The sequence below is a fragment of the Ursus americanus genome, chromosome 2 (assembly GCF_024610735.1).
Source record: "Ursus americanus isolate L20-20 chromosome 2, mUrsAme1.1.p, whole genome shotgun sequence".
In the NCBI taxonomy this organism is placed as follows: domain Eukaryota; kingdom Metazoa; phylum Chordata; class Mammalia; order Carnivora; family Ursidae; genus Ursus; species Ursus americanus.
Window position 1 is genome coordinate 98,514,868 of NC_142128.1, and position 273,488 is coordinate 98,788,355.

The 273,488-nt window shown below is 56.3% G+C and overlaps 4 protein-coding genes across 6 annotated transcripts; 2 read left to right on the forward strand and 2 right to left on the reverse strand.

Annotated features, from left to right (window-relative positions):
* Positions 1-2,694: 2,694 nt before the first annotated feature.
* On the reverse strand, positions 2,695-93,093 carry SUSD4 (sushi domain containing 4). 3 transcript variants are annotated; one of them, XM_045797112.2, is made up of 9 exons: positions 92,970-93,093; positions 92,372-92,566; positions 42,319-42,531; positions 36,693-36,866; positions 33,206-33,394; positions 7,664-7,855; positions 6,441-6,585; positions 4,303-4,679; positions 2,695-3,539 (listed from the first exon to the last, which is right to left on the reverse strand). In XM_045797112.2, exons 2-9 carry the CDS (start codon positions 92,529-92,531, stop codon positions 3,511-3,513), a joined length of 1,479 nt encoding a protein of 492 aa, XP_045653068.1. In that variant the 5' UTR covers positions 92,532-92,566; positions 92,970-93,093; the 3' UTR covers positions 2,695-3,510. The 3 variants fall into 3 exon arrangements, with proteins under 3 accessions (XP_045653068.1, XP_045653077.1, XP_087715316.1); XM_045797121.2 differs by lacking the exon at positions 42,319-42,531; XM_087859190.1 differs by lacking the exons at positions 42,319-42,531; positions 92,372-92,566; positions 92,970-93,093 and adding an exon at positions 76,345-77,074.
* Positions 93,094-106,248: 13,155 nt separating this feature from the next.
* Positions 106,249-108,102, forward strand: CCDC185 (coiled-coil domain containing 185). The gene has a single exon (XM_045795705.2). It carries the CDS (start codon positions 106,249-106,251, stop codon positions 108,100-108,102), a length of 1,854 nt encoding a protein of 617 aa, XP_045651661.2.
* A 55,498-nt stretch (positions 108,103-163,600) lies between these two features.
* CAPN8 (calpain 8) lies at positions 163,601-202,701 on the reverse strand. Its single transcript, XM_045797879.2, is given in 22 exon segments — positions 163,601-163,628; positions 164,351-164,405; positions 165,163-165,293; positions 165,608-165,696; positions 166,047-166,115; positions 167,684-167,748; positions 168,690-168,747; positions 170,790-170,858; positions 174,236-174,272; positions 175,251-175,362; positions 175,365-175,407; positions 176,724-176,735; positions 179,284-179,459; positions 181,795-181,955; positions 182,459-182,533; positions 184,483-184,568; positions 186,005-186,094; positions 186,899-187,067; positions 187,770-187,903; positions 188,598-188,716; positions 195,517-195,586; positions 202,465-202,701. Coding segments are annotated over 22 exon segments (2,085 nt in total).
* A 26,623-nt stretch (positions 202,702-229,324) lies between these two features.
* On the forward strand, positions 229,325-270,680 carry CAPN2 (calpain 2). The gene is made up of 21 exons (XM_045797100.2): positions 229,325-229,687; positions 233,831-233,900; positions 251,322-251,440; positions 252,686-252,819; positions 253,667-253,835; positions 255,303-255,386; positions 256,437-256,522; positions 257,083-257,157; positions 257,667-257,827; positions 259,251-259,420; positions 260,784-260,795; positions 261,732-261,943; positions 262,840-262,876; positions 263,642-263,707; positions 264,629-264,686; positions 266,113-266,177; positions 266,654-266,722; positions 267,217-267,295; positions 268,148-268,264; positions 268,493-268,551; positions 269,791-270,680. Exons 1-21 carry the CDS (start codon positions 229,451-229,453, stop codon positions 269,812-269,814), a joined length of 2,103 nt encoding a protein of 700 aa, XP_045653056.1. The 5' UTR covers positions 229,325-229,450; the 3' UTR covers positions 269,815-270,680.
* Positions 270,681-273,488: the final 2,808 nt, after the last annotated feature.

Below are 273,488 nucleotides of genomic sequence, written 5' to 3' on the forward strand. Positions count from 1 at the left end.
CAGAAGCAGGGCTGCGGTTGCCCCAGACGAGCAGCCAAGGCCAGGACGCAACACCCCAGCAGGGCAGGGGCTGCGGGAGGGCCTCACCCAGCCTCAGAGGATTCCTGCGTCTTGCAAAGGCCGAGAGAGCAAGTGGCAGGGACGCTGCCGCCCTGGAGGTTTGGTTTAGGGGCGACAGGAGACGCAGAAGAAGGGGCATTTCTGGATCCCCTTGGAGTACAGAGGACACAGAAGGCAGTAGTGGATGTTTACTCCAGGTAGGCCCTGCTCCACGGCCCATGTCATCACAGTGTTGAAGCCAGAGAAGAAATGGAGGCCGGGGCCGTTCACAGCCTCACCTTAGTGAAGGGTGTGAGGCCGAACGCTGTGGTCTTGCCTGGCGTGGATTCTGTAAGGGACTGGGCGGAGAGCCCAGCCAGGACACGCACAGCCCAGTACCCGCCAGGCCCCCAGGAGCCCGAGGCTGACATCACTGCGCCCACGTCAGGGGTCCACAGGAACCGTGGGAGGGAGCACTTGACCAGAATGGAGAGGGCAGGTGTGTGGCCAGTGGACGTGGGAACTCCGTGCTGAGTCAGGCCTCGGAGGACCAGGGACCAGCGTTGCCATGGGCTCTGGATGCATCGATGTGCCTCAAAGCAGGGCAGGTGGCTGGGCCACACGGAATTGTGCATTGCAGGTACCCAGGGACCGATTGCTAGCCCAGCGTGGAGACGGTACGCTGCCTGCATGGACGCCACACACTCTGCATTAAGTTTTATGATTTCGGGACCCGCCCTCCCTGTCGACTGCTCTCCTGGGCCCTGTTCTGCCTGCTAGACCAGGCGTCTTTACTGTGGGCTTGTGCCTTTATCACCTTGGAAATGGATGGGCATTAATTTTTATCTCTTCAATCCAAGACAGACTGTAAAATTAGCGAACAGGTTAGTGTTAATCTACAGGGCTGCCTGTGGAGGTGATCTGGCTCCTTCGGAGTCCCCAGGGAAATTCCCGAGGATGTCCTGCCTTCCCTGAGCGGAAGCTTCCGGAGCATTCAGAGGATCAGACACTCCCCCCTGCATGGAAGGCTCAGTTACGGAAGTCAGGGAGGGGTCCTGGGGGTAGGGTCCAGGGGAATAGGCGTCCCACCTTCCTGCCCATCCGCTGGGGGTAGCCCCCAGCACAGGACACCTGCAAGCAAGCTCAGGGGCCGCAGGGACCCAGGCAGGTGAAAGGTGCCTGGAAATGACCCATGACGGCCTCACCCACGCTTGGCGACAAGGGGAGAACAGCCACGGTTCACCAATGCCTGCTGGGTGCTGGGTGCGTGCCCGGCGTTCACTGTCCTCGCCACAGGCCGGCAGGGAAGGCCGAGGGGAGCCTGGCTCTCACTTCTGCATCGGAGACAGCGGACGCCTCGGGCAGACTTCACAGGGCAGTCCGGGTCCTAGGCTGTGGGCTCTGGCCGCAGGCACCTCCCCACCCGGGGCAGAAGCATGGAGCTGGGGATGGCACTCTCCCCGGCCCCAGGACACGGGCCTGACTGCCGATGGGTCCCCGACATCAGAGTCAGAGGGCCTTGCAGAACTTTCACATGAAGCCAGGACCAGGACATGTGGGGATGTCACGAGTGTTCTCTCCTGCCACACCTCACGAGGATGGAAAGTCATGGCAAGCAGCGTTTGTGGGCGAGACTGCGGCCAGAAGCTAAAGGGACTGAGGGGTCCAGGTGATGCCCTTAGACTCTGAGGCCCAGAAGCAGGCACTTCCTTCCACAGGGCCGCTATGCTTCCAACACTGTTGCCACGGACACCTGGACGTGTGTGGCACCTCGCTGCCTGTCTCCAGGTGCACGGGATGGAGCGGCATCTCTGTGCTCGGCTCATGGGGAAGGGGGGGCTGCTCTCTAGTTGGGGAGGAGAACAGTTCCCGGAAGGAGGCGAGGCCAGACGCCCCTTCCCACCTGCCCACTTCCAGAAAGTGAGAGGCCTGCCTGCTGCTCTCTAAGCCATGCTGTCCACTCAGGGGCCCGGGAGGGAGGACAGGCGCAGGCGTGGGCAAGGCCTGGCTCCTGGGGCGGCTGCCTGGAGGAGGCCGCCCACTGTGGACCCTGGACGCCCCCCCCCCCCCCAGCCGCCCACGCCCTGACTCCTGGCAGGCCAGGTGCCATTTAAGCACAAACACTTATGAAAACCGGCTCCTTCCATGCGGCTTGTGATGCGGTGTCCTGCCTGAGTTCTCAGGACTGAACACTGCTCCTCATGCCTGGGGCCCTTGCTGCCGCGGAGCCGCTGCCCAGGCCAGCTTGGTGGGCACCTCGCAGCTGCCGCCTTCAGGCCCCATTCACGGCGGTCACTGCCCCTTGTCTACCTGCCCGACTCCACAGTTAAAGCCACGCTTCAAACTGTCGTTTTGGTTTTAATTTTTAATCAGTCTGTGTCAGGATAAAACAGGATTTGACCAAGCCTCTCGCGCTCTATCAATTTTATGGATCAGAGTTTTGTTTATATTTGCCTAAAGCCCAGAGGAGGAAAGAAATCCACAGATCGACATGTGTTTGAGGAGACACTTCAGGACTTGGGAAACATTTTTGTCAATCATTTTCTTAGGAACAGCACCCGGGGGGCCCTCACGGTAGGAGCGGCTGGAGGGGAGAGCCGGAGAGCCGTCTGGGCCTGGAGGCCGGCCTGTGCGCTCAGCGGACAAAACAAAGAAGAAAATCCAGCCTCATACTTTATTTGGAGGAGAGTGTTTACAGAAACGATTTCTGTTTTGCAAAATAAACGTATGGCTGCATTCTGGGAGTGGGGGCAACATCGTTACAGGTGATGGGGGACTCGCGAGACACATGGTCAAGGGACACCTTAAAATGCCAAACAGAACGTTACCTTGTGACTCTGTCCACCAGGAGATGCGCCCGAGCACATTCGACCATCCGCAAAGTCACGAGACTTACCTGGAGCACAATCCGTGTGCCAGCCCGTGACACAAAAAACCACTGTGTTTCTCCAAAGGATGGCTCAGAGCTCATCAACTGCACTTGTGAACCAACTTCCAGGGAGCAGAGTCTGCCCGTGTCCTTCCTTTCCTCTCTCCCGCATTGAGTACCGTGTCTGGATCAAGGAGACGGCCCCCACGCACCCGGGAGCCTTCCACACGGCGGCCACGTTGCGTGGAGCAGACCGCAGGGCGAATCGGTGGGGGGCATGCTTGCAGAGGCAGCAGGCAGTGCCCGCAGCACAAGTCACGGGACACGGGGTTCAGCAGGACACGTGTGGAGCCGCCCCACTCTGCGGCAAGGATGCGCTGGACCCCTTCACAAGGAGCGCCCAGGCCCCCTCGTCCCTGTTCCCTGCACGTGTGGTGCAAACCGCTGCCAGCCGCAGAGTCGAGCCCAAGATGCAGGATGCGAGTCACGGTCCCTGTGTAGGTAAGCTAGAAACCCCCCACGCTCTGTCCCTCTGGGGCCTCACGCCGAGGGGCGCGGTTCCCAGCCCCGCAGGGGCAGGAGAATCTTCGTGGCTTTGCTGGTCATGGGTCTTCTTCCATTAAAGGGATCTCTGTGAAAGGAGAGATAGTTACTAACTTAGCCGCAAGCATCAGGGATTAAAAGCTTTATTAAAATATCTATAATTCCTGGTGTCAGAAGAAAATGTTAAGTTCCACATACCAGTTAATAATCACATAAACCATGTCTCCATATGACATCTCTTTGCTGGAAAATTTTGCACCAAGTTCATGAAAAATAAAACGTTAAGACTTTAACCACGTGTCCTCGGGCTCAAGCCAGACAAAGGGCAGGATTCAGGGACACGGAGGCAGCGGGCATGCAGGAAGGAGGCCGGGCTCTGGGCGACTGTGGCCACCGCTAAGACTGGCGCTCCCACGTGCATGGGGCGCTGTGAGCCTCTCTGGGGAAGCACCCTGGTCTCTCCTTTGACCTGTGAGCTGCAAGCGTCCAGGCCCACGTGCCTGTGATTTCACGCCTGCTGAGAGTGCCCCACGTGCACACAGCTTCTCCAGGGCCGCCTGACCGCGTGCGTCTGTCTCCTCGTGTGCACGGTGACCCTGTCTCTCAGTGCCTCCAAAGTCCCCTCTAAAGCAGGGACGGGGAAGGAAGCATCCTGGTGCCCATGGAGGCTACGAAACCAAGCACGGGCCTGCGCAGCCCTCCCGCTCTGGACGGCGTGGTGCCTCCTGAAATCTCAGCTGCGGGCTCATCGCAGGGACGTGACAGCCTTGCCCAAGGCCTCACACGCAAGGAGAGCCGCAAGAGTTCAGGCCACAGAAGAGCCAGGTGCCAGGCACGGGGCAAACACTCACCATCTGCGATGTCGATGCCCGGGCTGGTGGACGCCGCCTCTCCCGCCGTGCCGGCCCCTGTGTCAGTGCTGTCGGAGCGTGAGCCCCCCAGGCACAAGGAAGGTGAATACAGGCTCTGGAGCAGCTCGGAAGAGCCTGAGCCACCGTCACAGCGCTCTGGCCCCCCTGAGGCCATGTCCGTGTCCCCTGAGCCGGGGTATGCTGGGGGGCTCTGGTCGTCCACAGGCAAGGGGCAGCCCTGGCCCACGGAGGCCAGGTACCCGGGGCCTGACACCCTCACGCCGCCGCTCACAGCCTCATCGTAGGATGGAAGCATGACAGGCACACCATCCACCACCACGAAGTCCGGGTCGCTGCTGGAACTCCGAGGTGGCCCCCTGTGCGAAGGAAAGCAGTGTCTACCGGTCAGACTGCATGTCCCCCCGGACTGAGGCCACCAGTGACCCCGTGCAGCCCTCCGCTGAAGAGCCCGCATGGAGCTTCTGCGGGAGGACCAGGCTCCTTCCCGGGCCTCCTCTGGCTGCCAGCGCTGAGCACCACGGCCATGCTCTGCCCTCGGCGTGCTCCTCTGTCTTGGACCCCGTGCCCCCCTCAGGCTTCCTCCTTCCCATCTCTGGCCCCCGTCCACTGGGCCCCCGCAGGACCCCTCGCAGAGCCTGCCAACATGCCGGAAGCTTCCATCCTGCTGTCTCTGTCCTCACCAGTACGGCTTAGTGATCAGGGCCCATGTTCCGTTGTGAGTAATTACAGCGTCTGAAGGCGGCCCAGGGGTCACAGAGAGGGGCTCACCCACATATCGTGACTTCTGGCGCATCAGGGCACTTGGAAACAGCCCGAGCAGCCATTTCTGCACTTACACTTAGGAGGCGGGCTTTAGGGCACCTGCAAAACAAGGGATCTTTAAAGCGATCCCCAGACTCTTCCATGTGAGTTTTTAGCACTCGAGCACTTGTGTTGATTATTCTCTAGTTGTTCTGGGAAACTGCGCTCAGCTGTCCAGATAGAAGACCATATTCTTCCAGGCAAGCCCAGGGTGGACTCTTGCTCAGGCCACATTGGTGTGGACGCTGGAGAGCCACTCAGCGCATGTGCGGGCTGAGCACCACGGCAGGGCCACGGACAGGGTGCTCCCCGGGAGGGAGAGAGCTGGCTTGTCCAGGGCACGCAGATGAGAACCAGCAGCCTCTTGAAGGTTCACAGGGAGCTCGCCCTTCGTCCCTGCCCTGCCTCCTGGGGGCATGGGCCTTGTTCCTTCCTCCTGCCTCTCTGGAATTGCTCCCCAAACATCTGCAGACTTGGGCCTGGTGCTGCCCTTCCCCCAACGCCGTGTCCAGACATGGCATTTCCTTGGGCTTTGGAGCCCCTGCTGCCAGCACGCCGCGTTGAGGGTCTGGAAGCGCGAGGTCCCCAAGAGGAGGCCAGCATGGGCACGGGAGCCCGAAGACGCTTGGGGCTCCATGGAGTGAGGTGGCTGGAGGCGGCTGGTGTCGGGGAGACCTGGCCAGGGCCCTGTCCTCCACCTCCAGATGGTCACACACTCATCGCTGGTTCTCCCAGCACGCCTCTTCCCGGGAACGTGGCCGGCCAGCAGCCGCCACGGGGGCTCTGTTGGGGCAGAGGAGCTGGTGTACCTGCTTCTGGACGAGCTTCTCTTCCGTGGTGACCGCAGGGAGGACGGAGGCATCAGCCCTGAGCCTCTCTGTGCACCGGTGAGGGGAAGACGAGTGGGTCCTGCCCCCTCCCCCATGCCTCATCTAGAACCCTGTCTCCTCCCAGAGACTTCCAGGCAAACTGTGCTTGAACCCCTGCTGCGTCACATGCCTTCGCCGTATCTCCTAATTCCGTGAATTTCTTATCCTCCCTGTGGGCCACGTGCACATGGGGGTGGTGGGAATGGAGCCCTAGGGGGCCCTGCGCATAGCGGCAGCCCCGACTCTGTGTAGCACTTCTCCACACCCCACAGCGCCTGGGGCTCACAGGAGGGGGGGAGAGGGAGGAGAGCCCTGTCTAGCACGCGCTCTGACCCCTGATGCCCCAGAGCGCCCCAGGAGCGTGCTCCCTTCTCTCCCTCATCAGCCCCGCCTGACCCCCGACTCTGCTCTCAGCACCCACCCGTGGCGTCGGACCCCAGCACTCACCTGGTGGGAAAGTGGGCCTTGAACTTGGTCTGGAACATCCTGGCCAGGATGACCAGCAGCAGCACCAGCAGCACGCTGGTCGCCGTGAATGCCACGATCTTCCACGTGGTCAGGAGGGTCTCGTGGGTGCTGGGCCACGTTTGCTCTGCCGGGGAGAGAACAGAGCAGCGCGTGAGGCTTCCAGACTGGGATGGCCCTCTGTCCACTTGCTGGGTGCCTCGGGGGGGCTCCCCACACCCGGACCCTGCACCCCGTCTGCAGCATGGCCTCTGCAAGGCTGCCGGCAGACCAGCAGGGGCACGCTCCCCATGGGGCTGAGAGCTAGTGCCCAGCTGGAAACACCCGTGCTTCTCCGGCAGAGAACGGGGGTCCGTCTCCCCAGGGGAAGCTGTGCTCGAAGTGTGCCCGGGCCGGGGGGGTGGAGAGGTGGCTGGCTTGTGGGCTGGGTTGAACAAAGGGACAGAGGGGTAAAGCGGTGAGCACTCCGTGGCCCTTGCTCCCACCGTCTCTGGCCGTGAGCACACCTGCCAGGAGGGGCAGCCGACAGCCTTCCAGAGTGATTCCCATCCCTGGGGCCCAGGCCACCCTGTCTGCCACACCCCCCCCACCGTCCTCCCTTGCTTCCACCACCTCCGCAGGCATCCTGCTCGGGCTCCCATTGCCGTCCGAGGGCCTCCAGAGGCCCCACGTCACTAAGCGCTGCCCCCACGTACAGGGGCCAGGAGCTACTGCTCGGGCAGGAAACGCCGGGGCGAGCAGGCAGGGCCGGGTGTGTGGGAGACGGTGGGTGGGTGGGTGCTGGCGCCCTGGTCTGCACCCCGTGCTCACTGCCCTGGGCTCCCGGGGCCAGCGGGAAGGCTGCTCTGCTAGTCATCTGTTATGAACCGAGGAGCACCCACGTTTGCAACTGGTGTATGCGTTAATGAGAGGTGTTCCGTGGGATGCCATCCTCTGTGTTCTGACACATGTCCTCACACGGGAGACAATGGCTGGGTTTGGGTCACACCCGTGGGCTGAGGTCCCTGCCAGTGGGAGGGACAGGCTGGGGGCAGACAGAGGCCGCCGTCCTTTCTGCCCCAGGGACCAGAGCTCAGCTCTCCTGACCGTGTGACAGGGTCTCACAACGATGAGTCCCTGCACCATGGCCCTGAGCCTTGCATGGGGGGCAGGGACGCGGCTGGCGGCCACTGTGTGCGGTGCAGCCCCGGGCCGTCCACGCTCACCTGACTTGATGCAGGAGACCTGGTAGGAGGGAAACCACTCCCCGTACTGGCAGGTGATGTACTTGTAATCACTGGTGAGGCTGTAGCCGGGATCGCAGTAAAACTCCACCACGGTCCCGTGGTTGTAGCGCTCGCAAGGCCGCGGGTGGCAGATGAAATCGCCGTGACTCACCGTCGGAGGCAGCGGGCACACTGGAGCGGCGGGAGAAGAGCGCCGTCAGCACCGCGTGCCCGCCCGTGGGGCCCGTCAGAACACAGGTCCGGCGGGAAGGGGCGTCTGTACGTGCGCCACCAGACCTGCGACCTGTTCCCCGCGGGGTCACCAGGAGCCCGCTACACCTGCCGAGCAGCTGCGGCCGCCACACAGCGCTGCCCACTACCTCGTAAAGCGGAGGTTCGTCTTGCGCGGCAGAGCGCGTGCCCGCGTCATAGATGGCGTAAGCGACTGTGTTAATGACGTACACCGTTACCTGCCCGACAACCAGGTTAATAAAATTAGGATGTTTATGGAGGAAATCCTTACTGACGGGAACCCCTAGCCCAAGCCTGCTTCCGTGCTGTGGCAGTCGTCTGGGGCTGTCTGCATCCCTGGGTGTCCGCATCCTGATACCCACGTGCCCTGTGGTTCGGCCACTGCACACAGTGTGACCTCATGCAGGTCACGTCACCTCTCCCGGCCTTGAAGTTCTTCCCGGGATCGTGGAAGCTTATTCTACCCTCCATGATTTACAGTTTTTCTGATTCTTAATATTTTTCAATTTTAGGGGAAAAGAAACGTTTTCAGTTTCCTCCCAGGACTCGGAACCACCAGTCTGCGTGAACATCCCCAGGAGACAGAGCACAGACTCTAGCATGGCCTGCTTTACGTCCATACCTGTGGAAGCCCCCACGCGCAGGCCACATGTGTAGGGAGCCCCCAGAGCCCACTAGCAAGATGGGCCCGCCCGCACAGAGCCATCTGGAGGCCCCTACAGCCTCTCCCCCAACCCTGCAAACAATGGGCAGTGAGATCTCGTGGGCTCTTTGCAGAGCTGGGGGAGCGGAAGCTCAGGGGCCTTGGCCTGAGCTCTGGCCCAACGCCTGGCTAGCTGAGCAACCCCAAACAAGCTGCTTCTCACCTCTGAGCCTCAATGTCCTCACCTGTAAAAAGGGAGGGTTGAGGGGCTGTTCTGACGTAGTGTGAGTGGGCAGCCAGGGATAGCCAGGACCCGGGAGCCTAGAGAGAGGGACGTTGGTGCAGGTACCGTTGGCGTGCTGACGGAGAGCGGCAGCAGCAGGCCCCACTGCTGTGCAAGCACACACAGCAGCTCTGTTGCTGGGTCCCCAGCAGAAGCTGGAAGCGGGCAGGTGTGTCCTATAGGAGCCAGAGCCGGGGAGACTCCAGTACCACCCGGGACGCCCCAGGACAGAGGAGTGGGGGCACCACACTGACTTCCCCACCTGCCCAGCCTACAGGCTCTGTCTAGACAGGGGAGGGGGAAGCCAGCCTGGCAGGGACGTGGGAGAGGCTGCCCCTGGGGCTGTGCAGGGCATGGTTGGGGCCTGAGGTCACAGGCCCACTGTGCCCCATGAATGTGGCGTGGCATCAGGTGCAAGCAGGCAGGGTCAGGAACTGAGCCCCAACTTTGAGGCTGAGGGGTGGCAGCCGCCTTCCCAGAGCTGCCCAAGGGGTCCCATCTCTGGCACACTGCCAGCTCCACACTCTGGGGCTCCACACACTGGGACTCACCACCTCCAGGATCCCCTGAAGCATCCCTGGTGGGTAAGGTGGCCGGCCAGGAGGAGGGAGAGGACAAGGCAGCAGCCAGTCCGGAGACCTGACAGAGGCGTGGCAGAGACCTGACAGAGGAGCCCGTGGGAAGTGCCTTCCCTGTTGAACGATGCCCTGCACCCCAGAGGGACAGTGGATGGCCCAGTGGGGAGTATCCATGTCTGCGGCGAGGCCAGCCTGTGACCTCTGCCCAGGTCTCCCCTCCACAGTCCAGAGCCCCCACAGTGCTGCACCCAGGAAAAAGGCCCCTTCCGTGGTCAGAGGCACACGGGGCCGTGGGACCCTCTCCCAGCAGGCTCTCTGAGCAAGCCCCAGAGCCACTAGGATTGGAAACTACCAGAGTGTTTCCAAGGCCCAGGGAGCTGTGGTCTCAGCAGCATTCCCCTGCCTTGGCCTCAAGGGCACAGGACCGTACCCATCACTCTATTAACCCCAAGGTACAGGGTCCCATCATGTGCTACAGAATGACCGGGCTAGACTGATGAACCATCCAGCGGGGAAACGGAGGCAGCATGGCACAAGGGGCAAGGGCTACAGATGTCCCCAGACTTACATGCAAATCACAGCTCTGAGCTGACGAGCTCCGGCGTGTTGGGTGGCTCGTGTGAGTTCTTGGGGTTTTAGCTACGCCATCCGTGTATCGAGGAGAATGATTCCTAACTCCTCGGGTGCCTGCGAGGATTGGGAGGAGCACGGAAGCTGCCGGAAGCTCATGCCCAGAGCAGCCCGGCTGGGTACCTCCAGGCCCTGAGGCAGCCAGGAACCCTGCACGCACACGGTCTGACGCGTGTCACGGCCACATCTGCTCCGAGGCCATGTGAAAGCCACGCCCGGCAGAGGCTTCTGTCCCGAGCCTGGCAGCCGGCTGCAGGGGCAGACGCGCACGCCCCGAAGAGATCTTTACCTTTACACCTTGCAGTGTCTCTGATGATCGCACCTGAACGACCATCAGCTTTGTGGCCAGGGAACCCCCCTGACCCATGTCCCGTCAGAGACCGAGACATGACGGAAGCATTAATTATAACCTAGTGAGCTGCGGGCCCCTCCACTCCATCCTTCCCCGACAGGCAGACGCATCTGCGCAGACAGACGGCACACATACCTGGGGCCTCACGCCCTTGGCAAGCATCACAGCTCACCCACAGGTTCCTGGAAACCCCGTTAGTCAAAGAGCAACTGCGGGGCCCAGAGCTCCTGCTGGAGCATCTGCCTGCCGAGACTCCATGCCCATGAAAGCCCGTGGGTGCCGAGAACAGAGGCACTCTTCTGGAATGCTATTTTCCTCCATGTTTTTCATGACTCCAGAAATTATTAGCTACAGGCAAGGGTCTTGTGAGCCTTGAGGTCTGGACATCGGGTGGTTTCTCCTGAGACTCTGCCAGACGCAGCCACCCTGCCGTTCCCGTGTCACCGCTCTGTCCCCTGCTCGACAACGGATCCCTGCCGGCCACAGGGCTACAGTGTCCTGCTTGCCACACTTAGTCTCTCATGCACCAGGCTAGGGCAGGGGAGCAGGGGCTTGGGGACCCCACCCCACTTGGGGCTGGAGACAGGAGGCAAAGGTCTGCTCCCCCGTGTCCCTCTGCCCTGCCAGCCTCCGGTCCTCCCCCACCTTCCCCCCTCCTGGCTCCTCCCACCCACTCACAGCAAATCCTTGTGCGAACCAGGCCCTCCCTCGCCTCCGCGTGCGTGAGGCCGTGAGCCGTGTGAGAGCAGGGCTTTCTTCTGAATCAGTGCGTCTCCTGTCGCATCCAGCACTGCTCGCAAGTGACAGTCTGAATGAGCGGACATGCACCAGCCTTCCCAAAAAGCCGGAGCAGCCGGCCCCTCCCAGAGGACACCCTCGCGCCCCATACCTGGTCCTGTTCTTTAACGGGAGGAAACTGAGGCACGGTAACAGTTTTATCAAAACCCCTTTGCCATGTGGACACAACGCAAATGCCTGTGCACGTTTTATGGACGTGTCTGTGAAGGGGCCTGGACGACGTCACACTCGCTCTGAGGAGAGCATGAAACACGGAGGCTCGGTTCCCAGTACGGTTCCAGCAGTGACACTAACGGGTGCGGCCCCCGCGGCAGCAGCCTTCCCGCTGCAAATGCAGTGTGATGCGAACGCCCTCTGTGGCCCAGGGACGACCTTTACAACAGAGACAGACCGTGCGGCTGGGGAAGGCAAGAGTGGGGTACGACAGGGTTAGCCTCAAATAAGATGCGGAGCTGCCGATGTGGGCGCGGCGGATAAAGGTGGGGACACATCTGGCTCCTCCTCCGGAAGAAAAGCATAAAACAAACACATATGAAGACCCTTTTGTCCGGGTCGGAAAAACCTCGACAGGCCTTTCAAAGGGCTGCTGATGGGTCTCGGACAGACCAGCGACCTGACTTCACGGGAGCACAGCTCACAGCGTGGCCCCAGCAGTGGCTGCCGTCCAGGCTCAGAGCCTGGAAATGTGCTCTTGGGTCCTGTGAGAGAAGGCGACCTCACCTGCCCCTTTTACGGGGCGGCCTGAGGAGCTGGGAGAAATCAGACTCCTTTCTGCACATCACACAGCATCTCAACGAGCCCAGAAAAAGCAAGCGTGAGGGTTTAAGCCCGGGAAGCCCCTCCCCGGGTTTGGCATCTCCAGCTTGCCCAGAACGACCAGCAGCACCTCCCCGTCCCTGGAACAACCCCAAACACCCCACGTTCCCAGCGCCCCTAGAATCATCCCTTCCCCTCACCTGCGGCTCTGCCCCAGGACCAGCCCCGTCCACCCAACGGGCGAGGTGCCCGGTGGCCGGAGGGGCAGGTGAGTCAGGCTGGGCCGAGCTCAGGAAGAGAGGTCCTCTCACGGCATCCTCGCCATCTGACGGAGATGGTGGTGGCCACAAGCCAAGCATCTCCTTGTGAGCCCTGCCAGCCGAGGGGCTCGCGTCAGGTACAAACAGCCCGTCTGTCTGCCAATCACAAGGTGAAGTTCCTCGGGGGTGTGGAGGGAGGAGAACGATTCCCAAGGCCTGGGGTTCCCTCCGCCACTCCTCAGGGCCACCTTGGGCCTGGGGAAGAAGCGTCCACCCTGCTGACCACTGCCTTGGGAGGGATGTGCCCCGAGGTGGGTTTTCTCCCTGTCCTTGGGCAAGAACGTCCCTCCTGCAAGGAGCCTTCCCCAGACACGGGTGCCGCCTGCTCTCGGGGCCTGCGGTGCTCGCGCACCTGACGGACTGAAGGCCACGCCTCGCCCTTGGCAATCCTTCTGGAAGGTGCAGTGCACCAGCCCCTCCGAAGCTGGGGCTTCCCTGCGACAGGCAGCCGGCCTCGCTCTGTCCTGACGGGGCCACGGAGCCACCCCCCAGCCAAACCTGGCTTCTAGCTCTGTGCAGGACCCCGGCCTCTCCTGTGCTCATGACCCGGGGCGGATGGCCGGGAGGGCCCCAGGGTCGGGCAGCCCGTGCCGCGTGGAATTTGGGGTGCTGGAGGTTCTCAGAAGCGCAGCCTGTCTCCCCTCTGCTGTGTCGCTGCGGCATTTTCACTCGCTCACGTGGCCTCTCTCCCGTGTTCCATGCACCCAGGCCCCAGGACCAGTCTGAGGTCGGGGAAGGCCCACGAGTCCCACTGCTCGAGGCAAAGTGAAGCCCCAAGGAAAGGCTGCTGTGGCTCCAGGTAGAAACGGTGATTTCTCACCTCTTGTCCTGTTCTGTGTTGTCAGCACATGGCGTCCACTTGGACGCAGACACGGGACCAATCACACCCCACAGCCCACACAGCAGATCTTCTGAACAAAGGGGCTTTTCACACTTTCGTCTTAACTGTGGTCTTTCACTCATTTAATTCATTTGTTCAACACAACATTTTTGGATAACCACTGAAACTAGACGTGACATTGGTCCTCACCCTCCTGGGAATTACACCGAAATCAGAGGCTAAGTAAGTAACCGAGGGACTATTTCTGTGGCCGGGCAAGGTTCCCCATCCGCTGAACAAACGTCAGTATGGCCCTCACACACTCACCAGGCCAGCTCGCTTCCCTGGAGAGGGCCGTGGCTGTGCCCCCCGAGAAATGGAAAAGCCCCAGACGGCGCATGGGCCCCATGACGAGGAACCGGAGGGACAGGCCGTGGTGGACCGAGCCCACCAGGGGGCAGGTCCGCGTGGTCCCAGCCCCTCGTGTGGATGTCGCAGGGACCCTGTGGTGCTTACATTTGCAAGTCGCCATGCCCGGGCTGGGGACGCCCGGACAGCGGGTAAAGCCTCACTTGCGCTGTGTCTGTGAGGGCGTCTCTGGAAGAGATTCACAGCTGAATCCCAGCGTGAGGAGATGGCCCTTCAGCGTGGGGGCATCCTGGTCATGTGAGGACCCAAACGGAACAGAAAGGCTAAGGGGGTGAATTCACTCTCTCTGCACAGCTGGGGATCCGTCCTCTCCTGCGTCCTCGGACACGGGTGCCGCTGGTGCTCAGGCCTCCAGACTCGGGCCGAGTCACAGCAGTGGCTCGCCGGGACCTCCAGCTGGCAGACGGCACATCGGGGCATCCTGGGACATCCCGGCCTCCGTGATCTCACACACACACACAGAGTATGTGTATATGCACTGTGACCACGGATGTGCACACGGTGTGTGCAAACGCACGGACACTATGATTATGTGTATACGCAGCACATACCCCATACTGGGGTCATGTACACGGCATGAACACATACATGGGGGTTATGCATACATGGTATACACACACGCACAGGGATTAAACGCATGCACATGCGGCATGGATGCACTGATGGAGTCCACATATACCGTCCATATACGCGGAGTGACTGTACGTACACGGTACACACTGGGGTGCTGTAGGTCACATACATGAACACGCTCGTGGGTACACACACACGGTAGCACACGCACGCTGCTTGTTCTGCTCCTCTCCGGAACTCTGACGCCACGGTTCCCCACCCGAGTCTCCAGCCCAGCCCCGGGTCTACAGGTTAGAGTCGCTCCTGCAAACGGAAACTGCCTGAGCCTCGCTGGGGACTCAGCTCGTCTCCCCGTTGCTCCCCCGCAGTCCCAGGCAGGCCTGAAGCTCCTCCCCTGGCGCCGTCGCAGAGTGGGAGAGCGGGAGGAGCCGCCCGTCAGCGAGGCCTATCCCGATCTTGGCGTGGCGGAGCCCAGGTGAAAGGCGCTAACGGTGCGCGGAGCCCGGGTGAGAGAGGGTGCAGTCTGGTTGCGGCTGGTCCCGCCACGTCCCGCGGGCCCGCAGGCCATCGGTGGCGCATGGACCGTGTGTGTCTAGTCCACAACACAAGCAACCAATGAGAAACGGCTGTCGCAATCCGACCTTCAGGTTGACCTGGCAGCAACATCCAAGAGTGTTTTCCATTTCTATCTATTAAAATACAATTTTTAATACTGTTGTATCTAATCATCTAAAGTGGGACTTCTATTCGGTTTTTGTCTTTTTTTTTTCTATAACCCATTTCTATTGACTTATACGGTTATCGGTCTATAACATGTTAGAAAACAGAAACTAAACCACCGATTCTCTCCGTGAGAACGTGAACGTACGACGCACACGGAGCAGGAAGGGTCACCAGTGGTGTTGGGAGGAGTGTCCTGAGAGGGTCTAGCATGCAGGAGGGCCGATTTGAGGGCACGGCCTCAGCGGCTGCATCAGACACTAGGGGAAGCCCCCCACCTCACCCCGGGGCGGGCTCCTGACAGCCAGCGGAGCCGGTGTGAGAACGAGGTGGCCGTGGTGTCTGCCGTGGGTCTTCACTTGCCCCAGACCCGCGCTTTCCAGCTGCAGCCCGACCACCAGCTTGCGACTCAGCCAGGAGCCTGTAGAAAGGCATCAGCTCCGCGCCATCTGGCGGAAGTCCCGGCGAGTGCGACGGTCTGGAAAGTGCGGCCCCAGACCCTGCGCTGGGCTGGGGAGTGTGGGGCCGCGTGGGGCTGCGGCGGGAAGGCTGGCAGCTTCGGGGGGGCGAGTGCCAATCATCCCGAGGCCCCAAGCATGTGGTCGGAGCGGCTCCCGCAGGAGCCAGGGGCACAGACCCTGCTGTGGACACGCACAGCATCACCAGGCCTCTGCCATCAGCGGCCGGTGGGCTGCTGATAATGAGAACCGCCACCACACCAGCTGTCCCCAGTCCGCTCCGTGTCTGGGTCATGATCCCAGGAAGCCAGACAGAACCCCTCCAGGCCAAAGTCCTAGCTGTTTCCAAGGCAATGCCTGAAACTTCGCTTTCCGCTCACAGAAAATCAATGGGCATTACGCAGCACGTTATATTTTCCTCTTTCATTTTGCTGTAACAACGCGGAAGGCCAAAACACGTGTGGACCCGAGGAAGCGAACGGCGACAGGGCTGGGGCTCTGCTTTCCTCCAGGCTGCAGGGAGCCTGGCGTCGGCCTGCTCGGGCCATGCCGACAGATCGGTGAAGATCAGTACTGAGCAGCGGCCCCCGGGGGGGGGGGGGGCTCCTGTCTGCTCCGCGTCAGGGAGCTGCCACGGCAGGGGGGGGTCCCCAAAGAAACACACCACCCAGGAGGCGTGAGGACAGGCGTGCGGCTTCGGGGTGGCAGGAGTGTGGGGCGGGCCGGGGCTGAGACGCAGCGACACCGCGAGGAGCGTGGGAGGCGGGAGGGGGGGGGGCGCTGCTCTGCCGGCCTCGGCTCTGGGGTTCTGACGACACTGCTCTTACCCCCTGGCAGCGACTGAGCGCCGACAGCCAAGTGGGGCACGGCCTTAGTCACCGCAGGGTAGACATGAAACACAAGACATCAGTGTGTCAGCCTCCTCGTGTCTGCAAACCTTCTCCAAAAGAGGATTCCCCTCCAGCGGGAATTCCTGCTGGAACTGGGGCATCTTACTCTCCTGGAAGGGGAGGAGAGCAGAGGTGCAGGATGACAGGGAGGGTGTCCCACAGGCGCGGGAGCGCCCGGAGCGGGTGTCGTCGGCAAGCCCTCCCACCATCAGACCCCGACCGAGCTCATGCTGCCAGGGTGTCGTGGCCACGTTCCAACTCTCCTTCCAGGGCAAAATGCACATCCTGAATTTTCTGAACTTCAAACTTCTCTACCCCTGGTGCCTTCTCATTCGTGCTACCGAAATCCTCGCAGGTGAGAAGTAAGTGCTCGGACAGTTCGCAAGCGTGGAAGTGACGGGCACGCTTCGCACCACGCCGTGGGCTCGCCCACTGTGGACATGGCTCCACATTACACGCGGAAAATAAATAGCCACGTCCTCCACCGGCAAAGACACGTCTAAGGTTTATACAGTATGTCCTAGTGTTCTGAAAAACAAGCAAGCAAACTGCCATTCTGCGAAAAGGGTCATGTGCTCCTGACACAGGCACCAACCTGGGAAGCGCTGGCTGGGACGCTGTGGGCGCGAGAGGGGACACGGGGAGCCGGTCAGCAGCCCAGTCAGCAGAGCGCCATCGGCAGAGAGCGTGCGGGGCTGAGAGGGCATGACCGCCGGGGCTCCGAGACGGCCCACAGCAGCTGCACGCCGGCTTCAAATCCTGACTGGACACCCGGCTGCCGCACGACGTTCTACCTCCCGTCACTCTGAGCTGGCCTGCCCACCACCCCTGAAACAGGAACAGGAACACGGGCCCTGCAGCATTTCTACAAATGAGAAAGGACACCTGAGCGCTGGACGGCTACTGTGACCGTTGGCCACATGACAAGAGATAAAATGCAAGCAGCAATTCCAACCACAGCTCCGCAGGCCCCCACCCTGAGGGTTGCACGCGCACCGTCCCACCTGATCCCCACGACCGCCCCGCCGTGCCTCATGCCCTCACTTGCACAGATAAGGGAATCAAGGCTCAGCAGGGTGTGGTCACTTGCCCAAGGTCACCCAGCAAATAAACAGCCAAGCTGGGATCTGACCGTTAAGTGAGGCTTCCCCGGAGCTGGGCTCCTTCCCGAGTCCTGCGTGGGGTCTCGAGTGCGCCCCAGGAAGGTCCCCAGGGCAGATGTCCGAGCAGTGATTTCTTCATCTGCCAGGCTGTAGGCTGTGCATGGGTGGGTCAGAAGTGGAAAGAGGGAGAGGAGGTGGGGAACCCCCCCTGGCTCTGGGGGTACAGGAGGGTGCCATGCGCTGGGCCCGAGGGCATGCTAGCCCAGGACAGGGCTGTGTACAGGGTCCAGAGGAGGCCAGCCAACGGGCTGGGGACACCTTAAAGATAACCTTTCCACAGGTGAAGGGGAGACAGAGGGTATGTTTCCTCCTAAGCCAAAGGGAGAGCACGGGCTGCGGGTTGAATTGTGTCCCTAAAAAAGATACACCAAAGTTCTAACTCCAGGCACCTGTGGGCATGACCTCATTTGGAAACTGGGTGTGCTGCGGATGAAATCAGGTTATGGGGAGATCCTCCTGCAGGAGTGGCAGCCCTCATTCCACCGTGACTGGTGTCGCTGCAGGAGGGGACGACGCACAGAGCAGAGATGGCCACGCGGCCACCAGGACAGGGACTGCAGCTCTGGGAGAACGAGTGAGGGATGCCGAAGCCATGCTGGGAGCTGGACAAGGCAGGGAGGGCTCCCACCCTGTGTCTCCAAGGGAACACCGCCTTGTGGACTCTTCCCAGATTTCCAGTTCCCAGAAGGGCAAGGACATACGATCCCACCAAGTAAGTTACTCCGTACACGGGGCTTGGTGAGCCCCCGGGCGAGGAACACAAACTGTGCTTGGCCTGCAGCCGAGGCCAAGCCCCCAGGTCCCTGGGGAAGCAGCCCGCCTGACCAGGAGGGTTTCCTGGCTCACATCTGTGTCTTTCCAAAACAGCGGGACACCAAGATTTCCTTAAAGGGAAGTAAACCAGCTGTGTGCCTCCCAGTGGCCAGGCTGAGACAGGCTGCAGTGGGCGGGGAGCAGAGCCACCAGGGAGACGGAGTCCCAGGCCTCCAGGCCTCCCTGGGCCGTGCCGGCAGAAACCTGGTGGGGGAGCACTGTGCTCTGGGGACAGGCCAGAGTCACCCAGAGTCAACACAAAGGGCCCGTGTCCTGAAAATGTCCAGCAGAGGGGAGTGAGGTCCCCTCACGCTCCTCAGCCGTGGCGGGCTATGGAATTCCGGGCCGCCGTGCTTCCTAGAAATTTACTTTACTTCCCCAGTCAAAACGACTCCCCTCGGAGTAAGGTATCCGCGACATGAAAACACACACGGGTGTTCACTTGTGATGCCTGCGCTGGGGACGGGTTAAAAACCCGGATTCGAATATAACTGCCTTCTTTGTTCAAATGCCAGCTACTGCCCCTTCTTGACGCCTCTTCCCCTGTGCAGAAGACAAGTGCTGGAAAGCGTGTTAGGATCTCATCCGTCAGACGCACCGGCCGGGACGTGCGCCGTGGCCACTGGGAGAAGGGTGAGTTGTCACTCTACAAATCCGGGCGCAGTTTAGAGTCAGGCGCCATCTTTTTGCAAGAACAAAACCAAGAACAACAAAAATTCCTCTTCCTGCACAAAAAGAGGAAACGATTAGGAACACGGGTATTACGGTGATAGGCTGTATAGAAACGATGAAGATTTGAGACCCCAAGATCCACGCCGAAAGGTGGGAGGTGTCGATCTGCCTGTCCACCAAATGTCTGATCACTGGGGGGAAAGACAGGGCCTTCCGGCAACCACCTGTGACGGAGAGCGAGGGAAGCAGCCCCCCTCCTTACCCGGATGCTCCCGGGGCCGCCGCTGCCTGCCCCGGGGACTGATGGCCTTCTGAGCTGTACCCAACGGCAAGAGGCTTTACTACCATGAAATGCAAGTCACCGACTTGGCAGAGAAGAAAGAAAGGAATTTTGCCTGGAGCAGCAAACGGGGAGATAGTCTGGAGTTTAGGGACAAACAGTGAGATTTTCACATTTATCTTGGGATCTAACTTCCGAGCACGAGGTCGTCACTCCCTCGGCAGGAGCTGGTGGCTCAAACCCGGGGCACAGCTTTGCTGCTGTGAGCCCCACGCCCCTTTCAGTGACCGGACATCGCAACGACACAACATAAAGACCTCAGCTCCCACGTCTGCGAGCTTTTCCAAAATGAGAGGAGGCTATGAGGCAGAGCATGAACCGTCCTGCTGACAGCCATGAGCCCACCCGGGCCTGAGTCCCCGGGAAGGTGTGGGACTCAGACCCGTTCAGAAGCCATGAGCCCCAGGAGACGCCTACGAGCAGGATTCCCGCCGTGGATGCGCGGCCTTGCTGCCAAAGGCTGGCAGCCGGTCCCTCCTGGCAACACCCGGCACAGGGCCTCGTCGGACCCTCAGCGCCAGCGGGGAGGGTCTCCAGTGTCTGATGTACTCACTGACCAGGGATTCACCCTGAGCCCCAAGCCCTGCATCTAAGACCTTGTCCATGAGGACATGAGTGAGGGGCCTGGCTTCAGACCCCCTGGGCCGGGCTGCCTGCAGGTGGGAGCCGAGAAAGGGAGGGCCGCGGCCGGGTGGGTCCCCATCTCTGGGGTTGAGTCCTCCTTGGTGTCCCCTCATTCCCTGATTGGGTGGGAGAAGCCACTCCAAGATTCGGATGGTTTTGCTAACCTTTGCCGGTGCCTCTGAATTCATTCGAATAAGGTGGGAAACCAGTTCTCAGAGTCCGGGAAGGCTGGGGGGTCAGCAGCCATGTGTTTCCACCGAGGCTAGAAGGCAGGCAAGGTGCCTCGAGGGCTGCCAGCAGCTCAGGCTGCGAGCGGGGACCTGGTGAGCGAGGGTGCGGGAGCTCGGGGCTGCTGGGCGAGGGGCCACGCGGCTCCACGGAAAGGAGCTGCAGGGGAGCCTGGGGGCCCGGTCCCCCTGGAGGAGTCGGAACAAGGCCTTTTGGTGCCTGAGCACAAAAGATCAGTGTTTCTGGATTCAGTACAGAAGGCGAAATGGATAACGAGGTTTCTTGATGCCACGGCACCGTCGGTTCTTGAGCAAAGAGAGACGCGTGACGAGGAAGACAAGGGGCTCTGGCGGCTAAAGTACTTACTGTAAGAAAAAGGAAAACGTAAGCAAAGTGACCCCGGAAAAGGCGGGTGCCACACGCAAGCTGCTACGCTCCTGCCGCCATGCGGGGGTCGTGCGGGAGCCGCACGTGGACGCAGAATCACGATGACCGACCGCTGCTGGCGAACAAGTCAGCGAGACTCCTTGTCGTTCTGCTTTTCCTCCTCATCCTGAAGCCGTGCTGGGATCACAGCGCTGGCCCGGGAAGTCTCCGATGCCGGCAGAGGACAGAGCGAGGCGCGACGGTGCGTGCCACGGGGGCCGCGCACGTTCTCGGTCCCCACGCCACTGCTTGACGGGCTCCGGAGCCGACGTCCCCTGCGTGCGAGAAGCGAGAGCCCAGGCCACCTCCTTCCCAGGCCAGGGCCCACGTCTCTCTTCGCAGAGCACTGACAAGTCTCTCTCGGGTTTGAGAATAGGACCTAAAAATGCCGTCAGACTCTGACCTAGGGCTCTACACCACCCATTTGCTCCCGCCCTGGCAGGCTGGCGGCCGAGGGACAGGGACGGGGATGGGGACGGCAAGGGATCTCGCTCTCTGGTCTCGGAGTCCTCGGGAGGCAGACGGCGCTCGCGCTTTCCCGCAGCAAGCTCTTCCTTCAAGTAAATCTGGAGTGGAAACGCGGGGTGTGGACGAGCAGCAGGGAGCGCTGGGGCGGGGGCGCGGGGACACAGCCTGCTCCGGCCGCGCTTCCTGCCGAGCTCCCGGGCCTCGGGGCCTCAGGCATCTGGGCCGGAGGTCGGAGCCGAGCCAGCCTTACCTGGCCCCGTGGAAGCCTTTTACAGCGGGGGAGACGACGAGAGGGGGGTGCAGGCGGGCGAGCAGATGAAACAGAAACCCTCCCTCCGTCTTCCTTTGAGCGGAAGCCCTTTTGCTACGCTGGGGAGAAGAGAGAGAAAAAAAGGGCACTCGTTGCTCTTTCCTTCATCTTCTGATTCAATTTCACACTGAATGCAGGGGCGGCAGGATCAGGAGTGAGTCTGCAGGGAGCGTGAGAGCCCAGGGGAGGCTCACGGGGACCAGCCGCTGGCCAGAGGTCTGGCTGGGTCCCTGCTGGTAGGACGCCAGCTGAGGGGAGCGCCACCCCGGGCTTTAGTGCGTCCCCACCCGTGCCAGAGCCTTCCCAGGAAGGAGGGAGGGAGGAAGAACACTCGGGCCATGCATCATCCCCTGCCGTGGACTTGGGCCAAATCACAGCATGTATCCTCCCTCCTCCAAAACATCCCCCGTCATGGAGATCCATGGTGCCAGGAACAGCAGTGGAACAGAGAAGCTAGCACAGAGCCCCAGGGAGGAGCTCCGCTGGGGAGCGAGTCCTGGTTGCTCCACGGCAGGCTCCCGGGCCTGTCCTCCCGGCGAAGAGGGCGTAATGAGGCCTGGAGATGTTTCGAGGCCAAATGAAGATGTGGCGTGAAGTGCCTGGTGCCAAGAGACACTCCTTGCACCCCGTCCCTTTGCAGCCTCCCTGGAGCAGTGCATTCTGGGTCACACAACATGAGGCCAGGAAGGAGCCTGGGGACCCAACCTCCCAGCCCCTTCCCTTAGCATCTGAGGAAAGGGACTCGCAGAGCAAGGGTTAGAACCTGGACCTGACTTCCAGCAGGGGCGCTGGGTCCTCCAAGTGCCTGGAGGAGCTGCGGGCTCAGGGGGTGCGTGGGCAGGACCACCTGTGAGCCGGCGACCTTGGGCAAGGGTGGACGCTGGTGGAGCCTGTTTCCGCTCTGTCGGATGGCTCCGCGCTTCTCACGACACTTGTCAGGGTGAGCCATCGAGCAGTAAAGGCAGCTCCGCGGTGCCGGGCACAGCGCAGGCGTCCGAGGCCGCTGGGGGACTGAACCAAAGGACGCCGGGCTCCACGAGCTCCCGCTGGTGCCAGGGCGGAAACGCAGTGCCCCCAGCCCCGCGCTGCTCGCAGGAAGCTGAGTCTCAGAGGCTGTCCTCCCTGGTGCACAGTGCAGGGGAGGAAGGACAGGACACGGAGTAGCGGGGACCCCGCATGAGGGGTGGCGCCCGGGCCGGGGTGTGGATGGCACAGGGACTCACACACCCCAGGCCTGGGACACGGCCACTCAGCTCTGTCCCTACTGCTTCATTTCCGCAAAGGAGGCGCCGCGGCGTGTGGGATCGGGGAGGAAGGCACACCGGTGATGTCTGAGGCTTCCCACGTTCCGAATCCGGGACTGATGGTCCACACTCGGCACTGGTCGATCCCGCGGTGACTCGGTCCTGCATTTCTGTTGAGCTACTTGAAATCCAATGTGGGAGGAGAGCTGCCAGTTAAGAAGGCATAGGATTCTGCACTTTCTTTCTGAGGACCGCCAGTGACGCTCCCTGGCTGGCTGGTCTGGCAGGGGTGGCAGGAGGGGCTCCAGCCCCACGAGGAGACGGTCCTGACTGGTTTGCGGGTGACATGTGACTGCATCCCAGACAACTCCTTCGTGTGCTCCAAGTTTTCCCGTGTAACATGGGAACGACGCAGGCACAGGGGGGCTGGAACGGCCTGAGTGTATCCCAGACCCTCAAGGGGCCCTCGGGCGGCCCCCAGAGGGGCAGGTCGCACATGAGGCGGCCCTGACTTCCTGCTGCACATCTCCTCCCTTCACGGGTTCGCCCCCGCGGCCACGAGGTGCTTCCTGCCTGGGGAAGGCGCACCGGGTGCTCTCAGACCCCCCGGGTGCGGGTTTGGCTGGGCCGTGGGAACCCCTCCACGTCCACACTGGCTTTCAGTGTTGATCCTAAATCGGAAGGGTTTCCAGCGATTTCCTATTTGGCCTAACAGGGTTTTTCAGGCTCTTTCTTGTTTTTGCGCTTTCTCTCAAGAAGGCCACGGAGCTGCATGGGCCCCTGGGCATGGGCAGGTTCTCAGGAAATCGAAAGCTGCGTTCCCTGTAATCAGGTCTGAGACGGCGGGTTAAAGGGGGAAACCACTGCGGGCATCCTCAGCTGTGGGACCGGTCGGACGTAAAAAAGGACTCCGGTGTTCGGCTTCTGACGAGCTCAGGCTTGCTTGTTCCAGGGAGGAAGCCTGTGGAAAAGGTCTGCGTAGGGGAGCCCCTGCCCAAGTCACGGCAAATGCGGCGATTTCATCCGTATTTGGGAAAAGCAAGCACAAGAACCCCCAGGCCCCCCACCTTCCCGGACGCCTGCGTGCCCACCTCCTTCTTGCTTTCACGGAGTCTGACACGCACGTTACATCAGACGTGCAACGTAGTGACCAGATAGCTACACACCGCGAAACGGCCACCACGGTGAGCCCGGCCCCCGAGTTCACGCGGGACCACCGGCTGTGTGTCCCTGCCGTGTTTACTTCGCACCTGGGCGTCTGCATGTCTCCAGCCCCTCCCCAAGTCCCCCCACCCCCCGCCGGCAACCACCAGTATGCTCTCTGAACCTAGGAGTCTGGACTGTGTTTGCTTTGTTTTCTCGAGTGCCCATTTAAGTGAAATCATGTGGAATTTGTCTGTGCCTGACATTTTCCTTCGCGTACCCTCTGGCCCATCCACGCCGTCGCAAGCGGGAAGCTCTCCTTCCTCATCCGATGGCCCAGGAACAGTCCGGCGTACGCACAAACACATCCTCTTTATCCGTTCACCCTCCGACGGACACTCGGGCTGCTTCCGTAGCTTGGCTGTTGTAGACAACGCTGCCATAAACATGGGGTGCGTGTGTCCCTTCTCATCAGTTTTCATTTGCTTTGGGCAAATGCCCAGTAGTGCGACTACTGGATCGTAGGGTAGATGTATTTCCAGGTTTTTTGAGGGGCCTCCATACTGGTGTCCAGAGTGGCCGCACCAGCTTGCGTTCCCACCCACGCCCCCCCCCCCTTCTCCGCATCCTCGCCAACACTTAGTATCTCTGTGCTGTTGATTTTAGCCATTCTGACGGGTGTGAGGTCGGGTCTCACTGTGGTTTTGGTTTTATTTTCCTGATGGTGAGTGAGGCTGAGCCTCTTCTCCTGTGTCTGTTGGACTCTGTGTCCGTTTGCTAATATCCTGTTGAGGATTTTTACATCTACATTCATCACGGATACTGGCCTGTAACTTTCTCTTCTTGTGGTGTCCTTGTCTGGTTTGGGGATCAGGGTACTATGGGCCTCACAAAATGACTTTGGAAGCATTTCCTCCTCTTCAATTTTTTGGAAGACTTTGAGAATAGGTATTAAATCTTTGAAAGTTTGGTAGAATTCCCTTGGGAAGCTGTCTTGTCCTGGACTTTGGTTTGCTGGGAGGTTTTTGATTTCTGACTCAATCTCTTTACTAGTCATCAGGCTATTCAGATATTCTGTTTCTTCAGGATTCAATCTGGGAAGATTATAAGTTTCCAGGAATTTATTCATTTCTCCTAGATTGTCTAATTTGCTTATGTCTAATTGGTCATACTGTCTCTTATGATCCTTTGTATTTCTGTAGTATCAGTTATAACTTTTCTTTCATACCTGATTTTATTTATTTGAACCTTCTTTTTCCTCTTGGGAACTTGAGCTAAAGGTTTGTCAATTTTGTTTATTTTATCATAGAATCGCTCTTGGTTTCATTGATCGTTCTGTTGTCCTTTTAAGTCTCTATTCATTTATTTCCTCCCTGATCCTTTTTTTTTTAAGATCTATTTATTTATTTGAGAGAGAGAGAGAGAACACACGCAGGGGGAGCTGCAGGCAGAGGGAGAAGCAGGCTCCCTGCTGAGCAGGGGCCACAACACAGGACTCAGTCCCAGGACTCTGGGATCATGACCGGAGCTGAGGGCAGATGCCCAATTCACTGAGCCACCCAGGTGCCCCTCCTCTCTCATCTTTGTTATTTCCTTCTTTCTACTAACAATGGACATCTGTTCCTTTTCTGGTTCTTTGTGCGGTTAAGCTCAACTGTTTGAGATTCCCCTTGCTTCCTGACGTAGGCCTGTACTGTCATGAACGTCCCGCCTAGAACCGCTCTTGTCGCAATCCTGTGCATTTCTGTTTTCGTTTGTCTCTCGTATGTTTTTATTTCTCCTGTGACCCAGTGCTTGTTCAGTAGTATGCTGTTTACTCCACATATCTGTACTTTTTCCAGATTTCTTCCTGTCACTGATTTCTAGTTTCCTACCATTCTGGTCAGAAAAGATGCCTGACATGGTTTCAGTCTTCTTGTGTTCACGGAGACTTGCTTTGTGGCCCAGCATGTGACATGTCCTGGGCAGTGTGCCATGTGTACTTGAGAAGAATGTGGATCCTGCTACTTTTGGATGGAACATTCTGTACATATCTGTTAAGTCCATCTGGCTGAATGGGTCGTTTGAGACTGGTCTTTCCTTACTGACTTCCTGTCCTTTCCTTGTAACTACCCATTGATGTAAGCGGGGTGTAAAGTCCCCCGCTATTACCGCACCAATTGGATCAACTTCTCCCCTTGGGTCTGTTAATATCTACTTTACATGGTTAGGTGCTCCTGCACTGGGTACAAATATACTTACAAATGTTGTATCTTCTTGCTGGACCGGCACCTTTATCATTATGTAGGACCCTTTACTGAGGGCGCCTGGGTGGCTCAGTCGTTAAGCATCTGCCCTCGGCTCAGGGCGTGATCCCAGGGTTCTGGGATCGAGCCCCACATCGGGCTCCCTGCTCCACTGGGAAGCCTGCTTCTTCCTCTTCCACTCCCCCTCCTTGTGTTCCCTTTCTGTCTGTCTCTCTCTCTGTCAAATAAATAGATAAAATCTTAAAAAAAAAAAAAAGGACCCTTCACTGTCCTTTGTTACAGCCTTTGTCTCAAAGTCTCTGATAGAAGTGTTGCTACCCCAGCTGTCTTGCTCTCCTCGGTGCTCATGCCATGTCTTCTTCCATCCCTTCCCTCTCAGTCCATGTCCTAACTTCTGAAGTGAGTCGTCTGTGGGCAGCACAGACAAGTCTCTTTCTTCAATCCATTCAGCTACTCCATGGCTCTTGGATGGAGAATTTAGTCCATTTATATTTAAAGTAATTACCAATAGCTGTGTGTTTATTGCCATTTTGTTGTTTTCTGGCTGTTGTAGTTTCCCTCTGTTCCTTTCTTCTCTTTCTCTCTTCCCTTGTGGTTTGAGAACTTTCTCTAGGGTTATGTTTAGATCCCATCCTCATTTTCTTTTGTGTATTTTCTATACATGCTTGCTTTGTGGTTACCATGAGGTTCAATGCATCGTCCTGTATTTACAACAGTCTAAGTTCATAGCAACTTTAATCTGAATGCATTCCAGAATGCTACATTTTTACTCCCCCATAATTTATGTTCTTTGTCACATTTTACACCTTTTTATTTTATGTATCCCTTAACTAATTAGCATAGTTATACTTAATTTTGCTACTTTTGTGCTTTAACTTTCAAAATAGCTTTAGGACTGATTAAGCCACTACCCACTTACTCTATATTTACCCTTTTGAGTGAGGTTTTTACTCTCTCTCTCTCTTTTTTTTTTGTTATTAATTAGTGCAATTTCTTTTCAGCTTAAATGTGTCCTATTACATTTCTTGTAAGGCCAGTTTCATAGTGATGAATTCTTTTTAGCTTTTGTTTGTCTAGAAAACTGTTTATTTCTCCTTTGATTCTGAATGAGAACAGGTCAGGGCAGAGTATTCTTGGTTGAAAGTTTTCTCCCTTCAGCCCTTTGAATATGTTCTGCTGCTCCCTTCTGCCTTGCAAAGTTTCTGCTGAGAAATCTGCTTAGCCTTATGGGTTTATCTTGCATGTAATAAGCTGTTTCTCTCTTGCTGCTTTTAAGATTCTCTCTTTACCCTTTGACATTTTAATTATCATGTGTCTTGGTGTGGATCTCTTTCGATTAGTCTAATTTGGCACTCCCTGGGTCTCCTGGATGTGGATCTGTTTCCTTCTCAGATCAATGAAATTTTTGGCCATTAGTTCTGCAAATAATTTTTCTGCCCCCCCTTCTGCTTCTGTGACCCTATAATGGGAATGTTACTCCACTTGATGTCCCAGAGGTCCCAGATGTTATCTTCATTTGTAAAACCTTTTTCTTTTTGCTGAGCTGTCTGGGTGAGTTCCATTGTTTCCAGCTCACTGATCTGTTCTTCCCGCTGTTGAGACCTCCAGTGTATTTCTCAGTTCAGGTCTTGTATTTTGAGCTCTGTGACTTCTGTTTGCTACTTTCTTGTTTTCTGTCTCTTTGTTAAAGTTCTCACTATGTTCATCCACTCTTCTCCTGAGTTTGGTGAGTATCTTTATGACCATTTCTTTGAATTCTTTGTCAGGCAGATTATTTATCCTTGTATCACTAAGGTCTTTTCCTGAGGTCTTGTCTTGTTTTTTCATCTGAAACACATTTCTCTGTGTCCTCATTTTGCCTGACCCTCTGTGTTTGTTTCTACGTGTTAGGCAAAACAGCTACCTCTCTCACTCTTGAAGGAGTGAGGTTTGGAGGTGAGGAAACTTCTCATTCACCCTGCCCTAGCCCTGGGCTGTCTCTCGAACCTCTGTGACTGTTTAAACTGCCTGATCTGTTCTTGATATGTCGTCCCCCCCCCCCCCCCGTCGAAGGCGTGCCAAGATCTGTCAGTTCCAAGAGGAGGAATCTCATTTAGTACCTTGCTTTAGGCTGACTGGAAGCCAGCCCCTCAGGCAGCAGCTTCTAGAAAGTCTGCAAATACACACAGTCCTATGGGGCCACAGTCATAACCCTTGCTGGTCTCTAGACCAGGAGATGTGATGGTGTCCCCTGGCTGACACTGCAAAACTTGGTCCTTTCTAGATTTGATTCCATCTTTTTCCATAGATATCTACTGAAAGAAGGACTTCTGGTTTGAGGATCTAGTCCCCTAACTTAAGTGGGCAAACCAAAGAATCTTTAAGGGGGGCGGTCCACAATCAAGGGTTCCAGGTTCCAAGTTTGAGCTTCAGCCATCTGTCTTCCCAGTGCGTGCTACCTGCCACAAAGGTGTAGTCACATGACCTCTACTGTTCACCTGCTCCCAGGAATGCCTGTCAGCAGATCCCCACCACCCTGCGCTGCTTCCCGGCCATTTGAAAACCTGAAGTAGAATGTTCTGGATACATAAGGCTTTTGGATAGTTCTTCCCCACACAGAGAAAGAGCCCTTTCTGCAGCCACTATATGCAGCATCCCTTGCAGCCCCAAAACATGGTACGTAGGGGATTCTGGGCAGTTAGCACCTCCTCCTAGACAGCCCAGGGCACACGCAGCCCCCCTGTAATTACTGTCGCTGACTTCTTGGTATGCCCCTCGACATCCTTCCATGTTCCTTCCCTTCAAACTCCTGGGCTGACGCCCTCACACACCCTGAGGCACGCCGCCTAGGCGAATGAGCCCTACCTCTTCAAAATACACAGCCTTCCATACGAGTGAGATGTGCAGACCTCTCTCCCAAGGCTCGAGTGGAGACAGAAAACTTGCTTCTGTTGGTCTCTGGGAGAAAGAAACAAGACCCTGCAAATCCCCGGGTAGAAATCTTCAGTTTACAGTTGTGACATCACTTATGAGAACGGTCCTTCCACCCTTCCCAAATGCACACACACTCGTGTGCCCCTTGGTAACGGCAGCCGCATGCTGATGCGGTGCCGTCCGTAATGACGCTGGGCTCTGGATCTTCCCACTAGAGTATAAACTCTTCAGAGTAACAAATTACTTCTGGTACTTTCTTTGTCATTCCCCAGTGCCCAATCTGGTGCTGATTTGTACCTAGCAGGTGTTCAATAAACACAACCAACAACATAAACCTAGTCCTTAGCACTCTGTAAATAAGAAAATGCCCACATTCATTGTTAAAGCTTTAGGGTTTGTTTTTCTAAATATTTCTTGGATTGTGTGTGTGTGTGCATGTGTGTGTGTGTGTGTGTATGTGTGTGTAGGAGACAGGGAGGGCTGAATGCCTCAGGGATGAAGGCAGAATGGACAATGCTCAGGGATGAAAAGTACAGAGGCCCACAGCGAGCCAGGCCGGCAAACAGGGACCCGTGGAGCTCCTTCCAGGTGTATTTATATACACGCATCTATTTTTAAATGACGGAGCAACATTCTGGTTCAAGACTTGGTGATTTCTGGTGCTTTCTCCCCTGCCCCCAGCTCAGCTGCAGGGAACACACGCTCCAGGAGCGTCCGCTCTCAGTACAAGCGCACAGATGTCAGAACACACCACCTGCACCTCTGGGGAAGCTGCCAGAGCTGTTCCTTCCAAAGTATAAAGTCCTTCATGAAGCGAGGCATCCAGTCTGGGCTTGCTGACACATGAGGGTGGCAGCGGCCGCCCGACGCTGGTGCCGGAGAGGCCTGACCTCAGAAGACGCCCTGCGGCCCACTGAGGACAGGAGGGGCCATGCGGCAGAAAGAGCCGCCACAGCGCCGGAGACGGAGGGCCTGGACACGTCAAGTCAGTCCTCGAGGCGTCAGTCCTGGCCTGTAAGAGGAGACATAGCCCTGGCCAGGCTCTGTACTCTAACGGGGAGACATGGGGGGCCGGGGGCAGCAGTGAGCAGCCCCCAAGTGCCGCATGTCCCCTGCAGCTGGGAGCCCTAGAGTGACAGCAACTAGTCAAAAAGACGAACCCCTTCCTACGTTCATTCTTTCAATGTTGTCTGACTCTTAGGAAACGGCTGTCGAAGCACCACCTTGCTCCCTGCGGGGCCGTGAGGCGGTCGCCGCGGTTAGTCGGGTGAGGCACCTGCGTGACTAAGCCCGCGAGCTCTGACGGGACGGAGACCCACGTCGGAGTCCCAGCGCGCCCACTCCCTGCTGTGGGAATGGGTGAGTTTCTGGAGTTTGACAAGCCTGGGTTTGCCCATCCGTGAAGTGGGTCAACAACGGCACCTGCCTCACAAGGCGCCAAGCGACTCACGCGTCAAACATGCGGACGCACGGTGAGCTGTCAGGATTAGCGGCAGTTAGTAGCGTTGCTCGGCGCTTCCTCCCGTCGCGTGGGATTCCCCTTCCACACAAACCCTAGAACACCCCGGACATTCGCAACGAGTGTGCCCAGAAGCCTGGGTGCTGGGTTCACACGGCCGCGCCCAGATGCTTGCGTACTTAATGCGACTCTGTGCAGAATCCTGGGAGCAGTAACAATGGTGGCCCCCGATGCACCGGCCACCCGGCGTGCGCCCCGCGCTTCACTGAACACGTTACATTTGTTACCACGCTGGATCCTCACGGTGTCAGGAAGCTCGGATGACCATCTGCCCCATCGGACAGGCAAGGGAACGGGGCTGACAGAAGCTCAGCGACACCCCACGGCAAAGCCATCATGTGGGGTCCCACGATGGGAGCCCAGGCAGGGTGACGTCGGTCCACGTCCTCGCTCAACATGGCACACTGCCTCCTGACCCTCTTGGTGACCCCGTCTCCTGGCTGTCGGTGGGTGTGGAGAACTTGGGGGTGGGGACCGCAGCAGATGCACTGGTGGGTCCCAGTGAGCCCCGAAAGGGAAGGGATGAAGCACTTCCACGGCACAGCCGACCAGACCCAGGCGCTCGGGGGTCAAATCACCCCCACAGTTAAAAGCCCCTGACAGCATCATGTTTCCCAGCACCATGCAATGATTTTCACTGGGACATAGAGAAAAATCGGATCGTATGTTAAAGACGGGGAAACTGAAGGGGGAAGCAGGTGACGGATGTAAGGGGCAGAGTCCCTGGGGATGGATCACCGACGATGGACGTCCCGTGACAACATTTCACTGACACGACCCCACCTTTCAAAGACCACATACGATTCGAGTAAGACTGAAGAAACGCCACCTCCCGGCGCCTCTGGACAACCTTCCATGAACCCTCACCTGTCACCCTGACCCATCGTTCCACTTAGCCCAGTTTCTATCAAGCCTGGAGGCGAAAAGATCCCTCAGTCCATGCTGTGCCCCTCGGTTCAGAATCGTGGTTTTGGGGTCTTTGCCAGCTTAGCAGTTCAAGGTCCCACAAGTGATTCCACCAGGTACTTTACAGGGAGAAAGGAGATGTGAGATTATTCAAACACACGCATGTGCACATGCACACACCCACACACAGGCACACGTGCACACGCACGCACATGCGTGCGCACATGCACATGCAGACACACATGCAGAGACACGCATGTAGACACAGCCGCGCGCGCAGACACGTGCACACACATGCACACGCAGACACACACGCACACACACGCACAGACACGTGCACACACATACACAGATGCGTGCAGACACACGTGCACACACGCACACGCAGAGACACACGTGCAGAGACACGCATGTACAGACACAGCTGCGCGCAGACATGTGCCCACACATGCACATGCAGAGACACATGCACACACAGACACGTGTGCACACACATGTACACAGACACACGCACATGCACACTCAGATGTGCACACCCAGACACGCGTGCACCCTGACACACAGGCACACGCGCGCGCACACCAAAACCTGAGGGGAAGGCCATCGTGGCCTCTCTGGTGGCAGTCACCCTCGGCCACGGCCACGTCACAGCTCCCTGTTGCAACCTTAGCTTGCCACCCCAACGGTCAGTTTAATCTGTTCGCATCGTACTCTTCGGGCCCCACAAAAACAGCTCTCCAAGTTTCACAACGAAGCTCATCAGAAGGTGACCTTCTGAAGATCATTTAAATCAGACTTGACAAGATGTTAAAACAGGCATTGCAGACTGACAGAATCGTAGCCACGGCACCTTCCACCGAATCTAGTTCTGGCTTTCTGAGCAGGGAGACACCCCTGCTCACTTCCGCCTGCCTGCGCGTCGCACATGGGGGACGCCCCCTCCCTGCGGGGCGGGGTCGCCAGATTAACAGGCGAGAGTGCTGGCCGCTCGGTTATGTCTGACTCACAGATTTACGTGAATTAAGTCCCATGTGATAGTTAGAGCATGTTCAAATCAAGAAATTAGTTGTTGTTTATCTGAAATTCAGCTTTCACCGGGCACCCGGGTCTTACCTGCCGTGTGCACCAGAAGCTCAACCCGGGGGTCTGGGATGGGTGGGGGCTGGGTTCACCAGGGCCCCCTGCTGCCCTCCCCAGCAGCGCTGCTTTAGGGGCTCCCAGCCCCTCCTGGCTGTCAGCACCCCACACAGCCCGTGGTCTGGCGTCTTCCCCGCTGCACACACACCCTTGAAAGAACGCCATGCGATTGGGTCTTGTTTCCAGGAAAGGCTGCAGACGGGCTCTGGGGGGCTCCCGACTGGAGCTTGTTCTCATCTTCCTCTTCCCCCTTACAGACCCCTCCCGCCCACCGTGCTCAGAGGCCAACAAGCACATGGGTGTGCTGCAGTCGTAATTCCAAGGCCTGAAAGCCAGGGCTGAGCCAGCACGCTCACCTTTGCCAGCAGGAGACCCCCCCCCCAGACTGGGAGGCCTGCTCCTGTCCCCGGACGCCCTGTCCCCTCGCTACTGCGAACTGCTGCTCAGCGTAATGACACACATTTGAGGAGAATGGGGAAGAAGGAGTCCTTGGCCTCAGGCTTCCAAGTGTGTGTCTGCAGCAAAGCAGCTACAGCGACGCCATAATACGCACGGGAACGCAGAGCAGCGTGGACAGAACTATACAACGAGGGGACATGAATGACGTCATAATGCAATCTGTTTTCACTTCGTGCAGAGAAAATTAATTTTTGAGGACATTTCACTTAACTTGGCAATATTTTGCCGTTTAATCTCTGACGCTTGCAGCTCCTCTTTTATCCCCTTTAAGCCTAGGACGGGGAGCCCGTTCTATGACTGGCTGTACATCCCGCCCCTGCTCGGGGCCGCGTGCGCTCAGGGAACGAGAGCCATGCTGACCGTCATTCTCAGCTCGTCACCTCCCACGGAAACAGCCGCAGAACCACCTCCAAAGACTGAACGCGTTACCTTCCAGAGCGAGGCACCGGGGCGGGCTGGTCGACCAGATGAGGCTGTGCAAGCACTCGAGGCGCTCGGCCCCCTCCAGCTTGTATCCGGGGAAGCAGTGGTAGGAGATGACTGTCCCCACGGGGAAGGAGGTCTGCAACTCGGAGATGTTCGCGTAGCCGTTGGAAGAGGCGAGAGGTCTCAGGCAGCCTGTGACGGGGGAAAGAGGAGGGAGGGTCACACTCGGTCCCCTCCGTGCACCGACGAGACCCGCGAAGCCCTGGCCCCCTGCGGGTTCGCCCACCACAAACGTGACACTGCTTCTGAGGGCCGTTCTCTTCATGATGTGGACAGTCGGTGTCACGCTTGCACACTGCATGGAGAGACCCAAGGGAGCAGGGAGGAAGTGAGGGAGGCCGCAGCTGGGTTGGGGAGCTCCGAGTGAACCTCAGAATCACCTGAGGAACTGTTAACAGACACCACCCCAGCTGCGAGCCCTGGGTCTGTGCACAGCCTGGGCACCCTGTCTGTATTAAAGCTCCCAGGTGATTCTAACGTGCTGTTGGGGTCGAGAACCACTGAGGTGCCCTATAGGAAACATACACCCCAACTGTTTCAACAACGGGGAAGCCTGTGGGGTCTGCTGCGTGAACTGTGAGGCAAGCGCCTGCCCGACCTGCTGTGATGCCACGTGGAGATCGATTTGTGTTTTATGTGCGGTTTGTGTGGCTCTCAACCTTGAGGATGACCCAGGGAGAGGGCATCTCAGAACACACCCTGCCGAGCCCTCCCGCCGGGCTCCTGGTCTGGGTCCATGCGGAGCCCTAGGACGCGCGTGGCAGGTGCCGGGCTGGGCGCCGAGACCCCCCGCGGGAGGGAGTCTGCGCAGCACACCCAGAATTCTCTGTGCTGTCCGCATCCCCACACTCCTGCTTCTGCAAAAGCTACCTTTCCATCTTGGGGCCTGTGCAGCCCAGGAATGTTCCCAGCAGCACGGAATCCCATTTTGTGTGGCCCCCACTGTGATCCGGGGGCTTCCTGTCGGTTTCAGCGGTCTCACTGGAGGGAATAATGACCCTGCAGAGCTGGGTCTCTTCCCGGGGAGAACTAATTGTGTGTGAAGTAAATAATGTATAATGGAAATCCCTACTCCCCCTTCCAGTCGTCAAGCACAAATCACATCACGCCCACAGCAGCAGATAACAGAGCTCTGCTCCCGGGCTCACTGGCTTAGACCTTACGAGCTCCGCCGACCACTTTGGGCAGCGACCCGGTATGCGGGCTCTGTGTTTCGGGGCGAGACCAGGGTGAGGCCAGGGAGGCCCCGGCATGCAGAATTTAGGGAGATGCTCCCTCTGGGACTGACCGTGTCCCAGTGCCACAGAGATCCACAGACCCACCACCACCCAGACCACATCGGAGACACGTGGCCACATCCTTTCTCCACGGCCTGACAGGATTTAACACCTGAGCTGAACACTGACACTGTTTATAGCAAAAGGGAAATGTCGGGGAGCAGGGAAAGGTCAGAAATCAGGAATAAACAGAATGTGTAACTGAGAAAAACAAGACAAGCCTATTAACACGAACAAGTGAATGTATCAGAGGCCCTAAGCGCCGCTCAAACGAGTTGGCAGAGGGGACGGGGCCCACGCCTCCCCAGGGAAGGAGTGCCATCCCGGCCGCCCTCGTAGAGAAGCTGGTGTCGCCTAAATAAAAACGAACAGGCCACGGTGACAGCAGCATTGGGACGCTGCTCTCCAAAACACGAAGTCCCCACGGAAAAAGTGGCGTTGGAACAGCCCCCCCACCTGCCTGCCTGCCCCCGAAAGGAGTCAGAAAGGGTTATAACTCCAGGAGTGAATCAGGGAAAGAAAGACATGCTCCTCGGATGGAGACAGCCCGTCCGAAACACAGCAGCAGAAATCGGGCTTTGACTCAATAGTTGAACGTGATTTCTATTTGCACTTCGAGGCAAAGGCAAGCCGGCTCCTCAGGCTCTCGCCCCTCGATCTGTAGGTGCGAATGAAAGCCACAGGACGAGAGGTCATTCTAAGGGCCAGTTATGCTCCCCCCGGGGGCCCCAAGGTGTCAGGCCACCTAAGGCCACCAGATCCCTCACACCCCTGCTGTGCCGGGCAGCCAGGCCGCCTCCTGCCTCTGCGAGGAGACGTGGAGACGAGGCCAGGGCGCAGACGAGGGGACAGGGGGCCCCTAGGAGGACGGAGGGCGGCTGTGGGCTGCGGTGCTGTCTCAGGAAGCATGCCTCCCAAGCACAGCCGGCCGGCTCTGGGTGATGCTGAGAGCCGAGCGCGGGGTGCCGGACAGAAGGCCAGGCAAGCAAGAAAAAGGCCTCGCCTGAGCCCCTGACAAGGACACCGCCATCAGGGATTTCTAAAGAAATAATTGGGACCAAAAGAGCTCGTAAAGAGGTATGCAGTATTTAGGAGACATAAGAGGAAGAAGGCTCTAGAAAAGCAGGGAGAACCAGAGGTAAGCGGGAATCGTGAAGGCAGAGGGGGCTGGCGTCAGAGGGAGCGTTCTTGGCCCCAGGACAAGAGTGGACCAGTGGTTCCTAATGTCCCCTCGAACACTAAGCCTGACCTCAGATCATGTGCCGACTGCGGGGCATCCCCGGAAGTGCCCCCAAATAACGTGTGTCCCAGGAAATGTCATCTGTGGCAGGCCACACGGCACAGGGAATTTCTGCAGAGATGCTCACAGGGGGCGGTGTGGGCGTCCTTGGTCCTCCCAATCCCGGAGCCTTTGTCTCTTCAAGGGGCCGTGGATCTTAAGCCCTCACAGAGGGAAATAAATTATTTCCAAGCAGGGGCACACACAGCGCTATCGGAGCCCGCCAGCTGTGACTCGCGAGCCCAGCGTTAACACTCGTCTCGACTGGAGCATGCCTGCACTCCGGCACAAACAGGCCTGCTCCCCTCTCCCCTGGAGTACGAATTATGCATTGGCCTCAAGTCACACATCAAAAAACAAAATCAGAATGAATGTGCATGCGAGGACTTCTTTTCACAAACAGGGCCCTCCACGTTGGCCCAGGCAAATCTTAAAAATGCAAGAGGATTAATATTTACTGTGTGGTTTGGATAAAATCCGAATTTGATTATTTTTCTGCTCCTCATGCATTATAAAAAGGAATGACATTATTAAGAAAAAACAGCCTCTGTAAGATGAGCGTTAAATATACCCTCACCACCGCTGAAATAAGTATAAACGCTCTGCTGTTTTCATTAAATATACAATAGTTCATCATCGAGCTCACAGCCCGGTTACAAACGCCTGCTTCTGAAACGACTTTTGGTTTCTCAGCGTGAAGGAGAGTCCAGCGTCACTCGGGACTAAGGGATTCCGATCTGTGCTCTCACTGCGGGCGCGTGGGGCTGGCGGGGGCCACAGGGAGGGTGTGGGGACTCCGAGACCAGAGCCGGGCGGGCCCTGCTTCCCTCCACCTCCCGTGCGAGAGACAGCACGTGCTCGCGGCTGCGCCCACCTTGACAGAGCGGCAGGTTGTCCCACGTCCCGTCATCGCGGCACAGCGAAACCATGTTGTACAGGTCGGGGTAGCGGATCTTGAACCCTTCGTGACAGGCGACGATCAGCTTGTCCCCATGTCTATACGTCTTGTTACGAATCTCAGCATCTTCAATTTGAGGGATACGGCAATCTGCAATTGCGTAAAAAGGACACATTATTTTTTTTTAAATTTAAGCTGGTTGTGCTTCACAGCTTGGCAAGAAGGCTCTCGTTTTCAGGCCTGGCCTCAGGCTACCCTGTGATAAACGTCCTCACTTACTGCGAGGCCTGGATCCCGAGGACAAGCAGCAGCACCCGCTTTATTTCTTGGGGACAGAGGAGGAGGTGCCCAGATCCAGCCTCAAAAGGAACTTAACCTCCTGCCTGCGACCCTTCACACCTCGCAGCTGTCGCGCCTCGGGCGATTTTGGAGATAAGTGAAGGACAAGAGTTGGGGGCTCACAATGTCCCCATCTGGTGGTCCCACCCAGCCCACCGCCTCTGCCTGGGGGCATAAGGAAAAAAGGCCTTGCAGACCAGAGGGAGCTGAGCTGGGGCTGCACCTGCTAGCCCTTCCCTTGGACCTGACCCGCTCTACCCAGCCTTTCCCTTGGACCTGACCCGCTCTACCCAGCATTTCCCTTGGACCTGACCCGCTCTACCCAGCATTTCCCTTGGACCTGACCCGCTCTACCCAGGTATAACAGAGCAGCACTGTGAAGGCCAACACCGCACGGGCTCCCAGCAAGCGGGGCTGCAGCAAGATGCAGACTCGGGAGGGGAGGCGGGCGGCCGGCCGGGTGATGGGGGGCAGAGGAACAAGGAGTCCACACAGCAGATGATTAAGAGATAAAATAAAGTGGATAAATTATAACCCTCCGCCGCTAACACGGTCTCCTCCCAGGTTATCATGCAGCCGCCCACCGGAGCCACCGGCCCAGACCCTGTTCCCTCCGCCCACCTCTCACAGCACACCTCGTCCCAAGTCTCTGCTTTGCGTGTCTGGAAGCGGAAAATATTTATTTCCACTGCTGGAGTCCGATGGGCCCTGCCTTACAGATGGGTTGTGCTCCAAGCTTCTCCATTTTTTAAAACAAGGCAAAATCCAAGAACAGCATTTCGACAATCATACAAACTTTCTCCAGAAATTTCTCAACACTCTAAAAGGCTGCGGGCTTCTCAGCCATCCTGGAAAGCCTTCTAAATCCACCATGTGGTTGGCATGGTCTCAGTAGGAGCCTTGACCTTGGAGTTCCCCTAAGCTCGGAACTGTCTGCTCCGAGGCCTGGAGTCCCGAGGCCACGGAGGGAAGGCACCGCAGCCAGCCCGTGGCCGAGAACACAGGCAGCTTTAAAAAGAACATGTCCCAGGAGCTTTGATGTGGGGTTGGGACTGGGTTTACCGGGACTAACGGGGAATCTGACATCAGACTCTAGAAAACAGAATGTCAGCAATGGGGCAGCCTGGGGCCAAAGGGCGAGCACGGGGACACAGCCATCTGCTGCCTCCCGGGCTCATTCAAAGTCAAGGCTTGGGTGCGGCATCTGCCTTCGTCTCTGCATTAGCTGGAGAGCAGGGACTGCGCCACCCGCGTTCTCCCACATGCCCTTGGCGCTCCTGGACGCCGTGCACGCCTGGCAGAGGAGAAATGCCAAGGAAGTGGGGCCCAGAGCCCCGGGGACACCCCCAGTCCGTCCCTCTGCCCGTGGATTTCAGCAGGAAGCATCCTCGCTGGAAAATTGTTCTGGTTCTAGTTCGACCTTTCGTTTTTGAGCTTTAGGCTGGGGAACGGGGTTTCCAACCGCTCACGTTTAACCAATAATTTTTCTATCAGAATAGATAAATTCCCCCCAAAATCAATGACAGAATAATCCTGACCGGAGTCACAAGGGAGGTGACATCTGCGCAGCACTTCTTAATGGAAAACGTGAATGACATTTTTCAGCATCGCTATGCAAGCACTATTCGCAGCAAATAAACACATTTATCAAGGCGCCCACCCGTAACACCCCGGCTGTAGATCGACCCCGTGGCGCTGATGCACGCGACTAAGCCACCGTTTCCCTGACTTCAGACTTGTCCAGGAACTGACGCAGGTCCTCAGGAGGCAGCCAGCGTCAGGGAGTAAAGTCAGCAGACCGAAGTGACCCCAGGACCCACGGGCGCACGGCCACTGGCCGAGCAGCGGCAGAAGCGCCCACGGCTTGCCGGCAAGGGTGCTTTCTCCGCATCGCGGTCGGTCATGCAGAGCGCCCTGAACTCCAGATCAGACGCCTGTGTCCACAGGCAGGAGCTGGGGTGCCGCAGGGCAGGTGGCACAAGGGTCCCAGGGCGCTACGGCCTCCCAAGCTCTGCTCATGGTGGAGTCACCACGGGGACCGGGCGCTGCGGGACAGGGACACATGCCAACCAGGGAGCTGGGAGCGGGAGCCCGAGCTGTGGCCAGGAGGCCAGGAGGGCTGTGCGGACAAAGGACAGAACCAAACAGACCAGCTGTAGCTTCACAAGGGCCGGCGCCCCGGAGCCGGGCTAAGATCCTTCCCACCGCGTTGGCACCTGACCCCCCAGCGAAGGAGGGGAGATCAGAAGACAAGCCTTGGCCCAGCCAGCCGTCCACAGCAGGACGTGACGACGCACCTCATTTCTCTGGAAACAGATCAGCCAGGATCTTCAGTGCCCGAGAATGAATATATAATCTTCATCGGTTCTGAAGTTTCAAACAGAAATAACACAAATTTCCTACAGCACAAGTGCATCCCGTCGGCAGAAAGAATGTTTAAAAGCCGCTGCAAAAACACCATTACCAAGGACGATGAACAAAGGCCAGCGGTTTCTGACTGTGCCGGGACTGGGGCCAGCGATCAAACCCGACGGAGACGGGCGCACACGGGCACTTTGGGGATGTAACTGAGGGATCACAAAGCCTGCCCTTCTAGAAATCCTTTCTCCTAGCCCACCCCGTCACTGAGTCTGAGTCCCGCCTGTGTGACAGGGGATTTAATATAAATAAGCGAGAGGAGATATTAGGGCGGTATTACACATTTATACCTAAGAACACATTAATCGATGACATTAGCACAGAGCAGGGTCCTAAGGAGCAGAAAAGGCAAAGTTTTAAGTATACGTACCACACACGAGATTTACTTTCTTTTTAAATGTCGGTTACGTGTGAACACGAATCTGATTCCTTCAAGTGCCAACTTCTGACACCCCTTGTCCCTCAGAAGTGTTTCCAGCAACGTGAATACACAGTATGCACTAGAGACGCGGCATTCGTATCCACGAGGGAAAGTGCCGGAAGGCCTGCTGTAAAGAATGCTGCTGGACTGCGTTTACTCCAGCATTTGTAACGCTCAGTATTCGTTCACCCATCTGTTTCATCCACCCATCCATCCATCCACCCATCCATCCATCCATTCATCCGTCCGTCTGTCCGTCCGTCGGTGCATCGCCGGGCACCCAGCCTACGTGCAATATGTCCCGGGTGCTGGGAATCATACTCTTGCCGCACCCGCGTGGAGAAGGACCACTACCAAGTTAGCAGATGTGTGAGCTAGAGACCAACATGCCGTGATTGCCGCTCTGACAATCAGGTGCCAAGGTCGCAGAGACCGACCAGGGGCCCCTGGAATTCAGGTAGACAGGATGGGCACCCTGAGGAGATGACATTTCTGAAGCAGAGCCGAATGGCAAGAGGGCCTCATCGTGCAGATCTGGGAGAAGGAGGCTTCGGACAGAGGGACAGCTGGTGCAAAGGCCAGGAAAACACGAGTGTCCTTAAAAAAACCGCACAGGAGGCTCCGTGTGTCTGAGATACAGCGAGCAAGGGGAGACGAAGGGCTGGTAGCTTGGGGCGTGCTACGTTATATAGTTATAGACAGGGCTGGAAAGAGGTTGTCTTTTAAATAAGCTTTCTGTTTTCCAGGATGATAAAACAACAGAAGGCCTTCATCTCTGGGCAATCGTCACAAAGCCTACTACTTGCTCTCTGCCTCCTGAGATGTTCCTGAGCTTGTCTGGGTTTTAAACACTGAGTATCTTGGGCCAAAGGTTTTAACAGGGAAGTCGATCTATGAAACCAAGTACAGTTTTAATTACTAAAACCTCATGGAAACCACAGCTTGCATGGGCTGCACATAAGCTGAAAATACTCATTTACTTTTAAAAACCTTTTTAAGACATTTTTTCATTTTCAAGAGAAAGCTTGTTTAACGTGCCAGATTGCAAAGTTAAGAAGAAGAACCACACGCCTACCTCAATAAATACAGAAAAGCTTTCTGCACGTGCGACACAGACTCCTAACTAAAACACGGGGAAAACACCTTCCCTACCACACATCCACCCAAACCCCACAGCACACGTTCCTGTGAATCGAGACACGGACTATTGTTAATTCAAGTATAATTGACCAGCCACATCCTATTGCATTCAGGCGTAACCACGGTGATTCCGTATTTTCAAACCTTCAGACACGGCTGCCCGGGGAGTCCCCGTCTGTCCCCACACACCATGGTCACGGTACCGCAGGCAGTACTCCCCGCGTGCGTTCCGTTCCAGGACTCACCTCTCAGCTGGAACCCTCTTGCCCCCGCCCCCCGCCCCTCCCACGGCTGCAATCTCCGCATTCACGCGTCTGTTTCTTGTTTGTTTCGTGGTTGAGATTCCACCTGTCACACGTATTCGTCCTTCTCTGACTTAGTTCACCTTAATTCTTTGTATTAATTTTGACTCTTTAAAAAAAAAGACCTTGAAAATGAAAGCAGAGACAGCGTGTGCTCTCAGCCAGGGCAGCGTCCGCCCGCGCTCAGTGACCGCCGAATTCCGTGCTTCCAAGAGTTCCCTAAAGACGATCTAGGCTAAGTCCGAGTATCAGCTGTCAGGATTATGGAAGCTCCGTCCTAAGCCACAGTCAGGGGTGCTGTGTGGAGACGAAGCTGTTGCCCAGGACGGTAGGCCTCCCCAGCGTCAGCTCTGCCGGCTGCGAAGACACACTCAGCCACCTGCCGTCCGGCCCGGTTAACCTCCGAGCACTGTTCTCAACTCAAACGCGCCCACGCAGCGTAAACCAAAGCACACCAAGCAGACGCAGGCACTCTTGCCAGGGGTCAGTGGATACCGCGCCGCAGGGAGAAACTGTATGGTAACTGCGGGAAACAAATGTCCCACCGCCTGTCACCGCCCCGCTCTGTCTCCCTAAGTGAATCCCGCCTGGAACAGACGCGACGGTCACCGAGCTGATCTGAGTAACACGCGTCTCTGCGTCCCCGCGCTTTGAGCGGTACGTTTACTGCACTTTCTCCAGCACCGTGGCCGTGAGCGCGTGGCTGGCTGGCGGCGCAGCAGCGAGCAGCCCTCCTGTGACCTGAGCTACTCTCCGGCCCTGACAGAGATGGGACGACCCAGGTTGCAGTCGCGGTAGAGGAGGAACACGGTAACTTGTGACGCCGAGCCGCCTTCGCCCCCCGCCCCAGCGGCGCCACCGCGCTCCCGCCAGCATGCCAGGTTGGCGGGGACAGTGCGGCCTGTGTCCCGGCCCCTGGGCTGGTGCGGCCTGGCCCCGCGGCCCCGCGAGCGGCCTCCACAGGCGGGGGCGGGCACTTTACCTTCTTGCGCACAGAAGGGCTTATCGCTGGGGATCCAGCCGAGGGTTCCATTAAGATGTCTCACACACAGTCTCTTTGTAGGGCCCTTGAGCGTGAACCCGTCTTGACAGTGAAACTGGGTGACAGAGCTTTCAAGGAAACCCCCTCCGCCGGGCGTCCTGAAGCCGTTGTCGGGGACGCCTGGGTCAGCGCACACCTGAAGGTCATCGAACCCTATATCGACAGAGAGGAGAGAAGGTGCCTCTGAGTACGCTCTTCTGAGACGGGGACTCCCTGCATCGGGAAGCCACTCCAGCGGGACCAGAGCGTGCGCGTTCTGGCGGGCGCCACACCCGGCTTCTTGCTTAGAACACACCCGTTTGCGTCCTCTGTCCCACGGCCAAGTCAACCAGCCAAGACGGCGGCTCTGGGAGGGGGAGAGGAGAAGGGAGCCACATGGGGAACCAAACGGTGAGGGCTGGTACATGTGCGTGTGCGAGATGCTGCAGGGGATGAGGCGGGAGGGTCAGGGAGGAGGAGGCGGATTCTGAGCCCCCCCACAGGACAGACTGACGACATTCCAGGGACAGAACCAGGGCTGCAGGGCAGGCAGGGCTGGTGTTCTAACAGGACGGGCCTGAGCAGCGAACGCCCTTCTCCTCCCCACCCCTCACCCATGCCCCACCTGCCAGGCCTTATCCAGGCTCCCAGAGGGTCTGGGTACCTTCCTAACCCCCCCGCCCCGACCACCCCGTCTGTGTCCTGACAAGAGCACAGCCGCCACTGGTGCTGAACTGGGAGCCCTCCGAGGACAAGCCACCTGTTCATCTTTGTGTTCCACAGAATCCGACGTCGCCCTGCGTCGCCCCGCACACGTCCCAGGAAGGAACGAGGTCCCACGCAATCCGACGTCGCCCTGTGTCGCCCCCGCACACGTCCCAGGAAGGAACAAATGTACAGCATTGGCAAAGGGTGACCCTCAAAAGCTGGACGACATGGAGGCAGCGCGGAGCCCTGGAGCAGGGCAGGCATCGTGGAGGTCCCAGATGACCCCAAGGGGAGGGGGAATCAACACCTGCTGGGGAGGGGGAGGACAGGAACGTGCTGGCTTCACATCTTCATTTCGCAGGGGAGCAGAGTGTCAGGTGCCCCCTCCATGGGGTAACGCCGGCCCTCACGGGCTGGCAGCGTCGGGTGGCAGGGGACAGCTGAGGCCCCCGGGGAGCAGAGAGCAGCCAGCCAGAGGGAGGACGAGCCTGCGGGGACGGTTGGGGCACGGCGGTGGGGCACGGCGGAGCTCAATCCAGCGAAGGGGCCGCTCTGCCAGGCTGCGTGCGGCTGGTCTAGGGAGGCCCCGGGGAAGAAGGCAGGGGGAGCTGGAGGCGGACCCTGCCTCTGGCCGCTGCGTGTGGGCCCAGAGTTTGGACTTGATGCGGGCAGTGGGGAGGTGGGGCGGAACGGAGCTTTTTGCGCTGTTTCGGTTTTTTTAGGTGCAGCAGACACACGCTGTGATGCTAGCGTGAGGCGCACAGCACGGGGAGGGGACAAGTATGTGCCTTACGCTGCGGTCACGCGGGTGTGGCTGCCGTCTGTCAGCACACTTTACTGTGACAACACCACTGCCTGGGCTCCCCGCGCCGTGCCCTTCCTCCCGGGACTTACTCATCCCATTCCTGGAGCCTGCACCTCCCTCTCCCCTCCACCCGTCCCTCCCCGCCCTCCCCTCTGCAACCACCAGCCTGTCCTCTGTATTCAGGGCTCTGTTTCTGCTCTTGTGTTTCAGATTCCACATTTGAGTGAAATCGTATGATATTTGTCCTTCTCTGACTTATTTGTTACCGTAATACGCTTTAGGTCCATTGTTACAAATGGCAAGATTTCATCCTTTTCCTGAATGAGTGATGTTCCAGTGTCACACACCACGTCCTCTCCATCCGTTCATCCATTCGTGGACGCTCCGGTTGCTCCCATACCTCGGCTGCTGTAGGTTCTGCTGCTGTGAACGTCTGGATGCATGTATCTCTTTGAATTAGTGTTGGCATTTGCTTCGGGTAAATACCCAGTAGTACAACTGCTGGCTCGTAGGGTAGCTGTTTTTAATTTTTTGAGGAGCCTCCACACTGTTTCCAGAATGGCTGCACCAGCTCGCATTCCCACGAACTGTGCACAAACGTTCCTTTCTCCGCATCCTCACCAACATCTGTCGTTTCCCGACTTGCTCATTTTAGCCATTGGTGGAGGTGGTATCTCATCGTGGTTTTGATTGCGTTTCCCTGATGCCGAGTGATGTGGAGCATTTTTTCATGTCTGTTGGCCATTTGTGTGTCTTCTTTGGAGAAGTGTCTGTTCATGTCTTCTGCCCCTTTCTTGAGTGGATTCTTCGTTTTTTGGGTGTGGTGTGAGTTCTTCTTATACTTTGGATATTAACCCCAGGGACTGAGAGCTTGAACAAAGCCACGACTGGGAGCAGACCGGTGTCTCTGAGCCACTTCTCACCCAGGCAGAGGATGGACCTGCACAGATCAGGCAGGAGGCGGGAAGACCGTCAGAAACGCTTCCCAGGCACCAGCGGCACCAGGATCCGGAGGACGGTTTGTGAAAGGCAGACCCACGGACCCAGGAGCTCTCTGGGTGGGTGGGAAAGGGCTGTCCTCCTGGAAAGCTCGCCAAATGGCTCTGAGCAGCCAGTCCGGCTCCTGAGAGGGCCAGCCACTGAGGTCTGTGGAGTCCCAAGGCTCCTGCTGCAGTCCCGGAGGGAAACGAGGGGCCAGACGAGGAGGGAGCACTGGAACAGAGACGCTGCAGGAGATTCTAACGACACAGATGCTCGAATTCAGGGACAGAAGGGACGGCAGCAGCGGGGGAGGGGAATGAGTTAAGAGAGGCATCAAGGAGGGCTGCCGGTTCCAGCGCTGAGCCTGCATGCAGAGGGAGGGGACGTGGTGAAGAGCGGCCTGGGGACCCGCGGCCTGTGCGGATGGGGGGAGGTGGCAGTGAGTCTGAGTCCTCGGAACACCTGGGCCGGATGGGGATGAAGAGGGGGGAGCCGCAGGTGTACAGGCAGCAGCTGAAGGCACCCTGGGCGGCCTCCCGGGAACACACACGGGACAGGACGACACGTGCTCAGACAGAGGCAGCCACCAAGGGCGTGAGAACACAGGACGGCCTGAGCAAGGCCGCAGAAGCAAGGGAGGGTGTCTCAGCCCCCAGGCAGGCGTGAGGTGCGGCGCTGGCTGGGGCGGGAGCGGCCGTCTGTGGGAGGGGGAGGCCGCAGCAAGCCCGCGCTGCCCGGCACCGGGCTTAGCGGGGACAGGAGATCACAGGGCACAAGCCATCCCGCGTTAGGGCCAAGGGAGGGGCTTTCCCGTCACCGTATTAAAATCTGAGGATGAAAGAGGCCTGAACCTGTGTCCCCACAGCAGGGAGAAAGACAGACGGCAGGGTGTGTGGGTGGGGAGGGGCCCCAGCCCCGCGGGACCAGCTCGCCTCCCACTGAGGCAGGAAGCGGTTTCTCAGAACCCCTGCAGAGGGAAGGGTGGTCCCCATGACGGGTCCACCCTCCGGGATGAGCTCAGGGTTACCTCCCCAGGAGCCATCCCTCCCCCTGCACAGTCTCCCTTCCCATCAAGGCACCTGCGCCAGCGCTCCCAGAGCACCCCTCACCCTGGCCGCATGTGCTCTGCCTCCGAGCTTCCCCACCGGGCTGTGAATTCCGGGGCTGCAGGGATCACGTCTTATTCTTCACTTCCCAGCACCCAGCGTGTTGTGTAGGGAGTGGGCGTGCCACACGTGCTGCTAATGAAGGACAGAGGGAGGGAGATGGAAGGAGGGAGGGAGGGAGAGATGGAGGGAAGGAGGGAGAGAGAGAGGGAGAGAGGAAGACAGGGAGGGAGAGAGGGAGGGAGGGAGAAATGGAGAGATGGGGAGAGGGAGGAAGGGAGGGAGGGAGTGAGGGAGAGATGGAGGGAGGGAGAGAGGATGATGGAGGATGCATGGATGGATGGTGGAGGATGAATGATGGGGGACAACAGAGGATAGATGGAGAATGGTGGAGGCTGGATAATGGCTGGATGGAGGGTGAAGGATAGTTGGGTAGACGGAGGATGGACGTTATGATGGACAGAGGATGGCTGGTGGATGGGTGGATGGATAGACAGCAGAATGGAAGACAGGAGGATAATAGAGAATCGGTGGGTGGATGGATGGATTCCACAGATGAGGGAGGCACGATGTGCCCTCCCTGAGCACAGACAGGGTCTCTCCTACACCTTCTCATCCTCCTCCTTTCTCCCAACCTGAGTGGACTGAGTTCGTTAATTTTTTTTACAACCTTCTTCCCATCCACACGTGCACACACACACCCCCCTCCGCAGCGTAGGGCCAGAGGTGGGTCTCGGTTAGGGTCTCTCTGGGCAGTCACACCCACCAAAAAATGAGCCACGCTGAACACCAATCATAGGCACAAACCCTCAGCTTGTCGCACCACCTGCCCCGGGCAGAAAGCCGTCCTGAGAGACAGATAACCCAGGTGAGAGCTGAGCCTCCGAGAGACCCAGCCCCGGATCCATCAGAAGAATGACGCCCACTCTCACAGTAAATGGAAAAGCTATGTTCTGAGGACAGAAGAATTTCCTCAGGGACCCAGCTCTGTGCTCTCCTTATTTATTCCTTCCCTATCCCTGTCCTCGGCCTCCGAGGGACGGGAACCTACCCTCCTGGGCTCCAAATTCTACTTCACAATCCAGCAGCCAGCACTCAGGGAGGAGAACAGTTCACAGGATGATTTCCAATGTTTCTTTTGGAGGAAGTGGAAGGAAAACAGAACATCCCATTAATAAGTCCTGGGAGGGGGTACCCCCTAACAGTTCCTCCTAAATTCAATCCAGAACACAGCATGCGTGTACAAGAGACATTTTACATGTCAACTCGACTGGGCCCCGGGCACCCAGACATTTGGTCCCCCAATATTCTGGGTGCGTCTGCAGGGTGCTTCCGGATGAGATCACCATTGCAGTCAGTAGACTGAGTAAAGCAGACTGCCCTCCCTGATGTGGGTGGGCCTCACCTAATCTGTTGACGGCCAGAATAGAACAAAAGGTTGAGTAGGAAAGATTCCTTTCTCTCTGCCACATCCTCGCATCCTTGGGCTGGCACATCCGTCTCGTCCTGCCTTCAGACTCGGACTCAGGCTGGAGCGCACACTAGCGGCCCTCCTGGCCTTGAGCTTGCCAAGCGGGTCCTGGATTTCCCAGCCTATATACCTGTGTCAGCCAGGTCCTCGGTGTGTGTGGAAGAGAGAGCTCTCCTCTCGGCCCTGGGTTCTCCGGAAAACCCAGGTGCACGCAGTCTTCCTAAAGCTATTCCGGCACTTTAAAGATGTGAATGACGTGGATGCCAGCCGTCCCCACACCCCAGGGGACGCTATTTCTCTCTGGATCCGAGTCCAGGGAAGCGGCCTGCTGGGTGGGGGCAGCACCTGGGGTCTGGGGTCTGCACAGCCCGGCCCAGTCCCAGCCTGTGACGCCCTCCTAGGCCCCCCGTCTCCTCCCCCCTGACAGACTCTCCTGCCCGGCGTCAGTGCCCCCAGGAGAAGTCAGGGGTAGGACTGTAATTTGTACTCGGCTTCTGAGTGGAAAGCTAGATCTCCTGTTGCCCTTTCCTTCCGACTGAAAGCAGGGGTAGCGACAGGAACGCAGGGTCTTCACCCCCAGAGAAAGGCATCAAAACCTCAGGCTCATTATGAGGGCTTGAGCCCTCCAGTCTAGGGACTTTGGAGTCTGTTGAAACCCACCAGACCGTTTCACTGCGAACAATACAAGAAGTCTCTGCAAAGCATCATAAAAATGACAGTGGTGTGAAAGGCAATCTTTTGGCTCATTATAACTGAAAAGTCATATTCGAGAAAGGAAGACTGCATCAAATGTAGCCAAATCAATTTAGAACTCGGGTTTCCATTTCTCTGTAAACTGCTGGGTGAGTCTTTGGAGGAAGAAACAGAATAGAGACACGAAAATTGATTTTTTATGCATTTACTTAGGGAGAGAGTCCTGGGGTGGGTGAAGGAGGGGCATCCTTGCCAAGGCTGAAACACACATCTGCACATCTGAGCCAGAATCCAGAGCCTCCCGCCCCCCACACTCACTGTCCGTCTCACAGGGGCCATGGGACCACCGACAGGGCCGGGTCGGAGCCCTGGCTCCCTGGGGGGAACCGGGCTGGAGGGGATTGGGCTGGTCACCAGGGTGAGTGGCAGAACCGGAGCCACACGTGGCCTCGGGCTCACGGCCACTCCCACTGCTGCCCCAGAGGGCCTTTCATGGGGGTTGGGGGGCTCACACCTTCACGACTTTGCAAACCCTTCAAGGGAAAGGACATTTGTCAATGGTTTGGGGTTTCCATACCTGTTCAGACAGGACTGAGCAAACAGCCATGGGGAAGGGTTCATCACCGCGCAGGAAACAATCCTCGTGGTCCCCCCACCCTGATACCTCCTGGCGCACGGTCTCGGTGAGCTGGGGCTGGGGAACCTTTCGTGTCACCGACACATGCTGACTCAGGGCACCCGACCCCGGGGCCCCCACTGACCACAGTATGGCATAGATGACACAGGTGGTGAGAGCCTCGGGAGAGGCCGCAGCCCGGGCCCAGGGAGCAGCTCCTGAGACAGCAGCAGCCGGGCACAGTGCAGGACTCGGGCTCTCAGCGGCCCCGAGTAAAGGCAGGGAGGCGCAGTGACCCCACGTGAACCTGAGGCGTCCCTCCTGGCAACACGACGGCTCTCCTCTGGCGGATCTGAACACGCCAGCTTCCCCGACACGAAATCTGCTTTTTCTCATCACCAGCGAGGGGGACAAAGTCCCTGTGAGACCACCTAACCAAGGAGATGTCGTGGTGCCTCCGTGAGCCTCTCTACTGGGAGGGAACCCTTCCTTCTGGCATGTCAGGGAAGGAGCTTCGGAACGCCTTTCCTATGTTTAAGGACCCTAAGTTTAGGCACCCGGCTTGTTGAATTATAAGCACCAACAAAAAGCCGCCGGGCAGGTCCTGAGGGCCTGGGGCCAGGGTCCCCTCTGACCCCCTCTGCACTGCCCTGGCTGCCACCTCAGTTTCCCCACCGCCGCAAAAAAACCTCCTGCTCCCTGAACAGCCTCAGCCGATTAGTCCAATGAACACGTGTACCGATAGCCCGTCTTATTCCAGAAACCAGGTGAGCTGGTGGCGCGTCTGTAACAAGGCATCAGCAATGACAAGACCCAGAGAAACAACGGAGAAAATGACATCAGGCAAACCTTATCCAGCAAATAAATCAACCCTCAACACCAATATTCTCACACGCAATGCCCCACGCTGATGGTGGTCGGGGACACAGAACCACGAGCTTGCCAGAAGTTTCCAGCCACCTCACAGCCAACCAAACATGACCTACACGTTCTGGAGGCCCGTCTGGGCAAGGTCAGGCTTGAACACTCAGAGGACCCCCCCCCCCCCGATGACAGACATCTTCCATGGAGTGCTGGAGGGACTGAGCAAGGTGACCCCAGGCTGCCGTGGACCGAGGAGCTGAGTCCATCCCGGGCCCACCACCTTTCCAGGAGAAGCCAGGGCGGGCCACAGAAGACCCTCGCTGGAGTCAGAATGCACGAGAAACAGCAAATTACCAATTTAACGCTGTTACAATTACAATTAAAATCAAGGGGAAAATGGAATTTGCTTTATAAAAATTCACTTATAACCTGTATTTCCATAACAAGATTGTTATTAAGTGGTTCTTGACCTTCTCTGCTCCAGTCTAAATAATTTCCATGTTTGGCGAAATTTCAGCTTTTTGTTTTTGAAAGGAAAAGGGAAGGAGGAGAGCAGGGGATTATTATTATCTATTTATACACTCCACGGGTCAACACGCAGTGCCAGGCACTGGGGGAAAGCTGCCAACAGGCATTCACTCAAAAACCACGTGAGCCCGGACCCCCGAAAAGCGAGCTCCCATCGAGGACCATCAGGAGTTTATGACCTGCAAGGGCGTGGCCTTACAGCAAGTCACGAAATCAATGTTAAGGGTCACAATGGGCACTTTTTGGAAGCGAAATAAAAAGGCAAAGTCAGAGTGCATCCCACACTGTAAGGGGGAGAACTGTTTCGTGTGGTTTCATGGCTGTTAGCCCGCAGTGGGAAATAGACTGGTTTCCGCGGTTCACGGGCAAAAAGGTTCAAAAGACACCACTTTAAGTACACTCTACCCTGTCGTTCTATTTGAAAACATAAATTTACTTCAAATAATGTGGATGCTCCAGGTTGTGGAGGGAGGCTGTGTGCTTTGCTTCCTGACTTGGCCATTTTTCTAGCTGTGTGGTCTTGGGTAAGTCACTTCCCCTCTGTCTCAGCCGTTTTTGTCTATGAAAGAGGCTCTGTAAGAATAAGCACCTGCTTCTAGGGCTACTGAGAAATGTACGTAACGCAATGACCGGCACGTGGCACGCTCACAACAAACGCAGGTAAGCTGTTATGTCATGAATATTCAGCCAGTTCCCTCAAGAACAAAATCACATGGCTTCATAAAGAAGCAACCGCCTGATTACCTAGAACCACCTTCATTTCCAAAAACGTCCGGGCTCTTTTCCTAACTTACGCTACAGCTGTCTCTGCACATGGCTGTTGAATGTAAGAATGGCAGCAAATACTTCTAGAATCCCGCCCCTGGCAAACGGTCGCGTGTCACACAAAGCTCCGGAGTCTGCCTTCTGTATCGGGAGCCAGGCTTGGAGGGGACGGCGGTGGGCGCTCTGCCACGGAGCAAGCAGGGAGGCTCCCCGTCCCTGGGCGCAAGGATGGGCACGCTCCTGGGGACCAGCGGGTCAGACCAAAACCAAACAGAAAACACGCAGAAAGCGCTTGAGCCAAAGAACAGGTTCAAGACAAATTTTCCAATAAGATACAAGATCAAAAATGCAACAAGGAAACGCGAGTCTTCTAAGTTAATTTTGCCTGTGAATTTGGTGTCCCGTCACGCCACAGTTCAGCACAGCATCCCTTTACGTATTTCAGAGACATCTGGAAAAAAAGGGACGCTGGTCACTGTTACTGTTTATTAGGCTGAACGGACTTCTCCCTGCCAAGGCAGGATCCCCTGGGGAACGCAGCCAAGACACCAGGAAGCGAGACCCGGCGAGTTCCCGCGGAGCCGCTTCTGTGTCCCCGCAGCACGGCGCACTGTATCACGGAAGATACACACCCGCCACACACCGCACACGCTTGCCTGGGGACACGGCGCCTGCCAGGCCACAGCCCGCGCCCGGCGCCCAGCAGGAAGGGGACTCTCCCCTGGAAACAGCGAGAACGCTTCCGTGTTTCAAGAAGTATCCCGAGATGAATACAAAGTCAGCAGCGTCTGAGTGAGAGAATGCAGCAGAAGTAAATCTTCATAGCACGATTTAGACTTGATTAAAACGCATAAAGACCGCAGATGTGGAAGTCGTCGCGCTCCCCATTTGATGCCAAAACTGATATTTCCCCCTCTTGATTTAATTCGCTTTGATTACCCAATTATTCCAAAATCCTTTCACTCGGTTTCAGCGCCTATAAAACTGATAACGGCGCTAACTCATAACGTGGGTTCCACTCCAGCCTCCGCACTGCTCCGTAAACGCGTGCCCGACGTGACAGAATTACCCCAGCCCGCGATACTACAATGCGGGGGAGAATAAGCCTTTCCACGCTTGAAATAAAGCAGCACAGAGCACCATCCGACAGAGCAATCGAGGGTCTCTTATCAACAGGAGATGGGGCACGGACACCTCGTGGTTGACGTAAACTTCGGGACTATTAGTTGACGACATCCGACGAAGATGTGGATAAATTACAAAACTGTAATTACAAATGGGGCTCCGTTCTAAAGCAGGTCCTTAGCAAATATAACGAGGCTGCCGGCTAGCCAGCTGTGACCCTGAAAGGTCGCTCAGTCTTCTCACTAGATGAAGGGGCTGGGGGACCTCTCAGAGCCCTTCCACTCTTACATTTCAGGATTTCTAGTCTGTTTCTGATGAAAACTGCTAACGACCTCCGAAGGCACAAACCCTCAGACTGACCTAGCCTGGGAGACAACTCGCAGTGTAAAAAAGAAAAAAACTTCCAGAACACATTCGGAAAGGACCTGTGACTGCACACACAATGTGTATCACCGTCTCCTTTACAAGCTTATCTAAGTCAAGTGCGATCTTTATAAAAATATTTTAAGGGGCGCCTGGGCGGCTCAGCCGGTCAAGCGTCTGTCTTCGGCTCAGACCATGATCCCAGGGTCCTGGGATCGAGTCCCGCCTCGGGCTCCCTTGCTTAGCAGGGAGTCTGCTTCTCCCTCTGCCTGCCGCTCCCCCTGCTTGTGCTCTCCCTCTGTCTGGCAAGCAAATAAAATCTTTAAAAAAATATTTTGAAAATTACAAAATAATACACACATATGTATCAGCTGAAGCTTTTCAGCCACACAGAAGTTACAGAAATGTTCTCGCTAGAAGGAATCTTAAAATAAATCCTAAAATAATTTCCCTCATTTTATAGCTGAGAAATTTGAAACCAAAAAGTTTAACTAACTGCACAGGCTCACACGGCTCTGAATGAGGGGGGCCCGGAGCCCCAGACCCGGCCTGTACCTGCTCGGGGAGGCCATGGCCCGGCGTCCCCGCCCAGGGCACCCTGACAACACACCCGTTCCTCCAACCGCTGCCAAAACTGACCTCCAGCAACACACATGGGGGTCAGGGCATTAAATAGGAAGGATTTCATCTGAGTTAGGATGACAACACGAGTTCGTTCCAACAGACTTGCGGAGTCTGCCGCTCTGTCGTTCTTTTCAGACTAGAAGACGCACGAACATTACCCTCTGATGCTCTACTCCCTCCACCAGCCGCCTCCGAGCACAGAGCGCGAGGCCTTAAACGGCTTCCTGCCACAGGTCAACAGGGCTGCAAGGTAAACCAAAAACAAGGAGGTCGCACGGTACACACGTGCCCTCACGGTCTCACGGGTCCCTGCACGCCCTGTGTGTGGACTGCCTCCTTCCCTGAGCACCTTGCCCTGCGCTGTCCACCTGCTCACCACCAGCTGCCTTCGTCCCTGGAGCAGCAGGGAGCTGGGCCACGCGAGGGCCAGGGAAGCAGGCCTGACGTTGTGCTCGGCTTTGGGGGATGCACCCTGCACCCTCCAGGAGGCGCCAGGCCTGAGACCCGGGCTGGAGAACTTGCCGCACAGCCTGGGAGGCGACACGGCAGCCGCCAAGGACGGATGACCCAGCGCTCTCCCTGCTGGCCCCACAGGAGCCCTGGGTCACTGTCTGACCCAAGGACCGTGGAAGGACCGGGGGAAGGAGCATCTCAGATCCCCCAGGACAGGCGCATGCACACAGCCAGGCAGCTCCAAGGATGTCATGTTTAATTTAGAAAAATGCAGAACTCTGCCACTTCTTGGCCCTCGGACTCCCCACGGAGCCTCATCCCCGGTAGCTATGTCTGGCGGGAGCAGGGGGGCGTGAGCCTCGCAGCAGCTACTCCAGAACACGCCAGGCCTGGGCGAAAGGCGTCCCCGAGCACAAGACGTATCCATCCAGGGACCAGTCTTTTTGTCTGAGCAAACAGATCTTTGACTGTTCACAAAACACAGGGAATCTGGTTTCCCCACATGACCTTGCACATCGGCACCACCAGTGTCGGACTGCCGAGTTCTAACCCCGTCCACCCATGAGCTCCAGCACCGGGGGTGCCTGGCACAGAGGGGCGGGCCTCCCTGGGGGCCCAGCGGTGGGGAGACGGCGAGCAACCTTCTCGGGGACAGGCAGGAAAAAGCTGTGTTCTACCTCACGAGTCCCAAGGTCCTGCAAGGCCACCCCTCTCTGCGGGCCATGCAGGCCCCAGGACGGTGCCATTCTGCAAACCGGGAGGGCAGCTTGTCAGAGCAGACCCCTGCGGCCCCAAGCTGCGACTGTTCCCTCAGTACGGCCGGCCGCGGCGCTCTGGCCTCGGCAAGCCTGTGTGCTCCCCCTCATTCTCCTCCTGGGGCCCCTCGCACAAGTCCACACGGCACCTGACTCGCAAGCCTGTCGGTCACGCGGCACTTCCTCAGGAGCCCCTGCAGGGCAGGCGCCTGAACCACCGTCATTGCTACTGATCCGCTCACACCGCACAAGGTTCTGAAGATTTCCTGATCCGTAAACGTGGGTGATTACGGGACAATTCCCCACACAATTTAAAAAACAAAACACAAAATAGCATATGCATCATGGTCCTTGTTTTTAATATACAAATAGCATGGGGCGCTTGGGTGGCTCAGTCGTTAAGCGTCTGCCTTCAGCTCAGGGCGTGATCCCAGGGTCCTGGGATCAAGCCCCGTATCGGGCTCCCTGCTCAGCAGGAAGCCTGCTTCCCCCTCTCCCACTCGCCCTGCTTGTGTTCCCTCTCTCATTGTGTCTCCCCCTGTCAAATAAATAAAATCTTTAATATATATATATGTATATATATATACACAATTGCACGCACGTGCATACAAGAGAAAGAAGATGCCCAAATATGACCTGCGTTGTTTGGGGTTCAGGATTGATGGGGGACTTCTACAGCCTTCTTTATGCATTTCTGCATTTTCCAAGTTCTGTGTGATGAACGTCAATGATCAAGAGGCCCACGTTATTGTTTTAACGAACCCTGGTGACGAGGGAGTGTTAGCCTGGGGCAGGTGAGAGACGGCCCACGGGGCTCTCCGCAGACTCCCGATTCAGATATGAACAGAAGGAAATAAGCTCTCCCAGGGCAGCGTGAGCCGAGGACCGGCTCTGTGTTACAAGCTCTCCCAGGGCAGCGTGAGCCGAGGACCGGCTCTGTGTTGCTGGGTATTAAATCCACAGAGGCTCCTGCCAACCACATAACATCCCTTTAGCGGGATCCCTAAATCACCTCCCTGCCGGAGAAGAGGCGCTGACTCCGAGCACCCCGGCCCTACGGGTCCATGGGGAGTGTCCCCTGGGTGCCGGTACCGCGATGCTGTGGGCGTGGTTGGCAGCTCGCCTCCCAGGACGGGGGCCCGCACGCTGAAAACGGATGGGGCGCAGGTGGGGCCGGCACCCCGAGACCAGGAGAGCAAAACAGATGGAGGCCGGGGATAAAACCACCGCCTGGCCAGCATCGACAATGAACCGTTATGTACTATTCGGAATTACTCCATTTCTGAAGCTGTATTATAACTAAGCTGTCAGTGGAGTGAGCTGGGGAAGAAAGGAGACGGATCGGAAACGGTCTGACGAAATACCGCCCGTTCCCAAAACAAACATCCTTCTCTCTGATCTCGGCTAAACACTACCTTGGAGGATGAAGGGAAACGCTACACAGGATGTAGGGTGTTCTCTGCTCAGCCTGGGGCTGCGAATGAGCAGCTTTGCTTTAAAAAAAAAATCATAGTCACTGAAGGGCATCGAAAGATACCCCGTTCATCACAGACTTCCGCCCTCACCCACGGCGTGAAATGCCACCTTACGGGGTTACCGCAGGAACAGCGGGGGGCTATGCGAGTGGGAATACATTAATTTTAGATGAACACAAACGAAAAAAACGCAAGCAGGTATTTGTTGACTCAGAAACAGGCTCAGGGTGTTTTTGTTATTATTTTTCTTGCACAATTTCAGAAGATCCCCAAACCTCTGTAACATAGAAGCAAAGGAGGCTTTCCTTCTCTAGTGCCAAGACGCAGCCCGTAGCCTCGTCACTGGCCAGAATCCAGCACAAAGTGGGGGGATCTGCGCGGAGGACGCGGGTGAGCCTCCTCTGTCCTCGTTAAAAGAGCAGCATTCAGGGTCTGGGGTTTAGCGGCCGGCTGACCTTCCCCCGGCTCACATCACCTGCTCATTCATCTCCTTGCGAGGACCGCAGAGAGGAGCTGCCGGTGGTGCCCCCACCGCGACGGTGTTAATAATTAGAGCCAATGGCTGAGCGGGGAGCCCGTGCTGCAGCCGCACGGCTAACAGTTCGGTTCGTGGACACAGGTGCTCAGAATATTCCGGCCAACCTGAAATCACCGCAGGGCTCTGCTTACACTGCAGGGCCGGGATCCTGCGGCTCCGACAGCCGTACCTTGAGCTGCCATGCAAATGAGGTCGTCGTAATTTCGAAGTGGGAGAGGAAGAAAATGAAGCAGCTGCTGTTTAATTTTTTATGGAGCCTACAATTTGTCTCATTAGCTGGCAAATAGGACAGGCTGGGCTCGAGAGCAGCTCTGGCCTCAACTCTGCACGAGAAAAAAAGGTGATCCGTGTGGAATCACTCACTGGGCTTGGGGGCGGGTGTACCCGGCGGCAGCTAGCCCACTCCAGTGCCTCAGGGACACGTGACCGTCAGCAAATTACAGAAGCTTCCAGAGCCTTGTTACCTCATCTAAAAAAGAGGGATCTGGAATTACCTTGTCCATCTCAAATCTGGGAGGGAAAGGGGGGCCCAGGGAAGCAAGGACTCCTAACTGCTCCAAAACTCTGAAAGGCTATTCAAGTATGTAATTTGAGCGGGACCTGAGTGGTAAGCTGAGGCCCAAGGGCAGAGGTGAGGCTAGGACCCTGGGCCCCTCCATCTTCCCGGGTCTGCCCCCGCGTGTCCCCTGTCCCACCAGCCAGGCAGCTGGAGAGAGGGGCGATGACCGTTTCCGGAGTCACTGCCACTCAGGAACACACTGTGTTAGCCAGACGCAAGTGGCGGCAGCCGACGGGGGTCCAGGGCCGCGCAGGGCCAGCCGGTGGGGGAGGGGGCACCAGCTGAGATGGGGGGCAAGCCGAGGCGGCGGCAGGACGGGGCGAGGGGCGAGCAGGAACCTGCCCCGCTTTGTCGCCCACCCACCCCCAGAGGCAGCCTCCAGGTCCCTGGGATCCCCCGAGGGATGCGTCTCTTTCTTACCCGTGGTGGTCCTCAGACAGCGCCCACGAACAGGGTGACCCAGGATGGGGACAGGCCACGTCAGAAACACCAGCCATTGACCCGGGGTCGGGCTGTGAGCCACGCGAGGTCAGCCCGCTCTCGGGGGTGGAGCGGGAGCTGAAGACCCGGGAGGCAATCAGCGGTGCCGGCGGGGATGAGGCCGCAGCAGACGCAGGTGTGCTCCCCTGGGGCTGCACGCGGAGCACCTGGAGGCCCACGGGTGCTGAGGACATGCACCTGGTGTTTGGGACCCTCCCCGCCATCGCCCTGCGTGCAGTTTCTCACTGGCCTGTGTTTACAACCGACTGTAATCCAAGCACCGCTGTCCGAGCTCCGTGAGCCGCGGGAGCTACGGAGCCTGAGGCGCAGAGGGAGCTCCCAGCCTAGAGCCGACCCATCAGGGCGCGTGAAGTGGGGCCTCGCCCTGGACTCGCGGGGGCCCTGCCACTCCGGAGGGTGTTGGCAGGACGGACAGACGGGCCCCCATGGCGGCAGGAGGACAGACAGGCGAGCTGGACCTGGTTTTCGACTACGAAACGTGGGGCGGAGCTGCGGGCCTATCGCCTCTCAGCTCTGCGACCTCACACAGGTCACCAAACCCTTCATCTGCCCAAAACTCAGTCTCCACACGAGGGTCACACGCAGCCATGAGAACGGAGTGAAGCGTCCCCCCAGGGACCGGGTGAGTATTCAGCAGACAGACAGCCGCTCCAAGCTGGGGAGAAACAGGCCACAGACAGCTCCATGTAGGGAAATGCTCCAGAACCTTCCGACAAGCCCTCCCCCGCCACGGGCCACATCAGGGTCCCCCTCAGACGGGACAGTGAGGCCCAGCCAGGGGCTCCGGGACGACCGCTCGTCTCATGTCTTCTATGTTAGGCTGATAAGTAAGACTCATTTGAAAGAAGTTTCTGCCATTGTGTTTTTAGGTGTGTCTTAGAAAACAAATCTGTGTGCGGCGGCTCCTCAGGCCCTGTGAACCCACGAGGTCGGAGGGGCCGAGCTAGGGGAGGGAAAGGCTGCCGGCCAGAAGTCGTTCTGGATCTGAATGTGGGGCGGTGCAGCCCGGGCCCCTCCCCGCATGACCCCACCCGGGCCTTGAACCCTGGCACGGGGCTGGGCTCAGAGGGCAAGGGGGCGCCTCGGGGGCAGGCAGCCAGGACCCGGGAGGCGACCTGGCAGGCAGCACGCATACCGTAGGGACGAAGGCCTCCCAGCCACGCCTGAGTCGGGATGTGTCAGTCTCAATCTGGTTCTGGAAAGACTCCGCTCTGGAATCCCACTCAGTCCATCAGAAAGGCCTCAGGAAGCACGGGGGACACAGACACTGCCAACAGCTCCTTCCAGAAAGCACATGCTTACTGAGCTTCTAAAACTCAAGTATCTGCTTCTCACGAGGCCAAGGCCTGGTTGGCTGCGGCCGCCCTGGGGTTGCCCTGACTTCACGGGAATGCAAGACTTCTGAATGCAAGACTCCTAAGCCCGAGGGCCCCACCTCCTTCACCGGGTGAGGCACCAGCCCCCCCTCAGGACACCCTCTTCCTTCTCTGCCGGCTCACAAGCAAGCCCCGAACACACACACGGAAAATTCACGACCAGCCACAGCAGCAGGAGCCCGGACGGTCCGGTGTCACAGGCGCTGGGAACGGCTGGCTTCTCCCAGCATCAATATTCTTTCCAGTGGAAGTGTCTTCTCGCTTAATTGTAATCCACAGTTCTTCATGTCGTTCAGTAAGGAGCTCCACACCCGACATTTCCAACTAGCAAAGCAACTGAGGGTGTGAACTCGCTTAGAGTGCTGGGAGGGGGCAGTGGGGAGCACAGGAGCTCGAGGCGTGGACGGCATACAAATCCAGCTCGGTGCGAATCCAGCTCGGCCAATTCCCGGTGCCGGTGACCCCTCTCCACCCCAAGGGTTCCTGGGACTCGATGAAAATGGGCTGGAATTCAGCCACTCTGTCAGGGCGGGATGTTTTTCTTTTTCTCTGAGGCTGTTCATGTTTTCCGAAGGAGGAGGAGGACCTCCACTGCCTCCCCTGGGGAGGGAAGAAAGCTGCCGTTCTTGCTGAGGTGGGAGAGCCATGGGGAAGGGTGTTGGTCTGGATTAATGCTTTCCCCCAAACCCCTACTTTGGGCCTGGTGCCTCTTTCCTGCTCTCTGCTGCACGTGGCACCCCCCGAATCTCTGGCCGGGGCATCTAGAGAGCAAAGGTTTGCTTCTGCCATAGGGGATGGCTCACCCTGAGGCCCCGGCCAGGAGAGCGCCTGGATCTAACTGTTCCTGCAGGCATTCCTGCCCCTCGCCTGCTCCAGTTTCTGCAGAACCTCCTGTGGCTCTGTGGCCCGGGACGGGTGCCCTCACCTTGCTCCTCGCGGCTCTGCAGACTCCTCAGTCCACCCCCCGCCTCTAAAAATTAGGGACCGTTTTTGTATTGTCACTTCTCCTGTTTTCTGTGTTGTTGGGGGTTTATGCTTTTTCTTATTCCTTAATTCTCATTTTAGTGGAGTTTGGGAAGGAGAAAAATCATCCGTGTGTTAAATCTGACGGGTTTAGCAGAAAGCCCTAATTTCATTGTAACTTCTTTGAGAATAATTTTTTTGTGTGTGGGTGATAGTACAAGATGCGTTCTGAGTGGTTTATAAGTGCAATCTCGCCGAATCCTCACGCTCGCGCTGGAAGGAGGTGCTGATACCACGGCGGACGGCTCTGCAGGTGCAAGCTGCCAGGGCTGGCGCGAGTGGCAGGTCTGGGTCCTCCCACAGCGACCCCCCGTCACCGAGGATCGCAGAATAACTCACGCGAGTGCCCACGATGTGTATTTGAAAGTCTAAGATCCAAATTACAGCCTTAAAAATGACTCACCTCTGGTTGAAACAGACAGACATTAAGAAACTGTGTGTTCAATGGGCCGGGAAGGCTGACGTTAGGGAACACGGGCGCCTGGAAGTTGTTATAGATGCCAGCAGCGGGAAATACCCAATTTTTGCAAGAGCTCGCCGAGGTCATTTAATCCCGGTGGTGCTTGTTGGAGTTCAGGTATGTGTCTGAATACAGATGTGTCATTTATACACATCCTGTAACATTTCCTGCAGGTCCATGTGTATGTCATCACGAATAAAACAGGCTGCGCTGAGGGAGCCCAGCCGTGCTCCCTAACAGCATCCTCCCCGTGTTTTATGAGCCACATCTTACGTGTTTTATGGCTGCGTGTAGCATCCCCGACATGGTCCCCTGATGGCTGCTTCACGTCATAACCGGCACCTGACCAGGAGCCGCACTCGGAGGCTGGAGAACAGGTGCCTCCGACCCCACGGCTCAGCCCCGTGTGCGGCTCAGGCCTCTGTGGCGGGTGGGCTGGGGTTTCACGAAGCAGGATGCGGGCACCCAGGAGGGGATGGGAGGGGACGGGAGGCGGATGGTAGAATGTCCCTTTGGGCTCACGGAGCGCTCTCCGGCTGCCTTGTCCGTGAGCAGCTGTCTCGTGACTTTACCATTGTCCTCAGTACAGCGCACACGTGTGCTTCAGTGTGTGCGGGGGTGATGCCTTGGGGAAGACGAGCAGGGCACGTGCCCTCCTGGCCGGGGCAGGGGCGTCTCGGGATCCTCGCCGGAGCCCTGTGGCGGGACCCGCCCCGCCGAGGAAGCACACACAGTGCTGTGAGCGGCGGCCCCGTGCAGTGCGAGTGAGTCAGGCAGGCTGTGCTGGAAGTGCTCAGCCCCAAGAAGCTCGTCTGCCTCGCGCCGAGGACAGCCGAGGGCTTCGGAGCGGCCAGTGTGGACGACCGCGACCGCCGGGCCAGATTTGCTTTTGCTCGGCCCCAACCACTGGGGACACAGGGTCGTCTGTTTTTGCAGCAAACAACGGAGCGTGGCTGGCACACAAGGCTGCCTTAGAATGCCAAGAATAAAGAAAAAGGCAAAAACTTGCATTTGGACCCCAGGGTGGTGGTTATGTGGGAAGGAGCAGGTCTCCCCGCGGTGCTGGGAAGCCCCCTGTGGGGTTCAGACCCGGATCTGGGTTGTTGCTGCTGCTTCCCGTCGGGTGGTGCATTACTTGGCCCTCTGAGCGGCTGTGATTACCACTGTCATCCGAGAAGAGCACGACCCTGGTGTGGGTGTCAGAGCAGGTGGCCTGTGGGCAGGGCTGTTGGGGGGCTCGGTGGAGCGCCCTGGCCGGCAGTGGGTCCGTGGGACAGATGGCGTAGTTGGGGCACTTCCAGCAATGCCTGTGCCGTGGGGACCCCGGCCTGTGGGGACAGACGTGTTTAGGGAACAAGATCCCAGAACTGCCCTTCCGCGGCGTCCCTCGTTCTTTCCTGTCTGCCACGTAGCTGCCCCCCCAGGGACAGCCCTGTTTGGACGTGGGCGCCATCAGCCGGGGCGAGCACATGGCGGGTGCCGTCGGCCAGCTCGGGCTCATCCCCTGCCCGCGAGCTCTGTGGCTCCTCTGGCTGCGGGCCGGCCTTGCAGGACGTGCGCGTCTGCTTCTCGTATTGCCGGTCAGGGAGTGAAAGGCGGTAACTGTGACACATGGCGTCATCGGCCGACGCTTCCTTAGCTGTCAGCGGACCGACTGTATTTTCCTTAGCGCGGACTTTATTTTCTCCTGGGTTGCTTTCTGAATGTCTTTGTTTAAACTTAAAATTTGATGAAAACAGGCAATGAGAGTCTTAGGAAGGAGTGCAGACACTTCAGGAGCTCTTGGAAGGCGTGTTAAGCAGGTGGGAGAGGGCAGGCCTGGGGAGCTTCCAGTCGGAAAATTTGCGGTTCCGAAACGTGAATGAGAACAGCGACCTGCGGCCTGGGCATCAGGCAGAGATCCAGCCCGTCAAGTTCGGGAACATCCACGGTTTTCCTGTGCTGCCAGGGAGCTTTTAATCTAGCGGTGCCAGCAGAGACACCTCACGACCTCTCGGCTGGGAGCGCGCTCGGGTCCAGCAGGTGCGATAATGAGGCGGGTATGGGTTGCTTTTCCAAAGAAAGAGAGTTGCAGTGGCTGCACAGAGGAGGAGTCCCTCTTCTCTGCTTTCCCTCCATCCATCTGTCTATGCCCATCTGTCCCTCTGTCCACTAACCATCCGTCCATCATCTGTCCACTGGCCATTCATCCATCCATCCATGCCCATTCATCCATCTGTCCACCTGTCCATCGATCATCTGTCCACTGACCATCCACCAACCATCCATCCATCCACTGACCGGCCATCTGTCCATCAACTGTGCGTCTACCCATCCATGCCTCTCTGTCCATCCATCCGTCTATCCACCAAGTCATCTTCTACTGGGCCCTTTCCAGCACAAAAGGCCTGAGGGGAGAACCTGGGGGGGCTAGAGGGTGGAGGACAGGGGCGGGCACAGTGCACGAGGCTGCAGAGCAGAGAAAGCGGGAAGGGGAGAGGTCAGGCGTCGCTGCCCCAGGAAAGGGTGATTTCACACAAAGGTGTTTCCGGTGTTTTGGAAAGAGACTATAAACCATTAAGTCAGAACAGATAACCCATGGTTATTCCTGTTCATTTCCTGAGACCAGGAGCGCTGGGGGTGGAGGCCACTGATAACCCCAAATTCGGTTTCCATATGTTCCAGCCCACCCCCAGTCATAAATAGAAAGCTGGACCTAACCCCCCCCGCCCCTGTACCCACAGATAAGGCTCCGAGTGGAAGTGAAACTCGCCCCAGAGAGGACGGGAGTGCTGAGAGGAGCAGGTGTCCGTGGAGGGAGACCCGAGAGCCAGGGCAGGAGCTGGAGGTCACAGCTGAACTCAGTACCCAGCTCCCGCTTTCTTGGCACAATCCAGAGATTTGGAGACCCGGAGCACGGAGTGTCGTGCTCCCAGTCATCAAACCGAAGTAAGAATCCACGGAGGACCGGAAGGGGCAGACATCTCCATGACCAAGACGTGCCACGTCTGACCGAACGGCAGAATCCTGGTGCAGCTGGAGGAGGCAGCAGGTTGACCAGCCAGGGCTGCAGGGCGGGCACCTGAGGTCCAGCTGCTGGTGCGAGCCTGGCGGCACGGGCTGTCGGGTTGGGGCCAGCGAGCCCTGCAGATGCGCCGGGAGCCAGGGCATGAGGGACTGGCAGGGACATGGGCCGAGGGTGGTGAGTGCCGGGACAGCCACATCATCGGGCCCCTTTCCTGCCAGCACCCTGACTGACGGCGGCGGGTGGCCAGGTGCAAACACATGCAGAGAGGTACACACGGGGCAGAGAGGAGTCCCTGGTGTGTCCCCCCAAGGAGGCAGGGACTGTTCAGGAACAGAAGGGGTGGATTCCCTCAGAGGGATTCACAGCTGTGCCCTGAGGACTGAGAGGCTAGCTCAGAAGGGCTGGTGGCCATCGTGGTCCTGGCTCTGCCACCTGCCCTGAGACCACGCAAGAGGCACGTAACATCAGAGCCCAATGCCTTATCCATACAGCGCAGGACACGAGGGGCGTAGGAAGGACTGAGTGCGACGCTGTGCCCGAGAGTGCTTGTAAAATCCTGGAGTCGGACAACTGGGGGGGGGGGGGGCGGTCAAAGAAGAGTCATTGGGCTGCTATTATCATGTCCAGGAGCAGAACTGAAAATGGCAGATTTCCTTAAAATTTTTAGGAGAACTCCCATTACTGACACCTACTGTGTCCCAACCTCGACCCCGTCCCAACCCCATCCCAAAGAAGGCGGCTCGCTCCTCGTGTCCCGATGCTGGCCTGGAGCCCCGTCCACCTCTTCCTGGCCCGTGCCCCTCGTGGGGTGGCGAGCGCAGGGCCTCACGCGTGCCCGGGCACACAGGAAGGACACTTGCTCTACTTTCCTTGGTGAAACCACAGGACAAGCTCAATGTGTAGTTTACACGAAAATGCACACATCGATGAAGCTTCATATACGTTTTGAGTTGTTTTCCTTAGAATTCTGTAGAAGCTTCCTAACTTCCACAATTAATCTCCCTGTCACTGTCGATACGTTTATTAGAGTCATGTCTCCCCTGAATTTTGTCGTAGGGCTCCATTCGATCAAATGACAGCATTATTTGGGAATTCTCTAAATTTGGAATTTGCTTATTGAGTTTTCTTAAATAAAATCTCTGCACGAGGGAGGGTGAGGAAGACAGGAGGCGGGGACGTGGGGTCATGCCACATCACAAGCGCTTTCAGCCCCGTCCTGGTTGGGGACGACTGAAATAAGCAGGCACGCAAATTTCCAAATGCCTTGGCTCGTCCCCCGTGGGAAGAACGTGGCAGAATGAGGGCAGAGGACTCAGGCCCATCTCGACTGCACTGAGGGAGGACTGGTGCCGGACGCTGTGCTGACCTTGGGGGCGGGTGCGCGTTGATGAGAACGGCGCGTGCAGTCCTGCTGAGCCGCGGGGCTCTGCCAAGCGCCCACTGCCTCCTCTTCGCTCCATCATGTGGAGGCCGCACCCAACCTTGCGTCCCAAGTGCTGGTGTGGCGTCTGGGGGACGGAAGCCCAGACGCCCTCGTGGCAGCGGAGCACGGTACGCTGGCTTTGAGCTCTTCTTCCCAGAGTCTTTGCCCCGCGGTCACCAGGCGTCCTGCTGGCGCCGAGGGCCCAAGTGTGCCGCTGGTGAACACTTGGGCGTGAGGTCCCCCAGCAAAGCCGCCAGATGCTGGTCCGTCCTGAGTCTCAGCCTCGTGCTCCGTCCCATCCCCGGCCTGTCTCCTCTCCACGGCCACCCCCTGCACACAGCTGGCCCTCTGTTGTCAGCTGCCTTACACGGCCCCCGTGGCTCCCTTCACGCCACATGGCAGCCGAGAACCATACCCATCACTGCAGGATTCCCATTCCGTGGCAGACGTGTCCTGGGGAGGCTGAGACACCGGGGTCTCAGACGGATGCAGGAAGTAAGTGCCCTGAGCTGTGTCTTGTCGGGGCCCTGGCGCTGCCCCCAGCGCTCCTTCCCTTCCCCAGCAGAGAGGGCTCTCCACTCCCCTGCCTGTTGGCTGGCAGGTGGTACCTTTGTCTCGAGGCCCCCTTCCCTCTCTTAGCCCTCCTGGGGCTGCGCTCCTTACCACTGGGGACAGGCCGGGCTGTAGGGAGCGTGATTATAACGGAATGAAAATACATCCACTTAATATTTTCAAAATATCATTCCCATTGCACAAACGTAAATAAAACATGGTCTGTGTCCACGGAAATCCTGCTGCAGTCAAGGAGACAGATTCATAACCACAGGTTCACATCATATGATAGATGCATAGCTCCACTGCAGCCCTGCACGCCTCCCACACATGCGCACACGCACGCACACGCCCAGGCCCTACGCTCCTGACCACACGCACACATGCACGCACATGCCCAGGCCCCGCACTCCTGACCACATGCACACATGCACGCACACACCCAGGCCCCGCACTCCTGACCGCATGCACACACACGCACAAGTGCACACACACGCATCCCCGGGCATCTGCCTTCCTCACTGCCCGCCGCACAGCATCTCCAGCCTCTGTCTCGCGTCAGTTATTTGTCTACGGACATTAGCTTCTACGAGGCAGGAGCCTCATCTGTTTTGTGGCAAAATGTCCCAAATTTATTAATTTAAAAGAAGCGTGCTAAGTCCTTCCTGTGTTCCGAGCTCTGTATCTGAGGCCGAGGTTATAAAGATAAATAGAACAGTGAATTCTTAGAAGCTCCCAGTCCAGATAACGTTCTCTGCAGAACCCAAGAGATCTTAGATTAGAAGAAAGTACCTTTTTTTTTTTTTTTTTTTAAAGATTTTATTCATTTGACAGAGAGAGACAGCCAGTGAGAGAGGGAACACAAGCAGGGGGAGTGGGAGAGGAAGAAGCAGGCTCACAGCGGAAGAGCCTGACGTGGGGCTCGATCCCACAACGCCAGGATCACGCCCTGAGCCGAAGGCAGACGCCCAACCTCTGCGCCACCCAGGCGCCCCCAGAAGAAAGTACCTTTTATTTGAGCTCGTCTCCCAGTGAAGAGCAGCGTTCCCTTTCCGCAGGAAGGCTGCAAGTCCCTGCGACTGTCAGCAGCGGAAATCATGGCTGTTTTCATACCACTTGTTGTGAGTATCTCAAAATACCATCTATGCTCATCATTCCTTTGAAATTCGGGCAATCATTAGACCCGGCATTCATCTCATTACCTGATGTGTTAATAAAGGCGCGCACACCACGTCACAGATCTGCTTTTAAAAATATTTTGATAGGGGCGCCTGAGTGGTACAGCGGTTAAGCGTCTGCCTTTGGCTCAGGGTGTGATCCCGGCGTTCTGGGATCGAGCTCCACATCAGGCTCCTCCACTATGAGCCTGCTTCTTCCTCTCCCACTCCCCCTGCTTGTGTTCCCTCTCTCGCTGGCTGTCTCTATCTCTGTCAAATAAATAAATAAAATCTTAAAAAAATAAAAATAAAAATAAAAATAAAAATATTTTGATAAACGTATTTCAGTATGATCACTCCCCTCTTTAATCCTCTGCATTTTATGTTACGCATAAAAACATTGTATTGACGGGTCCATTGCCTTCAGCGGAATGCCACAGGGAGGGACCCAAGGCACAGAAAGATTTAGAACACCTGGTCTCGTTGGATCGACAGACACACAGCTAAATAATTGTAGCAATGTGGCAGCAAGGCTGGCGACGTGAGCACGGCATTCGGAGGCTCAGAGGGAAAGGCTCGGCCCAGCACAGGGAGGTCAGAGGTGTTCCCAGAAGAGACAGGGGGAGCTCAGTAATGGTGAGGATGATGTCAGCGCGTATGGCTTAGCAGATGCCAGGCAAGGTGCTGAGCGCCTCATGCATAATGTCTCCGAAACCTCCCATCAGCCCTGGAAGGCAAGCACCTTATCGTTCCTTTGATAGAGTAGGAAACTGAGGCCCAGAGGGGCTCACTGACTGGCCCCAACTTGTGCAGCCAGAAATGGGCTGGTTTCAGGGTTGAAGGCAGGTTGTACCTGCTGGTGCCTGGCTTCTCTCGGCCGCGTGTGCACTGCCCCCAAGATGCAGGAGGCAGTCTCGGGCCAGGGTCCGGGTGGGCACCAGTGGTCAGTGTGCAGCTGGAGGGTCCTTGCTCTTCAGCAGGGAGGGCAGCCGCCAACTCGGGTCTGGAGAGGTGAGGCACAGGGAGAGTGGGCTCCCGTGTCCAAAGGTCATGCTTGTCCCACCTCCCGCCCTTGACGAAGGAACCGCAGGGACCGCTCTCCTCTGTGCCATGGGACCCCACGAGGTGGGGGCGGAGAGAGGAGTTGGACTTGACGCCTGTGGAATTCCACCTACAGGTTTTAAGGACAAAATCGAACTCCTAGAGGAAGCGTTATAGAGAAAACACTCTTGACCACATGAAGGGCAGAAGGAAGTACGTCAGGGGCTGGTGGTGCCTGGGCGCGCGCACGACGGTCCCTGGGTCCTGCCCCCGACCAGAGCGCTGTGCATACACAGCCCCCGTGGGTCTCAGCGGCAGTCACGGACGGTCAGGCAGTCTCCAAGCTGAGAAGCAGCATGTGAAGAAACAGGACACAGCACAGAAGAAAAACACGACCGTTCGTAGCCCCAAAGATAGGAGATAACGCATCCATGCGGCAAGAGAACGTAACCATGCAACGAGAGCAGAACGCCACTCTAACAAAAACAATTCAATAAAAATGAAGGGCTCCTAGTAATTAAAATATGGTAGCTAAAAAAACTTGACCAAAAAACATGGAAAAAAAGTTATGGAAATCCCTCAGAAAAGGAAACAAAAAGTCCAAGAGATGGGAAGTTGGGGAGGAAAGATAAGAACATTACAGGGTCAGTCTGGGAGTTCCAGCGTCCTGCTGACATGAAATCCTGGAAGAAGAGGGGAACAAAGAGGGGAGTCATCACAGTCGCAACAGCAGAGAGCAAGGGGCACAAGCGAGGGGCACGAGTCCCCCGCTGGACAAGAGACAGGCAACCGAACAGACCCCCAGACCATGCACAGTACTGGGAAATCTCAGGAGACCAGACATAAAGGAAGACCCAAAGCTTCTGGGGGCAGGAGGGTAAGTCACACAGGAAGACCGAGAACCACAATGACCCAGACTCCTCGGCGGCAGTTCCAGAAGCCGGAATCTCTGGGGTGATTCCTCCAAAACTCTATCAGTCACGTGCGAGGCGAGGAGAGAAGACACTTCAACAGTCAAATCCCAAAACAGTTACCTCTTGAACCCCCTGATTCAGGGAGCTCCTAAAGCATCTGCCCCACCAAACTCAGGGCTCATCCAAGAAATGGGAAGACAGACTCAAAAAACAGGGAACCCAGCACAGGGGCAGAGAGATCGCAGCAAACCTGGAGAACAGTCCTTCCAGGCCTGGGCAGGGGCCGGCTGTCTCCAGGAGGAAGGTGCTCGGGGAAAGCGGGAGCAATCGTTCACCCAACCGACCGCGTTCAACCACACAGAGCAGAGCATCAAGACAGACTGAGGGTCCTTCTAGAGACTCGGGGAAGAATCAGGTATAGAAACACAAAATACTGACATAAAGAAAACAAAAACCAACGAGGTGATGGTTAGCTCCGGGAAGAAAACAAATAGTTAAAAAAAAAAAAAAAGGGAAATGTTATCCACATACACGTGGCTCAGCAGTGAGCGGCACTGACCATGAATGGTCTGAACGAAACTCAGGAGGCAGTGGCCCGAGAGAAAGAACAGGAACCGGGCAGGGAACGGTCATGTCGTCTGTCTTACCAAGAGGAACACCCCAAAACCCCACAGGTAGGGTTTACGCATCAGGAAACGTGGGAGCCAACAGATGAGTCAGAAACACGGTGGCAGCTCAAGGACAGCTCGGGTCTCTCCGCCCGCTAAGTCTACGCCCGGGTCACAGGTCCATGCCTTCCGAAAATCCCCGCCTGTCTGCGGTCTCCCCAACAGAGTCCCGGTCACAGGACAGGCGTGAACCTGCCTCGTTCCTGCAGCATCGACGGAGCGCTTTCAGCGGACTTAGCAAAATGTTCTGTGAGAAACTGTTTTACGAGACAGATGCTCCCGACCGCAGACGGTAAAGCCCAAGCAGCCGCTGAGCACCTCAGGGAACACAGGGTCTCCAAGCAGAAGCGAGATTGCAGAAGTGTCCCACCGAGGACGAGTGGGCCGACTCTCGCGGTCCTGGGCGCGCTCCACCCACACGGGACGGTGGCGCGCACCGTGCTGTCACACCACTGCCTCGTCACCCGCTCCCAACAGACCACATGGCTCGTGTCCCGGGGGGCTCGGACCTCAGCCCTCCTGACCCCAAACCAAATGCCAATTCTATCCTGCCGACCCCAGCACAGCATCGGCACGTAGGAGGCGTTCAGAGCCCCGGGCCTGTGTCCCCAGGGCCTGTGTCCCCTCCGTGCACAGCCCCGAAGCTCCCCCTGGTGAGTGCGATGGCAAGACGGCAGGAAAGGCTACTGCCAGCAGCACCCCCTCCCAGCCCCACGCCAATGGAGGCACGCTCCAGACTGCAGCCGCCGTGCTTTCCTTAACCCCCACCCCCACCCACACTTCACGCACAAGGGGCTCTAGCACCCGGCTCCCGCCTGGCCTGGAACGCTCCAGGAGCCAGGCTGCACCTGTCCCTCGAGTGAACACCAGCGGAGCGTGCAAATGCTCGGCCATCCCGCCGACAGCTGGGGTCAAACCTGCAATGCCTGCGTACAGGTGAGGTGTGGGGGCAGACGGAAGGATCCAGGTAGTGAAGGATGGAGCACGGGGCAGGGGAAATGCACCCTCTTGCCACAAACGGGTGCTGCTCAGAAGACGGGAGTTGAGGGTACGGTCGCCGCGGCCCCCACCTCACCTGTGTCCACTGCACCATGCAGGGCCGCGGGGCACTCACGAGAAAGTGTGCCCAGACAGAGGCAAAAACAAAGGCGGTTTAGCGTGAGAATGGCGCCAAGGGCACCAAGCCCCTTGAGAGAGATCCAGGGGCCCCTGAGAGAAGAGCCCGCCCCACGGAGGCCGCCAGCCCCGAGCAGGACAAGATCCGTCCCACCAGGATCGCTGCGCTCCGAGGGAACGCTCCAGCAGTTCTTTCTTTCATGAGGCAAATGGAATGAGTTCACTCATCCAGGGCAAATCCACACAGGCCAGTGTAAAAATTCAGGTTTCTCTGTTTGATTGGACATGGGTGGTGCAAAGGCTGGTATTTCCACCTACAGACGTCTTTTCCTAAAAGCCTGAGACTGAATTAACTTGCTGACCAGGGTCAGGCAGTGGGGCTCATCCTCGGTGGGACACTTCTGCAATCTCGCTTCTGCTCAGAGACCCTGTGTTTCCGGAGGTGCTCAGCGGCTGCTCGGGCTTTCCCGTCCGCGGTCGGGAGCATCTGTTTCGTAAAACCGTTTCTCATAGAACGTTTTGCTAAGTCCGCCGAAAGCGCTCCATCAATGCTGCAGGAACGAGGCAGGTTCACAGCTGTCACCTGTCACCACGGACAGTGGTGCCGAGGGGGTGGCTGGGATCCCCTGTTCTCAGACTATCTGGGCCCCTGGCTCTGTAACCAGACCCACCGGGGCAGCACGGAGTATCCGGGGGCCTTCACTGCAGATGACCGGGGAGGGCTGTGGGTGGCAGCTGAGGCCACTGTCCCACCTGCAGCAGGAGGACCAGGGAGCGACCGGAGCCAGAAGGCATCACAAGCAAATGTTTGGAGCGACCGGCCCATATACAGCGGGGAGGGGGGGCGGGAAGGGCATGCTGGATGCAGGGGACCCAGGCCCCGGACCTGGAGAGCTGGGCAGAGGACAATGCCACTCACGGAGGCGGGGAGCTTGGAGAGAGAAGGTGGGGGAGTGGGGGGGGGGGCGCCCAGTGGAAATGCCCAGCAGGGGTCACATATGGTGAGCAGGTGCAGGGAGAACTCCAAGTGGAAGGAGGACCCCAGATCTGGGTGCAAGTCGAGTCCAGGCTGCGTCGGCCAGCACGGTGGGTGACCGCGGGAGGCAAGTCTCTAGGAAGAGTCGTCAAGGGCTACAAAGAGCTCAAGGGCTTTGAGAACAGATGACTCCACGGTGTCTGTGGATTGGTGCTCACATATCCTCACAGCAACACCTCCCAGGAGGATTTCGGAGGCGTGGGGGCCGGAACCACACTGTGGTGTGCCGAAGAGGGAGCTGGAAGTGAGGAAAGAGACTGTTCTCTCCGGGTGTGGCTACTGAGAATAGGGGAAGGCAGGCCAGCAGCGAGCAGGGGCTACATCTGAGAGACACCTGCGGCCGTGCCCTGGAGGAACGTGTCCTCCCATCCTGTGACTGCTGCTGCCCTGGGACACCAGGAGCTTTGTGAGCCTGTGAGCGGCACGTCCACGGGCCAAGGAAAGCAGGGGCCAAACCCCGCAGGCCCTGAGGCCCGCCAACGTGTCCCTGACCCAAGGCACGCATGGCCCCCTTGCACTGGCGACAGCCCACAGTCCTGCTGCACGAAGCACGTTCCCTGGGGATGACTCCATGGCCCGATCCTGGGATGGCTCTGGATGTGACGTGGGTGTCTGCACCACGGCATTGTGTGTCCCATGAGGAAGAAGGGACAAGAAGCCAGCACCCACTGTGTGAGACCCAGGAGGCACACGCTGTCCATCGCTCCCCTTCCCACGACAGCCCGGCTCTGGGAAATCCGTCCTGCCTCTGCAAAGGATGGAGTTGGCCCTGGAAGCTTCTGGGTCCTTCCGAGGGGCCGCCTCAGCAGACAGGGGGAGAGGAGGCCCCCCTCCACGTGGTGTGGAGCCAGCTGGCTCCATGATTGAAAACCACATCACCCTTGTGTTGGGGAAGAGGCAGGAATGCAGGCGAGTGCAGAGAAGGCCTCCCAGAGGTGAGCGAGGGGCTGGGAAGCTTAGTCCTTCAAACCCTCGCTCGTCTGAAGGCGTAACATCCGCCCTGCTTGGACCTCCGAGGGGCTCCCCCAGGACGTGAGCCCACCAGGGGTCCAGCGGGAAGACCTCCCTGCAGGAGGTGGAACGCGGCCAGCTGCGAGCTGCGGGTGCTTGGAGGCGGAGCGCACGGGCAGGCCTGCCACGGGAGAGACTCCCCCGCCGGAGCACTGCGTAAATCCTCCCTGTCTCAGAAACGCGGAGGGACCCCAAGACAAGGGCGGGCGCGACCTCCTCCATCTGACTCCCGAGCGCTGCGCGGCCTTCTGACCGCTTGTGCTCTGCTCTAAGGGAGGGAACGAAAGCAGCTTTGACGGCTGAAATATACGCGTTTGTATGCACAGTCCTCCTCTTCGCATCCGGCGACGATCTGCTGTCTCGGGAGGTGCTGTTACTGTCAATGTGTAAATCCCAGAGGTACCTACAGGAACCACGGCCGCACCGGGCCTCCCTGGCCCGTCTCGGGGGTCGTCTGCCGCCCTCCCCGTCCCCCACTACCTCCGGAACCGGAGCACAGAGCCAGATGCCTGTCGGGTACTTGGCAGGCCACAGGCACTGCCGCAATTAGCAAGCTGGCTCATGATTCAGCAGGAGGCGCGGGCAGCCTCCGCCGGAGCACAGCGGACAGCTTAAAAATAGCAAAGCCGGGGCCGCACCCGCCACCCTGAGCAGTGAGCAGGGGCTGCCGTCCAGCCCCCCCACCCCTGCCCAGAACGCCAGGCGCACAGGTGCCGGGGGTCCCACGTCCACCGATGAGGGTCTCCCTTCAAACACAACCAGCCTGCTTCCCCACGTCCCCCGCACCCGCCAACCACTGCGTGGGCAGCCACACCCGCAGGGGTGGTCCCAGCTCCCCTCCCCAGCTAACGAGCCAAGAAGGGGCTGCTCTCCCCAGAAGGAGGTCGTGGACTGGTAGAAAGAGGAGGGCTTTGTGTTGAGAGAGGCTTGGGTGCAAATGCATTTCAACTGACACCACCTGTGTCCTGCCCACCCAGCTACCCCTCCCTGTTTGGGCCACATTCTGTCACTCCTCAGGGTCTCAGACGCAGGCGTCAAACAGCGCTCTCAATCGCTAATTTGCTGGTCCCGCTAGGAGTAAACAAGGTAACGATGTGAGAAGCGCTGAGAAGGGCGCCGCATATGCGAGAGTGGGAAGCCAGCACCTCCTGTGTCTGGCCTGGGAGAGCACAGGCACCGTGGAGCCTCGGCCAGGAGCACACGCAGGGCCTGGGCACACGGATCGGGAAAACCACTGCGGGCCCTCGGTGTCCTGGTCCGCGTCCCATTTCCATCTCAGTCATATTCTCCAGGTCGGGGATATTTTCCACAGGAAAGCAAGACCCTCAGGGCTGATGTTGTCTTTAGAAATGCTCTCCCCAAGGGCACCTGGGTGGCTCAGTCGGTTAAGTGTCTGCCTTCGGCTCAGGTCATGAGCCCAGGGTCCTGGGATCGAGCCCCGCATCGGGCTCCCTGCTCAGTGGGGGAGTCTGCTTCTCCCTCTCCCTCTGCCCCTCTCCCTGCTCAAGCTCTCTCTCTCTCTCTCTCTCTCTCAAATAAATAAACAAGTAAAATCTTTTTAAAAAACAAAAGGAAAGAAAGAAATGCTCTCCCCCAGAACCGAAAAGGAGATTTAAAGTAACAGGAAGAGGCTGGCCGTTTTTCCGACAGTACTAATATTGAATGGACGTCGCTCGTCCCCAAATTAATCTACAAAACTAACAAAATGATTCTGAAACATGCACGGAAGAGTAATGTCATGAGACTAGCTGAGAGCACTCTGAAAACCAAGACTAATGACCGGGAATTTGCTCTCCCAGATTCAAATGGGAGAAGCAGTACAACAGTGGGAGCAGTGTCTGAAGAGACGTCAAATCAATGGCATGTAATCGAAGGAAACGGACCCAAACATCTAGATGGCATTAGTATATCACGAGGGGGGTATTTCGACGCAGCGGGAAAAGGACGGGCCGTTCAGGAAGTCCTGTTGGTACAACTGCCCCAGCGTTTGGACGAAAATAAATACCCCCCCAAACACACAGACGCAAACTTCCAGACTGCCCAAAGTTTAAACGTAACAAATATAATACGGAAATTACAGGTGGATATTTAAGCAACTTTGGGTTGGTGAGGAACGTTCTAAGCGTGACACCAGCTGGCGGGAACGTGGAGAAAAGAAGTAGATAGATTTTTCTTCATTAACAGTAAAATGGAAGCCAGTACTTGTAATATATGTGGAAAGGCAGATATTTGAAGTGTTTTTATAAGTAAACAAGAAAAAGACAAAAACACCAATAGAGAAACAGACGAAGACCATGAACTGACAATCTGCACCATTAATGCCAACGGCTGATAAAGACGGGCTGTCTCCGATTCGTGAACATCCTGCACCACCTCATGGCACAGGAGCTCAGCATGGGCGCCTCCTCCACCAGGAAGCCCGCCGGCACTGTCACACGGGCAAACCCTCGCCCCGGCTCAGCGCTAACCTCCCCGGGAATGCCCTTCCTGACCTCGTCAGCCCCCGGCCCATGAGCACATTCAACACCAGCCGCTCCTCCTCGCAGCCCTGTCTACAGCCAGCGATCACGCGTGTGTTTTCATAACGATCGGACTGTTTGCCCACTGGACACACTGCCCACTTCTCAAGCACTGAACACACAGCACGTCAGTTAACGTGCAAAGTAGAACGCTACAAAGTGAGTTAAAATGATGGTATAAAAGACTAATTTTTAAGAGACCACGAGAGACACCGTAATGTACTGTTAGGGAACAAAAGCAAGTTACAAAATCACATATATAGTGCCTTTTTGGGGAAAAAACATACACATGCAGAAGAGAGACGGGCATCTCATTTTAAGAGAGTTCATGTGACTAAATTTAAGAGTTTCTTAATTTTGCTTGTCTTAACTTTTCTTTACAATTTCAACAATGGGGCGCCTGAGTGGCTCAGGCAGTTAAGCGTTTGTCTTTGGCTCAGGTCATGATCCCAGGGTCTTGGGATCGAGCCCCGTGTCAGGCTCCCTGCTCAGCGGGAAGCCTGCTTCTGCCTCACCCCGCTCATGGTCACGTTCGCTCTCTCCTCTTTCTGTCAAATAAAGAAATAAAATCTAAAAAAAAGAAAATTTTCAACAGTGAATACACACCACACACAGCCTTTTTAATTCGGGGAAAAGACTACAATCTCTAAGCCACGGGGTCCACCCGTGATCCCTGCAGGAGCAGCGGTGTCTCTCCACACAGTCCCGTCAACGCTCCCCTGCCCTCATTCCCCTGACGGATGGAACGAGAACACGGCCCAGCCCCCAGGCCCGTGCAGAGCTCCGCTCAGCCACCTCCAAGCCCCGGATTACCCTCTGCAGAAAAAAACTAAACATAAGGGCACTTGAAGAAAACCTCAGATTTCCACCAGGTAGTCAGAAAACGCAGGGCCACACCACGTTCTCCAGACCCCCGGCCGTCGAGTGACCTGGGTGGATGCCGCTCCCCCGAGCTGCCTGGGCTCCCGGGCTCTAGGAGGAGCCCCATGTGTGCTCGGAGGTGGGGTGGATTGCTTCCCGGTGACTGTGCGGCCAGTTCTCCTGGTTCAGACGTTCAGCACCATTCCTTGTGCTCCAGGCTTGGCATCAGGGGTCAGAAGCAAAGCTGGCCACGCACAAACACCCAGGACACACTCTCTGTGGCCTCCCCTCGTTTGTGCGCTCCTCCTGGACTCACCTTGTCTCTTCCTCTACAGCTCGTCCCTCCTGCTCGAGGGACAAAGAGGACAACCCTGCACCAGTCATTCCCGCGTTCCCGACTCCGTCACTACTGTCCAAGAAAGAGCTGCGTGTTGAGGTCATGCCGGCGAGGCCGACTGAGGCGAGGGCACTCGAGCCACCCGTGACAGCGCCGGCCCCGAGGTCATCAGTGAGCTAACACACGTGCTGTGTACCTCTCGCCCGTGTCCCTCCACCCCCGTGGGGTTCCACACGGCCGGCCAGCCCCCCTGCACCACACTGGCACCCCATCCACCTCTCAGAACGCCCCCTGGGTATTGTGAGGAGACTGAGGCACAGAGAGGCTCAAGGACGCGCCCAAGGTCATGGGCAGTGCCGCTGTGATTCAGAGGCAGGTCCCAACCTCCGTCTGGGGAGCCCCTGGCAGACCCCCAGTCTGCAGGCTTCCCTCTGGACCACGAACGCTGATCACAATTACTGCTGCCCAGGAGAGGACTCTACATCCACCTTCACACACACACACACACACACACACACACACACACACCATGTCCTCCATCCTCAGTCTCACACACCTGCTGGGCGGGTCCACCTGCCAGAATCCGGATGTCTCAGGAGCAAACTCCCCATCTTCCTAAAATGAGCTCTGGTCTCTGACGTCTCCATTCCACGTACGGACTCCACACTTCTCCCCGCAGCCCACATGAGAACTCTGACTGCCGCGCCTCCCTCACCTTCCCTTCACGGCGTCTTCCTGGCTTCCTGTCCCCTCTGCTCCTGCCTGGACACCTGCTCGGCCACCGGCATCCGCCACAGCCGACTGGTCCCCATAGCCGCGCTTCCCAGCCTTGGGCCCAGGGCTGAGCTGGGCTGCGCGCCTCTGTTGTGGGTCCGCCCCGTGCACGGCCCGGTGTCAGCAGCACCCCTGGCTTCTGCGCTCTGGATGCCAGCTGCACACACCCTCCAGTGCCAATCCCAGTCACGATAACCACTGTGTCTCCAGACGTCGCCCAACACCCGAGGGCAAACGTGCTCCGAAGTGCGGCTCAAACACGCTCTCCTTTCAGGGTCCTCCAGGGGCTCGCCGAGGGCCTCCCGATGAGTTCTTGGGAAGGAAACGGTGTTCGAGAGATTAGGAAATGTATGCTTCCCGTTCATCGTTTCCTTTCTCCAGGGTTTTGGGTTTACCCACCCTCGGGCTGGGGTTCAGGGTGCGTGGGAAGAGAAGGCAGGGTGGCTGGCAAATCTCCAACCTGAAGGCTGCGGGGCCAGGGGCCAGGAGGGGACCCCAGCCCCACCACTGCCTGCTCGCCCGTCTCCCCATGCTGTGGTTTGCGGGTCTGAAATGGGGATGAACACAGTACTTAGGTCACAAGGTTAAATGAACTAACGTGTGGAAAGCACGTGAAACGTGTGAGAAGCAGCCAACTGATAAACACTGGCTCCTGGCCACGGCATTACCGTCATTGTTGTCATCATCATGGCGACGTCTCCAGCCTCTTGCCTGCATGTCTCCAAAACACGCTTGCAGCTGAGGCCAGAGTAAGGCCCCCCGAGGCAGCGCCGAGCCTCACACTTGCCCAGGGATGGCGCTGTCCGTGTCCCCTGCTCGTCACCTGTGTTTCTGCTCCTGGACCCCACGGTGCCGCCTGCACTCAACACAGACCTTCTCCTGCCACCGCGGCAGGAGACAGAATTACCTCCCGACCAGGTGTGTCCCAGTCCCCAGGGGCCGAAGCCTCAGCTCGGGGTCCCTGGCAGAACCCACAGCATTGCCTGGCGCACAGTAAGTCCTTAGTGATTCCGACGTGAACACACTCTTTCCAACACTGTGATTTCTCATCCGAGACGTGCATTTCAAGGCAGAGCTGGACACTCGCGCTCACGTATTCTCGTAAGAGGACAGGTTTCAAACTCCCAGTTCTTACACGCGAGGTTTCGGGAAGCATGGCCGTGACCACGTCTCTGCCAGTGCGCTGCATGAAGCCTTCATTCATAGTCTCCTGGAAATCAGGAATCGCTTCGTCACAGCTCAGCCTCGGCTTTGGAGACCCCACAGTAAGGCCAGTGAAACCCCACGGCTTGTGCTCGTGAGCGTGACGTTCCAGGGTGACGGGCTCCCCACGACGCCTGCTCCCCGCTCTCGGCATAAGCAGGTCTGGCTCGGGAACCGCACACACAGCACGGTGTTCACCAGCAGCCAGGGTTTCCTCACGCAGGCCTGGGGACCCAGCGCCCTGTGAGTTGGGAAACACGGGCAGCGCCGCCAGCCACATCCCTGACACCCTCAGAAAGGGACCCGCCATGCTGGCCATGGGCAGCAGACTGCCGGTGCCCCTCGGCCGGGCCTCCAGGGGCTGGAGCCCCCAGACCCCAGGGGAGGGGACCCGGCGCACGGACAGATGAGGACACAGAGGGGCCGACATCCTCCATGAACAGCCACAGAGTAAAGTCTGCAAAAGAGTACCGGCTTATCTGAGCGTCCCCACAACTGTGAATGCGTTCGAGGGAAATTCAAGGGAGGACGCAGAGGCTCGGGAGCGCATGGAATCTATCACGCGAGGGGAAGGACCTGCTCAAGGCGGGCTGAAGAGGATTTGTGGAGGACGAGACGCACAGGAGGCACGGACAGCTCGCATCCACGGAGCTCGCATTCTGGCCCAGGCGCTGCTGGACGTGCTTTTCCACGTTTGATCTCATCTAAGCCACAGAACCCGTGGGTGGGTGCCACTGTGACGACCCCCAGCTGTCTGCGGGAGGACCCCCTGGGGAGAGGAAGTTGGGGTCCCCACCCAGCTCCACCGCCAACCCACTGGGAGACCCCCGGACCGCCCGCACACCGGTAATTAACACCCCCTCCAAGGTCCCCGCAGCGCAGATGTGCGTCCAAGGCCCACACTGGGTAGACCACGGAACAACAGGGACATTTATTATGTTTCTAATTTTCATCATGGAAAACACAAAAACAAAAAACACGGTTTCCCCTAAGCAACGAAGCCATCCGTCTATAACAGGAGCATATAATCACACTTACAAAGCCCATAATGCTTCAATATGTCATAACGACGTGCTGAATTACAGAGATAACTAAGACAGAAGCATCACTTTTGCCCACTTATTGGAATATTTCTCATTCTGCCCACATTTTCAGGGGGAAAAAATAAAGATGAATATTTCCCACATGTGATTTTCTAGAACAGCACAGGCTTGGGGTCCTGTCTGTCGTTCCTCTCTGACTCCCACCCTGCCTGGCCCGGTGTCTCGCACATCATAACGGCTCAAAAAACGCTTGCTCGGTAAATGACCCCCCCTCTTCTGGGCCTACTTATTGTTTTGGTATTTATAGCGAACCCGCTTGATAGCCGTCCTTCTAAATCACAGGGTATGCAACCACCTGGCAAGGGGTTAAACCGCAGCGGCTCCGACGCCCCGGTCCAGGTGAGCCCGGCCTCTCCACTTGCCGTCCCCAGCACACTTTGGTCCCTGGCGCAGGCGTTTAAGTCCAAAACTTCAAAAGCAAGGAAACGGTAAGTAGGAGAAACAATTTCCCAACCCCCCGGACACCGTGTCCTCCTCTGCTTAGCCGCACGAGTGATCTGAGCAGTTTGCTCTGAGTCTGGGATTTTCTTGACCCTTTTGGGATAATGATTGTATCTGAGGATCCAAGGAAAGCCGCAGACCCTCCTCAGAGCAACGCACACCCGCGAGCCTACACGCCCGCGCAGAGCGGGGTGGGGTGTTCACACACGTCTGGAAGATGGACAGCAGACAGGGGCTGAGGGCGCCCAGGAGGTGGTGAGCAGACAGGGTGAGCGCCGGGAGCTGGCCTCAGCTGGCCCCGCCACGGTCCACCCCGTCCGCCTGAACGAGGCCCCTGAGGCTCTCGATACCCCAAACCACACCCAGACACACAGATCAGTCAGACGCTCTGCGTGTTTCAACTCCGAACATCAGAAGAAGGAGGAGGAGGAACAAAGGAAACGTTTGGGAGAGAAGAAACTGCCCCATAAAAGATAAATTCGAAGCGACTTAAAATGCAATCAGAGCTAACCTCCTATTACTGTAGATGTTAACCCATCACTTCTCCGCAGGCCAGCTCAAGTAGTAATTCAATATTTACCTGACCTAAACCAGACGTGGCCCACTGGGTGGCCTGGGGACCCACTTGCAATTGATTTCTTAGTGGCCAGCAGCTGTAATCGAATCCTGGGAGTGTCTAGCAGTTGGCTGATTAGGTTAGAGCAAACATTATGGCCTGTAATTTGGGAAACTCTGCACATTTGAGCTCCCAGACATCCCTGGCCCCACATCAGTGTCTGCGTGGTCTGCACAGAGCAAACCTCAGGAAATGTTTGGTGAATGACTAAATAGAATGCACGAACAGGAAAACAACAGGTTGTTCACCACCCCCATCTCTCTCTCACACACACAAACACACACATACGCACACACGCACACGCATGCCATTCTTCCTCAGAACTCAGCTTTGGCATCACCTCCTCCTAGAAGCCTTCCCTGCTGTCCCCTGGCTGGAGTAAGAGCTCTGGGTCCTCACGGTATCTTTTCATCAGAATTCACATTGGTCTGCCTCGGGTATCTGCTAAGGGCTGAATTCTGTCCCCTGCAGATTCATATGTTGAACCCGAAGCCCCTGAATGAGTAGAGATGACTGAGGTTAACGGAGGTCATGAGGGTTAACGGAGGTCACCTGAGCCACGACGACTGGTGTCCTCATGAGAAGCGACTTGGGAGCTTCCTCATTCCCCCCCTCCCTCCACGTACCACACACAGCAGGAAAGGCCTCGGGCGGCCCAGCAAGAAGGCGGCCATCCGCACGCCAGGAAGACAGCCTCACTCGAAACCGGCCTCGGGGGTCCGACCTCCAACGTCTAGCCTGAAGACAGAGGGGAAGCCAGGGGCCATCCGAGAGGTCACGGAAGGGGTGGGAGCTGTCTCTGAAGGGACGGGGAGACCAGGCAGCTGGACAAGGGACGGAGGGTAGTCCAGGCCAGCCCAAGGAAGGAGCCGGCAGCTTAGGCCAGTGCGAACTACGGATTCAGGCCTAATTTGGGTTTTGCTCCAACCTTGTCTTTCCTGGTCAATGGGCTGTGCCTAGTGCATCATCCCTCCCTGGGAAATCTGAACCTGAATGAAGGTGTGGCCACCCTGCTCTTGACGTGTGGATCTCAACCCAGGAACGGTACTGACAACACAGAGTAGATATAAGTCGCAGGCCCGAGGAGAAACGGGCCTAGCACGGTATCTTGCGTTTCTGCAGAACGTAACGTGCACGACGTCACTGAGAACACAACCCCGTTCAGCAACAACACCGACACGGCAGGAACGAGAGAAGGCCAAGGCGCACAGTAGGTGAGATGCGGCCAGGTAGAGGGGAGGCCAGGCACAGCTGTCCGTCTCATGACAGCCCCCGGTGACCAGGCTGCCCGGGAGGGAAGGAAGGGAAGGTGGGAGGAGGAATTACCACCGCCGCTGACAAATGGACAAACCGACAAACAGGGACCTGCCCTGGAGATGGCCGCAGAGGCAGGCCAGGGTTGCCCCCACTTTCAGACACTATGTGTCAGGGAGCCCCCAAAGGGCAGGGTCCTTCGACATCTGCAGATGACAAAGGGCAGATGGAAGGTCTGTGCGCTCATTACCATGTAAATGAGAGCCGCTCTGAGAGCATAAAGGCCCCGCAGGAATCGCCTCCACTGAGTGTGCAAAGCCGCTGATCCCCCTGCACCTAAGGAGCCCTGCCCCAGACCAGACCCTGGCCTTGCACGTCCCTGAGGACAGGCCAGGCCACAGGCGGCTGCTTTCCCGAGGGGCCGAAGGCTGGAAGGCAGACACAGGATCTCTGGGCATTCCCGCTAAGGGCTGGGACCCCGAGTCTCCAGCCCACAGATGCCCAAAAGCGGCAGCCCGTGTGCAAAGCTACAGAGGGGTTCTCGGGAAAGAGACCACACGCAGCGGGTACCGGACATGGACAAAGTACTTGGTGACTCCCAGACCAAACGCAGCTCCCGCCGCCCCCCAGTGTCCCCTGGCCCAGCGCCTCCAGCAGCCAACGTGGCGCGCAGGATGGGGGACGGCAGAGAGGGACACGTGGAGGAACCCCTCCCCTGCTGCAGACCCTGAGCACTAGCGTGAATCACTGCCTGCACACGTGTGCAAGTTCTCCTCCCGGAGGCTTCTGTGAGCACGAAAATGGCCCGGGCTCAGGAATGGCTGTGGGTGTGTGTGTGTCCCCCCCCCCCCCCGGCACCAGAACCTTCTCCAACTCTAGAGGAGACTACTCACTGCTGGGTCGGAGCAGGAGCACCCCCGCTGCTTCCTGAGCTCTCACGGGGTCAGGCCCCACACGCGAGAACACTTCCACACCGTGCCCTGACGTGCCCCAGGCAAAGCAGAGAGAGGTCTCCTTACAGGCTGACAATTGTCACCGCTGTGTCTGGTGTTTATAAAACGTCTGTCCCCTGACCCGCCTCCTTCACGGGCACAGCCCACCCCCGAGAAGTGCAGAGGAACAGCCCACCGCCCCGATTACACATGAAGAAACCAAAGCCTGGCAAAGTCAAGTGACTTGCTTCACAGGTGACAGCGCTGGTCTCAGGGGGTGAGGGTGACAGAGGGGTCGCTCCTTCGAAGATTAACTGACAGCCCAAGAAGACTGTCTTTGAAGGACTGAAGGCGAGGGCTGCCCAAGGACTGAGCACGCAGTGCCCCAGCACCCAGGAGCTATGAGGAGCCCTGCCCCCACCACCGAGCTCAGGCACACGCACCCCTGCAGCAGGGAGAACACAGAGCCCCGCCCCCACTGTGCTGCACCACGTCTCCAGGAGGGAGGACCTGCCAACCTCTCGCTCCGCTCTCCCGGCCACGGCTCTGCGGCAGGGGAGCCCCCACACCTGTGCACAGGTGCGCCGCCCACCCCGCGCGCCCTGCCCTCCTTTCCCAGCCGTGGGTGCACGCATCTGGAATACAAGGTGCTTGAACATCATCCAGACGACGACGTAAGAATTAACCTCCTGCCCCCAGGTCAGAAGGAGCCACCAAGAGCCGGGCCGCATTCGCTGTGGCTGTTGTATTATTATTGCCAACACTGACGGGGAGCAAACGGCTCCGCCTCCGCCTCCTGACACGTGAGTGTGGGTGCTGCCCGGCTCCACCCTCCAACCCCCTTCTCTGCTCACCCGCCCGCCCCGGCAGCCCCTCCATGCAGCTGACACACAAACCCGCCACTCCCGTTCCGTCTCTCTCCCCTGCACCTGGTGGGCAGACGGCGCCCAAAGGGATGTCCTGCAGGCAGCGCCAGCCTCCTGGTCAACAGAGGCTCACCCGCGTCACTGCATGTGACCCAGCGGGGACTGCCAGCAGCTCCTCTCCCTCCATCCCCACCTGCTGCCAGCCGTCTTTGACATGCACCTGTTCCCCTCCACTCAGAGCCCTCCCGGAATCGTTCCCGGTTGGTGGAGAGCTTCCTGCGTCTGGAGGGCAGGGCTCTGTTCTGTTCCCCGCTTGTCCTCCCCCGAGTCAGCACCAAATCACCCGCAGGAACACAATAACACAATGAGCAGAGATCTCTCCACCTCTCCTCCATCCCTCATGTTGCTAAAAAAATCCCTTCCTGAAGCAAAGATCCCATCAGGTCCGGCCCCGACGACACGTGTTGTAGGCTCGTGGTGCCTCCAGGGGACGTGGTAGCGCCCCACCAGGGTGGTAAGGGCCTCGAGCAGGCCCCACCTGCCCGTCCAGCTTCCTTCCCTGTCTGTTCTCGATCTACCTGCTCAATCTGCCTGCCCTTCTCGAAGGCCGCCCCAGACGCTCCCCCTCGCTCTGCGGCTCAGCTTCTCAACACCTTCCCTGCCTGCAAACCTGTCTTACTGCTGGAGGCTTAGCTGGACCAGCCCGACCGTGGAGCCTTCCCCGCTCCTCCCCCACCCCAGGGTCTCTGCGACAAGGCTTCACTGTGGACACACCCTACGATGTCACCAGGGTGCTTCCGTGGGACTGCGGGTGCCACCGGCCAGCGCCACCGAGTGTTCTGTGTATCTGCTCGGCTACACCGTCCCAGGCACAGGCGGCCTTATAAGCCCAGCACCGCGAACAGACCGAGCTTCCATTACTGGTCTGTTGGCGATGGTTTTGATTCCTCGAACACAGAGACGTCTGTTAACGCTCTCGATCCTCACAGCAACCGGGGAGACAGAAGCGCCATTATTCCCATTTCACAGGTCATAATAACGACACTGAGGCAGCGATCAGGGGGCCATCCCATAGCCAGCTGGTGGCCGTGGCAGGAACACTGGCCTTGTGTATTTTCTCCAGCTCTTGGCCTCAAGACCCACCAGTCATCATGACAAGCAAACGAGCACCTCTCATCCACGGAACAGAGGTGTAAACGCAAGGGCGACAGGAACAGGAACAAACCAAGTCCCCCATCACCATCCAAAGCGGAAAGCCTGGGCAAGGCTTTGAAGTCCACACAGCAGTTCAGAAGTGGGTTGTCCCACAGAAGAACCGCGAGCACGACCTAAACGCAGAGGTGGCCCCAGGCAGCCATCCGCCCCACGCTGTCATGCCAACACTTATTGTGCACACGTGTCTCCCGAGTGAAACTGTTCAAATGCATCGTGGCCTTGGGTCTGACTCTGAGACTCTGCATTAGGTCACAGCAGGGGTCTCATCGAAGGACTGAGGGCCCCTCTGGGGATCAACCCCCCGAAATCTATCACATTCCTACAAAATAAGGCTGTTTCTCACCAGGGCAGAATCGGCATCTTCTGAATTTGAGGGATTAGGGAACTCCGAGGTCCCTCCACATACACGGATCTGAATTTGGAAACCAGCCAGATCCATCCCAATGCTGGGCACGCACAGACGTGAAAGGATCCCCTGTAAGAATGGATTTTCTTGCTTTCTGAAGAGAACTTCCCTGTTCCTGGCTCCCCAGCACAGTCACATACGTCTTTCCCAAATGCAGTCAGACCAAAGAAAATAAGATCTGTCTGTGTTTTGTTACTCTCGGGAAAAGGAATATAGCTCCTGAGTGACCCTCCCCATTCAGCTCTACTCCCACGCCGGTAATTCCAGGAGATAAAAGTCACCAATTTCAAACAGAAACATCAGATAACCAGGTCAAACCTTCATTTCCAAAAAACCTTACTCATCCTCCCTCTTGAAAAGCTCAATTTATTGGGATAATGATGAATGATCATTGATCAAGTTTACGGGCTCTGCAGCTCCCCTCCCTTCTAAGAATAAAAATCCATTCCTGGAGCCTGGGCCTGTGCGTGGCAGGTGCACGCGTGGTCTGCCCACAGCCCCCCTCCTGGGGCCCACGGGGCCTCCCCTCCAGAGCGCAGCCACCGAGGCCCATCCGCTAGGGTGCTCCCAAGTGCGCTGTCATTTCCAAATAACATCAGGAATTATTTTGTTTTACTTCTCTGATGTTCCCAGTTTACCTCGTTGAAGATTAATAAAGCAATTACAATACTCTCAATTAAGAAGCCATTTTAAAACACACTCTTAATTCCACTTTGTGAGCAACTCAATTATTTGTTTGTTTTTCTTCTTGAGTGGATAATTCCTCCTGTCCTACAGTACTACAGCAATCTTTTCCTCAAGGAAGAAAAAATGTGCGACCCAATCCTTCCCTAAAACTTAGCGCCTTCAGCTCGGACCATCAAGCGTGTCTTCCTGGACAGCAAACGGAGCCATCTCAGATGTCATCAGCTGCCACCAAACCCTATTCTTAACTCAAAGTGAACTTTCCGGAGGGAGCGTCTACTCACCCATATGACCCTCGGGCACAGTTACCCTTTTAATGCTTTGATATATACTAACAACGTTATCGCCGGCATCACACAATCGGGAAGACACGTGTCCCGGACGGGCCTGCAGGACACAGCAGGAAGCCTTGACCCACAGGCCTGGCTCCTAACCTGCTTTGTCTGACTATTCTGACACCTTAGGAGATCCACCTTGCTGAAGTTGTTTCTTCAAATTTAAAAAAGAAGAGGGGAAAAAATAAAAATCTCATCGTACCGGGTTGTCAAAATCAAAAGCGGGGATAAGGTTAGTGTGAAAACACCTGCAAACAACACAGTGATCACTATTAAGAGAAGCTATTGTTGGCGCTCGGCCAGCACAGGGAGAAGGGCCTCACGGAGGAGGGCCAGGAGCTGGAGGCAACAGGCAGAAGGTGGGGCAGGCGGACAGCCGCCTGCAGAGTCCCAAACTCTGTGTGCCCACCCTGTGCCCCTCAGCACGGCTGAGCCGGACGGAACACGTGCCCCTCTGCCCACCTCCTCACTCCTCGGCTGCAGAGCATCCCAGGGGCCTCACGGGTTTCTGGCTGCTTCTCCTCCTGCCTTCAGAGCTCAAGGCTCGGGCACTCGGGCCTTCACTTTGTCTTGGGTTGTGGGTTTCCGTGCGGTTGGTTTGCTTGTATGTTTTCCCCTTTTCGGTTACAAGATAAGGATTCTCTTAATATCAGGGCGGGGAGGGCCAAAGTCCCTAAATGCTTGGTGACTGTGGCTTAAAAACTGTGGCTCGCCTTGAAATACAATAAAAAAAAAGAAAAAAATGCACCTAGCAATAGGGATTTCCACACCTACAGGAAAAGCTCGTAGTGAAACAGATAATCTGGGTCGTGGGGCCTCACTCACCAGCTGGGCGACCCTGAGCGAGCTGCTGGATCTTCTGTGCCTTTGTGTCCTTCTCTGGAAGATAAGGGTCAGCCAGGGGCCGTGGGGACCCAGTGAGTTACTACGTGTAACGCTGAGCACAGCCCTGACTCGGAGCAAACGCTCTTCGCGTTCGCAGCCGGTAGCACGGCCACTGCCCATCACTCAGGTGGTGGCCGGTCCAAAACCCTGCCCCACCTGTTTCCAGGCGTCCATGGTTGGCAACAGGTGAACAGCTTGCAATTATGAGAATGGAACAGTAAATCGATAAAATGGCGTATCGGATATATGAGATTATGTATCTGGTGTATCTGTCCCTAAATGCTGCGGTCGGTTTGGGTGAAATGTGACCGAAAACAAATTAGAAAAGTTATTTTTCTGCCTCTTTTTTCCCTGAATTCAGAGACGAGGATCGCAGCGATGTATTTAGGTGTACCATTGCTATGCGTGGTTATTCCAATAGTCAAACACCGAACGGACTTGCAAAGTAAGACAAGAATAGAGAAAAATAGTCTGAGAAAATCACCTTTCTCATCCCTGACAATAAATAATGCTAAGTTTTACAATGAATTAAAAACATACGTGAAAAAAATAATTTTATGCAAGCCTTTTGCATCTGGGCTTCTGAGAAGAAAGCAGCCCTTCCTTGTCAGTTTCCCGGGAAGCAGGACTGCATCCCCTGGCTGTGTATCCCCAGGGCATACGACAGGCACTCACAAAAACCAGGGCATAGATGCGAGACAGAGATCAGCTTTACGGAGAGGTCGGAACCCATCAAATTCCTGTAATCACAGAATCAAAGAGTGTCAGCGATGTGGGAAGGACTGAGCCAAGGAGAAGGTGCGCACCTGCCCAAAGCCACGTAGCTGTTTAGCGGCAGGGACTGAACTTGACCGGGCAGCTCCGTGAAGAACACAGCCCCTCGTGCTGCAGAAGAGCTTCCCGGGTAAGGGCAAGTCAGCTGGCCTTTTGGAAGCTTCTGAAATACACTTCCGGTGCCAGGAACAGAGACTGTGGGTGCTTTTCTTCGCATATCCAATCAATATTTACTGGCGAGAGATCTTCACCTACACTCTTCATTACCCGCAGGAATTAGAGAACCACGGCCGCCCCCCACCTCACCGCTCAGGCCTCCGAGAGGAGAGATTTGCTGCCTGCTGTACGAAATCCTTCTCGTGTCTCCGAAAGCTCTCAGATTCCACCTCGTGGATAAATCGAAAGAGTTTCCATGCTGCTCACATGTATTAAGGTGGCTGAATACGCATACTTTGTAGCTTGAGAAGTTGGGACTTTCAACTTACAGGTTAAGCGCAGTTTGAAAACCGTGACTTTAAGACATCGGGTTGCACGAAAAACTCCCACTCTACCAGGTAAGAAAACCTTCTCGATGAAACTCCCAACGAGAGACTGGCATCTCGGAATCAGTGAGCCAGTCAAAGCATGTGTCCCCCGCTGCAGGCACACAGCCCAATGCCATGGCCACAACACCTCACGGAGCCTCACTCCCCCACACTGAGGGCTCTGACACACAGAGAGGGCAGCTGAGTGGGGGGTCCCAGGTCAGAGATTCACAAGCAGAAAAAGGAAACCAAGCACAGCTCGGATGGTATCACACACCTACCATAAACCCCTCAGCAAGTGCTCATGGCCTGCAGTGCGAGGTTCAGAATCCTCACCAGCTTCCAATGATCCTTATGATAGGGTTCCAACCTACTAGTCCTCCTTACTGTCCTGGCTCCCAGCGGGTCTGGTGCTCTAGCTCGGCCCTGCTCTCCTGGTTCCCCACGGGTGTGCTGTTCTAGATCAGCTTGACCCTCCTGGCTCCCAGCGGGTCTGCTGTTCTCGATCATTCCCACCCTCCTGGCTCCCCACAGGTCTGCTGTTCCAGATCAGCCCTGTTCTCCTGGCTCCCAGCGGGTCTGCTGTTCTCGATCATTCCCACCCTCTTGGCTCCCCGTGGGTGTGCTGTTCTAGATCATTCTCACCCTCCTGGCTCCCCACGGGTGTGCTGTTCCCACCCTCCTGGCTCCCCACGGGTGTGCTGTTCCCACCCTCCTGGCTCCCCACGGGTCTGCTGTTCTAGATCAGCCCTGCTCTCCCTGAACAGGCAAGCACATGACCACCCCCACACTTTTGCACAAAGTGTCTCTCCCCTTGCAGCGCTCCAACCATCCCTCCCTCAGACCTCAGCCTAAGGGCCACCTCTGCTCTGGAGCCTTTCCTGATTTCTCCTCCAACCTCCTAGACCACCTCCAAATGGAAGTGGCCTCAGTAGCCACGAAACTGGCATTTTTGTGACCACCCACGGTCATTATTTTCTAAACAGTATGGCAGTAATTTAGGACTCCCTTCTGCTGTCAGTCAACATCGGCCAGGCATCTCCCGTGTGTCACGTATTGTGCTGAGCGCCTGAGACAAGAGATGAATAAATTCCGGGTTCCTGCCTTCAGTGGGCTTACAGTCCAGTGGGTGAGACGGCTCGATGAGGGAGGGTTATACTTAGCGCACTGAGAGCCCAGGTGAGGGGACAGCCCAGTGACCAGGGAAGTACGAAAGAGATTCTGGCACTTGAAGTTGTTTTGAAGTGAAACTTGTTCACTGGGCAAAAAAAGAGAGAGGAAGAAAGGGTTGTTCTAGGTAAAAGAACATTGTACACAACAGCGCTTAACACAGGGTATGGACGGGCACTCAATATTTCCTGAATGAATAAAGCGAAGGCCTGGAAGATTCCGGTGCTGTCCACCTGCACTTACTGCGTGACTACACGGTTTTCGTCCACACACCAAGCCCTGAAATAAGGCAGCACCAACCCCGGTTTACCGACGGCGACGCTAGGCTTCCAAAGTCCAAGGCCCCAAAGCTATGGAGTTGCAGAGCCCCGGCCTGCATTCCTGACAACGCAGGGATGTGCTCATGAATCCGGCTTCGGGGACCGACTTACAGAGCAAATTCTGAGCCCTCTTCCCTTCAGGTAAACACCCAGCGGGTCTCTGGAGAGAGAGAAGCAGCTAAAACCACGCTCCCCGCAGACTCTGGGGACAGCGGGTCCTGTGTCTCCCCGCAAACTTGGTGTCAGTCCTCTAAGGGTATTTGGTCTTAGTGGCCCCAGATGAGGGCCATTTTCCCTAACTTACAAAAGACAACCTGGAAAGAGCCACCCAAAAGTCACCTCGAGCCAACTCAGGCTCCCAGATTCTCTCCTAGAACTCGGAGAATTGAAGTGAGTCTGCCGTTCTAGGACAAAGCGTCTCCTTTTTGACAGATTTCTTTCCCCCTTCATCTGATCGTCTTCTCAGTTTCTCCCTTTCTAATTTGGACTTTCTCTGTAATACACGCATTGGACACATACTTTTTTCCCCTAGCTCAGACTATAGTATCTTACTATTGTGCTCTTTCTTTTCCTGGTGAAAGCAATCAAAAATGAAAATCCACAATTTAAAACAGTATCTATTAAACATGCACCTTTTTTGTGAATAAAAAATAAAAGGGGGGCGCCTGGGTGGCACAGCGGTTAAGCATCTGCCTTCGGCTCAGGGCGTGATCCTGGCGTTCTGGGATCGAGCCCCACATCAGGCTCCTCCGCTATGAGCCTGCTTCTTCCTCTCCCACTCCCCTGCTTGTGTTCCCTCTCTCGCTGGCTGTCTCTATCTCTGTCAAATAAATAAATAAAATCTTTAAAAAAATAAAAATAAAAAATAAAAGGAAAGCACTCTGGGAGGGCTGGTTTTCAGCTCTGTGAATCACGGGAAGATTATGCGGCCTCTGCTCCCCCCTGGGCCCTTGCATTTGGTAACGGAGCGATTCTGGGGTCAGAAACAACATGTTTAAGGACACCTCAGTCCAAAGCACCACTTATCAGCATGGTGCTTGAACCATTATCCACACATCACCTGGGAGCTTGCTGGAAATGTGGACTCTTCCACCCCTCACCCCAGACCAACTGAACGAGAACCAGCCTTTCAGTAAGATCGCAGGTGATGGTACGCACACCCGGGTCCTAGAAGCCCAGGTCTAGAATTAGGGGATTTGCTTTCATTACCATCCTGGAGCCACGACGTGAGTTTCTACCCTTAGAAAGAAGTCTCTGTATAGCGTACTCCCTGGAACCCCCCACCACCCTCTCCACCCAAGCGGTCTATTCACAGGGGAATCGTGAAATGATAAATCCTCTCCCAGAAATCACCCTCGCAGCCTGAAGGAGTTCAGCGTGAAACAGAGGTGGTGCTAGCCTTTCTGCAGCGCGTGAGCGCCTGAGAACGAACAGCGCTGAACCCACGGCTCATAGGCAACCCTTCCTCCCTGCTTCTCCTTCAAGGCCTGGATGCTGCTGCTTGCCGTCTTCTCTCTCTGGAGAGAGGGATAAGGGGCTAACGTGAGCCCGAGGGGGCCGGGCCATGCACTGAGCTCTGAGATCCTTCAGGAGAATCTCTGTGAACATGAACAGCAGAACCAGGAGCACAGCCCCTTGAGAACTCACGCGTCCAGGAACAGTGGGCAAGAGAACCCCAACGATCCATCACCTACACGGGGGAAATGGACCGAGGAGATGGAAGGATGGTATGGAGCTGGTTGGAGGAGTCAAAGCTAGAAGGGGGGAGGGGGGAGCAAAGAAGGAAGGGAGAGGCCCAGCCCCACTCATGCTCTCCTGCCCACCTGCCCACCTGCCCACCCACCCGAGAAGCAGAGCTAACTCGGGAGCATCCAACCAGAGCCCCACAGGCCACACAGCGGCTGGCCTGGCCTCCCATTTGACCACGTCCTCTGTGAGAAGGACACCCGCCTCAGAGACGTTACTACAGAACTAAGAGCACCCAAAAAGTCACCCCTTGTTAGAAAACCAAACAAAGCCAAAACCGGGCCCCTAAGGCGAAGCAAGTATCCACTCACTAATTCTGACACCTGCACACCCAGAAAGCTCCCTTATGCTCCAGACATTCGGATCTCTGCACAATGCCCGAGTTCTGGATTGCTCTGCTTTCCCTCCCCCACGGTTACTAGTTTTCCCCTCATGTCCCTCCTTCTTCACCTTCACGCTCTGAAACAGCAATATTTTAAGCAGGAAATGGTTTATTTATAGCAATCGATACCTGCTTTTCCACCAATTATCATGTATTTATGTATGAACAGTAGTTCAACTCCAAAACATGAGTCTGCCCTTTCGCAGGTCCACATGAGCAAGCTTTCCCAGAAATCGGGAACCGACAGCGATGAGCTCCCAAATGCAGCCCGGGACTCCATCCGTCCTCCTCCACCGCGGCCCACAGAGCGCCCTCTCCCAAAACCCAGCACAGGTAGGGTCAGCCACCGATGCGGACCAAGGCTATGAATTTTATTTCAGCCAGCTTCCCCTTCACACACACGCACTTGACTGTATTCCCCTGTAAATCAGACATGGAGAGGCAAAGCCATCCTCCAGAAGCACCCCTGCGGGGACCCCTCTGCGCCCCTCCCCCACACGCAGCTGTGCGGGAACACCCGCCTCCCGAGGAAAGACAAAGTTAACTTCCGGACAGACCCGTCCCTCCGCGCCAGCCTGGCCCGGTGCTCAGACCTTCCACACTCACGAGGGGGTAGGGGGTTGGCAACTTGCCCTGGCCCCTGTCTGACACCTGGCCTCTGTCCGCGGAGGGCACCGACACGCGGCAAAGGCCCACAAACACGCGCCGACCACAGAAACGCCCTCTCCCCCTCTGGCTCTCCGGTGGCCCAAGTGAGAATAATAGGCCGGCTCATAGTGCCCCCTTCGGAGGAGCCAGGGTGAGCGGCCCGTGGGCAGCTCCAGCCACGATGCGGCTGTGTGTGCGCCCGGGGCGCACCGCACGCAGGCATCTGGGGGAACTCCGGGGGTCCCTGCGGAGAGTGGTCTCAGACCGGCGCCCTCCCCCGCGGCGCGGGCCCTGTGGTCACTCACCGCCCGTGAGCTGTGCGGGGCCGAAGCACAGCGCCAGCTGGATCCACAGGACGGCGGCCAGCAGCCTGCGGGGGGGCGGCGGCTGCGGCGGCGGCGGCGGCTGCTGCTGCTGCTGCTCCAGAAATCCGTCTCCCGGGCTCGGGTTCATTCCATGATGCATCTTTCGTCCACGCACCGCATCCGGCTCGCAGGCGCCTGCAACCGAGAGTGGACGCGGCGGTGCCCGGGCCAAGGGGCCGCCCCTCCTCCGCCCCCCGTCCCTGAGGGAACCCCCGACCCCCACCAGCATCACCCTCCGCCTCCCACCCCTCCCCCGGCGCGCGCAGCGGGAGGCAGCGCCGCGGGGCGCCGCGCGGGCGGACGGCGGGGGAGGGGCGGCCGGGCCGGGGTCGCGCGGGGACCGCGGCCGCCAAGTCCGCAGCCTCCCCGCGTCTCCTGCTGGACCAGCACTTTTCCCCGGGCCTATACGTGTCACTCTCGGGCACCTGGCGGCGCGGCAGCGGGTCCCCGCGCGACCCCCTCGCCCCGGGTCCTGCCCCGGGGTCGCAGGGGTCCCGGCGCCGCGGCCCCTCCCCGGCCCGCGAGCTCCCGCGCTTACCTGCGGGGCTCCTCGGGCAACCTCCTTCCCGCCTCCGCCGCCTCCCCTCGCCGCTCCGACCCGCATCTGTGCGCGACCTCTGCCGCAGCCGCCGCCGCCGCGCGAGCCAGACGGAAGCCTCGGCGGCGCCCGCCCCCCGCCCGCGCCCCCCCCCTCCGGCTCCCGGGGCGCTCGGGCGCGGGGGGTGGGGACGCCGGCCCGGCCGCGCGCCCGCCACCTGAGCTCGCGAGCGCGGCGGCGCGGACAGGAGCGGGAGCGCGCGGCGGGCGGGGGCGCGCACGGTTACGAGCCCTGCCGCCGGAGCGGGCGCGCGAGGGGGCGGCGCCTCCGCGGCTCCGCGACCAATGGGAAGCCCGCGCGCCTGCACCTGTCAGCCCCGCGGCCTGCGCGCGGCGCAGGACCAAGTCCCGCCCGGGAACCGGGACCCGCGTGCGCGGCCGGGCGGCCTCCCACCCCCGCGGAGGGACCTGCGACACGTCCATCCTCGATCCCCGCCAGGGCTCCGCGTGTCCCCTGGGGCCCGCGTGGCGACCGAGACTCTTCCCCCTCCCCGCGCACCCCGGCGTTTGTCCTTCGGGATCCACGGGGGCGCAGGTCCGAGGCCCGCGCCTTGGAGACGCCCCGGCCCCTCGGCCCCTCGTGGCGTCTGCGCCGTCTGCGCTGGGGTCGCTGTGCCGCGGGGAAACTGGGGGTGGGGGGCGGTCCGTGCAGCTGCGGAAGGCTGGTTACCCCCAGAAGGGAGGCCTCTGGAGGGGTGGGTCGCAACCCAAGGAAGTCGGGGTGTTTGCTCCCAGTCCTGAGGGGACTCCCGCGGTGCGGCCCACTTCCCCCCATCCCATTCTCGACCCCCCCGTCGCCCCAGGTGCCCCGCCAGAAGCTGGCCTCTCTCTAGTTGAGGGGTGGACTAAGGAGGTGGTGCTGGCAGACAGCACTTGACAACCAGTGGCACCCCATCATTCCGCAGCAGTCTGTGCACTGAAAACCTTGTTTCTGATACCACCACCGAATCATCCCTTGCTTCAATCGGCTGTCTCAAAATCTCACGCGCTGATGGTCGTTCTGAAATTATAGTTTACTGTGTCTTTTACTGGGAGTAATCTTAAATTCTTTCAGGATAGGTTAACTTTTAGTAGGTAAGTCAAGCTCAGTGTTTGTATTTATTTGTTTATGCTTTGTCAAATGGAGATGGCATCTTTGCATGTAGTAGGTTTGAGATTTTGACTGGCACAAGTTCATTCCTACTAACGCTGCTACTTTGGGGGGGTTGGCATCTGAGCTGGGCCCCCTCCCACATTTCCGAGGTCTTATAACCGACCTCTGCTGTTTGAATACTTATTTCATTTTTTTCTCAGTAAATTTTCTAAAGCTTTTCTACTAGCCATCAAATCAACAAAGCTGAAAAATATTTGACCGTGCACATGTTTTTACAGTAGTAAGAGATGAATCTATGTACTACTGAACTCTGTTCTCCAACCAAAGTGCAATCCATTTGTACAGAGACTATCAGGATTGAAAGGAACCCGCACGTTTTTCTGGTCCAAACACGGGATCTATGCTGGAGTCCCCTGACATTTCTAATGAGCCGTCATTCGACCTCTTGGAATACTTCTTGAGGAAGCCTTCTATCTGCCAACAACTCTTAGAAAAGCCTCCCCGGCAAAGCTTGTTTCTGACCAGCACATGATGAGACTGACAAGTTATTTTGAATAATTTTCTTCTATTCATGCAACTTAAGAAGACAAACATTAGGGTGGCTGCCACAACACACCAGTTTGCGGGGTTTCTGCGGTACCTCCTGTGTTCGTCCGCTGAGGGAGCCCTAACCACATACCCCTGGGGGGGGGGGGCGTGCACAAGACAGGTCTGTTTTCTCAGTTTTGGAGGCTGAATGCTCACGATCAAGGTGTTGGCTGGTGTGGTTTCTTCTGAGGCCTCTCTCCCCAGCGTGAGGACGGCCACCTTCTTCCTGTGTCCTCCAGTGGTCTCTGTGTGTGCACCCTGGTGTGTCCCCCTCCACGTCCTCTTATAAAAACACCATTCTACCAACCCCATTTAAACATGATTACCTCTTTCAAGGTCCTCTCTCCAAATGTAATCACATTCTGAGGTACCGGGGGCTAGGGCTTCAACATATCAATTTTGAGGGGACACAATTCAACCCATAACATCTCACAACAAAAATGAGAAATCCTACAAATGGGGATGATGAAGGGGAGGGAGGTTAATCCATTGATTCAGGAGCACCGAGCCAGTGAAGGCCTCCAGTAAACCCCATGCTCCTCTCTTCCACCTCAAGGGTTCTACCAAATGAATTATCCTGAATATATTATAATATGTACTCTTCTCCGGAAGAGGAAGAGAATAGGGTGGATGGGGCGCAGGCAAGAGCATCACTGACTCACTGCTAAGTGGGAAAACCACTTCTTCAATCTCCCTTCTGCTCTCATACAGAATGTCATCTCCAAAACCAATGTCAGTGCGCAGAAGTGTTCACACAAAGCCTTGGGGTCTCCTCGGAAACCAGGAGAGCTCCACAGGCTTTTCTGGGGTGATCAGAGGCCCCCCTCGGGTTCCAGCCCTTTCCTCCACCTACAAAGTTCTTTGCTGTTTTCCCTCACTTTTCCCTTCCATCCCCCAGCCTCTCCCTGCCCACCCATGAGTATTTTTCAAAACTTACTTCTTTTTGGAGGAAAAAACTAGGCTTTCACTTCCAGTGGCCAACAGTATTTCATTCAGGATGTATTACTTGAGCACCAGCTGTGAACGGGGCACTGTACTAGGCGCTGGGGATGTGAGAGTGAACACAGACACAAAACATCTCTGTCCTTCGAGAACTTACATTCCAGTGCAGGAAGACATGCTGAGCCGACGAAGGAAAGCACTGGGTCTCTTAGATGCTAGGCAGAACAATGAATATATAATACGATAGATACATAATAAATATAAATAATAAACCAGGGAATGCGTGGAGGAGAGGCGAAGGTCAAGTCCAGGCTAAGTCGTGGAAACAGAGCGATCCCGTTCACGGCAACTTAGGACGTTACTCCTCTCAGCGTCTCTGCTCCAAAGAGTCACTCAGGGACCCGCATGCCTTCTGCATTGTGGCTCTGCCCTCCCCTAAGATAACATCTTCTCACATATAGTTGAAGCCAGGTCACTGGCACATCCAGGGTCCAGACTGAGGGAAAATGGTCAAGAAGGGAAACCTAAGGCAAACATTTCCTTTCAGGTGAGTGAGGAGAAGTTACCGAAATCACTCGCGGGAACCTGGTCACGCAGCTGTACCTGGTTACAAGGGGAGCTGGGAATGTCGTCTTTAGTGGATGACCAGAAAGAAGAAGAAGAAGCCTGGAGTGGTCAGGGGGGAGCTTCCAGTCCATCCCATGTTCTGTGCAAGGCAAGAGGTGGGATTTTTTAAATAAAGTAAACGGGGGAGCCCTCACGGGGGTGGGGGGCTTTCAAGGAAAGCCCTAGAGGAGGTAAAGGAGTGAGCCATACAGTTTTCTGAGGGGAAAGAATTTCCAGGCAGGAAACAGGAGGGACATTGGGGGGGCTGGATCAGGTGGGTGATGGGGAGCCCAGGGGCCTGAGGTCGAGAAGTCGCCTGGCCGAGGGGACCTCAGAGGCCTTGGCGATGATCCAGCTTCTACTCAGAGTGGGAAGAGAAGCCATGGGAGGTCTGTGACCAGGGATCTTGAATAGGAAGCGGCTGCAAGAGCTGATGTCCAGCATTGGGGCGACGCCACCACTCTGTGCCCTGCGGTCCCTTCTGCCTCCTTCCTGCATCCTCTCAGAGCTCCGGGGCTCTCACCTCCACCAAGCACTTCCCACACAGAACATGAGACAGACCGCCAGTTTCCCAACACCCATCTTCCATCCATCCCCCCACGACTGCGCGTGGCACAGACTGTGACCAAGGCCTGCCCATGCCTCTGACTAGATCTCAAGTCCTCAGGCAAGAACAGTGCTCACCTGTTTGGTCCACCAATGGCTGAGCACAAAGCTGGGAACAGAGTAATCAGGACTGGTCTTTCTGAATTACTTAGTTACTGTTAAGAGCTCAGAGCATGCTAGAACATTAGCCTAGCTTTGCACGGATGCCACGCCTGAACACAGATCTAGAATTTTCAAAGCATCTGATGCGCCCTCCGAGAGGAGAAGAGCTACAGCCCAGGGTGGGGAACAGGATGAGTGTGCCCAGTCACCTCTCGCTCACTCTGCTGCCATGCAGTGTGTCCTATTGGGTACCGACACGTTCCAGTCACCGTGCTAGGAATGGAGGTTACCGGAGGGGAGGAGACAGTCTCTGTCTTCAACGAGTCTGCGGGAAGAGCTGAGAAATAAATCTGCACTTAGTGTCATGGGACAGATGTAAGACTGGAAGTCACATAGGACCCTGGAGACAACCCGACCCAGGATGTCATATAAGTGTGTGTGGGTGCGGGGAGGAGGAAGGGCAGAGGAGGTGCAGGGAGGGTCCCAGGCACAGAGAACAGCCCCTGCAAAGACCAGGAGGGAGGGTGGGGCCAGAGACCAAGGGCAGAATGGAGAAACCAGGTTGGGAAGCACCCGGAAAACTTTGAGAAGCACAGAGCTGCAGGGAGGAGGCTTAGCGAGGCATGTGGGGGAATGCGGCTTGTGACTGGGGTCTGTGGAGGGGGAGCCAGGAAGGGACTGTTCCCTGCTGGCCCGCAGATACGTGAAAAGCACGCAGCATCATTAATCCATCGGAGCACGCCAGTGACGACAGCAGACAGTTTCACCTGTCACGTGGACTACAAATACAAGTGTGACGATACCGGGTGTTTAGTGACAACGCAGGGAAAAGGGAAGGAGTGTAAGTTGCTACATATTAACCATGTCTTTGTTTTCTGTGTTCTGCTGCATGGACACAGGGTGCTTGCTGACCCTGGAGACACAGCCCCTCCCGGGGCCAGCCGAGTCCTGGACGTAGTAAACCAGAGCCCACACATCCCACCACCCTGGCTCCCACACTCAGCCCCCGCCCCCGGCTTCTCCTGCCTCCCGGCCACCTGGGGCTTCCCTGTGTGCCCCTCAAGACTTTCGTGCCTCCTGTTTCTAGGGAACCATGAGTGTGACAATCTTTTTCCTTCCTGACAGTCATTTTCTTGTCTGCGCGTCTGAACACAGGGAACGGCAACATAGCCTGGGCACCCTTGAAGCTTGCATGCACCTCGGAGGGGGGCAGACCGAGCCTCGGCTGCACGCTCACTGTCCCTCCTGGAAGGAGCCCCGGGAGGTAAATGAAGAGGATCACACCTGGGAAGCAACTGAGGCATGTCCCGTACCTGGTAAGTGTTCCAGACACGTCCACGGCAGATATCCTGTGATGGTGGGAAATTGGGAACAGCCTGCTTCAGGGGAAGGCACTCGGGGGAGCCCTGCAGACCCGAGGCGGGAGTTAGGTCTCCATCTAATTGATGTCTCCCTAACGGACGAGCTGAGAGAAGACGGGTCCAGTGCCACAGAAGCGGCTCGCTCTCTCCCGGCCAGCCTGGGGCGGGAATGTGCAGCACAGGGACTGCGGAGCTGAAGTCGGGCTGCTCCATGCGGTCACTCAGGGGCACAGGCACAAAGCCACTTTGCTGTCTGCAGCTCATGACTTTCCGGAGCCTCTGGTCTTCAGCTGCCTTATAAGACTCGACGGTGGCAGGACCCAACACAAGTGACGCTCAGGTCAACGAAGGGCGGAATTCTCTGCTACTTTGAGCTCCAGACGAGAGAAGGTTGTCAGGCAGGGCCACACGGGGGGTTGTCCCCAGGGGCAGAGTCCCAACAAGCAGGAGTTCCAGCCTGCGGCTAATGTCTGGCAGGTGGGACGCAGTTAGCTGGATCCCATGGGCTCCCATGGATCAGTTCATCTGAATAATTTTTGAGGCTCTGGGACCTAGGGGTTACACCTGGTCCAATGAGAGCCAGTGCATAGCGCCCCAGAGTGTGGGTGCTCAGCGAGGGAAGCAGTTAGGGGTGTGGATTGAATCCACTGCTCGAGAAGGGCAGCTTCCCAAAACTGGGTCAAGAGAGCGCGATCAAAACATTTTTACATCAGCCCATAGGAAGGAGGGTGAGGCGTGCGGGCCATGCTTACAAGTGGCCCCCATCTATTGTGCTCACATTCCACTGGCCAACGAGTCACGGGGTCCCACACAGATGCATAGGGACCTGGGAGAGGCAGCCCCGGGGACAAGTTTCTGGAAGAGAAGGAAAACTCAGGTGTCAGTGGGCAATGAGCAGGCTCTGCAGAAAGGCTGTGAATTAATGTGAACTCACGTGTTTCTTTGCTTTTCTCCCCCTCCCCACCCCCTTCCTCATTTCTGGTTCTCCTGCTCTCGCGCAGCCTCCTTCAGGGTGAGGCCCATCACGCTCTCTTGCTTTTGGTTCTTTCCCCAGCAATGAGTTCTGCGTCCCGTGGGATTCTCACCCAAACAAGCCCCGAGTCATCTCAACACACAAAGACCGCTGCCACTTGGGAGCCCGGCATAAATACCCGATACGAAGAACATCATTTCAGTGTTAAATTTAGATCACAGGGGTGGGGTCAGGGGTGGGCAGCAGCGGCAGAAATGTCCTCTGGGCATTTCGCCTTTCTGTTTGATTCCGAATTGGATACATTTGCAGTTAGGTTGAACTTTGACCTCTGGATAGCAACACCGGGTTCTTGGATTACATCAAATACTGCACAGCTCACGAGGTGGTTTCTCGACCTCGCGCCCTGCCATCAAATCTTCCCTGTCTCGCGGACCAGGTAGGGTAAGCTGTGCCTTCAGAAAGACTTCCAGTGGTTAATTACATTAAAAATGCTATTTTCCTGACTCTTTTATTTCATCTCATCTATCACCGCCTGGTCTCCTGGTTTCTGTAAGACTCTTCCCTTTAAAGCCACTGTCAGCGTGGCACGAACACGGCCCTCAGGAAGGAGTGCTTCCTGTCCCGTGGGGTCACTGACCCGACATCCGCCCAGCACTCATTCAGCTCGGCTGTGACCTAACCCTGCAGCCCTTGCACACGCAGTCTGTTTCTTCGGTCCGCAAAGACGTGTTCCATCCTAGTGTGACGGAGTGCTGCTGAAGGCCCTGGGGGTCCAGGACGGAACAAAGCAATGACGCCAGTCCCCCCAGAGCTCACCTTCCACGGAGGGAGACTGGCAGTAACTCACCCCGTTCCCCATGCCTCCAACCCAGAAGGGATTTCCTTTACCCGGGACGTCCCCGCTGTTTCAGGACCTTTCTCCTGGCAATTGCTGCTGTCCACTGGGCATATCGAAGTGGACAGAGAGCAGGAACTAGGTCTTAATCTTGATTATGCCAAGGGCAGGGCTAATAAATGATTATCAGCTGAATGAATGAAGGAGTGTGTCTTTTCACAGAAACACAACCAGTGTGGCCAAGGCAGGCCCTGGACATACTTCAGTGAGTGATGGTGACGAAAGCAAGCGTGTCCACTCTCTCAGGGAACTTCCTGGCAGACAACTTGGTTAATATTCACGGAGCCCGGGGCGCCTGGGTGGCGCAGTCGTTAAGCCTCTGCCTTTGGCTCAGGGCGTGATCCTGGCGTCATGGGATCCAGCCCCACATCAGGCTCCTCCCCTATGAGCCTGCTTCTTCCTCTCCCACTCCCCCTGCTTGTGTTCCCTCTCTCGCTGGCTGTCTCTACCTCTGTCAAATAAATAAATAAAATCTTAAAAAAAAAAAAAATTCACGGAGCCCCCACGTGTAGCCCTGCAGTGGACCCATACCACCAAGGACAGGGGCAGGTGCTTTCGCGGGGCTTCGAGAGTCCTCGGGGGTGGGGGGCTGTCCATCTGGTCGGGGAGGTCAGGGAAGGCTTCCCCGGGACCAAGACTTGAAGAAGGAGCCCCGTTCCATGTGGAGAGGACAGTTACTGATATTGCCCCGAACGGTGGCCGTGCAGAGAGTAGACCAAGCTGCCTCTGTCCACTTCCTGCAGACAGCCGCGTGGCCGAGACCCTGCCGCAGCTCTACGTGCAGACGCCGAGGCTGGAATTGTGGGGCGCTGAGGTTGCCACCCAGCTGATGACTCCGGCAAAGGGCTCACGTGCACGGCGTGTTACCTACACACACATTCAGCAGACCCCTCGGGCCAGACCCCCGTGGCAGAGCGATCCTCCCTGGCTCCGAGCTTTCTGAAGAACACATTTCCTTTGAAGAGAAAGACCCCAGGCTCAATTTTAACCAACCAGAGAGGGAAAGACAGACTTTAAAAACTCCATGCTTTTTTTTAAGTTTTAACAAAGCCCGTTCTTCTCAGAAAATACTCAACAAAATGTTGAGGATGAAAAGTGACCCCAAATCGGGAACGTTATGATGTGCAGCTCTTCCCCCTCAAGTTTCTCCTGGAAAAAACCCTCCCTACGTTTAGCATTACAAAATCTTTGTAATAAGATTTCATAAATAAGTAACTGTACCATTTTGTGTGTCTGGGTCACCGTCAGCTCTGGAAGTACTATTTTGACTCCTTTTCTTCACAAGAATTGGCTAATTACCATCTCCTGCTCTTAACTGCATGAAGGTGACAAATGTGAAACACATCAAAATCCTAGGATGCCGCTCAACCTCGAACGTCTAAAATCCTCTCCTGCCCTCTGGTCCAGACTCGATTCTGCAGCGCCGGGTCCGGTCCTCCCTCCGCCGCCTCGGGGCGCCCCGTCTGTGCCCCGGCAGAGGCCAGTCCCACCCGCGGGGCGGCTGCTCGGGTCCCGCACGCGCTCCGCCTGCGGCGACCTCCTTCCACACAGAAGCTCACACGTGGAATGTTCCCATCGTGGGTAAGTGCTGGTCTCCTTGGAAACCTGACTTTCATAGTGCCAGGCTCTTACCCCACGATTTTCTTTTTTTAAAGAAAGAAGTTTACAGGCTACAATTTTCATTCTTCGTTCGGCGTGAGCCTGAGGTTTCCGTGTACTGCCCTGGGTGCTCACATGACACTGTTTCTTCGTTACTGTTTGGTGGGTCCGGCGTTGTTAGCGCGTCCGTGTCTCGCGTGCACGCGTACAGAGTGGCTCTGCACTGTTTGCAGAAACGGTTACTTTGGGGCATTTGTTTTCCTGGGTGAGGTGAGGAAAACGTGGGGCGGGCATGAAGGGCTGAATTCCTGTGAAACTGCTCCAAAGCTGCATTTGGAAAACTCATCATTTACCCTACCCTCCAGTCATTGAGAAAAACACCTTTGACCCAAATATCATCTTCTTAGAAAAGGTGATCTCAGAGCAATCCGATAGAAATATACCACGATATATATTACATACAGGGACAATTTTAAATTTACTAGCAGCCACATTAAAACAAGCAACGTGTGAAATTAACTTTGATAATATATTTTCTTTGGTCCATTTTTGTGTTCAAAATTGCATCGCAAGTACCCGGTATAAAAAAAGGTGTTGAGATAGTTTATCTACCCTTTCACCGTCAGTTTGTGGACTCCAGTGTACGTTCTAGAACACCTGACAGTTGGAACCACCTCCAACCATCTCCGAGAACCAGGAGCTTTGCTGAGACGGACCTTGACGTGGCCAGAGCCAGCTTCCCAGGAGGGCGCAGAGCATACTCCCATTTCAGAGATTAATTTGAATTGTGTGGTCTGAGCACGTTTGGCGTATTTTCCAGAACTCTGACAAATGAAAAAAAGAGGCCCACATCTTTATTTGGCAGAAGGCCCAAATTCTGGGACCACCAGTGAACCGCACTGAGGATTTTTCTGCCAAATAAAAAGAAGGTCGATTGTTCCCGGTATCGAGGGAATGCCTGGCAGCTTCGCACTCACAATACAATCTCTTCCATCTGCTCCAGGGAGGAGCCCGTGGTCTCCCCGGGGGCTTCATCCAAAGCCTGCCCTCCTGTGCTGTGCTCCAAGCCTCCTTGGCAGCCCTCAGAGGAAACGTTTCCCTTCCAGGCATTCCCTTCCAGTTCCATGTTGTGGGGCTCACCTGCATCTCACCACCAAGACTGCTGCTCCCAAGGTCACCTCCACGGAGCCTGTCACTGCCACTCAGTCCTGCCCAGGCGTGTCCGGGAGGAATCCACCCTCAGGTCCCGGTCCCTCGACCTCTGACCCAGTCCCTCCTCTCCCCTGACCCCTGTCCGGGTTCACCTTCCTTCTTGCTCACCTGGATTACTGAACCCATCTCCTCGCTGGCCCCTCTCCAATCCCCCTTCCTTCTCCCAGCTTGCCCTCCCCACTGCTGCCAGGCTGAGTTGTAAAATATAGACCCACTCAGATCACTTCTTTCAGTTTCAAGACACTTATGGGCTCCTCCCCATTGTCTACACAGTGGATTTCCAGCCCTTTCTATAAGCAGAACCCCAATTCTCCTCAATGAGGTGTCACCGAGAGCCCCAGGATATAAAGCAGGGAAAGCGTGAGCTGCTCTGGGGGCAGAGGCGCAGGGACAGAGGCCTCTGGGCTGCCAAAGCCACCCAGCGGCCTGGGGCCCACGGCAGCTACCGGCGATCCTGGAGCGGGTTGGGGAAGCTCGGCTCGCCGGCCGGGCGTGGAAGGCCCCGTGGAAGCCGGGCACAGCCACACTCCTGGTGTCATCACCTGCACGCGCTCCCCCAGCACCCCCTCCCCCCAACAGCACACACGTGACCCCGATGAGCCGGGCGTTCCTGCGGCTTCTGCCTGCTGTGAACTCCTGCCCGTCCCCGTCCGGTGGGATCCCGGCTGCCCAGATGACCCTCTAACCCTGTGCCATGATGAGGTTAAGACTGTGTCCTTTATTCACTCAGCAACAGAGGCGAGAGCCATCCTGGGCTCCACCAGGAATTCCGAGAGCCCTCAGGGGGAAGCAATGGGCCAAGAGCCCTGAATTGGGAATTTGAGTCCTTGGGCTCTTGGCCTGCCTCTGCTCTGTACTTGGGTCTTTCCATTCAGCCCTCCACAGCTACGGTCTTACTGCTCTTGGCATCATAATAATGATGATTCTAGTGGTTTCTATTTTTAAGGCAGCAGCGACATGCCAGACACCGCCGTAAGCGTGGATTAACTCACTTTGCTTTACAGAACGAAGCACAGTGTTTACTGGACTGAACTCCCTCTTTCCAGTGACGTTTGGAGCTGAGATGCACGGATGCTCTCCTGCAGGGATGAAGCAGCCAGAACGGCGGGAGAAGCATCCAGTCGAGGGACTCTGTGGGTTGCAGCGCTGGCTAGGGCAGGGCTCCTGGCTCTCGGACGCCTTGCTGTGCCCCCCACAGCACTGCTTTGCTGTGACTGCTAGTGGCTGGTACTGGCCACAGCCAGGTTTCCAGGCAGGGAAATTTCCAACAGAGAGATAGTACACGTGGGTACCAGCATGACTCACTTCTTGCCTAAATAGATCCTGACTTAAAATTATTCCATTTCAAGTTGAATTTGATTTTTTAAAAAAGTCACCTCCTAGTAAAAATTGCCATCACAAAATCATTTTTCTAACAATGACGTGAGCAGCACCAATAGAAATCTCGGAGGCAGCAGCTGTGGGGCAGGTGTGTGAATGGGCCCCCACCCAGGCGGGACAGGCTCCCAGACAGGGCTCCGCTACCCCGGCAAGGCTGTACCACGTGGCCGCAAGGACAGGGCCACCACAGCCCTCTGGTGGACATGCAGTCATCACTTTCCTAAAGGCACTTCATCTCAGGCAGCTCAGGCGGCTACACCAGTGCCTACACCGAAACACCACAGGCTGGGGCTTAAGCAGCAGTTACTGGTCCCAGTTCTGGAGGCCAGGAAGGCCAAGATCAAAGCGCCAGCCCATCCCGTTCCGCGGGGGGGGGGGGGGTGCTGAGACGGCCACCTCCCCGCCACAGCCTCACATGCTCCTCTTCCTGTGCGGACACCAATGCCACCGGGGGGGCCCGACCCTCATTCTCTGACCCTGATTACCTCGCGAAGGCTCACCCCCAAGTGGTGTTAGGGCCTCCATCTAGGAGTGGCGGGCAGAGGGGGTGCCCCAACGTCAAGTGCGTGTCCTGAGAGTCAGCATCGTGGAAAACCCCTCCCAAGGACCAAGTGACCTTTGGGGAACTCCGTGAACCCAGCCAGGTCTCAGATTTGTCTCAAGGACATGTTATCAACTCCTACCGGGCCTGGCTGCCCAGGTTGGTGCAAAGCTCCAAGAAGAGGCCGGTGACTCACAGGGTGAGTCCTGCTGGGTCCTTTCCTTTAAGGAGTGACCATATTTGAAGAATATTGCCCAGAACTGCTTCCCCGTTGTACCCCAAAGGAACTCGGCCAAGACCCACAACACAGGATGAACACGGCAGAACCTGCTTTTAAAATTACCCTAATTCCATTCTTTTCTTAAGCTGGGAAATCTGCAGAAACTTCTGTAAACCCATATATTCATTTAAGCCTTACAATTCTTAACTGAGGCTTAGCAGGACATCAACATAACATTTACTAAGGCATTGAAGTGCTAAGACCTTGGGGATAACTTTATCTGACTCTCAGGACAGCTCCCCTCCTCCATTCCCTTTTTCCAGAAGGTCAGAGACCACACAGGTGGAGAGTGGCCAAGAACGTTCAGACGCCTCTCCAAGATCATATCCAGTGCTTTTCCCCGGAGCCCGAGGAGCCTCCACAAGGAAAAATAATCTCCCAAAACTGGATAAAAGGGACTAAGAGCAATGGATGAGGGTTCAGCGCAGCAACTCGCGGATCCTGTTTCTGAAGTGTGCATACGACATTCATATTTTGACAAAAGCAGTAATTGCTACACTAGGGAAAAAATAGACGAGCCTTTTTCCTGTTCTAAAGTTTAAAAAAAAAGTAAACAAAACATACTCCAGCCTGCTAACTTAAAACGGCAAAAGGGTGGGGAAGCCTGCGAATGGAAGCCTCCCCCGCCGCTCACTCAGCACACGCACACATCGTGGAGGCACTCGCACGTGGAGGCCCCCCCGCCCTCCGACCCCCTCCCCGGGGCACGTCGACCATCCCTCGCGTTCTATTCTGGAGTGACACCTTCACGCGGGTTTTTTCAAAATCCTGCTAGTTGAAGGTGTACAAACGCGAGTTCAGTCCCTGCCTGAAATACGGGGGCGGGGGGGGTGGCTTCTAGTGCACCGGCAGCTTTGGAGCCCCCTGATTCCTGCAGTCCCTACCCCGGCCGCGCAGCTGCCTGAAGGCCAGTGGCCAAGGCGCATTGTGAAGTGGCCAGAGCGTCACAGGCGCGGACCCCGGGGTCGGGGGTCGGAGGGCGGGGGGGGGGGGGGCGCAGCACCGCGGAGCCGGGACCCAAGCTCACACTCCAGGCGCGAGTATGGAGGGCTTGGGCCGCTTCTCCCCGCGCTCCCTCCTGGACCCGGGCGGGAAGCGCGCGTCGGGGGCGTGGCTGCGGGGGCCCGGGGCGCGGACGGAGCAGTGCGTGGACTCTGGGGCCGCGACCCCGGGCGAGGGGAGCGAGGCCGTGGCGCCCTGGCCCTACCCGCGCTGCGCGCCCACCGCCCGGCCTCGCCGGCGCAGGTGCTCCGACTCGCCAAGGGAAAGCCGCAGTCTGACCGACGTGGCCACGAGGGCCCCGGACCGCGCCAGGAGGTCCCGGCCCCGCGGCCCGCACCTGGAGGACGCCTGGGGCGAGCCCGGGCCCAAGCCTCAGCCCGGAGGCAGCGTGCACAACCCCGCCTGGCGGCGGCAGCCCCATCTACAACACCGAGGGCCTCAGCACTGCCCTCCCGCCCAGAGAGACTCGCCCCCGCCTTACCCCGAGGGAGCGTACACCCCGCTGAGCGGGACCTTCGGGATGGAGAGGGCGCAGAGCGGAGACCAGTGGGCGGTGCCGCTGTGCAGAGGTCCAGGTCACTGGTCCCAGTCCTCGGCTCTCTCCGAGAAGTCTTCCGTGCCGTCCCAGGAGTTCAGGGCTCAGTCGGCGTCCGTGTGCGCCCACAAAAGGGACGGCAGTGATCTGCTGGAGTCATTAGCCAGCCAGCTCTCCCAGCCCTCAGTCTCTAGCAAAGAAATTCAGAGCCCGCACACCCAGATCCTCAAGAGCAAGCTGGAGGAGGCGGTCATGTCCTCCAGGGACCAGAAGATCGTGGCCCTAGTGCTGACCCGGCTCAAGAAGGCCCAGAAGATGCGGGAGCTGCAGCAGCAGGCGGCGGCGGCCTGGGAGGAGCTGAAGCGCTCGGACCAGAAGGTGCATCTGACCCTGGAGCGGGAGCGCAAGCTGCTTCTGCAGGAGAGCCAGGAGCAGTGGCGACAGAAGGAGCAGCGCGTCCGACGGCGGGACGGCCAAGCCAGGACCGCTCCCAGGTCGGATCGCGCTTGCAGGGCGCGGCCGGAGAATCCGCAGGGAGCCCGGGCAGTGGCCGAGCCTGAGCCCGCGCCCGCGCCCGCGCCCGCGCCCGCGCCCGCACCCCGGAGGCAGAGCCTCGAGCTGCTCTTGCAGGAGCCCGAGAGGATGGTGCAGGGCCTGCGGGAGCAGGACTGCCTGCAGCTGCAGGACAGGCTGGAGCAGGCCTCTCACCGGAAGAGCCTGCACACCCTGGAAACCCAGAAAAAGGTCCAGGAGACCAACCTCAGCTCCCTAGTCAACTACCAGGCCCGGAAGGTCCTGCTGGACTGCCAGGCCAAGGCCGAGGAGCTCCTGAGGAAGCTGTCCCTGGAGCAGAGCTCCCAGCGGCCCCACGAGGTGCCGCAGGGCCTGGTGAAGGAGCGCCCGCGGGAGCTGAGCGACAGGGCCCAGAAGCAGCAGGAGCAGGTGCAGCAGGCTCGGCGGCGCGCGCAGACCGCCGAGGCGCGGACGCGCGCGCACAAGCAGCTGCTGGCCGAGCTGGCCGAGCAGAAGGTGCAGCAGGCCAGGAGTGGCGTCCAGAGGAACATCGGGGACAAGGTGCAGCACATCCATGAGCTCAGTGTCCTGCGGGAGAAGAACCATCACATCCTGAAGCTGAAAGCCGAGAAAGAGGAGAAATGCCACATCGAGGGCATCAAGGAGGCCATCAGGAAAAGGGAGCACAGGATGGAGCAGATCTCCCGGGAGAAAGACGCCACCTTCGAGGAGTTCCAGAAGATCTCCAGGGCCTCCAGGAGGGACCACGCCCGCGCGCTGGCCAGCAGCTTCTTGGACCGGAGGGCGCGCGAGGCTCCGCACGGGCCGGGGCCGCAGGGCTGCTGAGAGCGGGGCACTCAGGGGTCTGCGCAGGGACGAGGCAGAGGCGAGCGACCGGATGCGCCCTATAATCTCCTTGTAGCTGAGCACTGATTTGAAAAAGTATATAAAATAGCTGCACTTTCCTCTCATGAACTAGTTCATTGATTCGTGCGGGGAGCTGAGAGGGTTGGGGATAGAAATTTGTGCATTTTAAGAAAATGACTTGTAATCTTAAATTTCGATTTAAACACAAAATACTAGCTCTTCAGTAATCTTGGAAGCACACATCAGGCCCATTGTTGAGGAACTAGAGAAAAGTCTACAGGACGGGACGCAGTTCTGGGTAGTAAGTCTTTTCCTGTCCCAGAACTTACAAAATTATAAAGGGATGCTTTGAGGGATGATTAAATAATCAGTGTAAGGTGAGGTGTTGAGGTACTGGTCACAAGAAATCTCCGAAAAAGAAAAGAGATTGTGTCAATGTGTGAGTTGGGGTGGGGGGTCTATAAACACGTAGATTTGGGAACTCTTAGTACTTCATCCCCTCTTAGGTGTTCATAACGCACCTGAAAGTTCTAAAGGCTCTGAAAAGGCCTGCAAGAAAGATATTTAATTGTTTAACCTAGAGTTTCTCACAAACCGTGGAGCCCTTTTCTCCTTGGATCACTCCATGGAATTGGTGTTCTGTGAGGTGTTTTTGGTGATACTGCAGCTTCTCTGCTTTGCCACAGCCCTGCTATCCAAGAGCTTGCCAGAATTTTCTGCTGATTCTTTGCGCACTCCCCCTCTTTAGCCAGTCCTATCCAGTCTTTTGGAACAAAATTCGATTGCAATCTATTTCTCTTCTGTCCCTCCTGAAGGAGGCGGGTGATGTCATCTGTCTACCCACATGGTGTCTAATTGACCTCACCAGCCCAGAATGAATGACTCAGCATGGTTCAGGAACATGACATTTTCAAATTAAGGAACCAAAAGCTGAGTAGGATTTAACCCATCACATCGCAAAGCTTCTCTCAAAAAATTATACAGGTTTTCTTCAAAGCCCCTAATGTAACATTTGTCTTTAGAAAGGAGAGAAAGAATAAGCCCAATTGTCTTATTAGGATTTTTTTTAAGATTTTATTTATTTATTTGACAGAGATAGAGACAGCCAGCGAGAGAGGGAACACAAGCAGGGGGAGTGGGAGAGAAAGAAGCAGGCTCCTAGCGGAGGAGCCTGATGTGGGACTCGATCCCAGAACTCCAGGATCACGCGCTGAGCCGAAGGCAGACGCTAAACGACTGAGCCACCCAGGCGCCCCTTATTAGGATTTTTTAAATGACATGAAAGGTAACCTGGCCAGGGATTTTGTTCAGAGGTCAGCATAAGAGTCACGTTCTCATCTTTGTTTGTTTGTTTGTTTGTTTGTTTGTTTGTTTGTGAGAGAGAAAGAGCATGGGAGTGGGGAAGGGACAAACAGACCCTCACTGAACACGGAGTACAAGGCGGGGCTCGACCCCACAACCCCGAGATCCTGACCTGAGCCAAAATCAGGAGTCAGTCCCTCAACTGGCTGAGCCGGCCAGGAGCCCATATTCTCATGTAGTGGGGATCAGACCCTCCCCCCTCTTTCGTGTCTTTCCCCTGCCTGGGGTTCCCCCAAGGAGACCCTCCTCGGACCCTCACGTCTTTGCTCAAAACACGTCTGTTCATGTCTTCTGCCCATTTTTTGACTTGATTATTTGTTCTGTGGGTGTTGAGTTTGAGAAGTTCTTTATAGATCTTGGATACCAGCCCTTTATCTGTAGTGTCATTTGCAAATATCTTCTCCTATTCTGCGGGCTGCCTCTTTCTTTTGTTGACTGTTTCCTTTGCTGTGCTGAGGCTTTGGATCTTGAAGAAGTCCCAAAAGTTCATTTTCACTTTTGTTTCCCTTGCCTTTGGAGGCGTGTCTTGAAAGAAGTTGCTGTGGCCAATGTCGAAGAGGTTACTGCCTATGTTCTCCTCTAGGATGTTGATGGATTCCTGTCTCACATTGAAGTCTCATCCATTTAGAGTTTATCTTTGTGTATGGTGTAAGAGAATGGTCCAGCTTCATTCTTCTGCATGTGGCTGTCCTATTTTCCCAGCACCATTTATTGAAGAGACTGTCTTTTTTCCATTGGATATTCTTTCCTTCTTTGTCAAAGATTAGTTGAGCATAGAGTTGAGGGTTGATTTCTGGGCTCTCCATTCTGTTTCATTGATCTATGTGTCTGTTTTTTTGCCAGTACCATGCTGTCTTGGTGATCACAGCTTTGTAATATAGCTTGAAATCAGGCAACATGATGCCCCCAGGTTTATTTTTCTTTTCAAAGTTTCCTTGGCGATTCGGGGTCTTTTCTGGTTCCATACAAATTTTAGGATTGTTTGTTTCAGCACTTTGAAAAATGCCATTGGTATTTTGATCAGGATGGCATTAAAAGTATAGATTGCTCTGGGTAGGGTAGACATTTTAACAATATTTATTCTTCCGTTCCATGAGCATGGAATGTTTTTCCATCTTTTTGTGTCAATTTTTCATAAGTGTTCTGTGGTTTCTAGAGTATAGTTCCTTTACCTCTTTGGTTAGGTTTATTCCAAGGTATCTTTGGTTTTTGTGCTATTGTAAATGGAATCTATTCCCTAAATTTCTCTTTCTATAGTTACATTGTTAGTGTATAGGAAAGCAACTGATTTCTGTGCATCAATTTTGTATCCTGCCACATTACTGAATTGCTGTATGAGTTGTGGTAATTTTGGGGTGGAGCCTTTTGGGTTTTCCACATAAAGTATCATGTCATCTGCGAAGAGAAAGAGTTTGACTTCTTTGCCAATTTGGATACATTTTATTTATTTTTGTTGTCTGATTGCTGCTGCTAGGACTTCGAGTACTATGTTGAACAATAGCGGTGAGAGTGGCCATCCTTGTTGTGTTCCTGATCTTAAGGGAAAGGCTCTCAGCTTTTCCCCATTGAGAATGATATTCACTGTGGGCTTTTCATAAATGGTTATGAAATTGAGGAATGTTCCCTCTACCTCATAGAATAAATAAATAACTGTATTTTCCCAGATACACATATACCCTGAAGATCATCTATGAAACAAATATGAGAAGACTCAACGTGGAGAGAAGGCGGATGGGCCACAGGCTCAGGACCCAAGGAACTGTATAGAGCGAATGCCCTGGGTTTCCGTTCTAACCGCACGCACTCCGGACCTGGAGTGGAAGAAGCAGGCAACCCAGAAGCACCAATGAGTCTGCAGTCTCTAGCTAAACCAAGAAAAGGGCAGCCTAACAAGACAGAAAACTTTCAGACAGTAACTCCACTCCAGCCAAACACTGCAGCAAACGGCCACTGTGACCCCCACCCTACCCATGCCAACGAAGACCTCTGCCATCATCAGGTTGAAATAAGGAGCTCCCCAGTGTCAGTGGAGACCAAACAGGGAGCTGAGACTTCCAACCACCACCACCACCCTCACCTACCACCACTCACCACCACCACCACCCACCCCATGCCCACGACCCCCATGACCACCCACCACCACAACCACCCACCATCACCACCACCATCACCACCACCCCCATCACCACCACCATCACCACCACCACCAACTCCACCCACTGCTAACACCCACCTCCATGCCCACCACCACCATGATCACCCACCCCCACTTACCACCACCTCCCACTCCCACCCACCACCATGACCCAACGCCCACCACATCCACCATCACCACCCACCACCAATTCCACCCACTACCACCCCCACCCCATGCCCACCATCACCATCACCGGGATGACCCACCACCATCACCACCATGCAGTAACGGTGCCCTCCCTCTTCCTGCCGGGTGGTGTCAGAAAAGGCTAGTGGACAGTGAGCAGTTTTGTCACCATCCGTCAGCCAGGGAGTATCCATGAGGCCTCAAGGGGAGTGAGTACTCCCGCCTCCACCCAGCAGTGATGAGGAACCCCCCACAGCACAGGTGGCAACGGAGCTAGGATGAGAAACTGGACTTCTCCCTCCACCTGGCAGGAACGAGGCCTCGACCTCCCTCCTTCTGGAGCAGTGAGAGAGGAAACCAGATAAAACAGAAGGTTGAAATAAGATCTAGTCTTAGGAAACTCGAAATGACCAGGCTTTGACTGAAAATCACTTGTCATACCAAGAACCAAAAGTATCTCGAAGTGAAAGACAATGACAACACAAGGATGACGAGTGGGAGAAATAGCTAAAGGTTCTGCAGCAGACACAATAAAAATGCTTCTCTAAGCAATTATGAACACACTTCAAACAAATGAAAAAAAAAAAACCTACTAAGTCTTGGCAAATAGAAAGTCTCAGCAAAGAAATAAAAGGTATAAAGAATCACCAAATGGAAAAACATACAACTGGAAAACACGATAACAAAAATAATAAGCTCCGTGGATGGGTTCCACGGCAGAAAGGAGCAACAAAAGTCACGCAATCTGAGAAACAGAAACTTTGCTGAGGAGGAAAGAAAAGTAGCAGAGCCTTGTAGGTCTGTGGGCCTATCACAAAAGATCTATCGTTCAGGGTGGGAAGGGAGGAGAAAGCAGGCAGGGCTGAAGAACTACTCAAGGAAATAACAGCTAAAAAATTCACGAACTTGGTAAACGAACTAACCTTACATAGTCCAAACGCTGCATGAACCCCAAAAAGGGTAAACCCACAGAAATGCATAAAGACGCATCATAGTCAAATTTCTAAAACTGAAGAAAAGAAAAAATTCTTTTAAAAAATATTTTATTTACTTGAGAGAGAGAGGGAGGGGGAGAGAGCATGAGCAAGGGGGAGGGGCAGAGGGAGAGGAAGAAGCAGACTCCCCGCTGAGCAAGGAGCCCGATGCGGGCCTTGATCCCAGGACCCCGGGATCATGACCTGAGCCGAAGTCAGACACTAACCGAGCCACCCAGACGCTTCAAAAAGAAAAAAATATTGATCAAAAGAATGAGAAACAAGCTATAGACTAGAAGAAAGTATTTGCAAAATAGTGGCTATATATTTAATATATATATATTTAATATAAGAGAAAATCTCAAATTACTCATCTAAGCTCCCACCTCAAGAAAAGCTCCCACCTCAAGAAAAGCAAAATATACCCGAAACAAGAATAAAATAACAAAAGAGCAGAAATCAAACTAAAAACAAAAGCAAAGGGGCGCCTGGGTGGCTCAGTCGTTAAGTGTCTGCCTTCGGCCCAGGCGTGATCCCAGGGTCCTGGGATGGAGCCCCACATCAGGCTCCCTGCTCCGCTGGGAGCCTGCTTCTTCCTCTCCCACTCCCCCTCCTTGGGTCCCCTCTCTCGCTGGCTGTCTCTCTGTCAAATGAATAAATAAAATCTTAAAAAACAAAAAAACAAAGGCTCAGTTCTTTGAAAAGTTGGATGAAATGGACAAACCTCCACAAGACTGATAAAGAAAAACAAGAAGACGCAGGCTCCGACATCATAAACGAAACCATGGTATCGCCACAGGCCCTAAAGACATCTGAAGGGTAATAACAGGGAAGGACGGCACACGTGTAAATGTGAGAACTTAGACAAATGGACCAAGTCCTCCAAAAACACAAGCTACCACAACTCACCCAGTACAAAATAGATCACTTAAACAGCCCATAACTGCAAATGAAATTCACAATTTAAAAACCTTCCCCCAAAATTTCTAGGCCCAGATGATTTCACTCAAGAATTTCACCAATACTTGGGGCGCCCGGGTAGCTCAGTGAGTTGAGCCTCTGACTCTTGGTTTCAGCTCAGGGCCTGGTCTTGGGGTTGTGGGGTCGAGCCCGGGGCAAGCTCTGTGCTCAGCGCTGAGTCTGCGTCCCTCTCCCACTGTCCCTCCCCCCGCTCTCTCTCTGAAATTAATTAAGATCTTAAAAAAAAAAAAAAGAATTTCACAAACACTTAGAGAACAGACACCAATTCTGCACAGCCTCTTCCAGACAATAAAAGAGGGAAGGACCCCCTTCCCAGTTCGTGTCCGGAAGCTAGTGGTACCACGATACCCAACCAGACAAGGACAAAACGAAGCAAACCAAAGACCACAGGCTGATGTCCCTTACGAACGTAGACTTAAAACTCCCTAACAAAGCATTAGCAAATCACATTCAACAATGTATAAAGAGAATCATACGCCACAATGACATGGGATTTACTCCAAGAATTCAAGGCTGATTCGTTCTTTAAAAATCAGTCACCATATCAATAACTCACACGTTCATAGGCTGAAGAAGGAAATCACAAGAACATATCAACGGATACGGAAAAAGCACTTGACAAAATTCAACACCCGTTCATGAGTAATCCTTCCAGAAAAATAGAGGGAGCCTCCTCCACTTGGTAAAGAGCATCTACAAAAAATCTACAGTGAGCATTACACCCAATGGTGAGAGAAGAATGCTCTGTCCCAGGATCAGGAGCAAGGAAGCATGTCTATTCTCACGGCTCTTGATCTAGGGCTGGGGGGAGAAGGAAATCAGAGGTACGATTAGAATGGAAGAGATAACACTAGCCCTGTCTGCAGATGACATGGTCATCTGCGTGAAAACCCTAAGGAACAGGCACGAATCTTCTAATAGGTGGGTTCAGCAAGGTCACAGAATAGAAGATCAATGTACAAAAAGCAGCGTCTTTCTATATACTATCAGCGAGCACAGGGTCACTGGAATAAAAATACAGTACCTTTCACAGTTGCCTAAAAACATACTTAGATGTAAATCTAACAAGACATGTAAGACTTGCCTGCTGAAAAGCACAAAATGCGGGTGAAAAAATCAAAGAAGACAAATTAACAAGGGGCCATACTCGGCAGAATAAAGATGTGAATTCTCCCCAAACTCAGGGACAGATTTATTGCCGTTCCCACCAAAATCCCAGGTAGGTTTGTTTGTAGGTATGGACAAGGCTAGCCTCCAATGTGCACATAATAGCTAAAACAATTTCAAACCAGGGAAGTGCAGCGAGAGGAGTCGGTCTACCCAACTTTATGGCTTAGGACGCAGCTGCCGCAATCAGGACCGCGTGATAGCGATGAGGGAACAGACGTATTCCTCGGTGGAACAGAGTAGAGACACCGGAAACAGGCCCACACAAATATGTCTAATTATGATTTTTGACACTGATGCAAAAGCGATTCAGTGGAGGAAGACAGTCAATTCAACATTACGTTTCTGGAACAAGTGGGTATCGTCAGAGACACGAGAGAGACAGACGATAGAGATACAGAGAGAGACAGAGAAGACCTTCAGCCCAAGGGTCATATCTTATACAAAAATTACCTCAAAATGGATCCTCGTCTTAAATGTAGGTTGTAATACTGTAAATGTTTTAGGGAAAAACATGGGAGAAAATCTTCAGGATCTCAGGTTAGGTGGGTTTATTCGCCTTGGCACCAAAAACACCATCGATAAAAACGTAAGTTGGGCCTCATCTAAATTAAAAGCTTTGCCGTGAGAAGGAGTGTTAAGAATGAAATGACGAGTTACAGAATGAGAAAATGCAAATTGAAACCACAACGAGATACCACTGTTCACCTACCAGAGGGGCTCACGTAGGAGATAGAGACGCCATGATATGCGAGAAACCAGACCTTCCCTCAGAGGCTGCACGGTGGTAAGTGGAACGGCCTCTCTGGAAACGAGTTTGGCAGTTTCCTCAAACACGAGAGATGTTAACTCCCGCATGACCCAGTGATGGCGCTCCTGGCGTCTGTCCCGGAGAAATGAAGACATATCGTTCATACAGAAACCTATTCCTGGGGTGCCTGGGTGGCACAGTCGTTAAGCGTCTGCCTTTGGCTCAGGGCGTGATCCCAGCGTTCTGGGATCGAGTCCCACATCAGGCTCCTCCGCTATGAGCCTGCTTCTTCCTCTCCCACTCCCCCTGCTGTGTTCCCTCTCTCGCTGGCTGTCTCTGTCAAATAAATAAATAAAATTTAAAAAAAAGAAAAAAGAAACCTATTCCTGGATGTTCCTAACAGCTTTGTTCACACTGGCCCCGCACTGGGTGAACCCGGATGTCCTTTGATGGCTCAGAGGTTAAACAAACCTCCCCACATGAACACCACCCAGCAATGCAAAGGAACTGACTTTGGACACACACATCAACTCAGACAAATCTCTAGAGAACGACACTGAGGGAAGGTTACGTACACAGTGGTGACTGAACTTCTAGAACGTGATGGAAAGGACAGGATCGCAGATGGGGAGGGCAGAGTAGGGCTGTCAGGGCCCAGATGGAGCAGAGTGTGTGTGTCCATGAAAGGCAGCCCGAGGGGTCCTTCTGTGATGAAAACGTGTTGCATCTGGACCATATGGCTGTCACTGTCCTGGGGGCGGGGGGGGGAGGACTACACCACAGTTTACGAGATGTCATCATCAGGAAACCCTGGGTAAAGGGACCCAGGATCTCTCTGTAGGCATTCTTGAAACTGAACGTGAATCTACAATTATCTCAAAAGGTTTCTCAAAACAAAACAAAACTCACATTCTTTATCGCTGGAAAAACTAGCATTTTTGTTGGTGACAATGAGAACTTCAAAAATTGACCCCGGGATAACAAGATTTAGTAGAAATTTATTAACACGAGGTAAACTCAACAGTGGCTCTAACTGTGAATAGAAAGAGTTGTTATTGACTAAAATTAAATGATAGGACCGGATTTTCTTTACAATGCTTAGATCTGTAAAATTGGCCTGCAGAAATCGAATGTGGCAGAAATGATTCCCACAAGGGAAAGCCCACAGGAACAGAGGGTGTCATTGGTCACACTGGATATTGTCAAAAACACACCGAAACATAAATGCAATTAATCTCAATGCAAAGAATGTCTTGAAATTGAAAACAAAATTCAAAAATGTGGAAGCAATGACTGTACTTAGAAAACTGACCACAGAATTGAATTGGCTTAAAGGAGTTTGGGTTGGGAAATTCTCTCAACGAAAACGTACTAGCCTTGGTATTCTGACTTTTACAGTGTTTACGAACGGGTGGCTCTCGACTTACAGTGGTTCAACAGGAGTTTTCCGTTCTAGGATGGTGTGAAAGTGCAATGCAGTCAGTAGAAACCGTACTTCGAATCTTGAATTTTGATCTTTCCCTGGCTTAGCGGTGGGCGGTACGATCTTCCCCAAGGTGCTGCCCAGCAAACCGTGAGCTCAGTACGCTCTATCCAATGAATTACAGGACACATCTGAGCATTACATTCAACATTTATTATCAAATAGGCTTTGTATTAGGTGATTTTGCCCAACTATAGGCCAACCTAAGTCTTCTGAGCACGTTTAAGGTCGGTGAGGCTAACCCAGGACGTTCGGTCGATTAGGTGTGTTACACATTTTCGACTTATGATATTTTCAACTGGTGATGGGTTTGTCGGGACGCAACCCCATTGTAAGTCAAGGAAGATCTGTACCTATCAGATCAAAACCGTGGGATCAAAACATCCTATTTTCTAGTAGCCAAACCTTATCGAATGCTTACTTTGAGCCAGGCACCTCATGCACACCGGACTTTTAAATTCAATTACCTTCTTTAATTTTATAACGTCCGCAGCATAAGTACTACGGTATTTCACAGATGAGGACCTGAGGCGTAGTGAGGAGGAACAGGACCTCTGAGTGGCAGTGCTAGATTTGAACCCAGTTCTTGGTGGCTCCCTTGCTGTTTGCACGCATCCCATAGCGTCTCAGTGACAGGGGGGAGGACACAGGCTCTGAAAGCAGACTGCCCGTGTGCAAACGGCACTGCATCACTTAACTGATGCTTGACCTTGGACAACATCATCACCCATGCAGGCATCGGTGTCTTTATCCATATAAAGGAAGTAGAGCATATAATCCGTAGGGCTGTGACGACTAAATGGCTTAACACGTGTAAGGGATCCAGAACAGTGGCTAACATACAACATGAACGCCACGTTTGCTTTTATTATGTAATATTTTCTTAAGGCTCGTGCTGGACAAATTTTCATTTAAAAAAATATCTGATTTGCAAGTACGCTCAGAATTTTGGAGGATGAATGGTAAAGCAACCTAACTCCTGTCAAGTCTTAGCACACCTGTGTCTTTTACTGCAGGATTTAAACACTGACAATGGTATTAGTCGCATTTGAACTGAAAGACGTCAGGAGTTTTGAAGAAATTGCCTTTGGCTCTAGGCGATCTAAGTGTTTCTCCACTGACTGTGTAATTGAATTAATTCCACATCGGACCAGCTTTCACTAATGCTCTCCCTCCATACTGATCCTGTAGCAATTCTGCATGGGGGGAGGGGTGGGAAATGCTGACTCAGGTCCGTATTCTCAGCATTAACCCCTCCTGTGCTTGGAAGGTCACCGAGATGATATGGAACTGTATTCTTCTCCTTTCTGTATGTCCTGGATACACAAGAGTCAATGATGGGCTTTTTAAAAATTATTTTTTGAGACACGAAACATTTTCCATTGCTTTTGCCTTCTTCGAAACCCAGAAAGCTCTGGGTATTTTCCAGTTCCGCGTCTAGTTTTTAGGGAGACCCAGTTCCCTTCCTCACAGCACTTGAAACCAGGATATTTCTATTTCCAGTTGAGCTTTCTGTGTCTCAAAAGGGACCACTGTTTCACTTTGATGTTGCAGATGTTTTAATTCAAAGGAACTAGGCGGTCAGATTTACTGGAAAGCCTACATTTTGAGGTTAAGCAGAGGTGAACTAATTCCTGAAAGGGGAGGAGGGACCCCTCCAGAAGATTCTGAATCTTACTTTCTCCATTAACCTCGTTATCACTTGTGCTGGGTGGACGATGGTGATGGCTCAAAGCCATGACTCTTCCGTAGCCTTCAAGATGGCAAGGGACAGAAGGTCTGGGTCCCAGTCATGGCACAGCTGGGGAGTCTCCTGCAGCAAGCTGAACCTAGGCTCTGGCAGTAACTACCCACTGCTTTATTATCATCTTGTAAATATCTTCCTTAGGCTCCGCTAAGAACTGTGTGTTGACTAAGGCTACAGATCGACTCTCTCCACATGCCATGGGAGATGTCATCGCCGGCCTCAGGCTTGTGTGTTTCCTATCCACAATCCACGAGGAGAGACGTCTCTGCCTCCAATATGGGAAGCGCCAGGGAAGACTTGGACTGGGCCAACTGGGTCCCAAGCCCTTCCCATGGACCTATCTCTGTGTCCACGACAGCACTGTAGCATGAAGCATTATACTTGGTCCAGCCTGTACGTGGGGCCTCTTGGGGCTGTTATGAGATGGGGGTTACTGGAGAGGGCAAGCATGTTCTTGAGCTGCTCAGCAGAAAGGATGCTGAGCTCTCGGCTCTCAGGAAACAAGCTTCGACACATGAGGTAGCCAGAGCCCAATGACAAGACAAGGTTTGGGAAAGCACATGCTGTGAGCAATAACTGCCATTTAGTTAGGCTCATTTTAATGGCAATGAAATATTCCCAGCTTTCCCCGAATTCCCTCTCCCTTCTATAGTGCAAAAACAGGCGCTAACTTGCACTTCCCACACGTTCAGAACAGCTATGTCCTTCATAAAATACAATGTCTTTGCATTGCTGGGGTTACAGAAGTAAGGGAAACCCTCTTGGAGACCCAGACACGCTCACACGCACATACACAGTCAGAGACCTGAGCAGAGTTGCTCTGAAAACATTCCAAATAACAGCATGTCAAAAAGAGAAGCTGCCTCGGAGATTCCCAGTGTAGACCAGGAACTGGAAGACAATGACCTTGGCCCAGCTCAGCAGTGTCCTTAGCTCCTGGCAGAAGCAAACACAACCCACACGGGGGGGTACTCACTTCAAACTCCTGAGGTTTCCACAGATTAAGATCAGCCCAGCACGAGCTCACAAAGCCCATCACACGTGGAATCAAATCCTAGTGAGTGATAATCAGCAGGAATAAGACAGATTAGGACCCATACAGATGTGAAATACTGGAATTCTTAGATCCAGAATAGAGAGTAGCCACCTACAAAATGTTTAAAAGAAAGCAATGGAATCCTGAAATGAGCAAGCAGAAAGGAATAGCAGATACGGTTAGGAAGATTTGAAAAAGACATAGAAGTTTTAGAAATGAAAACTATAGGTTTTGCTATTAAAAAAATAACTCAGGGGGCACCTGGGTGGCACAGCGGTTGGGCGTCTGCCTTCGGCTCAGGGCGTGATCCCGGCATTGTGGGATCGAGCCCCACATCAGGCTCCTCCGCTGTGAGCCTGCTTCTTCCTCTCCCACTCCCCCTGCTTGTGTTCCCTCTCTCGCTGGCTGTCTCTAGTTCTGTCTAATAAATAAATAAATCTTTAAAAAAAATAAATAACTCAGAGGGTGAGATAGGTAGCGTATTAGACACAAACGAAGAGGCTCAGTGATACGGAAGATAGACCTGTAGCAATTTCCCAGAAAGCAGGACCAGGGAAAAGATGTAAGGTGCAAAAGAGAGGTTGAAAGGTAAGGAAGACAGAGTGAGAAGTTGCAATATCAAATCACAGTCCAGGGAGGAGAGAAGCAATAGGAGAGTGGCCAAATTTAAAGGTCCTTTTCTAGACCTCATGAAGGACATGAGTGCAAGGACGGCAGTTACCAAATAAGATGCAGAAAAAGTAAACCCAAACCTCGACACATTGAAAATAACATGCCAAACACCAAAGACAAGCCATAGATTTTAAAAGCATTAAAAAATAATGCGTCACCTTCAAAGGAATAACAGACTTAATGGCAATTTTCTCAACAGCAAAAACCAAAGCCATGAGACAGTAGAATAATATCTCCTGAATGCCGAGAGAAAAATCACAGTTGCCCTAGAATTGTCCACCCAGCAAAAATATCTTCACTCGTGAGACTGAGATAAGACATTTTCAGAGAAACCAAAACAAAGTTTACTACCGACAGGCATAAACCAGCAGAACTTTTAAAAGCTGCACTCCAGGAAGAAGAAAAATGATCCTGGAAGAAAAGTCTGAGATGCCAAAAAGTAAATAAGTGGGCAAACATTAACATTGTCTGTGACAAATAATACTAACATCTAATTCCCATGACTAACTTATGGAAATAAAAATGCTTAAAAGGAAAAAATTAAAATCCCGCCGGCCAACCGTGCAAAGGCTGAGAGAGGAAGTGGTTGTGTGGTTTGTGGGAGGGTTGAGGCATGAATGGTAGAGTTCAGCAGTTCTGCATGACAAAATTTCAAGAATCACCAAGAAAGAATAGAAATAGAATACAGCATAACTTCTAGACAAGTAGGAGGGAAAAAATGGAATAAGAACACAAATGAAAACGTGAACTTTTAATAGTCCAGAAGCAAAGGAAAAATGGTATAAATAGAAAGCAAAAAGCTACAAGACACTAGGAAGACATACCAGTCATCCCGATGAGTGAAAAAGGACTAAACTCACCACGTAGCAGACCAACATTGACACAGCAAATGTTTAAGCAGTTCGGCTATGCACTATTCACAAGGGACACGTTCAAACATAAGGACAGGGAAATGTTGGAAGCAAAAGATATGTGAAGCAAATATTAACCAGAAGGAAGCTTTCTGCTGTTAGAAAAGGAGATCTTAGCAGATAAAAGCATTATATAGACAGAGTCTCTATATAACAAAGTGTTCCGTTCATCTGGAAGATAAAACAAATCTAAGATCTTACATATGTGTGTAAAGCAAAATTGATAGAACACATAGGGAAATTAAACTCATCATCAGAGTAGGAGATGTTCAAGGTAACTCTTTTATTTGATGGGACAAAAAAACAAGTAAAATTTTAAACATGTGATATAACAAAAGGATATTTACCCAAGTCGACCGTGGAATACCAAATAGAGAGTCCATCACCGTATGGACTAAGTTCTCTAACCACAGTGCAATTATATTAGAACTCAAAGCTATAGGCTTAGAATTTTTAAATTCCACTTTTAAATACTTTGTAGATTAAAAAAAGAGAGAAAAAATTTTTAAGATGGATTTACTTGAGAGAGAGAGAGTGCTCAAGCAGGGGAAGGAGCAGAGGGAGAGAGAGGGGAAGCCGACGAGGGGAATGGGGGGACAGCAGGACTCGATTTCACAACCGGGAGATCATGACCTGATCTGAAACCAAGAGCCCCACACTTAACCCACTGAGCCACCCAGCAGCACCCACCCCCAGAAATTTTTGAATGTTAGAACTAGACAATCATGAAAATACCATGTCCCAAGGCTTATGGCATCATTAACTTTAAAAATAAAAACTGCCAGTTATTTTACCAGCAAAAATTGGATTTATTTGGAAATAGCAGAGAATTGCAAACCCCAGCAAGCAAGCTATGCAATTATAAGCAAGACAGTAGAACAAAAGAGAGGCTCTTGCATGGAGGAAAGGAGGGGCTGTTGTAAACTAAAAGTCCGCTGGAGGAAACTGGGAGCTGGAAGCCTGTGGCTTCTCATTGGCTGGGCTGTGACGCTCTCTCATTGGCTGGGCTGTTGCTGGGGCAGGAGGAAACCTTCCTTCCTGTGATTGGGTAGTAAAGCCGGATTACTTGCAAGGTAGGTCTCCTAGGGTTGGGTTTGCAGTCCACAAGGAGTGCCCTGCTCCCCCTCAAATCAGTTCTAAATGAGGTCTTGGAAAACGTGAAGCTACTAAAACTTCTAGCAGAATTGTTCAAGAAAGACAGACATGCACAAATAATACTAAACATGAAAAGGGGGTATAATGAGCCCCTTGCAGAGAAGAAAAAGACAAAAGTATACTGTAGAGAAATTATATGCCGAAGAAGGTGTAAAGATGTGTGAATTTAGAAGAAATGAACACATTCCTTTAAAAGCACCAACTGGAGGGGTGCCTGGATGGCTCCCAGGTTAAGCATCTGCCTCATGGGGACCTGGTATGGAGTCCTGGGTCGGACTCCGTGCTCAGCATTCTCCCTCTGCCTGCCGCTCCCCCCAGCTTGTGCTCTCTCTCTCTTTCTCTTTGACAAATAAAATCTTTTTTAAAAATAAAAATAAAAAATAAAATAACTCGAGAAGAAATAGAAAATCCAAATAGCTCAAAACCATTAAAATGTGTGAATCAATTGTTTGGTTTTCCTACAAAGAATCACCAGGCTCAGATGATTTTATGTAAATTCTACCAAACGTTCATGGACCATGTCAGTCTAATCCTATGCAAATCATTGGGGAAAAAAAGAAAAATAACACCCACCAATTTATTCTGAGCCCACGAAGACTTTAATACTAAAATTTGAAAAATATAGTGAAGAAAAATCATAGCCTCATTCATGAACATAAAGGCAATAATCCTTCATAAATAGCAAAATGAATTCTGTGCTTTGTGAAAAAAGATAGCACATCATGACTAGTCTGGGTTTATTCCAGGAATATAAGGCTTAACTTCAGAAAATCTATGATTATCATTCACTACATTAGCATATTAAAGAACAGAACAATACAGTTATTTCAATAGACGGAGAAAACACATTTGATGAAATTCAAAATACCTATTTACAATTTTGTAAAGAATTTAACTAGCTCAGAATAGAAAGGAATTTCCTTAATCTGATAAGGGGAGTCTACCAAAAACCTACAGCAAACATTATTTTTAATGCTGAAGGCTTTTAGATTCAGGGGGGAAAAAGAAAAGAAATAAAAAGTAGACGGTTTGGAAAGGGGAAAAAAGAAACCTCCACACTCATCATTCACAGAGGATGTGATTGTGCGTCGAGACCATTTTATCTACAACCTTAAAAGTTAAGGATTCTTAATGACGCCGTTTGGAATAGCCGAGAACTGGAAACAACCGCGCGTCCGTCAGCCACACAGTCACACGATGGGATTCTGCGCAGCAAAGAGCAAGCGGACGGTCACACATCCTCAGCAACCCCGTGAATCTCACAAACTTAAAGGTGGGCGGAAGAAGGCAGACGCCGAAGCGCGCCCGCGGCATCACCCCGCTTATGTAAGGGACCTGTACGGATGCAAGTGGTCCCTCCCTGGGTTCAGTCGGTCGGCTGGGGGTGCAGGGTGAAGCCACGGGGTGAAGTGCGGGGTGCAGAGTCAGCCCGTGCTGGGTGTACGCGCACGCTCCCCCCCCCCTCCCCCGGCTCACTGACGGTCCTGGGACGGGGTGACTGTGAGCTGTTTGCTCCACCGGAAAATGGGCATCACGATGGTGCTTGCCTCGCTGGGTGGCTGTGAGGTGAGCTGCAGATTTCAAGACGTGGGACCCTCCACTCCCCGGGTCTGGGCGGCCTACACCCGGGTTGTCCTCTCACGGACGCCCCTGCCAAGGTCACAGGCACCATTGTCAGACGCTAGGTCTTCGAAGGGAGGCGCTGAGCGACTGACTCAACCCAACTCCTGCCGGGTCTCAGAACCAGGGAAGCGGTTCCTCCTTACCTCTGTGGTCAGAGCTGCTCCAGTCCAAGGGCGTGACGGTTTGGAGCCGAAGGGCCGTGTCTGGAAAGCCGGTCCCAGCACTCTCCCAGGGCGGGCCCAGCAGCGGCCACCCGCGCCCACTCCGAGGCACACGGGCATTGATGAAGGAGAGAACACAGCCCCCGGCTTCCCCCACCTCCGCTTTTCCTGCTCTTTGTAAAGGCTTCTGGAATAGATTTGAATCATACAGTCTTTGTACAATGCCTTTTCTGCACAGTGTTTCTTGAATAATTATTTGTGCTTAGTGTTTAAAAAATAACCTGGGTCAAAGAGAAGGAATGTAATGTGTCTGTTCAATACAAGCTAACTTAGTGGGAGCCCCCGAGCCACACCCAAGGAGGTGGACAGGGCCACGTAGATGGCGTGGACAGGGCCACGTAGATGGCCGGCACCGGGCTCTGGGAGGGAGCCGCAAGCAGAGCTGGCAGACTTCCACGAGCTTTCCCGATGGGTGTCCCGAGCCTCCTGTGCTAGACAGGTCACCTGGGGATGCGGCAGGAGGACGTGAGGGCATGAGAACCAGTGGTCGGCCCAAGCATCCTACCCAGGAGCCTTCTGCTGCACCCCGAGATGAGTCTGGGGCTTTCAAAGGAGTGACAAAAGCAGGAACCACACGCCTGGTTTGTGGCTTGCAGCATGAGGGGGCTGGGCCGGTGAGAGCGCCAGTGTGCCCGCAGCCCCAGACACAGCCGCTGTTCACAGGGCCCTGATCAGGGGCAGAGGCATGCTGGGCACTCCGAGTCTGACCCCCACTCATCTGTATAGGAAATCCACATGGGGGGCTGCTAGTCTCTGCAATGAAAACACAGAAGCTGCTGGAAGGCTCTGAGCCATCAAGCAGCACGCCCCAGGCCCCCGAACCCACAAGCTACAGGATTGGGGGCCAAACACAATCCGGTGATTCCAGCCCCAGGCTCTGTTCAGGCTCTCATCTCTCCTCAGTCGACACCGGTTGGATTCCAACTAAGTTGTCTGTGTTTCGAACGCAGGACTGTCTGCATTTCCTGAGCTCTCCCCCCAGAGCATCTGTTCTAGTGCCGACTGCCAGTACGTGTTTACTGAAATTGAACTGTAACAGCCCTGAGCGAAGGTCCCTGCTGGCCAGGTCAAGGCTCCAACAGCTGCTCGGGGAGCGGCATGCGAGGCCCTGACCCAGGCAGGTGACCTCTACTCTGGGGCTGGGGGGACGTGGGGGGCTCGGGGCATCGGGCACACAGCCTCCCGGGGTGGCACACCAGTTCGTCCAACTGTGGAGAGGGGCTCAGGTCAGGCCCCCTCCAGGTGGCCCAGCAGGTGTCTGAGGCCCCAGGGGCATCATCCAGCCCTGCTGCAGGAATGTGGTTTGGCTTGTCTCAAAGCTTCCAGAAAATCATTTGAGAAGTAACGTTTGAGAGAGCACGGCCGCCCTGCTTGTAAGTCTCAGCATGTTCTCAGAAGCCTGACGTGCACTGTCTTGTAGAAAACTCTGTCACCAGCAACTTGCCCATAAAACCCAAAGCACACATCGTGGGAAATGCCCCCAGCGTTTCAGAGCGAGGCCTCCTGACTGCTGCTTCCTTCCAGGGACGAACGTGCAGGCTCCGATGTGACGGGACGGCCCAAACACACGGAGGTGCCATTTCGGGACTTGAGTCACTCTGAGTCAGTGATAAATTAATACCACCCTCAATCTTCCTGAGAATGCCGTCTTCACATGCCAGAGATGACGGCATCCTGGTCTAACTTCCTGGGTCACTCTGCCGATCTGCACGAGGAGCCCCCCCAGCCAGGCTGCAGACAGACAGCTCCCCGCGGGGCACCTGTCCCAGCCCAAGCAGGCAGGGGCTAGCGGGATCTTCCAGGGGCCGCCGTGTGGACTGGAATGAACATCCCATGGTGCCCCCAGCTCCAGCACGAGTACCCTCCATTTCAGGGGCTTCCGTCTAGACCTCCTCCTCACGTAAGATCTTAGACGCCTGCACAGTGGCCCTCAGACGTACTGGGGGAGCCCCCACAGCACTTATGGCCACGTTCTATCCCCGTCCTGCTCCCGTCCTCCTGAAGTCTGCACAAGCATGGCTGGCACTGCCCGAGGGAGGGGGACCCTGGCGTCCCGGCCTCCGTGCACCGTCACGGGCTCTGAGGCGCCACGGCTTGGGGTGCGTGTGGAGGGTGAGTCCTGCCTCGTCACAGGGACACACGCCGGCTGCTGTCTTCTCAGACCCGTAGCCTTTTGTAAGAGACCATTCCTTCAGCCTTGTCTGCTGCCCTGTCCTGCTCAGGAGCCGCACAAACCCCGGGACTGACAGTCCTCGTGCAATTCAGCTCCTGCAAGAGGACAGGCTTGCAGTCAGATAGGCTCAGGGATGGATACCCGCTGCAGGAGTCCCTTGGGGTTCTCAGTTAGCAGGACTTACTTGATCCTGGCAGTTCAGAGAAGTGTAAACAAACATAGGCTAGAAAGTTCTTCCTCTCCGTAGAAAGCCAAAACGTAAATGTAAAGGGAACAATGGAGTGAGAGCGCCGGCACACGGCGGCCATCATGAAATTAGGGATTTATTTATAATCTCACAGCATCTCTGCACAAGATACTCACTAATTACGAAGTAACTTTACAGAAAGGGGGAAAAGCCCCTTCAGAGTGGAGAAATCCCGGCCACACCACCTAAACCAAATGACGGAAGCTGCCGCTCCAGTCTGGAGACGGCGGGCCTCCCGACAGGTGCACAGACGGAGAGCCCAGCCCCTCCGCACATGGGGAAGCACGGGAAGCACAGGACCCGGGTTGGGGGTGCTCTGCAGCTTCAGGGATGTCCGCAGTAACTGAAATCACAGGAGGCGAAGGAGGCAAGGGGAGCCAGAGCGGGGTTTCCGCTGCCACGGGCGACATTCTCGGGAGAAGGTGTGCGGATAAGCAGGGGGGCCGTGGCGCGACTGTTCCAGGCGCCTGAGCAGAAAGGACGGCAAACATGGTAAAAGACCAACATTTATTTGAAAAATTTTTAAAGACCTACTTGTTTATTTTAGCAGGGTTCGGGCAGAGGGAGAGAGAGAGAGAGAATCTCAAGCAGACTCCCCACTGAGCCCGGAGCCCGACATGGGGCTGGATCTCACGACCCTGAGATCATGACCTGAGCAGAAACCAAGAGCCGGGCCACCCCCAACTGAGCCAGCCAGGCGCCCTCGTTTACTTGAATTTGAATGAAATTCTTCGTCTTTAACTTCCCTGTAAATGGGAAACCATGTCAAAATTAAATTAAAAAAAAAAAAAGTCCCGAGCCATCCTTTGAGGTGTGTGAAGACGTGTTTCCAGGGCACCCAGCCAGGGTCACGGGGCAGTGGTGGCTCCCGTCCTCTCCCTGGGGAGGTGAGACCTCTGTGAGCAGAGGCTCTTCACGGGAGCCAGTTCCAAACCTTTCCATGGCTGTGGAAATAGCTCAGGAAACGTGGTGGGCGGGGAGGACGGGAGTGGAATGGGAGGGGCGCGGGTCTCCAAGAACGCGGGTCCTGTGCACCCCGTGGGATCCTGCCCAGTGACTCAGGCTCAGAGGTGGTGTCTCACAGCACTAAAGATAACTCCAGGTGTGCAGAAGCTCACACACGCCGAGGGCACCCTTGCAGGCATCAGGAGACTCAGACCTACCCAATTACACTTTTCTTCACCTTCCCTCTGTGGGAGCACGGGAGTGTGGACAGCCTCACTGAAATGTAGGCAGCGGCGGCAGCCGAGACCTCAGGGGACAAGGAGGCCGTGCCAGGGACAGAGCGGTGCGGACCCTGCATGGCCCCCAGGACACAGGAGTGCAGCCAGGGACAGAGCGGTGTGGACCCTGCATGGCCCCCAGGACACAGGAGCGCAGCCGGCGGGAGCCGCGGGGATGCAGGGCTGGAATCTGCCTGCGGGTGGAGAGGGGTCAGCCCAGGGGGCACAGGGCAGCCCCAGCGATGGAGGACTGGCTCTGCGGGGAAGGTTAGAAGACACAGGGCTCCACTCGCATTCCAGTCTCGCCACGTCTCCAGCGCTCGCCACTGCACGGGTGGCCGTGGGTCTCAGAGAGGCCGGGCTCCACGGAGACGTGTGTGGGGACGTGGGGCTTTCCACCCACGTGCTGCCCCCAACCCAGTCCTCTCACGACTTTCTCGTCAGGGAGTGATCCAGAAACACGGCAGCACGACCTGGCCAGAGACCCACGTCATTTCTCTCCCTCTCTGGCGATCTGAGCGCAATGAATAAGAATCTGTCATGTTATTTACGACAAAGTGCCAAGCGCACACTCCTGTTGACATTCAAATCTTGACTTAAATACCACGGAGCACGCATGCTCTCTTCAAAGGATTGCTCCCTGTAAGCCTATAATTCAGCCTTATCGCTACATGACCAGGTGTAATTTGTGGGACCAGGAGATTCATTTTCCCATTTAACGCGCGGGCTGGGGCACGGTAGCTGCTTTTGGCCTGCCAAGTCTAGGTGTTTCCATCTTTGATCTAGGCTGCTGTGTGTTTGGGAGCAGTGAGAAGATAAACACATGCCAAGTGGGAACTTGTTTCAAGCCAGGAAGTCTCCTCCAGCAGCTGGTCCCAAGGCCCCGAGGAAGGCCGATGCGGGGAGTTCAGGCCCCGGCGGAAGCCGACTCCCAGAGATTCTCACCGGGGAGAATGCAGGAAGGATGAAGGGAAAGGAGCAGGTCCACCCCTCTGGAGGGAGGGAGAGGAGGGTCTCAGACATCCCTGCTAAGAAAGCTTCTGCCCATTGAGGGCGAGTCTCCGAGGCAGAGGCTCAGCTGAGGAGTGCCCATCCCGCAAGGATGGGGCGCCGTGGACCCCTCAAACTGCTGCGACCTGCTCAGCCGCCTCCCACCCCAGGGAAGCATGGCCTGGCGATGTTGGATCCGTCCAGCTCGAGGTCTGCAGCACATCTCATGGCCGCCAGGCAGACAGTCTGCAAAAAGCCGTCTGAAAACCTGATGATGATCCCCGTGAACATGCTCATGACTCAGTTGCCCACAGCAGGGAACCCTCCCACGGACAGACGCTGCACGCCCGGTGGGCTCCTACAAACACTGGGCTGGTCCGGTTCCGGCCCAAACTGTGTCCCACGTACTGTCGGTGCTCCACAGAGTTTACTACGGTGATACTAGTAATACTAGTAATACTGGTAACGAATTGCTGCCGCCACAGAGAACAGACAGGGCTCCTGTGTTTGCAGGTGGGACGCCTTCCCCAGGCAGCGGCAGAGCCGGCGACAGGCGTCTCCCCTTCCTCTCACACGCAGGTCCCCATACATGCTGGCCGCTGGCCGCCGGACCTCTCAGTGAGAGGCACAGGGAAAGGGGTTGGGGGGGCAGGGGGCACCGTGGGAGACCACGGACTGGGGGCGCTCACCGCACAGCAGCCTCGGACCTGGGCCCTTGGCTTGTGCTCATTATCTGCCTTCTTCACCACTGTCCTGCAAGAGGGATCATTTTTATTTGGGAAAACTGGCTCTGTCAAGATCTCCGTGCAAGAGGCAGAGCTGAGATTGGGCCCAGCTCCACCTCTAAACCCCCGTGTTGTTTTCCGTACCCTCTGGAAAGATGGGAAGCGGCTTCTGAGCAACCCACGCTGCTCTCTCTGCGACATGAGGGCCGAACTCTGTAACCTGCGGTCCGAGGCCTCCACGACCCAGCTGACCTCCGTCCCCTCCCCACCCGGGGTTCTAGCCTCGCCGCCCGCCCCCAGTGCCCCAAACCTGCCCTGCCTTCTTCCTGCGGGAGCTGCTGGTGGGAAGGGGACAGTGAGGGTTATAGGTCTGCCTGTTAAGGACTCACTGGTTAAATCTTACGTTCACTTGTTAAGTCTGGGGCCAGCCCTGTGCTGTCAACATAGGAAACGCTCAATACGTGTTTACTGGCCAATTATTCTGTAAATAATCACCTGTCAAGAGGGTGTTAAGTGCAACACACTGACGACACCATGAAATTCAGCGCTGGTGACATGGGCCCTTGATCTAGAACGCCTCCCGACCACAGTACTGTCTTCCGACAGGACTGGCAGAATTTACGGGCAGGAAGGAATGTCAAATGACCTGCAGCCCTTTCTCTGGAACCCAGAAATCTCTGAGAGCCATCGCGGTGTTTCCCAAAGTTTTGTTGTTGTTGTGCATGTGCTTTTAACTGGGCTCCATGGTGTGGAGGCCAACGTGGGGCTGGATCCCACGATCCCGAGATCAGGACCCGAGCCAAGATCAAGAGTCAGACGCTCAGCCGACTGAGCCACCCAGGCGCCCCTTCCCAAGGTTTGAGGCAAACTCTCTCGGCAGCAAAACTTGACCTGAAGGTGTAGAACCATTTATAGCACTCATTTTCTTCCCAGTATGACGATTCCCATGCTTCGCTGCGGGAGTATGAATGTGTGGCCCACGGAGTGCTGCCCTGGCCCCCGCGTACGACGTGATGGGACGTGTAGTTTAGGAACCGAATTACCTTTCTACACAATACGGACAGTTCTGGATAAGCAACATGCCCGGCTCCCGGAGGTAGGGCAAGGGTAATACTCCTGAATCCTGCATCGTGTGTATATTTGCAGTCACAAGAAATAGATCATTTAACTCCAATTGGCTTAAATGCAACGGATGGATTCATGGAACTGAAAAGTGTAGAAATTCCGTGGCTTTCAGGCATGATGAATCCGGGGTCCACCAAGTTTAAAGCCTCTCGCCTCTGCCTCCTCGGTCTGTTGGATTTGTCGCTGGTGGTGTCTCCTCGGTCCAGGCCTCACAGGGGTGCCACACCCCGCGGCTCTGAGGTGGGGAGGAAGCGTGTCCAGGACTCCAGGAGAAGGGCCCAGTGGCTGCACTTGACGCCCCGCATTTGGGTGGTGGGCAGTGGGGGGGTGCACTGGGCTGGTCACCTTGGCCCAGGGCACGTGCACTACCTCCGGGACGAGGATGGGGTTGGCGGACTGGGCCCCCCAAACAAAAGGGGAGCTTTGGGGAAGGGGCAGTGGACACCGGGAAGCTAAGGGCCACCTCAGCTCCCCTTGTCATGTGTCTGACACGCTGCCAAGCACATTCAGGACTGTCAGCACGGACAGGTTGTGACGGCCACGTTGACAGGTCCCAGACCGGCGCTGGGACGCCCAGACAGCTGGTCAACCGCTATTCCTGGGGGTGTCTGTGACGGTATCTCGGGAGGAGGTGACATTTAAACCAGCGGACTGAGTAGGGTCGCTCTCCCCAGTGCGGGTGGGCATCAACCCATCCGTGAGGGGCCTGAATAGAACAGAAGGTGGGGGAAGGTGAATTTGCCCCCCCCATGGAAACTGGAACACCCACCTGCTGCCCCCAACACCATGTGGCTGGTTCTCGGGCTTTCTGGCTCACTGACTGCACAGCTGCCCCCGCCGTGCTCCAGCTCGCACACAGCAGCTCCTGGAACTCCTCCTTGGCCTCCGCAGCCGTGTGAGCCGTTCTGAGACCCCACGGCCCCCCATCTGCCTGTCTGTATCCCAGAGCTCTGCTTCTCCGGAGAGCCCCAACTTGGGCACGGCCTTCACTGGGCGGGCAGCTCATCCTCCGCGGTGAACAAGAATTCTCCTGCTTCTGGCCATTTGATGTCAACCTCGTGCTGTGAGCCCACGTGGTCTCCGTGGCCTCCTCTCACGGTACTCATTTATCATACTAGTCGTGTCGGGCATCTGCGTGAGCGCAGTGAGCACTGAGCTCCTTTGGGCAGGCCCCTCCCTACTCAGTGCAGCCTTGCAACCCTGAACCCATGCCCAGCCTGGGCCACATGGTAGCAGGGGGAGGACTCAGCGAGGCAGGCCTTGGGGCAGACAGAGGGACACCGAATGATGCTCTCGTCACATGCTTTTCATTGGGAAACTTGACCTAAAAACACTGCACGTACCACCCTAACATCAGGTGACTGAGGAGCAAGAAGCAGGGAGCCCAAGGTGAACTGCCTTAAACAGTAACGGTGATCACTGATTTACAAACAGGAAATAGCTCAGCCAGGGCAGGTGTTAGGAGTGACCGAGGATGGGAACTCACGAGCACCGATGGACCCAGTGTCTTCCGTCTGCTGCTCCATCTTCCCGAGACTGGCCTCTCACGGAGAGCTCTGGACACGGAAAACTGTAAGATATTGATGAAAGAAATTGAAGAAGACGCAAATAAATGGAAAGTAGCTTCTGTTCCTGGATTGGAAAAACTAACGTTTATATTAATCAATATTAATAAATAAACATATTTATTTGTTTATATATTTATAAATGTAAAAGTGATTACATATTTGTTTATTAATAAGTATGGAATTAATAAAATGTCCATACTACCCAAAGTGATCTACGGATTCAGTGCAATCCTTACCAAAATTCCAATGATACTTTTCATAGAAATAGAAAAAACAATCCTAAAATCCACAAACGACCCCAAATATCCAAAGCAATCTTGCAGAGACAAAGCCGGAGGCAGCACATTTCTTTTTCAAAGTGTATTACAAGCGATAGTCATCGAACCAGTGTCGTGCTGGCCTCAAAACAGACACATAGACCAAGGGAACATAACTGAGAGCTGAGGATAAACCCAGGCATCCTTGGCAGGGGCTCCAAGAACACACACCAGGGAAAGGATGATCCCTTCAATGAATGGTGTTGTGAAAACTGGGTATCTACACGCAGAAGAATGAAATTGGGTCCCTGTCTTACACCACTTCCAAAAATTCACTTAAGATGGACCAATCACTTAAATGTAAAGCCTGAGAGGCGCCTGGGTGGCTCGGTCAGTTAAGCATCTGACTCTTGATTTCGACTCAGGTCATGACCTCAGGGTCCTGAGATCGAGCCCTGTGTCAGGCTCTGCATTCAGCAGGGAGTCTTCTCCTCCCTCTGCCTCTGCCCCTCCCCCCTAAAATAAATAAATAAATAAATCTTTTTTTTTTAAAAAGTAAAACCTGAAGCCATAAATCCTAGAAGAAAAGAAAGGGGAAGAGCTCTTTGACATTGGTCTTGGTAATGATTTTTTTTTTTGCATCTGACACCAAAACACAAACCAAATGCCTTGTGCACAGCGAAGAAAACAATCAGAAAAGGGAAAGGCAGCCTGCAGAACGGGAGGAAGTCCTTGCGAACCACACGCGTGAGAGAGCGTAGCATGGTGGTTGTCAGGGGCCAGGGGCTGGGGGCAGGAGATACAGGGAGATGTCATTTAAAGGGTATAAACTTTCAGTTATAAGAAAAAGAAGTTCTGAGGATCTAATATACATCGTGGTGAGTGTAGTTCATGATGCTGTATGGTGTACTTGAAATCCAGTAGGAGGTCTTACGCTGCTTTCAGTAATTGAAAAAGGAATTGTGGGGCGCCTGCGTGGCTCAGTCGTTAAGCGTCTGCCTTCGGCTCAGAGTGCGATCCTGGTGTTCTGGGATCGAGCCCCACATCAGGCTCCTCTGCTGGGAGCCTGCTTCTTCCTCTCCCACTCCCCCTGCTTGTGCTCCCTCTCTCGCTGGCTGTCTCTATCTCTCTGTCAAAAAAAAAAAAAAAAAATCTTAAAAAAAAAAAGGAATTGTATGAGGGAATGGATGTAAATGATCATGCTTGTGTCCTCATCTCACAGCAGATACGTGTGTGTATATATATGTATATGAATGTATCTCATCACGTTGTTACTACAAGTGTATGTAATTGTCCATGTCCGTTATACTTCAATAATAAATAATAAATAAAAATAAAGCTGGTAATAGGTTATTGTTAGAGATATAAACCTGAGACCCTCACTTAGGAATTTGGAAAATTTGTGCTTTTAGTTGAAGGAATTACAGAGATACAAGCTTCACAGAGGCTATTTAGTAAAGCTTGGCTTGCTATCATTATTTTTGTTTTTCTTCAGAACTTGAATTGTGACTTGCATATACTAAATAATATGAAATGCACCTGTATATTATTGTGTCCTTAATGGTGTCAGTAAATAGCTCTTGAGAGTAAAAAAATAAAAAATAGAAAGAAAGAAAGAAAGAAAGAAAGAAAGAAAGAAAGAAAGAAAGAAAGAAAGAAAGAAAGAAGGGAGGGAGGGAGGAAGGAAGGAAGGAAGAGGAGGAGGAGGCGGAGGAGGAGAAGGAGAAAGAAGGGAGGGAGGAAAAAAGAAAAGAAAGAAAAATCAAAGGACTTGAACAGATATTTCTCCAAAAATTATCTATAAAAATGTCCAGTAAGCACATGGAAAGATGCCCCACATCACATATCATCAGGGAAATGCAAATCAAAACCAAGACACCACCTCCCTCCCACCCATTAGGATGCTACTATCCAAAAAAAGGAGCAAACAGGGGCGCCTGGGTGGCACAGAGGTTAAGCGTCTGCCTTTGGCTCAGGGTGTGATCCCGGCGTTATGGGATCGAGCCCCACATCAGGCTCCTCCACTATGAGCCTGCTTCTTCCTCTCCCACTCCCCCTGCTTGTGTTCCCTCTCTCGCTGGCTGTCTCTAACACTGTCGAATAAATAAATAAAATCTTAAAAAAAAAAAAAGGAACAAACAAAAGCAGAAAGCCACTGGGTTGGCGAGGATGTGGAGAAGTTGGAGCCCTTGGGCACCGTCCCTGGGAATGTAAATCAGGGCATCTGCCACGGGAAACAGTGCTTCCAGGAAAAAGTAAAAAACAGAATGACTATATGATCCAGCAATCCCACTTCTGGGTATATAACCCAAAGAATTGCAAGCAGAGTCTCAAAGAGATATTCGTACACCTGTGTACTCACAGTAGCCAGAAGGAGGGAGCAGCCCACAGGTCTCTCAGGGGGTGAATAGAGGAGCGCAGTGCAGGGTCTGCACACAGGGACTAGTCTTCAGCCTTAAAGAGGAAGGACACTCTGACCCCTGCCACAGCGCATGAACCTGGAGGACACTGTGCTCAGTGAAGTAAGCCAATCACAGAACGACACATACTGTGTGATTGTGCTTATATGAATTACCTTGAGTCCAAAGCATAGAGACAGAACGTGGAAGGGTGGCTGCTGGGGGGCAGGGATGGGAGCTGTTTGGGGGCAGTAGGGAGCTGTTTGGGGGGGACAGCAGGGGAATGGGGAGCTGTTTGGGGGTGTGGTTTCAGTTGTGCCAGATGGAAGACTTCTGGAGCTGTGTTGCACGACAGCATGACTGACCTGCACCCTAGAAATGGTTGAGACGGCAAGATTTATGCTATGTGTGTTTCATCACAATTAAACGAGGGAAAAAAGGAGAGAAAATGAAGGAATAAAGCCAAGCAAACTGTGACAGCAGTTATGGCAAAACACCCACCTGAACCAGAGAAACACACACAGACTCGTGTTCTCCTATCTCCAAGTACAAAATAAGAAACAGAAAGATCAGTTGCAACATTATCAGATCAAACTGGAGGAGCGAGCAGGAAGTCAGGCAATTAGTAACTAAGCGCCAAGACGCCTCAGCGTCTGCAGAACGGCTCATTTGACCCTGCGGGCGGCCGTGTTTGAAACAGGGAGCGCTTCTGAGTAACGCTGTGGGTAGCCCACCCCGTGGCGTTTCCGATGGCACATGGTGCATTCCCGCGTCCAGACAGCTCCACAGCAGGTGCGCGGTCGTGTTCAGTAACCGTGCCCCTTAGAATCCCCGAAGGTGGGGCTCAGAAGACCTTCATCGGCTGTGCACACAAGGACCAAAACAACCCCGGGCGACGAAATACTCCAAGTGGTAACAGGAGCCCCAGAACACACACACCGTGGTCACCGCAAGGAAGTGTGTGTGCTGCCGAGACAGGAGCGGGGGACTCACGCTCTTACCCTGAAAATCAGGAGGCGCAGGGAGCAGCTTGTTTCACTCTCAGGGAAGCCCTCGTATGAGCAAGTTTACCTATAGATCTGAATTATGTGTGGAATGACACCATAAAAACAGTGAGCTGCCCGGTCCCATCTGTTTATCTAAATAAATGGTATCATAATACCCATTTCTGGCGATCGCACTGAAGTTCATTGGATTGTGCAGGAGTTTATGAAAAAAGGAAGGATTAAAAATTAATTTATGAGGGGCTCCTGGGTGGCTCAGTCGGTTAAGCATCTGACTCTTGATTTCAGCTCAGGTCATGGTCTCAGGGTCCTGGGATTGAGCCCCGAATCGGGCTCCCTGCTCAGTGGGGAGTCTGCTTCTCCCTCTGCCCCTCCCCCCCAGCTCATTCTTTCTCTATCTCTCAACTAAATAAATAAAATCTTTTAAAAAAATTAATTTATGAATCATTTATACTATGCAGTTATACCAAAAAAGAGTTAATGACTTTTTAAATCATTTATTTAACAATTTTTGAGGATCCGATAGAAATTAATTACAAAGTACAAGAACTGCACGAAGACATAGAAATGTGTATGGCCCAAGCTTATGAACTCAGAGCAACAATTTAACTTTGGACAAGTGGGGTTTGTGTGATTCACCAGTGATATTAACCAGGACTAATATACGAATCCTAAAAACGATTATAGACCAGTAGGGGAACACCTGCGTGGGCGCACGGAGAAGCTTCATCTTTGTTTAGAAATACCCAACATAGGGGCGCCTGGGTGGCACAGCGGTTAAGCGTCCACCTTCGGCTCAGGGCGTGACCCCAGCGTTATGGGATCGAGCCCCACATCAGGCTCCTCCACTATGAGCCTGCTTCTTCCTCTCCCACTCCCCCTGCTTGTGTTCCCTCTCTCGCTGGCTGTCTCTATCTCTGTCGAATAAATAAATAAAATCTTTAAAAAAAAAAAAAAAGAAAGAAATACCCAACATGATCGAGTTTGACAGCATTCCAAATCCGGTCATATTATCATGATATCAGATCTATTGACAGGGAAAGGAAAAGTCACTGGATTTAAAGAACCCCTTACCCTGAAAGTACGATTTAAAGAGATCAAGTTCTATGGATCCTGGCTGGTAGTGAGGGGGTGTTTCCGCCAGTCGAGGAGTAAGAGACACCGCTACACCATTCACGGCCACGTATGGGATTCCAGCCAACTATGGAAATCTTGATTAAGATTTATATGCAGCCATTGAAATTAGAAAACAGATGTTGGAAAGTAAGCCCATGAACACAAGTTCAAGTTTCTGATTACAGATTCCTCTTGAAAAGGAAGAACTTATGTTTTATTTTCCAACCGCGAGTATGCAACCTAATGAACATAACCCCCTGCTGTTACCCCAGTGAGCCGTGGAAATAGTGTCATCTTCTCTGTGTGCGCAATGACGTCAAACGTGGGAGGAGGTGGGTCAGCTCATGGCGTGCATGTCACGTGGACCCAGGAGGGGACCCAAACCTCCACCCCAGAGCATCCCTGAGTGGGGTGACTGGAATCCTGGGGGCACGGGTGTCTCGGACACCCACCCAAACCTCTCGCCACCGTGCCCAGGGACGGAGTCACCCCAGGTCAGAGGCGAGCAGGTCTCCGCTTCCCAAACACCTACTCTTTCAGACGGAAGTCGAGTAGACTTGAACCCACACAACTCCTTACTGTTCTATCTTCCTGATGGTCTGCTGTCCATCCCTTCAGCTCCATAGAACCTGGGGCTGCATTTGCCCTGAGATTTCCTGCCACAAGTTCAGAACGCAGAGCCTCGTTTTCTATCATTAATTCCTAGGATTGTGTGCTTCCTCATTTTTTCAAGCAATTGGCTAATTTGGCTCATCAGAGAGAATATTTTTCAAAGCTCATACTGTTTTAATCATCCAGAAACGAAATGCGGACAGCCATCCCAGAGCTCCTGAGCCATGAGCCCCACGACCCAAGATATGGGGTGGGGATGGGACCGGAACCTTCCAGATTCAAGCCTCCCGCCCTAATCCTTAACTCTCTTCTTAGACTTTCCCTAAGGTTTGAAAGAGAGCCTGATATTCCCTAGTCTCGGCCCCTGTCATGTGCTGGGTGTTGAGTGGCCTTGGGGATGGAGAGGCCACTGGAAGTGCCCGGTCGTGCTTGTGGAGGGGGAAGGAAGCCACAGCAAAGGCTCACAGGGAGCTCTGGAGGCAGGTTAGCCCCCAGAGTCATCCCCAGCAGGGCCAGAGTCCCAGGCCCTCGTCCCCCAGCGTCACCCAATCACTGGTGCAGGCCAGCCCGGGGATGCTGTGAGCCTGGGCTGAGGGTGATCCCCAGCCCCAGCAGTAAACCTGCAGCCACTGCGGGGTGGGGGGAACATATCCTTCATCCCAGGAGGACCATCGGGCAATGCGGCCCAGCACCCACCACCATGGCACTCCTCCTGACCTGAGTCCAGCCAAAGACACGCTCCCCAGCAAGGGTTTGGACCCCATGCTGTGGCTCGAGAAATAGACGAGCTGCCACCCACTGAGGAAGGAAAGTCACCACCTGGGACGAGCTGGTATTGCTCGTGTCATCCAAGTCCAGGAGGCCTGAGAAACTGAGTACTTTGCACAACAGGCCCACTTTGGGCTGGCTGGTCTGCAGCTCTCCTGGCCCCGCCTTTGCACTCAGAACTGAGTGTTTGGGGACCTGGCCGGGAGACATGTCCAAGGGACAGCCACGGCACAATGCCACACGGGGCTCCCTGGTTGTTAGCAATACAGCGTCCGGGGCCAAAGCCTGCCTCTGCCACTCACCATGGTTCTCGTTCAAATTACTGAAACTCTCTGTGTCTCGGTTTTCTGGTCTGATCAGTGGAGATTTGATACTTTGTAATTCAGAGGGTTGGTGGGAGAATTTTTAAAACTAATGCATGTAACATGCTTATAATGGTGTATGGTACCGTACTTCGGGGATTGCCCTCCCTCCAAGCAGGGCTAATGGACTCTCCTCCCGTAGGACTTCTCTGCACAAACTCCTCATTCAGCTGAGCGGATTTCTGATCGCCCTGCGCCTCCGTCCAGCTGGGGCGTCGCACCTCGTGGCACTTAGGAAGGGACTTAGTTAACTTGTTCCGGTGGCAAGATCCTCCCGAGGCTGGGTCTCTAGCAAGTCTCGGCCCCGTGGACCCAGAGCCAAGGGAGCCCCACCCACAGCTCAGCTGGCCCCCCAGATGGACGGGAAGGCAGCCCAAGCCCCTGGCAAGTTGGGCCTGGTTCTTTCTCCCAAGGCTGCGACCCAGGACAACACACCCTCCTCAGTTCCAGTCGCTGCCCTGGGTGGCACAGTGCATTCCCCTGGGACGAAAGCCAGGAGCCTCCTCCCTCCAGAGCCCACGGTCCTGACCATCAGGGACCTGCCGGGACTCATAGTCCCTCCTTCACACAATCAGACCGCTGTGGACTGGCCTCAACCCGCCCTGGTTCTGTCCCTAGCCGACTTGAACCAGCCCCTTCCCTCCTCTGGTCTCTGGAACATGAGCTAAGTAATCGCCAAGGGGAAGGACATCAGTTGACTGGATCAGTAGAAAAGAACAAAGCCAAGGCGTGCCCCCTGTTTCTGAAGTCCTGGCATTGTGGACATGTTGGAGGAGGGCCCCAGGCTGCAAAGGGTGGGGGACATTTGTCGGGAGGTATAGGAGGGAGACGCGGCAGAAACCAGAATTTTCATGGGAGCGTTGGAATAATGTAAGGGGAATAAACCAGTTCGGGCCCCGCCCCTCCCACCACACCTTCAATAATAGCCGATGGGCCTCAGCGGGCTCCGAAAGCACTCCCGGGCCATTCCCGCACCCCACTGCCTGCCCCCTTCTGCAGTCTAGCCCCACCTGTCCCCACGCAAGCCTGGCTTGGCCAGCCCGACAGACAGGTGCGAGCCCTGCTCTGGGCCCCTGGTTCACATGCCCAGCCGTCGTCCTGGGCCACGTGTGGAAGAGAGAAATAACATGACCTGTCTCTTGTGATGCTGACGCCGTCACTTCCTGGCTGAAAGGTAATGACTCCAGCTGCCACGGAGCCACTTGCCAATTAATTTTTCCTTATCCGAGGCCAGAATGGATTCCTCCAGGAAAGACAAGCCCTGGGTCCGGGGAGAGAAAGGGGATTTCAGGACTCCGTTGTTGTCCCTAATCCCCCTCCTCCAGGGAGCCTGGTTTTTTTGTCCCTCCAACAGCATTTCCTGGGGACTCGGAGACACTCGGCCCCTGGGTCCTCAGGCAGAATCACAGTGGTGTAATTGCTCGGCTGCACTTCAGTGTAAGCCCGACTCCCGGCCGCGGCTGTGGGCAGGCAGGCCCAGAATGCAAACGATATGATTGCTTTCATTAAATCATCCTTTTATGACTGTATAATTTCAGCAGTTAAAACCCTTACTAATATATTCTGTGAAGCAGGCTGAATGTTACACTAATGTATAGCCCTTATTAATTTTTGAAAAACAGGGGTGAAATCTGAATGACCTGCTCCTGTACACTTAAAAGCTCTGGGAAGGAGGAGAGAAAAAAAAAAAAAAGAAGTAAGATACAATTTTGATTAATGTAAACTAATGAGCATTCGTTGTTTCTTACTCCCTCTTCCCCACCTGAAAATTCACAATAGAGGATGCTAGCGGGCTTCTCTTGCGTGTTGCAAGCCCTCTTTTATTCCTGGCTTCTTAGGTTCGTTATCAGGAGAGAAAGAGGGAGTCTGCAGGCCTTTTCTTCACAATTAGAGAGTGAGAAATGTACCCGTCATCCGTTACTCCCTCCAAAAGGTGTGGTGCTTCAGCAGCCTCCTTGGTCTCAGGGAGCTCAGGGGGCCCCTCTCCGCGCCCCCAGGACCTCACCGTCCCCCAGGAGGCGCTGCTGTGCCCTATTCTTTCTCATGCCACCTGCAAGATTCCAAACCCAGAGCATCTCCTTGGTGCTGATACTGAAGGTTCAGTGGGAACTAACATGGGGATTATAGATGGTTTCAATTAGATCTGGAAGCGAGCCTCATCCCTGTGCTCATCGCCGGAGAAGTCAGACGTCCGTGCCTTAGAGTAACAGCTTCGAAAGCACACTGGGATGACCATGGCTGAATTCGACTCTTGGTTTGAAAAATAGCTCCTGTCTGCAGTGCGTGAACCATGTCCCTCTGAACAGAACCATTTCTGACACGGAGCACAGACCCCATCACGAGGAACCCCAGAGGGACTGTGTCTTGTTTCTATCAGACATTGAAGTAAGCAAACCGTGAGCTAGGGCTTTTGTACTGCTGTGTGCTGTAACGGACTGCTAGCCCCCCTCGTTTCAGTCTCTCTCAACCCCATTTTTAAAGTTCTAATAGGTTCCAGTCTTCATTCTGAGCTCGAGATCCAAAGCCATCAGTGGTTCCCCATCACCTAAAAATAAACGAGTCTATTCTAGGTCCTCCTGGATGTGGCTCCAAACCCAGCTATCCTGACACCGTCTTCACTGTCCTCCGGCATTCACCTTCTGGTCTGCGTGATGCTCTCGATGCACCTGCCAGGCTGAACCAACCCCGCCTCCGCTGTGCGCAGTCCCCCGCCTGCCCAAAGACACAGCACACCTGCCGTCTCCCCTTGAAGGCCTCCCCACATGCAAGGGACCCGTGTTGTCCGTGTGTCCGCATCTGTGTCCTGCAGACAGCTGTTGCACGGGGCAATACGCACTGTCTTCTCTCAGGGAAGGTGGCCATGGAACCGAGGCTGGTGGTCACCCGCCCCTGCCTGCCCTCCGTCTCTCGCGGACGGGAGCTGCTGTGGACACCCACACCCTCGCGCACATGTGTCCGGTGGGTCCCAGAGTTACACGAAGACCCTGGGGGGCAGGTGCGCATCTCAAGGTCAACAAAAGTGACAGAGAGAATGTCTGGTCTCCTGGCGTCACTGACCCAGAGCGTCAAGGAGGTCAGGGCCAAAGGGGCTTGGAACACAGCACTGGACTCCTAACAATTAGGAGAGGCCTTCAGGAGAGTGATAAAGTCCTCAAGCATTTTGGTGGAAAGACCCTTTTTGATTCATCCCTGAAAGTTCAAAGTGGTGTGAGGAAGGCTGCCTTATGTCACCGTACAGTTTTGTCTAACAATTATGCACAGAACTCTCTCCCCAGAGCTGTGTAGGAGGCCGGAACCGCGCCCTGGGTGCTCAAGGTTAAGAGCAGCCCTGAGTGAGCTCTCGGCTCCGCCCCCTACAGTCCACGTGACCTTGGTCAGGCCGAGTGACCTTTGCGCACCTCTGTTCCTCACCAGTAAAATGGAGACAATAAAAGCATCCACCCCACGAGACTAAATTACGTAACAGGCACAGAGGGGCCTGGATTGATGCCCAGCGTGTGTGGGCTGATGGATGCTGACCGTTTCCACTGTGACTGTTTCTGGAACGTGGGGGGCAAGTTCGCCCACTTCGGATGGCCCCTCTTGGGTGGAGTTGTAATGCTCCCGCCCCTCGCTTGCTGGACCCCGAGCAGGAGAGGCGACCGTATCTGGTTAGAGGTCTGGGACGCAATCGAGTGGGCCTGACTCACTGCGTCCTTGTCGCCTGGGGAGCAGGGTGGCTATCGATCGCGGCACCAGCCCTGCCCTGTGCGGAGTGGGACCGGGTTACTTTGCCGAATTTGAAGGTTCAGTCACAAGCCCATTCGCCCTTCCTCCAAACTACACCTTTCGCCCAACCAGTACTAATCGCCATATTTTGGGCTCATTCTGCCTATGTTTGTCTTATTTTCCAGTCAGATGAGAAGTTGGGCACAGGAGAAAGTGCTCTTACTGGAGGGCAGCCCCCCCCCCCCGAGATCCCTGGCTGGTAATTCAGGTCAAGTTGCTGGACTGCACACAGATCCTAGAATCTCGTTTTGCGTCTGGAAATGCGGTGTCTCGCTGAGGACTGGGGGAGAACAAGCAAAGCCCTTTCCTTGTCCGGATCCCACGGGTCCTGCTACACGACTGCGCAGAACATCAGCTACACTTCTGTGTGCAGCAGGGGGTTGCTGGGGGGGGGGTGATACTGAACATACAGGGGACGCTCCCAAAATCCCTCCTCCAGTCGCCACTTCAACTCAAAGACCCTCACCCGCTGCTCCAAGGATACCAGCTCCACGTCGCCGACCTTCTCCGGACAGAAGTTTGCTCTGTGCCTTGAGAGGCCGGTGAAGTGGTTTGATAGCCATCGAGCGTGCTTTCTGTTCCGTGGGACTTTGTTTCCCCCAACAAGCTGGGCTCCTCCATCCGACCCCATGCACGGTCCCTCCCCCGCCCGCCGCCCCTCCTCGCCTGCAGCTGGGCGCCCGAGGCCTCCAGTGCCCTTGCCCGGGGCTGCTGCGGGCACCTGCCTCCTCTTCACCGGCCACCTCGGCAGGCCCACTTCCCCCAGCTCCCGCTCTCCGACTGAGTCTGATTTTTCTGGCCTCATCTGCACTTACTTTCAGCACGGGCCCTTGACACACTGACCCAGCTGACATTTGAACTCTGTGCCTGCCCTGCCTGGCCCACCGCTGACCCTAGCGACCAGACTCTGGACGCCTGAGCTTGCCCTGGTCCGCCCGTCCTCTCTGGCGCCGCATTGCCCCGGGGTCTATGGAGCTGCTGGTCCTCTCTGGCGCCTCATTGCCCCGGGGTCTATGGAGCTGCTGTCCTGCCCGGGGCCCCTTCCTGCGCCGTGACTGCCCACCCCACCCCACCCCACCCCCCTGCCTTGCCCACCGCTAGCCTCCTACAGACAAAGCTTTCTCCCGAAATCAGAAGGCCCCCAAAGCCCAGCAGCGCCTCCCAGTGGCTCAGCATGCCCTTTCTGTTATCATATCACTGGCTGCGCCCTCTTCATCCGTAGGCACCTGAGAGGACCTTCTGTGTCAGCCTCTCTTTGGGAGAGAATTCCAGGGGCACGCCCGCTAAGCCAGAACCCGGCCACATGGCGCCAAGGGCTGATGCAGTTCCTTCACCCCAGCAGCGTCCGCTCAGGGTTCTCAGCTCTCGGACCCCGCTCCCAGAGCGACGCTGGCCCGCCCCGAGACGCGGGCGGAAGGCCGCCAGCCGCACTCACCTCCGTGGGGCAGAGGGTCCTTCACCTTCAGCTCCGGGAGCCCCCGACCCTGGGAGTATGGGAGGCAGGCTCTGCATGGCCGTCTGGGGAACGGAATCTTCGCAAACAGCCCTCACCTGCGCAGCCTGGCAGATGGCTGGAAGCAAACCCCCTTCTGCCCAGACTCACGGGCAGCTCAGTCCTCCCGCACGTGCAGAACAGCTTCACCCACGGAGAGTCGCTGAGGGCGTGGCCACAGCGGACAGCGGCCCCTCCCCGAGCTTTGCTTGTGAAGGAGACCCTCCCGCGCCCTCCGCCGCACCCCCCACACCTGCTTCTCCCGGGCGTTGGGGCCATTCCTCCCTCTCGAAGATGGCCCACCTGTGCTCCGTGCCGGCCGCGACTGCCTCCGTCCACACCTCCCAAGGGATCGTCCGGGCCTGAGGTGCCCCCAAACTCAGAGTGAGCCCCCCACCACTAGTCCTGCCCCTGCAATCTTTTCCAGGTGGACTGACGGGTCTCCCACGATCAGCTCAGACAGAGGAGGAGCCGCAGGTAGATGAGGGTGGAAGGGAATCTGGTCCGACTGAGGCAAAGGGCTTTGGATGAAGGGCAGCGGGTGATACAAAGTCTCTCTGAGGCAGGAGGGGACGTGTCTCAAATCATGTCTCCGGTGGGCTCCGCAAACCTAACCGTGGAGCCTTGGTGTCTGGAGGGCCCAGAGACAGACGCGTGATTCCAGGCAAAGCAGAGCGCGGCTGGCCGATGTGCTTCCAGGAGAGATCACCGTTGGCTACTCAGGGATCCGTCAGAGCCGTGAGTCTAATTAGCGTGAACAGCCTCTTCGCAGCAAACGCTAATGTGAAAACAGACGCGCGCAGGGAAGGCCCATGTGGCTAATTAGCCTTGTGAAAACAATGCTCCTCGCAGGGAAGGAGACCAGCAGCTTCTAAGTCTCCCGCCAAAGCAATGGAGCTGCGGCTTCCCAGCAGGAGCGCGCCCTGTGTCTGTGCCTGCAGCCGCAAAGACGGACCGATGGACGGACAGGAGCCAGCCGCTCCTCTCATCCTCCCCAGAGTCGCCGGTCGGAGCTGGAGGGCGCTGCGGAGATGGCCCGCCGGGAAGACACCCTCGTTTTATCCTCTCACTTGGTTTGTTGGCTTCCTGGTAAAATACCTGTAAATGTGAACTCTGCCATTTTCACCGTCAGCAAGTGTCACATTGCTGTGCGGTCGTCCCCACCATCCACCTCCAGCACCTCCAGACATCTGCCCGAACAGCAACCCTGCTTCCATCGAACAGCTCCTCCCCCACCCCTCTGCCCCCGTGAATTCGCCCACTGCAGGTCCCTGTAGAAGGATCTGCCCTCTGTGTGCGGCTCCCGTGGCCGGGCAGGCATCTTCGAGCTCTGTCCACGTGGCAGCAGGTGCTAGACCTTCTGTCTTCAGGCTGGACTGCGTTCTGGGGTTTGCTGACACCACACTGCCGTCCATCTGTGTATGGATGTTGGTGTTGTTTTTCCAGCTTTTGCTCTTGTGAATAGTGCTGCTGTGAACATTGGTTTGCATTATATAGATTTTTAATTTTAATGTTTTGTTACATAGGTAACCTGTGCCTGTTGTAGAAACATCAGAAAACACAGATAAAAAGGCAAATCCACATAATCCTTGACCTCCACCCTGAGAGATGGCCCCGCGAACATTCACTATTCACCTTCCCAAATGTTCTCTGCCCAAGGGCACCTTCTCCTAGACGCACACGTGGCTGGACTTATTTGCAAACCAGACGGAATACATTATACAACCTTGTTTATATCCCTCGAAGCTGATTCTCCCGTGTGTCTATGACTCCCTCTCTTGATAAATGACAGACACACACAGACACATGGTTGGACACTTAGATTATTTTCAAAATTTTGCTATTCATAAGCAATGCCGTGATGTATCCTTGTACCCAAGTCTTTGTGTACAGCCTTTATTCTATGGTAAATTCCTCAGGCAGAGTAATTGAGGACTTCCTCATTTTACCACTAGGAGAACTGGGCCCTAAGAAATAAAGTGCCCACACTTGCATGGGCGTGTATGGTCATTCACCAGGTGGTTCTTAGCCATCACGGAAAGGGTGCATTGTGTTTTCAGAGCCCCTTTCTCGTCTACCAGAAACCAAAACCCTTCATTTCTTCCCGATAAGAGCCCTGCATTGTGCTGCCTCTCCCGAGCCCACCCTCCCCAGGGTCCCCCAGGATCCCCTCTGGCACCAGCCTCCGCTGGGCGACGAAGTTTATAGGATCAGCTGGTCTTCCTGGCTAATTCGGGGCGGACACAACACTGGCTAAGGACTCGAACGGTGGATGCATGCAGTTAGAATAAGCAAACCCGTGTCTGATGCCTGAAATCCAAGGAGTGCTTATAGTGCTGTGGAGTATGTGTTCCACAAAGAATTGTTAAAAAGGGAGGATAGAAGGAGGGAGGGAGGGAGGGAGGAAACCCAGTGTCTCATTCTGCCCCTCCTTCGTCCTGTCCCCCCATCCTGCCCCCAAGTTTGGTGGAAGTGAGCGTTCCTAAGGAAGAGAACGCTGAGGGAAGGAGAAATACGCAACCAGCTCAGTCTCTTCCCAAGCTCCATATTCATGAGCCGTGAGCTGGGAAGTGTGGGCATTTACTGGGCTTGGGCTGCCGTCATGCAGAGCATTGTGATGAATTAGGGCGGTGATGAATTGAAGTCACAGCTCTAATCCACTGTGATGTTCCCGCTTGGAGAACTTATGGAGATAAAAGTGTGAATGTGTAAGGAAATGGGGGGAATCAATCTGCGTGCGGGAGAAGCTGGGGAGGGAGGACCGGCTCTCGGGACGGCCTTGCACCCACGAGCTCTGGCAGAGGCCTTGGCAGACGGGATCCACGGCTGCCTGGCATCTCTGGGTTTGGACAGCATGGTTCTACACAAGCTCTGTCCCCATAGCAGGAGCCCGGGGTCTGCTTCAGCCAGCACCGCGCACGCGCAGCTCCTGAAATCCGCCTGCTGCGGACGGGCTGGCTTCCTGCGTGCACGTAAACCCCCCCCCCGGGGGAGGCAGAGGCCTGCTGCGTCTCCTCAAGATGGTCTGTGCTCCCTGCTTGCCCCCCACCCTGACCCAGAGGTCCCAGCCCTGAAGTTCTTGGGGGAGGTGAGGAGGTCAGGAGGCAAGGGAGAAAATCAACTCCCTGAGTCCTGGTTGCCCCCTCAATGGGGTCCCGATGCAAGAAGGATGAAATTAGGCAGTGTCACGGTACATTAACAGTCGACCTTTGCCCCCAGGCCATGAGGCAGACCTCCCAGGACCAGCAGCATCCAGGACGCAGGGATCCAGAGACACAGGAGCAAATGGAGAGCTACTCGCCTGCTTCCAGCCAGACCCCGTGCTCCTATGAAGACAGGCCACCCCGCAGCCGCAGAATGGGGGGAAGCAACCTGGGCCCGCACATCCATGTCCTGTTAGGCAGCCAGAGATGGGGGCAGGGACTGCAGCACCCCCAGCACTACCTTGAGCCCCTGCCAGAGCCCCCCACCCTGGCCAAGCAGGCCAGCCTTCCCCTACACAGCGCAGAGTGACAGGGGCGGGAGGCGAGGTCCCTGCAGCAAGAGGCACCCCAGCCGCCTGCCCCTGGAAGCTCCTCCACCATCTGTGAGCCCATGGGGGCCCCGAGAGCACAGGCTTCACCCTGGACTCCCTGGGCGTCACGCAGAACATCCGTGTGTGTGGTCTGTGCATGCTCACTCTCCCGGCTCCTGCACCCAGGGCCTCCCTGCGGCCCCAGCAGCCCCTCTGCTTTGTCGGTCTTTGCGCCTCTTCCTCCCAGAAAGCCCGCAGCCCGCCAGCCCTTCACCTGCCTTTGGGGCGCAAGCCGCGGGACGGCAGGAACTCTGCTGCTTTCTCTCTGACTCCAGGCTCAGGTTTGGTGCCTGACACACAAGAGCGTCTCCGCACGTAGGTGCTGTGAATACGCAAGTAAGCAAAAGAGCTGCGGAATGACGGAAGCACACGCCTCGACCAGAGATGAAGGGTCTCCCACAAGGGTGGCTTCTCCTGGCCTGAGAGGATGGCATCTGGACTCCAGAGGCCGTGGACTGGGGGGGTCCCGCACCTCCTGCCTGGGAGCCGCCAGCCCCACACAGTCGCAGGGAGCCCGGGGCTCTTCGCGTACCTTTCCAGACCAGGAGGTGAGGATTGCGAACGACACAGATGCTGCTCTTGCCGCCTCTCCCCTGCACTGCCCGTGACCGTGGCCTCCCCAGACCCGTCTCCCCTCACTCACGGTGTGAGCCTTTGTCTTCGCCGGCAGCAAAGTGCACAGAAACACCTCTCAGCGCCAGGAGGCGCAGGGCCTCGGCAAGGGCAGAGTCCTCGGAGGGCCCGTGTCCTCAGGGAGCAGGACGGCAGAGGCTCCCCACCGTGCCTGCATGCCGGCTGCCCTCACCAAATACGGATCCGAGCGGCTTGGACAGCGGACGTGTGGTCTCGTCCGGAGGCTGGACGCCAAGCACGGTGGCCGCAGCGGGTTCCCTCTCAGGCCAGGGGACACCCTGCATTGAGCTTCCCCCGGCGTCTGGCGGTTTGCCGCATCTTTGGCGCTCCCTGGTGCATAGACGCCGCGCCCCGACGGCTGCCTGAGCCTATGCGTGCCGGTTCTCCCTGCGGAGCGTCTGCGTGCAGAGTCCCCTCCATGGGGACAGCAGCCCCAGCCCAGTGCCTTTCCAGCTTAACGGATTCCACCTGCCGCAGCCCTACTTCCAAGTACATTCGGAGCTCCTGGGGGTCAGGCCTGAATCATAATCCCATGAACTTGGTGGGGAGCCCGTAACCAGCTCTCTGTGGAACAGAGTCGAGTCCGGCCGTGGCCCCAAGGCCTCCCTAACCTGTCAGGTCCCGCGGTCTCTCCCCTACATCTCCCCCGTGTCACCTTGCACAGAAGTGGGGCTTCTGAGGTTAAGACAGGAGTCTTGCCTGTGTCATCCCACGCCATCCCCACAGCACCCTTGTGTGGGAGGCATTCTGTCTGCCCCACTGACGAGGGCACGGGGTCACACCTAGGGTGAGAAGGGGACTGAGGGACCGGAGCCTCCAGGGGGGATGGCCCAGAGGACAGGGGAGCGTGGAGGGTGCAGAGAGCGAGAGAAGGAGGAGGTGTGGGTGGTGGGCCGCGATGCCCCTGTGGAGGAACGTCCCGTCGGAGGAGGCAGCCTGTGGGAGGGGGTGTCCAGCCAGATGGTGGAGGCCGAGGACACCACCGCAGGGTGAAGACCCACAGAACCACGGAAGCAGGGGGACCAGGGGACCCTGTGTGGGCTGTGCCCGTGGCAGGCTGAAGCTGCCTTGTGGAGGTGAGTGTGGTTAACCCCTCTGTGCAGGGAGGGGTGCTCCCAGGCGTGTCCTCCTCTTCCCCCAGCAGCGTGGCCTTCGTGGGAGCAGGAACCTCACTCAGTACAAATGGATGGCGAGTCACAGAACCGGGTGCTGCCAGGTGCCGGGGAGCGGGGGCGTCCTGCAGGCGGGCAGGGACTCCTCCACGGCCTCGGGGTGGGGGAGGCCATGAGCAGCGCTCTGGCCCCTGCCCACACCACTCGGCAGCTCAGCTCTCTGTGTCTACCCCAGACGGCATGCAAGATTTTACTCCAGGAAAGGGTTCCTCTGCTAAAGGGAAGTGTAAGGACCCCTGAAATGGCCCTTTCCCTTTCCAGATTAGGAAAGTGATCTCCAAGGACACAACGGCTTCCTCTCGGGGCCACAGAGGAAGGAGAGCACACGAGCCTGCGCTGCGGGTCCGACTCCCTGCCCAGAGCTGTCTTGTCCCCTGGGGTTTGTGGCTGCAAGGGGAACACGGCCACCCGCCAGCTCTGTGGGGAAGAAGCCAGGCTGGCTCGGAGCAGCAGCTGCTCAAGGGGAAAGCAGCAGGAACGGCCAGACTGCACCCCTGAGCACCACCTCCCTCCCCAGCCCGCAGCTGGAGGGCACATTTTGCCAGCTCACTTTTCCCTCTTGTAAACCTCTTCAAAGGCGTCAATAACTCGATTCCATCCTGGAGAGAGCAGAGGGCCCGGCAGCGGGGCTCCGCAAGCCCGTGCACTGGGCAGTTCGCCCCCGTGCCCACCTGTCTCCACATGGCCAGCAAGCTAACAGTGGTTTTATATTTTTAAAGACTTGTAACACAAAGGAGAATATGCTGCAGAAGCAAGCGTGGCCCCATAGCCTAAAGGATTTACTGCGTGGCCTTCTACGGAGCCAGCTTGCCAGGCCCCGGGAAACACAAGTGCTGTAGATTATAAAATACCCACATTCCCACAAAAAAAGATAAAGACACAGGGGAAGACTTGGGGGCGGACATTGTCTCCAGGTGAGACGTCTACCTTAGCAGGCGCCTGGTTTTCTCTCTCACCTGACGGCACCTGCGTGCTTCTCTGTGGTCCGTGGACGTGGTCCGTGGACATGGTCTGTGGACGTGGTCTAGGAAGATGGTGAGAACGACATCCCCTCACCTGAAATGAACAGAGATGGTGCCGCAGGGGTGGAGGGGTGGAGGGGTGTGATGGCCAGATTTACGTCTGCTTGGCTGGGCCACGGTGCCAAGCACGTCAGAGTGGCCTGGGATGGTGTCTTAACATTAAATGAGATCAACATTGAAATTGGTAGACTTGCCCTCCATACACTTGGTGCACCTAGTGCATCAGTCAAAGGCCCTAAGAGATAAAAGACTGACGCCCCGAGGAAGGGGGGATGCTACCAGCCAACGGCCAATGTCCCCAGGTCCCCAGAGTCTCAGCCTCTGCCATGGTGACTCGGTGCCTTAGAGTAAATACCTCTAACCCACACACATACCCACACGAGTGTGTGCACTCTGTTTCTCCAGAGAACCTCGACTTGGCCACATCTGGAATGTGCCCACTCCGCTGTCCCCAACACCCAGGCCCTGCTGCCACGCGGCTGCCCTGGCCAGCGCTTTGCCCCCTCACTGAGACTTCCTCACTGTGGTCCTGAGCCAATCGCCCCTATCAAGAGCCTCAGACACCTTGGGGGCGTGGAGCCGGGGGGGATGTGTTTTGGAAAATCCCCCCAAACAGTGCAACCGTGAACCCCCACCTCCCCACTGAAGCCCCCAGGCTCCGCTCCTCCAAGGACCCGCTGGGAACCAAGGGCCCAGAAATCCCCACCGCCTTCTGCTCGTCCGGAGTCTGCGGCAGCCACCGTTCATCCAGCCTTCCTGAGCCGTAGGTGTCGTTAGGCTCCGCGCCTTCCTCCTTCCTCTGCGGACGAGGCTCCATGACCCACCGCCACGCGCTCCTGTTCCCAGGTGGCCAGGCATATCCAGAGATGCCGCGGCCCCGCCTGCGCCACAGCGAATGGCCTCCAAAGGTCTCTTCCAGCTGGAATGGAAGGAAACGCCTCTTTTCTAAAGTCACTGTACAAAGTCAGAGTGCCTTCCCATGGGAGCTAGAGACTTCCCCTCTGCCCCCCAGGAAGCCATTAACCTCCCTGCGTATGACGAGGGGCTAGGCAGTTTGGGAGGGGCCAGAGCCCTTGGAGAGCCCGGGGGGATGGCTGTGGGGAGAGCACCTCAGCAACACGGCCACCACGGGCACCCCGCTGGGACAGGGAGGGACCCCGGAGCTTGCTGGGCACACACTGCCCCCCAGGTGAGGTGCTCTGCAAGCCCCATTTCATGCAACCTCACAGCAGCCTGAGAAGGGGCGCTCATCGCTAACCCGTACGGAGGAGAGGGCCGAGGCCCAGAGAGGGCTTTTAGGCTTAGCTGCACAGGGCTGGCGGTGTGTGTGTGTGCGAGCCGGGGAGCCCTGCCCGCGCCCTTACCCGGCGGGCAGCCCCGCCCTCCGGCCGGACCTGCCAGGTGGGACAAGTCTCTGAGGCCATTTCTAGGGTCCCCAGCCTCCTTCTCCTCTGCCCCCCATCCTTTTCTCGGGCATGGCCTGGCCTGCCGCACAGTTGAGAGCCCAGCAGAGCTGGTCCTTTCCGGTCTTGGCATGCCGTCTCTTCTGCCTCTCTACGGATCCCAGAGGAGGAGGGCCTCAGTTTACCTGAAAGCACCTGGGCACTGAGGCTCTCAGGAGCCGCGGCGTAGGCCAGGGTCTGGAGGTTTCAGCCCACAGCTTGAAGTGTGAGAAAGGCGAGTCACGAGAAGAACTGCTCAGGACAAGCGGGCACTCTCCAGACATTTTTCCCTTCCTCTTTCCTTTCAACACTTACGTTCTGTAATAGCCGGTGTCCCTCCTGTTTGCTCTCATCATTATAAAGCCCTTATTCCTTAAATGTTTGCTTAAAATTTTTTGCAAAGCAAAGGAGAGAGCTCTACAGCCTCTGCAAACAACTGCTTCCCGAAGGCAAGGGAAGAATATACCCGAAGAAATGCTAAGTCCAGAGGCTCTGTGGTCCCAGAGCTCCTGGCTGAGCCCTAGAAGGTTCTCTGGGCAGCCAAAAGGCTGTGTCCTGGCCCGTTGCAGAAGACGTGCTACAGCTGCCTTGAAAACCTTCCAATTACCAAGCTGCTGGGGGCCCAGGTAGGCCGCGGAGGCTGGCAGAGAAAAGGTCTTCCCACCTCCCAGTTCATGAGGAAGCCCCCTCCTCCCACGTGTTGGTGCTAAGAGACAGCCTGAGGTCACGACGTGGGGTGCACACGATGGCGTTAGTGCCCAGACAAGAAAAGATGCCAGAGACCTTGCACTGTCTCATGCCCAGGCTCAAGCTGGTGCAGAGAAGGCCACAAACGCACGCAGCAAGGTGACCGCCGTCTGCCACCCGGGGGGAGAGCTCGCACGGGAAATGGACCTCAGCCTCCAGAACTAAGTGTCTGCTGTTTAAGCCCCCGGTCGATGGCGGCCCCGCCAGCTAAAGCCTGTGCTGGAATGAGAAGCCAGAGCCCAGATGGTTTTCCAGCTCACTGCATGCCTCTGCCTAGGGGAACACCAGGATTGACCACCTCAGCCTCTCTCTTCGTGACCAGTTTCAGTCTCCGGCCTCCAATCCTAGGCACTCTGACACCCCGACTCCTCTTATCATTCTACCCAAAATCCTTCTGTGGTCTGCCCTCCCCCCCCCTGCTCTGGCCCTACCACCACTACTGAAGCCCGGAGCCTGTTTTCCACATGGATGATGCCACAACCCCCTCCCCTTCTCCACCCGGCTCAGAGCTGGGAGCCGGCCGTGTTTCTTCCCGAGTCACCCTGTGGTGGTCCCCACGCCCTCAGGGGATAGCCCAAGCCCCTGCGTGACCTCAGGGCCCTCTGCAAGCTGGACCTCCTGCCCTCACCCCACCCACACCCACCCTTACAGGGTCAAAAACTGTGCATGGAGGCAGGACCGCCTGAGAAAAAGTCCTGAAGGTGCGTCCCAGGCACCTGCTAGGAAGGGCCTTTGGCCTTAGAGAGAGGAGAGGGACAGAACAGCTGGTCAGCCCACACCGGGGCCCAGGGAGTGACACATAGGGCCACGGCGGAGGCCGGGACCCATGTGCTCTGTGGGGTCGAGGCTGGGAGCAGCCCGGTCAGGGACTCCAGTGCCCCTCCCTCCTCACAGCTTGGAGGGGCCTGTGCTGGGTTCCTGTCTATGGAGAGTGCTCACGTGGTGTTCACAACCCGGCCCCTTACAGCCTGCATGGAATCCTAGGGGCTTCGGGGGGGGGGGGGTCGTGCTTGCAAGACGACAGCACCTCCCTCAGCCGGGCCCTGAATGGGCCTCGACTCCCTTGTAAAGCCCGGTGTTCCTCTGGCTGAGCTTGCCAGTCAGCCCCAAAGCAAGGGGACAGCAAGGTCTCAGACACCTCACCTCGGTCTCCCCGATGGCGGGTGAGCCACTGGTTCCTCACAGAGCTCGGGAGAGCGGAGGGGCCGCCCCGTGCCCTCCAGGAAGGGTTAGCCCCCAAGCGAGCTGCCAGAAGACCAGACGTGGGACTGCAGCCGACGGCAGACCACCACTCCCACCAGAGGCAGTGAGGGGCTGAGGGCTCCCACCGTTGGGGCAGGACATGCGCGACAGCTCGCCTGGGTGCCCCGGGGTGGCCGGGACCATGGCAGGTTAGGGAATACAGCAGGTGGGGCTGGAGGGAGGGAGACGGGAAGACCAGTTGCAGGCCAGAACAGAAACCAGAGAACCTGGTGCCCCCAGGAGGCGTGGCGTCAGCGAACTACACGCAGCTCTGCATCCCTCTTCCTGCACCTGCTCCGCGGGCAGAGGTCCCACCCTCCCCCCAGTGCCAGGTCCTCATCAGAAAGCCCCAGAAAACAGTAACTATCTGCTTCCGTCTCAGGAAGTCTGTAAATAATTAATATTGCTGTCCGAGGAGCTGCTGTGAAAACTATTATTGTTCAGAAATAGGATGTCTCCGAAAATAAGTAGTAGTAGTATTAGTAATAATGTGTCTCCTGTCGCTGACCATTGCCAGAGTGTTATCTTAACCACGGGCGTGGCTGCTGGCAAGCTGATTAATTAGAACTGCATTTCTCAGACCTTTTAATTTAGATGTTAATAAATTCAATAATTTCATCCATTTATCAGACCAGATAAGATCCTCTGGGAATAACTTCTCATTTACCACAGCGACCGAAGAAGGCTCATCAACTGTGCTATGAACGCCTTGGACAGGAAACAATGAAATCACGCTATGAGCACGGTGCCCACGCAGGCCTCAGAGTGACCAGACCTGCTGCCCAGCCCGCGCACTGCCACAGTGCTGAATTAACATTCTGTAAGAACCCAATGCTCCCATCATCTGACTTCCTGTCTCGACCCAGCTGGATGGACCTCTTGATTTAATTGACTTTGCCACAGTCTGGAGCCAAAGGAGAGAAGATACAGAAGCAGAGGGACGGGCTGCCTGCCCCGCCCAGGCTGAGAGGCAGACCTTCCATGTGGCCGGTGACACTTCCTCTGGGACGGAGGAGCCCAGAGAGGAGCCCCCTGCCTGAGGTTGGGGGGTGCTTCTGCGACCCAGGGGGGCTGGCTCAGTCTCGGGGCCTCATGGCCAGAGAGCCACCCTAAGCATGTGTGCAGTTCCAGGCCTGGGTGGGGGTCTAGGCCGCAGGGCCAAGGACCCCGTTCTGGGCCCCATGCCTCCTGACTCCACCAGGAGAACAGAGACTCCACACCTGGGACCTCTGGGCTCTGCACCCGTGTCTGCTCCCTTGGCTGGTTTCATCCAAAGCCTGTTCCGGTAATAGACCAGAATTGTGAATATAGCAGCTTGAGTGAGTTCGGGGAGTCCTTCCAGTAAATCATCAAACCCGGAGGCAGTTTTTGGAACCTCTGAGCCTGGAACTGGTGTCCGAAGTGGGGGCTCTGTGGGCTGTCTCCTCTCAATCCCCGGTTGGCTACCTTCCGTGGGAATCAGGCCCTGATCAAATGCTTGGAAGGACTGGACAAGAGAGATTCAGGAGGCCCACGCTAGCCTGCCGGATCTCAGGTCTGTCCCCACGAAGATCAGGGCAGTGTCACGCTGCCCAGAGTCTGGAAACTCCAGAAACCACCGCTGGCACTCCCAGCTGCCCAGCAGCCCCGGGGGCAGGCGAGCAGCCAGGAGACAGAACCCACTAAAGGAACTCACGTTGACCAGAGCACACGCACCTGCCCCTACGCCGGAGGAGAAGGACGCAGGATTAAACCACAGCCAGCACTCTGCAAACAGGCAAGTCTGCAAACTGGCTTCTGGACCTCCTGACGAGGAGAGAGCCAGAGCGGGATGAACGGTGGCCCCCCAGGACCCCCCACCCCCGGAGATCTCTCTGGAAACACACTTCCTAATTGCCCATCACCAATCTGTGATGCCCTCCCTGGGGAGGAGGGGTTTGAGACTCCCGAGACTGCGTTTTGGAGAGCTCCGGAGTCTCCCTCCTCCTGTGAAGGCTGTGAGCATGGTCCACGAGCCTTGGTCCACGAGGCTCAGCCACAGGCACATATAACAGCTCGGATGCGACCATCGCGTGCAGGGATGAAGGCTCGTGCATCGTCCGGGTCTGCTCGTCGGGAGTAAGAGACTCGACCCTACGGCCTGATGTTCAGGTGGGGCTGGAGGTGGGCTTCTTGTTAGGATCCCTCCCTATCTCCAAAATCTGAAATGAAGGGAGAGAAATTAAAGGCTGAGTGTTCACGGGTAACGAACTCACTGTGTTTACTTCACTCCACTTTAAAAACTCTTGGCCTTAATGGTGGGGATTTCCAGATTTTTCCCGCTTGTCAAAACAGAAGAAGCTCCGTGGTGTTAGGAGCTATTGTGAGTTGGATACTAATTATTAATGCAGGTAATATACCTCAGAAACAGGAGATCACCAGAGAACTACAATTTGTGTAACAGTTTGCATGTGTGTGTCTTTGTAACCTGGGGCCCAGCACTGTGGGTACGGTGTGAGCTGCTGAGTGCTCCCCAGGCCCCGGATGGGTGTGTTTCCGGTCCCCTTGGGATGCTAACCTGCTAAGCGGAAGGATTCTGTTTTCTGCACATACCGGTCAGATGCCCTCAGCTTCGAGGACCAAACAGTAAGGACATCCGTCATCTCACACATCAAGAGGTCTGCAGATAGGAAGTGTTCGGGTTGGCCAATTCCGTGTGATGGAGTCCTCAGCGACTTGCTGCCTTCCATGGCCCCCTGCACCCAGCTCTGCCGCCCTTGGGGTCCACCTGATCCTCCCCGCAAGCCGAGATGCTGCTCTTCTGTCAGGGAGATAAGCTTTCCCAGAAGTTCCCTGGGAGACCTCCCTTGCCGGGCCCTTCATCACGGCGGGGTCCCACGCACACGCGCAGAAGCCTGGAAGGTGAACAGGGGGCCTCTTGGCCTCTGTCTCGTGTGGTGACCTCGACCGGCAAGGAAGACGGATGCTGGGCAAGGTTATCAGGTCAGCAACTGAAACCCAATAGCCAACGCTGCTCCTTCCTGAAGCCACAGCCCAATGCCCTGCACATAGTAGGTGTTCAGTAAACACAAGCAAAGAAATAAAACATCCAAGAGACAGCTGGGACCGGGGCTCACTCGGTTCAATCTCAGTTTCCACCTTTGGTGCCCTGACCCCCCGCCACGGGCCCCCAGAACCGGCCCCGCTTCCCTCACTTCCATCCTGACCATGGCCGGCCCCTTCCCTTCCATCCTGGCCATGGCTGGCATTCCTGTCTTTGTCATTGTCTTGCTCTCGAGTCTCGTGCAGGAGACTTGCCCAGGCAGGGGAAGCCCAGAGACACAGAGGGAGAAGAGCTACCGATGGGCAAACACCCGTCCCCGCAGGCACGAGAGACTGTCCCAGGCGTGGCCCCAGGGTCTGCCTTCAGATAGGGAACAGAGAGGCCTTGTCCACATTCCTGGGCCCTGAGGAGAGCACTCCACCTAAAACGCATTGCCTGGTGTCTTTCAGGGCAGAGAACGCGGTCGGGAGGATCGTGCTGCCCCGCGGAGGCCCCCATCCCGCAAGACCTACGGGCAGGACGCCTCCGTTCCTCTCAAGATGCAGGCGGGACTCACTGAAATGCCACAGCTTCTCCAACCTGCAGTTGTCACGAAATCTCAGGGACCTTAGGACCCTGGGACTCTGACCCACTGGAGGTCCCGCCACAAGTCCCCGCACTTGGAGGGGGTTTGTCCGCAGTGGCCAGGGAGCCAGGGAGGCCGTCCTGCAGATGGCCCACGGGTCCGCCCTCGGGACTGGCCTGCCCCACTCCTTCACCCCAAGGCCACAAACAACGAATAGGCTTGTAGTCTGGGGAGATAACGTTAGCCTCATGATTACCATTTTACTAAATCAGTCGTTTTAAATTAATTCCGTTGCACTCTGGAAAGAATTAGCTCTGGCTGACTTTTCCGTTCCTGCTGATGATCGCGTTGGCAGAGTGCGGTTGCCAGCAGATCGAGCGGCGCGGGGGCGCTGGGGGCAGACGCGCTCGAGGTCCCTGGCCGAGGCGGGTGCCCAGGAGCCCCAGGGCATCGGGGACAGAGGCCGCGGCTGGGCAGCTCGGCCTCCGTTCCCCGTGACGTCTCGCAGGACGCGGCTAAGAAGGGCCTCCTCCGTGGTTGGCTTCGTCCTCTGCCCTTTGGTTCCCTGGGAAATGTGTTCATTAACACGTCAAACTGCTTTCCTCTCAATTCAAGAGTCACAGGGAACCATGCCCTCAGGGAAGGGGACAGGGGAGCGGACCTGTGGGGTCAGGACCCTGCGAGAGGGACCAGGCTAGCAAGAACCATCCCAGGAGCGTGGGGAGTGGGCCGTGGACACAAGCGGACAGTCACAGGCTTGCATTCTGCCTTGACCTCCATGATGGGCTGAACGTGTGTGTCCCCCAAATCCCTATGTAGGAGTCTGAGCCCAGTGTGATGGTCTGGGAGGGGGAACCTGCAGGAGGTGACCAGGCCCGGAGAGAGGGTGGAGCCCCCGCGGTGGGATCAGTGCCCTTGCGAAGGGGCCCAGAGCCCCCTCGCCCCTCTCTCCACCAGGAGAGCACAGGGGGAGGCCGCCGGCAGCCAGGAAGGGGGCTCTGCCCAGAGCCCGGCCCCCTGCACCGGACCTCGCGCATCCAGCCCCCAAATCCGGGAGAAATCAGCATCTATTGTTTATAGCCCCGTCCACCGTGCTTGGTGCCGCAGCCAGAGCCGAGACTGCCCTCCCATCTGCTCCTCACTGTCCTCAGCAGCGGGGGGAGCGAGGTGTCTGCTCAGGGGATGCCGGTGGGGCAGTCATGGGCCGCATGAATAGCCAGACTGCCACGTGCTGGTGTGAACACGCGGGCCCGCTCATTTCCTGCCCATCACAGTCCTGTCAGGTCCATGTGATAACTATTCCCATTTTCAAGTGAGAACATTTAGTGACAGAAAGGTAAGCAATGACCAGGTGGCCCAAGGCCACAAAGCCGCGAGTGGCAGAGTGGGAGGAATTGAATGAAGTGACACGTGACACGTTTCACAGAAATCCTGGTGTTTAGAAAAACTCAGCCACTGTGAGCTGTTATCGTTGTTAATTTTGTGCCTTCGTGGGCTGGAGAGGGAAGGCCAAACAGGGTGAGGATGTGGAAACCGTGCCCCCCTCCAGAAGGGACCCTAGCGTGCACGCTCCCGAGACCTGCCTGCCGACGTGGCCCAGGTGACCACCAGCAATCCAGGAGCTGCTTCCTCCAGACACTTCCATTCCCCACACACAGACCGCGGGAATCAGAGGGCTGGAAAGAAAGTGGCTCCGCGCCCCGCTCCCTCACACTGCTGGCGAGGAAACTGAGGCCTGCAGAGTCAGCGAATGGGGGCTGGACCTTTCCATCTGAACCGAAACCTCGCCCCAGTGGCCGGTGCTCACACACGTTCTCCACCCCCTTCGCCGACGTGCTGGAGATACCGTCTCGCTCTCTTGTGCGCTTCTGCTTCCCATCTGCTTCCTTCAGCCAGACTGCAAACCCATGAAGACGGAGTTCTGTCGGTGTTGTCCTCCGCCGCGTCTCCAGAGCCACAAAGTGCCTGACATTTTGCGGCCACTCAAAATCTGGTGTTGAGGGGTGCCTGGGCGGCTCAGTCGGTTAAGTGTCTATCTTTGGCTCAGGTCATGATGCCAGGGTCCTGGGACCGAGCCCCACGTCGAGCTCCCTGCTCAGTTGGGAGTCAGCTTCTCCCTCTGCCTGCTGCTCCCCCTGCTTGTGCTCTCTCTGTGTCAAATAAATAAAATCTTAAAAAAAAATAACTCAGTGTTGATTGAGCGAGTCTCCGGCCTACAGGGTGAACCCCTCATGAGTCCGTGTCCGCTGTGTGAGCAGCCCCCGGTCCACATCGGGCTCTGCCGACAAGGCGCTGGCAACAGCCGACCCCACTTGGCAGCTATTCCCGCACTTGCGGGCATCGCTGGGGCACAGTCCCCCCTCCCAAGGCTGAGTTTCAGCTCCACAGGGTCTCTCCTCTAGGCCTCCAAGCTTTAGCGCCTCCGATCTCGTCCCGTTGCTCACGCGGCACGCCCTACACATAGCAGCCGCTGCAAGTGACGCACTTGAGTGCTCTGGTCATGCGTTTAGTTCCTGGCTGTGACTTTGTGCAGGTTAACAGTTTGTTACATTTAATGATTTCTTTTCAGACCACTGCTGTGGCTCCTGTCTTGGCCGGACTGAGACCCAACCCAGCACTCCGGATAACTCCCTGCTGCCACAGCCTTCCGCCCGCGACCCCGGCGCCGGGGCTGGGGAGGCGCCCTGTGCCCTCGTGGCTCCCTCTCCCTGTCTCCATCTTTGCCTCTTGCTCCATGGTGAAGCCTCATGCCTTCACCGCCGTCTCTCTCCTGAGACGGTAGGGACACACCCGAGGACAGGGATCGTATTTCACGCGTGTTTGCAGCCCGACTACTGCGTAACATGCTTCCCTGCACATAATAGGTGCTCGGTTATGCTCAACAAGCTTCACAGACGTTTGGTGACCCAGATATTCCAACATGGTATGAAAGCCACCTGTTTGCACGGGCTATCCCACCTCATACAAATACCAAAGAGAAAACAAAAAGGTAAAAAGTCCACGTATCTGTAAAAACACAATGAAACAGACAGCAAGGAAGAAACTAGAGTCTCTGCTTTAACCCCACAGTGCAAACTGGGACTTAGAGACATGCCATGTGGCGGGGGCCTGTGAGTCCCCCCACCACGGTGTCAGGCTGTGATTATGTCTGTGTGTTATTCCTTACATTTCCGCGTTGGTGTTGACACAGGTGGCAGGGTTCCCAAGGACGCTGTTCCTGCCTGAGCTCCGTGGAGGGCTTGCGGAGCCCTCGGATGGCAGGCAGCCCGGAGACCAGCAGGGTCTGCCCACCGGGAGTCCCTTCTCCGTCTCCATCTCCCTCCTCTCCCCCATTTCTGGAGGAGCACCTCTTAGAATCACGTGTGCAATAGAGAGCAGCCCCTTTATGGCTGCTAGCGCTTCCCCTATGTAACCAGGAGGGCACTGTTGTGCAATTCAGAAATTAATTAGCAGCGGATGTTTCGAGAATACAGGTACAAGTGGGAAGCCGTCGTGAGCTTTTTCAGCTGTGTCTCCGGGGTGCTTTTCCGCTCCAGGGGGGCACCTCTGGCCTCACCCAGAGATGATCACCATCAAGGACCCTCCCCGGGGCCCCTTCTTCTCTCTGGCTAGTGAGGACACAGCTGCAGAGGCCACAGCTGGCTGCACGTCAGGGTGTTCACGGCTGCCCAGTGGGCTCCGCAGGTCCCTCCAGCCCAGGGAATGGAGGGAGAAGACACCACCGACAACCTGAGCGTCAGGAGGCCCAGGATGGTGCCTCGTCCGGAGAGGAGTCTGAAAGCTCTCCCTCTGGCATAGAAGAGAAGAGTCGTGGCAGCAGAATCACGGCAGGGAAGATAGGAATAAGCCAAGGTGTCCTTTGGGGCTGCGGTGACAGAACCTTCCAGAAGAGGCCAGGCCTCTTTTTCCTGGGCTCTTGCTTCCTCTCATGCCATTCCCTGTGTCCGGGACATCTTTCCCTCTCGTTACTCGGTGCCCACATAATGCCCAGGTTGCAGCCGATGCTCAGTAAATATTTACTGGATGGAGTAATGAAGCTCCAGGCATTGAATACCTAGCCATCCGGCAGGAAGCCGCTCCCCGTCCCGCACAAAGCCACTCCCTCCGCTTGTGGCCTGACTTTCTGCCGCACGAGCCCTGATGTCATTTCCAGTTGTCGTTACTCATGTATGAGTCTGTGTCCCCCATTGGACAGACTTGTCTTACTCCTGTTTGCACACAGCCCTGCAATCCCCAGGGCAAGGACTGAGCCTGACGCATTGTCGATGTGCAAGACACATTTACAGACTGAATTTCTGCGTGAACTGCCCGCTGCCTGGGATGGTGAGGGAACGCCACTCCGGGTCACCAGGAGGAGTGTGGAGTAGCCCAGGGCCAAACAGGGGTCCCTGTGCCCACTGGGGAGGCCCTCTGTGCACACAAGAGTGTCCCTGAGCCTCTGGAACCCTCTGTGTCAATCTCTCTGTAGGGACCACCCACCCAAGACAAGCAGCAGTGAAATGCAGGTTATTTAAAGATGAAAACAATCAAGGCCCAAAGGACTCCCCCCTACACAGCCCTAAAAAGGCGTCTATATAGAGAACCTGTACCCGGAAGAGAGCTCTCAGCAGAGATTCCTTTTTAACTCACGAGACTTCTCTGCGGGGCATGGGCTGGCTCAGTGGGTTAGGCCTTGGGCCTGTGCCTCGGCCCCTCTGGGCCTTGGGAGATCTGTTTTGTCCTACGTGGGCATCCTATGAAACGATGCATCTCACTCTACTTCCGGACGTGGAAGAGTAACATTTGACCGGACCCTCGGAGGCCATGGCCTGTGTGTGGTTTCTGTCCAGTTGTAGGAGGCGGGGCCCACGAGAGGCAATTAGAATTCGATGAGCACCAGTGGGTGGGGGTGGGGGGCGTCTTGGGGTCTGTGCCCTTGTGAGAGCCCCAGAGAACTTGCCTGCTCCCCTCCCTGCTCCCTGTCAGGTGCACACACGGCAAGGAGCACAACCCAGGGGGCCTGTCCCCAGAGCCCAGCCACCCGCATCCGGATCTTGGCTGCCCCGCCTCCAGATCTGTGGGAAAAAGGCCCCATCTGTGGCATCTGCCCCGGCCGGCCGAGCAGGATGAGCACATCACCCTGCCGTCCCGAGACCGCCTGGGAGAGCCAGCTCGGCCCTCTCTGCCCCTTAGGACACGCAGCCCAGCATCTACTTTCTCACCAGCCGTGAGGATCCTCGAGTCCAGCCTGAACTGCGTTTCCCTCTTTGTGGGGCAAGAATTCCCTCAGCAAGGATCTCCCTCCCACTCGGCAGACGCTGACTTCTCGGGCCCCCAGCGCAGAAAGGAGGCCGGCTCCTCCTTCCTCAAAAGGCCAGAAAGCAGCCCACCCACATCCCTCCTCCAACGACTGGAGTGGCTCCTTCCCGAGCTGCCCAAGAGGCCGCTCCACCAGCGGCTTCTCCTCCAAGAGATCTGCCCGCGTCTCCAGGTCAGCAGCTCCGGGCCCGTCTTTTCCCAAAACCTCTCTCCTAAAGCATGACAAGCAGGGTCCTCCCCACATTGCACATTGCCAGAGAAAAGCAAGAACCATTTGGACCAGAATTTATTTGACCGCGGTCCCTCCACTGGGCTCCGGGGTCAGCCTACATGCTGCTGAAAGAGAGGCCGGGCCCCCAGACAGCGCGGGTGGGACAGTCCGGGACCTCCAGGGACGGTGACGGGCAGGAAAGATGGGAACAACCGATGACGGCCGTTCAGGGAACCTCGCTCGCGGAATTGTGAAGAAGAGGAAAAAGGCAGCAGGTGAGCAGGCGTGGAGCATCACCGAAGTCCACACGCAGGTCAGACCAACACGCAGCACAGCCATTGCAAAAGAAGGACCCCACGGTGAGCTCAGTGCTCTCCCGGGAGCCGGCACGACTACGCCTGAGACATTCTCCTAGCCGGGGTGGCATGATGGTGACGTGTCCACGCTGCAGTGAGCGCCTGGGAGTCCTTAAATCAGTCCCAACCCCGTGAGCCCTCCAGACAGGTGGCTTAGGAAAGGCTCAGACCTAAGACGGCCTTCCACAAACAGGCGTGTGCGTGTGCACACATGTGGTGCATGTGCGAGTGTATGTGTGTGCGTGTGTACATATGTATACACTCAATGTCAGGGGCCACACTGACATGCGGATGCCTGCAGGTGCGCCTCCAGGAAGACCTTCCCTACATCACTGGAAATAGGTCACCGACATTCCCACTGGTTGTTGGATCACCTTTTCTCCGTTAATCGAAGACATCTGCTCCTGGAAGTCAGTCATTAAATTGCACCCACCACCCACATTTCCATTCAAATTAGCAAGGGCTGGCATCCCAACATGATTTGAAATGTAGCCGTAGCTTTATCTTCAAGACAATAACGGATGCACGTGTTGGAAAGACCTTGGGGCAATCCCATTTCTCCCCGCAGTTGCCTGCTGGAGAAGACGCATTGTAGCCACGTGGAAGTAAGACAGGTCACCGCGAATGAGCCCCACTTGGCACCTATAACGACCCAGAATCATAGTCCCATCAGCAAGCCGTTCACCAGAACCCCAGCCACCTACCTTAGCCAGGGAGAGCTGGACTGTGCCGCTCTGGTCCTTGTCCAGCAGCCTGAACAGTTCTAGAATGACAGAGAAGGAATGAAATTAGGCTTTGGAACTGCAAAGAGCTGCCTCCGTCCACCGACTCCCCACGAGCCCCCTTCCCTGACCCCCCAGCTCCCACCTGGCTGCAAGGACTCTGGAAAGCTCCATGGAGATTTAGTGCCCTGCGTGGGTTTCGGGGCAGGCGTTCCCCTGCCCCAGGGGACACTTGCAGCCATGAGCAGAGATGGTCCCTCGCCCTCTCCACCCTCTGAGGCTCTAGAACTTCGTTCTGTCCACGGGGGCCGGGGGAAGGAGGGAGCTGTGGACAGACTGCAGTCGCCTCCTTGGTGGGTGAGCCACTCTCGTAGTTTCATCTCCGGCCTTTTCCCGTTAGGGCCGCCCTCCATCCCGAGTGAGGAGACCTTTCCCTCAACAGGACACCTTCGTGAGCGCCCACTGCCCGAGACGGAACACACGCCCTGCCTGTTGGGGGGACCCAGACCCTCCTAGGAGCTGACTCAGGCTCTGCACATGACCCCAGAAGAGACACTAACAAATGTTTAAGCACCGCTCCCGGGACTTGCTCAGCCTGGCCCAGTGACTGCACGTGCAGTGGACAACCAGCACCATCCACCAATAACAACTGTCAGAACAGCGTTCAGAGTCTCCGCAAAAGGGCAGCACCTGACCTCGGGCGTGGCCAGCTGGTGCCACCGCCCCCAGGAGGCCTGCCTGGCTCTGCCACCCAATCCTGCAGTGGAACGGGTGGGGCTGAAGGACAGAGGGACTCACTGAAGAGGGTCTCCAGGCTGATGACACAGGCCACGAAGCCATCAAAGTCGATGCTGAGTCTGCCATCTGCGTACCGCAGGGCAAGGGTCTGCTGCACCTGGGTGCTGACCGTGAAACCCACGGCAGGGAACCTGGGTCACGATGGGGCTCCGGGCTCAGGGCTGACATGGCCGGGCCTCCTCCATGGGATGCAGAGACTCTGGCCACCCCAGAAAAGGCAGAGAAGCTGGGGGTCACAAAACTCCTGCCCAGCACCACTCCCCACTCCCAGCAGCAGCAAGATCCTTGGGGAAAAGACCCGGCAACACATGGATAGGTAAGGCGCTCACAAGGCCTTCACATCGGTGTCCAAAAAAAGAGAGTGACCACGGGTGGTCGTTCGCCACCATCCCGTTCAGATTATTTAAAATGAGCACATTGGATCCCAAGACATTTTCTGCAGGACGTGTCCTCACCTGCCTTCCTAAGGGCCGCCCTCATGTCATGGGCGTCAATGGTCCCCGAGTGGTTGGAATCAGTTTCCCGGTAGATGTCCTAGAGCAGGACAGAGATTCCAGGTAGAAAACAGCTGTCGGAGGTCCCACCAGAGCGACTCCTTCCACCCACTGCTCCCTCGAGAGGATGAAACCTCCCTGATTCCTCGCGGGAAGTTTCCAGAACAAAGGGAAGAGCAGGGCTGAACGGCAGGGCTCTCCATGAAGGGCTCAGTATGAGCGCCTCCTAGCCCCCCTGAACTATGAGTTTGGTTTTGTGCTAGGTTTGAGCATTTTAGACTCTGCTCAGACTAGGGTGGGAGGTGCCGGACAGGGAGGGTCGAGGAGCTAGAAACAGAACTGACAAGGGACCAGAGCCCAGAGGACGCCCCCTGAGGAGCGAAGAGTTACCAGGTCCTTCCGAATCTTCAGCCAGAGCGTCCTGAGTTCCGCCGGCCCCAAGGTGCCCATGCCGCTGCTCTAGACACATGTGGTCAAGGCCAATGCACCCGAACGCCACGGCCTGTGCGCCGCGTTCTCTTGTGACACAGCGAGCGCCTCGGCCTCAGTGAACCACCCGTGTGCGCAGTAAGCACGGCCCCTGGGATCACGGTGGGAAGGGTGGCAGGAAACCAACTCAAATTAAGGTGAAAGAGTCAGACACCCCCACGGCCCCCCCTTTGAGGTCACAAGCCCAAAGACCTTGGAGCGGGGTCATTCATGAGATCCAACACCCTGGTCATCCTGGCTGTGCAGAGGGCTGGCCCAGAAGAGCTGGAAAGGCACCTCCAGATTGAAATTTCCGTGAGTGGTCACTGAAATAACCCCTTGGTGAGAATTCATATGTTAACAGAAAAGTCATCAGGACCATGGGGTCAGGATACTCAGCCGCACGGTCTGTGCACATTTGTCAGCGAGCCGAGAAGGGGCTCAGCACTCCCACCAGGACATGCTGGCTCAGCCCCGGGGTTCTGGGGACCTCCCTCTGTCCAACTCACACTCCCCCAAGCAGCGGTAACAGAGCCCTGGGCAAGACAATGGGGACCCTCTCGGAGTTAAGGCTCTGAAGCACCTGTTCTCCGCAATCACAGCTGATCGATAACCACCGGTGCATTTCAGACACACGAGGTTGTGACGCAGACTGTCACCCCCACCTCGTCCAACACGAGAGGTTTGCAGAACCCCTCTGCACGACTGCCATGCAAACCAGAGTCATGCCTCCCGCCCTGAGGTCATCAGGCCTCATTCTTACACTGAAGAGAACCCTCCAAGCCTCCATGTTTCAAAGAAATCGCCTTCACCATGCACACCATGGACAACCGTGACCTGGCCCCACTCCCAGCAAGGACATTCTCCCTCTGAGCCTTCACTTGAGCTGTTCCCTCCACCTAGAATGTCCCAGCATCCCCCATTCCTTCCAAACACTCTTGCACATTCTTCAGTGTAAAGTGAGGATTAAACTGGGTCTGAGAGAACAAATAGGTTTTATCTCGTGTGATAATTCAACTAGTGGTCGTGGCTGTGGGAGGGCTGCGTTACTACAGGAGACAGAGCAGACGTGGGAGGGGAGGGTGTGGAGGGGGAGGGGAAAGAAAGGGGGTAAGGGAAGAGGGGGGAGGGGGAGGGAAAGGGAGAGGTGAGAAGGGGGAGGGGAGAAAATGGGAGGGGGAGGGAGAAGGGGGGAGGAGAGGACTGGGTGGGGGGGAGAGGGAGGGGAGCCTAGCGGGAGCGAGGCGGGATTAACAGGAGAAAGGCTCAGGTGCCCTGCGTTTGCTGTCTCTGGACTAATGGGTTTGAAACAGTCACTGAAACATGGAGCACCTCAGCCTTCTCACTGTGCGAGGGAGAGAACCGTGAGCTTCCCGAGGAGCGAAATGAGGTGACGCGGTTTTCCCTACCGTGCGGGCAGCACAGCCATGCGCTCCACCTTCCACGCGCTCCACCACCGCGGGTGCCCCTGCCCGTCCCCTCCCTCCCCTCTCACGGGAAAGGTTGAGGAGCCATGAAAATCAGGGAAAAAGGAAAATACTGCAACACATAAAGGATACATCCATCAAGCTTATCATCTCCCTACAAGTGTTGACGTCGAATCCACAGAATTTTACATCTGTTTCTAAACATTCAAACGGAAAAGGAGGTGGGAATCGGGTTCTTTGGAAGGCAGGAAGAGAACCTCCCAGCGGCAGGTGCTCGGCCTGGACTCTGGCCCCACGGGTCACCAGTCCCAGGGCTGCTGCAAGCTAACCTCTGAGCTCCGGTTCCCTCCTCCATCAGTGAGAATAGTTGCCCCAAAGGCCGGTTGGGGATAAAACAGGATAATATGAAATCTTAGCACAGCACTTGGTACACAATACACTCCTAGCAGGACAGCTAGCTCTGTATGGGCAAGCCCGCACACCTCGTCCTCAGAATAACCACACGTGGTCGGGACTATCAGCATTCCCATTTTGTAGATGAGGACACGGAGGCCCAGAGAGATTGAATAATTTGCGCAAGACCTCTGAACCAGCAGGGGCAGAGCCAGGGTCTAAAGGCAGGTGCTCCAAGGACAGCTGTGACACATTACTCGCTCACCTGCAGGCACCTGCTTGGAGCTGCCTCCCTGGCCTCCACCTCACCTGGTCTGCACCTGGAAGCCAAAGACCCGGCAGCCGTCCCCTTGTCTCTCACCCCTTCTCAGCAGAAGCCAGGACTGGAGCAGAGAGCGGAGACCATCGGGCCAGGGCCTGTGCCCTGCTCAGCTCCAGTCTGTCTCTCGAGGGCCCGAGGGCTCTCACTGGGCCTTCTCCTCTGTGTCCCACATCTCAGCCCAGTCCTGGCCCTCGCTGCAACAGCAGGAAGCCTCAGGTAGCCCATCCCCACCCTTGTGCCCATCCCCATCCCCTTCCCTGTCCCCGTCCCCACCCCCGTCCCCTTCCCTGTCCCCATCCCAGTCCCCAACCCAGTTCCCACCCCCATCCCTCTCCCTGACCCTCCCCCCGCCCCTCCCTAGGTCTCCACCCCCCACCCTTAGCCTCCCATGAACTTTCTGGAAAGCTCCAAGGAAGAACTTGCCTTTGGAAAACGCCTCATTCAGAACTGTCCTGAGTTCATGGGCACTGATCTCAGCATCCTGGAAAGAGGAACCCGAATGTGAGTCACGCCAGGTCCTGACAAGTTTCCAGGTGAGAGGTTGATGTGGACCAGAGAGCAGGTCCAAGGGCCCAGGGGCATCTTTAGAAACTCTAGTTCTCAGCTTCTCTGGGGTCCACCACAGCCTGGCGGGAGCGTGGCGAGGGGCGGGATCAGGAGCTGGCAGCGACGGGCCACGCGCCCACCCCCGAGTGGGCTCACATTCTCAGAACCACGAGGCCTCCGTCGTGGAGTGAGTACCTGTGGTTTGGTAGACTTGTGAACACCATACACAGACGCGATGTAATGCGTCATCCCACGTGATGTGATCCCTGTGGATTCACAGCCGCCAAGTGGCAGAGCTGGGATTGGAAACCTAACACAGTCTCACCCAAAGCACCCACTCCCCCCGCAGCATCTCATGCAGAAGACCCCCCAGACTGGGTGCAGAAGTATCAGGGAAAGATTTTCTGAGTGCACCAGAGGGAAGGTTGGCCCTTTAACTCTCAGATGGGGACAGGCCTTGGGCAGGACACATGAGGTGCAGAGAAGGGCTTGGGGCTGGGGGCTGGTTCCAAGTGACTGTGTGACATCAGCTGCAGAGCCTCCCGTGACCCTCGGGTTCATCGTTCGTACCGGTGGCCTCACAGCCTAGGCCCTGGCATGGCTCCTGGATACAACATGGGGAGGGCTCCGCAGAGTCACCCAGGTGCCCGGACAAAGACCCCAGGACCCTCTGGGCCAAGAATGCCACCCCCCTGCCTGCAGGAAAGAGTCTGGGTTCAGACCTCGGCCTGCCTTCTGGAGGCCACATGTGGCCGGCCACTCAACGACACAGCGGGGACAGTGACTGATGGTCCCACACGGCAGGGGAGGGAAGACAGGTGCCTGATGACAGACACAAAGACAGCTGTTTGCTCCTTGTTCTTGATGTTCTCAAAAAAACATGACCCTTGGCAGCTAAGGCAAAAGGCTCGTTAGTAAAAATACTGGTTTGACCATCCAAATAAAACAGAAATGGACTCATTTCTGCAAGAGTTTCCTGAGCAGCCGAAGGAACTCTGTGTGCAGTTTCATTTCCTGCAAAGGATTCTGACATTAGTTTCTTCTATTCCATTCTCCGCCCTGAGCTGCCCTGGGGGCGGACAGTATTGTTTCTCACCTTCTGTTAAGGACTGAACGAGTGTGTCCCCCAAATCCCTGTGTGGGAGTCTGAGCCCAGTGTGATGGTCGGGGGGGGGCGCCTGAAGGAGGTGACCAGGCCCGGAGGGAGGGTGGACCCCCGCGGTGGGATCAGTGCCCTTGCGAAGGGGCCCAGAGCCCCCTAGCCCCTCTCTCCACCAGGAGAGCACAGAGGGAGGCCACCGGCAGCCAGGAAGGGGGCTCCGCCCAGAACCCAGCCCCCTGCACCGGACCTTGCGCATCCAGCCCCTGGATCTGGGAGAAATCAGTGTCTGTTGTTTACAGCCCCGTCCACCGTGCTTGGTGCCACAGCCAGAGCCGAGACACCAGCCAAGGCCCTGGGGTGCACCTCAGTAGCCTTCAGAGAGCAGCCCATGCACTGTACTTATGGGGCCGTGTGGAGTCCTGAGTCTGCTCTGATGTTTGCGCCCACGGGCCTGGAACTGTGATAAAACCAAGTCCGCACACAGCATGGGATGGAAAGGGGCAGGGGGGCCACTGGCACAGGCCCCGGCGTGAATTCCGGGGCTGAGCGCTGAGGGCAGGCGGGCGGTAGCCAGGGTAAGTGAGCCAACTTCACCCACCTCAGAAGCCTATTGATTTAGAGACGTCTTGCTACCCTGCTTCTGGATTTCCTATTTTCTCAAGAGTCTGTCAAGGCGACAAGAGACGTGGCCTCGAGACCATCACTGTCCCCGCAGCGCAGGGAGAGACCAGAGCTAAGACAGGAGGAGGCCGAGGAGAGAGGCTGGGGCCCCTCGCCCTTCATGCCCACAGAGATGCCAGGGGACAGAGGCCCACGTGGCCTGAGGTCTTGGCCACCCTCCTGCCCATGGGGGAGGTCATGTTGGCCCCACTCACCTTCCCTGAAAGATTTCTCAGCAGGCTCCGGAACTGGCGGTCCTCCTGGAGCACTTCGCCGGGGTGCGGCTAGCGGGAAGCACAATGCAGAGTTAGTGGACGGGGGGTAGGAGGTTGCTGGGAGAATGAAGATTTCACGTCCATCACTCCCTATTCCTACTGCACACCTGCCACATGGCGGCATTGGCTCCGTGGGGCGCGGGGCGGCGTTCCCTCTCTGATGCGGGGAGGTGATCCCGCCAGCCCTGAATTTCCAGTTTCAACCCGGAATTGCTTTCAAAGAAGGACAGAAGTGCTGACAGCAGAGAATCTCCATCTGGCCTGGGGGCCCCACCCCCCCGAGACCCTCCGGGAGTCAGTGAACCCCAGAAACCATATGAACACATTGGGTAGTGTCTGTGTGTGTTTTCTTAGCGTTCCTCGGACTCTCAAATCGATTGCCCAGGATTCAAACGTAGTTGGGGTCACAGACTAGTGGACATAGGAGAAGTCGGAGCCAGAAGACGGAGTTGGGACACGGGAGGGACTGCGCAGTGGATTCTGCCCTGGGCTCCCAGCACCCTCTCGCAGTCGGTGGTGAAATGACAAGGCTGCTCCAAGTGCTCCTTCTGATGTGTGTCAAAGTCCCGTCAAAATCACAAATCATTGCATGACCAGGTCTGTCCAGAGACCTCCCAGCCCGACAAAGGCCCCACCCCCAACGTCCCTGCGGACAGATGGGGAAGTCACATACTTCCCAGGCGGCTTCAAGAGTCCCCAGAAGGCCGAGTCCGTTTTCTAAAACCATAGCCCAGAGAAGCACAAAAGGCCGGACATGGCCTGGCGACACGTGTACGAGCAGGAGTAACAAGAGCGGTCGTCAGGGGCGCCTGGGTAGCGCAGTCGTTAAAGCGTCTGCCTTCGGCTCAGGGCGTGATCCCGGCGTTCCGGGATCGAGCCCCACATCGGGCTCCTCCGCTGGGAGCCTGCTTCTTCCTCTCCCACTCCCTGCTGTGTTCCCTCTCTCGCTGGCTGTCTCTCTGTCACATAAATAAAAAATTTAAAAAAAATTAAAAAAAAAAAAAAAAACAAGAGTGGTCATCATGCTCACCGCTGACGGCGGCCTCACTACCCGGGCATCTCACGGATTAATTCACTTACTGCTCATGACTGTTCTGTGGGGTGGGGCTCACTACCGTCCACACAGCATCGTGCAGTTAAGTAACGCCAAGACCGCACGGCTAGGCGGCTTTGGAGCCGGGATCCGAGCTCGTGCGCTTCCAGAGCACACGCTCTCGGGGCCAAACACGCCTGTAGCTCCTGGGCAGCCTCCTCGTGCGCAACAGGCGGACGGCGATGCCTCCCTACCGCTTACACACGCGATGAGCAAATCCCAGAGCACGTCCCAACGTTTTAGACGAAAAGTGATACACACTTGTCATCACACATGCATGACTTTCGAGAGGTTTTATAGAATAAACACATTGTGGTGTTCCTGTCACACAATACACTACACGCCGAAGTCCAGAGGGACGTCCACAGACTCCGGACTGGGGTTAGATTCTATTATCCTGGGAGGGAGGTGTAAAAGTACAAATCAAACAACAAAACCACGAAGCCAGGATACGGAAGCGGGCACGCGCAGGTGTGAAGCAGGCACGCTGCCAGCAGGTGGGAGCACCGCACACGGATCATGGGAACGAGAGAGACGTTTGCGTGATGGCGTATGTGAAACCTCACAGTTTCCTCATTCCTTTAAAGAGATTTACTGGATGCCTGGCATATGGCAGGGGCTGTGCTTGTGTTCTGTAAGTCCTGAGTCCCCTGCACACTCAATCCCCGCGTGTGTGCGTGTGTGTGTGCATGGGCGCACACACACGTGTGGGGCCCTGGAATCCTAGGAACTAGCAAGTCTCTGCGGGACCTCATGAGGGAAGGCTGGGCGGCTCCTAGTTCATAAAGGGTCAGAGCCCCCGAGCTTGTACAGAAGCCCCAGGGTGGCTGGGGAGCAGCAGCTGTGAGCTGAGACTGGGGCGTCCCAAGGGAGAACGATAAGCACTGCGACAGGAAGAGTCTTCCTGTAAAACAGCAGGTGTTTCAGGAAACCCCTAGACCACGGGAGGGGGAGATGGGAGCCCCCACAATGACTGGGCTTGAACTCCTGCCAACCTGGTGCCGTGGAGGCCTGAGCCAGCCTTCTGTTGATTTAACAGAAATCAAAAAGGAGCGGAAGGATAGCTCCTACCACCCGAATTGCAGGCTCAGATCCACGCCCTCCACTCGGGCACACGGGCCTTTCTGACCCCCTGGGACGGCAGCAGTTGAGGCTGCTGTGAGAGAGGAGTCCACGAGGAGGCTGGGCCTCTACCCCCAGCAGGATGGGGGCGGGGCAGCTCCATCACCAGGAGCTGCCAGGCCGGAAAGCGCCTGGTGCCAGGTGTCACGCTGACCCGGGGCAGGGGCGCTGCTGGGCACCAGCTGTCAAAGGTCTGGCACGAATACACCACTCGGACAGTGGAGATGGGCGATTCTGTCTAATGAGCTCATGAAGTAAGCCCCAGAGCTAAGCTGAAGCTAAGAGAACACTGCATGTGAACTCTACTGGCATTAAAATAAAAACATAAAATAACGCTGAATGAATGAATGAACGAATGAACGAACAAATGAACCCCAGGGCTTCTCGCACCTGCAGGAACAGGAGTGTACAAACCCACCAGGTGCCTCTCTCTGCCCTGCTCAGCCAGACCCCAGCACACAGCAACGGGGCAGACGGGTGGCGGAGCCCCATGAAGACAGTGCTGCTCACCCCAAGCGCCCACTGGCGCAGACAGGGTGGCCCCGCGACCCGACCCCTCACGGAGCAGGCCCCCCATGGGCAGCCTCCATGGGAGCCACTGGAGAAAAAGGACAGTGGGCTGAGGACAGGGGGTGGGTGAACCCACACGCAAAACCGGTGCATTTCTCCCTGCAGCCTCTGCCCTGACCTCGCCCCTCCATGAGGCCCCCAGACTGGGTGCTGGCTCCAGCACCCCCAGACCCCTGGCACGCAGCGTGAGACCCATCTCCGGCATTTCTGGATGAGCTTTCCTTCATCGGTTTCATGCCCCTCCACCATCTGTCCCCAAAAGCCTGCAGGTCTGAGAGCAGGGGCTAAACCCTCCCTCCCCAGGCCTTCTCTGTCCTGCCCAGAACTGCTCAAGCACACAGGCGCGTTCTGTCTGAGGGTCCTGACAACAGATGCGGGGGACAGACGGCCTGGCCCCCAGGGGTAGGGATGAGCCACCAAGCCAGGGTCCCCCTGCTGCTGTCTCATCTTTGTCAGGAAGGGCCAGAGCCTAGAAAATGTTGTGGCCCTGAAGAACAAAAGATGATCATCCTTAATATGTAAAGAACTTCTACGAATCAACAAGAAACCCCGAAAGCCTGCTCTGCCCCAGTGCCAGAGTGTGTTCTGAAAGATTGCGTACCTCGTGTGGGTTTCCAGCCACCACAGCCCCCATCTCCCTGGAACACAAAGAAAGGAGAAAGACAAATGCAATGAGTCAACAGCACAGCTGACCAGGTTCTCTCAGAAAGCATTTTACTTTTCTGAAGCATTGGCTTCCCACCCAAGACCCTCAGTCCCTACGAGCACCAAACCCTATGGACTGACTCCTGACCCACATCCCTCCCTTCAGCCCCCAATCCCCCCCACCCCGGGGTCTGTGACCAGACAAGAGCTGCCCAGCTCAGAGGCCCTTCATGAAACCTGAAATGTTCACCTGGTGGCCCGCTCGTGGGGGATTGTCTCTCCAACCGGTCACTCTCCCCTCCCTGGGGGACCCAGCTCTGTGAATCCCTACAGACGCTGCCTCTGAACAATAAGCCAGCAAGCCCACAGGCCGTGTATGCATGCAAACACGTACACGGTATGTGGTGTAATGTGTGTGTGTGCTGTGTGTGTGCTGTATGCATGTAGGTGTGGGGCATGTGCACACATGTGGGGCATGTGCATGCATGTGTGTGCTATGTGCCATGTGTACGGTGTGTGGCGTGCATGTGTGTGGTACATGTGCATGGGTGTGTGTGCCGTGTGTGCACGTGAGTGCATGCATGTGTGCGTGTATACGGTGTGTGAGCATGGGTGTGTGTGCCGTGTGTGCATGTGAGTGCATGCATGTGTGCGTGTATGTAGTGCGTGTGCATGGGTGTGGGGGGGGGAAGCAGTGCTCCCTCTGGATCCCACTCGCTGGGCCCAGGGACCGTCCTCGCTGGAGGAAAACTGCCCAGCCTTGACCTGTTTGAAGCAAACAGCCTGGTGTCCCCTAGACCCACAAGGGCAGGAAGGGGACACCGAGTGAAGGACCCGTGGGAACCGGGACTTTTACAGATTCTGTCTGGGCCCCGGAGGCTGTGAGCCAGGAGCCCAGCACCCGCCAGGACACGCGAGCCCCCACCCAGGCACTGAGCCCACGTGGTACCGCAGAGGGCCAGGATACGCACAGGGCCTTGACCTTCCATGAGAACAGCCTGAGGCAGAAGTCTCCATCCTGGAACGGCTCGAAGGTGGATGGCTCCCGCAGGCTGGCGTGGGCACTGGAGTGTGCTGGAGGCCCAGGAAGAAGTTCTGGCCAAGGGGCGCGTCCGTGTGGCTCTCCAGCTGCACAAAGCAGGGCAGGGTCAGGTCCCTCGGAACTGGAAGACGGCAGCTCGAAAGTGTGGTCTTACACTCTGATTTGGAGATGGATGATTTTGAACACCGGGCTAGGAACCAGGAAGCCTCGGGTTCTGCTGAGGAAATGCCCGTGTCCACCAGCAGGTGTATTTGGGCACTTTCAGTGCCAGGCCCCATGTGAGGCACTGACTCTGTTGATGCCACGGTGGTCGACTCCTTGCCCCCTCCCCGGTTAAGCAAAGGGGCGCGGAGCAGGGTCTCGGGTGCACACTGCACTCCTCGCTGGGGTTCTGTCCTTAGGAACCCCCCACTATCAATCCCATAGACACTTCTCTGTGGCTGCAACTGGGCGGCCCTGAGCCCCCAGCTCAGGCCCGTGGCTGGGGGTGGGGAGCTGAAAACCTGCTCTTAAGCAAAAGCAGCCAGAAGGGCCCGCTTGCCTCTGCCTCTGGGAAACCGTTTTGCAAGCAGAGGGGCAGTCAGGCTGGGAGGCTCCCCAGGCTCCTGGCTCTCCGTGGAGGAAGGACGCACCCCGTGACCCCTCTGTTTGGTGGTGGGAGGGGTTGGTGTGTGGTGCACGCTAACTGGAGACAGCAGGGTGCCCAGGCTGTCATTACGGTGATTAAGCCGCCCGTGGCACTGCGTCTTTACGACCCATCTTCCTCAAGACGCCTGTGTCAGAGGGCCAGTGCTGAGAAGCCGCAGGACCGTGACTTCTGTGTGACATGGAACGCCCACCCCAGAGGGGACGGCGTCCATTCACGGTCACCAGCCCCTCTTTGGATCACAGGTCTGCTGTGCGATCACGAGGCCTGACTTTGTGCGAGACGGGCCAAGCCCCCACTGGAGGCGCTGTCTGTCGGGGGCTCTCCCCTCAACCAGCCAAGCATAGGGGCAGCCAGGGAGCATGTTAAGTATGACACGATGGTGTGTCACCGGGGAGACACAGGAAGAGCCCAGGAGCCAAACAGATAAAGCCAGTGCTTCCTTTTCTTACCGGAGACCAGGGCATTTATTCCTGTCACTAGATCGAGGAGCCAGGGGCGTGCCGTAACCGCCTGGTTCCCATCAGACCACCAGGCACACAGGGGCCAAGGTCACCACTGTCCCCTCCTGGGGGGGGAGGGCCAGTGGGGTGGGACCAGCATTATCTCTGCCACCTGCCGGGGTCACCAGCTCACAGGATCGTGTGGCAGAACCAGCTTGCCTCCAAAGAAGCAACCGCTGTGGCGTGCCCGGGCTTGAAGGCCGCCAAGCCACATCTTCCTGAAGGAAGGACGCCTTGGCCAGCGCTCACGTACCTCTTTGGGGACCTGCGGAGCAGAAGGAAAGAGCGGGTCACCCACGACGGTGAGGCCCGCCCTCTGTGCCCTGCGACCCTCCCCACATCGTGCAGACAGTGCCTTCTGACCCTGGAACGTCCTGGGTGAACTTCCAGGCCGTCTGAGACCACTGCACCCTAGAAGTCTGAAGAGGAAAAGGGGCTGGCCTTTGACTTTATTTTCTGGTTGTGTTTTCAGGACCCCACATTCCCGGGGGGCTTGATGAGAGCTAACATCTCACAGACCTGCACACCTGCACCCAAACCTGGAGCAGTGAGGCCAGTGGAAGGAAATGCAGGATCCTGACCCCAGGTGACAGGCCTGCCCAGCCTGAGCCTGTCGTCACAGCAAGATGATGGGGGACAGGGAGCAGGACAGACATGCAGGGCTCTTCAGCCTCCGGGGCATCAGGGCTACTCCCCAGTTGGTGAAAGGCTTTCAACCTACACAGGTCTCCGGATTTCAAACACCCAAAGCCTTAGGGGTCAGTTACGGGGATCACAGAATGGTACCCCCTACAATCCCAGGTGCCCCCACGATCCCAAGTGCCCCTATGACCCCAGGTGTCTCCTACGACCCCAGGTGTCTCCTATGACCCCAGGTGTCCCCCATGACCCCACGTGCCCCCTGCAGCCCCAGGTGCCCCCCTACAAACCCAGGTGCCCCCTACAACTCTAGGGGCTCCCCATGATCCTAGATGACCCCTACGACCCCAGGTGCTCCCCTACAAACCCAGGTGCCCCTTACGACCCCAGGTGTCCCCAACAACCCCGGCTGCTCCCCACAACCCCAGGTGCTCCCTATGACCCCAGGTGCCCCCTACAGGCCCAGGTTCCCCCCCATGACCCCAGGTACCCCTCATGATCCCAGGTGTCCCCACAACCCCAGGTGCCCCCCACAACCAGTGAGGCTGGATACCTAACCACACACTTCCCAGTAGTGGAAACAACCCAGCTCATCTGTCATCATGGGGGCCACACCAGTGAGGTGACCTGACAGACCCCTGCTGTCCCCCGAAGGAAGGTGACCTTGCCTGGACCAACCCACTCCTCGCTATCCCAGCCCTCGAGACTGCAGCAGTCCTGCACAGAATGAAGGAGCTCCCCCCTTGCTAAATGGGATGCTGCCCGGTTCACACGTCCCTGCACCGAGCCAGTGAGAGCTTTCACGTTCACTCAGTTGAAGGTTGTTTCTCAACAGCGCCAGGAGCAACCGTGTGCGTCCCCGTACAGCACAGCACCGGGAGCTGGGCAGACACTCCCGAACCACGCTGGGCGCCCTCCCGGGCTTCGTCCCCGCGAGCAGGGTCTGGTCTGGTGCTTCCACGCTCTAGGCAGGGCGGGAGGGCCAAGCTCGGCGAGAACTGGGGTTATTTATTTGAAATTCGTTTGTTCCGCCATCAAGCCGGGATTATGATTCCGTGAGCATTCTTCCCCCGTGAGACACGCGTACCACACTCTGAACTCAAAGCCCTAAGTTCCAAGAGACGGGAGGAAAGGAGCCGGAGGTGGCGTGAGCTTGGCAACTGGTTTCTCATCACAACACTTCTTTCTCACACGTGAGTTTATACGGAGGTGTTGGGCCTCCAGCCGCTCTTGTTCTTCCTGATTAGAATTGTCTTTTTCTCTGGGGTGCCTGGGTGGCACAGCGGTTAAGCGTCTGCCTTCAGCTCAGGGCGTGATCCCGGCGTTGTGGGATTGAGCCCCACATCAGGCTCCTCTGCTATGAGCCTGCTTCTTCCTCTCCCACTCCCCCTGCTTGTGTTCCCTCTCTCACTGGCTGTCTCTATCTCTGTCAAATAAATAAATAAAATCTTTTTAAAAAAATTGTCTTTTTCTCAAGAAATTCATTCTTCACAAAATGACATAAAAACAGCCCCCACGCATCCCTCCGGAATTTGTTACAAGGAGTCTTATGAGAAGTAGATTGCGATTTGTTCCTGGCTGGGCTTGTCAAACCCCAAAGGCCTGGCTTCACCGCATCTGTGAGGCCATGGAGTGGTCGAGGGGTCGTTACCTCCATGCACCACAGCCTGGGATGGAGCTGTGATCCCCAACCCAGAGGCTGCCAGGCCGAAGGTGGCCATGTGGCTCCCTCCACTCCAGCCATGCCTGCCTGTGTGTCCCAAGAGGAGCCTCAAGGTCGCCCAGCGTGGGAGGAAAGGAGTCTCTCTAGCTTCCATATCCAGCCTCCCTTCCCCTTTCAAATGCCTCGTGCCCCCCGTTCTTGGCTCCTGTCCCCTGAGAAGCCTAGACTTGGAAAGTCTAAAGACTGCAGTAACCCTGCGCGCTCGATGACAGGCAAAGTTTAATGAATTACTCATCCGAATGTTAACAACATCCTATGTAAGCCATAGGAATGAATCTCTAATGGTGGAATTCAGGCCCCAGGAAGGCCATTGGGAGAGGCACTCGGGGGGCAAGAAGAGTGCTTGATGAGGACCATTCAAGTGATAGGAAAGATGCTCCCGGATTCCCTGTCAACACAGTCCAACCGAAGACATCCAGTGTGTAATAAAGGGTGACCCGGCTCCAAGTACCTTGTAGACGGCATAGCCGATGCTGAGCGTGCCCTGTCCTATCCTCTTGAGGCGCCGACGATTCTTCTGCATCAGACCCAGCAGCACTGTGCAGCAGGGTTCGCCGACGCCCCCCTCCTGGCTGTCGTCCACCTCATCCAGATGGATTTTGAACTGGGGATTGGTCCAGTAAGTGGCTGGAGGTCGCCAGGAGGTCGCCGGGAGGTCGCCAGGAGACCATGGCTTCCCCCGTGGGGGATGAGGAGGCAAGGAAGAATACAAGGGAAGAGCCTTGGTCACCCCAGAGAACACGCAGCTGCCGGTAAGCGGGCCTCGGCGAGTTTTCTTTACAGGATGGCGAGCATGCCCTCCTTCCCCCCCTTCCCCTCCCACACACCAGCAGACACATCCCGTGGCATCCGGAAACTTTGCACAGGTCCGTCTGATCAACCAGAGGCCCAGACACGCTCGACGGGGACTCCTCGAGGGCTGATGGCCCAGGGCTTCCCTGGGATGCTCACAAGTGACCCCCAAGTCTTCTGGGGAAAACGGTTCACGGCCCCAGTTCTCAGCTCCTGGCCCGTGAAGAAGAGCCCACCTCCGAGAGGGAGATCTCGGGGTGTGGGGGGAGTCACGTCCCAGGAGGCCTCTGCTCACAGACTACAGAGACAACCCATCTGGTGGGCGTCTGTCCCCCCTGCCCTGGGGGCTGACCCTCTGTCCCTCATCCAGATGGCTGCAGTGTTGAGATCCCAGCTCTCACAAGTCACTGAATATGCATGAGGGATAATGATGGGCAATTAAAAAACATATGAGCCACACCACCTGCGGGCATTCTAAAAGACTGCTTCCCTTCAAAGATGACTTTTTAAAATTCTCTCAAAACAGTGACTACACAAGCCAAGGCACAGAGAGGTCAAATGGGTTGTCAGAGGGCACACAGCGCTGACAGTCGGGCAGCAGAGCATAACTGAAGACAACAGGCCTGATGGGCATCCACGCACTAGGGCCTCAACAACTTTAATAATGATGTGCCCTGGGGCGGGGGGGGCAGGCCTGGGGGGTCCTCACATCCCCTAAATGAGGGTCCAACTCAATAACAAGGCACACACAGGTGACCAAAGCCACAGACTATTACCAAGAATGTTACCTATTCAATCCTACCTCCCCCAGAATCCCCACGTCCAGATGGCTTATTTCGGGCACAAATGCGGAGATTTTAAGGCCAAATCTCTGCAGTTTCATGGGGAGACAGAGGCAGCTCTGGTATTCCGCACTCGGATATCATTACCAAAGGGCAGGCACAATCGGTCCCTTCCTGACTGCTAGGTGGCCGTGCCAATGGGGTCACGAGGGGGATTCTGTGCAGAGACCTCAGGCGCCCCCACAGCTCCGCGCTCCCAAAGAGACCTGTGCAAACTTCCTACCCATTTTCTAAGCGCTCGCTAATGACGAGCATATTTTAATTTCTCCCAAACGCAACATCACGGCAATCCCTACATTTTTTGTTTACTCCTTAACAGAACTGGAGAAAGAGAATAAGCCATAAAAACAGTGCACGCCATTTACAGAACACCTCCGGTTTACACAGCGCCTTGCACGGTGGACACGAACGCTGCAGCGTGAGGGTCAGGCACCAGAGCCCGGCCGAGGGAAACAACTCTCCCGGGGCCCTACAGCTGCTGGGTCGAGCTGCTGCCAGGTGCCAGGCGTGCAGCTCCGGCTGGACGGGGGTGAAGGAAGACGCGGTGGTCGGAACCCAGCCTGCACGCACGTGGGATTTTATTATCGCCGAGCACAGCCCTGCAATGAGCTGCGTCTGGACAGCGTACAGTCTGACCCAGCGCAGGGAAGGCAGGGGGCAAGGGCGCTGAGAGGTGGAGGGAGCTGGCTTTGCTTTCCTTCATTTCTCCTTAGGGAGGTGGGGTCAGTTTTTCTGTATCTTCTTCCTGGTGGCTCGGCTGATTCGACCTAAGAGGAGTCTGGGCGCGGATGCATCAGTGATGTCCGGTGAGCCACAGGGGGCTCCCCACCCTCAGTGAGACGACCCCCCCACCGGTTAGTGCAGAGGCAGGGGTTGCCCAGACCATCACCGGGGTGGAGCTCCAGCGGCTCCAGTGGGAGCGGGGAGTGGCCATCCCGGACCCCCACATCCGGCACAGTGCGGCCTACTGAAGCAGCAGAGGGTCCTGGGACTCAGGGGGATGCATGTCCGCCGGGGCCGGGACAAGCCCAAGAAAGGAGCACGGTGAGTATGAGGAAGCCCAACCTCCGGGGGGGGGGGGGGGCGGGCAGGTGGAGGGAGCGTGGATGCCCCAGACACACAGAAGCTACAGAGCGGTGCTTGCCAAGCTCAGGCCTCAGCCGGGGGCTGCAGAGCCACTGTCCACCCTGCCACCCTGGCCTCCAAGCTCAGAGAGAAGCAGGGCTCTCGAGGGGCGCCAGGAGCCAGAGAGCAGGCCGAGGCATTGCACAGCCCGGGGAGGACAGGCCAGAGGGACTTGGGGCCCCACAGCCCTCCCTCCGCCTCACCTGGGAAGTTCCCACAGCCCCCGGCAGTGGAGCCCCGCGTCCAGCAGCCATTGAACAGGATCAGGTCCCATTGGTGCAGCTCCTCGCTGCTCAGGGAGTCCGGGGACAAGTTACAGATCTCCAGCCGAGAGAACTGCCCCAGGAAATCCGAAAATGACATCCTGGGGGCAGAAGGACCAGAGGGCTCTGGGTCCAGGAGAAAGGAAGGTGTGCCTGACGGGCCCAGGACAGAGCAAGGGACCAGCTCTGACCCTGTCCATGTCCCCGGGGCCACTGTCCAAGTCCCTGGCTACTGTTGGCGTCTCCGTTTTATTAGAGAGCCCTCCTTGCACGTCCAATGACCGGGCAGAGGGACAGAACGGTAAATGGGCCCTGCCTCCGGAGTCGGGCACCTCAGAGCCTGCAAAGGCATTCTCCGATTTAACTCTACCCAGCAGAGATGTCCCTAAGCCACATCATGTTCAAGGGGCGTCCCTGTCATCTGTCCTAGCCCACCCTTGAAGGAAGTCACCCTGTCTCGGGGCTAAGGCCAACTAGGCGAGATGGGAGTGGTGCTCTGCCTCAGGCGGGGGCGGAGAGGGGTGGAGGCGGGAATGCGGACACATGCAGGCCCCGAGGTCAGACCCGCTCGAGGGTAAAGGGGGAGAAGGGACGCCACGCTCACCAGAACTCGCCATCTTCCGCTTTCCTGTCCAGCTCCGCCTTCTGCCTGGGGTCTATGTCATTCCACTCTGGGGCCCTGGGGGAAATCGTAAAATTACAATCTTTAAAAAGTGAAGCAGAGGCGATCATTCATGAAAGGTGTGCTCAGCGCACGCTGTGTCCCGCAGCTAGACAGCCCCAAGGGCCAACATGGACATGAACCAGACCCCCGAGGGCAGTGGCGGGGGCACAGACAGATGAGGGGCACACACCCTGGGAGGGATGCAGACCGACAACATGGACCCCAGTCATGTAGCTGGGATGTTGCCCTAATTTCACTCCTAGGAAGCCTTCCATTTCTGGGTGCGACTCCCAGGCCCCGATGACAGGACCGAGGGTCCAAGAGAGGAGGCATGAGAGGGCTCAGCGGGCGTGCGCCCCTGCTGCGTCCACAGGCAGGCTGTCATTCCAGATCATCCGTCAGATGAGAGTCCTGGGAGAGCCGGACCCTCTCTGGGCACAGACACCACCCACTTCCCGAGCCGCCAGCAAAGGCCATCAGGCCCGGCCGGGCGGCAATTTCCCTGAAGTCATGTCACCTGTGAGGCCGCGTGCTGTGGCTTTCCTGTGGCAATTCCCAAACACTGCATTCAAATGCCATCTCCAGCCACCTGACCTTTACCAAGCTAGGTCTCCTGACATACGTGTGCAGCGTCAAGGAACCAAGCAGTATCAAGTCCCTTCCCCGGATGCCTTCAGCAACCCGCAAGCCCCTCCCCTCCCTCCGTGAAAGCCCAGCTGCGAGGGACCCGAGGGGTCACACAGGAGGGCACCCAGGACCCCTTCAACTCATGGAAACGTTCATCCATCAGACTCAAATCTCAAAATGTGCTTGTTGTAAACAAAGAGTAGGGACAAGCTGGAAAAATCTGCATCTGACCCAAATCTCCCAGTTGGTTTTTGGAACTAAAAAAAAATTGAATTGCGTAATTTAACTGGACATTGGGCTGACTTAGGGGTGTGGCTCAGACATGCGGTGTCCCCCTGCCCCACCGGCTGCTATAGAAACGGCCTGGGCTGTGTCTCCAACTTCTGGAGCACAGCCTGGCCCTCGCCTGCCACCACCTCCCCCTGGCACCTGCCCCAGCCTCTCAGAGACAGGTGGAAGGAGACAGGGTCACAGAACTCTCTGGGCAGCTTGCTAAACAGCTGTTGGCTGAAATGGCCAAAACTCAGTGTCAATTTCATTCGGCCAGGACACCCTTTCTGGGCAGCTGGCAGAGCGGAGGTTTTGGGTTTTGCTCAAACTCGGGCAGTGGAATCAGCATCCGTGGCTCTAGGGACCCACGTCTGTCCGTGGCGCACACCTGAAGGGAAGTACGCAGGTATGCGTGGTGATGGGCAGTGTGGTCACACGTGATAAAGCCCCCTCCCAAAGCCCTCCTGCCGTCGTGGAGTACAGGCAACACAGAGAGGCTCCCGTGAGGTTAAGGACCTATTAAGACGGGTTTATTCCCATTTCCAGTGGTGCATCCTCCGTGGCGGGAGGCCTGCGCCAGGGGAGCCTGTCTGGCCCTTCATGATCTTGTCGGGAAAGAGCAAGCTGCCCATCATGAGCGAGAGCTCCCACCGCGGCCCGCGTCGTCAGCTGGCCCCCGGGGTCAGATCCCGCTTCCTAAGCTGGGCGCTGAGGGGCTTGGCGCTGGTCAGAGAGACCATGGCTTGTGCAGTGGGAGGCGTCCGATCATGCGGGTCCAGCCTCCGCTTGGGATCACCACGGCATGGCAGGTGGGAAACAGGCAAACCTTCCAGAGACGGAGCTGCCGAACCCGCAAACGCCCAGCAGAGACCGCAAGCCAAGACTCCAGCTGCGTGGCGTGTGCTTTGCCTTTTTTCCTCAGCAGGAGCCACGCGGTTCCCCCTCCTGAACAGACTGCTGTGCTCAGAAAGCGCGGCCATGCTCACGCGGCCATGGGTCTCGAGAGGACTGTGTTCTGTGTGACACCTTTCTGCAGGGGGATGCGAGGACAGGGAGGAAGAACCTACTCATCACTCCAGGCTCCTGTCCACTCCACTTCGCCCCACGGGTTCCGGAGTCTGATCAGCTTCTCGGGACGGCCCTGGAAATCCACCTGCAAGGTCCACACATGGGAGCACCTGAGCCGCTGGGCTCCGCTGCGCCCCCCGCCCGTGACTGCCCCCAGAGGACTCGCACTTTCCAAATCTCCCCAAACAACCACACCCTTATTTTAACTCATGTTTTCCGGACGTGGCCAACTGCTCTGTTCTTCACAGTTTAGTTGAATAAACCGTGCGTCTGGCTCACACACAAGTTTGTGTAGGCTTCTACTTGCATCTCGATTTCGTAGTTAAGACTGACGGGTCTCTTAATCCACGAGACCGAATGACAGTAAACACGCGGAGCACAGGGTTCAGCATTCAGCGGGCTCGTGCTCTGGATGAGGCCTGGCGCTAAGCGTTTGGAACGCACCATCACTGCTCTGAACCCCCCCGGCTATCCTAGGAGTTGGTGCTGTAGCAATCTTTCTTTCACAGCTCAGAAATCCTAGACTCAGAGGCCGTACTCCCCCGAGGTCAGGACGTGGTGGAGGGAGGATATGTCTGCAAAGCCCACACTTGGAAGCCCATACTTACTGCCTTCCCCAGCCACTTGCTCAACACTCACTAGAGCTCCCATGCTCACATTTCGCACGCACACATACACATACACACTCAGAGACACTATGAATATTAGGTCTTGGGTGTCCTACTCCCCTTGGCGTCCTCCGTCATGCCCTGGCCCGTGCTTACACACATGCTCAACCTCTCCTCGGGGACTGACTTCACTAAAGAGCGTGTTTGCAAAACACAAGCACCTGTGCTGTTTTAATACACAACAAAAACTGAGATCCCATCACATTTCCCTTTTTGCCTTGACCACTGGGTGACCCAGAGCAAAGCTCATTTTTCAACGGCAGCTGTTTCTTTCGCCTGGATTGTCTGGTGTAGTTCAGCTTTGTGGTTTGATTGTGTCTGCGTCATTCACTGTGAGCCACTGTAAACACTTTCTCCAAGTGGACAGAAGAGAGTAAATCGACACAGTAAAAACTGCAGCCCATGCTTCCTGCTTGGCTGGGAGAGGAAGGCACAGCGCCGCTCCTTCCCGCCATTGTGCCCCATCCTGAGGGAGCCGACACCACTGCCTTTATTCCCTTTGGGATCCTACGGGCTTCCACCACTTCGCCTGTGCACACACGCTTTTTAGAACACATATAGAATCTAATGGACAATCTCTACAACTTTCCCAAAACCATCCTCCCCGCCCCCGGCCACATCTCAGAGGGGGGCCTGCATGTCGCTGGAGCCCACGGAGCTGTCACTCAGACAGGCCACGTGATCCATCTCCCAGTGGGGAAGAGTCCAAAGGGCCCGTGAGCAAGAGCGACCCACATGGGGGTAGCATCTGGGGCAGCCAGGGAGGGACCTCAGCAGGGGGAGGCTCTCCGTGGCGACCCGGACACGTGCAGCATCACCACCAGCTACCCTCACCTCCCCAGCCAGCTTTTACCTCTTGGACTCCAGTGACGGAGTAGGCATGGCTCTTCACCAGCTTCTGGCAGGTGGTAGCCTCTGCTCCCACTTCGGCTGCACTGGAGGCCTGATTGGGAATGAAGTCCACGGATAGCAGCCGACCCTGACCCTGACCCGTCAGGGCTGGGGGGACTCTACGTGGCACTGGGATGCAGGTGCAACAGTGACCTCGGACCTTCTGAGCAGACCTACAGCTCCAGGCCGGCACCGTGTGGCTCCAGGGGCAGACCACAGCTTACAGGCTTCAAATGCCACCAGAAACTGGGGGCTCGCCTCCTCTCCCCGAGTGACCCCATGCTGCCTGAAGAAGACCAATTATCCAGGACAACAGCTCTGGGCCAGTCTGCTTCTCCAGTGTCTCCCCCCTTCCTCTTTCACAGGCCCTCTCTCTTGGCCCCGTATCATCTCCCCAGCACACACACATGGGCTGAGATTTTGCAGAGACGTGTGGTTCGTGTGTCTGAGGCCACCAGGTCAGGACAGCACAGGGAGAGTGATAACAGACCAGCTCCAGTGTCCACACCGCCCCGGGGCCCAGACTGCCAGCCCCCCAGGCAGGGCACCCACCAGGGTTGCAGACCCACTCCCCTTCTGCTTGGGGATCTCAAAGCCCATCAATATGTCCCTCATGTATCTGTTTCCTAAAGCCCCACGAGAGGGGGGCAGCGAAGGTGGGACACGGGATCCAGGGTCAGGTCTCCATTCTCAGAGCCATTGCCTTGTACTACATACAGACTGAGGCTCCCACGATGCACCCCAGTTCCTACACACTAATAAGGTCTGGACCAGTGCGTCCCCAGACTTGCCCATTCAGCCCCAGATGCTGCTCTGGCCCCTTCCCCACCATGCAGGGGGGAGTAGAGAGACTCACATCAATGGAGCAAGCCAGCAGAGACCCCGCACGGAGGGCCTTACTGATGATCTGAAACAGGCAGGCCGGGGGCTTCTTCAGGTCATAAAACTCAGAGATGCCACCCGTGAGATCCTCAAACCCCTCCACCGTAGACCCTCCAGTGAGAGCCTCATAGGAACCGTTGAGCCTGTAGAGAAAGAAAGAAAAGTCTCATCACCCACAATGAGGGGCCCACATGGGCTGGCGCTAGGACACGGAGCAGACCGGAAGGTAAGAAAGGGCCCTTTGCCAATTTTACATCAGGCCAGCGGGGAGCTCCAGCCACAGTTTGCAGGAACCAATCTCAGGCTACCTCCCACCAAGCCACCCCTCTCTCCAGCCCTTTAAGGAGCGAAGTGCAGCCTTCCCAGGGTGGACACTGTCTTCCTGGGTCCCTGGGGGTTGGGGGCCCAGGCAGGGTTGGGGGGAGAGTGCCCCGGGGGCTTGCTCTGGGAAGAGGGCTGGAAAAGAATGGGGTTGCAGGACACGCATCAGGAGAACCCACAAAGAAGTCTTCCCACATGGAAGGCCCACGGGAAGAGGGGGAGTGCACTGGGCAGGGCATCAGCATCGAAGTGTACCTGTTCCTTCCTCTTCAACATTCTTTGATAAATTCACCTTGACCTAGGAACCGACCTTGGGGTTTGAAGGAGAAGAACATGGAGGCACCAAGGATCTGCAGGGCTTGCCCCCCAATCCACACCTTCACAGAGGCAGAGCTGAGCCGTAAGCTCCTGGCCCCAGCATCCAGGTGCTGGGGAGGACTCGGTGTGGCATCCCAAGTTCAGGGCGGGGCAGGTGTGGTCCTCTGGGGACACGGGGATCTCCCAGCTCCGAACCATGTACTCACTTGGCATAGGCCTTCTCCAGCAGTGCTCCCCAGAACTCGCTGCCCGTCTCCGAGTGCAGGAAGAGCAGCTCCCCGTCTTTGGTGGGCAGCCTGTCATCCACGACCACTTCCACCCACTCACCGTACTGCCAGAACTGTGGGACAGGGGACACAGGGCAGAGGCCCCTCAGACAGCACCCTGTGCCAAGGGATGAGCTCCGAGCCCCTCCAAGAGCAGGCTCTGCATCCTCCGTCCATGCTCACAGGAGAGGCCAGAGAACACAGGACACGTGGCATCCAGCCTGTAAGTGATAAGCAAATGTGCCCACATGGCGCCGGGGGTGACTGTGTCTCACGCCTCAGGACCTCACCCCAAAGGGGCCCTCCTTGTTGAGGCTGCAGGGCCGGGGAGGGCAGGGTGCATGGGAGCAGTGGTTCTCAGACCAGGGGAGCGTCCAGACCACTGGACATGGGCTGCTGGGTTTCTAGTTTGGGGATGTAGGGTGAGACCCAAGGGTACAGGACATACCCCCAAATGACAGGGTCAGCAAGGGCCAACTAACAAATAGAGCACAGTCCTGAAACATGTATGTCTTCTTCCTTACGATTTCTCAACGACATTATCTTTTCTCTGACTTACTTTATGCTAAGAACACAGTGTATAACACACATAACATACAAAACATGTGAGTCAACTGTTTATGTTCTCAGGAAGGCTTCGGACCAACAGCTGGCCATCAGGGCTGAAGATCTGCGGGAGTCCAAAGCGACACACAGATTTTCGATGGCATCCCGACCCCCACATGGCTACAGGGTCACCCATGGCGTCCAGCACCATGAGCACAGTACCTGAAAGCGAAAGATCCCCGCGTAGTTCTGCTGGAAATCCTGGCCCCCGGGGACCACACGGCGGAGCAGCTCTTCGTTCAGGGTCAGGGAGGCAAGGGCGGCCAGCAGCCAGCAGTCACCTGCATCAGGTCACAGGGACACACCAGTCAGGCCAGCCACCGGTCCCTGCCCTGTCTGACCCTCTGCGTCCTGCTCAGCCCAGCCCGTGTCCCCCCAGCCCCTTCCGGGTCAGATGCGCCATTGTCCTCCCACATCTGAAGGTCACGGGCAGCTCCCACTGCTTCACTCAAAGTCCCATCCTGGGAACGGGAAGTTCTCTGCTCCCCGCTTCATCCCTGGACACTGATCATCTCACCTCTAAGCACCGATGGCTGAGGTGGACAATGCAAAGAAAAAAGTACAGATCCCACCCATGTCTCCAGCTTTCCTCCGTTGCTCCCCCCAAGAACCTGCCCTCCAGGCAAACTCGGATGCGAAGGGCCTGGCTTTTCCCCCAGGTGGCAGCTGCTTTTTGTCCTCACAAGTCCTCACTGAGATGCCACCTGTGGCCTCTCCCCTCCTCTTCTTTCCAGCCAGTGTTTCTTTGTGTTTCCTAAAAACCGATTCCAAGCTCTGTGCCCCCATCACAAGCCACCTCGGGTCACAGCGCCTGCTTGCACACCAGCTACTCAGTGCAGCTTAGGCGACCCCACTTCCCTCCTCGGAACCCCAGCGCCCTCCCAGGGGCACCCAAGCCAGCCAGAATGGGAATTCCTGGTCAGGCATCCCTAGCAAGCGGCTGACACATAGTAGGGCCCCAAGGAATGCTTGATGAACAGCAAATGACCGATGACTCAGTGGATTATGGCTTCTTCCCGGGCAAAGCCCCAGTAGCCCCTGAGTGTTTGCCCACGAGTCTCCCTGGTCTGTGGGCACAGGGAGCCCGAGAGGACGTGCACTGGACCTGACAGTTCCCACGTCCAAGAGCATTCGGGGGTCGGGGGGCAGATAACGAGGGAAGGCTCCCAGCGCAGGCCCCGGGGAGCTGACAGGGTGACCACCCCACAGCCCTCCGTGACGCAGGCGTCCCCACGGCCCCTCCGACATCCACCCCGCAAACCTCCGTGACGCAGGCGTCCCCGCGGCCCCTGCCTCGTCCACCCCACAAATCTCCGTGACGCAGGCGTCCTCGCGGCCCCTCCCACGTCCACGCCGCCGCCCTGCGTGACGCAGGCGTCCCTGCGGCCCCTCCCACGTCCACGCCGCAGCCCTGCGTGACGCAGGCGTCCCCGCGGCCCCTCCGACGTTGCTGCTCCCAGCTGAGCTGCTTCCAGCAGCCCACCCAGAAAACTCCTCACACGTTAGAATTCATGGCATGGAAACTATGTGTCCCTCAGTTGCTGACATCAAACGGGGCTGCCCAGCTGGAGGAGCTTAATTTTCTTTTCATCTGCCTCACTCGTGACATCTCGCGGGTCCTCCTGGCGCTCGCAGCAAGCTCGGGTCCCCGAGCAGGGGCAGCGGGTACGCGGGCGTGTGGATTCCTGGCAAGGACTGTGTCAGGTGCGAGTGGATTGCCGGGACAGGAACACATCCAAATCAGCGCGCGCCCCTTCAGAGAGTCCTCTTGGGAGGATGGACATCTATTCAGCTGCTCAGAGCATTTCGGGAACTTGTCTGGGGACCTCCCTTGAAGCGTGTGGCACGTTCCCTGGGTTCTTCTCTGTAGGGACACGACTGTGACCTTGGACCATAGTTTTAATTTCCAGAAGCAGCCAAGAGGCGTTTGGTGGCGAATAAGGTGGGTGGGAAAAATCTTGATGGACAAGTCCCTCCTCGCTGGCCACTCTCCAGCAAGATCTGGCCATGGGTTAGAGTTTGGACTAACTGCGGAGCTAGAATGGGGGCGTCCTGGGTCCCTGATCTCCAGGGAAGTTGGGGAACCACCTTGAACTTTGTTCTTTCTACTCCTTACTCAGGTTATACATGTAATGGGTTTAATGGTTGTTAAAACAATAAAGTGATTTTTTAATTCCGCTTAAATAATGACTGTCTAGAACCCTCTACCCCCCCCACCCCCTCCACCCCCTCCACCCATAAGCCTCAGGGCTTCCAGCAAATAGCAAACAGACCCCAACCCTAACAACGAAGGGGCTCTGGTTTTAAGTCCACAAAGAGATAGTCATCCTGAGTCAGGCATTCTTAGCACAGAAATCACTAAATCAGAAATTCCCTTTCGGTCTGAACACCTAGTGTTAATATAAACGGTAGGTAGCAAGAGCTCAGCCTCCAGCTTATGGGCGCTTCCCAAACACCAAGGGGAGAAGGAGAGCTGCCCTGGGCCACCAGCAGAAGGACCAGGAAGGGAAGCAGGGACAGAGAACAGGTCAGGTGCTGGGATTGCTGCAGTAGTCCCTTCATGAGGCTGATCAGCGGCAGGAGCAGGAACAATAGTAAAGCCGAGACTAGGTTGAAGATGAAGCCAAAGCAGAGGACATTCATGCTCTGCCTGCCACTGGGGGACCCCAGGAGCAGGATGACGGTGACAACACAGAGCCTGGAGGCAGAGAGGAGGGTAGATGGCAGCCCCAGGGATTCCTATGCTGCTGGGGGCAGGAGAACGGGCAGGTCCATCCCACCTGCAACTGTGGTGGCCGCAGGCTCAGCCTGGGAGCCCTCCGGGGGGGCGGGGGGAACGGGCCGACCCTGCACAATCGCGCCCCCCTGGGGCCAGCTGGGACCCTGGGGACCGCTCCAGCACAAGCACCAGCCGGCTGTGAGGCTGTGATTTATAATAACAAATGCAGGCTGGGTCTTAGACCTGTTTCTAGGCTCAGAGCTCCTGCAGCCTTAGGCAGCTGCCTTCTACACAATGGGAGAAAGCACAGTTCTTTTGCTATGTTAATGAGGTGGCTTTGGAAAACCCCTAGGTGACCCAACTGGTTGCCAGGGGAACCAACCCAGGATGAGTGGCTTGGACCCTTCAGTGCCACCCCCACCCCCTGACCCAGGAACCCACCACCAGCACCAAGTGATTCCGTCCACCAGGCCTCTGTCATGAAACCTCCATAAACACCCAGAGGCCGGGACTCAGAGAGCCCCCAGCCTCGTACACACGTGCAGATTTGGGGCAATCAGTACCCCCAAGGGAGCGTGGAAGCCTCTTCCCCAGACCTCACCCTGTGCCTCTCCTCCATCTGGTTGTTGCCAAGCTGTATCCTCAGCTAGGAACCCATGCTCTAGGAACCCATGCTCTAGTGAGTAAGATGTTTCTCTGAGTTCTGGGGGCTCAAGAAGGGGTTGTGGGGCCCTCCAGCTACAGCTGATGGGTCAGAAGCATGGATGACAATGGGCACAGGAGCCTGGGGTCTGAGACATGGGGGGACAGTCTCTCTGGGCAGACAGCGTGGCAGAACTGAGTGGGATCACAGGACACCTGCTGGGGTCGCCCAGAGGACCTCTGGCCTTCCTCGTATCCAGGCACCGTCTTGAGGAGGCTGGAGAGGGGCCAGGCTTTAAGAAGCAAGAAACCACCCAAAAAGGGCGATTGAATGAATATTTATCCAAAAGAGATGGGACACGCCTGTGATTGGCTGGCTTGCTCTTCCCTCCCACTCACTATCAGCGAGAGGCGGGCGGCGGGCAGAGAACGGTCCAGGGGAGCAAGCAAGGCTGTGCCGACCACACCTCTGAACCCGACACAGATGCTGACCTGCTCACGTGGGCTTGTTTGTAAAAATTCACCTTCAGCGTTTGACGGTGGCTGAGGCCTCCTCCGCCTGCTCAGGGCTCACAAGCAGGCGCTGCTCGGCTCTGACACGGGCGCCAAGCCATTCCCGGGGCCTACCCCCTCTTCCACCACAGGGTGCCTTCCGGCCTCCCATTTCATCATGCCTCTGGCTGCTGTTAAAACACCGCACACTTGTGGGTCCTCCTGCTTGGCCGACACCCCCAGCTCATGGGCTACGCTGACAGCTCACCGGAAGCGGGTAGTGGGCCGCAGATGTGTCACGGACCCCGGCATAAAGTGCTAACTGAAGGAAACCTCGTTCATAGGAAAGTGTCAGCAGGGATTGGAAAACTCGTGTCATGCTGACTAGAGAGCTGATCTTAGGATTTAACCATTGTGCAATTGATGGCGCTAACGGGGAGAGAAAACAGCCTGTAACACTAGAACCAGATTCGGATCTTAGAGTTACTGCCTTAGCGAATAAGGCTCCTGGAACGTGAGTGAATCCAGCTACAGCGGGATCTCTGAAACCAGCCGACGCTCAAGCTGCATAATGCCTAGGCAGGGGGGCCGTCCTGTGCGTTGCAGGATGTTCCGTCCTGTGCCTGGATATGAAGGCCTCCTACACCCTACATCCGCCGTGCGATGCCAGGTGACCTCTTGACCTCCTACAGGCCCTCTGAGCCCCGTCGTTACACCATCCTTCCTTCCCTCCAAGCCATGCCAACGCCAGGCCTCACCCCTGCCTGTACCCCTGCAGAGGCAAAGCTGATCATTTCCGACCCTGGAGACAGCAGCTGGACTGGGTTCCCTGGGCCCCGCACCACAGTCCTGGCCTCCTCGGTGACCAGCCTCCCTCCCATGGACACCACTCTGCCCTCTTCCCCGGGCTCCACCTGCAAGACACGTGAGACACTGAGACACATGGCTCCAGCTTGGACATGGCCTCTGGCGTCCATGGCTCCTGTTCACCCTGAGATCATGGTCACCTGCTCCCAACCACATGGCCCCTGGTGGCAGCGCTGGTGCAGGTGGGGCAGCGTGTGGGGCCAGTGGCAAGAGTAAGTCAGCAGTGTCTGCACCCCGAGTGTCCTGAGCGGAAGCTTCTGTGGACATTCCAGTCCCTCACACAAAGGCACAGGGCTTCTCTGAAAAGCATGACGAGGACAGTCAGCACAGCTCAGGGCCACGCGGAAGGGCGAAAGCCAGTGGGAAAGCAGGATGTCAGAAAGGCAGCTGTTTTCACATGATTTATGATGCCATAACCCGAAGGGTTCAGGGCAACCCATCAAGAGCTCAGCAAATGCTCCCCAAGCCCGCCAGGCCCGCAGCGCGATGACCACCACCCCCGCGCAACAGGACGGCGTTCGCCGCAACATTTGTTAAAACAGCAAAAGAGACAAACAGCTCCGTGGCAGCCTTAGCCGACAGGACGAGGGACGGAGCAGTGCGGATCCACACGACTCTTTGTTAAGAGGAACGAGAACAATAGCAGATGCCAAGCAGCGTCCACAGTTTGCTGCCTCCGATGCAAGAAAGCATTGAAAAGCAAAATGAGATTTTGGATTTGCTTGAATTTGCTGAAAGGACAGAAAAGCGGTCACAGGGCAGCGAGCAGGGGAGGAGGGGAGATGGGAAGCCGACTCGTCACGGCACACCTTCCGAGTGTTTTAACTCGTGAACAGCGTGTATTCAAAATAGTAATTAAAAAACTGTAAGCAAGAGTAATAAAAATGTTTTAACCCCAGAGCAGACCCCGCTGTGTGGTGTCAGACTCTAGAGCTCTGAACAGACATTGTTGGCGGCACTCCCTATCTCCCGAGTGGCACCTGGCATAGCTCCTCTGATGGGGAGCTTCCCCACCCCTCATGGGGCGGGCCCGGCTGTCTCACGGCTGCTGTGACTTGCCCCGCCCGCCACCCCGCACCCAGGGGCAGCCACCTTTCCACCTGCCAAGCCGCGCTCCCAGTGACAGGCCCTCAGCCCTCTTCTGCTCTGTTCATACAAAAAGCCACCGTGCGGATGGGCTCACTCCCGGGCACCTGCTGGCGGCCCCACTTGCTTTCCTCAAGCTGGATTCCGAGAGCGTTGGGTCCATTTGTGGCCCCGGCTTGCTGCACGCGCTCACCATGGCAACACCCGGGCCTCCTCTGGAAGCCCTCACTTCTCCTTGCTTAAAACTATTCAAGGGAACCTCTGTTCAAGCCGTCGATTAAAAGGCACTTACTAAATAGCTTTTCCAAAGTGAAAGCACCTATAACAAGAAGCCGTTAAAAGCATCCGCTCAGAGCTGTGTTTCCCTGAGACACATGCTAATTAGGTTAAACATTGAGCTCCAAGTGAAAAGGCAGAAGGAGAAGGGGCAGGACACTGCCCCACCCCCAAGCCCCCACACAAACAGCTCGAATGGCACAAGGGCTTGGGACACAGCAGCCATGGCTCTGGGCAGCGGGCGCACACCCGTGGGGACGCCCAGAACATTCCCAAGGCTCTGCACTCAGGCCCCGCGAGCTCCGGCCGAGGGGGTGTCTGGTAGCCGCACTCGTTAAGGTCAGAACGTGGGAAGCATTTGGAATAAAATGCCCGTGAATTTCAAATTCATCAAGGCTTCCAGCAGGCTGAGGAGAACTGGTTTTCTTGGCCTGGAACAAGGAGGAAAAGGAAGGAGGGGACCCTCCTGAAGGGAAAGGGTTTTGGGGCCTGTGTGGATGCTGAGCTCCTGTTCGCTTCGCTGACTTTCACAGGTGGGATTGTCTCCTGGTTGCCTGCGTCTCCGGGTCCGGTCCTGCTGCCATCGCGGGAGGGGAGGGGGTGCCCGGCTCTGAAAGAGAGCTCAGCTGCAGCATGGGATTCTTGTTTTCTTACTCCTTTTAAAGCATCTCCTGGGACAGCCCACAGTCATGTGGACGTGGCCGCTCCCTCCGGCGGATTGTGTCCTCTTACAGGCACTGACCGTCAAAGCACCGCACAGCACTGCTGTCCACGGTGTGCCTACAATCCTGGCCCGTTACTCCTGCATGGGAGGGGTTCGGTGTCCCACGGAGATCTCCCGGGGGGAGCCACAGTGCCAGTATCACAGACCCACGCAAGGAGCACTGTCTCAGAAACACAGACCCACATGCAACACCACAGATGTGATGTCAAGTCCCATTATTCATTACACACACACACAGCCGCCCTCACCTGCAGTCCCCGGTGACAGTGACTCACCTAGGCTCCCCTGACAGATGTCTGTGCGCGTGGCTCCGCCCACGATAAACTGGGGGCTGGGGCACAATTCCTGAAAGCAAGGGGGACAAAACACAACTCATAAGGGGCCCAGTGCTGGTGGTAGCCGGGGTCAGGGAGCTCCATGGTCAGAGCCGAGCCGGGAGGAGACCAGGCCACCTACTGTGTGTCCCTGCTGAAGACCCTGCAGCCCAGTGAAGGGAGGAGGCAACAAGAGATGCAGAGGAGGGGTGCAGGACAGGGGTGCAGGATGGAGGTGCAGGGCCGGGATTCAGGGCAGGGGTTCAGGGCAGGGGTGCAGAGCAGGGGTGCAGGGCGGGAGTGCAGAGGATTCATGGCAGGCGTGCAGGGCAGGGATTCATGGCAGGCGTGCAAGGCAGGGTGCAAGGCAGGGGTGCAGGGCAGCAGCCACAGCCCGCCTCCCCACCCTCCACCGGTGTCTATGTTACTTTGCGGGCCACGCCGAGCGTGGGTATGAACGGCGGTGGGAGACGGGCAGAGGCTGAGGCGCTAAGGTGCTGAAATATGACCTCACGCTCAGACGACGCCCCTATTTACACCGAGAGGATTAGGTCAGTGTTGCACGTGCTAACTAAATGGTACGCACGCCCATTAACTGCCCGAGCACGTGAATGATGGCCCCCGGAGCTGACGGAGACGCTGAGGTGTCGGGGTGCGTTCCGTCCACTCACACCCGTCAGGGTGGCCCCAGCCCTGGGGCGCTGCTGGGGCCCAGCCAGGCACTTTCCTCCCCGATTACCCAGCAGAATTGCCGAGCCCACTCCGCACACAGCACCCCTGCACAGGGCAGGCAGGCACGAGGGCAACGTGGGGAAGGGAAGAGGGAACGGGCCTCACACTTGAGGTGTGTCCAGCCTGCGTGGGAAACCAGGACTGACCTGACCAAAAAGTCAGAGAAAAGCCGAGCATATAACAACGGGTGTGGGCTCGTGCGCAAAGGGGAAAGGAGAGAAACGCCCAAGGGGGTACGTCTGGGAGGCTGTCTGGATGGGAGAGGACAGACGTCCGTCCGTTAGAAAGGCAAGGTCTCCGAGCAGAAGGACGGGCGGTTGTCTGGCCAGCCTCCAGGCAGACGGTCAGGGGCAAGCGTGTGTCCTCAAGGTAAAAAGACGCCCCTGGGTGTGACCGTCTGCGGGTGCATGAGGACGCACAGAGAAGCTGGCACCCAGAACTGGGATCCCGCCTTGTGCCACTCGCGGTGGGCCCTGCGGGGACAGCCCCACAGCCCCGCACGACACCGCTAGCTCCTGCCTAAGTGGGCGGGAAAACAGTGCCTTTGGGCTGGCTTTCTTTTCTTCCAAGTATTAAAAAAATTCATTCACTTGTGTTTTGTTGAAAAAGTAATATATGCACATAAGTTTAAAAAAATGTCTAAGTAAATAATGCCGTGAAACAGAAATCTCTTGCGTTCGGATTCCTCGCTGTTCCCATTTCCTATGTATTCTTCCAGAAACTGTCAGTTTCCATAAAAGCACATTGACACGTGCACCTGTTTTTATCACAAATGTCTTGTACATCCTTTCTTAGCACAGACCGAGCCTTAGAATTTCATCCTAAGTTCTGCTAGCTCTTCAGCCAGCCCTCCGGGGGTGGACCTTCCATTCTATTTGTTTTGTTTCCCACTTCTGTGATCTCCAGCGGCAATTTAGACGGAGACCTGGCATCACCCAAGCTAGGTGTTCTCGAAGGGCAAATTCTGAAGGTGGAGAGATTTGGGAAATTAATAATTAAAAGGGGAGGGACAGTAGCACCTGGGTGGCTCCGTTGGTTGGGCGTCTGCCTTCGGCTCAGGTCATGATCTCAGGGTCCGGGGAGCGAGCCCCACATTGGGCTCCCTGCACCTCGGCCTCTGCCCCTCCCCCTGCTGTGTTTGCTCTCTCTCTCTCTGTGTCAAATAAATAAATAAAATTTTAAAAAAAAAGGGAAGGACAAAAAAATGACATTAAATTTCATTTGAAAAAGAAAGATGCTGCTTTGCTGAGAAGGAAGGGAGGAGAATGCACCGAACAGGGTGTCACAGAATCTCGTTCCTTAAAAACTCTCTTAAAACATTGCCCCCTCCTATCACCCATTCATCCATCAGTCTCCCACATTCTGGCTTCTCCCTTCGCCAGTAACCACAGAAGGAGCTCTCTTACCCCAGATGCTGACTGCCCGACCACCTCTGACACTGCTCCCTCCTTCCTCGCCCCTCCTGGAGCTCTCCTCCCTTAGCTTCTGCATCCCTACTCACCCTTGACCGATCCTCACCTCTCCAAATACTCCTCCTCTGTCACCCTCAACTTCCTCTGCTTTGTTTGCCCTTCAGTCAGGGAGCTCTGCCCCGGGGTCCCCAACGCTCTGAACGATCCCACCTCCTGGGGCATCACCCAAAGCCCTGGCTTCGACCACCAGCCACAGAATATGACGATACCCCAGATGGCTCCCCTGAGCCGCACAAGTCAACCACGCAGGTCACGGGATGTCAGTTCGACAGACTCAGAGCTAACGGGTCCACCAAGTTCTGCTAAAATCTTGTGTTTGGTGTGGGAGACAGAGTGGTTCATGAGGGCTAGTGGCACTTTCACAGGTCATAGGCAGAATGGCACAGAGTGATTTATGGGCAGAGGGGATGTGCCTTTTCTCACGTCATCTGTTAGCATAATTCAAAACGCCTCCACCCAGAAATACCAACCAAGAAGCAAAGTGACTCACAGGTCGCGTGAGTCCTTCAGGGGCTGCAGAAAGCCCTTCCCATGGCCACTTCCCGCTGGGACTCACACTCGGGTGGGAGACGTGGGGTAAAGTGCAGTCAGAGCGGTTTGGGAGAGACGGGCCTTCCCACACCCCATCTGTCCTCCTTCATAACAAGCTCGTGTCTTCTCGGTAATCACATTTACTGCCACACAGGTGAGGATCTCAGAACTCACCGCCAACACAAACGACTCAGGCCCGTATCAGCCCCTGACGCAGGGCATGGGGAGCCCCGGGCACTGTGTGAGTCCGAGGCAGGAAGTCACCGGGTCGGCACATTCTCGGTGACCGCACTTCCCGGGGCCATTCCCAGAGCTCTGGCCCAGCGTGGCTGGACACCCGTGCTGCTGCCACCTTGGTCGCCATCGCCACAGGTTACGCCACATCGCTGCCCCACACTCCTGTCCCTCCAGGGCCTGGCCCCGTTGGAGCTTCCAGCCTCAGCTCCGTCTCCCCGGTGTCACGAGGGACTTCTGCCTTCCTCAGGCCGTGCTTTCCCTGGACACACGTTCACAGCCTGGGCCTTCCTGCTCCCGCTGCTCACGATCTGCACACAAATACGGCTGAACTGAAAATCCCCAATTCGTTAGTCCAGAGGCAGCGGCTGGAGGAAGGGCAGCAGCCCCTGATGAAGGCCCGTCCCCTTATCCGAACCCTAATCTCCCAACGGTCACACCCTCCACATCTCCCTTAACTTGGGCTGGCTGCTTCCTGGGTCCTTACGGTGCAGCTGACCTCACCTTGCTCCCCGCTCTACATTCCTCCTTCAGAGCAGGAAACTGCTCACTGACAGAAAGGCACGAAGAAAAGTCTCGTCCACTGCGCCGCACTTGGGCCCATGCATGCCGGGCATCCCTCAAACCACAGGCCCGGGCTGGGCAGGAACCCGGCGCAATGGGGAAGCCGAGGATGGAGAGGGTGTGGAGACCCTGTGGAGAGCTCGCCTGGTCTTGCTCGCCGCCACGGCGTCTGCGACAGCACGGCTATTCTTGCCCAATGCCGGCGGGAAAAATCACCTTAGAGTCATGAGAACCCAAGCTTGACCCCAAGATCTTCAATCTGGGCAAACCTGTCTTCCACCATTAGAATAACAGCCCAAGCAGAACTTCCATTTAGCAGCTTAAGAATAGGAAAAAAAGAAAAAAAAAAATAGGGGCATCTCTAGGTGGCTTAGTGGGTTAAGTGTCTGCCTTCGGCTCAGGTCATGATCCCAGGGTCCTGGGATTGAGCCCCATGTCAGGCTACCTGCTCAGCGGGGAGTCTGCTTCTCCCTCCGCCTCTGCCCCTGCTTGTCCTGGCACTCCCTTTCTCTCTCTCTCTCAAGTAAATTTTTTTAAATCTTAAAAAAAAAAAAAAGGCCAAAAATAGGCAAAACACCTGGAAGGGGCAGCATGCCAAATTTTATGATTTCAGAAAACATCTAAGTATCAAGCTTCATCTATTATTAGGAGGGAGAAAGCATCTATACATACATATTTAGCCGATCCCATCTGCTTTCCCCTAAGGACAGGTCAAGGTTAATGCCTTTGTGGGAAGCAGGGTCATCAGAGCCACTGGTATGAAGGCCCTGAGACCAGCAAAGTCAGGCGGCACCCTCAAACGCAGCCAGTGAAACAAAAAAAAAAAAACAAAAACCAAATTTAAACATGAGCAAATGACTCGAACAGACAATTCTCCAAAAAAGACGTCCAGGTGGCCAACAGACAGATGAGAAGATGTTCAACATCACTCATCATCAGGGAAACGCAAATCAAAACCACAATGAGACACCACCTCACACGGGTCAGCATGGCTAAAATCAACAACACAAGAAACAACAGGTGTTGGCGAGGATGTGGAGAGAGGGGAACCCTCGTGCACTGTTGGTGGGAATGCAAACTGGTGCGGCCACTCTGGAAAACAGTATGGAGGGTCCTGAAAAAGCTAAAAATAGAACTACCCTACAATCCAGTAATCGCACTACTGGGTATTTACCCAAAGAATACAGAAATACTAATTCAAGAAATGCATGCACCCTGATGTTTTATCTACTAGCTTTAACTACGATAGCTTAGATATGGAAGCAGCCCGAGTATCCATCTATTGATGAATGGATAAAGATGTGGTGTGTGTACATATACACACAACAGAATATTACTCAGCCATAAAAAAGAATGAAATCTTGCCATTGCAACGACTTGGATGGGGCTAGAGAGTGTAATGGTGACTGACATAAGTCGATCAGAGAAAGATAAATAGCATAGGACTTCACTCATATGTGGTATTTAAGAAACACAACAAAACAAGCAAAGGGAAAAAAGAGCCCTCTCTAGGCCAACGAAGAGAAGCAGAGGGGAGGGGGTGTGGGATGGGGGAGACAGGTAAAGGGGTGCACCTGTCGTGATGAGCACCGGGTGATGGATGGAAGTGCTGAATCACTACATTGTACGTCTGAAACTAGCATTACACTGTATGATAACTGGAACTCAAATTAAAACTTTCTTTAAAAAGAAACCCAAAAAAAATACATTTTGTTTCTTTAAAAAAGCATCAACAATAGAATCACCAAATGATCTAGTGATTCCACTTCTGAGTATACATCCAAAAGAATTGAAAGCACGGTCTCAAAGAGATATTTGAACACCGTCTTTGTAAAAGCATGGTCCGTGGGAACCAAACGGTCGAGGTAACCCAAATGTCCCTGATTAACGAAGGTATTAAAAAGCATACGGTGAACGCATACAATGGAACTGTCTTCAGCCTTAGAAAGGAAGGACATTCTGACACCTGCTACCCCGTGGACAAACCCGGAGGGCATCGTGGTGAGTGAGACTTTCAGAGACTGGAAGTCGAGCCGTGGCCCCAGGAGCTGGGGGAGGGAGGAGCGGGGGCCGGTGTTGAGTGAGGAGAGAGGCTCCGTTTTGCAAGATGAGAAATGGTCTGGAGGCAGTGATAGGATGGCTGCAGCATTATGTTCTCAACACGCACTTAACACCAGTTACAATGGCAAGTCTTACATTTCATGTGTTTTACCATAATTAGAAGAAGGAAAGGGAAGGAAGGCGAGAAGGACAGATAGAGGGGGGAGGGAGGGCACAATGAAGCAAGTGAACTCGTTAGGGCCAAGCGGAGCGCCCTCATCCCCGTCTCCCCCACCCCAGGCCCCTTGGCATCCTCCAGGTCCACAGAGCGCACCCTCCTGACACCCTGGGGTCCCGTGGCTCGTGGCTGATCGCGTGGAACGCTTCCGTCTTCCTTCCCGGGGTGTCCGTGCTTGACTCACACGCCTGTCTCCCACCGTCTCCATCAGAGCCGAGACCACAGCTCGCTCCTCACGTCTCCCCGACCACCATCCCCACCAGGGCGCAGCCCACCCCTGGCACAAAACACACCTGTCTGTTGAATCAACTCTCGAAACAAGAATACGAAACTGATTCCCAGCCCGGATTTTTGCCCACACCCCAGACTAGCCGCACAGGTTTTGGGGAGGACGGGAAGGTGCGCCGTGGCGGGCTGCAGGGAGCAGGGTGGGAATTGTCCCTCCAGCCGTGGGAACTGTCTGCAGACTGGGCAGGAAGAGAGGCGAAGGAACAGAGGTAGCCTGAGCTGACCGGTGGTCCTGACCACATCGGAAGAGCCCTTCTCTCCTCATGCTCCCTCTTCCACCACCGCTGAGGAGACGGGTCCCATGGCTCAGCTTTCCCATCGTGGTCGAGAAGACAAAAGGGGCCTGGCCAGGGCCACTGAGTGTGGTCCTTGTGATTCCTTTTGTGCACTGGACATGGAACAGAGCCCTTGATTCTCTTGGTCTCACACTTATCCGCTCCCGCAGCTCAGATCACATGACAAGGGTCACAGAGCAAAAGATCACGGGCTGAGGTTTGGGGAGGACAGTTCTCCACCCCTGCCCTTGAGCACCATTTCACAGATGAGAAAGCTGAGGCTCACAGAGGTCACCTATGCAAGCAAGGCCCCCCAGGCCCAGCCGGGGTTCAAATCTAACCTGTCTGCTTCCAAAGCCCAGGGGTGCTCTTCCCTCCACCCCTCACTGCCTCTGAAAAGGCTTTAAAGGCAGGGGGGTTGTTCTAAACTATGGGACCGAGGATCCGGAGGAGTGATTTCTCCCTCAGCTATTTGTCCACAGACACGAAGGCCCTCTGTCCTGTCTAACACTCAGCAAACGACCAGGCTACTTACCGTGGGCCGTTTCCAGACGATGCCTTGGGTTTGGGGAGAGTCTGGTCCCAGATCCTTGTAGCCCAAGGCGGATGGGCACGCAGGGAACTCTGGGTCCTTAAAGAGGACCCCTGAGTCCAAGCATTGCCGCCTCAGACTCTCAAAGTCCTGGCCCAAGTACTTCACGGCTTTCTGGTGGGAGCCAAGCCCTTTGGCTGCAGCCCGCTGCCGGGCTACTCTGGCCGCGGGGGCTGACATGGCTGTGGGCTCCACAGGGCAGACGGGAGACGGGAGGGCAGAGCCACACAGGTCTCTCTGACACCTGCCACCAGGAGGGGAGGCGTCGGTAAACCTTTATCCGAGGAACTGCTCCCGAGGGAAGTGAGTCACAGGGGAGGAAATATGTACGGAGGTGTTAATGAATCTCCCCGACCTTCCCCTTCAGCAAACAATTAGGAGGCTGGGAACCTCGCGGGTCCCCTCCCTAAGAAATCTGTTGGGATCACAGCCATCCCCACCCTAGGCAAGGCCGGCTTCCCTGCCCTCGGCCTCCGTGGCCAAGATGGGAAGACCGGTCCTGCAGCTTAGGCCAGTGTCTGCCCGGGACCCGGGGCGGTGGCTCTGAGCAGGATGAGGGCAAGGGGCTGGGGGTTCTGCTTCCCTCGCAGCAAAGTTCAGTAACATTCCCAATCTGCTAGGGGTTGGAGATACCGGAGATCCAGCTGGCGGATCAGGGTGAGCCCCCGTCCAGCCGGCGGATCAGGGTGAGCCCCCGTGAAGGCTGCTCCGCGTGTGAACGAAGGTTTTGGGTTTCTGTCCCAGCTCCTCCAGTAATTAGCTCTGTTGCTTTAAGCAGGTCATTCAACCTCCCTTCCCCTTAATTTTCTCCTCTGTAAAATGGAAGATAATAGTAGGACCCGCCTCACAGGCCCCGGGCAAGTGACTAGCTTGCTCAGAAGAGCTCAGTACCCATCAGCTGATGCTGTTCCTGGGGAAGTGGGGCTGGAAGGGAGGGCCCGGGGCTCAGAATCACAGCTCTCCTCCCAGAAGGGAAATGTGACCTGAGACTTTCTCATGGCTCCAATTTCCTGGGCCTGGTCTACTGGAAGGGTGTAGACCCCATCAGTGATTTTTCTGTTCGTTTTTACTATTGGAATGTAGTTAACACGCAATGTTCTATCAGTTGCAGGTGTAGACGGAATGATTCGACGATTCCATACATGTGCTCCCCGTGGTGAGCGTGGTCGGTCCCCCCACAGCACGACGATCATTACAGTATTGTCGCCTGTGTGCCCTGTGCTGCGCTTCCCAGCTCCGTGACTCACCCATCCCTGGAAGTCTGTGCCTCCCACTCCCGGCATCTGTCCTACCCATCCCCCCACCGCACCCTCCGGCAGCCACCAGCAGGCCCATCAGGGATTTCTGAATTTTAGTGCATGTGACAGCCTGGAAAATGGTCCCCCAAAGACAGGGCACCTAATCTCTGGACCTGTAAATAGCAGGTTGAAAAAGGATCCTTACAGAGATGATCACGTTAATGCTCCCGAAACGGGGAGATTGCCGTGGCCCTAAATGCAACCACGAGTGTCCTCCTGAGATGCAGGACGAGGGGGACGTGACAACAACAAGGAAGAGCGGATGCGTCCACGGGGCCAGAGGCTGGAGCAACGCAGCCACAGGCCACGGATGCCAGCCGCCATGGGGACCTGGAGGACGCCAGGAGCCTCTGCAGGGAGCCTGGCCTCGCCGGCACCTGGGTCCACACAGTAAAACAGATGTTGGACTTCTGGCCTCCGAAATGGGGACAGAATTTTTTCTGTGGTTTTAAGCTGCCACGTTCATGGTCATCTGTTATGGCAGCCCCAGGAAACCCACACAGTGTGTGCATGAATCCCCTGGAGCACTTGCTTAAAATGCTGATTCCAGAGGCCCTCCCACCGTCTCCCCTGCAAAACAGCTCTGAGTCAGTGGGTCTGAGGGAGACCTGGAGTCTATGGAGACGATGCCTTGCAGGGGTCTGGGGACCACACCCCGGGACGCTCCGGAGCAGCTACGGCTGTGGTGCCCCCTCCGACCTTCTGAGCCAGGGATGGTCTATGCACAAAACACTTATTGGGGCGGGCAGGTCTGGGCAGTGGCCAGGCGTCCACAGGACAACATGGTTTCTCCAGTTTCACCAGAAGCTCCAGGCCTAAGCTGGCACCAGAGAGACGGGGCTGTGGTCCTGGCCCCTCGGGGGCCCCACCTTTCCTTGCTCGGCCCCTTTCCCTGGATTTGTCATCAGCCCAGTGTCCACCATCCCATTTCGCCAGCCCCCAAAGGTGACCCTGGTCTTGCCTGGTGGCCCCATCCTCCCTTAAAACCAGAACCACAGCTCGTTCCATCTCCAAGGCACCCTCCCAAGCACAGTGGTCTCCAGGAGAAATGTAGCCAGTCTGTGTGCGAAAGGGAAGGAAATACTTATTCTCAGTGTTGAATCCACTTCCCAGGATCTGAAGCTGTCACCCACTTGAGCAATTTTACTCTACCCAGAGTGGTCTTTTTCTAAAAAGATTTTATTTATCCATTTGAGAGAGAGAGAGAGAACAGAAGCAGGGGGAGCAGTAGAAGGAGAAGCAGACTCCCTGCTGAGCAGGGAGCCCCATGCAGGACTCCATCCCAGGATCCTGGGATCATGACCTGGGCTGAAGTGAGACGCTTAACCCACTGAGCCCCCCAGGAGCCCCTGGAGCAGTCATTTCAAACACAAATCTGGCCATGCTTCTGCCAAGCTAGGGGCTGCCCATTGCTCTAAGGAGAACAAGGCGGGAGGGGGCCCGCGAGGCCTAGAAGACCCTAAGCAGACGGGCCCTTTCCTCCCTCCAGTCCCCCCTCCTGGCTTTCTTTCAGGTCTGAGAATGTGGACTTCAGGGAGGTGCACCCCTGCTCACCCTTTGGACCCCGAGGGACCCCGGGAAGGCTCTCTGGATGCCCCCGACCCCACCCGCTCTGACACGCTCTCATAGCGAGCCTCGAAGCCAGCGGAGCAATCATTCCCTTGCCACCCTGCACCCACAGGGCTGTGACCTGCACAAGGACACCTGTCTGTGCATCTGCTCATCACTGTGTCTCTGGAGCCCTGAGAGCTCCTGGAGTGCAATGTGGACTGAATACATATCTGGCAAATGAATGAACACACAGGGGTTGGAGATGGCACACCGTCAGGCAGGGGCGTCCGTGGACCAACAGGAACCTCGTGGAATTGCTCTCCCCGGCTCCCTTCTCCCCTGCGCCTCCCAGCACGTTCCTGCCACACTGATCGAGTGAGCAAGTCCTTCCTCCTGCCGATAGCAGAGTGAGCACAGCTGGTGATTTTCCGTCTGCAGGAGGGACTCCCGTGGGGTGAGCACCCTCCTTCCCACCCGCCCGCCTGAATCACCCCTCGTCACATCCAGATGCTGCACAATCAAACCCTCCTCGTCCGGGCAGACGGATCTGCGCCCTCGTTACCCAGGTGGGAAAGCAAGACGCGTGGAGTCAGGAGCGCTCTCTGCTCACCAGCCCCTCCTGCGCAGATGGCGAACGCCTCCCCGTGATCCATCCGGATGCCCAGGAAGAAGCAGCCTGTGCCCAGGGCTCCGCCAACCAAAGCAGATGTCTGCACGGCCTCACACCCCAGACACCCGCAAGAGCCACCGCCAGCTCCCTGCAGGAAGCCCAGGGTCCCTCACAGAGGCTGGGGAGGCCGAGCAGGATCGCCCCTGGTGGCACCTGAGTCACGTGGCCGAGCCAGAACGCTGGGCTTGATCCACACAAGGACCCAGGCGGTGTCGTCCCCTTGCCAAGGGCTGTAAATCACCGAAAGGCCTGAGTGTGCTTTTCAGACAATTACAGTTTGCAAAGCTTACCGTCATGCACAACTATAACTTCAGGAAAGGGAGGGCGATTGCTGGGAGCATTCTCTCTCCAGGGCCTCCCCGCCTCAGAATTCTAAGGCGGACAAGGGCTGAATCCGACATCAGGCGTTGCTGAGGTCCCAATTATGAGAAATGTCCAGAAGAGGCAAATCCGTAGAAGCGGAGAGGAGATACTGTTGCAGGGACTAGTCAGACAGGGGAGCTGGGATTGACTACAAATAGGTGTGAGGTTTCTTCTTGGGGTTCTGGACATTTTTTGGAGGTAGATGTCAGAGACGGTCATGCCACATAGCGAGTGCACCAAGAATCACAGAATTGTGTACTTTCAACTGGCGAGTTCTAGAGTATGTGAATTTCATCTGACTAGAAAATGTAAAAAAAAAAGATTATAGTAGGACGGAGAAGACCCGCTGTGATTCATGCGCTCGTTAGCGGTCTCTAAGGAAAACCCAGGCCCCGCCTGCCCAGGACAGCGAGTAGCCCCTCATGCCCAAGAGTGCCCGAGGGAAGACTGTGCCCTATGCACCAGCCCCAAGCAAGCAGGAGGTGGGGGTCCGGAGTGTGGGCTCACCTCTCTCCTGGTCTAGGGGATCACAACACCCCAGGGCCCCATCCCTGGCAGAAAGGGGCCCAGCCAAGCCCAGCAACCAACCCAGATCTTGCTGACCACTATGACAGAGTGACGCCGTAAACGCCTTTGGCTGGATAGAACGTCAGGTCCATGGCTGATCAGAGACCCACAGAAGGTCTGCAGGTAGACCGGGTTGTCAGGCTAGCCCACTGTCATTCACATGGCAGACTTGATCCCAAGTCTTCTGATGTTCATGTCCACATTCTTGCCATGACACAGGACATGCACTGCCCACGACGGGGAGCCCTGACCCGGGACAGGAAGAAGTCCACCGACTCATGCAGCCCTCTGCCACATGAAGCTGCTGGGCAGAGTAAACCCTGGGCAGAAGGATAAGAAGATAAACAAACACCGTTCCTGCCCACGAGGAGCACCAGTGCTGTGGGAAAGACAGAACAACACTCAGAGAAAGGAGGGGCCAATTCTGAGGGGACGGGGATAAGGAAGGCTTCATGGAGGAGGTGGCATTCCAGCTAGATCCTGAAGAACAAGAGACTTGAAGGTGCTTGGGGGCTTGACAGAAGCCGTGAGAGGGGGCAACTCGGACCAGGCAGCATGAGCAACGTCTGGAGGGAGTGTCAGCGCATGTGCCATGGCACATGTGCCACAGAAAGCAGCGAGGGTGGAAGCAGTAGAAGGCGAGCTAGGCTCTGCATGTGCAGCTCTTCTCAAGAGCTGGGAGGCCACTGCTGGCAACCAGGTAGGAATTGATGATGGCCACATAAGGCGGTGGCTGGGGGCCATAGCAGGTGGCAGTCATGGACATGGAAGGTCATCCTGCAATCCTTCACGGAGTGCCATGTGTTGCCTGGAGGCCTCCTGTGTGTACTTGGCTCCTGTTGTCACTGCGTCACTATGTCACATGCTGCCTGCCCTCAGTCTCCACTCTCGTGGCCACGGCTGCCCTGCATCATCCTCTCCTCGGCTGGACCTTCTTCTCCAGCACACAAACCACGTCAGCATTTCCAGTCTCCATAGCCCTGCCCCATCCCTCCCTTTCTCGTATAACATGGTGCCGTCACAGACTTGGGACACTCATGGAGTTCTCCCTGTCCGGCCTCTCTTTCCATCACTCCATCAGATGCTCAGCAGAGACCGCTGGCTAATGGCCCTCATGACCTTGACGTTGCCAAAATCAGCACTCACTCCTCATCCTCCTCTTACATGACTACTCGTAGCATTTGGACACAGGTCAATGCTCTTTTCTTCTAGAGAAGGAGAGGAGGAAAAAGTTGCATGAGGGATGTCCTTGAGTGGGCAAAAGGCGTTCAGACCCAGAGGCCGAAGGGGGACAGGTCGGGGCTGGGAGCACAGACAGTCTGTCCCTGTCTCAGGGCCAAAAGCAGGCGTGCACCTGAGAGGTGATGGCAGGACCATGGGACATTCTCTTCTGATGGCTGTAACGTTTACATGTGGGAGTAGGAATTGAGGACATTAGCAGAGAGTGAGAGCAGGGTGCAGGTGTTGGAGATCTGAAGGGCAGAGTGTCTATGAACCCAGGTCACTGAAAGGACAGGAGACATAAGGCATGGCCACCAGGCAGCAAAAGAATGTAGCTGAGCTAGTGAGCGTCCACCCAACGTGAGACAAATCAGCAGCATATTGCTGCTAACGAGTTAACCCAAGCTTAGCGGCCTAGAACAACAAATACAATCTTAAAATTTCTGTGCATAAAGAGGTCAGGGGTAGCTTAGCAGGTTAGTTCTGGCCTTAGAGTCTTTCTTGGGGCTGATGTCAGCAGGGGCTGCAGTCAACCGAAGGCCTGACTGGGGCGGGAGGGTCACTTCCAAGATGGCGCCCTCACGTGGCTGCCGGCAGGAGGCCTCCATCCCTCAGTCTTCAGGTTCTCCAGCTCCAACTCCATCTCCGGGCTTGTCAAGGGCAGCTCCCACCGCTAACTAGCTGCTGCTCAGCCCAGAGTCCCAAGAGAGAATCTGATTGGCCTGGCTCACCATTTGGAGGCAGGCACAAAGGCCCTGTGTCACTGACCAGGCTAAGGGATTGGCTGCGTGGGGCATGATGTCCGTGCTCTGCCCCTAGCCCTGGAAGCCCCCCACCATTCTCACACATGCTAGCTCTGGTGAGCAGCAATGCCCCCGAATTTTGCTGTCGGAGGCTCTCAGAGCCCACACCCTAACTGGGGACCTGTACCCTCCAGGGTGCTCCGTGACATGATGAAGCGTAGACATGACATGCTTTCTTGAACTGTCATCATCACTCAGAGATCCTTTCGTAAGAAGAATTTTTTAAATGTTTAGTATGAAATATACTCAGGAACCTGCAGGCTCGGCTCCCGAGGGGTACATATTCGCTCTCGTCTGCATTTCCGGAAGCTTCTTCCCATCCTAGTGGGGCAACGTCAAATGTGGGGGAAAAACACATACATCCGAATATATGAATTGAAACTCACCAGGGGTGCCTGGCTGGCTTGGTCCCTGGAGTGTGCAACTCTTGACCTCGGGGTGGTGAGCTGAAGCCCCACACTGGGTGTAGAGATGACTTAAAAATAAAATGTTTAAAAATAAATACATAAATAAACAAACAAACACACCGAAAAGGAAAGATAAACCCAAAGCTCAGAAGGGTGGTCCTTTCCATTTTCAAGAGGGGGACCTGGGTCAGGGGAAAAGTATATAGAGATATAAGTTGTTTGTAATGTTCTTGGATGGGGTAGGGGACACAGAGGAGTTCGTTATACTATTAATAATAAAATAACTAAAGAAACCCATGCACGGACTAATGATGAGAGCGTGTCATGAATCAAGGATTATCTTCAATCCAGTTTTGAACAGTGACAGCTAAACACAAAATCCCACAGCGGGCGGCACCAGGACCCTCATCACCCGATTCCACCATCACGTGCGCCTTGGGCAGGGCTAACGGTGAGAAAGTGCCGCTGAGCCGCCTCTAATCAGAAGCAGAGCACCTGTTCCCCCCCGCTTGGCCGCAGCTCACCGTCCGGATTCAGCGGTGCCCCTGCAGAAAGGGTCCCACCACAGAGGCCGTCCTGTGCATCACGCTGAAATATAATCATTGCACTGCCTCCGGGTCCCGCTGCATTAAATCCCTCGCACGTATCCCCGCCTCTCTGCCCCATTTCTCAACCCCTTCACTGTGACCCAGCACCGGACACATAATAGACGCTCAATGCATGCGTGTTGAATGAGTAACTCCCCAAACATAGGAGTTAGACTCAAGCTCTGTGTCTTGTGCCCTTGGATTAGCAGGAGACAGAATGTAATCAAGCCCCATGTGGGTAAAATGAGAGGAATTTAAGTGCATATGGGTCCTGCGGGCTCCAATTTCCTGTGTGATTGTCTGAAAAGGTTTGCACGTATGACTGAAACCAAGACAACCTAGAAGGCGCTTGGAGAAGGCTAGACGTATCTAGAAAGAGCAGCTGTGATGCAGCCTGTAAGAGCCCTGGAGCCAGAGTAGCCCGGATTTCAGCCGTGCTGCCCCGTCCTCACGGTCACCTGGAGAAGGCACTTTTCCCGTGGTCTTTGCTCATCTGACACGGAGGACATGGGAGGCCCAGGACACAGCTGTGCTACATCCTCAACCCAGCTACACTCGTCTGGGGGAGACGGGCTCCTGCTGAGCTGAACACAGCTGTCAGCCCTGGAGGCAGGCCGAGCCCCTCGGAGCAGGTGAGGGGTACCCCTCGCAGTTATGCACACACACGCACGCTTGCACCACGCACCAAGTCTCCCTCTGAGCCGTTCGCTCGCACCCTCCTGTTTCAGCAACAACGACCCCAGGGAACATCAGCTGTCGCCAACCACGTGTCCCAGGTGAGGGAAGGCAGCTACAGCCCTCTGCTCCTAAGTAGCAGAGGAGGATCTGAACCCAGGTCCACACTCCCTAAAAGCCCATGTGTTTTTCCAAGACTCTGTATTGACACTTTTTTTTAAGTCAATTAATTAACATATAGTGTATTGTTAGCTTCAGGGGTAGAATTTGGTGACTGATCAGTTACGTACAACACCCAGTGCCCATTCCATCACGTGCCCTCCATCACGTGCCCTCCTTAATGCCCGCCACCCAGTTACCCCATCCCTCACCCCCTCCCCTCCAGCAACCCTCAGTTTGGTCCCTATGATTAAGAGTCTCTTATGGTTTGTCTCCCTCTCTGATTTCGTCTTGTTTTATTTTTTCCTCTCTTCCCCTATGACCCTCTGTTTTGTTTCTTAAATTCCACATATGGGTGAGATCATATGGTAATTGTCTTTCTGTGATTAACTTATTTCGCTTAGCATAATACCCTCTAGTCCCATCCACGTTGTTGCAAATGGCAAGATTTCATTCTTCTGATGGCTGCATAATATTCCAGTTATATATATATATATATATATATATATATATATATATATATATATATATATATATATGAAATCTTCTTTATCCATTCATCTGTTGATGGACATCTGGGCTCTGTCCATAGCTTGGCTATTGTGGACATTGCTGCTATAAACATTGGGGTGCAGGTACCCCTCCGGATCACTACATTTGTATCTTTGGAGTAAATACCCAGAAATGCAATTGCTGAGTTTAAAGAAACAAAGAATCACTTGAAAACCTGGAGAATGCACCTGGAGGGTGGAACTGGGGGAGTCTGCTTTCTCAACACAAAGTCCCCACAGGGCTGCTGGGCTCCTGCTGCTAGTTTGGAGGTGAGACGTTTTTCTTTCAGCAGCAGGGAGCAAGGGCCAGGGACACCAGGGACTGCCCAGCTCCTCCCTGCATCCATGACCGGCCTGTGGCTCTCACGCCAGCTGAGGTTCCCGCTAGCTGACCTGCGGGCTGCAAGCAACATGCTCCGGAGTAAGGGATCCTGGAAGATCCGGGAGCTGGGGTGGTCTGGCTGCAGCAGCTGGTGGTCTCTGCTGCCCCCTAGAGCCCGGTCTCATCCCGACAGGCCTCCGGGACGGCTTTATAACCCAGCCCTTGATGAAACATTGTCTTTACAGTAACACACGCTTTCCCACTTTGCGCCTCAGAGAGCGGCTGCTAGCTGGTTTTCCTGTTGAAGAATATTTTAAACCTATTTTTAAATAACTAGTACATTCTGAAAATTGGTAAAGGGAAAGAACTGTGCATTTATCCTGCCTTTCCGTTATGGGCGGTATTTCAGGGTAAATAGTTGATAAGGCCATGCTTTTCTTTACAGAGAAATTGCAGCTAATAAGAGAAGGAGTGAGAGACACTTGGAAGAGTTGACGTCATACAGCCCTCAGTGAAATGGTGGATCTAAACATCTGCCATCAACGGATGATAAAACTTGGAGACGAAAAGTTAACCACGAACTTGACGGTGGGCGGGGCAGGCTGGCACCGTCTACACCCGCTTACCGATCTGCGCATGGGGAAGCAGGGACACTCCTGCCTCTCAGTGTGCAACAGGGTGTGCAACGTGGGCCCACCGGTGAGGAATTCTGTTGTCTCTCCCAAAATGAACTCAAATGTAATCAACCCCTAGATCTAATTGCCATTTTAGAGACAATAAAAGGTTTAGAAGGATTTCTCAGTATCTGTACTATTGACGTTTTGGACCAGATCACTCTTTGCTGGGGGAGCTGTTATGGGCCTCGCAAGACGGTTAGCGGCATCTCTGGCCTCCCCTTACGAGGTGCCAGGAGCACCGTGTAGCCATCGCAACTGAAAATGCCCAGACGTTTCCAGAGGTTCCCTGGGGGGCAAAACCTCCCCCAGTCAAGCCACTGGGCTGGAGACGCAAGTTCAATGACACCATGAGGATTCCATCAGCCAGCTCCCAAATGTGGAAATTCCACAGGACAAATGATACACTTTCTTCCGCAAATAAATGTCACGGGGAAAAGGGAGTGAGGGCAAGGTTGTTACAGATCTAAACATAGTTAAGAAACCTAGCAATCAAATACTGTGCTGGGGAGCCTGGCTGGCTCAGTCGGGGGAGCGTGCAACTCTTGATCTCAGGGTTGTGACTTCGAGCCCCATGTTGGGTATAAAGATGGCTTAATAATAAAATCTTTTTTAAAAAATCAAATACAATGCATGAGCCTTCTTTGGATCCCAATCTGAACAAACGGGGACATTTTGGAGACAATTGGGGAAAGCTGAACGTAAGATGGGTATCGCATGCCATTTGCAACAACACAGACGGAGCTGGAGAGTGTTATGCTGAGCGAAGTCAGTTAGGGAAAGACAAATACCATATGGTTTCACTCATATGTGAATTTAAGAAACAAAACAAACAAACATAAGGGGGGTTAAAGGAGAGGCAAACAAAGAAATAGATCCTTAATTATAGAGAACTGATGGTTACCAAAGGGGATGTGGGGGTGTGTGTGGATGAAACAGGGTATAGGGATTAAGGAGTGCACCTGTCGTGATGAGCACAGGGTGATGTATGGAAGTGATGAATTACTATATTGTACACCTGAAACTAATATTACACTGTACGTTATCTATACTGGAATTTGAATTTTAAAAAATGGGTGGGGTGCCTGGGTGGCTCAGTCAGTTAAGCGTCTGTCTTTGGCTCAGGTCATGATCCTAGAGTACTGGGATCAAGCCCCGTGGAGCCTGCTTCTCCCTGTGCCCTTCCCCCTGGCTTGTGCTCTCTCTCTCTCTCAAAAAATAAATACAATCTTTTTCAAAAAATGGGTATTATATGGGCGCCTGGGTGGCTCAGTCGTTAAGCGTCTGCCTTCAGCTCAGGGCGTGATCCCAGCGTTATGGGATCAAGCCCCACAACAGGCTCCTCTGCTGGGAGCCTGCTTCTTCGTCTCCCACTCCCCCTGCTTGTGTTCTCTCTCTCTGGTTGTCTTTCTCTCCATCAAATAAATAAATAAAATCTTTTTTAAAAATGGGTATTATATGATATTAAGAAATTATTAATTTTGTTGAGTATAAGATATTATAAGTTTATATAGATACATTTGTCACATCTTTATCTGATAAACTCTCACACTAAAGTATTTTCAATTAAAATGATATTTTTCTGCCCTTTGATTTAAAATATTCGAGTAAAAAAAATGCAGGGGTACCTCCTCTCCTTTGAACGTTCTCGTGATGTGAGACGTTCTCATTACAAGACGACCCCCTTTTCTAATAATGCTTTTTGCCCTAAAGTTAATTTTGTCCGTTATTAATATAGTTTCGCCAGCCTCCTTCTCATTAACAGGATGTTTTCCCATTGTCTTATTTTCAATCTTCCTCTACTATATCCGTATGTATCATTCTGTTCATGGGGGGCTCAAACTCATGACCCCAAGATTGAGAGTCAGCTTCTCCACCAAGTGAGCCCTCCAGGTGCCCCCGACCAACCTTGTACTCTGGGTTGTGATTATTTCTACATGTGTATTGCCGGATCCAGTTTGCTAGTATTCCCTCCAGAAGACAAAGAGGGATATGGGTCAACCTGGGAAGGGTGTGTCCTCAGGTAAGGTGGCTCTGCCACTAAGTGGAACCCTGAGGCGCTGAGATCGAGCACTCCCCACAGTGGGAGAAGCCCACACCCAAGGCCTGATGGAGACAAGGCTAGAAAGACGTCCGGCCCCACCCTCCGTCTCTTGGCCGTGGTTGGTCCAGGGCTTCCCTTGGGATTGAAAGTATACATTTCCACGGCTCAGTAAGTGAATTTTGAGCAAAGTGAGCCAGAAATAGCGTATGATCGGTCAAGATATTCAAATAAAGTACTATCATTCATCATCTCCTATAAAATTATGACACCAAAAAGAACATATTTTGGCAGTTTGTAAGTTTATGTTGTTCCTCATGTATCATTCACACGCTTTACTACCTTTTATAAGTAAAAAGCAACGTGAAAAGAAAAAGATTGATGTATTAATGGCACTTCTCTCCTGGGTTTGGAAGAATGTGGCCACATTTGCATTTGCGCCGAGCCCTGGGCACCTGGAGCTGGCGGGGAGCTTTCCTGTCACGTGGGGGTCGACCGGAGAGGAGTGACGCTTTCAGCTATCCTCCGTTATTTATGCCTTAATGTGAATGAACTTCAGAAGCTTTTATGAAAGACTTTCAAATGTGTGAGGACAGATCCTAGGGGCTCTGTGGACACCGAAAACAGGGGGATGCCCTTGAGAGGGAGTGGAGAGGGATGGGACCTGGGACCTGAAGGGAAACTGCAAATTTTGCCCAGAGTTTGGCTTTGTTAGAATCTTGTCTCTGACGCCAACGCGAGCATAGCACACAGCCCAGCTATTTAACACTAAAAATGAAGATGTCATTTGTAGAAGTCCTTTAAAAAATTCCCTTGCTGCCAGAAGTACGCTAATACCACGTATAAAACGGAACACTCAGGAAAATCCTTGTTTAAAACTGGCTCTAAATGACCCAGCCCTGGAGACTGGAGCCCCTTCTCATGATGGGGGGGGGGGGGCTCTGGAGGGCTATCAATCGCTCAGCACTCCAAATAGAGAAAAATATCTAGAGTTAATTAAAATGGGCCAATACCATCATTTTCCATTCGGGCTGGAAAGAACTAATGTGTAGTTAGGATATCAGCCAAAGGCTAGTAAAAATATGTCACTGGTAAACTGAATGCACAGCTCCTGGGAGGAGATCAAAGCACTTTTTTTTTTTTTTAACACTCTGCTACAGTATATTTGGTGTTTCTGTTTACACAACCAGCTTGTGTGGAGTGGTTCTGTTGCCCTGCGAAAGGAGCCCGCAGTTCTCGACACTGTGGCTGAGGGTGTCGGAGCGCACCACGCTGTCTTGCCACCTTGGGCTTCAGACTCAAAGTGCACCTAACCTCAGGGGAAGAGCCAGTCCGAGAAACAACTCTGTCCACGGCACTTTGACCATTGGTCCTTGGTAACAAATACTGAACACTGGTCAGTAGTTTTGATTTTCACAGTGATATGGGTCAGCAACTTGAAACTACTTTCCATGTTCCTTAGAGTAAGAAATTGAGGAAATTCTTAAGAATGTTGGAGGGCGTTAGAAATACAGAGAGCGGGACTTCGAAACAAGCCACAGGGTCTTCCTTTGGAAGTGAAGGTCAATGTAAATGCATGTGACGAAGTCTAACTTTCTTTTTTAAGACTTTTTTATTTTTTCATTTGGGGGGGGAACACAAATGGGGCAGACTCCCCACTGAGCAAGGAGCCCGATGCAGGGCTCGATCCCAGGACCCCAAGATCATGACCTGAGCATGGCGTCCAACCAACTGAGACGCCCAGGCGCCCCGACAAACTATAACTTTGTAGAAGTTAAAATTTTATGTCATTTATTCACTTTCATGCGTACAAAGTGACCTTGCATTCATTTACCTAAATAAGAGAGAACCAGCAGGATGGTAAAGCTGCTTCAATTAAATGTTAAATATTAGATTCAATATTCTAGGCACTGAATAAAGAATGCTAAAAGAGGAATTCTGGGTTATATACAAAACTGGTTAAGGTCATACAGGACAAGGAACCTGTAACCTTTGGGTTTTGGGGGGGGTTATCTCTAATTTGTTTGGTTTGAGGCTTTGTTCTTTTATTTTTTACCTGAAAGAAATTATTTGCATCAGTAGCAGACAAAAATCTACACGTTAACATGTAACCTTATAGAGTCTGGGCACTATTCAACAGCAAATAACAAGTCAAACAAGAGTACATTTCCCTAAAGAATGAATGAATAAATGTGGGGCACCTGGCTGGCTCAGTTGGCAGAGCACGTGACTGTTAATCTTGGAGTTGTGAGTTCAAACCCATGTGGGATATAGAGATTACTTATGAATGAATGAATGAATGAATGAATGAATGAATCAGTCATTTCAAAACAAAAGATCATCTTGGGTGGACATATTAGCTTGAGAGGGGTATGGTAGATGATAGATGGTTGGGTGGGTGGGTGGATGGATGGGTGCATGGATGGATGGGTGGGTGGGTGGACAGATGGATGGATGAATGGATGGGGGATGGGGGATGGATGGATGGATGGGTGGATGGTTGGATGGTTGGGGAGATGGGCGGGTGGATAGTTGGAAGGATGGGTGGGTGGATGGGTAGATGGACGGATGGGTGGCTAGACAGATGGATAGATTAGAGAGGAGATAAAGGGATGGGTCAGTATCAACACCAGAGGGCTTTGGAATCTGGAGCTGTGGATGCCCGAGAGCCCCCTCAACACTTTGCCAGTTTTGGTTGTTTATGCTGAAAATTATCAAAGGCCTCTTGAGGCTGATTTCCTTTTCCGCAGCTACGTTGGGGTTTTTCTTGCTTCGAAATAGCAATGCTGCGTTCTGCCGCGTGGTGGAGCCAACACAGCACGGAAGAGGCCTCGGGCGCCCCGCCCCCCTCCCCCCTCGCTCCCGTGGCAGCTCGCGCCCCGCTATTCACAAAGGAGAGCAGCACCCGGGCGTGGAGATGTCAGCACAGGCTCATGTTTGTCGTTCGGGAAGTCTCCATGGTTTTTAGAAGCCCCGTCCCCCTCCCCCCCGAGACTCAGACAAATCATCCAGGTCCATAGGAGCCCGGAGAGGGGTGTTTTCTCCCTGGGGGGCCTGTGGCCTGTGTTCCATTGTGAGGACAACTGGGAGGAACCACGGGGACTATGTCTTCCATCAGCCGTCCTTTCCCAGCAGGACCCAGGAAAGAGGGCTGGGGGGACAGCAATCCCGGCCAAGAGCTCTGCTCCCAGGAAGAGGCCCTCAGTGCGCCATTCCCGCCGGCCCCAGGGCCTTCTCCATGCAGCCCAGGCTGCCAGGACCCTTGGGTGACTCCCTCACTGCCCTACGAAGCCCTGAGGGATCCAGGACCTCCCTACCTCCTGGCCTCACCCCTGTCCTCCCGTGACCCCCTCAATATGACCACCACTAGCACCACCCCAACCCCAACCCCACTCACAAATTCCCAAGAGGCCAAAGGAGTTCCCCAGGTTCCCTCGGCTTCTAGTACCTTGATGGCTTGGAAATGCCCCTGGGGTGGACGTGGGGTGGAGGCTGGGTTGCGTGTCCCCAGGAGACTCCCCAAAGATTTCCTGGACTCCCCACCCCTGTCCCAGCACCAGCGGAAGCTGAGCAATGCACCCCCCCCCCCACTGCCAGGGTGAGGGAGAAGGAGGAGGGCGGCAGGAAATGCTGGCTCGCCTTGTCTCACCTTTCTCTGGAGTAAAGGTCGTAAGCACCCCACCCTAGGGGAGGGATCTTCTGGTTCTCCCAGAAAGAGGGAGGGTACGCCCTGCCCCCTCTAAACACAGAGCTCTGAAACACTCCCGCTAGACACGAAATCAGAGCTCCTCAAAACTCCCCATCAGGGGCGCCTGGGTGGCTCTGTCTGCCTTCGGTTCAGGTCATGATCCCGGGGTCCTGGGATCGAGTCCCACATCGGGCTCCCTGCTCAGCGGGGACTCTGCTTCTCCCTCTCCCTCTGCCTGCCACTCCCCCTGCTCCTGCTCTCTCTCTCTGTCTGACAAATAAATGAATAAAATATTTTTTAAAAACCTCTCCATAAGGAGACCCCTTTAACAGGACACGGGGCCCCCAGCTGCCTTCCCCCACCTGTGCCCACGATTCCAACGCTCAAATTCGCAGCAAGCTTTGCCTTGGGGAAGCTTGGTGTCTATGATCGTTCTGTGAATAACCTTTCCCACGGACCCATCGTGCGGCAAGGACTGTGCCAGGATCACGAGGCAAATAAGAAAGACCATCCATTTCCGGCAGTGACGGGCCAGCAGGGAACCGGACAGATAATGTTTGTGTCCTGGCAAAAGCATAGGAGTTCTAAAAACAGTACTCAGATAATAGCTCTGGTCATTCATGGTTGTGCTTTTTGATTTATATTCAAATCCACATCACAAAGCAGACACTAGGGAGCACTCCCGTCTTTATGTGACTTGCATTTTTGATCAGTCCCTGGACCGCTGTGGCGGAAAGAGATCCCTCTGGGACACTCCCTGCTGAGTGTGAGTCAGGGGTGTCTCCAGCATAACCGGGTTACAGGCAGAGGGACAGGGGCTGGGCACAGGCTGAGCAGTGGGCAGCAGGGGGACGGCTCTGTGTGTCCAGGCCCCGAGGTGGCCCCAGGTCTCCCCTGTGGCTGCGGGGCTCTCGGCTCTGGCTTTGGCTCCCCTGTGCAGCAGTTAGACAAGGAGATTGGCCCTCCTCCTTTCTCTCTGAGCTGCTGCCTTTGTGATTCTTATTCTTGTCTCAGGAGCTGGAGAATCTGAGTCAGACACCGTGTGGCCACATCGCTCAGCGGTGACTCACACCCAGACGCAGCTAGGAGGCCCCTATGGTCATATTCCCTTATTTGGCCCCAGGCAGGGGCTTGTGCTCTCTCTGGGGACCTGCCCTGGCAGAGCCTCTCTGGGCCCAGGAAGAGCCTCGGTGCCCACGACTCGGACAGTGACTGCCTGGTGAGTCCGTAGCTGACCTGGGCTTCCCTGAACAGACTGATAGAAAGGAATGTCATATGGGGAATGACCGGGGCACCACTAGCCATGCCTGGAACCCAGCTTAATATGCTAAAAATAAACGTCTGAGTTTGCAGAGAGGTCTCCTCTGTGCGTGCGTATGTAGAGGGTGGGGGGAGACATGACATCCCAGAGGCCAGGGGAATAGCTGGTTATTCTGTCCCCAGCACCGGCTGCATTCACGCACGGCCCCTGTGATGGGAGCTGGAAGTGGAGGAGGTGGTGGGCCAGGCAGCTCTTGAGGGAGAAGAAGCCTGCCAGGCACACAGGTGCAGGCGGAGAAGAGCTGGGGAAGGGCAGCGAGAAAGAATAGCCAGGGAGCCGGCGGTGTGCGGAGGGGTGAGAGTCAGAGCGCTCCCTCCCCATTAGCGCAGCAAACCAAAACCACGTTTAGGGCCGAGCTTCCCTAATGCGGCCTTGCACTCCAGCGGTGGCTCAGTCACTCACCAGATGACCCCGGCCAAGTCACTGAAACCCTCCGTGCCTCAGTTTCTTCATCAGTAAATGTGGAAAACATAGCAAGACCTATCTCTTAGGGTTACTGTGAGGGTTTATCTGGGGAGGAAAATGAAAACACTCACTCAGAAAGAAACCTGCGGGGGCGCCTGGGTGGCTCAGCCCTTAAGCCGTTAAGTGTCTGCCTTGGGCTCAGGTCATGACCCCCATATCAGCTCGGCAGGAAGCCTGCGTCTCCCTCTCCCACTCCCCCTGCTGTGTTCCCTCTCTCGCTGCCTCTCTCTGTCATGTTCGTAGCAGCACTATTTACAGCAGCCACGTGTGGAAGCAGCCCAAGTGTCCATCCACAGAGGAAGGGATGAGGAACCAGGGTGTGTCTGTCAGTGAGCCCTCTTGCTCAACCAGAGACCCCATCAGTTAAAACCACAAATAGACAAGGGGAGCCTGGATGGCTCAGTTGGTCTGACTCTTGATCTCAGCTCAAGATTGATCTTGATCTTAGGGTCATGAGTTCAAACCTGGAGTTGGTCCATGCTGGGCGTGGAGCCCACTTGAAGTTTTAAAAAAAAATTTTTTTTTTAATGCACACAAATAGACAAGACTGCTTAACTCATGCTCTGACTAAAATCCATTGTGCTTATTTCTTATCCTACTTTCTTGAGGCATCCACCAGGATGTTTTGCAATGACCAGAACATTCCAGAACAGAAAAGCCCTGATAGCAACGGAATGCCTAGAAGACCACACCCAGCGCGCCCCTCCGCTGCCAGTGACCCTGGGCGGAATGCATACTGACCCCCACCCGTGATCACACGCTCCTGCCCGCTCCCTGGTGTGTACCCCCCAGCTCTACTTATAAAGCTCGTAGTGCTCCTCGGTCAGTGGAGAGGTTGGTTGCTGTGTGTGTGTGTTTGAGAAGTCAGTTGTTAAGGCTTGAGCCTGTCACCTCCCCCAGCTGCCAGCATCCGAAATAGATTTCTCCCTTTCTTTTCCAAGCCCTCATCTCTTGAGTTACTGGCTTCTCTTGCCATGAGTTCATCCGAGTTTGTTTGGCAAGAGTGTTAGCAAACCCAACCCGGAGCCATGTTTCCGATTTGTCCAGCCCCCTCGGGATTCCTCAGGATTCCTCGGGATTCCCTGGGACAGAGCAGGTGGCCGGGGTCTTACTCACTCATTTCCTGAGTTAGTGGTTAGGATAGATCCATGGGTAGTATACACACTGTGAAATATTACTCAGCCATTAAAAAGAAGGAAATCATCATGCCAAATGAAAGAAGTCAGACAGAGAAAGACAAATACTGTATGATCTCATTTACATGTGGCGACAAAACAAAACAAAACAAAACTCCTAGATACAGAGAACAGATCAGTGGTACCCAGAGATGGGGGTTGGGAGGGTGAGCAAAGTGGATGAAGGGGGGGGGTCAAAAGGGACAAGCTTCCAGTTGCAGAATAAACAAGTCACAGAATGTAACACACAGCGGGGTGACTTGAGTTGATATTATAGTGCGTATTCAAAAGTTACTAAGAGAGTAGATCTGAAAAGTTGACACAAGAAAAACCATTTTTGTAACTATGTATAGCGACGAATGTTAACTACCCTTAGTGTGGAGGTCATTTTGCAGTATACTCAAACACCCAATTATGATGCCGTCCACCTGAAATTAACATAATATAGTGTACCCATTATACCTCGATTTTTAGAAATGAAAAAAATGAATAAATATTTGCAGAACACTCAGGATGAGGACAGGCTCTCCACAACACAGCAGAGGTCCTGGGCCCGTTGCTTCTACCCTGTGCAGACCTCTAATGGGCCAGCTCTGCTGGAGATGCCCCACGGGGTTGGCGGAGACCTTCTCAGGGCAGCACTGCAGGCCAGGGGTCCTCCTACCCCAGGGGCTTTCCTTCTCTCTCTCTTCACAGGTGTCAGACTTGCCTGGTGATCTGAAGGCTCCCCTACCTCCTCTGCTCCCCCCCCTGCACAGGCAGGACCCCCAGTAAATCTCTTGCGCTCCTAACTTTGTATGGCATTTGCTTCCTGGAGCATGCAAACATGACAGACTAGGTTAAATAGAATTCTTTGCTGCAGGATTTGTCAGAGCCTTTGACATAATAATACATATAAGGATTCATTAAGAGGGAACATACTATGAAGTGTGTCCCAAATTTATTGACCAAATGCTAACATCCACTCTCACACCCATATGCACAGCACAGAACGTCCATTAACATCTTGTGAAACTTATGACCTGCTGAATGAAGTTCGGTAAAAACTGAACGAGAAGACTCTAAATTTCCAGCAATGCTGGCATTCTGTCATACGGAGCTCAAAATGTGCATCCGGGGCCTCCTAGTACAGAAGGAAAGCCTCAAAGCCTCACCTGGTTTTTGTCAACAACGCAGGCCGTATTTATAAGCCCACGCCCAGCAGAATTACAGAGCACATGGTGACACACTGCTGTCATCATCCCTATTTACAGAGGGAAAAACTGAGGCACAGGAAGGTGAAGACATGTGCCCCGGATCCACCCTCAAGTTCCTGGTGCTGCCGCTGAGTCTCGGTCCGTTTGAGCTGTTACATCGACAGAGGACTAAGGGGGCCATGACAGGGTGGAGGGAAACCCAAGGGTCCCTGGGATCTCGGTCCCAGGGAAGGTGGCTTCCAGCAATAACAAGATTCTGGGGGTTGAGCCCTGTGCCTGGAAGGAGGGAGGGGGTAAATAGCTACGAGAAAATATGCCCGATGCAGGTCGATACAGCAGCGAACAGAGGAGAGCAAGTATTGAAATACGTCTAAACTGCCCAATGTAGCAGAGTGCACGGATGTGCAGATGACGAGGAAACAGAAGGCAAGCTGAGGACAAAGCAGTAACAGACACCCCACAACCCCCACCGTGGGATGTACGTGACATCCCTCAGGCACCCCTGGCTGCCCTGAAGGACAAAGAAATAGTCAACCTATAGAGACCACAATCCTGCAAGACTTGAGTCTCCCTCAGTTTACAAATAGCTTAGCAGTCTACAAGAACGAAGCATTTCTATCAATAACCTAGCTTCCGGAAGGGTATGTAGATACAATTAAATGTCCTTATAATCTGCAGCCTCCAGGAAGCTCCCAACTGTCTTCATGTTAATGCCTTAGGAGGGGTAAACAACCCTAATTTGACAATGGCAGGGCCTCCAGTATCCCTTGAGTCTTCTTTAACATATGAAAGTACTTTCTCAACCTCCCTTTTTCCTTTCCTCTCCCAACCCCATGGTATGTAATCAACCACCCCTCACAACCCGGGGCAGCAGCTCGTTCGGCCCACGGGTCCTGTCCCCATGCTTTCATAAACCACCATTTTGCACTAAAGACGTCTCAAGAATTCTTTCTTGGTCGTCGGCTCTGGACTCCACCCACTGAACCTCCCCTATATTCCACGACCTCATCACAGAGACCCAAAGTGACTTGGTGACAGGGCCGGGTGGCGGCGGGGCTGGCAGTTGGCTGCCTCTCCCCCAGGAGGCTGTCTAGGCTTTTGGGTGCTTGCTTTCCAGTTTTCCTCTCTGAGGCCCGCAGCACCTCCCACCTCTTGCGACACCAGGGGCAGGTCTATCCCGGCTCCTCTTGAGCCCTGGGCCGGCACGGGAACCCCACCCCCACCCCACACCCCGTGCATCCAGCGGGCCTGTCCAACCCCCTGCTGCAGTCACAGGAAGGAACCAAGCCCCGTAGCCATTCCGAGAGGGAGGGGTCCCTAAAACAAAACCACTCATGGTAGCAGCACAGAATTCCTCCTCTTTCCAATCGCCTCTGGATTCTGATCACAGACCACAAAGAGGGAGGAGGACAAGGATCCGGCTTTTCCTAGGCCTCACACTTGGGAGAAAGTGGGCCCCCTGCCGGCCGCTCGGCCCTCCTTGGCCGGGAAGAGGCTGGACAGGCTCCGGGCTGAGGCTCAGAGCCAGGATTGTCCCAGCAAGTCCGCTCTGCTGGGCCTCTGTCTCCCCTTCTGTAAAATGAGGAAAGCAGGCCTCCCTTGACCAAGTGTGAAGATTTAACGTATGTGAAGCATGGAGGTCAGGGGCTGGCGCCTGGAGGTGCTCAGGGAAAGAGGGAGCTTGGGCTCGAACATCCAGAAGCTACAAAATGTGCCTCTGCCATCCCCCAAACAGCCAGGGCCACGACTGGCGTGGTCTCGATGTTTTATTCTCTCTGTGGGTCTCTGTCTCTCTGTCTCTCTCTCTCTCTCACACACACACACACACACACACACACACACACACACAGGCTGGGCCCCACACGCGCTGGGTGCTCCCCGAGCTCTGACTCCGCCTCTGCGCTCCAGGCTGGGTGACTCACTGCAGGAAGGTTCCCCAGGGTGTGGCCCGGAGTGCGTGGCTGTGCGCGCCTGTGTGAATCCCGTGGAAGGGAGCGTGTGGTCAGAAACAGATGGGGTTTTGCCAGATCCAGTGAGATAGCATCGTGCGAGAGGCTCTGAAAGTATAAAGAACGCTTTATTCAGGTTTTAAAAACTGCTCTGTGTCCTTTGGTGAGAGTAGTAATCATTGCGCACATCTGCAAATAAATTCAAGTCACTCGGGACAGCGAAGGTCCTTTGTGAGCAGAGGCCTGTGTGCCCAGACCCTGGGAGGCTGGTGCACGAAGGCCGGGGCGGCAGGAAGCTGCCCAGGGAGCTGGTCCGCCCTGTTCTGTGTCTCGTAGAGGACCTGCAGCCAGTTTCAGCCACACGTGGGCGGGCAGGGAAGAGGCATGTCCATCAGGGCTGAGCTGGCCTCCAGGAGACTGGCAGGAGAAGTGTGAGCACCCCTGGCCGCTCTGTGACACTGGCCAGGTGGACGCGTTTCCCCCCAAGAGCCCAGAGTGCAGAAGAAATCTGGTGGGCACAGTGGAAATGGGACAGTGAAACCAGTTAACGGGTTCCAGAAAGAGCTGTCTCTTCCCCCTGTTCTCAGTTGTGGCAGTTTCAGAAAACCCAGGAGCTAGAAGCCAATGCCAATGTCTCCCATTTCATTCAAGGCTACAAAAGCCGAGCCAGGGGACAGGCAGTGGTACCTGTCCGTCGGGCAGCATGCCCAGACTTGCAAAGAGGACATGGAGATTTCAGACAGAAGCACATCAAGACTTAGGTAGACAGGACTTGAATCAGAGAGAAAGACTATTGCAACAGGGAGACATTCCCAGTCTCAGAAATCTGCAAGCATCTCAACATCATACAGAAAGGGATTGTCTCTTACAGGGTAAAGGATGGGCAGACAGAGATAAGCAGAATCTTTTTTTTTTTTAAAGATTTTATTTATTTATTCGACAGAGATAGAGACAGCCAGCGAGAGAGGGAACACAAGCAGGGGGAGTGGGAGAGGAAGAAGCAGGCTCATAGCGGAGGAGCCTGATGTGGGGCTCGATCCCAGAACTCTGGGATCACGCCCTGAGCCGAAGGCAGACGCTTAACCGCTGTGCCACCCAGGCGCCCCGATAAGCAGAATCTTTTTTTTTTTTCAAGATTTTATTTATTTATTTGAGAGAGAGAGAGCAGGAGAGAACGCATAAGTTGGGGGAGGGGCAGAGGGAGAGGAAGAAGCTCCCCACTGAGCTGGGAGCCCGATGCAGGACTCCATCCCAGGACCCTGGGATCATGACCTGAGCTGAAGCCAGGTATTTAACCGAATGAGCCACCCAGGCGCCCCAAGATAAGCAGAATCTTTTCAGGGGAAGCCGGATGAACAAGGGGAAATAAGCAGTGGGGTCTGACGGGAAGAACGTGGTCTCCGAAGCCAATAAAGGGGCCACATTCCACTTCGTGTCTGCTCAGGTTTGCAGGCAAGCAGAGTTCAGATGCCTGTAAGAAAGAGAAAAACCTGACTACAGTTTGGTCAAGTGAGGCAGAGAGTAAGAAATGGACAACTGAGCACTTGTCAAGGATAAGAAACAATGGCGGAGGGGACAATATCGGTGACTACAAACCCAAACCCCAAAGTAGGGTGATTCCATGGAAATGGGTGCCTGGCAACTCCACTCCAGAAGCACTTGGTGCAAAGGGATCAGGTGTTTGTGAGCTTTGATTAGTAAGGAATTCTCAGTGGTTCCACTGCTCGGCTCAACTGGGAAGCCCTGAAAGTAACCTTCCACAAGGCCCAGCGCGGGCCGGTGTGCAAGCATTTTTTGTTAAATTAAATCCAGCACCCCATGAAGCCCATTGCCGGTCCCAGTTCCCTCTGTGGAGCCACACAGAATGAACACACACCCTACGCTCCACGACAACCCCTGGAAACTCGTCAAGTTAGCATCAGGGCCTGTGCACAAAAGCGTGCTAAAAGACACTTCCCTAAAAGAGTAAAACAATGACTCTCATACATATATAACGTGAACAGAGGTCCAAGACTTTATTTAACTCGTTAACGAAGAAGGGAACCAGTAGGTGTTTAAAAAAAAAAGTTCAAAGGAGAATCTAAAAAGCAGCATGCAGAATTGAGATCTGTTCATGGATGTAGACAGCTGTAGGGACGCTGTGGGGCCCAGCTTCCATCAGGCAAAGCCTACTTGCCTGTATATGGACAAGAGCTATTTGCATGACTATCAAGCTCCTAAAACTTAAAGAGTTGTGAAATAGCTTGAAGACTAGGAAAGGCACAGACACGAGCTCATCATCGGATCCCCTGCAAGTCTGCTTAGTGAGAAGGCCTGAGGGGCGCCTGGGTGGCTCAGTCCTTAAGCATCTGTCTTGGGCTCAGGTCATGATCTCAGGGTCCTGGGATCGAGTCCTGCATCGGGCTCCCTGCTCAGCGGGGAGCCTGCTTCTCCCTGTCCAGCTCCCCCAGTGCTTGTGCTCCCTTGCTCTCTCTCTGCCAAATAAATAAATAAAATCTTAAAAAAAAAAGAGAGAGAGAGAGAGAGAGAGAAGGCCTGAGACCGGGAGGTGCAGAGGACACTGTGGAGCTTCTGAACCAACTGGATGGGTTCCAACCCAACACTCAAGTAAAGGTGATTGCAGCCACCAACAGGGTGGACATGGTGGACCCGCACTGCTCCGCTCAGGCCGTCTGCACCGGAAGATTGAATTCCCGATGCCCAGCGAGGAGGCCCGGGCCAGAACCCTGCAGATCCACTCCCGCAAGATGAACATCAGTCTTGTGGACTACGAGAAGCTGGCCCGCTGTACAGAGGACTTCAGCGGGGCCGGCTGCAAGGCGGTGTGTGTGGAGCCGGGCATGATCGCACTGCGCACGCGCGCCACGGAACTCACACCTGAGGACTCTATGGAGGGCGTCCTGGAGGTGCCGGCCGAGAAGAAACCCACCTGCAGTACCACGCACCTGCTCCCTGGTCTGGCGCTGGTTACGATTCATAATAAGAGATGGCTCCAGGAAAAGAAAAAAAAGAAACCTAACATTGCAGAAAACACCCAGGATTTATTTATTTATTTTCCTTCCTGCCTGCCTTCCTTTCTTCCTTCCTCCCTCCCTTCCCCTCTCTCTCTTTTTCTTTCTTTCTTTTGCCTTCTTTCCAAAGAGTTTTAAGTGTTTCCTGACAGGTCATTGTCTTGCAGACAAATTCTAAATATTCAAATCTCAAACTATGTTTCAAGATGGACAATCTATTCTTCCTGTTCTTCAGGCTAAAAGATAATTAATTTTTTTAAAGATTTTATTTATTTATTTATTTGACACAGAGAGAGCGAGCATGAGCAGGGGGAGCAGCAGAGGGAGAGAGAGAGAAGCAGTCCTGATGCAGGACTCGATTCCAGGACCCTGGGATCATGCCCTGAACCGAAGGCAGACGCTTCGCCTACTGAGCCACCCAGGCGTCCCTAAAAGATAATTTTTTTTTAAAAAGCTAAATCATGGGGCACCTGGGTGGCTCAGTCGTTAAGCGTCTGCCTTCGGCTTAGGGCATGATCCCGGAGTCCTGGGATGGAGCCCCACATTAGGCTCCTCTGCTGGAAGCCTGCTTCTTCCTCTCCCATTCCCCCTGCCTGTGTTCCCTCTCTCGCTGACTGTCTCTCTCTCTGTCAAATGAATAAATAAAAAATCTTTAAAAAAATAAAAAATAAAAAAGTTAAATCATGACGACTCTTATCTAGCTCTAAAATGAGCACATTAGAGATTTCATTTAGCTCGTTAATTAAATGAGGCAACTAAGCAGATGCTACATCTGGTTCAAAGCGAAAGTGCAAGAACAACCAGTTTGTATGAAATGAAGACTATTGACCTGAATGTGCGAACGGCCTCAGCTGACGCCCCCCCCAGCGGGGAGACCCCTGCACCGGACAGGATTCATGTGTATCTCTACAGTGCAGGGCCAAGGTTACCTACAACTCAGAGTCATAAAACAACACACACAATGACCGGCAGGTAGGCTGGGAAGGAGTGCTCTAAAGCCTATGTTCAGCTCAGCATTACTGATATTTGGGATCGGATCACTTTGCTTTGGGAGCCATCCCGCAGTGTAAGAAGTTGAGCAGCATCCCTGGCTTCTGCCCAGTAGAGGCCAGGGATCCCAGATCCGTAGTCCTGACAATAAAAAATGTCTTCCAGCAAGGCCAAGTGCCCCCCCGGGGTAGGGTGGAGAGAGCAAATTCGCCCCAGTTTCCCACTGAAACACAAATGCCTGCCTGTTAGCGCCGGGAGAGGGAGGACCAGCAGTCCTGGGCACACCCACGCCTCCCTGGTGGCTGAGAAGCTGGCGCCCCCCACCTCAGCACCCCTCACCCACGTGGGAGCAGACACTGCTCTCCAAACACCCCACCAGTATCGACCCCGCCCTCCCGTTCAAGGTGAGTGTCAGATAAACAACAATACCTGTTCTTGGTAACCTCTACAGGAACCTGGGGCTGGAACTCACAACCCCAAGATCAAGATCACATGCTCCACCGACTGAGCCAGCCAGGAGCCCCACAACGAGTACCTTTTCAGTATAAGTATGCCCCTGCAATATCTGGGACATACTTACACTATGGAGATATTGGTGCTAACCTGAAATTCGAATTTAACTGCGAGGATGTATTTTTAGTTGCCAACCCCGGAACCCTGTGTGTGATGTGCAGCGTGTGATTATAACTGGCCCTGAGGCCTCGGAATCCCTGTGCTGCCTGCAACCGCTGATGCGATACTGGGTCACCCAACCTCTCCGAGGCCCGCTGTTCGCCTCTGCAGGATGGGAATCCTAGCGGAGGGACACCCCTCTCCCGGGGTTGCTGCGAGCCTTAAATGAGAGACAGTCTGCACAGCCGCCGGCAGTGTTGGGCACAAAGTCGGGGCCCAGGTGATGGGGGTTGATTTAGTCCGGGACCCGCCTTCCTGCCCTGGGGGCGGGGAGTTGGCGGCGGGTGGGGGCCGCCGGTTGCAGCCGAGGCCACACCCCCGCCTGGAAGCCACCCCCCCCCCCCGCAGCCGAGGCCACACCCCGCCGGCGCCGAAGCCACACCCCGCGAACTCTGAGGCCACACCCCACGAACGCCGAGGCCACACCCGCCGGGAGGGGGCGCCTCCTGCTGGGGGAGGTACCTCCTGCAGCGCCGGCGACCGCAGTCCAGCCGCAGCGCGCCCGACCAGGCCGCGCCCCTGCCGACGCCGGTCCCTGTTCGCCTCGCCGCGCCCCTGTCGAGACCCCGCGCCATGGCCGGCATCGCGGCCAAGCTGGCGAAGGACCGAGAGACGGCCGAGGGGCTGGGCTCGCACGAGAAGTCCATCAAGTACCTCAACCAGGACTACGAGGCGCTGCGGGACGAGTGCCTGGAGGCCGGGACGCTTTTCCAGGACCCTTCCTTCCCGGCCATCCCTTCCTCCCTGGGCTTCAAGGAGCTGGGACCCTACTCCAGCAAGACGCAGGGCATCGAGTGGAAGCGGCCCACGGTAGGGCGCGCGGCGGGGGCGGCGGGGTGCGCGGGGCCGGGGTGGGCGGGGGACGGCGCGGGGCCCGGGGTGGGTGAAGTGCGCAGGGTGCGGGCCCGGTGTGGTTGGGGTGCGCAGGGTGCGGGGCCCAGGCCTCCGGCCGGCCGAGCGCAGCGGAATCACGGAGGGCCGGCACTCGCCGCTGGGAATGCGGCCGGAGCGCACGGCGCGCGCCCCTCCCCGTTATTCAGGCGCGTCCGCAGCGCGGGCCTGGCCTCTCTCCACCCCGGCGCTTTCCGGGCCAGTCAGGCGCGCCCTGCCCTCCGGTACAGTTAGCAGGCCCGCCAGGGGAGCCGCCTTCGGCTCCACGAGACGTCGGGGTGACATAAGGGGCCAGGGGGAAACTTTGCTTGGACTCCCGCGGGGAGATGGTGGGGAGGAGGGTCTGCGGGGAAACGAGGGTGGGAGGCAGTATCGACCAGGAAAAGTCTGGCTCTAACTCAGCTTGTGTCTGCTTCAGGGAGGAGGGAAATCCTTAGCCTGGTTCTTCTGTGAGTAAGGATTGTCTCATGCAGTCGTGGTTAGATTTATCCAATCAGAGTTTCGTGTTTATTTTTCCAAATGGGAGATGGCCAGACCTCTGCATAACATTTACCCTGATGAGTAACGAAGGACAGGAGTGTTGCAGCAGGGAGCCAGATGCTCCCACTGGCCCAGAATCCTCCCTGGGCAACCTCGGGGGGAGGGACCCTCTAAGCTCCCTTGTCCTGTCCCCTACCCTTGCCCTGGCAGGCCTTGGGACAGCTTGCCCCCTCCTCCGGTTGTCCATCCCGTTTGCCATGGACCCCTGCTGGCTCCACCTGCCATGGGACACTCCATGGGCTTCCCCACCAAACCTGAACAAGGCTGCCTGGGAACCCAGACTCTAGATTGCCACCCTGCGTCCATGGTTCTGGACCTCCCAGGTCATCAGTTACCCCAAACCCAGCCTATACGCATCAGATACAGTAGAAATGCCCCCTGGGCGGGGTCCCCAGCACTTGTTCATTTTTTGCTAACCTGCTGGTGACCCTGCCTGGACCTCTAAGCCTCTCTGCCTCCATTTCTTCATCTAAAAGGAGAGGTGTTGCCTAAGTACTTTCCTCTTTATTATTGTTTATCTTTTAGTGTTCCTTGTGGAGCCCTGTTAACTTTCCTCAAGTGTTTTTGCGATTTATAGATATAATTACATATTATCTGTCCTTTGCACTGAACTGCAGGGGCCACGTGTGTATTGGTCACCAGTGTGTCCCCAGAGATCGGTGCCACCTCGTCCAGTGGTCCTGCGCACCTGGTAACACGCCAGGCACTGTCTTCAGTGCTTGGGATACACCTGTGAACAGAAAGACAGGGATTCTTCATGGAGCCAGGGAATGAATGAAGGCAGGATTGTAAAGAGTCTCAAATGAAGTTATAGTTGTGAAAGTGACAAATTAGAGAATGTATTCACCTGAAACTAGCGTAACGCCTCACTCACAGTTTACAGAGTGAATCTGCACACTCCTTCGCTTGTTCTTTCATTCACTAAATAAGCGTTTACAGAACACCTACTATGTGCCAGGCACAGTATGCCTCGTTTCTGCCTCCTTAGACTTTAGGGGCTGGTGAGGGGAGGCAGGTCATCTGGCAGGTAGAAATGCCACTAGGGCTTCCAGAAGGAAGAGAGCTCTGGAGCCATCTCAGGACCCCTGCTCAGGGCGAGACAGGCCGTGAGCTGCACAAGTGGAGGTGGGGGGAGGCAGGGAGGCTGTTATGTTCCCATTCGGCAGTTGAACTGGAGGCTTGCAGGAGGTAAATATTTGCTTGCACAGGTGTCCGGGGTGAAGCCGGGGCTCTGTCCAGCCTGTGGGTGTGCAGAGCCCACAGCTCATAGCTGCCCTCTGCCTCTGTCCTGCCCTCTCGAGCACTGCTGTGGTTGGGGTCAGGCAAGGGAAACAAAATGTCCCCTGGATTTGGACACCAGGGAGTCATTGGCGACTTCGGCAGACCAGCCGCGGTGGGAAGGTGGAGCGAGCCGGATGGCTGGGTGCTGTAGGCGTCTCAGTGAGGGACCCACAGGGAAGAGCGTCCTCAGCTCCTTTCAGAAGGGTGTCTGAAAAGCGGCAGGGGAGTGGTGGGTAGGGCGGGCCGCGGGGTTTGAGAGGCTAGGGGATGTGTCATGTGTTGAGTCACCAGGGAGGAAGGGGTGAGAGACGGGCCAACAGGAGGAGCTGGTGAAACAGGGTCCCAAGGAAGGGAGAGCAGGGAGTGGTGGGCCGGGCAGGCCCTGAGCGGGAGGGTGTGCTCCTTCCCATGGAGGGGTTTCCTGACCTTGCTGCTGACCGACTCCAGGGCTGGGAAGGGGCAGTTAGGTCAGAGCGGGGGCAGCCGCCTGAGTCCCACTGTGTTCCGAGAGCCCAGCCGTCTGTGATGGTCCCTTACTCAGCCTCCACCCTTCTTCTCCTGCCTCCGGGTTCCGGGACTATCATCCCTATTCTTCAGTGATAGTAAAATAGCTGATTTTGTGGAGTGCTCACCAAGGACACTTGGTCTCACAAGTTCTCACTTAACCCCCAGAACGCCCTGTGGGAGGTACACCTGTCACAGCGTCCCCATTCTATAGATGAGGAAACCAAGGCCGAAAGCGGTGGAGGACCTTGCCGGGGTCTTAGGACCCGTCGAAGAGCCAGGGTTCAGACCCCGCTTGTCTGGACCCAGAGCCCAAGCTGTCGACCCGTCCCCGGGACTGTCACATCTGTGTTTAATCCAGTGCCTACGTGCGGCGCACGGCTCGCTTTCCTGAGGCACCTCCAAGGGCCACCCTGAGCTTTGCCTTCCTTGGAGAGGCTGCCTGAGGTGTGGGAAAGTTTCTGAAACACAGTGGAAAAGTCCTGCTGGGGGAAGAGCCTGGTGCACGGAGGAACGGCGGTGTGATTCTTGGGTTCTCGGCACCAAGCCCAGTGTGTCCATTGATCAGCTGCTTAAGTGCTTGGCTGGCAGGTTCGGTTGCTCAGCAGAAACACGCTCTCATTGTCCCGTCATCCCCCAAACAGACCGACCTGCGCAGGGAGGGGACCATGGCGAGGCGTGAAAGGAATGTGCTCTGCTGTAGATTGAAGCGCTGGGACAGGGGATAGGGGGACGGATCCAGGCCCCACCCAGGAAAGGCTTCCACTTGACCGAGAGGGACACACAGCGGGGTGTGGGGTAGAGCGCCTGCACACCGAGGTCGCCCAAGCCCACGAAAACCCAGATTTATGCCTGGCTTCCTCTGCGGCTTTGGGGTGGAGCGCTTCAGAATCAGGAAACAGAGGGCGGCGGGAGGGACCAGAATAGAAGATTGGCCTCCATCCGGCTCCAGGTGGAATAATCCTGAGTTTTGTTACCAGTGAGGTTGTAACACCCTTAGAGGCAGAGGCAGCCCCCCGCCCCCAGCAGGAGCAGAAAGTATTAGCTATCAGCCCGTGAGTGCAAATCCCAGCGCTGTCTTCCGAGCTGCTAACTTTGGACACATTGTTTTACGTTGTTTTATCTCCCTGGCCTGTTTCCTCCCTGGTAACATGGGGAAGGTACCGGGTGGGCGAATGCAGAAGGCTAGATCCGTTTCCCCTGCACACACGCACCATCACCACTAGACGCTGCACAGTCAAATACCGGACTGCAGAGTACAAGTGCTCTGGGGCTCAGAATCTCAGAGATGAGCAAGGGCTGGACTGTGAAGGAGGGCTTCGTGGAGGAGGTGGCAATGAGGCTTGAAATATGGTAGGAGGTGAAACAGGAGAGAACAGGGTGGGAAAGGAATCCCATGAAGACAAAAGAGCTGGCGTGTAGAACAGAGGAGAGAGGCTGGAGGGGCTGGCGGGGCTGGCCCCGGAGAATGAAGGGACCCCACAGCGGGCGGAGAGGCAGCACTCCATGCTGCTGTGGCCCCAGGAAGTAGCGAGATAAAGTGGGCTGTAGGCAGTGGGGGGCATTGGGGTTCCACGGGGAAGGGGTATGAGAAAGACCCCATGGCAATCTGTCTCTAACTGCAAAACTTTCCCTGGGGGAGGGGGGAAGAAAGTGCACCCACTGGGAATGGAGGTGTCCTAACCCCAAAAACATGTGCCTGGCGGCTTGACAGCACTCTGTGGGTCTCGTTCCCAGGAGATCTGCGATGACCCGCAGTTTATTGTTGGAGGGGCCACCCGCACGGACATCTGCCAAGGAGCCCTGGGTAAGTGATGGCCTCTGAAATGGGCTGTAGGGTCTTGTCTGCAAGGCTTTCCCTTCCCTCCCTTCCCAGGCAGCCTCGTGGTTTCCATTTCCAGAAGCCTCCTGGAATTTCTTCTCCCCCTCACCCATCCCGAGGCACATGTGAGGCCTCCTGTGTCCCCCGCTCTGGGCTGGTTGTTGAGGTTACACAGACACTCCCACCGGAGGGTAGAGGGGCTTCTGGATTTCAGTCACCCCTTGCACTCGGACACACCCTACCCCAGGGGCAGAGTGGCTAGTAGCCTGTGATGCAGTGGGGCTCTGGACGAGGGCCAGGTGGGAGGACTCCCCCAGGCCAGTCACAGCACTGACACCTCCATTCTCGGGGGACCGGGGATGGTGACTCAGTGTGAGGGAAGAGGAAAGCCTGCGCTCGCTGCTGAGCGGAAGTGAGAGCGCCAGGGTGTTCTCGATGTTTGCAGGGCGGCTCACCATGGTATCATAACAGCGGGAAGCAGCACTTCTCCTTGCAAAGGTGGTTGTAATGTTCATTTAAATGAGACGCACGGGAGGGCGGGGCAGAACTGTGAGGGTCCAAGGCCGAGCCCCCATTTCCTCCTGGACGCAGTGCCTGCTGAGCCTGGACCTGCCGAGTGTCCAGCTTTGGTATGAAGTCTCCTGAGGCTTCCGTGAGGTCTTAACAGTGGGCCTGGGACCATTATTTAAGATGCTCGTAGAATCCTCTCGTAATAAATGGGAGTCCGTGGCCACTGGAGCAGATTATCTGCTCCGATAAGTCAGAAACTTGCTTCCTGCGGTCAGCTTCCACTTGCCCCCCAGGCTATCCAGCAGTAACAACATTGGCCACCCAGAATCGTACCTCCTTTCCTGGCCCACTTTGCACAGATTCCGATACTCAGAGTAATAGCCGCTCGTGTTCATTGAGTGACCACTCTGCACCCGACGCTCAGCGATGATGGCAAAGCCCTACGGTGCTGGGAGTATTCTTATCAATGAGGAGGTCCCGGGAGTAACAGTGTGACTGGGGGTCTGGGACTCAAGCGTGGCTCCAGGATCTGTGTCCTCAGCCCCCGGGCTACACTTGCAGAAGCGGGCTGGAGAGCCTCGGTCCCTGAGGGACGTCCGGGCAGCTGTGTGACTCTGGGAGCCCCTGCAGGAAATGCTTCTCAGAGAACATGACCAGCTGGCCTGAGCCCAGCGTCTGTGTGCACCCTGAGATGCCTGAGCTCATTCTCACCTGCAGAGAACACCCCCTCCCACCCCCGTTTCCTTCCCTCTTCCCCACAAACAATAGAAGCCCAGGGGTCCTTGGGCAATGGGAGTTAGTTGACAGAGGTCTGGGCCAGCCCCGGGGCTTGAGGAATCTGGCCACAGACGTGGCAGCTGTCACACCTGGGCTGGACTCCGCATGTGGCCCAAACATCGACTTCAGAGTGTTAGGACATCTCAAGGGCCAAACTGCAAGTAGCAAATGCAGGATTGAAGTCCTCTTTACACAGCACCAGGCCTCTCGGAGACGAGACAAGTGGACCTTACATTCCAGGGGTAAAATTCCTGGGATCTGCACTGGGTCAAGTAGAATCAAGATCAAGTGTGATCAGCCCTTTTAGAATTCCTCAGGCATTGGTCTCTAATTCCTAAGGCCGTTTGCTCTCTTGGCCTTTCCTTTCAGAGGCTCCTGGTTCGATGACCGTCTGTGAAATGTGGGTGTCTGAACTCTCACCCTGCCTCTGGCCTCTGGGCACAGGGTGGTGACTGTCACCAAGTCCGAGCAGGCTCAGAAGCATGTGGGACGGAGCCGTGGCTGTGGCACCTGGCCACACAACTGGAGGTGGCAGCCGGGGCTCGGTTCCTAGAATGTGGGCAAGTCCTCACGCAGATGAGGCATTCGGCTGTTCTAAAGTCCTTGCTCCAGCCTGCCACAGAACGTGGGCCACGTGCTCCAGCGTGGAGCGCGGCCGGACAGTCCGCAGGAGTGACAGCCTGGCCACCACCGCACTTCTGTGTGCCCTGTTGCAGGCAGTCACCCCAACTCCCACCATGCTGACCAGAAGAAAGCGCTGGGGTGCAGCTGGGGATACAGGCAAGGCCACGCAGCTGAAACACGCCAGAGGAGAGGAGTGGGTCCGATTGTAAGTCTTTCTGTGCTCCTCCAGGCTGCCCTGATGCCATGACTGTGTCAAGGGGACCGGGAGGTGATGTTCTCAGAGCTCAAGTCACTTTCTGCCCGGAGACCCGCTTGGCTCACCAGGGACCCCGAGCGGTACTGTCTGTGGACTTGTGCGTTTCTGGGGGCCTGCCGCCCCTACGGGGCTGCCCAGCAGTGGACTGTCCACAAATCACCCCCTCTCCCAGGAGCACAGCCCGAAGCCCCAGCAAAGTTGTTCATGATGTGTTTGCAGAATTGCCCCTACAGTTCTGGACTTGCTGGTGGTAACCGCTCTTACAGGTTGGAACTGCCCCCAGGGGCCCGGAAAATCCAGAAGCTGAGCTCCTCCTACCTTGGGTTTTCACTGTGCCTCTGCTGAGCTTTCTCCAGAGTCCCCACAGCCCACCACAGCCCCTCACAGCACCCCCCACCCCAGGCCCGCAGGGGAGGGCTCGAGGCTGTCGGCAGGTGTCAGAGCTCTTGAAAGGCACAGCCCCGTGTCACTGTCACCTGGAGGTTGTTCTCCAGGACCCGAGGGGGGTTCCCCTGCTTCCACACCCAAGAGGTACATGGGTCCCCAGAGCACCTACTGGGGGGTGTTGGCTACAGGTGCACCCCCCACAGCCCAGCCCATTGGAGAAGCACTTGCTGCCTCCACCACTTACTAGCCTGGGGGACCTTGGGCCAGTTCCCAAGCTGTCCAAGACTCAGTTTCCTCTTCCATCAATGGGAATAACAACACTACAGTTGACCCTGGAGCCACATGGGGGGTTAGGGGTACTGACACCCCACACAGTTGAAAATCTGCATCTAATTTGACTCCCCCAAACTTAACTACTAGTAAGTATTGTAAATAATTTTATTTATTTATTTTATTTTTTAAGGATTTATTTATTTGAGAGAGAGGGAGAGAGAGCAAGAGCACATGCACGAGCAGGGGAGAGGGGCAGGGGGCAAGAGAGAATCCCAAGCAGACTCCACACTGAGTGTGGAGCCCCATATGGGGCTTGATCTCACCACCATGAGATCATGACGTGAGCCAAAACCAAGAATCAGGGACACTTAACTGACTGAGCCACCCAGGCACCCCTGTAAAAAATTTTTTAGATGATTCACAATATAATTTTTTAAAAAGTCATTTTTATAGTAGGTGCCTTTTGAAATGCTAATAAACTTTATTTTGTGGTACAGTCTTAGATTTATGGAAAAATTGAGAGGACAGTACAGAGAACGCCACCTGCCCCACACCCAGATGCCCCATCTTGCTGAGCTCTGGTGCTTGTTACAGCTCATGACCCAGCACTTGATACGGCGCTGAGATTTCCTCAGCTGTTACTAGTGTTCTGGTTCTGCTCCAGGATCCCATTCAGGGACCACATTCTGTTTGGTTTTCATGTCTGCATGGGCTCCTCTGGGCTGTGGCAGTTTCCGATGCTCCTTGCATTTTATGATTCCTGTAGGATGCCCCTATTTTGGAATGTGCAGGTGCCTTAAAAAAAAAAATAGTGCATGTGGTTGACTAAAAACTAAGTGTCCGCTGGTGTGGTGGAGACAGTAAATACATTCTCTTCTCTTTGCAACAGTCGCTTCGCAGCCAGCCCCATCCTCACTGCCCTGCTGGGGCCTCTCCAGCTCCTGGAGCAGATGTGTGGCAGCGATGACTCATTTCCTCCCAGCCTCCCTTCCAGTTATAAATACTCCTCGCTTTGCTCTGTGAAGGCTGCGGCCATGCTCCCAGCTCCCTTCCTGCTGCCTCTAAGACAGTCACAGAAGCCAGGACCATTGGATTGCTAACCCTGCTGTCTTCCCGCAGATCCCTGCCCTGCCCTGGCTGCCTTGGCCAGGACACAGCAGGATTCCTGATCTCCCGACCCCAGAGAGCAGAGGCAGCCGGAATTCTCCCCCAAAGAATCCTCCCATAGTTGCATACATTTGCATCTGAAGCCCCAGGGTGCCCAGGAGGAGTTTACAGGGGCTCCCTCTGCTCCTGGTTGGCCTCTGATCACACTGCGACTTTTCCCTTGTCAGGTGCTCCCTGAGCCAGGAGCCAGGCCACATCCCTATGGCCTCTGTTGTTTGCCTCTGAGAGGAGAGTTGGGTCAGATTTTCCTAAGGTCCCACTACTTCTGACATTTTGTGACTCCATCATATGCTACCCTTTGCCGGCAGACCCTCCCCCACCCCCAAGGGGTTCAGCTCATGTCCCTGCCCCAAGGTCTGGGGAGCCCTGCTCAGATCACCCCCCAACAATGTCAGCCACAGGGGGCCTGGCGAGGTGCTGGCCAGTAGCAGTGCGGGTGATGGAGCCCCAGGAGGAGGGTGGTCCACACCGCGGGGGGCAGCCCGCCCGCCAGGTGTGCATTAACCAGAACAGCAGTGGTCTGTGTCTGCCTCCAGGATGGTAGCCCGAGCCACGTGCGCGTTATGGCCACTGCGGGGCGGTGCAGCTGACCCTGCTGCGCTGGGGTCCAGCCTCCCGCCCCTTACTCTCCGGGCTGGGGCGGTCCTCACAGGCCTGTGTGTCTCCGCCTGAGCCGGGCTGGGCCCATGCCTCCGGCCCAACACCTGTGAATAGCAGGGTCCAGAGTAGGGACGTGGGTGTCCGCCAGGCAGAGCGTGGCTGTGGCTCTGCCGCGTGTGGCTCTTCGCTTTGGGCGGATCACGGTCCGCCTCAAGCCTCCGTTGCCTCATCCGCGAACTGGGGACAAGAGGAGCACCTGCCGCAGGGCTGAGGCTGAAATTGAGCGCACCTGTGCGGCTCCGTGCGCCTGCGCGCGTGGGAGGGGCTTAATAGCTGCACGTGGGCAGCTCTGTTCCCGCCGGCTGTCTGGTGGGCCTGGGCGGCCAGGGGCGTGCGCGCCCGCGCGGTGCCGGCCTTCTGGACCTGCGGGGCCTGTGGGCCGGGCGCTGCAAGACCCGCAGCCCCCGAAGTCGTGGAGAGGGACAGGAGGTGGTGTTCAGAGAAGACTCAAGGGGCACCGTGCCGTCCCCTGCGCCCCACCCGCGGGGCCCACGCTCTGCCTGCAGTGCGCCTTCAGCCAGAGTTCCGTTACCCGCCTGCGCCGTGGGAGCCAAGGTGACGCTTGTGTCCTCCCTTTCCCTGGGGTGGGGAGCTGCCTGACTCGGCTTCTCTGTCTGTCGGGGGGTGTGGATGAGAGTGAAGAACTCGCATTCTTGTTGGGCTACTTTATATGGGGGTCTTCTCTCCTGCTCCTGGCTGCCCGTCCCCCGCCCCAGACTGTTGTCCACAGTTCAACACTGTGCATGCCTCCCAGGGACTGAGGAGGGTTGGGGGGCTCCTCCTGTAGGGTGGATGAAGGCAGCGGGGGGCCGGGGAGAAAGGGAGTGGGTTTCACTGAGCCACAGTCCCCGGAGCTGGGGGCCGCAGCTGAAACTGGCATCAGGTGGCTTCCTGCTGGTCTGGGCCCTGCCAGGGCGCAGGTGCCGGGCAGGGACTCCCTCCCCAGCCTTTGGTGGTCCAGGCGAGTTCAGTCAGGGCGTGGGCCACGGGGCTCACGTCCTCAACTCCCTGCTTCCTTGTGGGGGCCTGGCTCCAGCGGGGGGCGGGAGGGGTAGGGACACGTGGTCTGGATCCTTCGCTGCTGGCTGGGGGAAGGAGGCTTGTGTTAACCAGGGCCAGGTGGGGCCTGTCTCCCATAGCCGCGGATGTACATGAGCAGTGACTGGGTGTGGGGGGCATTCTGGTTTGGGGGTGCGCTCCTCTGGGCTGCTGTGGGGCATGAAAGGGTCACGGGAGGGACACCGTGTGGGGCTTACCAGCCACCATCTCACAGGCCTGGGCCCCTGGCAGGGTGTGAGCACCCTCTAGAGAAGCCCCTCCCCAGCAGCTCCCAGGGGTGGCCCCAGCTTGGCCCCTCGGGGCTTCTGGCCCCTTCTAAAGCCCGTCCAGTGGCCTCCCTCCACAGACTGCCTAGGCCTGTCCCCTCTGCTGGAGACCATTAAACACCAGTGTGTCAGGACGGGTCAGATGTAGTCAGAAGCAACCTCAGTATCTGTTCTGTTTGGAATTTATGTAGTTTCATCACGGGGAGCAAAGGAGCAAGGCACTGACGCAGTGAGACCAGGGCCAGTGGGACTGGACACAGGGCAGGGCTTCCCACCCTCCGTGCTGTAGGGCAGGTGGCAGCGGCATTCCCGGCCCCTGGCCACTGCGTGCACCAGCCCCCACCCAAAGTTGACAGAAATGTCTCCAGACATTGCCAGGATCCCCTGGAGTGGGGAGTTGGTGGCAAAGCGCCCCTGGAGGGAAGCCACCGAACACCGAAGCCACCGAACACCGGGGTATGCAGGGGGATGGTGGTGGGAGCCTGGAGGAGGGAGCCACGCTGGTAAATGATGGGCAAGTTGACAAGGCTGCTGACCCGCCCCCCCCCCCCCCACAGCTGGGAGGCACCAGCAGTGTGCGGTTGGGCGCATTACTGGGATGTTTGAACTTGTGGGAGGGGCTCCAGCTCTCCCCTCAGCGAGTTGCTGCAGCAGAGGAGGGGCTGCCCCTGCTTCTTGGAGGGTGCTCCCCTCCCGGGGCAGGCGTGTGGACTGCATCTCAGGCCCTGGGGTGCCCTGGCGACTGCAGAGTGACAGGGCGCCTTGTGCGCCATCGCCACACTGCCATCTCCTCGCTGGCCACCCTCTTGCTGGCACACCCCAAAGGGGCGGGCCATTACAGTCAGCAGGTGCGTCTTGGCCAGATCTCAGGAGAGCGGACTCCAGGAAGGTCCCTGTCTTGTTACCCCTGTATCTAGCGTCGTAACCCACCCTTGGGTGGCTCGAAACAACAGGATTTTCCTGTTTACTTTCATGGGTTTGGAGGATGACTGGGGTCAACCTTGTGACGCAGGGCCCCTCCCGCACTTTCGGCCACTGGGCTGGGGTTACCTGAAGGCCCTTTGCCTGCATGTTTGGCACGTGGGCTGGAGGCTGGGTCAGCGGGGCCTCTGGGGTCCCTGTGCCTCTTGCGTGGCCTCTTCCATGGAGGCCTCAAGTGAGCTGAACTTCTGGGCGCTCATCCCAGGAGAGACCCCAGAAAGCTGCCTCAACTTTAATGACCTAGCTTCAGGGGTCACGCGGCACCCCGTCTGATGAACCCTATCCACTGAGACACTCAGAGGCCGGCCAGGGTTCTGGAAGAGTGTGTGAAACCAGAAATACTGTGGCTGCCATTTCTGGAAGATGCCATGGTTCCTCCCCTTTGAATAATGGCCTTGTCCTTCACCAGTGGTGACCCAAGGCTGCTCGCACACTACCCCGTCATGGTTGGGTGGCTGGGTTCTCTGGGATCCCCCCAGCATGCAGGGTAGAGGGGCACTCAGCCGGCTGGGGTCACCAGTGCAGTCTGGGGACATGGCACAGGGAGAACAAGGGGTTAAGAGGGGCACGCCCCCAAAGGCTGGGACTGAGTCCCGGAGGGTGACAAAGGAATGAGGTGGAGGGCAGGTGTCCAGGCAGAGTTGGCACTCTCCCATAGGAAGCGGCCCCTTCTGGAAAGTGTAAGCGTTTTATTGGACCTGGAGGGTCTGGCGCAGAAGAGGAGAGGCTGAGAAGCCACCTTCCCTGAACTGCTGGGGTCTAATCTCCTCTACTCACCTTCCCCTCACTTGGAGCCATGTCCCACCTGTGCCTGCTCCCTACTCCTCCTGGACTGAGCCACCCCTGCACTGCCTGGGTGTCCCCACCCACCCTTCCCTAACCTTGCAAGGGCTCCTCCCCTCCACCTGCTCCTCAGGACCAGGTCAAGCCTATCTCCCCTAGCCCCCTACCCTCCCATCCCACCCTCCTAACCCACCCCTTCTGCACCCCCTACCCCCTTACCCACCCCTCCTGCAGCCCTCCTCTCCCTTACCCTCCCCACTCCTCCTGCATTCCCCCACCCTGTTCAGAGTTGAAGCCTAGAGCTCACCACCACCTGTGATCCTGGTGCCTGTCCCGACACTGGCCCAAGCGCCTGAGAGCAAGAGCCACTCTTGTGTGGAGCCTGCACGCCAGGCGTGGAGGGGAGAATGAGTTAACAAGGCAGTGGAGAGCAGACCGGAGGAAGAAGAGATTCGTGTTTGTGTCCGCCAGGGTCAGTGCAAGGATGGGGTTGCTCAGAGGCTCTCATGGGGGACAGGGGCACACAGTGGGGGGTGCTGAAGCTCGGAGGGCTTCCAGGAAGTGGCAGGGCCGGCCTTGGGCAGCGCGTTGTCTGCCCTTCCTCAGCGTGTGCACGCTGTGTGTGCGGCGAGTCAGGGACACGTGCTCTGCGGTGACACGGGCCCTCCCTCACGGATCTTCCGTTCTGGGACCCGCCATAGGCAGCCACACTCTCCTTGGAGGGGATGGAAGCCCAGCATCTCCTGGATTCTCCGCCTCACTTTCCCGTTTGTGGAGGTCGGGAGCAAGCACACAACAAATAGCCCTGTGCTCCCTGCTTGGAAAAACCCCCAGCGGCCATAAATATTAGGAAACCAGCCCTGTCCCGCTCCCTGCAGTGGGCCCCGGGTGACCTCGGCCCCTGCACAGAGCTGACCTTGCGGACGCACACAGAGGCGGCCGGGGAGCGCGGCCCTGGAAATTTACCGACATGGCTTTGTATGAATTCACCTTTTCAGAAGAGGGCTCTGGGCCTTCAAGGAGCCATTCATCAGGCCCCGGGAGTGCTGTTTGGGGAAGGCTGTGTGCGGCCCAGCCCCCTGTGCTCAGGCTGGAGCCAGCAGGGGGTGAGCCCAGCTGGAGACACTTCGGCCTTTGTCGGGGTAGTCTGTGCCTAATGACCCCAAATGCAACCCAGTCCAACTTTTCCCCAAGCAAGTCAGGAGGGAGGGGCAGGTCTGGGATTCCCTGGGGCCCAGGAGCACAAGGGGCCTAGTGATCCCAGCAGGTGCGGGAAGAGGGGGCAGAGAGAATGTCACTCAGTAGTCCTTGAACAAATGAATCAATTAATACATGAACTCTCTCTGCCTTGGACACCAAATTCATAGGTAAAAATTCCGTGCAAACCCCACAGCAAGGCCCGCAGAGAGCAGGTGGTCATCCGCCTGCAGGGCGAGGAAGCAGGATGCTTGTGGCCTTAAAGGACCCTCTTGCCTTATGTTCTGTGAGGGGCCCTCGGCCCCCCATCCTCCTGTGCGGCTCCCCCTCATGCGCCCCCGTTGTCAGCTCTTCTCCTTTCTGAGACCACACACCACGCCTGAGACTTCGCCTGTTCTGGGTCCATTTTCTCCCCTGACTCCTCCTCTAGAAAAACTCGTATGTTCACATTCATGCGGAATTTGCCCAGAATGTATGGAGTTCCACATCTCTGAAGCCCATCCGGGTTCCCCTAGTTTCCCTTTTTCATTGGCTCCTAACAACCTTTTGAGTACCCCCCCCTTCACAGCTGAGAAAACACGAGGTCATAGAAATTCAGAAATGTATCCAGGTTCACACATCACCAGCAGGATCAGGACCCAAATCCAGTTGTTAGCACACGTCCTGTGCGCCTTCCCACCCACCTCTGGTCGGGCCTCCCAGGTCTGAGCAGGAGGCCTTCCCCTGTGGTTTGGGGCTCGCTGAAGGCCGGCCTAGCAGCTGGGGAACGGCCAGCCCCACCCCTGGGAGCCTGCCTTGGTGAGCGAGCACATCAGCCCCAGCCTTCCTTGGGACCCTTCGGCACCCGCCCGTTCTGTGCACTCGCCAGGCACTCAAGGCTCTCACCCGAGAGACCCGCGCGCCCTGGGTTGTGCACCTGCACCTAGCTCTGCCGGCAGAGAGGGCGCCTGGGACAGTGTGGCCCCAGGGAGGAGGGTGTGCAGGAAGGGCGATTCCTAGGGGCCGGGCTGGAAAGCTGAACCAGCCAAAGGGGACAGAGAGGGCAGCCAGGAGCCCAGAACCTGACAGGAACCAGAGAGGTTCCTCCACGTGTGTCCAGATGTGAGGGAGGGAGAGAGCAGGGCTTCCAAGCAGGCTCTGGGCCCAGGGAGGGCAGTTGTTGGAGGGAACAGGCACGCACGCAGCCTCAAGTGGGCACATCTCCTGCAGGGATCCCGAGGTCCCCACTGGGGAGCGGGGGGGAGGGAGCTCCGTGCCAACCTACGTGAAAGATAGGGCAGGTCTGTCTTGGCTCTGGACGCCCTCCCCTGGGCCCCCTTCCTAGCTGCCCCCCCCCCCACCCCAGGTTCAGACTCTCCGAAGCTCTCCAGAGTTCCTACTCTAGGTCTGGCCTCAGAGTGGGGTGAGGACTCTATTCTGCTCTGGGAATTCAGTCGAGATGCAGTGTGGGGTTTTGGAGAAAGGGGGGTGCAAGCACCTGTAGGCGGCTCCTGCTTGACTGAGCGCGAGGCTGTTTACGATAGGAAGCAGGGCAGAAAATCACCGCCCACCCCATCCCCAGGCTCTCAGGCCTGTACCAGTTGAGTGTCTTCCAGAACAGATTAGGAGGGTCAGGAGTTCAGCGGGAGGTGTGCGGGGGCGGGGGGGGGGAGCCTGGATGTGGGAACAGCCAGTCTGGAGCCTGTAGTCAGACGGTCAGTGGGTGGTTCAGGGACCCCTGGGCAGAGCCCTGTCTGCTCCTTTAATGATGGGCACGGCCAGCGGCACAGGTACTCAAGGACTGGTAGTGACCCTGCTCCGACCCTTGTCCCTGCCTATGCCTGGGGTGCTGGACAGGGGAGTCCTGGGGGGTCAGCCTCAAGCAAAGTAGACGGAAGCTGCTAGCATTTCTTATGCCTCACCTCTCTGGGGCCTGACCCCTCCCCCAATGCATACAATGAAACCATGTCTTGTAAAGAAAAACAATGGGTTCTAAAGAAAAGACAATCCAGAAAGAAGAGGGTATGGAAATCTAGGGAGAGAAGGAGACAGATGCTGTCGGAAGGAGCTCGGCTGCCAGAGGAGGTCCCTGCATTTAGGGCCGATGCTGGATGGCCGGGGAAGAACCTCATCCAGCTGGGGAGATCTGGTTCTGAGCAGCCCAGCTCCAGGAGACCCTGCCTGCACAGGCTGGGGCTGGTATACCCTCCCTAAGCACACTGGAAGGTTCCAGGGTCGAGTAAGTGGAAACTAAGCACATTGTGCCCCTCTCCCCGCCAAAGCCACCACGGATCATTGTTGGGAAGCCTCTACTCTCGACCAGCTTAGCTTTGCATTTCCCGTGGAAACGCACTCGACCCTAGAAACCGTTTCTCAAGGGACAGCTGTTAACTTCTCGAGAAATCATTTCCACAGAACACACGTTGAGGTTCAGAGGAGTGAGTGAGCTGATTAGCCCTTCTTATTGACGATAGACCAATTCTGATGGGGGACCTTAGGTAAAATCATGATGTTCATTTAGAATAACTGGTATTAAGCTATTTTTCCTCACTGTAAGTAAGGACATAATCAAATAATCCGTGGAGGGCAGTAATCTAGGGTTGCTCGTAAGGAAACCACAGTGCGAGGACACATAAACCCTCTGCAAAGAGCTTCAGTTGATGAAGACAGGAGTCACACTTCTGCTCTGTTTTACTGAGCCCCTCTTGGAGGTCAGTCTGCGTCAGCAGAGAACATCTTCACTCTGTTCTGTGGCTGCGTGGCATCTCGTGGTAGAGGTGGCCCCTCATTGGTTCCCCCAGTCACCTGCGGGTGGACATTCAGCTGTTTCTGCTACAGCCAGGGCTCCAGGAAATAACCATGTCATCCCTCCGTTGCTCTTGAGAGTATATCTCTGGGGCCAGTCCCGGTCCCAGTGTTGCGGGGGCATGCGCTCTGTGTGGCATCTCTGTGCTCATGGGTGAGCATGAGAGTGGGTCTCCCACAGCCGCTCCGGGGACCCCACATCTCCTTCTTTGCCATCTGAAAGGTGGAAATGGTGCAGCATACTTCCACTTTGTGTTTCTTTTATGATGAGTGAGGGTGAGTACCTTCTTTTAATGTTTGAGGTTTTAAAAAAATTTTTTTAAGTAATCTCTACCCCCAACTTGGGGCTCGAACTCACGACCCTGAGATCAAGAGTCGTGTGCTCCTCCGACTGAGCTGGCCAGGAGCCCCCCTAATATGTTTGAGACATTGGTTTTTCCCTTTTCTGTGAACTGGTGATATCTTTGTCCAGTTTTCTATGGAGCTCTCGTTTATTTACTAGAAAAGTTTATACACAATGTCTGGATCTGAGTAACAGATACTTTTCCTTGTTACTTTTTTAGTTTGACTTTGTTAATCATGATTTTTTTTTTACCATGTAGATTTTTTTTTTTTTTTTTTTTTACTTTAATGTAGTTAAGTTTATCATTTAAAAGGCTTCCGGCTTCCGGGTTACAATTTGATAGCCTGTCTCCACTCAGATTATATTGGAATTCTCCCATTGTCTTTTCCAGAATGTCTATGGATTTATAAAAACATTGTATTTATAATGTTATCATAATGTTAACATACTAAGAAACAAGATATACAGTATAAATACATAGACAGTAAATACATAAATAAAAGACTAGATTTACCATATTCACATAGGAATATGTAAACAATATATTAAAATATATACTTAAGATATATAATGTTAAATGCTTAAATATGAACAGTATTTCATTTAGAATCTATCCCTGTGACAAGATGATCTAGAACTTGATTTTTTTTCTAGATGGCCCTTCCATTGTTCTAATTCCACGTGTGACTAGTGTATCTGCGCTAAATTCCTGTGTTTGGAATGATTCCTGAACTTTCTGCTCTGTGCCCTGTATCTGTATTCTGACGCACAAGTTCTGTACTATTTTAATTATTGTGGCTTTATGAGTGCTTTAATACCTGATAGAGGTGGACTCCCTTCCCTTCTAGACTTCCTTCCGTCTGTGCGTGACGTTTAATCTTTTCTTACGAGCTCTACATGAGTGAAGTTCCAATTTTAAAAAAATTGTCTTACTCTTTTTATTGGGATTGAATTAAGTTTACAGATTGACTTAAGAGGAAGTGGTATTTTTACAATGAAGGCTTTTTCTAGCCAAGAATCTGGGCCCTGTTTTAAATGGGGTAAATGATTACCCGAGCTTCTCCATGCAGGATGTTGCCCTTGGAGTTAGTTAAGGGTGAACAGCTGATGAGGGACAGGCCGCAGTCAGCCAAGTCTTGACCGCTGTTGGCCATGCACGCTGCGTGTTGGAAGCCTTCGTGACCGGGGAGGAGGAATCACCGGATCCCTGGCAGGAGAGGCCCTGACTTAGGAGGCGGAGCTGGTGTCAGGACTCAAGAACTGGGCGTAAGTGGGTCATGCCCAGATGCCACCTCGAGGGAACAGTGCCCGGGGTCAAGGGGCGCAGCTCAAGCCAAGCCCAGGAAGAAGTACTCTCACCGCACCCTCCTCCTCCCTTCCTGTGCTCCCCAGGGCTCCCGCTAGCCGAACCCGCCAGCAGCCAGAGGCGCTGGGAGCCCATGGTTTCATCCGGGGAGGCCGGCTCCAGGGCAGGGGACATGGGGAGGCGCGCAGGTTCCCGTGACCGTCGTCTCTGCTCTGAGACAGATGGACTGAGTGAAGACGAGGTCATCAGCGGTGACCCAGTGTAGGCAGACTCCGCACCCTGTGGTGATGGTCCGTGTGGTCTGGGTGGCCGCCTGCCCTCACCCCTCTCTTGCAGACAGGTAATTTTAAAACCTATAGGACTACACGCCTGCATCTTTCCAAGCCCATCTGTGTGGCACCTTTCCTGGATGGTCCTCGTCACTGAAAGACACCCTCACAGGCTTTCCTGGGGCTAAACCAGTAGAGCGGCGGGCAGGTGCGTCGCCGTCTCACCTGTCCCGGACCAGCCAGCTGGTTGTACCCAGATCCTGATGCCACTGACCCAAACAGGCTGTGCCCAGGGAGGTTCCAGGGACTTCACCCACGTCGCCTCTGCAGGAGCAAGTCCCTGCAGAACTGTCCAGAGGAGAAGGGCAGTCGCGAATCATTTGGGGGAGGGGAGAGGCTGACCTTGATGGGGAGGGCGGAGGCTCCTAGGCTGCAGAGCGGGAGGTTGTGGGACAGGTTTTCCAGGGCGGTGGGCGGGCGTGGGAGGGGAGGCCCCACGTGGATGTGGCGTCCAGGCGGCAAGCAGGACCCAGTGAGCCACTGTGCAGCCAGACATGGAGACAAAGCCCCCTCTCAAGGACAGAAGTCCCCACGGCAACATTCTGTGAATTAGGTGCCTTGGAAATTGGCACCTGTTTGCACAGGAGACCATGTGGGTCACACGTGAAAAGCTTTGCTCAGACCCACCTGACGGTGGCTTGTTATGGGGACTTTGGGGGAACCACCAGCCTCCCTAGGCCTCCTGTCCTCCCCTGTGACAGAGGCCAGCAGCTGTTTGTTCTGTGACGAAATGAGAGGACAATGCGGGGATCCTACATGGGGGCTGGCGCATCGTGAGCCCCCCACGGATGTCACCGTTCTAGTCCCTGATACCGAGAAAGCTCACATGAGCGGGGGGAAGGTAAGGAAAAGAGATGGACCCTGTGGGGAGGACAGTTAGGAATCCGAGTGTAAAACAGGATTTCTGACGCTTTCCCCTTAGACATCCGGACATTCTTCCAGGGGCCTCCAAGCCTTCAGTCCCACGGCTTGGAGCGCGGACGGGAAACGTTTTGAGTCTTCAGCTGTAAAATGCTCTGAGTCCTGTTCCCTCTTGTTTGCTGTGCTCTTGGTGCCCCGGTCTTGACGGTGCGACGGCAGGTTGCTGTCCTGCTGTGCCACTGAGTCACTGTGCGTCCGACCGGCGGCGAATTTTGCTGTCTCAGAGCCCGTGGCATGAGGGGGCTCAGATAAGAATGTAGGATTTCAGGAAGCGGCCAGGTTCCTGCCCGTGGTTTGACATTCGGATTGCAGTTGGATTTTCCTAGTGGACTCTCGAAAAGAAATCTCCAGCAAGGTTCGGTTTTTAAACAAAGCCCAGGATTTGATTCAGAGGATTTGCTTGTGAGACCAGATCCCCTATCTGGTCTCCGTGCCCTCTGAGCTTCCGTCTCTTCACCCCAGAGAGGCGACGATCGCCAGGGTGATCGCATCTCAGGGCTTACAGATAACTGCGCAGCACGCTGTGCGGGAACTGCGGAGCGTTACCCAGCCCGCCGGCTGCCCTGACAGGACACGTGACCTCAAGCGAGCCACTCGACCACGGAAAGCCACGGTGCCGCCAGCGAGAAGGCATTCTAGGATGTCGCCTGAAATTTCAGAGGAAACCAGTTAGGTTGGGACAGCTCTGCACAGGGCAGGGGGGGCGGGGGCCTTGCTCCCCCCACGCTGGCCAGGGGACACCTGAGGCAAGAAAACCAGAAGGCACGGAACATGGCCACTGATTTCCAGGATGTGGCGAGAGCCTCCAGGTGTGGTGGTGAGCGGTCATCTGAGCTGGGTGTGGGGCCAGCGCTGACCTAGATGTGCGGCCCACGATAAACAGGAACCCGTCCCTCCCGCACCCGGGCACGTCCTGGGAACAGTGTGATGTCTGAGGCCACAGAGCAGACACACGTGTGACAGGTCAAAGCACCGGCTCCTGGGACCCGGGGAGACCGAACCAGAGGGGTTGCAGGGACCCACTGCAGCTGCAGTCCCTCTGCCCCTGGCGGCGCTTCCCGGGGGCTGCAGAGTGGGTGTGGGGTTCTGGCTTCTGGACTCTGCCTCCGGAATCCCTGCACTTGACCCACTCTGTCCACAAGCCCGTCCTCCTCCACAGGTTGACAGACCCAAATCCAAGCGTTTTGCAAGATGCCCAGAAAATCTCGAATTCGCTCAAGAAGAGTAAGAATCACAGGCATCTCTAGGCTTCCAGAGAAGGACCAAAGCCACGAGAGGACCCGAGGTCAGGGGAGGAGGAGCGGACTGGAGTGGGGATCTCATGAGCTGAGGAGCCGCGGACACGTGGTGGGCCTGTGTTCCAGGCAGGATGGTGTGATAAGGTCCACACAGGAGAGCGCGATGCTCAGAAACGGCCGGAAGATTGTCTGTTTTATTGACCAGGCGGCATGTCGGCTCAGCACGGGAGGCCCCTCTGAGTAGACTTCCATCCCCCCCCAGTCGGGCTCCTCGGCTCCTGCCCCGTGAGAGCTAAAGACTCCCACTGCCGGATTTCTCTGCAGGCTCCGTATTGTCAACATGCCAAGGGCCTCTACTTTGGTTCCAGTCAAGGTCTACTTGACCTAAAAGGTTGTGTCTGAGATCTGACGGACGGAAACACCACTCCTGTTAAACTCTGGCTTGTAGCTGTTTAATCGTTGGCAGTGCATTTAAGCTCCTGAGCCGTGTCCCGCTCCGCTCTGACGCAGACACACTCATGTTCCTCACGGGGTGCTGGGCGGAATAGATGAGGTAATGACCGTGAAGCTCCCAGGAGAGTGGCTGTCACATCCGAGGGTCTCAGCACATGTGTGCTGTTGTCCTCGCTGCCCTAGCACTCAGGGAGACTGAGGTCCTCACATCACATTGCAGGAAAGTCCAAGGCAGATCAGGCTGCAGGTACGGCTTGATTCAGGGTCTCCGATGATGCCAGCAGGACCTGGTTTCTAAACTCCTTCCATCTCCCAGCCCCTCTTCCTCTGAGATGGCCCTCTTCTCAGGCAGGCTGCTGTCCCACGGCAGCAGGGCACCTGTCCACTCTCATCAAAGCCCCCATAAAGGTCTTGTGGCACCCCACGGCTGGCCCACAAAACCCTGGGGCAGGGTCTGCGCCACCAAAACTCATGACTGAGCGTGCAGGATGCCTGGTGTCTCAGAGGGACGTGGGGTTTCCTAGGAGGCGAGCAGGAAAGCCACAGCTGCGTCCTCAGCACCGCGGCACCCACCCAGGTGAAGGAGCAAGGGGATTTGTTTGCCTTCGTCTGGTTCCAGATCGCGTCCTGCAGAGCTGCCCCACACGGTCCTCAGAGAGCCACACGCACACCCCCCTTTCTGAGCGTCAGCGGGACAGTCCTGTTTAAGAACCGTCAGGACCCTAAGCAGTCGACCGGAATCCAGAAGAACTCGGTGAACTTCAGCAGCATCTTCAAGAGTCTTGTCCTTAGTAAACACAGATCGAGCGATGCAGGTTATCCCTCCAAGGCTGCTTCCGGTTCTTGCCACAGGAAGTGGTAGGAAAGCACACGCTCCTTTACAATGACCTCGAGGTCCTCAGCCTCCCCTGGGAGCCTCAGCCGGGTCCTTTGGAGAGTGAATTCTCCTGCCTCTGTCCAGGCCCCCTCTGCACTAAAGATGTCACCCAGTCCTCCGACCCGCCCGTCACACAGGGGACTCGTCCTCAGCTTCCAGTTCCTGGGGGCGGGACAAGGTGAGACCCCACTTAGAGCTGTGTGCTGTATTCACAGGTGACTGCTGGCTACTGGCAGCCATTGCCTCCCTCACCTTGAATGAAGAGGTCCTGGCTCGCGTCGTGCCCCTAGACCAGAGTTTCCAGGAGAACTATGCTGGGATCTTCCACTTCCAGGTAACTTCATGTCAGCTCAGGCTTCTCCCCAGCGGGTCCTGGGGGGCCGAGGACTGGTCCCTGGGGGGGCTAGAACAGGACCTGAGGGGCTATAGACAGGACCTGGGGGGCTAAGGACAGGTCCTGGGGGTCTAAGGACAGGTCCTGGGTGGAGGGGCTAAGGACAGGTCCTGGGGGGCTAAGGACAGGTCCTGCGTGGAGAGGCTAAGGACAGGTCCTGGGGGACTGAGGACAGGTTCTAGGGGTGCTAGAACAGGACCTGGGGAGCCAACGACAGCTCCTGGGGGGCTACGGACAGATCCTGGGGGACCAAGGACAGGTCCTGCATGGAGAGGCTAAGGACAGGTCCTGGGGGACCAAGGACGGGTCCTGGGGGGCTGAGGACAGGTTCTGGGGGTGCTAGAACAGGACCTGGGGAGCCGACAGCTCCTGGGGGGCTACGGACAGATCCTGGGGGACCAAGGACAGGTCCTGGAGGGGCTGGAGCAGGACCTGGGGGGCTAAGGACAGGTCCTGGGTAGAGGGGCTGAGGACAGGTCCCGGAGGGCTACGGATAGGTCCTACAGGGCTACAGACAGGTCGTGGGGGCTAGAAGAGTTCCTGGGTGGGGGGTCAGGACAGGTCCTAGGGGGCTACGGACAGGACCTGGGGGGCATACAGGACCTGGGGGGGCTAGGAACAGGTCCTGGGATCTGGGAACGTTACTAAGGGGGGCGGTAAGACACATCTAGGAGTTAGGAACAGGTCCCGTCTTGGCCAAGTTTATCAAACCCCGGCGTTTGCAGACTCTTAGGATCAAGCTGTTCTGCAGACGACTTGGAGAGGCTCCAGCAAGCTCCCTGGCCTGCCCCTGATGGGGGACCCTGCCGGGAGAGCAGTGGGGAGCCTCTTGGGACAGGCAAGGAGGGAGCTAGAGCAGGCACCTGGGAGGTAATTCCCAAGGTTAGAAAAGCCTGTTTTGGGGAGTCTGAGAGAAAGTGGTGAGGTACTGCTCACTGCCTCTCTTTATGCCAGTAAATGAGAAGCGGTATCCTTGAGAGAGCGTGAGACCCAGGGCAGTGTGCTCAAGACCTGGGTGTGGGCTTGGAGGGCAGGACAGGTGCCTCTGTCCTCAGCTTCTCAGTGAGGACTCGGAGACGGAGGGGGGTGGGAGCATCTCCTCCCAGGATGGGCTCACGGAGGCCGGGGGTCCCCGTGCGGCCACCGGCCCCTCCCCCAGCCCACCCCGTGTCCCCTGTCCCACAGTTCTGGCAGTACGGCGAGTGGGTGGACGTGGTCGTGGACGACAGGCTGCCCACCAAGAACGGGGAGCTGCTGTTCGTGCATTCTGCAGAGGGCAGCGAGTTCTGGAGTGCGCTGCTGGAGAAGGCCTACGCCAAGTGAGTGACCGCGGCCTTCCCTTGGGCAGCCTGGGATCTGGAAGAGGCAGGTGGGGGTGGAGGACGACTCTGGCCAGAATTGGGGTGTAAAATCAAGGAGTACATGCATGGGGGGGGTCGTGCCCTGATCAGTGACCGAGCTCGCCATGTTAGTGGCACGCGCAGGAATGGGTATCGCGCAGACTGCTGACCTTGAGAACGACCTTCACCTCCTTGGCAGATTGGGGACGTTTTTGTCAGCTAAAGACAGCAGAGTTTTTGCCAGTAGGCATTACCGTCCCCTGCAGAGGGATGAAAAGTACGGAACTTGTGCGGAAAGTAGAGTGTGCGATTCGCAGTGGTTTCCCACCCCTGCCTGTCCCAGACTGCCTGTGCTGAGCTCTGCGGCAGCCCCCCTGCCCCGGCCACCCAGGCTCTCCAGCATCCAGAGATTTCCATCCCTTGCAGCTGCTGCCAGCGCGGAGGGCCAGGCTCCCCGTGGCCAGCTGTGAGAGTCTGGGGTCTGGGAGCCACGTCTCCGTCACATGCCCTGTGGCACAGCTAGAAGCCATGGATGCCACGGGACGTACTGCACGTAGAACTGCATTTGTTAGCGAGTTGTTGTCTTTTCTAAGCTGATGGCCGCCCGGCCCTTTGCTGTCGCGACACAGAAACAGTCCGTACGGGAGGTCAGACCAGATAACTACCTGGGTCCTTCCACTTGGCAGGCTGTAGATTTGCTGGAGCCCAAGCCCCAGGGAATCTCAGCGGAGGGTCCCTAGAGCCCCCAGCAAAGGAGGCAATGGGGTCGGGGGTTGGGGGGGCACTTTGAGAAGCAACAGCAGCAGCAGCATCTGTCCCCCCTCAGGGTCAACGGCTGTTATGAAGCGCTCTCGGGGGGCGCCACCACCGAGGGCTTCGAGGACTTCACGGGGGGCATTGCGGAGTGGTACGAGCTCAGGAAGGCCCCTCCCGACCTGTTCAGGATCATCCAGAAGGCTCTGCAGAAAGGCTCCCTCCTCGGCTGCTCCATCGATGTGAGTCCGGGGCCCCCGCCCACCCGCTGTAGCTGGTGCGAGCCCATCCCCGTCCAGCACGCCGGATGTCACCTGGAACCTGGGGGCGGCCAGTGACACCCAGGCCATATGGGGGAAGCTGGTGGGGCGAGGGCACTCCTGTGCGTCGCCAGCCCCAACCACAGCTTCCATGAATCCCCTGCCCTCTGCTGGTCCCAGGGTAGGGACCACGTGCAGACACCTGCCCCCCGGGCAGGGCCTGCGTGGCCTGGAGCCCGGCAGCCTTCCCCTTCACCGCTGCGGCATCCATGGGCCTGTGGGAAGCTTCGGAGGGGCCGTTTCCTCACGGTGGCCTTGCTGGCAGGCCTCCCTGGAGGCGCGCACCCCATCCTGTCCCCTGCGTCCTCCTGGCAGAGGCTGAGCCCACTCCCCAGCCCTGTGCCACCTGGGACTCGTTCCCCGTGGGGACAGAGAAGCCCCTACTCTTGGGGCCAACCTAGTAAACTTCAAGATGTAATTGGCAACCTAGCCTGCTTCCAACCTAGTAAACTTCAAGATGTAATTGGCTTTTTTTTTTTTTTTTAAGATTTTATTTATTTGACACAGAGAGAGAGACAGCCAGCGAGAGAGGGAACACAAGCAGGGGGAGTGGGAGAGGAAGAAGCAGGCTCCCAGCGGAGGAGCCTGATGTGGGGCTCGATCCCAGAACGCCGGGATCACGCCCTGAGCCGAAGGCAGACGCTTAACCGCTGTGCCACCCAGGCGCCCCTGAATTGGCTTTATTAAGTGATTCGTGAAGTGGGTGGCACCCCATCCAGCAAGTAGAGAGCAGGGCGGGAAGTCAGCCGCTGAAGGGAAGTCTGCTCCCGGCAGGCCCCATGTTCCCGGGGGGAGTCTCATCCTGCGGGCGACCCCGTCTCTGGGGGTGGAGACTGGCGGGTCAAGACCGTTTCTGGGGGGGCCGAAACTGCTCTCAGATTGTGTGTCGGGCCTGGGTTAGGGCTCGGCCCGCGGTGTTCTCTCTACCAGACTCCAAACAGGGGATTCTGGCTTGTTCAGCAGACCATGCCCTCAGCCCTTCTTCCTATTGACTGAGACAAACATACCCGCCTCCCTTCCTCCCCGCAGTCGGGGGACGGGTGTACCCCGAGGAAGTTCTGATAGAGCCGGTGCAAATCCCACAGGCACGCACAGAACTGTCCTCGGGGAACCCCGCAGTGGGGCTGGGCTGGACCACGGGCTCCTGGGCTACCGGATGCCGCCCTGGGGTCTGTCCCGAGCCCGGGCCACCAGCCCCGCTCCAGGGTCCTATGGGGGTTCGTGAAGGCCTGTCCACTGGCCGATGCGGCACGCTGTCCCCCCGGCTGCCCCTGCCATCCCCGCCATCTGAGAGCTGCTGCGGGAGGCCGGTGGCGAGGGCCTCGGTGCAGGAGGCAGAGCGAGGCTGCATCCAGCGGCCTGACTCCCCCCCCCCCACCACGTTTACAGATCACCAGCATGGCGGACTCCGAGGCCATCACATTCCAGAAGCTGGTGAAGGGGCACGCGTACTCGGTCACCGGGGCCGAGGAGGTAAGGCCAGCTCCGGGCGCACTGTCTGCGCTTGGCTTGCGGTCGCCCCGCTCTAACGGACCAGGTAGAGACGAGAACACTGATCGCAGCCGCATAGCGTTTGAGTCTCTGTACAAAGCGCTTTTGCGCCCAAATTCCAGTTCAGGTCTGACCGCCTCTCACCGGCTGCATGGCCTGGGCGCGTTTCTCAAACTCTCTGCCCTGGAGCACCCTCAAGTCAGAGACGGTGACAATGTCCCCGTAGGGCTGGAGTGGCTGCCGTTGTCGCTGTGAATCCCACACACGCTAGTGAGCGGCCAGCCTCACGTCCGGCACAGGACCCCGCGCCTCACACGCCCAGGGCTCTGTGGTGTTTTCATCCTTCGGTTTCTATTTTGTTCTCCGCCCACCCCCGACACACATGCATCTTTTTATTTTGAAAAAGCTCAGGTCTGTGGAAAAGCTGAAAGAGTAGTGTAACAAGAAACATCCAAATGCCATTTCCCTAGGCTCGACAATTGAGATTTTCCCCGTCCGTTTTGTGTCTGCTCTTTTCTGAGCCATTTGAGAGTCAGTCGCGGATGTCACACTTTGCTCCTAAACACGTCTCCCAGGAATAAGGGCGTTGTCTCACGTGACGCCAGTGCAGTGTTCGTGCTGAGGAAAATACCCCTAATTCCACAGCGGCGTCTAACGCAGAGTCCGCATGGGCTGCTCCCGACGGCAGCCCTGCTTTGTAGCCGCGCCAGCCGGGACTCACGGAGGTCCGGGCGGGCCGCCCGCATCTCAGCGGAGCTCCTGCCGTGAGGGCGAGGCTTCCCTGAGCTCCCGTGACAGCAGCGCATCCTACTCTAGCCGGGGGCTCACCACGTCCCCCGAGGGCCGGGCCCTGGGAGCGGTCCGCGCCTGGCAGCAGCGAGGGGCCCAGGGTCCAGCCCTTCGCCCTTTCGTGACCCCTGTAACACGGACCCGCCCCCTCCTGGCGCGGGGAGAAGGGGTCTGGGGCCCGAGCACCTGCGGGCCTGGCTTGAACTCAGCCTCTCCCCCTCTGCTCCCCGTGCCCGTCTTCAGGTCGAAAGTGGGGGAAGCCTGCAGAAGCTGGTCCGCATCCGCAACCCCTGGGGAGAGGTGGAGTGGACCGGCAAGTGGAACGACAAGTGAGCGGGGCGCCTCCCCGGGCGGTTCCGGGGGCCAGGGGAGAGAGGAGGGCGCGAGGCTGGCGTTTGTGTGGTGCAGGGCGCTAGGCCCCAAGGCCACAGGTCCCCGCCCTCTCGGGGCAGGTACCCTTCGAGCAAGTCTGCACACCTTCCTGCCGGCCCTGGGCTCCTTCCATCGCCGCGGTGTGCACGCTTCCCTAGCGCAGTCACCCTGCTGGCGGGCGGCGGGGGAGGGGCGTGCGTGGAACCCAGAGGTTCCTGGTCGCGTCGGGTGCCTCCAGCTCAGCCGCAAGGGGTTCCCCTTAAAGAGCTGCCAGGTGTGGCCGCCCGCACTGTCCCCTTCTCCCTCCAGTGGGCCCCGTTCTTTCTGCCGCCACCACCCAGGGCGGCGCCTGCCCTCACCCCCTCCCCACGGCTACGAGCGTCGCTCCCCCCCCCCCGGGGCAGTCTGGGCCCTCAGAGGTGCAGGAGCGTGTCCCCGGACCTGCACTCTGGGGTCTTGGGGACAGGTGCTCGCCCGCACTGGCTTCTAATGCCCGTCCTGTCCCGTGGCTTTCCAGCTGCCCCAACTGGAACACTGTGGACCCGGAGGTGAGGGAGCAGCTGACCAGACGGCACGAAGATGGGGAGTTCTGGTGAGACCGTTAGGGCTGCAGGGAGAGGGGTCTGCCCGGGGGCTCTACTGGACAGGAGCCAGATGATCGTGTCAGGTGCATGGGGGTGTGGGAGTTGTTGTCCTAAATTCCCCAGAAGACCCTGAATGAAACCGTTCGTCCAGCTCCCCTATTTGTCCCTCTTGACAGTGGGGTTCAAAGCTGAGCAGAGAAGCCCATTCAGATCCCACGGGACGGAAGGGGCCTTTCTCCCACCGGCTCTTAGGATCATCCCAACACCTTAAGAAACAGGCCCTTGGAGAGCAGGGCTGGGCCTGTGGGTGCGTGTCCGCCCCCAGCTGCGTCCGCGCTGCCCGGCTCGGTGCTCAGAGCGGCCCAGCCGCCGGGCCAGCATCTGCGCCTTGTGGCTGGGGGTCTGGGGGCGGCGGCGCCCCGCCTTCACTGGCTCCCTGGCTGGCCTTGGGCGGAAGGTCAAGGTTTGTCCGTGGGTCGTCTCGTAACCTGGATGCCTGTGTCCCTGCCTCTGCCAGGATGTCTTTCAACGACTTCCTGAGGCACTACTCCCGGCTGGAGATCTGCAACCTGACGCCGGACACCCTCACCAGCGAATCCTACAAGAAGTGGAAACTCACCAAGATGGACGGGAACTGGAGACGGGGCTCCACCGCGGGAGGCTGCCGGAACTACCCGAGTAAGGCCCCGCCGCGCCCGGTCCCAGCTCACGGCCACAGGCCACTGTATCCACGGGCAGCCCGAGCAGCCTGGCTCCGCAGGGACCTCACCCACAGGCCTTAACCGCTGTCCGCACTTCAGGCCCCGCTCAGACGGGGTCCCCAGTCCCTCGGCAATCCTGCGACCCTTCTGCCCTGTGGTCCGGGACCCCCCCTCGTGCCGCACACACTGAGTCCGCATGACCCCACACACTGGGCCCCAGGGACTGTCCCGAGTGGTTGATAGAGGCCACTCCAGTCTCCCTGACAAGCTCCCGCGGCCGGAGCCCTGTGTCCGCTCCATCTTTGAGGTGAGGGGACTGCGGCCTGGAGAGCTTAAGTGACCTACCTGGGGCCGCGGGCTCACAGGGACTTGAGTGCAGACAGTCTGGCGGTGGAGCTGGTCTGGGAGAACTCTCTGTGGCGGCAAGTCTGGGTCCTGTGTGGACCCTCTGCTGCACCTGAGGGACCTGAGGGACCCGAGGGCCCCAGCGGCATCCTAGGCCACAGAGCAGGTGGTTGGGCACGCAGATGGGTCCCTTCAGCCCCAGAGCTTTGAATCTTTCACCTCAAGTGTGTAGCTACCAAGTGGGGATTTGAGAGGTGCTGGGAAGAGCTCTGCCCCAGACAGGAATCTCTCCCCCACCCGTGAGATCAGGGGTCAGCAAACTCCCTCAAGGGCCAGATGGTAAATATCTGGGGCTTCGTGAGCCATCAGTTTGTCCCGCTTCCAGGTCTACGGCTATAGCCTGAAGGCAGTTAAATGAATAGATACAGCTGTGTTCTAATAAAACTTTATTGACAAAAACAGGCAGCCAGGGGTGCACAGAGCTGGAGTTGGCTTGGCACTGGATGGTGCCTTTATTTCCCCAACAAAGAGTTTTATCCTCTTAGGGAGGGGAAGGCAGCCGGCACGATTATCCTTAAATGTGAATGAATCTCGGGTCCTTCCTGTAAATGGGTTCTGGAAGTGGGGAGGGCAGAGACACCATGGGGGCAACGGGACAGGCCTGGGGGGACAAGGGACACAGAAAAGGAGCTGAAATTGTGCACAGGATGGTCCTGGCCTCGGGGTTCACTGAGGGGGTGCAGGGGTGCATGCCCCCTCCTCCCCAGCCAGGCCACCTCTGACCTCCCGTTCGAGCCTGGGGAGGGAGAGGTGCCGCAAGGGGACAGCTCAGCTCTAACGGCCTCTTCCAGAGTGATGACCACCAGTCCCTGAGACCAGCCTGAGAGCAGGTGGGAGAGAACTGCAAGGGAAAGTCTGTCATGTAGGGGTCTCCCCATGATGATCGGGCAGGCGCCGCCGTCCCCCCTCCCGTCCCCATCCCCCACCCCTGCACACCAGGTGGGGCAGGGCTCTGGCGTCCTGAGTGATGGAGCACATCCCCTCTCTGGCCACAGACACTTTCTGGATGAACCCTCAGTACCTGATCAAGCTGGAGGAGGAGGACGAGGACCAGGAGGACGGGGAGAGCGGCTGCACCTTCCTGGTGGGCCTCATCCAGAAGCACCGGCGGCGGCAGAGGAAGATGGGCGAAGACATGCACACCATTGGCTTCGGCATCTACGAGGTGCGTGCGGCACGGCGGGGGCCGCCTCCTCCCCTCCTTCGCCGTCAGCAGCCCGGGAGGGGGCACCCCAGACAGGGAGCCGGCCAGGGAGCCGGCAACTGGGCCCGGCCAGTCTCGGGAGAAGTCTCGCGGCCCCGGAGGTGGCGAGCCGTCGCCTGGGCCCCCGCAGCCAGCTTCCCGGATCGCCCACTCTTTTTAGGGGCCTCCTGCCTCTCCTGAGCCCCTCCAGGCCTGGCACCACTCTTCTCGGAACAGAGGAGACTTAACAGAGCTTCCTGGACCCCATCTGGGAATACCATGAGGGCAGGAACTGCTCCAGCATCTGGCTGGTAGGCGCCCAGCCCAGTGCGGGGCCTGGGAGCAGCTCAGGACAGGGAACACGGGCTCCGCACACTCACTCCCGCACGTTCTTTCATTTCAAACCACATTCGAGAAAAGCCCAGCTTAGCTGCAGGCAGAAGGCGGCTGCCCCTTCCTGTCTGGGGCCAGACCCCTGCACCCTCCCCACTCCTCCCTGCAGCACTGACCAGAGAGCCTCTCCGCTGGGGTCCAATGGGTGCAGGCGGCCCCCTAAAGCACCCAGCGGGCCCTGCGTTCAGTGAGGTCACCTGCGAAGTCACAGGGGCAGCCTGAGATGGTGGCAGGGAGCCCACCACTGGGAGAAGTCAGGTGCCAGGAGACACGGCCCCGCTCGCTCTTCACGGGAGCGTGGCCCCCAGGACCCTGCCCGTTCACTCACCAAGTAGAGTCGGTCAAATGCCATCATTTCAAACAGTGCCCATAACTGTAAGCCCCTGTCTCTGAAACAGGAGCTGAGAGCTTCAGAGCTGGGGCAGAGTGACCCCAAGGAAAATGCAAACTGACACCCCCCCCCACACACACACCTCAAGGGAGTGGGAAGCCAGGCCTGGACTCCAGCGCTGGGAAGCCCCAGGGGATCGTTTGGTTCTGTTTGAGGCAGGAACAGGGAGCTCACTGACACACAGATGGGGTGTGGCCGGCAGAAGCCGGGAGCGGACCCCTCCTGGCTCCCAGCCCAGTGGTGCCCCCTTCACTGCCCTCTTCGTCCGAGGGCACAGCCCTGCTTCTGCGAGCGGGAGGCGGGGGGACCCCAGGCCAGTCTGTGCACAGCTCCCTGCCTCGGTTTTATGCTCTATAAACGAGGGATGGTGCTAAGGGCTTGCCCGTGTGGTTGCTGGGTCAGGAGCTTTGTTTTCAGCCGGAATGCGTGGGGGCCCTTGGAAAACATGGACGTAGTTCTGCTAGAGCTGCAGGGAACGGGGGGCAGCAGAGCAGACGGCGCGGCGGGGCCTTTGTGCAGCCGCCCCCGAGGCTGAGGGAAGCGCCTTCTCTCTCCTTGCAGGTTCCAGAGGAGGTACGTCCGGCAGACGGCGCGGGGTCAGCAACAGGCACGAGGCTTAGACCGCCGGCTCGGGGGTCTCGTGAGGCCTGGGCAGGGGCCGGCGGCTGAGAAGGATGAGGCCCCGTGCCCTCTGGGCCCTGGTGAGGCAGCTGGGGTCCCACACGCTGCTGGTCAGAGCTCAGGGCCAGGTCTCCCAGGAAGTCCCCGCAGGGCCTGTGTTCGGTTTAGGTCTGGGTGGACGACATGTGATCCTGGGACCTCTGGCGCCTCTTCACAGAGTCCAGTAAATCTCTCCAAAAACAAGCGTGAGGGGAACGAGGAACCCCACAGGCTGTACTGGGATATAGCGTGGGAGCCCAGAGGGAGGCCTGGACCCAATTCCCAACTCTGCCATTTGCAGGCTGTGTGACCCTAGACAAGCGGTGGGTCCTCTCTGGACCCCTGGTTACTTCTTCAGTAAAACTGGCCAACCATCCATCTCGAGGGACCGTAGGGACGAAGTGAAGGCTGTGAGAGCACACAGCAGGCCCAGAGCTGGTGTTCGCGGGTCCGTGAGGGCCGTAGCTGTTCTGGGGGGCACGCGGGGTGCTCAGGCCCCCGGCGGTACACTCTGCTGTGGTCAGGCGGTGCCGTCTGTGGCACGCCGGGCTTTTCCAGGCGCCGCGTGCACATTCTGGCCCCGCTGTGGTCACTGACCACAGCTGAGCTGCGCTGCCCTCCCTGGTCAGGCCCTGTCCTCGCTTCTGTGTGTCGCACACCACGCACATCCGAGTCACCGTGAGGAAGGCCGAGGACCTCCGTGTGCAGATGGGGTGTCTCTGCAGAGCTGGGCACATGTGGGGCCCCTGTGGCACACGCCTCTGAGTCCCCCCGGGCCATTCATTCTCTAGCGTGGAGCGACCCAGACGCAGTGCCTTCGACTCCCCCCCGTTTCTGTTTGTCCATCAGATGTACGGACAGACCAACCTCCACCTCAGTAGGAGCTTCTTCCTGACGCACCGAGCGAGGGAGCGCTCGGACACCTTCATCAACCTGCGCGAGGTGCTCAACCGCTTCAAGCTGCCGCCCGGGGAGTACGTCCTGGTGCCCTCCACCTTCGAGCCCAACAAGGACGGGGACTTCTGCGTCCGGGTCTTCTCGGAGAAGAAAGCCGACTACCAGTAGGTGGCCCGCCCTCCCTGTCCCCGCGGGCGTCCTCTGAGCGGGGTTGGCGGGGAGGTGGGGCCGTGAAGGCCCCGAGTGTTGTCACTCGGGGTTTCTGCGGTTTGAGCACAGTTGTGTCTGTGACATCAGGTCGTCGGGTTCATTGTAAGGACAGGGACTGTGAACTCGTCAGGCGCCGAGCCCGGGTGTAACCCCTTCCTGCCCAGCGCCCGCGAGCGCCGGGGTGTGAGTGACGGCCTCAGTGGTCACTGGACGCCAGTAGGCCCTTTCCCGCTGATGCCGCCTTCAGGATGGCCTCCTGTCACAGCAGCCTCTGGTCAAGCTGCCGCTTCGACCGCGTCTATATTCGGTGGGGCGCTTGATTGCAGGAGACCTAATCTGCTGGGGGCAGCTTAACCAAAAGAGGATTTACTGAAAGACCACAAAGGCTTTGAGCCGATGGGAAGCAGGGACATGGCACCTGCCATGTGCTCCTGTCAAAGACCCAGGACCGTGTATCCGACAGGCCGGCCCACCCCAGCCGTGGGCCTGCTGGCCTCTGCGGGCACAGCAGACGGGACTCTCGGCGGCCTGGTGGGGGATGACCCAGCGCTGCCCGAGCTTCCACGGTAACCACACCCCGGCCTCGGGGTGCCCGCCTTCTCCAGCCCAGAGCAGAGCATGTAGGCGGCAGGGACGTCGCGTGCTTCTCTGTGTGAGATTTACCATGACAAACGTTCCCGTGGACCCAGGGAGTGGGTCCGAGGCAGGCCCTCTGCCTCCCCATGTTCGGCCATGCCCCTCGCTTCCTGCCTTCGTTTCTGCTGTGCGGGGACGTGCGGTCGCACTTCCACGTGGGCCGTGATTTCGGCAGCACACCCCTTCTGGTGACACGATTTCCTTCTGTTTCCAGGGTTGTCGACGACGAGATCGAGGCCAACCTTGACGAGGTATGTGCAGCCCCTGGCTCCCGCCTGCTCTGCCCCGACGACCCAGGGCCCAGAGCGACAACACAGAATCGCTAGGGTTTAGGAGGCCCTAGGACTTCGTGCCCACAGCTCAAGACTAGGCTTTGCCTCCCGCACCTGTGCTGGCCACCGCATGGCCCTCGCCTCCGCTGTGTGGGACTCGGGGTTCCCATGACTCCCCTTCCTGAGCCTCAGTTTCTTTATTCGTAAAATGAAATGTGGGGCGATAAGGTTCCTGAGGCCCTGAGGGCTCCAAGAATTGCTGTTGAAATAGTGGTGACTCTGGGGAGTTCGGGGTCTCCAATGAGGCCCACCCATAAAAAAACCCAGAGCCGAGGGAGGAGACTGCCACCAACATGACGGGAGGCTTTCCCGCTGTCCCTGGACCTGAAAACTCTAGGTTCCTCAGTCCCTGAAGTGCCATGCTTGTCCTGGATCCCCAGGGAGAGACGGAACAGTCCCAGAGGGCCGCTGTCATAGGCCCTCTAGAACATTCTGGCTAGGCTCCACTTCTGAATCCCTACTAGCGTAGATCAGAGGGCCATTCTGGTCGCAGGTCAGAGAAGACACTGTGAGGTGCTCACTAACTCCTCCCAGAGTTTCCATCCCTCTCATGTCTTCACTAGAAAAACTCCTTCCTTCATTCTTCACACTGTCCTTTGTCTCAGGCCTGTGGGAGGCGGGGCAGGCGGGGGGGGGGCCCTTCCTGGCTCTGACCTGCTCCCACCCCTGCGCCTCCCCTTCCAGATAGACGCCAGCGAGGATGACATTGACGACGGGTTCAGGAGGCTGTTTGCCCAGCTGGCAGGCGAGGTGGGTGTCCGCAGTCTCTGTCACACGCTCTGGCCGCTGCAGAGGAAGGGACAGTCTCATCCTCATGAGACTCCGATTCAGAGGGGCAGAGAGGAATCGTGCTGGAACTAGGGCTCCTGCCCACATCCTGCCCCCATGGCGGGGCTGCCAGCTCGCGGTCAGCTCTGGCCCCATATTCCTTCTGCCGCAGGGTTCCGGCTCTTGTCTCTTCCACTCCAGCTGGGACGTGGGGCTCAGACCTTATCCTTGATTTTCACGAAGATATCCCGGGGGGACAGAAGGGTTTCAAATCTCTACTGTGTTGATTGCCTGAGCCACGTGGGCCTTGGGCTGCTGTAAGCTGTTCCCGCCAGTCCGGAACCTGGCACCCTCCTCTGTCATGCACAGGAAGCCGGCTCACCTGGGCCTCCCCATCAGCGTGCTTAGCAGGTGCTCCCCTCCATCCCCTCCATCCCGGTCTCTAAGGGACAGAGACTTCTTTCCCCTGCTGGTTGCTGGTTGGGTCGTATATATGTCCTGCCCCCATGCCCAGGAAGCAGAAAGGACTGCGGCCAATCTTGGGGCTTGCCCCCCCCCATTACACAGTACCTGTGCACACACAGGGGTCCCTGAACCACTCCAGGAGCCGTGACCACAGAGAGAGTGCTGGGCGGTTCCTGGAGGAGCTGGGTCCTAACCATCTTTACAGGAAGCCAGATCCGAGTTTCAAAGAGGAGGAAGGCGGCTGAACGAAGAAAGCCACGTGGGGCCACGATGCTCTCCAGAGCTCGGAACTGGCGCTTGACGTCCCCCTAGAGCAGGTGTACACGTGCCGCTCACGTGTGGCCTCACAGGCCCCGCCAAGACCCACCTAGTGCACCTGACCCAGGGCCAGTCTCCAAGGTCTGCGGCCCGTGTAACCACCCTGCTTCATGTCCACAGGACGCGGAGATTTCTGCCTTCGAGCTGCAGACCATCCTAAGGAGAGTGTTGGCCAAACGTAAGTGCCGTCCTGGCGGGTCCCTGGTCCCGCTGCTCCCCGCGCCTTTCCACCACCCTCTCCCGCCTCGATACCTGTGTCCGCCCCTGCCGCACTGGGCAGAGGTGGCTCTGTGCACCCCGGTGAAACAACAAAGGTGTCCAGATGGAGGTCAGAGGTCGCACCCAAGTTGCTACCACTGGTGGGCTGTTGCTCTAAGCCCAGGCACGTGACGCCTCGGGCTCTTTCCTCACCTGTAAAGTGGGTGGATCGCTACCCAACTTCAATGAGGGGCGCCGGGTAAGGAGGGCTGAGTCAGCCCCGACCACCGGCTGGAAAGCCCCGGCTGTATTTAGTGGGGTCGTGGATGGAGCCCACATCTCCCTGCGTAGCCACGAGAACAGTTCAGGAAGTGTCTCCCCAGCGTGTGGGCCAGGGAGCCTCGTCTGACGTTTGGCTTGGGCCCACAGCGACTCCAAAGCTGTGGAGGCGGCTGCTGGGTCTCCTGGAGGAACGAGCGAAGTGGGAGTGGGGCCTGGGGCGGAGCCAGAGTGCCTCCCATGGGCCTTCAGGCTCCTTGACCCAAGTGCAGTCCAGCCTCGGGGGACACATTTCCTCCCCTTCAATTCATCATGAGAACCACAGTCACCCCTGAGCCCCTGCAAGCCCGGACGTTGCTGTGTCCAAGGCAGTGGCCTCGTGCACTGCTTAGAAGCCGGCCCAACCATCAACAGAGAGGCAAATTCTCTAGAAGTGCCCCGGCTGGCCGGGTCGTCCATCCCAGGGCGTGTGGGCAGTGTGCCTGGCACAGGATCCACACATAACCGGTTCCTCCCAGGCAGGCCGGGTGAGGACAAGGAGGTGGTGTTTGGCCTGGAGGCTGCCAGGCACGAGTGAAGTCACAGAGCTGTTCAGGCGTGCGGCCGTCAAAGCTGCCTTGTTCCTGCACAGATGGAGGCTGGGTGGGCGGGGAAGAGCCAGGCCGTGCTGGGACTCAGCCTCCCTGGCCGCCCGCTGACCCCGGCCTCCACCCAGGCCCAAGAAGGGGTCTGTGCCCACAGCAGCAGCTCTGAGACCGGCTACAGCGCAACGTTTGCAAGGGCGTAACAAAAGATGGGTCTCTCGTGGTCTGCGGGGAACGAGAGCCCCACTTGTAACAAGAGTCTCCTGCTGCCCGCCAGCCACTGTTGTACTCCACTGTCCTAGTGGAGCACAGTGGCTCTGGAGAGTCTGGTCCTCGGGCTTCTCGGTCTGCGGGGACACAGGCTAACGTGGCAAATACACGCTCTGCTCTCTTCCCTCTTACGCGTGAGCCCCCTGTGACACTGGAAGTCGGTGAAGTGACCCCTGTCCTGGAGGGCACAGACACACATTTCCGTCCTTGGGGGGTTTCTCGGGACAGCGCAGCCCCGCGGGATTTTCCCATCACTCTTCCTTTGTTTTCTAGGCCAGGACATCAAGTCAGACGGCTTCAGCATCGAGACCTGCAAAATCATGGTGGACATGCTGGACGTATCCTTCCGTGCCGCAGAGCCCCCGCCCGTCCTGCTCAGGCGAGTGGGAGACGCCTGGGCCCGAGCAGCTCGGGCTGGTTTCCTGAGGGGCTGTGGAAAATGTCCCCCCACCGTCCTGTTTCTGACGGGACTCTCTTCTCTGGTCGTGGTTTTCCTCTGTTTGCGGGCCCCCTGCCCACCTGCCTCGCTGCGTTCTGGGCGGGATGGGTCTGAGCTGCTGGGGGTGGGGGGGTGGTCTTGTGGGCTCCCGGCTGCTCCGGGGCAGCTGCCCCACACAAGGCCTAGAAACATGCCCAGAGTCAGCAAGGAGCTTCTGTGTGTCACCCTGGCGGCCCGTAGACGCAGCTGTGGCCGAAGCACGGCGTGGGGGGCTTCGGCTGGCGCTCCTCGGAAGCACGCGGTGGGCGCCGTGCCAGCCGGGTGACGGGGCGCCCGCACGGACGTGCTGCGGGAGTGTTCCTTAACGACAGGCAGTCTGATGGCAGCGGGAAGCTGGGGCTGAAGGAGTTCTACGTTCTCTGGACGAAGATCCAGAAGTACCAGGTGAGTACCCGGTGGCTCTGTCGGAGACGTGGGTGCACGTGCACCTGTCTGTGAGGGCAGAGGGACATCCCCAGGGGTGGGACTTGACCCCCAGAGGCAGGATGGGCAGGTGCGAACAGCAAAGACGAGCCTGTGCAAGGGACATGGTCTGCTCCCCGCTCTCACCTGCTAGTGGCCAGAAACGGGGTCCCCTTCCAGCTGCCCTGAAAGTATCCTCTAGAGGCCGTGTAGCCTTTGGTCCTTTGGATTTCTGACAGCCCAGTCACAAAACTGACATCCTAATGGGCCCACGGTGGCTGACCGACAGGCACGTGCAGGAGCCCGCTCACAGAGGGGGCGCTGTTAGCTATTTAAGGCAGAAACGTGGGTGACTTTCCAAGGCCAGACTAGAGTCAGAGCTAGGAAGCTTCAGGCCCGTGCGGCACACAGCACGCGCTAATTCATCTCCTGCTGGCTTTGCGTCATGGTTCTTGTAACTGTTCTGCCTGTTCCAGAAAATTTACCGGGAAATCGACGTGGACCGGTCGGGCACCATGAACTCCTATGAGATGCGGAAAGCTTTGGAAGAGGCCGGTAAGGACCGTTCGTTTTAGGCGTAGAACACGTGAGCGCTTACTCTGCGTTACGTGAAGCAGGTGCTGGCTCATGCTTTCCCTCCCCCTGGAAAAAGCTAACTGGTAAAACAAAACACCTGTTGTGCCCTCTTGAGTTGAAGTTTCCTTCTGAGAGCCTGGTGGGTCGAGCGGGCAGAGCCAGTTCTCAGCACACTGGGCTCCCTTTGCTAAGTCCCTCACACACAACATGGGGTTCTCTACTGGTTGGGACGTAATCCTGCCACAGAGACCCCAAATAACCATCTTTCTCTCCCAGACGGTCCAAGGGCAAGGGGCGGTGCCTCCCTTTCCCGCGGGACCACGCTGGCTTGCCATCACAACATCCTGGCAACGGGTGGATGGCGGAGGGAGGGACAGGCTCCTTGCCTTTCAGGGCACACGTCTCCCTGGCAGGGCTTAGTCAGGGGCTCTCAGCCGGCTGCAGGGCAGGTGGGAAACGTCTCCCTTTCAGGCAGCCGAGGCCCATTAGAAATTCCGCTGTGGAAAGGGCGAGAATTAGTGCTAGTTTACGATGAACGGTTCCTGCCACACGCATCCAGGAAGAGTCTAGTCTCCAAGGTGATTCAGGGCTAGACAGACAGGAGAGGAAGCATGAGCAGCAGGGCAGCCTCATGTAGCCAGTGAGGACCCAGGGAGGCCCAGGCGGCTCCGGCTTTGTGAAGCACCACAGTCCCCCAGGAGCGCACCAAGGGACAGAAGCGCTTGCTGCGATTTGAAGGGCCACCTCTGCGCGTCTGTCGGTGGCGCGGGAGCAGGGGCGGGCGCTGTCCAACACTAACCCCGAGCCGGGTGCCTGTTCGTCCCGCCGCAGGCTTCAAGCTGCCCTGTCAGCTGCACCAGGTCATCGTCGCTCGCTTCGCAGATGACGAGCTCATCATCGACTTCGACAATTTTGTCCGGTGTCTGGTGCGACTGGAAACACTGTTCAGTAAGTGGCTGTTTGGGGAAAGACCAATTTCCGTCCTGTTGGGGTGAAGACACCCACCCTTTCCCTCGGGTGAGATCGGGGGTGAACCGGGACGCGTCTGCAGTTGACCATGAAGATCCTTCTCCAGTGTGGGGACGGAGGGCAGGAATAGCAGCTTGGGACAAACGGGGAAGACAGTGCGGTCTCTGTTCGGCTCGCTCACGGGGGACGGCCCTTCTTCCTCCGCAGGGGTTTTTAAGCAGCTGGACCCCGAGAACACCGGGACCATACAGCTGGACCTCATCTCTGTAAGTCTGCGGCTCACACGCCCCTCCCTCGGGACAGGGACCTGGGGTTGATGGGCTGCTGCTTACAGCCCCCCCTTACAGATCTCCGGGGTTGGGGGAGTCGGCCTGGAAGGGGCTCTAAGATCCCACCCCGCACTGTCGCTGGCAGCCCCTTCCCGGCCCGCTGTTGACCCTCAGGTCCCTCCTCCCACCAGCTTTGCCTCAAGTAGGCAGTGGAAGAGGGGGCTGCAGGGTCCCTCGGAGGAAAATGAACCGCTGATTTGCACGCACGGGCGGCGGAGCTGATAAAACTCTGGAGGAAATCCAAGTGGGTTTGGGAAGATCTGTCATTCTTAGAGCAGATCTACTTAAAATACTTTCAGAGCAAATTACTTCCTCCTTCTCCTTTCAAAACACCCCGATAGTAACTAAGCTGGGGTATGTGATTACTGTGCTCCTGAGGCTGGAGCCCGCGCAGTGACCCCTGGGAGATGATCGTCAAGCCAGACGGAGGGGGGGGACACCGGTTCCCTGAAAAGCAAAGTGCGAGGTGTTCTCTGGTCATCCTGCCAGAATGTTCTCTCACCCCCAGGAGGAAGGGTACGCCTGTGCTCCCGGGCCGTACACTTCCTCTGCTCTCAGGGGAATGGAGCTTGGGGCAGCCCAAGGGCTGGGCAGGGGGCCGGCGCCCACGGGAATGACCAGGTCCCACGTACCAGTGAGGAGCCAGGTGGCAAGTGGGACAGGAGTCAGGGCCTGGCCACTCTTTTCCTTGCACTTTGGAGGAAGCCAGCGGCTCAGCAGGCGTCCACCTGCTCGGATGCACCGTAAAGGGCTTCAGCCAACTGAAAATCTGTTTGAGCCAATTACGAGTAACGCTAAGTTGCTTGTCCAACTGTATGTCCCTGGGAAATACACCCACCCTGAGGTCGCAGTCCACGGCGGAGGCTCGGGTGTTTGCTCGGATGACCGCTGTGCTGTGGGGAGCTTGGCAGAAGCCGGGAGTCCAGGTCCGTCCCAGAGTTCGCACTTTTCTCCAACAGAGACCAAGGGCGAAAGCCACTGGTTTCAGGGAGAGCCACAGCCCAGACGCACGTTGTGTGGCCCGTGGCGCGGAGGCGCCGAGAGCCTGTGCCGGAGGCCCTCACCCTCCTCAGCTTCTCGGGCTGCACTCAGGTCTCTGGGAGGTGCCACGGGCACATACATAGCCTTTAATTCTGTACCTGGGCTCGGAGCTGATGGCTGTTTTCTTCCTCACAGTGGCTCTGCTTCTCGGTCCTCTGAAGCCATAACCCATCCGCCTGAAGACAGCCCAGCACTAGGCCTCCATGGGGAAACTTTTTATCTGGGCCTCGCACTTATGGGAACACTTACTTCAACTGATGATTATAGCTGAGCATAAAGATGCATTTTTGAGATAGCAGAACTTTCAGATTTCAAAGTAAAAGATTTGCATATCATGATCCTAAGCGCCAGAGTCACTTAATCCTTGGTAAGCTCAAACCCTGAACTGCTGCCTGGTTTACTTCCACACACTTTCCTGTTTGTAGCAATATTCAACCAGGGAAACAACGCAGGGAGGTATTTTAACAGCTGACCACACACGAAGTCTGTCTCCAAGGACACAAAGTCCCTGCTGGGAATACTGGGAATATTTAAAGCAACTTCAGGTTTAGAAATGCAGCTGTGACATTGAGCCAACAGCAGTCCGTGTCCCCGGAGTTAAAGGGAAACTAGTAGGCATCGCGGAGCAGCCTTATCGAGGCATCCGAATGGGCCAGGCGAGAAGGCACACCTCCGTCACGTGGGTCCCTCCAGAGACCAATCTACGTAAAATCGACCGGTTACCTGTGTCTTAGCCCAAACCCTGAGCGGTCTGGGCTCCGACGGGGAGTCAGTTCTGGCTCAGCTGCCTGAAGCCTGCACCAGCGCAGGGGCCCGGGGGCGGAGCCGATCGCGGTCAGGGACAGAACCCGCCGTTCGCTGCCCGGACGTCACCCCTGCCCTGCTTGTGCGTGGAGCCAGGAGGGACATGGCTGGGAGCTGGTCCCCTGGCTCCACCCTGGGAAAACGCTAGCAGCATTATGAAAATACCGCCTTGTTGCCTTACCTTCTTCCACATGTGCTGTTAATAAAGAGTCGCCCAGACAGTCCTGCGCGGTGCTGTCCTTCCTGGAGGGCCCGGCCGGGGTCTGTGCGCACACTGGGTCACAGCCTGCTACCCCGGAGTTCCCCTCCCAACAGGAAAAGGCAGCTTAACTCCCCTTTCCTGGGTAACTACACGATTTCTTAATCCAATTCAGAAGCTCGTAAGTGGCCACGAAGTAGGTGCCACTCTGATCGGCATCTGGTCTCCCCTAGGGAGGCCCAGGCAGGCCTCCGGCGTGGGGACAAGACGGGGCCTGACAGGACAGGCACAGAAGTCCGAGCCTGCTGGCGGTGACCCCTGGGGAGCCCTACAACCAGCAGGGGAGCGGGGCAGGGAAGTGCATCTCCCAGACCTGGCTGGGAGGCGCTGGGCCTACCTGGCGGGGCGGGGGGGGGGGGGAGTGTCCTCCACTCAGCAGCTCCCGGCAGCACAGGCAGGAGCCCGGGACGGGGGACTTTGAGGCCAGGCGCACGGGGAGGGGAGAGACCCCGGCCAACCCGCGTCCGTGCTGCAGGCTCTGCCCCTCCGCACCTGCTGGGCCGACCCGGCTCACCAGCTCACTTGGCACCTGTCCAGTCCCAGTCGAGGAGATAATGGAGACACAAACGGGGAAGGTCTGCCTCACTTGGCGCAGAAGGACGAAGAGAATTACCAACTTCCCGGGGTTCTCCCACACAGTGCAGCCCTCGCCAGCGCCTGCTTCACAGGTAGATGTTAGTGCATCAACGCCCTCTACTTCTGACCCCATGGGAAGCGGGGCCCAAGGCCCCCCAGTCTCTGTGCTGCGCACACAGGCTCTCTGCACTTCTCCCTGCACATGGCATCCCAGCACTCTGAGCGCGGGCCCTTTCCTCCCCAACGTGGAGCACGCCCTCCTCCCAGCCAAGCCCAGCAGCCCCTCTCCCTCCTCTCCTGTCTCTTCGGTCCTCTCTCCCTCCCTTCCCCCTCTCCCTCTTCCCTCTCCTCTCTCCCTCGCTCTCCCACCCTCTCCCCTCCTACAGCCACCTGGGCCCAGCTGCTCTTACAGCTGCTGCTTCCTGGGCCCACCACCCACCTCCCAGTACCCAAATCTGGGAAGGAGAACCAGCTGCATCTTCCTGATTTCCTGTGCCTTTGACACGGTGACCTCTGCCCTCTGCTCTGTTCTCCGTGCGTCCCTCCCCCACCCCCCACAAGAAGCCCCTCTTCAGCAGGGCCCACCTCCAGCTGCCCTACTCCCTTCTTCAAAACTCTAAAAACTGCCACCAGGAAGGTGCCTCACGGGCGCCACTCTGGGAACCAGGGACCAGCACACGCCCGGGTCGGACCTGGGACCCCCACGCGGCGGGGTAGTGCGCGGCCGACGGAAATCGTGCTCGCGACCACCTCAAGCACCGCCACCACCACAGCCACAGTTGCTGCGCTCTTGGCCCCGCACAGGAAACCGCAGCTGTGAGGCCACCGGAAACGCTGACCTTCCCCACTCCGTGACCCCCGGCCTCGGAACACCTCCCTGTCTTTGCAGATATTTCTAGAAGGACCTCTGATACAAGGATACTCTGATGATAAACAAGGAAAAAACAAAGAGGGAGAATCAGCAAATGTTCTCAGTTGAGGACGAAGGACACGGATGATCACGTCCTAACTAACGTTCACGCCTCCCCTTCCCGCACATGCGAGCAATTCCTACGACCTCCCGGCCCCTCCACGTACAGCAGCTGGTGTGGCTATGGAAGGTGGTGCTGCCGCAAGGCGTGTCCCCGGCAAGGTCAAGGTCGCGTGGCGGGTTAGGAAGCACCAGACCAGGCCCAGAGCCCCTCGGTACCTGGTACCGGTTGCTCAGCGGCTTAAACACCCGTCTCCCAGGGCCCGGCTGCTCAGTTGAAGGAGCCGCGACTCTTCATCTCAGGGTTGTGAGTTCCAGCCCCACACTGGGAGTAGACGTTACTTAAAAATAAAATCTTAAAACACCCATCACCTCACGGTCCTGCAGCCGGAGTCCCAGCCCGCCCCATGGGACTGGCCGGTCCCAGCAGAGACCTGAGGAAGGATTCCCAGCTGTCGGCGGGGGGCCTTCCACCTTCCCTAGCACGTGACCCCTTCCTCCTCGTGGCCGGCAATGGCAGACTGAACCCCTCACACCTCTCCTGCGCCCACCCTGCAGCGCAGGGTGACCTCCCTGTCCTCAGGTCAGCTGATCAGAAAAGTCCCTCACAGAACCATCTAGATCAGCGTCTGGCCGGATAACCAGGACTCCTAGTCTGCTCCGCTCCAGAACAAAACCCCACGGCCCGGGGTTTCACATGACACACACCTACCTCTCAGCCATGGACGCTGTGGGTCCGAGATCAGGGTGCAACCGATCTGCCGTCTGGTGAGAACCCTTCCCAGAGCACAGCTGGCCACCTTCTTGTAGTGTCCGTGCGTGGCAGAGGGGATGGCCGCGACCTCTTCCTCCTCCAAGGGCACGAATACCCTTCGTGGGGTGGGGTGGGGTGGGGGACTCTGCCTGGTGACGTCAGGCATGCCTCCTCGGCTCCCGAAGCCCCAGCTCCAAACACCGTCACCCCAGAGGCAGGAAGATGGGGGCATCGTCAGAATTCCGTCCACCACACACGTCTTCTGACTGCTAGCTCCGTTGTCCCTGTTTCTCCAGGATGTTCTTTCACTCAGCCTTCTCGCTGGAATTTAGGTGCTCATAAAAACAACAAAAAGTGAGCACTGGTTCGTTTGTGGCTTCTGTTAAATGAAAATAGTTCTGCTAAGCAGAATGGGTTCCAAAGCCATTCACAAACGTGGTAACACATCAGAAACCAACAGAGCTCCTGTC

What these genes read in the sequence shown, in the direction of transcription:
- CCDC185 (XM_045795705.2), top strand. Translation starts at nt 106,249, where the DNA reads ATGGAGGGCTTGGGCCGCTTCTCCCCGCGCTCCCTCCTGGACCCGGGC.
- SUSD4 (XM_045797112.2), bottom strand. Translation starts at nt 92,531, where the DNA reads ATGCATCATGGAATGAACCCGAGCCCGGGAGACGGATTTCTGGAGCAG. An exon ending in CCCCGCACAGCTCACGGGCG is followed by an intron (nt 42,532 to 92,371) that starts GTGAGTGACCAC and finishes CTGTCGATATAG; the next exon opens with GGTTCGATGACCTTCAGGTG. An exon ending in GGTCTCCTGCATCAAGTCAG is followed by an intron (nt 6,586 to 7,663) that starts GTGAGCGTGGAC and finishes TCTCCCCGGCAG; the next exon opens with AGCAAACGTGGCCCAGCACC.
- CAPN2 (XM_045797100.2), top strand. Translation starts at nt 229,451, where the DNA reads ATGGCCGGCATCGCGGCCAAGCTGGCGAAGGACCGAGAGACGGCCGAG. An exon ending in TTGCCCAGCTGGCAGGCGAG is followed by an intron (nt 263,708 to 264,628) that starts GTGGGTGTCCGC and finishes TCATGTCCACAG; the next exon opens with GACGCGGAGATTTCTGCCTT. An exon ending in TACAGCTGGACCTCATCTCT is followed by an intron (nt 268,552 to 269,790) that starts GTAAGTCTGCGG and finishes TCTTCCTCACAG; the next exon opens with TGGCTCTGCTTCTCGGTCCT.